This window comes from Orussus abietinus, unplaced genomic scaffold (assembly GCF_000612105.2).
Source record: "Orussus abietinus isolate OABI.00-Male unplaced genomic scaffold, Oabi_2.0 scaffold43, whole genome shotgun sequence".
Classification (NCBI taxonomy): domain Eukaryota; kingdom Metazoa; phylum Arthropoda; class Insecta; order Hymenoptera; family Orussidae; genus Orussus; species Orussus abietinus.
The window spans coordinates 551,041-831,518 of NW_019394351.1; the positions used below are offsets into that span (position 1 = coordinate 551,041).

The 280,478-nt window shown below is 42.7% G+C and overlaps 21 protein-coding genes and 4 long non-coding RNA genes across 44 annotated transcripts; 13 read left to right on the forward strand and 12 right to left on the reverse strand.

Annotated features, from left to right (window-relative positions):
• Nucleotides 1-15,078: 15,078 nt before the first annotated feature.
• On the reverse strand, nt 15,079-16,405 carry LOC105703627. Of its 2 annotated transcripts, none has more exons than XM_012432132.1 (5): nt 16,278-16,405; nt 16,018-16,075; nt 15,874-15,934; nt 15,724-15,784; nt 15,079-15,495 (listed from the first exon to the last, which is right to left on the reverse strand). In XM_012432132.1, exons 1-5 carry the CDS (start codon nt 16,402-16,404, stop codon nt 15,407-15,409), a joined length of 396 nt encoding a protein of 131 aa, XP_012287555.1. In that variant the 5' UTR covers nt 16,405; the 3' UTR covers nt 15,079-15,406. The 2 variants fall into 2 exon arrangements, with proteins under 2 accessions (XP_012287555.1, XP_012287553.1); XM_012432130.1 differs by having other exon boundaries at nt 16,003-16,075.
• An 11,007-nt stretch (nt 16,406-27,412) lies between these two features.
• On the forward strand, nt 27,413-39,115 carry LOC105703702 (delta-1-pyrroline-5-carboxylate synthase). The gene is made up of 6 exons (XM_012432280.1): nt 27,413-27,685; nt 31,005-31,332; nt 34,468-35,115; nt 35,486-36,303; nt 36,668-36,958; nt 38,205-39,115. The coding sequence occupies exons 1-6, from the start codon at nt 27,569-27,571 to the stop codon at nt 38,370-38,372; spliced, it is 2,370 nt and encodes a 789-aa protein (XP_012287703.1). The 5' UTR covers nt 27,413-27,568; the 3' UTR covers nt 38,373-39,115.
• Nucleotides 39,116-39,675: 560 nt separating this feature from the next.
• LOC105703704 (U4/U6 small nuclear ribonucleoprotein Prp4) lies at nt 39,676-42,396 on the reverse strand. The gene is made up of 5 exons (XM_012432282.2): nt 42,068-42,396; nt 41,382-41,926; nt 40,925-41,302; nt 40,573-40,786; nt 39,676-40,403 (listed from the first exon to the last, which is right to left on the reverse strand). Exons 2-5 carry the CDS (start codon nt 41,908-41,910, stop codon nt 39,944-39,946), a joined length of 1,581 nt encoding a protein of 526 aa, XP_012287705.1. The 5' UTR covers nt 41,911-41,926; nt 42,068-42,396; the 3' UTR covers nt 39,676-39,943.
• LOC105703706 lies at nt 40,314-40,901 on the forward strand. Its single transcript, XR_001104385.2, has 2 exons — nt 40,314-40,405; nt 40,582-40,901. It is a non-coding gene; the product is annotated as an uncharacterized LOC105703706 (long non-coding RNA).
• A 171-nt stretch (nt 42,397-42,567) lies between the features above and the next one.
• On the reverse strand, nt 42,568-45,836 carry LOC105703703 (nucleolar complex protein 3 homolog). Its single transcript, XM_012432281.1, has 10 exons — nt 45,745-45,836; nt 45,366-45,631; nt 45,025-45,286; nt 44,655-44,946; nt 44,233-44,570; nt 43,778-44,148; nt 43,537-43,701; nt 43,100-43,457; nt 42,926-43,023; nt 42,568-42,843 (listed from the first exon to the last, which is right to left on the reverse strand). Exons 1-10 carry the CDS (start codon nt 45,748-45,750, stop codon nt 42,630-42,632), a joined length of 2,370 nt encoding a protein of 789 aa, XP_012287704.1. The 5' UTR covers nt 45,751-45,836; the 3' UTR covers nt 42,568-42,629.
• Nucleotides 45,837-46,046: 210 nt separating this feature from the next.
• LOC105703619 (dihydroorotate dehydrogenase (quinone), mitochondrial) lies at nt 46,047-47,883 on the forward strand. 2 transcript variants are annotated; one of them, XM_012432121.2, is made up of 3 exons: nt 46,047-46,229; nt 46,476-46,875; nt 46,954-47,883. In XM_012432121.2, the coding sequence occupies exons 2-3, from the start codon at nt 46,524-46,526 to the stop codon at nt 47,772-47,774; spliced, it is 1,173 nt and encodes a 390-aa protein (XP_012287544.1). In that variant the 5' UTR covers nt 46,047-46,229; nt 46,476-46,523; the 3' UTR covers nt 47,775-47,883. The 2 variants fall into 2 exon arrangements, with proteins under 2 accessions (XP_012287544.1, XP_012287545.1); XM_012432122.2 differs by lacking the exon at nt 46,047-46,229 and having other exon boundaries at nt 46,481-46,658; nt 46,744-46,875.
• A 9,317-nt stretch (nt 47,884-57,200) lies between these two features.
• Nucleotides 57,201-74,523, reverse strand: LOC105703744 (serine/arginine repetitive matrix protein 2). 6 transcript variants are annotated; one of them, XM_023431929.1, is made up of 14 exons: nt 73,349-73,660; nt 72,628-72,742; nt 72,326-72,417; nt 72,110-72,236; nt 71,528-72,026; nt 71,195-71,421; nt 70,982-71,113; nt 69,765-70,879; nt 69,257-69,619; nt 68,557-68,691; nt 68,090-68,278; nt 67,273-67,418; nt 66,647-66,762; nt 57,201-57,439 (listed from the first exon to the last, which is right to left on the reverse strand). In XM_023431929.1, exons 2-14 carry the CDS (start codon nt 72,694-72,696, stop codon nt 57,368-57,370), a joined length of 3,282 nt encoding a protein of 1,093 aa, XP_023287697.1. In that variant the 5' UTR covers nt 72,697-72,742; nt 73,349-73,660; the 3' UTR covers nt 57,201-57,367. The 6 variants fall into 6 exon arrangements, with proteins under 6 accessions (XP_023287697.1, XP_012287786.1, XP_012287787.1 ...); XM_012432363.2 differs by lacking the exons at nt 57,201-57,439; nt 73,349-73,660 and adding exons at nt 61,963-63,306; nt 74,458-74,523; XM_012432364.2 differs by lacking the exons at nt 57,201-57,439; nt 73,349-73,660 and adding exons at nt 61,963-63,306; nt 74,178-74,242.
• An 803-nt stretch (nt 74,524-75,326) lies between these two features.
• On the reverse strand, nt 75,327-78,991 carry LOC105703693 (modular serine protease). The gene is made up of 10 exons (XM_012432270.2): nt 78,843-78,991; nt 78,483-78,642; nt 78,134-78,321; nt 77,835-78,051; nt 77,621-77,740; nt 76,996-77,324; nt 76,669-76,920; nt 75,921-76,346; nt 75,549-75,850; nt 75,327-75,482 (listed from the first exon to the last, which is right to left on the reverse strand). Exons 1-10 carry the CDS (start codon nt 78,877-78,879, stop codon nt 75,381-75,383), a joined length of 2,133 nt encoding a protein of 710 aa, XP_012287693.1. The 5' UTR covers nt 78,880-78,991; the 3' UTR covers nt 75,327-75,380.
• A 608-nt stretch (nt 78,992-79,599) lies between these two features.
• LOC105703692 (transferrin-like) lies at nt 79,600-86,397 on the forward strand. Its single transcript, XM_012432268.2, has 9 exons — nt 79,600-80,060; nt 81,228-81,458; nt 81,847-82,131; nt 82,539-82,699; nt 83,238-83,368; nt 83,750-84,139; nt 84,672-85,141; nt 85,215-85,342; nt 85,732-86,397. The coding sequence occupies exons 1-9, from the start codon at nt 80,003-80,005 to the stop codon at nt 86,053-86,055; spliced, it is 2,178 nt and encodes a 725-aa protein (XP_012287691.1). The 5' UTR covers nt 79,600-80,002; the 3' UTR covers nt 86,056-86,397.
• Nucleotides 80,092-83,296, reverse strand: LOC105703696. Its single transcript, XR_001104382.1, has 3 exons — nt 83,202-83,296; nt 80,407-80,519; nt 80,092-80,320 (listed from the first exon to the last, which is right to left on the reverse strand). It is a non-coding gene; the product is annotated as an uncharacterized LOC105703696 (long non-coding RNA).
• LOC105703697 lies at nt 85,331-85,769 on the reverse strand. Its single transcript, XR_001104383.1, has 3 exons — nt 85,698-85,769; nt 85,475-85,615; nt 85,331-85,418 (listed from the first exon to the last, which is right to left on the reverse strand). It is a non-coding gene; the product is annotated as an uncharacterized LOC105703697 (long non-coding RNA).
• Nucleotides 86,300-93,377, reverse strand: LOC105703691 (transcription elongation factor SPT5). 4 transcript variants are annotated; one of them, XR_001104381.1, is made up of 14 exons: nt 93,268-93,377; nt 92,845-93,183; nt 92,497-92,790; nt 92,028-92,101; nt 91,606-91,858; nt 91,280-91,512; nt 90,660-91,158; nt 90,224-90,575; nt 89,510-90,099; nt 89,038-89,393; nt 88,290-88,691; nt 87,675-87,853; nt 87,027-87,337; nt 86,300-86,924 (listed from the first exon to the last, which is right to left on the reverse strand). XR_001104381.1 is itself a non-coding variant. In XM_012432267.1 (13 exons), exons 3-13 carry the CDS (start codon nt 92,730-92,732, stop codon nt 87,095-87,097), a joined length of 3,417 nt encoding a protein of 1,138 aa, XP_012287690.1. In that variant the 5' UTR covers nt 92,733-92,754; nt 92,845-93,183; nt 93,268-93,377; the 3' UTR covers nt 86,935-87,094. The 4 variants fall into 4 exon arrangements, 3 of the variants coding, with proteins under 3 accessions (XP_012287690.1, XP_012287688.1, XP_023287717.1); XM_012432267.1 differs by lacking the exon at nt 86,300-86,924 and having other exon boundaries at nt 86,935-87,337; nt 92,497-92,754; XM_012432265.1 differs by lacking the exon at nt 86,300-86,924 and having other exon boundaries at nt 86,935-87,337.
• On the forward strand, nt 93,366-95,893 carry LOC105703695 (E3 ubiquitin-protein ligase Os06g0535400). The gene is made up of 3 exons (XM_012432272.2): nt 93,366-93,689; nt 94,799-94,934; nt 95,188-95,893. Exons 1-3 carry the CDS (start codon nt 93,526-93,528, stop codon nt 95,227-95,229), a joined length of 342 nt encoding a protein of 113 aa, XP_012287695.1. The 5' UTR covers nt 93,366-93,525; the 3' UTR covers nt 95,230-95,893.
• A 303-nt stretch (nt 95,894-96,196) lies between these two features.
• Nucleotides 96,197-97,477, forward strand: LOC105703694. Its single transcript, XM_012432271.2, has 2 exons — nt 96,197-96,272; nt 96,413-97,477. The coding sequence occupies exons 1-2, from the start codon at nt 96,198-96,200 to the stop codon at nt 97,460-97,462; spliced, it is 1,125 nt and encodes a 374-aa protein (XP_012287694.1). The 5' UTR covers nt 96,197; the 3' UTR covers nt 97,463-97,477.
• A 525-nt stretch (nt 97,478-98,002) lies between these two features.
• Nucleotides 98,003-104,472, forward strand: LOC105703775 (G protein-coupled receptor kinase 5). 3 transcript variants are annotated; one of them, XM_012432425.1, is made up of 8 exons: nt 98,003-98,754; nt 99,946-100,885; nt 100,959-101,054; nt 101,297-101,654; nt 101,958-102,864; nt 103,359-103,496; nt 103,572-103,700; nt 103,854-104,472. In XM_012432425.1, the coding sequence occupies exons 2-8, from the start codon at nt 100,834-100,836 to the stop codon at nt 103,953-103,955; spliced, it is 1,782 nt and encodes a 593-aa protein (XP_012287848.1). In that variant the 5' UTR covers nt 98,003-98,754; nt 99,946-100,833; the 3' UTR covers nt 103,956-104,472. The 3 variants fall into 3 exon arrangements, with proteins under 3 accessions (XP_012287848.1, XP_012287846.1, XP_012287847.1); XM_012432423.1 differs by having other exon boundaries at nt 98,003-98,481; XM_012432424.1 differs by having other exon boundaries at nt 98,003-98,430.
• Nucleotides 104,473-111,123: 6,651 nt separating this feature from the next.
• Nucleotides 111,124-116,167, forward strand: LOC105703610 (lysyl oxidase homolog 3A). Of its 3 annotated transcripts, none has more exons than XM_012432108.2 (9): nt 111,124-111,295; nt 111,988-112,273; nt 112,672-112,818; nt 113,260-113,547; nt 114,281-114,487; nt 114,790-115,087; nt 115,568-115,696; nt 115,788-115,911; nt 116,003-116,167. In XM_012432108.2, exons 2-9 carry the CDS (start codon nt 112,126-112,128, stop codon nt 116,123-116,125), a joined length of 1,464 nt encoding a protein of 487 aa, XP_012287531.1. In that variant the 5' UTR covers nt 111,124-111,295; nt 111,988-112,125; the 3' UTR covers nt 116,126-116,167. The 3 variants fall into 3 exon arrangements, with proteins under 3 accessions (XP_012287531.1, XP_012287530.1, XP_012287532.1); XM_012432107.2 differs by having other exon boundaries at nt 111,124-111,238; XM_012432109.2 differs by having other exon boundaries at nt 111,125-111,238; nt 112,003-112,273.
• Nucleotides 116,168-117,157: 990 nt separating this feature from the next.
• LOC105703657 lies at nt 117,158-123,135 on the forward strand. The gene is made up of 9 exons (XM_012432192.1): nt 117,158-117,656; nt 117,993-118,121; nt 118,425-118,910; nt 119,251-119,552; nt 120,017-120,454; nt 120,792-121,047; nt 121,408-121,748; nt 122,263-122,508; nt 122,861-123,135. Exons 1-9 carry the CDS (start codon nt 117,539-117,541, stop codon nt 123,101-123,103), a joined length of 2,559 nt encoding a protein of 852 aa, XP_012287615.1. The 5' UTR covers nt 117,158-117,538; the 3' UTR covers nt 123,104-123,135.
• A 122-nt stretch (nt 123,136-123,257) lies between these two features.
• LOC105703660 (Y+L amino acid transporter 2) lies at nt 123,258-142,439 on the reverse strand. Of its 2 annotated transcripts, XM_012432194.2 has the most exons (12): nt 142,217-142,439; nt 136,407-136,657; nt 134,792-135,038; nt 133,265-133,390; nt 130,076-130,214; nt 128,933-129,056; nt 128,075-128,275; nt 127,924-127,998; nt 127,524-127,683; nt 127,285-127,377; nt 126,991-127,046; nt 123,258-126,404 (listed from the first exon to the last, which is right to left on the reverse strand). In XM_012432194.2, the coding sequence occupies exons 2-12, from the start codon at nt 136,650-136,652 to the stop codon at nt 126,402-126,404; spliced, it is 1,470 nt and encodes a 489-aa protein (XP_012287617.1). In that variant the 5' UTR covers nt 136,653-136,657; nt 142,217-142,439; the 3' UTR covers nt 123,258-126,401. The 2 variants fall into 2 exon arrangements, with proteins under 2 accessions (XP_012287617.1, XP_012287616.1); XM_012432193.2 differs by lacking the exon at nt 126,991-127,046.
• Nucleotides 142,440-144,743: 2,304 nt separating this feature from the next.
• On the forward strand, nt 144,744-151,173 carry LOC105703661 (RRP12-like protein). 2 transcript variants are annotated; one of them, XM_012432195.2, is made up of 23 exons: nt 144,823-144,958; nt 145,334-145,514; nt 145,589-145,715; nt 145,793-145,975; nt 146,038-146,197; nt 146,299-146,477; nt 146,556-146,791; nt 146,900-147,067; nt 147,236-147,344; nt 147,443-147,607; nt 147,677-147,798; nt 147,871-148,003; nt 148,103-148,339; nt 148,429-148,655; nt 148,731-148,854; nt 148,935-149,220; nt 149,335-149,492; nt 149,556-149,818; nt 149,926-150,089; nt 150,211-150,381; nt 150,478-150,576; nt 150,649-150,808; nt 150,968-151,173. In XM_012432195.2, exons 1-23 carry the CDS (start codon nt 144,823-144,825, stop codon nt 151,068-151,070), a joined length of 3,891 nt encoding a protein of 1,296 aa, XP_012287618.1. In that variant the 3' UTR covers nt 151,071-151,173. The 2 variants fall into 2 exon arrangements, with proteins under 2 accessions (XP_023287695.1, XP_012287618.1); XM_023431927.1 differs by having other exon boundaries at nt 144,744-144,958; nt 150,649-151,061.
• A 640-nt stretch (nt 151,174-151,813) lies between these two features.
• On the reverse strand, nt 151,814-155,668 carry LOC105703662. The gene is made up of 6 exons (XM_012432197.1): nt 155,399-155,668; nt 155,091-155,243; nt 153,499-154,871; nt 153,204-153,420; nt 152,611-153,030; nt 151,814-152,128 (listed from the first exon to the last, which is right to left on the reverse strand). Exons 2-6 carry the CDS (start codon nt 155,232-155,234, stop codon nt 151,931-151,933), a joined length of 2,352 nt encoding a protein of 783 aa, XP_012287620.1. The 5' UTR covers nt 155,235-155,243; nt 155,399-155,668; the 3' UTR covers nt 151,814-151,930.
• Nucleotides 155,669-156,310: 642 nt separating this feature from the next.
• LOC105703663 (nucleoplasmin-like protein) lies at nt 156,311-162,047 on the reverse strand. Of its 2 annotated transcripts, none has more exons than XM_012432199.1 (5): nt 161,900-162,047; nt 161,500-161,615; nt 160,462-160,675; nt 160,153-160,229; nt 156,311-159,218 (listed from the first exon to the last, which is right to left on the reverse strand). In XM_012432199.1, the coding sequence occupies exons 1-5, from the start codon at nt 161,919-161,921 to the stop codon at nt 159,111-159,113; spliced, it is 537 nt and encodes a 178-aa protein (XP_012287622.1). In that variant the 5' UTR covers nt 161,922-162,047; the 3' UTR covers nt 156,311-159,110. The 2 variants fall into 2 exon arrangements, with proteins under 2 accessions (XP_012287622.1, XP_012287623.1); XM_012432200.2 differs by lacking the exon at nt 156,311-159,218 and adding an exon at nt 159,274-159,792.
• A 1,280-nt stretch (nt 162,048-163,327) lies between these two features.
• On the forward strand, nt 163,328-178,883 carry LOC105703664 (F-box/LRR-repeat protein 7). Of its 3 annotated transcripts, none has more exons than XM_012432201.2 (7): nt 163,328-163,648; nt 174,850-175,049; nt 175,258-175,532; nt 175,940-176,206; nt 176,351-176,720; nt 177,452-177,655; nt 177,785-178,883. In XM_012432201.2, the coding sequence occupies exons 1-7, from the start codon at nt 163,532-163,534 to the stop codon at nt 177,918-177,920; spliced, it is 1,569 nt and encodes a 522-aa protein (XP_012287624.1). In that variant the 5' UTR covers nt 163,328-163,531; the 3' UTR covers nt 177,921-178,883. The 3 variants fall into 3 exon arrangements, with proteins under 3 accessions (XP_012287624.1, XP_023287699.1, XP_023287698.1); XM_023431931.1 differs by lacking the exon at nt 163,328-163,648 and adding an exon at nt 171,379-172,177 and having other exon boundaries at nt 177,785-178,882; XM_023431930.1 differs by lacking the exon at nt 163,328-163,648 and adding an exon at nt 174,000-174,260 and having other exon boundaries at nt 177,785-178,882.
• Nucleotides 178,884-215,543: 36,660 nt separating this feature from the next.
• Nucleotides 215,544-227,299, reverse strand: LOC105703779 (homeobox protein vab-15). Its single transcript, XM_012432435.2, has 3 exons — nt 225,787-227,299; nt 217,466-217,647; nt 215,544-216,899 (listed from the first exon to the last, which is right to left on the reverse strand). The coding sequence occupies exons 1-3, from the start codon at nt 226,541-226,543 to the stop codon at nt 216,681-216,683; spliced, it is 1,158 nt and encodes a 385-aa protein (XP_012287858.1). The 5' UTR covers nt 226,544-227,299; the 3' UTR covers nt 215,544-216,680.
• Nucleotides 227,300-256,792: 29,493 nt separating this feature from the next.
• On the forward strand, nt 256,793-261,973 carry LOC105703770 (NK1 transcription factor-related protein 1). The gene is made up of 3 exons (XM_012432417.2): nt 256,793-258,719; nt 259,787-259,983; nt 260,429-261,973. The coding sequence occupies exons 1-3, from the start codon at nt 257,897-257,899 to the stop codon at nt 260,672-260,674; spliced, it is 1,266 nt and encodes a 421-aa protein (XP_012287840.1). The 5' UTR covers nt 256,793-257,896; the 3' UTR covers nt 260,675-261,973.
• A 13,411-nt stretch (nt 261,974-275,384) lies between these two features.
• LOC105703626 lies at nt 275,385-276,419 on the forward strand. Its single transcript, XR_001104370.1, has 3 exons — nt 275,385-275,577; nt 275,771-275,818; nt 275,892-276,419. It is a non-coding gene; the product is annotated as an uncharacterized LOC105703626 (long non-coding RNA).
• Nucleotides 276,420-280,478: the final 4,059 nt, after the last annotated feature.

Consider the following 280,478-nt stretch of genomic DNA (forward strand, 5'->3'; position numbering starts at 1 on the left):
GGTTTTAGGGGTTGGGGGTGGGTAAAGCGGAAATTCACGTTGCTTGTCAATGAACTTCCGAGGACTCGACTTCCGACCTGCCTTAAGGTGGAAATTAGGAACTCTGGGACGAGGAGAAAGGGAAAATTTACCCCGACGTCGTTTATTAATCAATTTAAGGAGTTTCAACCCCCCGTCTAACCCCCGGCTGCGATTTACGGGGAAGGGTGAACCGACTGAGGGGCAAATTGCTGCCAAGGTAAATTGCTGCCCAATTTGCCGAAATTTCGCCCCGCCGTTTCGTGAAATCCCTCGATTTTTCGCTACGCGCCCTTATATGGGGGGGTGAAAAGATGGAAAATTGAGGGAAGGTCTAGGTCGCAGTTTTTAAGACCAACGAACCAATCGGCAGGAACTTCTTCGAGGTGTTCCGCCAATTCCGTCAATTTTCTGATCTTTGCAATTTTCACAAATTTTCTTTTCTCCGGTATTTCTTCAGATGTTTTCCCGAACTCTTATTAAAAAACGAGGAAAATGAAAATTGAGATACGTATCGAAATCGAAATTTTCGAGATGGTCGAAGGAATTAATCGTGATATGAGTTTCATCGAGAAATGCCAATTTCCCGATCCCAGAGCTTTTTCGCACATTTTTTCGCAGCCCTTATTGAAGGGGATGGAAAATGGGATAAAGAGGAAAAATATCGAACAAACCAAAGTCACAATTGTTAAATCAACTAATGGACCATTTTCCGGAGAGCTCTTCAAGGTCTTCGCCCAGAAACGTGAATTTTCCGATCCTCGAGATTTATCACGGAAACGAGGACCCTGACCTTCCCTAACAAGGGGTAACCCTTTAATGAGCTCCACTAACACGATTTCCCGACGTCCGCATTATGCAAATTAGTTGCGAATAAGCACCCCCCTTAACCCCGGAGCTTGAGAATCGGCCGCGAAATTTCACTTTTCACCATTTTTCACAATTTTTCACCACTTTTCGCCATTTTTTGCGATATCAGTCTCATTTAAAAAAATCCCTCCATACTGGAATATTTTTTTTATCCGGTTTATTTTCCGATTTTTTTTTCGCAACAATGGCCAATTATCAAAATCCTGGCGGGGGATATGTGGTTTTTAATTTTTCATATAATCCGTAAAAGATAGCAGGAAGAGGGAAGTTACCATTCCAGAATACCGAGCCACGAATTCGAGATGTCGAATTTCGATATTAAATTCCCACCGAGGGGTGGTTTCACTCCAAGCGCCGCAATCAACCCCTGAGGCACTGCTCTGATTAGGTATTTGTTGATAAATGTTATTCCGGCACTCCTAAAACAAATACTTTCTCTGTTTACTTATTCCTCGCCGAGAAACGCGCATTTTAATTGGAAGAAAATTGAGGAAATATTTTCCCTGCTTAAATGTTTATTGATAAGAAATTCGACGGTCTCTAAAATATCGAATTATTTCCTCCAGTCAAATATGTCGTGATAAGAAACATTTTTTCGCTGTTAATAAAAATTTAGCAATTATATCAAATTATTTTCCCCCCGTGCCAAAGAGTCAGGATAAATGTGATAAGAATCCTTTTGGCAACTGTTATCAAATCTTCGTTCAGCACAATATGGGGTGGAAAAAAAAATGTTCAATTAATTGATACTTGAGAGTTTTCGCCCCAAAGAAAACAGAAAAAATGGAAAATACATTTGAAGTCTCGGGGAAGAAAAATTTTCAATTCCTAAAAATCCGTCATTTATCTCGCGTCATTAAGAGCGCGATCGCTCGCCCTTAATTTTAATTAAATCATCCCTCTAGAGGATGCGGCATTAAAACCGAACATACACCAGGGGTGCGTCTTGCATCGCGAGTGCACTCGCCCTAAATTAATCATCCCCTGCTTCATTAGCGGCGACAAAAAGGGAGGGCGATAAGAAAAAAAGAAATAAGACTCACACCCTTATCTTTATTTAAAAAGGGAGTCGCGATTCGATGATTTAACATTTTAAATAAAATCACTCGATGATTTAACATTTTTAATAAAATCACTCGATGATTTAAAATTTTTAATAAAATCACTCGATGATTTTACATTTTTAATAAAATCACCACCACCCTTCAACCACCTGAGTTGAATTTTAATTCGGATGTTTCTTATCGTTATCAGAATTACTTTAATAGCAATTATTCCTGTCTAATTGATCAGCAACCCCTGAAAATAGAGGGGATGAAATACCGGCTGGGTTTCGATTAAATTATCTAATTACTGCCCCCGCAAAGTGGATACACCCCATTGCGGGGTCACTTTGGGGGTGAGAGTGCACCCCATTTGCGGGGTCATTTTAGGGGTGCGTGTAATTTTGCGGGTATGCGAATGAGACTAATCGAGGGTAAACGATTCACCCCCCTCGGGGGTGGGATAAACTGCGAAATAATTAATACGCGCCCGCTGATAACATGATAACACCGCATAAGGGTTGATTTTCTGTGGTCATTTTGTGCCCTCCCTAATAAAAAGGGGATGAATTTTTTTCAAAGTTGATACTCTGCAACGCGATTACCCTTTATCGAATGATTTCCTGAAGACAAGATGGCGGCAAGTTACCCTCACAGAGCCTAATAGAACAAATCGCCCGTAAAATCGAGTGGAGGTTAGTAATTGAACTTCAGGGGTTAAGAAATATACCTCCAAGTGAAAACCCCCGGAAAATGAGATCAACCAGCCCCGTGATGAGATAAATCATTAACTCCCCGAAACTTCCCATCAAAGGCTAATTTCCTGCAGACAAAATGGCGGCCAATAATTCCCTCGCAGATCAAAGAGCAAGTCGAATCGCTCGTATAAACTCGGCAGCGAATCCAGAGCAGGCTTTCCGGGTCGGGGAAGAAAGAACGAGATAAGGGAAATTAAAAGAGGGTGGATTTTCCTGAAAACTGGGGAAAAAAAAGAATCCGGAGATGACCATCGAGCTGCAGATCCCTGCAATGCCGGCGGGATAAGACTCTTTCTCTCCCTCTGTACATGTGTATACACATTTGCATGCATATATGCATACGTATGGGGGTAGGTATGGACCAAAAATACGTATACACATATGTACCCTCGTATATAGTTTTCACATATATATATATATTTCATCTCTTTCCCTTTTACTCCACCCTGGTTCCTCCGGGCATTGCTTTCATTTCCGGACTCGGCAGACTTTCCTCGGGGGATTTTCCATTTCTCGAGAGTCGCTCTTTTCCGCCAAAGGCTCGAGCCGTGCGACGTCTAAATACTCGCGAGGACTCTCACCTAATTGGTACTCGTTTGTCGGGCTATTAAGTCGGCCATGTTGGTATCCCAAGGAGAGGCGAAAAAAAGCTCACCCTCCGCGAAATAGGAAAAGAGGGGAAAAATGAGGAAATGAAAGGGAGAAAATTTCCACTTTCGATTCGAGGTTCATCGGACCTCATAAGGGGAGGTTTTACGCTCATTAGGTGTAATAAGTTTCTCGAAATAAAAAATATATTAAACGTCATATTGATAGTGTTGGTATCCTGAGTAGAGGGGAAAAAAGCTCACCCTCCGCGAAATAGGAAAGGGGGAAAAAATGAGGAAATGAAAGGGAGAAAATTTCCACTTTCGATTCGAGGTTCATCGGACCTCATAAGGGGAGGTTTTACGCTCATTAGATGTAATAACTACTCCGAAATAAAAAAAATATATAAAATGTGACATTGATCGCGGAACGTGGGAAAAATCACCTCTTTGCGGGGTACCGAGAAAAAGGGGGAAAATGAGGAAATGAAAGAGTGAAAAATTGCACTTTCGATCCTTAAAAGAAATGTGTCGCACCCTTATCGTTATTTAGAAAGGAAGGCGCGATTATGAATTTTTCATAAATTAACCAGACGATTCAAAATTTTAAGAGAGAGGAATCAAGGGGAAAAAAAATAAGGAAAACATTAAGAGAAATGCAAAAAAAAAAGTAGGCAACGGGAAGAGAATTAAAGAGAAACCTGAAAAAACAGGAAAAACGTCACATTTCCGGTTCGCGGTTATCCGAGCCACCTCACAGGGGCTAAATCCACCCCAGGCCGATTACGCACAGGCGAGTGCGGAACGTCCGCGCGGAATTGGCCGCAAAGACCGCCGGAGGCCCCGCGGAACGCAAAGCGGAATCAATTAACCCCCGACTGCCTAATTCCCCTTTACGCTTTCGTAATTTCCCGAAAGCCAGTGGAGATTATCCGAGCGAAAAGTAAAAACGGGAGGAGGAGGAGAAGAAAAGGAAAATCGCCACCCCGGAAACGGGGGCGAAACACCCCCCTAGGTGCCCCTCTTACCACGGAAACGGAAGCACTATCAGGCCGACCACTTCCGGCGAATCGGCAACTTCCTTCGGATCCTGGCAACTTCGAACCCCCTTTCCTCCCCTGGGTCAACGAAACCCCCCTTTGCCCCTCCTGGGGCAATGAAACCCCCTTTGACCCCCAGGGGCAATGAAACCCCCCTTTGACCCCCTCGGGCAATGAACTCCCTTTGACCCGTGATATCGGTTACCGACATCGGTGCTCGTTATCGACCCATCCCCTCCTACGGGGGGGGATGGTCAACCCCTGTCCTCCTTGGGGGACCCGGGTGAACTCTATCGCTCCTTTGACGTCACCTCCCCTTCCTGGGGGAAAAGGGAAAAAAGGAAAACAGGAAAAGGCGGGAACGAATTGGCCCTCTCTGGTCATTTCTTTGGGGAGGGTGAGAGGGGGGTTACCGGAAGTTGGGGTGAGATAGTGCTGATAAGGCTTGTTCTCATTTCACGGTTAGCTTGGGGATGGTTAGTTCTCGTCGCTGAGAGAAAAAAAGAATCCTTTGACTCGGCACGGAGAGAAACAAGAGACTTAAAGTTACGGAAGCCTGTTTTTTGGATTAATTTAATAATTAATAAATTGTATCGATTCCGGCAAATATCTTTTTGCAAAATTTCCTGGGCCGGGAAATATGACGTTGTCACAAAATTGATAAAACTGTGTCAGTGGGAATTTTTTTCCCGCCGTGTTATCAATATTCCCACTTTATTCTCTCAATTTTTAGAGCCAGGGGGTGTCGCGAGTTTTGATAACATAATAACTATAACCCATAGTAGAAGCAAGAAAAATTGATTCCGGCAAATATTTTTCTGCAAAATTTCCTGGGCCGCGAAATATGACGTTATCACAAAATTGATAAAACTGTGTCAGTGGATAATTTTTATGTCGCGAGTTTTGATAACATAATAACTATAATCCATGGTGGAAGCAAGAAAAATTGTATCGATTCCGGCAAATATTTTTCTGCAAAATTTCCTGGCCCGCGAAATATGACGTTATCACAAAATTGATAAAACTGTGTCAGTGGATAATTTTTATGTCGCGAGTTTTGATAACATAATAACTATAATCCATGGTGGAAGCAAGAAAAATTGTATCGATTCCGGCAAATATTTTTCTGCAAAATTTCCTGGCCCGCGAAATATGACGTTATCACAAAATTGATAAAACTGTGTCAGTGGATAATTTTTTTCCCGCCGTGTTATCAATATTCCCACTTTATCCTCTCAATTTTCAGAGCCAGGGGGTGTCGCGAGTTTTGATAACGCGTGCTCGCATTCGCACAGGTAATTGGTCCTCATGTCCGTGCAATTAGACCTTCTAACTAGACCGAGTCGAATAGCGACGTCGGTTTGCCTGCGTTTGCTTTTCACCATTTCCGGCCGAGACCACGCGAGATCCTTTCAGGGAATGTCCTTTCATCCAGGAAGCTGACGGGGGGTGACAGGAGGCAGGGGGTTCCACCCCAGAACTAAAAATACCCCGTGAGACCAGCATCCACCTTGGTACCCCACCGATCTTCTTTTTACCGAGTTCTTCTTTCTCAGTGTCCTCGCAATTCCCCAACAGCTCCAATTAGGACGAATTAGACCCCCCCGAAAGGAAAAGTTAATTACAGACGATTAAAGCCGCTTCGCCGTTTATTATTTATCGTTATCTCCCCCTCTATGGGGGAGGCTCTAAGGGGTGCATCTCTTTGTGGTGCCATTTCGCTTTTATTTTTCTCTCGTCCCCTGGACGGGGCTAGGGGATAAATCGAATTACCTCGTGCTTGTTATTTATCCTTACTCCTGCAGGACATTTTCCTCCTGGGTGAGGTGCAGCCCTTTGTTGAATTATTTTCTCTTATTTTAATTTCCCGCACGAGGTGATAAGAATTACAGCGGATCTGATAATCGCATTACCTGCGTTGGTTATTTATCGCCCCTGCAGGACATTTTCGTCCTGGACGAAGTGCAGCCCTTTGTGTAACTTTTTCATTACACTTTATGCCCGGAAGGAGGTGATTACAATTGCAGAGGATGGGGTAATGGAATTACCTTCGTTTTTTATTCAATGCCCCTTCTGCAGGACATTTTCGTACCTGGATGAAATACTCGCTTTTGTTGGAAGTTGTATTTTCCTTTGCACTACCTTCTATCGTATATCATTCTTATCCTCCCGCCCGAGTTAATTATAAATCCATAAATTGAAAATACAATTGGATTTCCACTTATCTGGAAGGGGTTTCCCCTTCGCAGAATTTTCTAATTTCCTTCTCGGGCCGCACGTATCCACCCATTCTTTATATTTCCCCTCTTCGTACGTATCAAGTGCATTAGAATTGCACAGGATCGAGAAATAATTGAATCACCCCGGTTATCAATATTTGAAGTTTCCACGGACGTCCCAAAAGAGTCGCCTCTGGGGATTATTCTCCATTCCTTTTGCACCACACGTTTCCCTCCACTTTTATTGCGCCTCCTCTATTAGAATTCCGCCGGCCAGAAAGGTAATTGAATTACTTGGCATTCTTTGTTTATCATACCCCGCAGTCGGGCATTTTCATCCGGGCGAAGTGCATCGCTTTATCGGGGCTTCTTTATGCATCTCATATCTGTCCGCCTCCACCATGTGACCCATTTCCGGAGAGCCATGGACCTCCCAAAAATGAAAAATTAACCAACAACATTGACACCCCCTCGGAATAATCGAATCACAGCCCTCCAGTTGATATTCCCATCCCTTATCGTCGTTTCACACCCCCCGCGAATCATTCAGATTCCTCTAAATCTGAAATTCCAGGGAAAGTGCAATAATAAAAAATAAAAAAAAATTCAGAAATTAAATCCCTCGACTTATTGGGTTATTTCCTCTCATCTTAATTATTTGTCATCCCTTATCATCGTTTCGTCCCCCCCGCGAATCTGAATCTGAAATTCGAGGGAAAGTGCAATAATAAAAAATAAAAAAAAATTCAGAAATAAAATCCCTCGACTTATTGGGTTATTTCCTCCTAACTTAATTATTTGTCATCCCTTATCGTCGTTTCACACCCCCCGCGAATCATTCAGATTCCTCTAAATCTGAAATTTGAGGGAAAGTGCAATAATAAAAAATAAAAAAAATTCAGAAATAAAATCCCTCGACTTATTGGGTTATTTCCTCCTAACTTAATTATTTGTCATCCCTTATCATCATTTCGTCCCTCCCCTGCGAATCTGAATTTTCCTCTTATTTCAATATGAAAAGAAATTGCAATTTTGCATTTAATTATATTCGCGGGCGACTCTTTCTATGATTTGGCGAGTCTAGTGACGGAAATGGCGACTCCGTCTGGGGAAGTCTTGACGTGTTAAAAAAATCAGTTAATATCTCATTTCCCCCCTCAAAAGGGAACTCACCCCCTTCGGTGGGTACTTTTCCTTTTTTTATTCCCGGTCACCCCCTTGCCGGGGGCGTTTCCTTCGAGGAGCGTCCCGGAAGTCACGGCCGGCGTAATTAGAGGCGCGTCCGCGACCCGGGGGACGGAACTCGAGAGGGTAGGTGACGATAAGGGTGGATTTCCATCCGAGTCTTAACCCACTTTCAGAAGAATGCGGCCTCGCCGATCTGCCGCTCATCTACGCGTCCCTCCGCCGCGGAAACGCGATGCTGCGGTGGGTGGGAGTGGGCGAGATAGGGAGGAAATGGATGATAAGGGTGGAAGTGGGTGGTACAGGGTGGAAATGGATAGCAACGGGTGGGAAATAGTGGAAGTGAGTGATAAAGGGTAGAAGTGGGTGGAAAACAGTGGAGGTGGGTGGAAATGGATATAAAGGGGTGAAAGTGGGTGGCAAATAGGGAGAGTCAGGGGGTGGTAATGGGTGGCATTGCTTTTCTATGGACACTGACGGATGAAGTAGGGAGACGTTGGATGTTGACGGACGATGTCATGCCAAATATCGTTAGACGATGGACGACGTGCAGCAGTGGCCAGGCGAAGTGCCACCCAGTGGGTGGAAGTGGGTGGCGGTGGGTGGAAATAGATCCTGATGGGTGGGAGCGAGAAACGCTGGACGACAGCGGACCATGTCCATGCCCAATATCGTTGGACGAGCGAAAACACGCAGCAGTGTTCTAGGGAAAGTGGGTGGCGGTGGGTGGAAGTGGGTGGAAGTGGGTGGAAGTGGGTGGAAGTGGGTGGAAGTGGGTGGAAGTGGGTGGAAACGGGTTGAACTAGACTCTGATAGGTGAAAGCGAGAAACGCTGAACGACAGCGGACCATGTCCATGCCTAATATCGTTAAACGAGCGACAACACGCAGCAGTGTTCAGGGGAAAGTGGGTGGCGGTGGGTGGGAGTGGGTGGAAGTGGGTTGACATAGACTCTGATGGGTGAAAGCGAGAAATTCTGGACGACAGCGGACCATGTCCATGCCCAATATCGTTAAACAAGCGACAACACGCAGTAATGTGTTCAGGTGGCGGTGGGTGGAAGTGGGTGGAAAGAAACTATGATGGGTCAAATCGGGAAACGCTGGACCACATCGAGGCCGAGTGTCGTTAGACGAAGACACGTCGTCCTGGCTAGGTGAAAATGGGCAGCGGTTGGTGGAAATGGGTGGTAGCGGGTGGCTATGGGTGGAAGTGGATGCCGATGGGTGGCTATGGGTGGAAATGGATGCCGATGGGTGGAAACGAGAGACGCTGGATGACAACGGATCATGTCGATGCCGAATGTCGTTGGACGAATGAGGATGTGCGCCAGTGGCGGTGGGTGGTGATGGACAACGTCGAGTGTCGTCTGCTAGTGTGGCCGACGGCGTGTAGCAGTGATTGTGGGTGGAAATGGGTGGAAATGGGTGGCGGTGGGCGGAAGTAGGTGGAAATGGGTGGAAGTGGGTGGCGGTGGGTGGCGCAGACAAAGAAGAGGACGGCATCCCCGAGAGAACTCTCTCAATGCCAGAATTACGGCGAGCCTCGGCTGGAAACATCGAATGGCCCCCTCGCACCCCCACCCCTTCAACTCCAGGGGTGCCATAGGCCCCCTTCCGGTTCGGATCGCCACCCCATGCGTCTGTTTCCCATAAAACAACCATGAACCGGATAAAAAGTGTTGGAAACCCTGCTCCACCCAAACCCTTTCAAAAAGCACCCTATCAAAAAAAAAGAAATGCATTACTATCTACCACAAATAAACTGAAATTAATTCCCTTTGAAACGATACGACAAAATCGTCGCTCATGGAACGCATTTGCCCATCTCGGCAAATCTTTTGTGAGATACAAACACCCGAATAGACAAACAAAAGCTGCCATTCCATTATTTCGAGGCTTCCCCCGAAATTTTCGAGTCCTCGTTGAATCCGCGCCGGGTTCCGTCAAAAGGCACTCACCTCGAAAATCTGAAAACTTGAAAATTTGTCAGCAAAAAAAAAAGGAGAAGAAAGAAGCCAACAAAAAAAAAAGGACAAACGAGCCACTCTTTTTGCGGGCCGCCCGAGTTTTCCTTCGGGCCTCGGAAAAGGCCGTCCATTTATCCGCGGATTTCGTCGGACAAAGCGACCAAGCGTACATATATAAACACATACACATTTTACACACACACATATGTGTACGCATTTGCGTATATAATATCGCAGCAAACGAGGCGAGTAATAAAAAGCGACAGAGGGCCGGTGTCATAATCAGGGAGATAAAAAGATCCGTCCTCACTTGTATTATTATTATACAGTATTATTGAAGCTTCCTTGAAAAAAAAATACATATATATACTGTAGAACCTTACTTTTATCTACACGTACGTATTTTCGATTTTTATTATTACTATACCGTATTATCGAAGCTTTTTCTATTATTTTATTATCAAAGCATACAAGATAAAATAGGTCCAGAGGAGGACAGACGTGATTTCAATTCCGCCGTGAAATTAGACTAATGGCGTGGGACATGGCCGGGGAAGTAAATGCAAGGTTTAGACCGGGCCCCGAGATAAAACTTTAATTCCGCACTTCCAGACATTGCGCCGGAGGAAGGGCGAAGTAAAGAAAAAAGAAGCAAAAAAAGAAGAAAGAAAGAAAGAGAGACGGGAACAGGAAGCGCGCAGTTTACAGGGAGGGACCCTCCTCCCCCCTCGGCGTCCGCGGGCGGAGTGAGAGCGGGGAAAAACTTCCGCGAAACTTCGCCGCGGTAGAGGAGTGGGGATAGGGGCGCTGCGGGGCGGGGAGGGGGGGGGAAGCGGCGAATTTACGGCCCCGCGAGGGGGTATAAAACCCGGCTGATTCGTTTATCGGCACCACTTCGCGGTGAGGTCCCGTGGGGTGCGGAGGGTCCCGCTCTATGGGACAGGGCTCTCATGGGGTATGGGAGCTCACGAGGATGCGGCGACTTATTGAAACCCTGATGGGTTATATGTATGTATATATGCATGGGTTTTTATATATTTGTACCGTGGAGGTAAAGGCCCTTTAAAGCGATACGCGCCGTCAAAGAGGTCACATTCGTGGGAACTTTTCTCCTAGCCGATAATAATACCGATTTTCTTAAAATTTCCTTATAGATACTTTCAAGATCAAAGTAAAGAATGAAATCTCATGGCTATATCATCCCCCCGAAATTCCGATGACCCCGTCATAGAGTGTACCCCCGAGAAAAATTAACTAAACAATAAACGACAATTCTATTTTGCAAATTAAATTTCATTTCCCATTACCCTCCACTCGATTCTGGGTAATAAACACATTGTCAAGCCCTGTGTCAGGGTACACCGCGGAAGGGCTTCGGTAATAATGTCAGTACATCATACGGCATACCTATATATATATATACGTTATCAAATACCTACGCAAAACCTCTCCGTCACGTAATACTCACCTAAGTGGCATTAATGGCTGTAATTACATGACTCGTATTAATTGGGGGAAATTACATCGAATTAGAGGACGCGGGGCTATTACACGCGGTCGGTAGTGAAGAAATCTGCGGAGAAGCGAGATTCCCCCCCTGCTTCCCCCTCAGCGTGGTTTGAAATTTCCGGGTGTGCGGGATGGGGAAGGGGGTTGGGGGGGGAAGTCTTTAAGCTCGCGTCCGAGGGTGCTCGAACGAGAGCGAGAAGCGCGGTGGAGCGCGAAGAGTAATGGGAGGGGAAGTCGGGATAAAGGGGGGAAACAGTCGAAAAGTGAGAAAGAGAGAGAGAGAACGAGAGAGGACAGAAGGTAAGGAAGGAAGAGGGAGGGATCATTCAAGTAATGCGAGATAATCGGTGTAGGTCGGTTATTAATTTCACTGGGACGACTACTTTTTTAGGTTAAGTCCGGTCGGATGCGCGCGCAGCTTGCGTCTGGGATAAATTTCCCGATTATTTGCGAATGGAAGGGGAGAGGAAATGACACGGAGAGTATAATTTAGGATTTCGCCGCGGGTCTCGGATTCCCGAGCGACTCCACCTTTTTTTAAGGTTATGTCGGGGGATGCCGGAATGGTAAATCGGGAATCCTCGGACGGTTTTTTCCCGGTGCTTTTGTCAGTCTCCTGCGAGGCCGACGGGTTCGATTTTCCGCGGTTTTTTCGCTCCGTCATTCCGACGGATTCGTCAGGAAGTGTCGGGAAGAGCGCGAACTCGAGAGCGAGGGAGACGGAGCGATGCGCGCGCCGTAAGAGTGAGTGAGACGTAACGATCCGCGCGACGCAAGAGCGAGCGAGACGGAGGGACCCGGATAGTGAACCGAAAGATGTGTACCCCCCGTACGAAAATACACGAATAATCCCCGCGCCCACGTGTGTACGTCGAATCGAGCATTCCCGATGTCACTCCCCCGCGGGGGGGTGGGGGTGGGGGGGGGGAGGTTCGGTCTCGTCGCTTTAATTCCGGCGGGTCGCCGCGCTCCGTGTCTCTCGCCCGGGCGAACAAAGCCCTCCGAAAATGACGAGCGCCTCCTCGAGCCACCCCTCCCGAACGCCCGCGCGCTGACCCGCACCGACACGTCCTCTCGGTGCGCGTGCTCGGCGCAGACTGACCGCTGCCGCGGAACGAGCGACCGCAGGGTCACGTGGTCCGGGGCCTAACGGAAAGCCGCGCGCCCTTATTGGTCGAGCCCTCCATTCCCCTGGTCCGGCCGGTAAGAAAGAGAAAAAGAACTCCAGAAATTCAGGAAACAACTCCCCGTGGCCTGCAATTTGAAAATACATCCACCGGCATAATACCTCATCGCATAAAAAAATCCAGCTCAACAGCTGTCCATAAAGAAAAGAAATAAAAAAGGGAAAAAAAAATCATAACTTCCCCATTACCTTTGGTGCACATCCATCATCCTTTATCATCAATCACTTCACTTCCATTACCACCCTACATTGCCATCAGCTCTTAGTTATCACTGTTTCACTTTAATTCCCCGGCAAGTACGATTCCGCAATTTCAGCCGCATCCCTTTTTACGCAAATGGAGTTACCACGGAGACGAGAACCCTCGAGCGAGGCTGCAAAACCATTTTTCCATTCCTGCCCTCTTCTCCCCCCCTTACCCCCTTTTACCCCCTTTCCACATTTCCATCGATTTGCATTGCCAGGAATCGTCCCTAAGCCCTAACCCGATATGCGACTCGTGAAAAGCCAATAAGGGGGTCTTATCTCGGGGGGTGGTCCCCCCCATTGTCCACGACATCCCCCACGACCCCCTACATGCCTTCGACGATGCCGTTCCTCGTTCTAGGGATCTGTGATGGTAAAAGCTCCAGGATCCCGAATATAAGTGAAGGCTTTTCGGCTTTTCGAGGGGGGGAATTTATTTCGGGGGAGGGTTAGTATAGAGGTAAAATACTGGGGGGGTGAATGGAGTGTTTATGCACTGATAAGAATATTTCATTGCTCTCGGGAAATATTTTCTTAGTTCACTCTTTTTTTTTTTTTGGTTCCAGTGTGGTCAATGAGAAATAAGGAGCGACTTTTTTTTTAAGGGGGGATTTTCAGGTCGAGTCTCGACGGACGTTCGATATTCGAAAATCATGATTTCCTCGAAATTGTGACTATTAATTTGAGTGAAATAATTATTGCTTCGAATTACCGAAACATTTTATCGGGGCAATGGATTGGCTTTTGCAGCGTGGTCTGTGAGAAAGAAAGGGCGAATTTTTCTTTTTTCTTTTTTTTTTTTGAGGGGCGATTTTGAAGTCGTGTCTCGATATTCGAAAATCGAAGTCCCTTTTCGCCTTTTCAAATGATAGAGGCGCGAAGCGCGTTTTGTGCTCCTTCGGGGCTCCAGATTGCTCTTCTCTTTTTTTTCATCTCCGGACGCCCCGGCGAAAGTCATTCGATCCTATCGATCTCTGATGTCGCGATTATCGAGAGGCATGGAGATTCATCTCGGGGCCCGTTAAAAGACACGAGGAATCCGCGTCGCGATATTACTCGGAGTAATCGTCGGGGGTAAAAATTGCACCTTTGTCGCTGATTAAACGGACGAGCATCGGAGAGAGAGAGAAAAGATGGAGGAAAGGCAAGACGCATGTATATAAATAAACATGTACATATATTGTATATTTATTCGTAGAAATACATGTTTAAATATATATATTTCTTTTTTTCTATACGTTTCTACATGCATCTATGTATCTATATATTTTTTTTTTTCATGTGAGAGGGAGAGAGATGGCGACTTTAGAGGCAGCAGTCACAGATTAGCCCGGGAGAAAGGGGGCGGAAAAATAAGGGATGATTCTCATAGTCACCCCAGAGATAGATTGGACCTAGATTTCAAATTATCGGCGATATCGCGAATATAGAAAGTGTGATGCGTCTCGTCGCTCGCCCTGGTGGTCAGACGTGCAACTCGACTCCGGTGAAAATGCGAAATGGGAGCAGGTCTCGCAGTTTCACACTTTCACCGGGGTGAAAATGTGAGACATATCACGCGAGGACAGAAAATGTGAAACATGTCACGCGGGCATAGAAAATATAGCGATGAGTGAAATAGGCTCGATTTTGTATGTGACATTAAAAAATGATGAACGAAATATTAAAAAATTATGAACAAAANGTACTCCTCAGAAAAATCGATATCTTCACCCTTTCGCTAAGTGGAACCCCCTTAAGGCGAAAATTCCAATTATTGATATCAGTGGAATTATGAACATTATCGAATTTCCGGGGAAAGGGGTTATTGTTATCCGCGGGGGGCGCCCTTAATCCAACGTCTCATTCAAAGGGGTTGAAAGGGGTTGAAATAGCGATTGAGAGTTCCCTCGGTGCCTTTTAATCGAACGTCGAGTGCAGCCCCAGGGGATGTTCGACTTGCTTTGGATCGCGGGGGCAATTTTGCCCCCGACGACCTTTCAACCCCCCCGGCCCTACCTCGATTTGGTGCCCCTACATAAAGGGAGGAAATAGAATAACACGAAATGCGACGATTAATACGGGGGCTAAGTGTAAGTGTACAAAATGACCAGGGTTAATCTCGATTAACTAGGGGGTTGAATAACCCCAGGAGCTTTTTAATCGAACGTCGAGTGCAGTCCTGGGGGATGTTAGACTCGTCCCGATCGCGGGGGCAATTTTCCCCCCGACGTCCTTTCATCGCGTCATCTCCGAGGGGATGATGTCTTCTCACCGTGATGTAAACATGGGAAATGAGGGATAAAAACGGGGGGATGAAAATAAGGGATGGTTGATAAGGAATGAAATATTCGAAATCGTGAATAATTAATTTTTAAGGGTAAATAAAAATTCAAGGTATGAGAGGGTTGCTTGGATTTTAATATAATGTATGCATGGGAAATGAGGGATAAAAACGGGGGGATGAAAATAAGGGATGGTTGATAAGGAATGAAATATTCGAAATCGTGAATAATTAATTTTTAAGGGTAAATAAAAATTCAAGGTATGAGAGGGTTGCTTGGATTTTAATATAATGTATGCATGGGAAATGAGGGATAAAAACGGGGGGATGAAAATAAGGGATGGTTGATAAGGAATAAAATATTCGAAATCGTGAATAATTAATTTTTAAGGGTAAATAAAAATTCAAGGTATGAGAGGGTTGCTTCGATTTTCCACCCCTTGTTGGAACACCCCCTGTAATTCGATGTACGGGAGATATGAATAAAGTATGGGAAGTGATGAATAATATATGTTATACAATAAATATAAATTGTGATAGGAGATATCGAGGCTGAGAGAGAATCCTTGATTTTCCTCCTCTTTCGGGTCCAGTACTCTCTCCTATAAGAAGGAATAAAAAAAAAAAAGTTGACTTCAATAAATGATAAATAATGAATATGGAGTGGTAAATAAAAACGGGGAGAGGAAGTATCGAGGAGGTTCTCTCGATTTTTCTCCCCCTTTCGGGGGTTCGATCTTTCCCGACGTAAGGAAGAGATGAAATAAAAAGTATAAGTAATAAGTAATGAATATGGAGAGGTAAATAATAATATCGATGGGAGAAAATACCGTGGTTCGATGAACTCCTTAGATTTTCCACCCCCGTTTTCCGCAGATCGGCTCCTAGCATCTGAACGTAAGGAAAATAACAGTAATAAAGTGCAATAAATAATAAATAGTGGATACAGAAAATATATAAATAATTTAAGGAGGAAATACCTTGACCGCATGCACTTTTCCGATTTTCTTTCTTTCCTTCGTGGATCTGTTACACTTCGTTCTGACATATGAAAGAAAAGGAATAAATTACAATGATAGGGATAATAAAATTATAATAAATAAATATACCTGTGGAAGAAATACCTCGATTCGGAGTCCTCCGAATTTTCTTCCCCTTTCCATCTAATCAGCTGATCTCGTCCTGACGTAAGGAAGGAAAAAAAATCATAATAAAATGCAACGATAATAGTAGGAATAATAAATAAACGGAAAAGATATAATAAATATAAATGCACAAAATAAATATAAATGCACAAAATAAATATAAATGCACAAAATAAATATAAATGCACAAAAATAAATATAAATGCACAAAAATAAATATAAATCCAAAAAGAAAATACCTCGATTCATCGAGCGTTCCCGATTTTCGCCTCCTACGGGAGAATCGAATGGGACAGGACATTCCGGATACCGGAAGGACCTTCCCAGGACGCGTTTCCGGTGGCTGGTCCCAACGAGAAACGGCATGTCGACGAGGCGAGCTGTCGACTCTCGTTTTATCCCCACCTCGTATGAAACTCGCGGGGACATCGTATGAACCTTCTGTGAACCTTGCATGTACCCAATATGTACTCACTATGTACGTGGCTATGTACCAAGCGAGGCCACGCGCGCTTATCCGCGTCCGCAGGGGCCGAGTGTACACATCCTGGACGATCGTTTATTTATAAAGCGATTCGCGATAATCAATAATCAATTCCCCCCGCTTCTTCCCCCAGCACCGCGAAAATGAACCCTGGGGCGGGCGCCCCGTTTCCGTCCATTCCCACCCACCGCCTCCCGCTGGCGACATGAGACGCGAGTTGCTATTCGTGTCTCTGTCTTTCCCCCGGCCGCCCCTATAGCTCCACCTTCGTCGCACTCATTGAGACGCCAGCCCAAGTCGGTTAGCGCCCCGCGGATCCGCTGATGGGGCTTTTCCACCCCTTCCGACAATTTCCCCGCTTTGGCAGCTGCGGAGGAAACCTTCCGGGATGTTTTTTAACAGTTTTTCTCTCTCACCTTTTTTATTTTTTTTTAATCTTTTTCCTCCTTTTCGCTTTTTCGCGAACGCGGCGTGTGCTTCTCCTCTGTGGACCGTTTCCGGTTCTAATGGCCAATGATCTGCTGATGGCTTTTTCTCACCCCTTCCGACAATTTCCACACCTCTGACAGATGTGAAAGAGACTTTTCATTCTTCTCTTCTTTCTATGCGAAATTTATTTATTTAATTTGAGCGCTTATTTCGAAGTATCGCGCGGATCAGCTGATGGCGTTTTTCCACCCCTTCCGGAAATTTTCCCATTTCGACAACCGTGACAGGGGGAGCTTCTCGGGTGACATTTGAAAGATTGAAATATCTCGTGATAACCAACGCGCCCCACTTTCTACGTGTCTAATATCCCGCGAATCATCTGATGGCGTTTTTTCTCCCCTTCGGAGAATTTTCATATTTTGACAGGTACGGAGAGAGAAAAAAAAAAAAAAACAGCCTTTCAGAGAATTCAATCGCGTCCTCCCTTTTTCCTCTTTCATACACGTGGCATCCCCCCTCAATTTCGATATCCCCCTCTCCCTCTTTTTCCACCCTTCCCGCCCTTTTCGATTCGACAGCCGAAAACATATTCCCGAGCACTTCTTCCATTTTCATACTCTCTATCCGCATGACATATATGCAAATTCACAATAGAGGGGCAATTACCCCCGACCCCCCTCAAGGGGTGGCATTTACAATTACAAACTTTCATGGTTTACTGGGACCCCCCGCAAGGCTCTCGAATTAAGTTTCGACGAGGAAGGGAGCTCCATTAAATGTCACCCCTACACCCCATGGGGTGGGAAAACTTTTCACCCCCCCCCCCCGGAAGAATACCTTCGATGATAAGCGCTAACCCGGAAACTCGATTAACGGGGTCGAAAGAAGCCATGGGGTGTGTGGTTTGCATTTACGTATTCGGTGTGTACACGGTTTACAACCCTCCGGGGGGTGGGTCCCCCAAGTCTATCTAACTTTTTCGGCCCTTTCCCCTTTGTGGGGTCGGAATATAAAAGGGGAATTATCCTTAAAAAAGAAAAATGAGAGAAAGAAGTAGCAACGTTCTGGAAATCTAAAGTATACATCGCGGAAAGTTACTACACGGGAAAATAGGCGATGAATCTGAAATTTCGGGAAATTTCGGAGAATTTCCGAGAATTTCCGAGAATTTCGGAGAATTCCCTGGGACACTAAAGCCGCAGCACAAGGTGGAACGCCGCAAAAGGAGGTTAACCTCGAGGTGGTCTCCGAGGACCTCCGAGAATACGGAATGTCAAAATTCCTGGAATATCATAATTCATGGAATTTCAAAATTCCTGGAATATCAAAATTCCTGGAATGCCAAAATTCCTGGAATTTCAAAATTTCAAGGCAACCACCCCGAGAAAGAAAAATTCACTTAACCAAAGAAATATTTCTTTGAATAGTGCCTCTATAAATATTTTCTTAATTTTTGAGTAACAATTAAGGCTTCAAAGGACACAGTTAACCCATTTTGAAAAAAGTTCCCCAAACGAGACCCTTAAAGACCCCACTTGAACATCACCTTAAGTGCTTAACATCTTGTTACGCACTATTAACAACTGTATTAACTCCCTCCTCACAAGACTCATAGAGTTCAATTTTAATTACAACGATTTCAATTTTCAGTTATTCCATAGCTTAACACACAACACAATCACGAGAAGGGTCAGTCTCTAATACCCCCAGTGGACTCCCAGGAACACGAGAGCCACGCCGACCAACTTGTTGCATAACCTCAAAGTACCTCCACAATTAAGCCAGACTCCGAAATCCTCGGGGATTTCACCAAGAAACTCAACCAGAAGTCAGGAAATCCCCCGGGAACCGTCCCTCCCCACGTTTCCCACAAAATGAAAAAGAAAACCCGGACGTTTCCACTTTTCGTTTCCTCGCTAGGTACAATCAGGACCAGATAACCTCAAAACCGTAAACTGTGAGCATAAACTTAAATTCCTCTCACAAAATAAGTAATTTCCGGAAAAATTTCCAAAATTGCGAAAAATTTCGATTAAAAACATTATTACCCCCGGGAAACTCGCTTATTACAATTATTATCGTTTCTGTATAAGACATTAGATAAAAGTTCGAGATAAAGTCTGAAGAAAAGAGGGTCGCGGGGGTCGGGCCTCCCGGGAAAAGTTATGCGACCCCCTGAGCCCTTGGGGAGGTTTCAACCCCCCAAAAGCCCCCCATGTGAGAGAGATGCCACGTGGGGGCAGTAACACCCTCCAGTGACCCGGAATATGAAGAAACTTGGACACTCGGGTCTCCGGGGTGGATTTCACCCCAAGGGAGGACACCCCCCAAAAGTCTTTAAACTTCCTCGACACCCTCAAAACCGCGAACTACAATCACCCCTTGTTTGCAGCGGTTCCACCTGTTCGCTTCCACCCCCGGATTACCCGGATACCGCCTTGGGGGGGTTTCGTGACTTGCCGCCCTTCCCCCCAAGAGAGGGAGGGGAAACTCACCCACGTGCGTCACTCACTCCCGAGTCACCCCTTTCGACCTTAAGGGGATGTGAAAGTGACATTTGAGGGGTCGTGTCACTTTCCTCCGAACTGGGTTTACCGAATCGTTTGAAATTTAATATCGTGAATATGGAGGCTATAAGGAAGGTCCCGACACCCATGAATTTTCAATTTTCACCCTAAATTTTAAAAATATCTATTAACAAATTTTTTTTATTTAAAATCTCAACGACGGCGGAAACCTCCCTTATAGTCTTGACATTCATATTGTGATGTTTGAAGCGATTCGGTACACCCAGTTTGGAGGAAAGTTTCATAAAAGAGAGTACTTTGACGGCACTTTCGCATCTCCTTAAACCACCCTTATATTAAGACCTTCCAGGTACACCCTTAACCTCCTCTTATAACTTCCCCTCATTTTTCATTTTATACCCACTCTTGTGTTTTTATGTTCATGATCTTTCATCTTTTTAATTTACTTTCATTATTTCGGGGGGAGGTTTAATATTTAGCGTGAGGTGACACCAAGGGTGTCAGTTGCACCAATTTTGCACGTCTCGGGGGGCGGGTCGGGGGTGGTGGACTCGGACTGCCGGAGTACCTGCTATCGTGTGACCGGGGGCAGAGGGTGCGCCGTCATGTCGCTGCGCCGTCCGACTGAGCACTGAGGCCCGGCCGCGGCCGCTACCCCCTCGCCGCCTACGCCGCCACCGCCGGCGGCGCGCGCATCGACGCGAGCGGCGCGCGCAGCCACCCTACGCCGCTGTCCGGTCACGTTCAAACGCGCCGCCGAAAAGGGAGGAGACGCGCGCCGACCGTTGACCAGGACGCATCCCTGAAGCGCCTCCAGATAGTGGTGTCCCTGAAAAAAAAAAAATAAAGAGGGAATTCAACTCATTTTCTGCGTTAAGGTGATATGACAGGGTCATTCTATATATGTATAAAACCTAAATATATTTGCTCAGCTTTTTTCCAAACTGCACAGAATCATTTGAAACTTCGGCACGTGATTATGGAGGCCCTAAGGAAGAACCAAGGCACTTTTCCAGGACTGTATAAAATTCATAAGGTTGTATAGGATTGTGTAAAATTGTATAAAATTGTATAAAATTCGGTGCTACCCATGCCCACCCTCGAAATAGATTATTCACCCCTCTTTGTTTCAATTGTTTTTAATTTTCCTATATTTTCATAAAACAGCGCGTAATGGGAGTCTCGTGTAAAAATGGTGCCAGGAGTTTGCGTATTCATTTATACGAGTTTCCTCGAGTTTCCCTTTCCCGGGGGATGAAATGGCGTTCATAAAGGGTGGCAATTTCCGGAGTATCGGAGCCGATCGAGTGTTAATAAGTTACTCGAATAATTACGATCGCCCGACAATGGAAGAATGGGAAGCATTGTTTCCAGCTCCAGGTCGAGTTTACGAGGAAATAGAAATTATGCTTTCCCGTTCCTCCCCTTTTCCTTCCCATTTCTTCTTCTGGTCGAATAGGAGGGAGCCATTGCCTTTTAAGGGTTCAATCTCGGGCTCATAAAATGCTGGAATTTCAATGGGTCCTCGAAAGAACCGAAAAAGGACGACGTCCACCCCCTGGCCCTCCTTATTTCCATGAACTTCCTCTCAGGAAAAATCAGAACTACATTTCCCTTTGCATATATCGTTATTCCGTCGATTTTTCCCGCCCTTTCGACTGAATTTTCCATTTTCTGGGTACATGTCCTCGGGGGTGCTTTAAAGTCCTTCAATACACCGATAACCCTATCTTTATTTCAACTGATCCTAAGGACGGAGAAATAATTTTCCCCTCCTAAATGATAAGAGATAAACTCCGAATTTCTTCATTTTCATCCCTCCTCTTTTATTAACTTTCGTCGCTTTCGATTTAGTATCGTATCCTTCGAAGAAATACCCCCAAAATTTCATCCCTTAATTTCCAATGGTTATCGTCCTTTCTTATCTGTTAATGTTTATTATTTTAGTTTCCGTTTCTTAAGGAACCAAGATTTTTCTCTGAGAATTGAATGCCATTCCTCGAGCTTTTTTTGGGGTGGCAAAAAAGGGTAAATCTATAAAAGCTGGAATTTCGATTTGCAGGAAGAGGGGAGAATTTACAGCTTATCGCTTTTAAGCTGCCAAACCGTGAAATAAGGGGGAGATTTATTCAAAATGAACGACCCTCTCTTATTTCAACCCCTCCGGGAATGTTCCCCCGTCAAAGCGGTAATTGATGGAAAAAATTAACGAAGCATGCTTTGTCGAGAGTACATTGTCCGGGGAGGGGATGAAACTGAAGAAACAAAAACTGAATCCTAAGCGGACCCTTTTGATAAGACTTTTTTCATGCTTTTTCCACGGTATTTGGTATTTCATATTTTGAGACAATGGCCGGCCTGAATATGCAGACGGCGTTATTAATTGGAGGGCGAGTGATAAGGGGTGATTCCGTATGAATAATCGGGCAAGGTCGTCGTTTCCAGGGATAATTAAAGGAGGTGAATGTTACATGCGATAACGAGAGCCTTTATCACATTTCCTCAAATAGAAGTGTCGAAATTAAATCCGGATAAAAAAAGATATATCTTGATAACGAGACACTTTATCACGATTTGGGAAGAAAGGGAAAGTGAAGAATGAAAATGGAGCATCTTAGGGGAGATTATGAAATTCAGGGAAAATCGGAGAAATGCATTTTAACGTTAATGCAGGAAAATTTGGACTAATCGAAGGCGAGATTTTTATCTCCTTCGATATTCCAAGATGGAGGACAAAAAATGAAATGGTGATTTATTCAAAATCGAGGGTCCACTTAAATCCAATCCTCCTGGGCTTCCTTCATCCCCCTTTTCCGTTTTCGGAGAAGAAATTAATTTTCCAAAATTTTCCATAAAAATGTCTCCTTCCTCCTTCGTCCCCAAAAATTTCAATGGAAGATTTATTAAAAATAGAAAATTTTTAAAATCAATTCGGTGGAATTTCACATCCTTGGACAGCTTTAGAATTTTAGTTTGTATGATAAGTCGGGATATTTGAAATTCAGGGGGTGGCGGTCGATAAGGTAATCTTTCTTATCACTTCCGTCTTGCGGACGATCGACAAAGGATTTCCGAATCGAGATTATTTGTACAAGGATTTAAGGATCGAGTCAACAGGTTCGAAACTGCACTTTGCCGAGGGTCATGAATTTCAAAAATTCCCACGAAGCTGGGAAGAAATTCACTCCTCGCACCCTCTTTATTCTTATAAGTCGACAGGCTTAAGAATGAAATGGTGATTTATTCAAAATCGACGACACTTTCAGGCTCCTCGGCTTGCCCTGTTCGGCATTTTTTTCTTTTTCCCTCTTTCCTTCATCCCGAAGGACCAAAAACGAATTGGCCGGGAATCTTTAAATATGCAAAGCAGTGGGTTTCCAAAAATCGAAGGAGAATCCTTAAAGGTGGAAAGCACTGAAATTTGGAAAATCAAGGGAGAGACGAAAATAGGAAAATAGGATTAATAAGAAAAATAAAAATATCCAACATTTTTAAGAGAATTTTTTCTACTCTATCTTCAGTAGTTCAGAATAGTATAATTGAATCTATTCATGAGCATGTCTTATCACTCCTCTTGCAATTATTCCCGCAGACTTCGTACGTCCACGTAATCAGTCTTACGTAATTAGCCACGTAATCGAATCGAGTCGGAGTACATCTCGATAATCATATTTTTGGATAATCGACCCAAAACTCCCAATTTCGACGACTTGATTCCGAAATTTTATTCTTCTCTCTGTGTCTCTCTTCGCGGGTTTTCCTGAATTTTCCTGAACTTTTCTACCGTGTTTAAAAAATATTACCAATAGTCCGATTCAATATTTTCCTCATTTTATCGATACTACCAATTTCTTGGAATTCGGAAATTTTATTCTTCTCCCCGTCTCCCTCTTCACGGATTTTCCTGAATTTTCCGGAAATTTTCTACCGTGTTTAAAAAATATTATCAATAGTCCGATTCAATATTTTCTTCATTTTATCGATACTACCAATTTCTTGGAATTCGGAAATTTTATTCTTCTCCCCGTCTCCCGCTTCGCGGATTTTCCTGAATTTTCCTGAACTTTTCTACCGTGTTTAAAAAATATTCCCAATAGTCCGATTCAATATTTTCCTAATTTCCTCGAAATTAGCAATTTCTTGGCCGGCGGGATTTATTCGCGCATAAATTTCCCGGCGCGAAACTCCCGGGATATCGGGCTTTCCCTTTGAATTTTCATCTCCTAGGTTTTTTCCCTCTTTTCTTTGAAGCACGGCCGATACACTCAAGAAGCCCTCGGCCCGAGTATCGGTCAAATCTGTCAGGAAAAGTCCACGTGTTCCGGGGGTGGAGTGTCGTCGTGATATCGACTGACGGTGATATCGAGCTACGCGGTGACACCTTTATTCCGGACTCCATCTAGCGGGAGATTCCGCAACGACGACATTTCATCTTTAAAAAAAAAAGAAAAAGAAATGATTACATTAAAAAATATATAAACATACANGTGCCGGAAAATGTGTATTAAAAAAAAAGAAAAAGAAATGATTACATATCAAAATATAAAAAATGCAGGTATTAATGGATTTTATCTAAGGAGGAATTCCGCGACTCGATTCCGATCGCGCCTCGATTAATTATTTCTTATCCGTCAGAAAGGAAAAACGCCGCAAACTTTTTGAGGGTTCCCGACGCCTGTCTCGAAGTTTTATCGAAACTCGAAAGTTCCCTCGCTAACAAGAGACTATTCGTCAGAATCGAAACGATAAGTAAACTCGCTGACTCGACGTCGACATGTTGGAAACCACTTTCCTGAAAATCCCTGAGAAAATTCCAAAATCTTGCACCACTCAAACTTATCTCCCGGATATAATTCTCCACAATTATATCTCCCCGGTTATCAGCTCCGAAGCGGGCGAGTCATTTGAAATTTTCTCATGGTCCTTGATAAGTGGAAATGACGAATTCCCAACTTTACAATTTCCCTTTTCATCGATCAGAATTGAATAGAAAATATTCTGCCCTCCCTAATCAAATCAGGACAATGAAAAACCCTGCTTTATTATACATTGCACCCGTGAGATCGAAATTTCAGGCGTTTCATATTTTTTTTATATTCCTTAAATTCATAGAAAAAAATGTTTCACCCTCGACAGGGAATCCGAGTCTCCGAAAATACTGCTTTATTTTCCATTGCACCCGTGAGATCGAAATTGTCGGGATTTCATATTTTTATTTGAATTTCTTAGATTAACAAAAAAAATGTTTCACCCTCCGCAGGAAATCCGAGACCCCGAAAATACTGCTTTATTTTCCATTGCACCCGTGAGATTGAAATTTTCAGCGTTTCATATTTTTATTTGAATTTTTTAGATTAACAAAAAAAATTGTTTTACCCTCCGCAGGAAATCCGAGACTCCGAAAATACTGCTTTATTTTCCATTGCACCCGTGAGATCGAAATTTTCGGCGTTTCATATTTTTTTTGTATTTCTCGAATAAAAAAAAATTTGTTTTACTCTCAGCAGGAAATCCGAGACCCCGAAAATACTGCTTTATTTTCCTCGCGGCTCCAGAAGCAAAAGCAGGGAATTTTCGTCGTTTCCATTTCTTTTTTCCTGCCCTTTTTCCACGTCCGGCGCTGACATTTTCCGGCCGACGTTTCCCGAATAAGCGAGTCCTGGAATTCCTCTGGAGAGGAGAGGAAGACGCGATGCAAAAGGGGCCATTGAGTGGCGGTCCCTCCACTCGGGAGAAATGGCTCGCGAAAATGCGAATTTACGAGCCGACCTCGGCAGGACCTCCACTTCCGATCGCTCCTCGACTGCTTCCGGAAACGCCGATCTCTTCCTTGCACTTTTAATGAGTCTCCATTTAATCGGAGATCCTTTGATCCTTTAATTGCTTTCTGGATGATTGGAAATCGGGCTCGATCTCGTTTTGTTAGACTTTCTTTGACTCGATACTCCGACGTGCAGTAATTATCATAATTGATGGATTTTTTTCAGGATTACTGAAGAGAATAATAGGATCCTTGGATCGTTTATTTCATTTTTGAGGGGATTGGAAATCAGATTTGATCTCGTTTTATAAGATATCTCTTGACTGATCTTATGACTAAATGTACCGAATACATTGTTAAGAAATAATTGTTATAATGAATGCATTTACCGCAGCTGCATTACCTCTCCTCCGCCCCTTTAAAGTGCAAAGTTATATCCGAAATAATTAATAAAACCATCAATGTTCGATTGAATTTAAATATAGAAAATGTTGCGCGGTACTTCCCTTCAGTGACGATAATCCCCGGAAAGTGCATTTATTTTATTCAGGTTGTTTAAATATTCCAGTCGAGGTCGCGTCGAGAGATGAAAGCGATCGAGTTATCCCGAAACTCGGTTGCGACCGCTCCCGAAATTCCTGGCAACATTTCGGGAATTTAACATTGCGGAATGGGATTAGACAGTCGGAAAGCAACGTCGCTCTAATTGCGTTACGGCATAAAGTCTATCCTAAGAAATAGTATAAGGAGAGATGTCGCTGACCTCCCCAAAGAAAAATAAGAGCGATTATTTTTCTCCATGCTGGATCTCGATTCTTGGTTTACTTAAGAGCCATTATTTTTCTCCATGCTGGCTCTCGATTCTTGGTTCACTTTATGTGGAATCAGCCATAGACGTTATGTATAAGAATCCCATTTCATGGCCTCATATTCAGGCATTAGTAACCTTCGCCTAATTCCTTACCCCGAGGGTCGTCATCGCGGAGGAGAAATCTCCCTTATAGCCGACATTCCTGGAATATTCCCTCGGGAATACGAATGCCGGGCACCGCCGTGTCCCTAGGACTCCGAGCACTATCCTTTCTTGGGTTTTTATTTCTTGTCCCGAGCTCGCTGGAGCAAGAAATCAAAGCCTCCCTCAGGATGTCTCCCGAAACGTGGCCCGGGACCTGGGACCAGAAGCGCCTTCTTCCTTGGAATTGAGTCCTCCTTTTTGATTTTCCCCTTTCGTCCGGACCCCAAAAATCCCACTCGTAGGTTCCCGGATCCAAAAACGAAGGTCGGAGTCAGGAATTATAACGTCCCTCGGGATCTGGGATGTGGTACCGATTCATCCTAGGATCCTGGAAACGAGAGATCTCACTTTAACTCTTCCTTGCCTGATGCTGAAGACTTGGACAACTTTGAAAATTTGTTTCGCCCCCAAGAAATAAATTTAAAGAGTTATAAAAAAATACGTGTCGTTTATTTTTGGATCCTTTATAACATACTAAAAAATTAATTAAATGGAATAGGAGCATAAGTGGGTAGGGTTACCCGAAAGGGTTTTCGTTGCCTCCTCCACGGCGAGTATACATTTGGCAACTTTGAAAATTTATTTCGCCGCCAAGAAATAAATTTAAAGCGTTATAAAAAAAATACGTGTCGCTTATTTTTGAACCCTTTATAACATATTAAAAAATTAATTCAATCGGAGAGGAGGATGAGTGGGTAACCCTTTCGTTGCCTCCACCACAGCGAGTATACATTTGGCAACTTTGAAAATCCGTTTCGCCCTCAAGAAATAAATTTAAAGAGTTATAAAAAAATACGTGTCGCTTATTTTTGAACCCTTTATAACATATTAAAAAATTAATTAAATCGGAGAGGAGGTTGAGTGGGTAACCCTTGTCAGGAACCCGGAAGCAACGAATCCCCCTCCTCGTTGCAACACGAGTGCAGCACGAGGCGACTCGTCGCTCGCACTTCCTGCAATTTAAAAAAAGAAAATAATCCCGTCCAAACAGCATCACCAGCCAATCGCGGAACACTTGGTATAATTATGCCCGGGGTCAGAGTTCGTCCCTCCCGAGGACTTTGCGTGGCCTCGTCGGTGTCGTTTCGGATGGCACACCCGAGATACTTCTTATCGGAACGAGAGATAACGAGCGCCCACCATAGGGAGAACGAAGAGACATTTCTGGAGGAGCGATCAGTGTGTCGTTGACCACCGACTCGCTCGCTTCGGAAGTTGACTCCTCAGGAAGGAGGCTCGTCTTCGGGAGTTCCCCCCGGAGTGCCACTTCTTCGGCAACTTCTTCGGGTACTTCGTCAAAGTACTCCGGGAACATGTACTACCTCGGGTTGGCCCTCGGAGAGGCTAGGCCGAACCTCATGTTGGGTCTCTACCGACAGATGAGGTTCGCCTCGTCCTCTACGGTCCTACCTCTTCAGCATCTACAACCGGTATGTCCTAGAGTCGATACTTGGATTTTCACGGCACCATGAAGAACTGTTTTTCATGGTGGATCATTTTTATCAAGAGAGAGGATTCTTCAATTTCAAAGAAAATATTGAAATTTAATTTCGAGCAGAGGATGGGAAGTTAGAAATCGTTGCTGAAGAGCCCTGACTTTGGATTTTCACGGCACCATGAAGAGATGTTTTTCATGGTGGATCATTTTTATCAAGACAAAGGATTCTTCAATTTGAAAGAAAATATTGAAATTTAATTTCGAGCAGAGGATGGGGAGTTAGAAATCGTTGCTGAAGAGCCCTGACTTTGGATTTTCACGGCACCATGAAGAGATGTTTTTCATGGTGGATCATTTTTATGAACACAGAAAATTTTTCAATTTCAAAGAAAATATTGAAATTTAATTTGAAGTAGAGGATGGAAAGCTAGTGAGAGAAATCGTTGCTGAAGAGCGGTAACTTTGGGTTTCCACGCATACTGAAGAGCTGTTTTTCATGTTGGATCCTTTTCCTGAACTCAAAAGACCCTCAAATTTGAATCTAAAAATCGAAATTAAATTTTATACATAAAGGATGAAAAGTACACGGGAGAAATCCTTGCCTCAGAGCGGTAACTTAGGATCTCCACGACATCCTGAAAAACTCTTTTCGATGGCGGATCATTTTCCTGAAAATATAGGATACTGAAATTTCAATCATAAAAATGAAATTAAATTTGACAAAGGAAGTAGTGAGAAAAATCGCCGCTGGTGAATGGTATCTACCGGAAAACCGTCAGGATTTCCAGGAGAAATTTTTTCCAGGCTCGAGAGTCACCCCTAAATCACCCTGAAGAGTGAAAATTGAACAACCCTTATTTCTTTTTCGAGGTCCTCGAGCAACTGCACGTGAAGTCTCCCTGTTGGGACGTCGTCGACAAGGAGTACTGTCAGTGCGTCGTAATTTACGCCAGTGGAGTAAAATCCTCGCAAACGACTCACACGATATCATTCCATGCACAGATCCTATATATGGAACATGCATATCTATCTGCATATACATGCAGAGATAAATGACGCTTTTTACCCCCGCAGAGCTCCCGAACTTGGAAATTAATTTTCATTAACAACAATTAATTCGAATGAAAAATTACGCGCGTGAAATTCCCTTTACTTTAACATTAATTTCACTTTAACCGTGAATAATGAACCGCAAGAAATAATTTCGACCTTACAACCGGAAATAATGAGCATCCCAATTTTCCTTATCAGCCTCTTAACACGCGCGAAAATTAATTTACATTAATTCGAATGAAAAATTACGCCCGTGAAATTTCCTTTACTTTAACATTAATTTCACTTTAACCGTGAATAATGAACCGCAAGAAATAATTTCGACCCCAAAACCGGAAATAATGAGCATCCCAATTTTCCTTATCAGCCCCTTAACACGCGCAAAAATTAATTTACGTTAACAACAATTAACATTAATTCGAATAAAAAATTGTGCCCGTGAAATTCCCTTTACTTTAACATTAATTTCACTTTAACCGTGAATAATGAACCGCGAGAAATAATTTCGACCCCAAAACCGGAAATAATGAGCATCCCAATTTTCCTTATCAGCCTCTTAACACTTAGAGCGTTCCACTTCTGAAATGAATATCAATGTTAATGATAAGGATTACAAGTAAGGAGTATCCCGATGCAACATTGTGTACGAGGAAACTGGAAAAGCACGCGGAGAATCCGTGAAAATCCCCGGGAGAAACAAGTGACGTCCCTTATCAATGTTATCAGCCTCGCGTTAGATAGTGCGATTTCGCCGATGGCGGCTCGATAATTTAATCGCTCGTGTACCGAGCACACTCTTAGAGCTAATTAACGCTGAATGGAACCTCCGATTGGCCTTCGATCGATCCGTTTAATTAATCGAGACTTTTTTCGGCTCTTCGCGTATCTCTCGTCTTTGACGTCAATGTTGACGATACGTTGTCTATACGTTCCGTTTTCCTTTTCTCTTCGTAATTTTTCTTCCCTTCATTTATATTCCTTTTAATTATGCCTCGTTATATCATCTGGATGTCTGGGCCAGGTTTTCGCACCTTCTCTCGAGGGACATGAATTATTGCCGGTTTAAGGGCTCCACGTTTACCGCGACGTTACTCTCGTTGACGTTAAACGACGAGGCCGCATTAACGGCGACACCGAAAATGTCGAATAATATCTTCCTCGTGGATTAGAAAATTCATTTTTGCATTTTTTGGCACCTTACTTGCCGGCTTGGACCTGGGGAATTTCTTGGGGGACGAGAAAAATAATTAACGGAGGCAGGTAAAATTGTTAATTCGGTTCCTGTCGCCTGGAGGAGGAAGGGGAACAGCTAATCACGTTTATGTCACTGGACATAATTATACGCTTGAATGAAAATTTGAAAATGTGGAAAATAAGGCTAATCACGTATATCACTGTGCCTAATTATGCTCTTATACTACTATTAAAAATAATTAACGGAGGCAGGGAAAATTGTTAATTCGGTTCCTGTCGCCTGGAGGAGGAAGGGGAACAGCTAATCACGTTTATGTCACTGGACATAATTATACGCTTGAATGAAAATTTGAAAATGTGGAAAATAAGGCTAATCGCGTTTATATCACTGTGCCTAATTATACTCTTGAAAGCAAATTAAAAAAAGGGGAAAATAAAATAGAGAATCTTCAAGAGACCCTAAAATAGCAGAAATTCACAGTTCTGTATTTCTCGCGAATGTCTTTTTTCCTCTAGCCTCGTTTTGATAACATTATCAGACTGATTAATTTTCTGAATAATTAATTAAGGGAAACCGCGGAGAATCTTCTCTTTTGTAATTTCACTTTCAAGCAGATTTGAAAAATAGAGAATTTTCAAGGGACCCTAAAATAGCAGAAATTCACAGTTCTGCATTTTTCGCGAATGTCTTTCTTGCTCTAGTCTCATTTTGATAACATTATCAGATAGATTAATTTTCTGAATAATTAATTAAGGGAAACCGCGGAGAATCTTCTCTTTTTTAATTTCACTTTCAAGCAGAAAAATAGAGAATTTTCAAGAGTCTCGTTTTGATAACATTATCAGATCGATTAATTTTCTGAATAATTAATTCAAGGCAAATCGCGGAGAATCTTCTCTTTTCTAATTTCATTTTCAAGCAGATTTGAAAAATAGAAAATTTTCAAGAGACCCTAAAATAGCAGAAATTCACAGTTCTGTATTTCTCGCGAATGTCTTTCTTCCTCTAGTCTCATTTTGATAACATTATCAGATCGATTAATTATCTGAATAATTAATTCAAGGCAAGAGACTCCCGCCGAGCTCTGCAGACCGCCAACAGGCCACGCAGGTCGACGTTCACCGAGAGGAACCAATTAAAGTACGCAAGAAGACTCGTGGTGAAGTTGGGAAGCGCAGTGATAACGCGAGAAGATGAGCACGGCCTCGCCCTGGGAAGACTCGCCTCCATCGTCGAGCAGGTCGCCGAATGCCAAAACGAGGGTAGAGAATGCATCATGGTGACCAGTGGAGCGGTGGCTTTTGGCAAGCAAAAGCTCACCCAGGAGCTCCTCATGTCTCTTTCCATGAGGGAGACCCTGAGTCCTGCAGATCACACCAGAGAGCACGCAGGTAGTCCTGATCCGATAACGATAACAGCTGCATTTAAAAAAAAAAATTAATTACGACTGCATTTTTCAAAAAATTATAAATGTTGCTTTTGCATGTTCGTTATGTAAAACTTTGTTATGTGAACTTTTCGCACCCCTCTTCAAGGATAATATATGTCCTTTTGATTGTATCAAGTAGTCTTGACCTGATAACGATTACTGCATTAAAAAAAAAAAATTAATTACGACTGCATTTTTCAAAAAATTATAAATGTTGCTTTTGCATCCTCGTTATCTAGAACTTTGATATGCGAATTTTTCCCACCCTTCTTCAAGGATAATATATGTCCTTTTGATTGCATCAAGTAGCCCTGACCTGATAACGATTACAGCTGCATTTAAAAAATGAATTTAAATTACGACTGCATTTTTAAAAAAATTATAAATGTTGCTTTTGCATCCTCGTTATCTAGAACTTTGATATGCGAATTTTTCCCACCCTTCTTCAAGGATAACACGAGTCCTTTTGATCGCATCAAATAGTCCTGACCTGATAACGATTACTGCATTAAAAAAAAAAATTAATTACGACTGAATTTTTCAAAAAATTATAAATGTTGCTTTTGCATCCTCGTTATCTAGAACTTTGATATGCGAATTTTTCCCACCCTTCTTCAAGGATAATATATGTCCTTTTGATTGCATCAAGTAGCCCTGACCTGATAACGATTACAACTGCATTTAAAAAATGAATTTAAATTACGACTGCATTTTTCAAAAAATTATAAATGTTGCTTTTGCATTATTCAACAAACATGATCAGGGAACTTCCGTGTACGTTAGAATTCCCACCGGAAGCAGGAGGAAGCGCGCCGCGTTTTCGATTGTCACTCGTTGATAAGCGCTATCACGGAAGGGAACCAATCGCGCCACAGGTGTCGGGAGAACAAAGTCTGCCCTGGACGCGATTAAACGATCGAGTGAGGCAAATATTTGACGCCTGGTCCTCGTTAATGCCCTTTTCCAGTGGTTCGGATTCAGACGAGCTCATAGGCGGACTCGAAACTAAAACAAGCCACTTGTTAAGTCCCTAATTAAACCGTCTAACTACTCCAACTGCGAACTTTACGGACGCACCGCGGAACCGGAACTTCCCCTGAACTTCGCCAATCTCCCCACGAAAAGTCTTCAGAGGACTCTTCGTCCTGAGAAATCATTTCTGGCCGATTTTTACGATTTAAGGGGATGTGAAAGCGCCACCCGAGGGGTCAACCGTTTGACACTATTCTCCAAACTGAATCCAGAAAATAAATAAAAAGCTTTAACACATGAAGGTGGAAGCTCCAAGGAAGGTCCCAACAGCTGAGAATTTTCAATTTTATAAAAATAAATTTTAAAATTGCGTATAAACAATTTAAAAAAAATGAAATTTCATTGGTGCTACTTTCACGCCACGTTGATATTTATCTGCCTGCGAGGAAAAAAATAATAAAATCCCAGACAGGACGAGATTTTTTTAAGATCGTACCCTGAAGAGTAGAAGGTCCTGACAGCCAAGAATTTTCAATTTTATAAAAATAAATTTTAAAATTGCGTATAAACAATTTAATAAAAATGAAATTTCATAGGTGCTGCTTTCACGCTATGTCGATATTTATCTGCCTGCGAGGAAAAAAATAATAAAATCCCGGATAGGACGAGATTTTTTTAAGATCGTACCCTGAAGAGTAGAAGGTCCTGACAGCCAAGAATTATCAATTGTATAAAAATAAATTTTAAAATTGCGTATAAACAATTTAAGAAAAATGAAATTTCATTGATGCTACTTTCACGTACGTCGATTTTTATCTGCCTACGAGGATAAAAATAATAAAATCCCGGATAGGACGAGATTTTTTAAGATCGTACCCTGAGGAGCAGAATTTCGCAGCCTCCCCAGATCTCCATTAGGCTGGTTATATTATCGAGATTAAACGCGAAAATAATACTAATAATAATGCTTTGAGCCTTTAGGTCTGCTTTGGCGAGAGGCTGAAGAAACTGCAGTAGCTAAAAGTCCCCTTTGATCTTTCCGCTCGTTATCTCATCTCTTTTCGCACTCTTCCCTCCCCCCGATAGCGCAAATGTTCCACGGCTGTCTTGAAAATAATATCATCGCCACGAGAAAAGTCCCCTTTCAGCGACCCCCCGCGAAACGCGAGATCCTTGCCCTTATCACGCACCCCTAAAAAGAGACAGCCCTCTTAAAGGGGACCTTATCAAACCATAATCACAAAGGAATGTCTCGGATGAAAAATTGAAAAAAAAATATATATATATTCACGCGTTAAATTATCATTATATATTATCCTCCATTTTTCATTCTCAGACTCTAATAATTTTGCAATCTTGAGATCCCAGACGAGATGACGTCTCGTTGTGCAATTCCGAAGCTGTTGTTCGGCCTCGACTGAAGGTTCCTCGAGATATGGAAATTGATAACAGATTGTGCATAATCGGAAACAGGGGCTCGTCCCATTATTTAGATCGTCACTGTGAACTATACTTCACTTTGAATGAAAAACTCCCAGTTCGATGGCATACGAAGAAAGGCGGGAAAAGTTATTCGAAATCTCGAAGAGAATGCATTTGGACAATTATCATCGCATATCATCTATGTTAAACATTCTATAACAATAAGTTAGAAGGGCTCCAAGGCTACCTCTCGTCACCAGAGTCCCCATACAAACGTTAATACACACCTAACAACAAACTAGCGATCAAGGTTTACACCTCTGCAATCCTCTTTGAAAACGAAGTCGAAAAGTCCTTTACCATTTCTTTCTGCGAGGTCTAATTTGCAAGTAATCTTGAATTGAAGAGCAGCCAATCAGGTGCGCCGATCGGTCGATCACGTCACAGCCCCCGTCTCTGATTGGTCGCTTTTCGATCGCCGATTACAGGCAAACCAAGAGTCTTAGAAAAAAATGGCAAAGGACTTTCCGCCTCCATTTTCACCAAGGAAGTCGCTTGTTAAACCGCGCGGCTAAATTCCGCAATTTTTAGTATAAATTTCGAAAAAAATGGCGGACTCAGGTGACGACAGACATCCTAGGAGTCCCTCATAAGTATGCATGGGTGGAGGAACGGTCGCTGACGATTCGCATCCCTACATTAGGGACTCTGTTGGAGCCCAGAGCAGCCGCAGCAGTGGGCCAATCGGGTCTGATGTCGCTCTACGACGCCATGTTCGCGCAATATGGCGTCAAGCTGGCGCAGGTGTTGGTGACGAAGCCGGACTTCTACAACGAGGAGACCAGGAAGAACCTCTTCAGCACTTTGAGCGAGCTGATAAGCCTGAACATCGTCCCTATCATCAACACCAACGACGCGGTGTCGCCACCTCCACAGGCAGACGAAGAAGTGGCCGGAGGTGGAGGTCGACGAGGGATTTCGATCAAGGACAACGACTCCTTGGCCGCCATGTTGGCTGCCGAGGTGCAGGCCGACCTGCTGATCCTGATGAGCGACGTAGACGGGATCTACAACCTGCCACCCTGGCAAGATGGAGCGAAACTGTTGCACACCTTCAGCCAGGACCTGGGGGGCGCCATCAAGTTCGGGGAGAAGTCCAAGGTCGGCACCGGTGGCATGGACTCCAAGGTGCATTCGGCTCTCTGGGCTTTGGAGAGGGGCGTCTCGGTGGTCATCTGCAACGGCATGCAGGATAAAGCCATCAAGAGCATCCTGGGGGGGCGGAAGATCGGCACCTTCTTCACGGAGACCGCCAGCTCCTCGGCGCCGGTCGAGGTCGTCGCTGAAAACGGTTGGTTACCTTATACACGTGGTGAAAAAAAATCTCGTTCCCTTAAGGGGACGTCAAAGTGCCATCTGAGGAGAAATAACACTTTTCATCGAACTGGATGAACCGAATCGTTTGAAATTTAATATCCTGAACATGGAGGCTATAAGGAAGGTTCCGACAGTCATGAAACTTCATTTTTTTACACATGTCAAAAATGTCTGTGAACAAATTATAAAAAAATTTTTATCTCATGGGGGTCAGGACTTCCTTACGGCCTCCAACATTCGCTTTAAGTTTCAAAAGGGTCGTAAACGAGACCTCCTTGACGGCACTTTCCCATCGCCTTAAGGATGGAAAAGCTTATCAGGACCTCACCCATAATCTTCCACAGCCCGCGTGGGAGGCAGAGTCCTGCAATCCCTGCGTCCTGAGGACCGAGCCAACTGCATCAACACCCTGGCCGACCTTTTGCATTCGAAGCAATCCGACATCCTGGAGGCGAACAGGAAGGACCTCGAGGAGGCCCAGAAATCCGGACTAGCGAAGGCGCTGCTCTCCAGGTTATCGTTGACCCCGTCGAAGCTGAAGTCCCTGAGTGCAGGACTCCGTCAGATCGCAGACAGCTCCCTAACGAACGTGGGTAGGGTCCTTCGAAGGACCAAATTGGCAGACAGTCTGGAGCTCAGGCAGATCACGGTGCCGATTGGAGTCCTGCTGGTCATCTTCGAGTCCAGGCCGGATAGCTTGCCCCAGGTCGCCGCCTTGGCCATGTCCAGCGCCAATGGACTCCTTCTGAAGGGAGGAAAGGAAGCTGCCCACAGCAACAGGTGTCTGATGGACCTGGTCCAGGAGGCGCTGACCAGCGTCGGGGCGTCCAACGCCATCTCCTTGGTCTCCACCAGGGAGGAGATCGGCGACCTCCTCTCCATGGAGAAGCACATCGACCTTATCATCCCCAGAGGCAGCTCCGAGCTGGTCCGCAGCATCCAGGAGCAGTCCAAACACATCCCTGTCCTGGGACATGCCGAGGGCATCTGCCATGTCTTCGTTGATAAGGATGCCGACCTCACCAAGGCTCTTAAGATCGTCAGGGACTCCAAGTGCGATTATCCTGCTGCTTGCAATGCCATGGAGACTCTGCTCATCCACGAGAGCCATATGCAGGGCTCTTTCTTCACCGATGTCTGCAACATGCTGCAGAAGGAAGGGGTTAGTTCCATCGGCTACATTAAGGGGGTGCGAAAGTGGCATCTGAGGGGACGCGACACTTTTCTCCGGACTGGATCAACCGAATCGTTTTAAACTTTACAACGTGACTATGGAAGTCCTAATGAAGGTCTTGAAACTCACGGAATTGCATTTTTCGAAGAGACATACAGTTAAAACCCCATAAAAAATGTCTCTTACTCGTATCGACTGATCTGAGGGAGGTTTCATTTCGCCTTAAGATCCTTAATCGCCATCAACCTCTTGCGGAAAAATGACGATTTTCGTGAAAACCTACATTTTCATGATTAAGTCGTACCAGAAGGGGGTAATGGTAATCATTGATATCACCTTTTGTCCCTCCCAGGTCAAGATCAATGCTGGACCTAGACTCCGTCAGCAGCTCACCTTCGGCCCACCTGCGGCGAAGAGCATGAAGACCGAGTACGGCTCCCTGGAGTGCACCATCGAGCTGGTGCCCGACCTCGACGATGCCATCGGTCACATCCACAAGTACGGAAGCGGACACACCGACGTAATCGTCACCGAGGACGAACGTAGGGCCGGACATTTCCAGAGGGAGGTCGACAGTGCTTGCGTCTTCCACAACGCCAGCACTCGATTCGCTGATGGATATCGCTTCGGACTCGGTGCCGAGGTGAGTAACTCACTCTTCGTCTCTGAAATCCCCTCCTGCCTTTCCTCCTTGAAAAGGAAGGAAAGGAAATCTCACCCTCGAAACCCGCCCTCCACCTTTGGGGCGTCTTGCGCTCCTCGGGTTCATCCCTGAAATCGATTATGAATCGTGATCATATCCGTCATCGTCATCGTTATTTCAGTCTTCGGGTTCATCCCTGGAAGCGATTAAAAATTATCATTACACTCTTCGGGTTCATATTTGAAAGCGATTAAAAATTATCATTACACTCTTCGGGTTCATATTTGGAAGCGATTAAAAATTATCATTACACTCTTCGGGTTCATATTTGGAAATTATTAAAAATTATCATTACACTCCTCGGGTTCATATTTGAAAGCGATTAAAAATTATCATTACACTCCTCGGGTTCATATTTGGAAGCGGTTAAAAATTATCATTACACTCTTCGGGTTCATATTTGGAAGCGATTAAAAATTATCATTACACTCTTCGGGTTCATATTTGGACGCCATTAAAAATTATCATTACACTCTTCGAGTTCATATTTGGAAGCTATTAAAAATTATCATTACACTCTTCGGGTTCATTTCTGGAAATTATTAAAAATTATCATTACACTCCTCGGGTTCATATTTGGAACCGATTAAAAATTATCATTACACTCTTCGGGTTCATATTTGGAAGCGATTAAAAATTATCATTACACTCTTCGGGTTCATATTTGGAAGCGATTAAAAATTATCATTACACTCTTCGGGTTCATATTTGGAAGCGATTAAAAATTATCATTACACTCTTTGGGTTCATCCCTGGAAGCCATTAAAAATTATCATTACCCTCTTCGAGTTCATCCCTGAAATCGATTAAAAATTATCATTACACTCTTCGGGTTCATCCCTCGAAGCGATTAAAAATTATCATTACACTCTTCGGGTTCATCCCTGGAAGCCATTAAAAATTATCATCACACTCTTCGGGTTCATATTTGGAAGCTATTAAAAATTATCATTACCCTCTTCGAGTTCATCCCTGAAATCGATTAAAAATTATCATTACCCTCTTCAGATTTATTATTTCGAGTCAATTAAAAATCGCCATCATTGCACTCTTCGGATTTATCCCTGAGACCAATTAAAAATCATTACTGCGCTCTTCATGTTCATCCCTGTAGTGAATTAAAAATCATCATCACCATTACCATTACAAACATTTCATTTCATTTCATGAAAATCTGCTTCCTCAGGTCGGCATCTCCACCGCTCGCATCCACGCCCGAGGTCCTGTCGGAGTCGACGGCCTCCTGACGACAAAGTGGGTCCTGACCGGAAATGGACACGCAGCTTCCGACTTTGCAGAAGGAGGACCCTGCTCCTTCGTTCACGAGACCTTGCCCATCGAAAGCTCCGCATGAAATTCAGACAACGACCCGACGAGGCCTCTTCAAGGCTTCACCCTGGTGCAGAGCGCAAGGACCTTGCGCGCTGCAGCGGCGAAGAAGAAGCTTTTCAATCTTCTAAAAAAATGGACAGAAGCGAGGTCGAGGTTCTCCCGAATCTCGTCTCGATTTCCGAGATTCGCCTCGCTCTCGACCTCGCTACGAAAATTAATTCGAACCTTCAAGGAACGTGGTCGATAAACTGGAAAAAAGCTTCGTAGAGAAGCGGCAGAGAATTCCGTAGAACGCTAATCCCCCCACGGTGCGGGGAATTGTTTATAACAAAAAGATGCGTAAAAACGGTCGGCGGGACAAGCCGGGCTAAAAAAGTGCGTAAAAGTCCCCGAAATATAGCACATTAAATTATCCGGCAGGACAGAGGGCCATTCTTCACAACGCGCTTAAACGAAGATGCACCATCCAGTGCAATTGCAACAAATGCATACACGGGGTGCAACAAAAGCCCGGACAAATTATTAAAAAAAGATGAGTAGAAAAAAAAAAGAAGTCGCCCCCGAGTGGTTTCGATCCGACTCCCCCTTAATCCATCACGGACGTCGGCGACGGCTAACAATCCTTTTTTCCGATTTTTCATTTCCAGTTTATTTTTAATAACCGCAAGAGATGAAGGAGAAGACTGTACGCGTTGTTTAGAAGCTACTCTGGATTTGATATTAATTTTTACAGGCGGGATTGCAATTATATGTAGATGCATTGAGTGCAATTGCTCTTTTCACAAGATCGTAAATAGGAGAGATAAACGGCGCTTATCGTTAGTTTCTTTCGTTAAGGATGAAAGAATGCCGAGAGTCTGAGGAATTTTAAGAATCTCAAGAATATTAAGGCTCTTGCTGTAAGAGATAGAAAGAAAATGAACGGTCCATCTTCATCGGATCAGGGTCCACGAGGCTTCCGCTTTGCGCAATCACCGCGCAAGATCGCTGCACGTCGATTTGCATTTTACGGGCAGATGGTTTTCTTTTATCGATAAGCCTCTTATCGCGCCAAGACGGGCGTGATAAGGCAAGCTGACAGGGTCAGGCCTTGAAGATTTCCGAAAAGAACCTATCCAGGACCTTCGTATCTCTCTAGTAGTGCAGGTAAAGTCATAAAGTAGCGTAATGAGTTCCCCTCTACGACTACTTTTTAGACATTACGACGGCCATTTAGAGGAAAAAAAAAGTGTCATTCGAATCGACTGACTTGAGGGGAATTTTCATTTCACCTTAATCCTCTCCAGTGAATCAACTCGGTCTCGTTAAATATCCCAAGGGACTAGGATGTCATTTATTCGGGAAGATGCGAGAGGTCACAATCATTTCCTCCCGCCGTCCTGCGCTTGAAATCCGGCCTGGATAGATTTACAATTAAATTCCCAGCAGCTTATAAAGCTGAGATTTCCGAAACACGAGCATAGAACGGTTCCAAGCTGCTCCGAATAAATAAAATCCCTGCTCTATAAACATCCTCGGCGAGGCCGGGATCGAGGGCCTCCACGTGGACGCGTCTCTTCGTAACGGCGCGCCTCCTCGTGGCCGGTAACAGAACTACACGCTTTCAGGGGCCCATAATTTAAAGGTCCTGTCGTAAGAGGACGTGACGATAAATCTGTGGTCCGGCGAGACGTCGACCGACATTACTTTGCCGTCGTGTCCCGGCAAAGTCTTGAGCGGCTGCCAAGTCTTGTTCGACCAGATCTTGGCAGTATTGTCATAAGAAGCAGTCACTAGATACTGGCCCTCGGTCCTCTGGTACTTAACATCCGAAAGGAGGTTCGTATGTGCAGGGATCGTGTAAATGCAGGCTCGTTTCCTCAAGTCCCAGATTTTGCAGGAATTGTCTTCGCTCGCCGTAGCTATGTGGAATCCATTAGGCGAGAAATCAATGCCGAAGACTGACTTCAAGTGGCCCTCCATGAACATGATGCATCGACCAGTCCGAAGGTCCCAAACTCTGCCGAAGGAGTCATGACCTCCTGTCGCACTGACACTGCCGTCACACTGGAAGCTGTAGTGTCAAAATATTTAAATAAATTCTTTTCTTAGAAGAAAAAAAATCAAATGGGCTACAGCCCACATGGCGAGAATTTTACGAGAATAGCCCATTTGGAAAACAGGAATTTTTAAATTATATTATTAATTTCAAGGTTGAAAAGTGAAAGTCATTAAATGATTACCTTATACAGTGCACCGCTCTGGCGTGGCCCTCCTGATGAAGCACTTCGACTTGCTGCTCGAGATCCCAAAGTCGCCAGGAAGCGTCATGGCAGCATGTGCCGAGGAACCTGCCCGATGGATGAAATGCTATTCGTGACACTCTGTGAGGCTCGTGGCCCTCCACGTCTGCCAAAGGCTCTTCACCTTTTCCACCGCTCCATAGTTTTACACTTCCTGTGGAAGAAATATATTTCTAACGCTAGAAAGGAAGTTTCAAAAACGGAACCTTCAAATGGTACTTTTGTACCACCTTAAGTATGCATGAAAATATATTAAAAGTAAATTATAATTCAGTGAATAATCAAATATTACCATCTGCCGCGCAACTCGCGAGCACACAAGTCCGTCCAGGGCTCTCACCAACGATTTCATCCGTTACCATAGCTTTGGGATGAAACACAATACAACCAACGTTACATGCATGCCCTTTAAGCGTTCGCAATAAAGTACAATCTGGAATGGACCATAACTTGCACAATCCGGACCACGAAGCAGTTGCAAGGATCTCCGAATTGGGACTGAATTGGCAGTAAGAAATAGGCCTGGTGTCGCCAATTTGCGAACAATATATACTCAGAGCTTGCAACTTTTTCAAAAGCTCTTGTCTGCGAGCGGTGCGAGTTGCCCCTGGAAGTTCCAAGTCCTGCCTCGCTTTTTCCAGCCTGGCTTTTGCTCGAGGTAATGAATATGCTGAAAAGAAAATCCAGTTTATTGTTTCATTCCATTTATAAAAAGTGAGGTTATTAATGGGGTAATGATAGTTACTGACTCGCTATCCAGGAACGAGCAATTTGCAGCGCTTCAGGTCCCTCGTGATACCAAGTTGTCTCGGAGTCTCTTTCCATGGGATGAGTCGGTCTCTCTTCCTCATCATGTTTCTTTTTAATCGCATCTTCTCCGAGACTCGCTAATAATTCCCTTAGCCTAGTTCTGCGATCCGCGGGACCCTCTCCGAACAAACATATCGGCTCTCCCAATTGTCGCAGATTCCTCTTAACTTCAGAGTCGTCCGTTGATACATTAATTTGCCTCGCTTTCTTCCGCCTCTCAAACTCCTCAAGCAAGGCTTGTCTGTCCTTTGACATTTCATCTTCCAATTCCATGTACTCATTAGAAATGTGTACATTCCCTGCCGACATTGCATTAACAGGTGCGTCGGTACCATTTGCATTATCTTTCTCCTCCTCGGAAGATTCGGTCGCCGCCGCCGCAAGGCGAACGCGCTCGGCCTCCTCGAGAGAGCCATAATGAACGGTCTTTTGTTTCTTAACGTAAACAAGATCCTCATCATCCGACATTATGTACAAGTTATCTCTGAAATATGAAACATCAACTTACAATCTATCTTACAGGATACATTAATAAAGTAGTAAGATTACATGATTTTCCCAAAAAACCTCTAATTTATAGGTTAGATATTAAAAGAGCTGAAAACTCAACAGAAACAGTACGTACCTGCTCGATGCTCTCACAAAGAGTCTCCTCTTCGGATGTCGTTTAAAAACAATATTAACAATAATTCCATACGGAAGTCAACGTATAGGTTATGTCGGTTTCTCAATACTTCATATTTGAACGCGTATTTCCTTAAGAAACACTCTTTGTACTTTAAAATAACACTGCCTTAAGCAAAGATACAAAAATCGACAATAAAAACGGACAAAATCGGCAGGAAACACAGAATTAGGTTATATCGCATTCTCGCGCTGCGTCTTCAAGTAAACAAATTTTTGGCCACATTCACAGAAAGAACCTAGATTGGAAACTCTTCATAGTCGGACCGACCACGACCTCTGACGTCACGACGTCAGAAACAGACAATTAGCCAACAGGCTTCAAAGTGCAGAAACAAAAATCTCGACGCAAAATAAACTAAAATAAACTAAAATCGAAGTAAACAGTTTCTTAAATTAAAATTTAATCAAAGTTGATATTGATCTAACACACTTATTTATACACCACACTGCACAAGAATGAATTTAATTGCCAAATATTGGCAAGCTGGTATCGCTTTTTATTATCTCCACTTAATAGCCTTTGAAAAGTCCATATCTACATCCTTATCGCTTAACTTATCTGTAAACACTGCATCGATGTAGTCCTTAAATAAATGGTTTGCAAAAATAGGCTTGTTTGGTAATTTCTTGGGAGCTGCTTTTTTAGGCACTGGTACGGGAGGTTCAAACGCAACACCGGAAGGATCGAATCGGGCATAGAGCTCTTCTGGTGATCTAAATCATTAACGTTATATGGGTATAATTACACTAAAGAATTTAATATTCATCGACATGACAGATAAGTGCCAATACTCACAGTTTGGAAATCTCTAAAGGTATGCTGTCTTCGCCAATTGTAGGAACCCTCGCTGCTATATTCTTCGCAAATTTTTGTACTGTGCGGTGATAGTGCCTCTAAATGTGGAAGAAAATAAAACTAATCGATAAAAAGCTCTTCTAACTCAGTGATTATAATTGAAGAGGAAAATACCTGTAGACAAACGAGCTCCCACATGGTTGAACAGTGCGCATTGCAGTATTCAGGTTCTTCCAGTTCAGGATTATAAAACCCGTCCCCTGTAGTACTTTCAGTATCTAACAAAACATCCGCAGCTTTTCCAAGCTGCAAAATAGTCCTGATAACAGCTAGTATCGCAACTGCACCGTGATGCTGAACCTGAAGAGTCAAGGTGGCTATTCTTTTAACAAACGCGATTAATCTGCTTTGAATAATCTTCTTTCGTCGATCGATCAACACTCGAATTAATATCCTAATGACGATTTCCATATTTGCATTACTTTTCCCACAGTGAACCCTTAATAGGTTTTTATACAAGTGGGAATAAAATCTAAAAGGAATTGTTTCAACTTAATTAATGCTGATTTATTAAAAAAGAAAATTTAAATGGAGAGAATATAAATTCATACTTATAGGGATCGATGTTCAATGCACTTCCTTGTCCCGACAAGATGGTGAAAACTGTTTCGACACAGTGAAGTTGCTCTCTCAACCCTAAGTTGACAGTTCCCATCACCGTATCCAGCGCATTCACTAAATCTTGATAAAAATCCAGATTTATACAGTGGGCAAATCTGAAAGAAATACAAAAGTGTGGAAAAATATTCATCGTTAATCTTAAAATCATAACGTGATCTTAGAATATCATACTTCGCTAAACCTTCCAAACTGACGGACAGAACTTTACTGTTCGGTGCCTGTTTGAGAATTCTGAAGTAGATTGTGAAGACCACTTTGATTATTTCTGTTAGAGTTTGCTGTTTGCGCTGCTTATTCTCCTCGCCTTTGGTCTCGAGCAATTCTTTCTCAACCTGTTCCAACTGTTTATTCTTCTTTCGCTCTCGCTTGCTAAGTGACAGGATTCTTTGCTTGTGGGACATTAATTTCTTGCGTTTAGTCTCTTCGTCCTTTTCTTGATCCAAGTTAATGTCTTTTATACGAAGGCCCATCAAAACCGATAACACCTCCGAGTGTACGGAATGCCCTCTGGATTTTATATATTGATTTAGTCGTCGTACTATCTGGAATGTAAAATTTCTTTGCAATGTACTTAATAAAAGGCTTCAAATAAATGAAACATCTTTTTATTCAAACGCTGATCTTACCGTCAGAGTCAGTTCTGCACGTTTGTCTTCCTTAAAGATTCCAATGAAGCAGCTTGCTACACGTTCTCTGACGTTTGAGTACTTACTATCCAGCAATGGAATAAGAAAATTTGCAATATTCATGGAAAAATTGAAGTAAGGATGAGTAGCCAGTAGATCACACATACAACCCACAGCGACTTCTCCTAAAGTGATTTCTTGTTCACCTACGATACGATGATCGCCCTTTTTCCTTTTCCTTAACATACCTGCGATCTTCTCTAATTTCTGTAAGTAGAGTCGATAATTCTTTAGTAGGGCAGCTTCATATTTCTGAAGTTGCAAAGTGTCCTTTTTAACTAGAAGAAAAGAGAAACATTACATGGAGGAATCGCAGACGATAGTTTAGTTTGTGAACATAATCACATGGCGTATCAACTTACATTTTACACCTTCTTGTTCGACTTGCGTTATGTGATAAGATGGTAACAAATCTTTGAACACTTCCATGAGTGATACAGTTGCTAGTTTTCTAACGGTGATACTTCTTCCCGAATGGTAATCATCCATTAGTTCTAGCAGTGGTTTAAAATTTTCAGACTTTAACTCCGGACTTTCCAGGAGACCACTACAAAGCGTTCCGATCTTCAACTTCCGTGTTTGTACCGATTCTTCTCTCTGCGCCCACAATTGAGCTCTTGACATTACAGTATTGTTATCTGCATTTTCTTCATTCTAAGATCATAGTGAGGATAAATTAAATTTACGATTATAGAAAAACTTAAGTAACGAAAGACTACACTTTACTTTTACCTCGCTTCCTTTTTCATCATTCTCATTTGAATCGTTCCTAAAATTATCTTCATTGTTATCTTTGACTTTTTCGTCGTCATCTTCTTCCTCAATTATTTGTACTTTTAGAGAACCATCCCTGGCTTTTAACGGTAGCAATGCACGCACTCTTTTCCTAGCACCCTCGGCAGTCATTTTAGACATCTCCTCTTCATATCGATCTTCCAGTTCTTGATCCAATTTCCTTTTCCCAACTGCTCCGTTTGGTTTACCCTTTTCCGACCTAAAACGTGCTCCAAATTATAAGTTCTCAATAAAACTGAATCCTATGTTACATACTTATAACTTTCTATTAAATATACTTTGATTGTATCTGCTTCAGAATGCTGTACGATTTGTTCGAAACAGCCGATTTCAAGAAGTCTAAGTCATCTTGCTGGACCATGCCCAGCATATCTTCTCCCGTAATTTCTTCTTCTGGTTCTTGAGCAGGAACATTTTGAGACCCTGGTAGCGCATTCTTTGTTGATTTCCTATGACGACGAGCTTTGATTTTACCCTGCCGCATAAGTTTGGACCGAGTCTGGTTGTTCCTTTTAACTTTGCTGATCTTTGCCTTAGCTCGCTTCTGCATCGCAAAATAAACAAGGCACATGAAATGCATGAAAGTATCAAGAGTGCATAATATATTCATTATCTACTTATAAATTATTATTGTAATATTATTAATTATATAGTTACCGCCATATTTTAGTTTTGTTTCGCTAAATGTTGCAGATTGTAAACACTTTCCCAAACTCTCAGAAGAGTCCACGTGCAGTTGTCTACTAAGGGGAACCGGAGTAACATAACCTCTGCTTTCTGATTTGTCAACTGTGTGTAATTCTTCAATCGCAGGTTAGCTATATCGGAAACACCAATCAGATTTCAGGATACTATTTGAATTCAATTACGTATGTATGTACATTTCTTCTGAACCAATTGAATGAAACCGCTAAATTTTATAATCTAGGGGAATTGACCAATGAGAGTGACTTCGTCAAGTACGATTAATGGAAAAAGAAAAACAAACATCTCTTTTACATAAACGATTGTTTATACGTAATTTGTTATTTATTGAGTTACCATCTTGGCCTATGTGAAATAATTAATGAATATCCTTGAATCTGTTTTTTTAACATGCGGTGGATTACAATTAACCATAACCTAAAACGCAAATCCACGTGGTACGTACATTTGAAAGTATAAAACAATAACAAGTAGAAATTCTTGCAAAATTTCTACTTGTTATTGTTTTAATGGCATTCTCGTATTGTTTCATGAAAATGCTTGACAAACGATACATACTTTGTTACATGTAAACAATTGCAATTATGGAGAGCATCTCTCGCAGCACACATTATATTTGTAATTTAAATTATATTCATTTTCAGACAACTGATTTAAATTAACTCATTATTATTTCATTCCAGAGTATAATATCAATCGGCACATGCTGTACTGATTTTTAAAGCCCAAAAATGGCAGGGCGTACCTCCCTGAAGCATAAAATCAAATCGCTATTGAGAGTAACAAGTACAAGCATTGCACTATTTGGTGGAATATGTCTCTACCAAGGCAACGAAAAGTTTTACGAAGAAGTAGCGATGCCATTAGTACGTCTGATAGATCCAGAAGTGGCTCACAAGGTTGCCGTTACTGCCGTCAAGTATGGTCTAATATCTTCCCAAAAATTTGAAGATCCAACATGTTTAAAAACGTCTCTGTGGAACTTGACATTCAAAAACCCAGTAGGAATAGCTGCTGGATTTGACAAGCAGGGAGAAGCAGTCCAAGGATTACATAAAATAGGATTTAGTTTTGTAGAAATAGGTAAACGCACCTGCATATACCTGCAATAATTTCACTAAAACATTTCTTTCGATTGTATTATCACCGTAATAATTACAGGATCAGTTACACCAAATCCTCAACCTGGCAATCCAAAGCCAAGAGTGTTCCGTTTATCAAGCGACAATGCCATCATAAATCGATATGGTTTTAATAGCGATGGGCATGATTCCGTGTACGAGCGCTTAAAGAGCGTGAAAAACGATGCTGATTTCTCCGGAATTATTGGAGTTAATCTAGGAAAAAATAAGACATCCAACGACCCCGTTCAAGATTACATTGATGGGATAAAGAAGTTCCACGATGTAGCAAACTATTTTGTGATAAACGTGTCTAGTCCTAACACACCTGGCCTGCGCAATTTACAAGCGAAAGAGAATTTACAAGATCTGTTAAGAAAATTAAATGAAACCAGGCAAGTCTTTGGGATAAATAAACCTTTGCTATTGAAGCTAGCTCCTGACTTGTCTGAAACAGAGCGACAAGATATCGTAAATGTTATACAAAATCCAAAATCCAAGGTTGACGGTTTGGTGATATCGAACACTACCATTAGTAGAATGAATTTAATGGATGCTAAGAAAGAAGAAAGTGGCGGACTTAGTGGAGCTCCCTTAACAGATTTATCGACGAAGATGATATCAGATATGTACAGACGAACAGGAGGCAATATTCCCATTATCGGTGTTGGTGGTGTGTTCACCGGAGCAGATGCTTACGACAAAATTAAAGCTGGAGCATCTTTGGTCCAAATATACACATCGTATATTTATCACGGCCCCCCAGTCATTAACAGGATCAAAAGAGAGTTAACTGATTTATTAAAAACGGATGGCTTCAATTCCGTCGCAGATGCTGTTGGAAGAAACTCGAAATCTTAGAAGAAATTCGTTTTTACTACTTTCATCCGATGAATATAAAAATGAAGAAAAATTGTATTATATGTTAAACAATCTGTTTGTTAATAAAAAGGAGTGCGTTTTGTAGTTATTTTTTAGTTTGTTTACCTATCAGATTCCTAGCCTGAATTTTGTCGCAAAGACTTATGTAAAGAAATATGCATGTTTATGTATTTGGCGCAAAACTCTGTCGAGTTTCATGGTAAATTTTTGTGAGTGTCTCTTTTTCTGTTTCCCGTAAGATTCTCTCTACATAACCTCGTGCTCTATTTTAAAAATACGCGATACTATTTCAATTACAGAAAAGAATCTTGACGGATGATTCGACATTATAGAGAATTAGATAAGACGAAATATTAAATATTGTCGAAAAATGCCGGTGACTAATACAACGACAAGTAAATTCTCGCGTGCACTGCAAAAAAGGAAAGTAAGTATTTTGGATTCATTTCATTAATATATTTAGACATTAATTCTAATCATTTTAAAATACTTATTTTCTAATGCTGCAGAAAAGATATCAAATAAATAAATACGCTGTCGATGGTTTCCTTAACATGTTACGTAACAGTTCTCCCGTTAATCAATCTTTCCTAACCTGGAATTAGTGTTAATTTTTACTAATTTAAACATTCTCTTTTTATTAGGAATCAAGAAGGGAATTAAAGCCTGTAAGAAGTTCCGTCATCGCTGCTCATGAAGGTGACACGTTAAGAACTCTTCCTAACCCCATAGAAATCGAAGGCGAAACAGTACACGATGGAGTGCGAATAAGACCAAAATTTATGGAGTTTAAGGATGCTAGTGAAGGCACGACTTTCAAAAGACACATGACGCTTCAGAATACTGGAACAAAGCCAGCTTTTGTGAGAATATGTGAACCCAATTCGATGGTGAGTCGATGAGCTTACTTCGATGCGATTAAATTTTTTTCAAAGCCACCGATGATCCACTTTTGGAAAAAAATTACGTGAAATTTTAAATGTTTAATCAATTAATTTACAGGCATTCACAGTTGAAACCCTGAAACGTGAAACTCTGTTAAGTCCAGGATTAACCATGATCCGAATGGTGACTTATTCCTTCAAGAGACCATCCCTCTCGCATGCTATGATCCCCATAGAAATCAACGGCAAGATAATCGACTACCACGTGGTTTGCACATTGTCATCGCAGCACATCAGCATCGAGCCACCATCGATCGATTTTGGCATCGTAGACATTGGCTGTTCTTCAGGAATTAACATACTGACAGTCAAAAACAGCGGAGGCAAAAGTACAAGGTAAAGCAATATAAAACAAAATAAGTCATTCTGCAGAAACTGAAGAGTCGCATTTCCCTTCCCACAGTTTTCATTTAACCCTTCGTCTACCCAACAGATTCACCGTCGACCTGGGAAGCAACGACCTGGAGATCAACGTGAAGCCTCTGCGAGGAATTGTTGGACCTAGAGGAGCAGTTTGCCTTAAAGTCGAGTTGATAGGGACAAAAGAAGGTTCCTTTTATGGCGAATTCTGGTGAGCCGCTTGATTTCATAGTTAGACCCACATTTCAATTTCGGAGCAGTAGTATAGTTCTCAAGAGCTAATGTGGACTTCTTCAGGATAAAGTCGACGCCAAATCTCAGGGTCCCCGTCAGGGTCAACGTGATCCTTCCTCGGCTGGTGATTTATCATCCCAACACGACGGGGGATTTCACTCTGGTCGATTTTCCGACAACTTTTGTCGATACTCGTCGATACGACACCCTGGTGCTGAGGAATCTCTCGTCCCAAGCATCGAGCTTCGTCGTCCTCGGCGAGATCGACGGCGAATTGCGATCCTTGCAGGTGACCTTGCCCGATAAGTCTTAAAAAAATGTTGACTCTTAAGCGCTTTTTAATAGTTACTCTTCCTTTATCACCTGTTTATTTCTCCGGTTTTAAAGAGCATCGACCGGGAGATCTGTCCAGCTTATGGAGCCTTCAAGATCCGCCCCGTAGAAGGCCGCATGGGTCCTTTTGAAGGCGTCATCTTCAGCATCGTGTAAAGAAGGATGGATCCATTCTCTGTAAATGAAGAAGGAATGAAAACCCCATTACTTTTAGATTGTCGTTTACTTCAGGTTCGCACCAACGAGGGCGCTGTCTGCAAACTGCGAAAACTCGACTAGAGGCGACCCGGACTTCATGGCTTTCCTCAGGATCCTCAGGGTGCACTGCACAGAAGTGGAAGACGTGATCAGTAAGTTATCCTGGAACTGCAGCTTTTTCCAAATTATATCAGCTAGGTCAGAAAGTTCTGAAATACCTGTGTTGAAAAAGCGAATAAAAAAAATGCTTTTGAGGAGCTTTTCAACCATCCTAATGTCTGAAAACATTTTCAGGAACGGACGCGAGCAGAGATGTTCAAACCGAGTCGCACAAAGCTCGAATACGTAAGTGTTGATGCTCTTCGTCAACTTCTTCGCACCATAGGGAGTCTTGAAACCCACCCATGGTTTCACATTACAATGAGTAATGTTCTTCAACAAGTGGAGACATCGTACAGCGACTCCACCGTGTCTTCTGTGACTTCTTCGACCGATCAGACCATCCACGAGGCGGTGAGATTGTGTCTTCATGGGGAAGTCGAGAGGGCCAGGTTGGTCTTCACTCCCGATGCTCTTCATCTCGGAGAATTGCAGATCGAGGAGACAGTCCAGCGTGTCATTAGCATACAAAATCCATCCCCGAGTTCTCCAGTGACTTTCGAGTTCCTCACCAACCCGATAGCGAAGTGCGAGCCGAAGAAATGCCGGCTTTTGCCGAAGCAGGTCGTCGAAGTCGCCATGAAAATCACTGGAGGTTTTTGCGGTAACGCACCTTGATCATGATCTCTATGTTGATTAAACATGATTATTAATATTAACACTAATTAGAATAGAATTATGTGATGTCTACTTCATGAAGGAAAGCACTCTGGTTCTTTTTTCTTTGTTACACTCTTCAGCAATGCCCATGACCAAGCTCTCTTTCGACGTCATCGCCGACAGCATCGTAACGCACCTTGATCAACTGAAAAGCTCTATGTTGATTAAACATGATTATTGATATTAACACTAATTAGAATAGAATTATGTGATGTCTACTTCATGAAGGAAAGCACTCTGGTTCTTTTTTCTTTGTTACACTCTTCAGCAATGCCCATGACCAAGCTCTCTTTCGACGTCATCGCCGACAGCATCGAAGATTCACCAAGAAGAACTTCAATTAGCGAGAAAGTGGAGACATGTTACGTTCCATGTTACGTCGCAAACGTGAGAGCGCCGACGAAGAGCCTGACAGCGAAATTCGTCATGGGTAAAAAATCCAATTCCATTGTTACATCCTCGCATCGAGGTGACATGAAAGGTTGAAATTAATTTCTCTGTCCGGTTTCCAGGCATCACTCCCTTGGTGTCGAACGAAGTCGGCTTCAACACTGAACTAGCAACCTTCGGCTCGACCCTGAAGAAGCCTCGCCAGGCGATTCTCCAGGTGCACCGAGATCCCCAGAGAGTCTGGGCGAACAGAAGAGGAATTCACTGGAAAGCCTTTCCCGATAGCGTTCCAGGGTATCCCAACGACACCAGGAGGTCCCTGAGGCCGTGGTCAGGCCCTGCCGTGAGGAGCATCTTCACGGGGAAGCTGAGATACAAAGGGCAAGCAAATTGGTCCGAGACCTTAAGCCCTGAAGAGGGGAATTTTCGCGCCGAAGAGCGAATCCGCTGGCGAAGGTATCTCGAGAGAAGAGGCGCAAAGAGAAGAGCTCGGTCCCAGAAGCGCTCTTCAAGGTGTGTCGAGCCTCAGACCGAACAGGGGATCCTCGACCTGGGACCGAAATTGCCACGTGCTGGGGAAGATAAAGTTCCCCCAGGTCGACCCTCGATAGACGTGGCGGCGACCAAGGTCAAGGATGCAATTCTGGTCCCACTTTCGCCTCTGCAGATTTACAACGTCAAGGTGTCTCCAACCGTCTTTGCGTTTGGTGCGGTACGCATTTCCACCAACTTAGGCTTACCCTAGTGGGGAAAAAAGGAAACTAACAGAAACGTATGCAAATGGTCAGACTTCGTTGAACGTTCCTGTAGGTCTGATACCATTTTTTACGGGTACATACATTTCTGTTAATTTTAAAGCAAGGTAGAACGTTACAACGATAATTCATAGACAATTGGATCTTCAAGGTAGCCCCGAAGAGTCTGAACCACCGGTTGCTGTCTATCCAGAATAAGAACCGCTTTCCAGTCATGGTGCGTTTGGTGAGTCCAGCCCCGAAGAGCGTCCGTTTCATCGGCGGGGATTCCCTCGTTCTACAACCTGGAGTCCTTGTCTCGAAGCTTGTGGAATTACGTGCCGATCGAGTCGGTAAATTCAACGGATACATAGACTACGTCATCAACGACAACCACTCGTTCGAGCTGACTGTAACCGCGGACGTGGTGCGAAAAAGCCTCACCCTGGACACTAGGGAGGTCCTCTTCGGGAAGGAGTACCATGAAGAAGAGGCCTACCGACCTAGCAGCTTCTTCGTGGAGATTAAAAACAAGCTGGATGCGAAAACCGCCTTCAAGTAAGTATTCCAATCAGGAACTTCACTAATGATTGCGAGGAAATGTCGACTTGGCCCGTGGGTAGCGCGTTTCTAGAAAAAAAAAAATTTAGTTGCAGATAAACGTCACAGATGGCGACGTTGGTCCTAAAGAGTCGTTGAAATAATGAATTCATGGGATTTCGACAGTTCTACGTCGATCTCTTCATTACTTCATTCTCTACAAGGTCATACTTCATTCTCTACTCATCATTACTACATTCTCGGAGAAGAACCAACAAAAAAAAATATTTCTTTATCTTGGAGCCTCCGTGATCATCTGTAAAGTGTCAGATAATTCGGTGCACCCAGTTTGGAGAAAATTTGTATAAATATTTGGACTTTTGGTAGGTATATATCACACTTTCATATCACCTTAACATTTTGGCTACTAAGAGCGTCTGAAGGCGCCCGACGTTTGGTCCAATATTCCCTGCACGGTCAGAGGAATTTCGCCCGTATGTCGAAATGGCTCCGTGATCAGAGTTAAAAGTCCGCATTTTTACGTTCCAGGTGGATCGTCCCAGCTTCGGCGAGCTTTTTGGTGCAACCTTCTTCAGGAGCAGTGCGAGGCAATCGAGGTCTCTTCGTGGTCACCAGTTATGAACCTGATCCTTCAAGGTCACACCATACCGAAGCTGTGATGCATGCCGAAGGGGGTTCCCATGCGACCCTTGGATTAAATGCTCTACTTCCGGTACCGGACGTCGCCTTCATAGACGATACCCTGGACCTTGGTATCATTCCTCTCAACGCACCTACCACCGTCTTCGGGGTTTTGCATAATGCGGAATATACTGAAGTGGTGTACGAGGTCGACCTCGTTTTGCTGCCACGAGGAGTTGAAGTTAGTCCTCGACGAGCAGCGATTCCTCCTCGTGGAATCGCGATCATCGAGGTGAGCATTTTCTTGCATGAATCCACGAACAAATGTTTTTTTTTCCTGCGAATTTTCAGATAATCGCTTGCCTTAAGATGTTACTCGTATGAATGCGTCGTACATACACCAGAATGTTAAAATATTTATACAACTTTTCTTGAAACTGGGAGCACCGAATAATTCCAAACTTTAACACGTGATTGTGGAGGTCCTAACGAAGGTCTTGAAACTCATGAAATTCCATTTTTCAAAGAGAAATTATTATTACAACATTTCTTTTTTTCGAACTGTGAAATCTCACGAGTTTCAAGACCTTTATTAAGGCCTCCATAATCACGTGATAAAGATTCTAATTATTCGGCGCACTCGTATTCATGAAAAGTTGTATAAATATTCTGACGCTTCAATGGCCACTTTCATATCACCTTAATTAATACGTGGTTCGGTGATTGAATGAAGTCTTCTTTCAGATTCTAGTCAGGTTTGAAGCGTGCTTCGAATTTTCAACTGCAATTAGAGTGCTGGTCCAGAAGTGTCTCACGTTACAGTTGAAAGTAAAAGGACGAGTATCCTTCCCTATGCTCTCCATAACTCCTCAACGATTGGACATTGGTAGAGTCAGTGCTTCGGCTTTTAAAACCCATCGACTTGTCGCCAGCAACATCGGCAAGGCGACCCTGAAGATGCAGCTTCCTCTGGAAGAGTACCCCGAGTTTCGAGCATCCTTATCTCCTGATGGGAATGATCCCGGCATTGGTATTGGGTTGTACACAGGGAGACATCAATGCCCTCCCATCCTGCACAGGCGATGTCGTATCTGCAAGGGAGGCATTCATGTCCGCCATTGTACACTAGGAGACATCAATGCCCTCCCATCCTGCACAGGCGATGTCGTATCTGCAAGGGAGGCATTCATGTCCGCCCCTGTGCAATAAGTTCTCGAATATGTTTCAGGACTGAGACTTCAGACTTCAGGGGTTCTAGTCTGAAGATTGAGGATTTTTATTTGTCAACCAGGTCGGGAAGGAATCGTCATCGCACCTGGAGCCTCTCAGGCGATTTTCCTCCATTTTCAACCTGCCGACCTCGCCAGCTACTCCTTCTATCTGCCCATCGTCCTGAACGAACTCCTGGGTCCAGCTTTGCTGGAGAATCCAAGATCTCAGAAGCCTGGAGAGTACCTGAAGTATCGCAGATCCTCACACGACAACCTCGAAGACGCTAAACCATCACCGCTTCCTGCAAGATTACCTACCGTCCACGTGGACTGCACCGTAGCTGGTAAGGTCATTTCCTTCAGCAAGCTGGACTTCCTCTTCGACGTGGCGACAAACCAGGTGAGCTGTATCAAGAGCGAAATGCATTTTTCAGCGATTCGAAATTAGCCCTTTTCACTTAAAAAAATCCCAGTTAACCCTTTGGCTACTATGAGTGCCTAAAGGCGCCCGACGTTTGGTCCAATATTCCCTGCACGGTCAGAGGAATTTCGCCCATATGTTGAAATGGCTCCGTGTTCAAAGGGTTAATAGAATCTGGATTTCGGTTACCTTAGCTGGATTAGATCGTTAAATACGTCTTTACTAAATGATTAAGGTGGGATGAAAGCGTCATTCTATATATAAAACATTGCGGATACCCTAAGAAGGTGGTGTTAATGAAATTTCATTGTAAATATCTTTTATTTAGCCCACACTTGAACGAAAAATTAATTTTTTTTTTTTATTCCGCGCATCTATTTCGAAGAAACGTTTCATAAATATTCTGACGTTTTGTGTATATAGAGTGACCCTTTTCTGGCACATTAACTGGAAAGTGTTTGAATGTCGAGTAGGTCTTCAAGATCCTGGAAATAAAAATCTTGTATCAGGTATTATTTTTTTGGACAGCTCTCGGATGAACTTCGAGTCTTCAACGAGGCTCACCTGGCGACGTCCTTCATTCTCAGGGTGGATGAGTTCTCCAAGGTGGATAGTCTCTTCAGGGTGAAATGGGTCCACGGAGTAGAGCCGAAGATCCAGGATCTAGCGATCCTCTGCACCCTGGAGCCCGGCGAAGAGACGACCTTTCTTCTGGAGTTCCAACCTGCTCGACAAGGACACTTCCACTTGGAAGCTCCCATCTTTGTAAGAGGCCAACTTCGAGGCAACGTCTTCAACAGACTTCGACTATCAGGAGTCAATCCAGAATGCTCTATATCTTCCGACGTCGAAGAGATCTACTTCTCGCCGATTCGACCAGGTCTTGCCTCCGAGGAATCTCTTCACCTGAAGGTGGAGCACTTCGGGACAGGTGTTACCCTGGTTGCTGAAGTGTTACCTGTGGATAGGTGCACTGGAGTGTTCGGCGATGAGGTCCTGCGAGTGTCCTTCCCTAATGGGAACATCGTCAGGCCTAGTCAGGGGTTAGTCGGCTTAAGGTGGTATGAAAGTGGTACTTGACGAGAACATATTTTCAATCTCGCAATGAATTTGAAAAATGTTCATCAAGATATTGAAAGGAAAAGTGAAATTTCAGGGGTGCAAGGACCTTCTTCAGGACCTCCATGCGGTGGAATTTCAAATGAAATTGTAAAATGGAAATGAAATGAATTATTCACTTCATTTATATTCACAGATGCCACTTTCATCCCACCTTAATGCATCTAGTTATTTCTTGTTTTTAAGGTTTTAGAGCCCCTTATTTTACAGGAAGTCCGAGGATGTTTTGGCCAGCATCCTCTTCAGCAGCGACGAGTCCGTGTCCTTTCGCGCCAGGATTCGCTTCAGGGATACTGATCATAAAGCTTCTCATACCCTGACGATTTATGCCATCTGTGATAACAGCTTGCTCACCACACACGCTTATCGCAGCTCGTCCTGTGAAAATTGTAAGATAGGAAAATCAATCTCCTCCTTCATGAGGTTCTTCATGGTATCGGAGGAAGAGGACGACACGGAGTCCTTGTCAAAGCGCGTCCACAGCGGCTATTGTCACCTCTACGTAAGTTCATCTTCTGTAAAACGTGCTCCAGGTCCATCCACATCTGAAATCTTTAAGGTGACGTGAAAGTGGCGTCGAAGAGTTCTCCTTTATGAAACTTTCCTCCGAACTGGGTGTACCGAATCGCTTGAAAATTTACATTATGAAACACAGAGGCTGTAAGGAAGGTCCTGAGGCCCATAAAATCCTCATTTTTTATAAAAAAAAATTTTTGTAATGAAATGAAAACGAGCTCTAGGTCGATCCATATCCAAAATCCTTAAGGTGATGTGAAAGTGGCGTCGAAGAGTTCTCCTTTATGAAACTTTTCAACGAACTGAGTGTCTCAAATCGTTTCATACTTTAAAACCTGAATATAGAAGCCCTAAGATAGGTCCTGAAACTCGTGAAATTTCATTGTTTTTCTAAACTATTTTTAAAATACCTATAAAGAAATTTGAAAAGAATGGAGATTTCATGAGTTTCAGGACCTTCCTTATAGTCTCCCTATTCACGTAGTGAAGTTTCAAACTATTCGGTGAACCGAGTAGGGATAAAAAAGTTTTATAAACAAGATCTCTTCGACGCCATTTTCACATCACCTTAACTTTCCTGAACGTCTCCCAACACAGGGACGATCTTCGCGGCCCAGCACGCATTCAGGAAGGTCTCGAAAATCCAGCAAGAAGTACGGCTCTCCGATGAGGTTCAGCCATTCACATAGCAGAACAGAAGACCTTGGAGATGGCGAAGAAAATCCTCTAGAAGAGTCCAAGTTCTTCAGCGTCTCCTCTTCCTCGCCTCGCAGCCGGAAGTCGCCGGAGATCATTTACCCTTTCTTTCCGGTAGAACAGATGACCACGTGAGAGGCACTCTCTTAATAATCATTTACAATAATTCCCTTCAAGTAGTATGAATGTAGTATCCCCTTTTTTAAGCTCTATCTTAAAGCTCGAAACATTTTCTTGCAGAGACTTCAACGAGCACATGAAGAGGACCCTGAAGAGTGTCGAGCAATGGCTGTATGCCGGTCCTCTGAAGTTCGCACTGTATCCCAGTGTTATCAGTGGCATTACGGCAGTCCTTTCGGACCAGTGTTCGATAAAAGCCACGTATAGTGATAAGAGGAAGACCCACACAGTCGAGCTATCCTTCCTGAACGTCTTGGAGTCCCTCGTTGGTCCACAAATCTACGACCACGTACCTGAGATGTAGGTCCTAAATGTTGAGACACATGAAATAATTACTTCTACCGATTTAAATGAACTGCACATTAATAAATAAAAATGCAACTCTTCGCGGAGAAGTGATATAACTTCGTATGCTAAGAAATGAGAGCTTATAAACAAATGAAAGGCTTGAATTAAATTGTAGAAATGGAGAATTTCACTTTCTACGCCCTGGGAGGCACGCTTAAATTCTTCCGTTCTTTTACAATGATTTTTATTTACAGAAAGCAGATTCCTGAAAACGATGTTAAAAGGGTGTCTCTCGTTTTGAAGGTATACGGAGACCTGGTGAATTTTCTGATCGCCCAGGGTGCTTGCTTGCCCCACGTGGAGCCCTATCTTCTTATCAGTTACAACGAATATTCCATTTGTGCGGATGGCTCGAAAGAGGAATCTATTTTTCGAAAAGACACTTTTCATGATCACTTGCCGAGGATGGTTTTCGAGTCGAGGAGCAAACAATGCTGGTTGGATGTCATTTTGCAGACATACAAATGTCTGGTTTTGAGCAAAATCAGTGCTACTCGTTTGCGCGACATTTACACTACGGTTGTGTCAAGAGTCAATGATTCTTTCAGCATTACGAGCCAAACAAGGTCTTCATTCATTTTGTTTAATATATTAAAAATTGTTTATAAATGCTTAGATTCAATGATCAAGAGTCTATGTTAATATATTAAAAATTATTTATAAATGCTTAGATTCAATGATCAAGAGTCTATGATTCGTTCAGCATTACGAGCAAAACAAGGTCTTCATTCATTTCGTTTAATATATTAAAAATTGTTTATAAATGCTTAGATAAATAACCTTTGCCCAGAGCCGAAACAAGAATATAAATATGCTTTTTTAAACAATTTCAGCTTATCAAATGTCTTGAACGAGAAGATCATCGAGAGCATTGTACAGAGGTCTTACGGATTTAAAAACCGATCCTCTGCGGAAGCGATTCTTTTGGCCTGGCTTGAACATAATTACACGAAACAATGCTCGGAAGACTGGATGAAGGACGACCGAGTAATTTTAAATCCAAACGAGACGAGGGAAAAAGTCGAGCCGAGAACTCTGGACAATTTTGAGAACGACCTGGCCGATGGATTAGTTTTGATGGCTGTTACCGCAGCTTATTGTCCATTCTTAATAAACTCCTTTTTTCGAAACATATATCTCTGCCCGAAATGCTTCGAAGAGGTAAGTTAATGAAATATAAAATATCTTCTTTGTATGACTATTTAATTAAATTCCTAAATTTAAATACGGATTATATGCAACGCACACAAAATGTCTACTTTGTGTGGCTGTTTAATTTTTATATGCGATAATGTACAACGCATACATTGTGTGGCTGTTTAATTTAAATGCGATAATGTACAACGCATGCAAAATGACTACATTGTCTGGCTAATTAATTTTTAAATGCGATAATGTACAATGCACACAAAATGTAGGGACATTTAATTAAAATCTTCAATTTAATTACAGATAATGCACAACGCAATCTGCGTGGTTGCCTCCTGGAGGAAGATAAGACTCGGCTTTGTTATAACGCCTATGGACATCGCCAAACCGAATTGCGTACAAATGATTATTCTAATTGCTCATTTGTTCGAGGTACTACCGACGTATGTGATAAGAAGTAAGGTGAATATCTACAAACAAGTACAAGTACTTCCAATTACAGTCTTTCATGAACAAATTGCTTCCTAACGAAGCAACAAATTATGAATCACAGATTCATAAAATTCGGTCCTGACCATAATTCCGATAAAAGTATTATATAAATAATTCCCAAATTGAGAATTCATGAAACTGACGGCACAGGATTTAAATTCAAAATTCCAATCGAAAAGATTCGTAAAGGAAGAAGTACCTGTAATTTCATTTTTTCTTTTTTACTTCTGAGACAAAATTATTTTTAAAGTACTCATTGTAACGAGTAGGTGAAGTTCAGCTGTCCACTGACGGAAAGTACCACGAGGCAAATAAACTTCACTAACCTTACTTCTGAGACAAAATTATTTTTAAAGTACTCATTGTAACGAGTAGGTGAAGTTCAGCTGTCCACTGACGGAAAGTACCACGAGGCAAATAAACTTCACTAACCCGACGGAATGTCGAGTAAGTTACATTTTGCAATTCCTGGAGAACGACTCGCACTTTTTCTCCCTGCTTCGTCCTACAACAATTCTGCGTCTTAATCCTCACGACAGCGGCCACGTGAAAGTTCAGTTTCACGCCCGGAAGATAAAAAAGGCGCGAGGTAAGATAAACATTTAAATATAAAAATGTACTTAAGCAGATATGAAAGGGTTTTGTTATATACCCAAAACATGAAAATATAAAACTTTTTTCCAAACCTCGACCGAACCGATTCAGCACGTGATTATGAAGGCCCTAAGGAAGAACGCGATGTTCATGAAATTACATTTTTCTACACAACATTTTCATTTACTCGAGACTAGAACCATGAGTGCATGTCTTTTTTTTTTAATGAAATTTCATGAGCGCCACGTTCTTCCTTAGGGCCTCCATAATCACGTGTGGAAGTTCCTAATTTTGGAGAAAAGTTTTATCATTATTTTTACTTCGTGGTGTATATCTGTATGACACTTTTGTAACACCTTACGGATTCATGAAACTTTCCCTCCACCTTTACAGCATATTTAATTCTTTGCGGGTCCGCAATTGGTCCCCATTTCGCAAGAAGTTACACCTTCGCTTTAGAGGGTGCTCCAAATCGACTGGGAATTGTCAACCAATACGATATTCGCAGTAAACTTTATCGAGTGATTGATAAAACTTTGACCATCCAAGTTCCCTACAACCACAGCGCCGAGTACGACATTTGGATGGCAAATGAAGAGCCTACGAAGCCCGGTAAATATTAACTAATAAAATTAATAAACCGGATTATGAGATATCGAATTGTTCCCTAAATCCGCAGATAAATATCTTTCACGGTGCATTTTTTTTTTTCTTGGAGATAAACGTACGTTTATATAAAATTTCCAGGGAGTGACAAGAAGCGATAAAAAAAAATGAAATTGATCAACCGGATTTGTTTCATTGGAGAAAATTAATTGTCATAATTTTTAGTAACTTATCCGCGTACTTATGGAACGACTCGGCAGTACGTAATTAATTAATCCGCCTATAATCTTTCCAGCTAGTCTCAAAATGGCCAAGTGGAGCGATTTGAGCCCGAGGAAGGTGCCCAGGAGGATCTTCTTGAACCAGATTAGTCTGGTGGTGCTCGAAGACACCCACGCAGCCAATTTGTCCATCACCGTAGCTTGCATTTCTCCAAGACGGTGTTCATATTGGATAGTTTTTCAGTCCCAGCTCGGCGATTTTATTATACAGGCAAGGAAGGGATACTTCAGATCCATCTTGGTGTTCTTTCGATGAGCCGATGATTTTATATCTTGCTTTTCTTGATTTTAGATTAATTCCAAATGGAGTGTTACAATTATGGACCGCATTACTGTGGAGTGGACCAGAGAAAAGTGCATCTGTGCAGATCCATCGACAGTTTCCAGGATGTGTCCTTTGAACATCGGGGTTAAAATACCTTCGAGGAACACAGATCTCTGGAAATGCATCGGCGAGATGTTTAGGAAAACTTTGAATCCAAAAGAGAGCCTCTTCTGGTCGCGCCATTTAGGTAAGATGAATTGGAGATAATTGAAAAATAAAGTGAAACGTAGATAATTGAATTTCTTGTTCTCTCGTAGAGTTAAAAGTTTAAATAGAATATAGATAACCTAACCTAACCTAACCTGCAACCTTTTAGACACCAACATAGGGCTACGATTAATCCACTGGTTAATGGGAGATCACGATGACAGCGTAGCTTCTGAAATTATGCACATTTTTAACAAGTCTGTGAAGTATCGGGTGACATCAACCGACAAGTCGACGAATGTCATCGTAGTGCCTCCTGAATTAGACGTAGAAGGTAAGCTGATAACATTCAGTACTTAAAGAATACCACTTCAAAATTTCATATCCGTATCGAAGCAAACAGAAAGTCCTGCAATATTTAGTTTAATTATTAATCGAGTAACCCTGACGACACTAGTTTTAATGGGATGCATCGGACTCTTTAATTTGATATTTACATTTAGATGTAAGACCTCCGGAAGAGTATACAACTTTATACATCCACATCAACGAATCCTCTCCTCAACTATACGAGACAATGTTAACAATGACCTCGACCGATGAAAAGGAGCTACGATGTTACAAAATGGTCTTCCTATGCAACGCAACGACCAGTTTCCAGGAAATAAATTCTCCAAGATCCACAGCAAAGAGTGTCGAGGTGAAGAAACATAAACTTTAAAATTCCAAGTATGCAAATAAAGGCTTATTTTTCTTTACTGGTAACCATAAAATAGCATGTGGAGCTCCAATGTTTCTGGTAGAGATGAGTTGTTATGATGAGGTTATGTGAGCTATGAATGATGAGTTTATACAGAAATGAGTTTTTTTTTTTTTCCATATTACTCATGTTGTGAAGTGGGAATAATTCTCGAAGATACAAAGAAATAAGAAACGGTTAATTTAAATTCTATATTAAGCTTGCTGCTGTAGGTACACTTGCGTATTCGGTACAGGAATACGGTTATGTTAAAACACTTGTGTCTCCAGTATTCAGAAATCTTACAGCTATCTCTACGTACAGTCTAAATATCCGCATCGGCTGTTAATTCGTGGCATCTTCCGTCTTCGCATATCCCGAAAGCGAGGCATCGATGCGTGTCGGTATTTTAATTTCAAATATTTTTGTCCACGCTATCCGACAAGCTACATGCACAAATGTCACGGTGACAAGCTTGACTGCCACGAAACGCGCGTCTCCAGTATTTAGGTACGTTTAGAAGTCTTACATGCTATTTTTACACACCGTCTAAATAACCATAGATGCTGGCTGCGTTCTCAAGATCTCTCATTTTCTAGTTTCTGGCATTTCCTTTGTCGACAAGCACCGATGCCTGCTACAAAAATTACACCGTTGCACCTCATCGAACGCTGTGAAAGCGTTCCTTGCAACTTGCAGCTCACCACATGACAGTAACACGAATACAAATTAATTTCTCACTTGATTCGACACAGCATGTTCCCCTACGTGTCCATCGAAGTGCACTCCTTATCGAGTGAGTTTCACAAATATCTATTTGTCCCTTCAAACCGAAGCCTACATCGCATGAGCTCGAGGCAAAAGTAATGTTACGCTGCTATTTCATATTTACCTTGCAGCGTAACATTAATCATGCATCGATCCAACATATTGTCATCGAAGAAGTTCTCTCGTTCTTTACATCGGAACAAAATAAACCCAGAGGATCATCCAAGTCAACGTTACTCTGTTATTGCCACAAGTTGTAATTAGTGGGCTGTCGTTATCACAGTAAGTGTACATCTTCGGTGGATTTAATTCTCTAATTTCTCCCTCGTCACTTCGATGGACCCTAGTACATCTTTCCTCATCGACAAGCTTTCCACGATCCTTCAGTTTGGTAGTACTTAAACCGCATCCAATACAATTATCTTATTACTTACTATAATTATGAACTACGGTTACTGTCATTAGTTCAACCGATGGTACCATCCTTAATTGGAATCGTACAAAATTAGACACGCAACAGAATCCGTAACTTTTAAACATCCCGTCGAGAAGACGTAGGAGAGAGAGTTACCGCACGCAATGCTACATACGGTAGACATTTGTTAATTACTCGAATAACCGAAATGACATCGAAACGCTCGAATTTTCCCCCTCTTTCTTTCAACTTTTCTCCTCAATCTTGATTCCCATGCGAAGAGAATCGATGAATCCAACCAGGGTACTGCCTGAAAATGAAAATTAGCTCTGCCACATATTAATCGCAGTAATCCTCATCGAAGCAACTGTGATTCCTTCGTAACCCCTTCGCACCACTTTTCAAAATTGCCACCCACCGAAGACATTGCATCGTGTCTCTGATAAATCAAGAAAATACATTCAGGCTCCGCAGCCATTGCCTCGTAATCACTTTTTCCCACTTTCTGCTCAAACTACTCCGGAATACACTCTAAAACTCCCATCGAACAGGAAAGAGTCTGCGTGCCCAAAACTCAGTACAATCAGTAACGCAATATTTAAGCGTAATAAAGACCTAAATAAATTACTTCCTTATTATTCTCAAGGTGGATAATAAACCTTCCCTCAAAGATATCCCTCCTGTTCAGTGTTAAGTCGCATAAGAATCAAAATCTCAGTGAGATAAAACGTCGGCCACATCGTTAGCTAAGTCCTCAAAAAGGGAAGATATTCCCACGTGAATAAAAAAATTAAAAAAAAAAAAACAAAAATACGGAATCGAGGTCGTTTCCTGCTTTTTCTCAGTTTCCTATTTTTCTTCTTCTCCTAATCACCCTTGCCAAAAAATCTAATTGCATCGAAGCACATCCATACACGTATGTGGAACATATTCCAATTATTTACCCAGTCAAGTTTGTCAGTCTCATATAGGAGCATGCAAAAAAAATCTCGGTTGAGTTTCGCACCAAATCGCTAATATACGTACACGTGGTACGTATAGGCGAACAGTCCCGAGTATCTTTTCGGCGAGTAAGTATAAAGATACGGATTATGCGAGGAAAATTAGCCACGATTCCTGACGAAAAACCGTCGACTTACCCTAATCAATGAGTATATGTTAATGACAATCTCGTGAGAACGTGAGCATAAAAAAAAAGAAAAAAAAGAATCAGGTCGTGTCATCTTTGACAGCATATCCATACACGCATATGGAACATGTTCAATGTATTAACTTACTCCTTTCTATCCCGTAAATTCCATATTAATTTCTCATTTATCCTCAAAAACGCATATTCTCCCCGTAATGAAACGTTCACATGAGCGCAAAATAAGGGAAAAAAAAAAAAACGATTTATGGATCTAGAGTAGCACCACTCTTGACATAATACTCATACAAGCATACGGAATATATTCCACGTATCATTAGTACACTAATAAATTCAGAAATATTTTTCTTTTCAGTACCAAAGTCCTCCGCTGCGTACTCAAAAATTTAACATTACCATTTTCTCCCTCACTCCGATCTCACATCAAAATGCATAAACATACATGTATGGATGATACTCGAAAGCGCACATCCATTCAGTGTCAATGACTGTCGTTTGTTCGCAAGAAAGAAAGAAAGAAAAAAATTACGATTTACGGATCTAGAGTCGCACCATTCTTGACAGCATATATCATACACTGACCTATATACGCGGTTTCCTCCGCGTATATTACAACGTATAATACGTTATCCAAGTTTTTTAAGCGAGCGCAAAGTATATTGCACCCTTTACATATAAATGGAAAATAATAAATCCAATTAGAGGTGCGACATTAAACCGGGCTAAGTCGATAGAATTTAGACAAGCGGCAGATTAATTATCCCTTCAAAATCGTAACGTCTTTACGCATGCGCTAAAAAAAAAAAAAAAGACGTTCATAACCTAGCGGACACATATACCGCACACCCGCGACATATATCCTTCGCATTGGAAACGTAATTTACAGTTTTTCTAGGATTTTCTACGGTAAACTACGTGGGTTTGCGTAATACACGGCGAAAAAAGGGGGAAATTATCCAACCCTGATCAGCGCCACACACGCACGTGGAACTAACTAAAAGGACATTAACTTAGTCGCATATCTCGATTTTGTGGTAATTTCTCCCTCGTTCCCTGTCCATGTCGGAGCATAATATAAACATACATACGGTTAATGTTGGAAAAATCCTATCTAGGGATTCGTATCTAGGATCGACGACGGTATGCGTGTAGACGCGCGCAATCAGGATGCGCGTTAACACGAGAAAGGAATTAACGAGCCCTAAAAGGGTCGCATCACCATTGACGATATCTAATTTAACTACGACTCCGTCAGCCTTCAACTTCTCGCCTCAAATCCTCCTCAATTCCATCGCTATCGGGAATCGAGCCGAATTCAACATCCTCAGCGTTCGAAAGCCCGGAAAAATCTCGAGACCTTCCCCCAGGTCTACCGCCAGGATAATCGTCAAACCTTAGCGTAAAGCCTCTGGGCGTTAGCAAAAGCGCTCGCCTGTAGAAACCAAAGAAAAGAAAAGATATATCCTGTATGTAATAAAAGCACACTATACGTGGGCGGCAATTAAACAACCGGGAGACATCAATGCCCTACCAACCTGCACAGGCGATGCCGTATCTCCAGGGGAGGCATTCAAGTCCGCCATTGTACAGTGACGTCATCGCCTGTGCAGGATAGGAGGGCATTGATGTCTCCCGGTGTACCTCCGATATTCCTCAAGAATTATCAGGCCGCGATGGGCTAATTTAGGAAAAGAGCGCGATTTACAAATCATAAACGTACCCTAGACAAGTGCGATCCCCCTCGAAGCCTTAAGGTGATAAGAAAGGTTCATTATATGTATATATAATTATATATAATTATCAATATATCAAAACGAGAAAATGTTTATACAACTTTTCTCCAAACTGGGTGCACCGAATTTGTAGAAAAGTCTCATAAATATTTTCACTTCTGGTACGTATATAAATCACATTTTCATATCGCCTTAATATCTCGAGTCTAGAAGTCCGGATATTATCAGTCTAGAAGTACAATTCCTGTTTTTTAGTCCCTGAAGAGGCCTCGCCGACGGTTATCCGCGAGACTGTGATATCGAGACACGGTGGAAGTGAATAAAATGTGTAAAATGAGTAGAATGAATTAAAAATGGATTAAAATGCACGTCGGAAGAGTGGCGAAAAGGAGAATAAATACAACGGAGGTGGAGACATTTCCCAAGATCCGAGCTGGGTGAGAAACACCAGTCGAGTGTCCTCGCGTCTCTCTCCGATCCTCCCGCGCATATCTACAAATTCTGCCTAGTCAACGGTGATTCCCCTCGTCCGAGCTACCGGGAAATCCTCGAAAGATGCTTATTTTCTCTCCGCCATCGAGTCCTGCCAAGGATCCTCGGACCCACCCCAGCGATCCTTTCCAATTCTCATTCGTAAAACGATTCGTGTCGGCACGGTAGCGTCATACGAGCCCGGCCTAAAAGCCAACTATATACCTCGGCGTGTCCCTATCCTCTGTACCTAGCGTTTAAATTATATTTATAACTAATAAGCAGTACGTGTGTCAAACCTTTCGTTTGCGCAATTTAGCCTGAGCCTCCTTTAACAATAAGTCGAAAGTGTTCTCCTCTTCGGCCTTGAGCATGCCCCTGCTGCTGCCACCTAGCGAGTTGCTCGCCAACCCATCTGAAGAAAGTAAATGATATTAATAATAATTGTTATTCATATAAGTATCTAAAACCATGAAAGGTGATATGAAATATTCCACTCCATATCTATAATCGTCAAAATATTTATATAAATTTTCCCCAAACTAGATGGACCGGATCATTTGAAACCTCAATACACAATTATGAAGACCCTGAGGAAGAACGCGATGCTCGTAAAATTTCATTTTTCACAAAAAAAAAAAAAAAGAAAAATGTGATCTTGGTTCTAGTTTAGGCTAAACAAAGGAAAGATGTTCTTTAAAATATGAAACTTCACGAGCATCGCGTTATGCCTTAGGGCCTTCATAATCACGTGTTGAAATTTCCAACGATTCGGTGCACCCAGTTTGGGGAAAAAGTGTTATAAATACTTTCACGTTTAGTATATACAGAATGACCCTTTCATATCACCTTAACGGACAATTCTGAATGTTTAAGAGTCAGTCAGTTGACCAGCTCGCAAAATTTCGGGTTCTAGATTACACACCGAGGTCGGCGTATTTCACTTTGCAGAATGCTCGGCGTCCACCGAAGCAGAGGTCGTATCTCGGTTGGGAAGGATCGTCGTTGCCGTGTTCTACCGCCTCGTAAGCGTCGTTTTTGTACGCGAACGTGACAAAGCCATAATTGTCGCTGAAAGTGAAATAAAATTATAATGAGTCCTAAAAAAAAAAACGAGGCCTAGGAAAAATCAAAAACTCCACCATCTCCCATTCTTCGTGTGCTGGGCAGGTCGCGCACCAGAAACGCAACCAACGTATAACAATAAATGAAATACTCAATGCTTAATGCAACAAATGCTTCCACAATGTGCGTACGTACGTATACAAATACATGGTTTCATTAAAATTCAATTTGAGGCGTTTCCTAGTTTACCAACTGGGTTATCAGTGTGCTACCCCCAACTTATCCAGCTCACGTTCTTTGGGACATTTTCAGAAATATACTTATATACTATATACTTAATAAACCAGTACATATACCCGTGATCATGAGAGTACTCTAGATAAGGAATAAAAAAATATCTAAAATGAAAACAGGAATTTATCCAACATTTTGCGTAACGCGGGTTTAAATTGGAACAACGTAACTTAATAAATAAAATGAATGTCGGTAACGCGACCGGCCCAACTAATGTTACCACTTGAGTATTCAAAATGACGTCACCACCGAAAAGGGTATACATGGATTATAATTTACCGACGTCGATTGGACTTATCAGCGGCTTTTTCACATCTCAAGGGGAACCAGAGAACGTGAACGATAATGTTAAATAATGCGATGAAGATTAAATGGATGCACACCCATGCTCCCGAAAGTGGACGCTGATGTCGACGACGGGTCCGAAGACCTCGAATCTCCTTCGGAGGTCAGCCTTGGTGATTCCCTCATCGAGGCGACCAACATAAATGACTCTTCGCTCCTCGACTTGTCTCTGTTTCTCCCTGTCGTACCAAGTGTCGTAGGGTCTCCTGTAAGCCGTAGGTGGCGACCTGGGGATAAGAAAAAAATAAGAATGACCACATTCGCCGAAACACCCTCTCTAAAGATACAGGAGATGATTCCTCTCTCGCACAAGGGAAATAAAGATTAAAGGGAGAAACTGATTAGCTGCGACGAACAAAGGACCAGTTCCAACCGCGGGCAGAGAAGTTCATGGCGAATCTCGTCGATGGTTAAATCGTCAGGACGACAAATGAACTCTGACCGCAGTTGGAATAGGCCTCTCGATGAGCCTCACTTTGTGCAAAGATTTGACGTATAATTTTACCTCCTCCAGTCTCCGTATCTGTAACCGCTCCCGGAGGAGCGCCTCGTGTTCCTACTGTAACTCCTTCGTTCGCGGCTTCCCCTCGACTGTTGACGCGACCTCTTACGCCTTCCGAAATTCGACCTTGAAGAGGACCTACAATCACGTGATTTTACCCACAATCTCTCTCTAAATAAAGATACCAAGAGTACCTAGACCACCCACACTTAGTCCGACTCCCATCCACATAAATTGATTTCACTTCGCATCGAAGTGATTAAAAAAAAAAAAAAAGAATAAAGATAAACTTAAATCTAGAAGTACCAAGGCATCGTTTCAATATTTTCCCAGATCACCCTAGCTTACGAATGACTGTTAACGAGTTTTCGCAAACCTTGTATAAGCCTGATACTAAAGATACTCCTCTATCATTAGTTATCGTAGAGTAACACAGGTCAAAGCTTCGGACTTGAGTTTACACTTGCTACGAACTGATCGTAGCACTATTCCGATGCTGAATATTACCATTATGGGCAAATCGTAAGATTAATAAGGGTGCATAAAGCCTAACACTAAAGATACTCCACTATTATTAGAGGATAACACAAGTCAACGCTTCGGACTTGAGGTTACACTTGCTACATACTGATCGTAGCACTACTCCGACACTGAATGTTACGTTATGAGTATATAGTTAGTTTAATAAAAAGGGAAATTGTACCTAGAGCAGCTCGAGTATCGCGACGAGGATCTGGATCCCGATCTGGAAGATACGGATCGCGACCTCGACGACCTGAATCTGGAACTGGAAGTAGATCTGTGTGATCGCGAACGGGACGACCAGCTGCTGTTCGAGCTGACGGAACTGCGACGATGACTCATTCTCCTACGACGTGTATTGCTGTGCCTGCGGGATCTACTCCTGCTCCTACTCCTGCTTCGACTTCTGCTCTGGCTCCTGCTTCGATTTCTACTTCTACTTCTACTTCTGCTGCTCCGGCTTCGTGACCTGGAACGACTGGAGCTGGTGGTGATTCTACGTGGTCTGTACTGTCGTTGCTTCCTATCACTCAGCCGATTCACCCTAAAAGAAAAATTAAATCCTCTTAATAAAATGGCCCGGCATGGAAATAAATTAAAAATAAATACAGAATATATAATATAGAAATGTATATATATCTGTACATATATTAAAGATCTTTCGTTCTTCTCAAAACATTAACCCGTACCTTTGTTCGGTGTTCTCCTCCACACTGGTTTCTTCGTCGATCCTGACAGGACACTCGAAGACAGTTTCATTAGTCTGAATGGCGACTTCTCGAGTGGAGGGCTTAGGACGCAGCTTTTCATCTTCAATCTCAGCCTTAGACTTCAGAACAGATACGATCTCTCGTTCCGACCAGATTGGATTCTCAGGATCATCCTTGATCGGTTCAGTAGTGGTCGACACATGGTGAATGTATATCAAAGACATCGGCTGCACCGGAGAGTTGGTCCTACTGCTGTCACTCCGGTTCAGCTCTCGTCTACTCCTATACTCAGCCAGGTTCAATTTCCTTCGGGCAGGTTTCTTCGACTCCTCAGTGGAAGGCTCATCGATTCTGACATTCTGTATTATATTTTGCACCTGGTCGTTGAAACTATTAGTCGTCGTTACGATGCTCTCATTTGGATTGCTAGTGGCCATCGGCAACTGCTGAAGTGGTTTCTTCAGCACCGAAACCATCTGCTTGAACTTGTGGCCCTTTCCATCCACCGGTTTTGTCTTGGTAAGCACTCCCTTTCGCAGCTGTAAAATGCTGGTCGCCAAAGCTGAGCGAATCTTCATTTCATAAACAGGCTTGTTCGCAGGTTTACTTTCAATAACTTCCTTGTTTCCAGAAACCGAGGAAGTAGTGGGATTTGAAGGCTTCGGAGCAATCTGCTTCGAAGCACTCTCCTTCGGCAATTCTTTGCTACGGTCTATCGAGGAAGTGCCACTCTTCGAGTCGACTGTGCTCTGGGAACTGGAAGATTGCTCTTCGCTGGCATCGCTTACATCACCAGACTCCAGACCGCTGTCTTTTCTTGAGCTGCTGTCGGTCCATCTCTCTCCTTGTTTCGCAGTATTCTTCTGCGTAGTGACGCGAACGTTGTCTGCATTCTTCGAGCACATCATGTAGTATTCTGGTCTTCGAGGAGTCTCCTCTTTAATCGAAGAGACCTTTTCAATGGCATTCGTCTGTCTGTCATATTCGCTGTTGGTATCCGGAGTGCTTAACATGGAACTGGCACTACTGCAATAATCATGGTCGAGTTGGACCGATCCATCGATCCTTCCACTGGTACTGGAACCATTCGTCACCTGGAGAAAGAGAAACATTATATACCACCACGTTAGTAACACACATTTAATACTCATCGCTGAACTTATATATATATATAATAACAAATTAAGTTTTCTTACGATCTTCAAGAGCTTATTCCTTGACAGAGTCGAACCAGCATCTTGCATTCGAGTTCCATTGCTGCGACTGTTACTCCCTTTTGTGCCGAGCACAGCAGGCACCACCGAAATCACTTTCTTCCGTCCGGAAGCCTGTAATTCAGCATGATCTTAGCCAATCACAGCCAATGCAGACCAAACTCGCAAGAAGCCACAGAGGAACGATCAAGTCACCTTTATCCTGTCGATGACCTCCTGTGGCAGGGAATCTCGAATGTTTTGATGCAAAGTGTCGTCCTGAGTTTCTACAGCAGGTTTCTTCGAGACAGCTGTCGCTGATCCTCGACCCGTGCTGCCAGCTGCCTTGCATTTTTGTACAGTCCCTCGTCTACTTTCTAACGTGGCAGCCTCGGACGCTTCAAACTGCTCCAACAGACTTTTTACATCTCCAGCTTCTAAAACTAAAGAAACAAACAATTACTACAATGCTTTCCATCGCGAAAAAATAGACTATTTCTCAGATTTGGTTTACAAGTATAATACAATAATTCATAATTTGTAAATTACCTGGATTGCGATCCACAGTTACAGCGGAACTGGTAGGCTTTCCCTTTTCTACCTTACAACTAATCTTAATAGTTTTCCTCTTCTTCAACGGTTTCTGATCGCTGTCTTCACTGTTACTAGGTTTGCTCCGAGCTTTTCTATTCTCAGGCATTGTTTGTAACTGTTTCACTTCACGGGCTTGCTCCACTTCCTGTACAAGTTGCTTCAGGCTTTCCTTATTATCTTCTTGTAGATTAACCGATGATGGTTTGGCGGCTTGGACACGATGAGCACGAGCTATTTTCTTTTTAGTTTGTTCAAACCCAGATTGGCATTCGAGTTTGATACCGTAGGTAGTTTCGTTGAAATCTTCTTCTTTCTTTATCGTACGTGATAAGATATGTGTAGCGGGTTCATCTTGAAAGATATTCTCTGGCAGGTCTGTACACATTTTTTCCGGCATGTTCATATTCAAGCTCACCATATCCTTAACGTCAATGTCCTCCTCCATATCCGAGGCCTGTAAATTACAAACCCTGTTAATACTCAGCAACTAATCTCATCGATTCTTGCATTCAACTAATAAACATTAAGACTTTTAACCTGAAGGTAACCAATGTGTTCTTGCCAGTCTGTCAGCACCTTGGCGAAGTCCTCTTTGATATTCTCAATCTTTGGAATAACCGAGGCGACACCGGATACAGGAAGCACAGCCATGTCGCCGTTAAGCCTAAAAAAAAAATAACATCTGTTTAAATATCCAGTTTCTCGCCAGACCTATAACGATACTAATCTTCAACAATATTTCGAATAACTTACTCCTGTTCCGTGCCCCACAAGGTGGCCGAGACATCCAAGCGATTATCAATGTATCCAAAGTCATCGTGGACTAATTCCATCAACTCCCCTTGCTGAAACGACGATAGAGCTCGTAACATCTTAACGCTACTACGATATCAACACCAAACCCCAAGAATAGTTCTTTGAGCCGCAAAAAACTATTTCATTTCAATATCTAATTAAAACTCATCCGCGACCCTCGGCAATAAATGTATTCCAATACACATCGCACAGACGTTGGCGCATATCCTTAAATCCACCATGTCAATCAAAATAATTACCTGATCCATAGACAACGAGAAATCAGAAAAGTGTTCCTCATCGTGGAAGTTTAAAAATCCAGCTTCCATCTCACTCTCGCTACTGAGCACTACCCGTCGTTACTGGCTGACCGATCTGCAACGATAACCAAACAAAACCCAGTTAACACCCGCAAGTCAGGCACAATTTCAGTATAAACACTAAATCACGTCCCAAACACTCCGATTTCTACCCAGAAACCTCGAAACCTCTCTATAAAGACACTTAAACCTCGAGTCGGCACGAGGACGCGCAACGCGCGTGCGTTTTCGAGGTTAGGTCCGTCACCGCCTCCGAGTTAACGAAATTATCACAGCGCGCGAGCGTACACGTGCACGCGAGATGAATATACGACGAAACTCGAAAAGCATTCTTACCACATCCATCAACACTTTGAAAAAGAAAATAAACCGAAAAACCTTCGTTCGAGTCACCGCATCGCACAACAAAAATCGGTCTCTTCGAGATCCTCCTTACGTAACGCCGCTTCGGAGCCGCTTCCACGTAGTGGAAGGCCGAAGTCTGGGAAATCGAGGATAAATCGCGTACATCCATTAACCAGTCGATAGCGTAGCGGAGGCAAAAGTGTACGGGAGACGCGCGACACGCGGCGACATTGAGGTTATGTCGTCAGTCGACCGCAAGAGGCCCGTAGGTCGACGTACCATGCCGCGACACAGGAGACCGGGATCGCGAACGAACCTTAAAAGGAGTCGTCGAGGTTATGTCGACGAAAGGGGCGAGGAAAAAGCGATTCGGAAGATCGGCGATCCAGCGGTGCGTCGGTCGGCCACGTCCCTTCGGCGTCGGCCACGGTGCGTGTCGCCTCGAGAGCGTCCGCGTCGGCCGGTCCGGGTGGCGGCGCGAGACGATCGTCTCCGCGTTCCCGTGGCCCCGGCTTATATAACGCGCGACTAAACCGGGATAAGTTGTCGCGAGACAACGCTCACAATACAGACCCGACCCGCGCTCTCAGCCACAACCGCATAGGAGCGCAAACCGGACAGGGTGAAAGACCAGTCACGAGCACACGTCCCCCTCGGAGCGCGCACACAATGACACTGAGCAGATCACTGAACGCGGCAAGCCTGATGAGGCGGCCTACCCCCTCCCGGCGTGCAGCGGGGCTCGCCGCGCGAAGCGCTGTGATTGGTCGGAGCCGTTTCGGCTCGACCAATCAGCAGCCGGCCTGGGCCCGAGGCGAGGCGGCATCGACCAATCAGCGCTCGCGCCGCCATGCGGCCGGTAAGAGGAAACCACCACCATTAAACGCGATAACCTTTACGACGGTATTGAGGGATTAACGAGGCCTGCCCTAAACTCGCGGGCCGGTAACGAGACTCGTCTCTTGTTTCCGGAAATTCCGGAGCTGGTCACGCGGATATCTGGTAGGAAAGTCGGGATTTAGCACACCCTTTCGCTAACCCTCGTTTATCACGCCATGGCCGCGCTCTGCCGGCGTGGTGAGGTGGCGCCGGTGCCGCCGTGTGATTGCGCACTCACACACTCTCTATGGCCCTGATATTCTTACCGACGCTCGATGGAATTCACGGCGAATTTTTCCCGGACAAAGACTCTCGCCCTGATTCCGTCGACTGGATATAAGGCATAATCTACGCAGAAATCAACCTGATCCGCGACAGGTGCGGCTCGGCCGCGTCTGCCGATTGCCGCAACGTGCCAGACGGGTGCGCCTACATATTTAGCTCGCTAGTCCTCGGTATAAATAACGTACACTCGTAACGCGGAAATACCGGCGCCCTTCCGAGGATCTAGAACCTCTGGAGACCGGCATCTGATACTCTACTTACTTCGAATTAGAACGCGCAACACTTTTTTCGGTTTAATCCCCGACACCATGTCACGTGTGAATCAGCCACGCTCTCTCGGTACCTCTCACTCGCACTTTCACGGGGCTTCAGAGTGTGAGGGAAATACGTCCATAAATGTACCGACACGCGCGCGTTTCCCAGGTTACCCTTAGACCATATATACCTAGACCCGCATTGGACCTCCCACTCCCACATTTTCAATAAGCAAAATGGCTGTAATTGTGTGAGTGAGTCGTCGGGACACGTGGTATCTTCTTTTGCCCCTTCCACCGCAAGGCGGTCTACATAAATATATGGTCTAAAATCTGATTGGGTCCGAGTGCCGTCGGCACACGTGGTTCATGTGGTATTCGAGTTTACTCCTTCCACTGAATGCGAGGTCTAGGTATTTATGGTCTAAACCTGCACCTGACTCGCGGCCATTGGTGGTCACGTGACTCAAAAATGGCGCCGGCGGTCGGCGCGAAAAACTTGAATGCGTTCTGCCGACAATAAAGATACTTGGCTTGATTTCGCTCCAAGAACATACACTTGTATCAGGATACTCGGTAGTTCGCGACAAATACACACACATACGTAGATACTTGGTATCTGGTTTCTTTCGGGTTTCCCGAAAATTTGCAGGCTATTATGCGACCAACAATGGCGGCTTAAGTTTTATTAGCGGGACTTTTAACTGCTTTTAACCCTCTCCCTTCCCGGTGTTAACAATGTCACCCCATAGAGAATTTCGGGAACAATGGGTTACGCTAAATACCTTTTCCTGGAATATGGGATTGCTTTGTTCCTGACTGTCCGGTTTTTCCGTACATTGAGCGAATAAAACTGCAATTGAGGTTAATTTCTAACCTGAGCGTTAATTTTATTTAATTACAGGCTTACTTGCGACTCTACAGTTATTATTACAAAATGACGTCTCTGTTTGGTGATTGTTGGTTATCCGGAGGGCCAATCACTGGGATGCTGTTCAGGATATTCCGAATCCAGTTGGTATACATCGATACCTAATAACATAATTCAAAGTGACGATTACTTTACTCGATTAATCTTATTTTATCTAAGTACTGCACCTTTGTGAAGACAGTGTAAAAATTTGGATCGCAGTACACAGAATCTACTCGTCTTGGACTAATCGACACAACGCCTTGAACTTCCCAGACGGTGCTGTTTGGCTTTCGGAGAACAAATGATCCACCGCTGTCTCCATTACAAACTCCGGTGCCGTTACCCCATCCAGCACAAAATGTCGTGTAAGTCAAGTATTTACGAAAGTCTTCTTTCTGACTGCCTCGACACTTCTCGTCGGACACTACCTCCAACGACGTAGCTCTCAGAGTCGGACTGGATGTATCCTTCTCCGTAATGCCCATTCCTGCGAACATCATCACAGTGACAATTTACATGGCAAGTGTTACAATATTCTTCGCGGTATGTATTATCACCGTTAACTAATCCGACTTCTCCGCTTCTTTGAGAAATGTCCACAGTGTTCGCCCAATCGATGCAAGCAGGTCTTACATAGGAATTAAGGACAGCAGGTCTTTCCAAAATTAAGATTGCCAGGTCGGATCCATAATTTCCTTCGTGGTCCTGATAGGAGTCTTGCAACTCAATCCTCTCCAGATCGAACACCTGTACGTTCTCATCCTTAAGACTGAAATTACTGGAGTATGTACCGAGGGATACTCTAACAGTTTCCGAAGCAGTTTGCCAAATGCAATGACCAGCCGTAAGGACGACACGTTCGCCGATGAGAGTTCCACCGCAAAAAAAGGTCCACTTCCCGTCATCGTGGGAAAATAATGTCGCGTGCCAAGGTAAAGCATCTTCCCTGGACGTTTCCCAGCCTTTCACTATCAACGTTGACGCTGTAAATATAAAAGACATTACCTTATTATTTCTGAAAGCATTTACCGTACACGGTCACCTGAAAAGTTGACTCTTCATCTGCATTATTGTTAAAATTATATGAAAGTGATCTCAGACGTCGTTTATGAGTCACTATTCCGAATTGAGTTTACCGACTTGAAATTTAATTCATTACCCGAATTTTTTAAGAATGCTTGTAAAGAAAATTAAAAATGAAATCTCAAAGTAGTAGGAAGCTCTCTCAGGGCCTCCACATTCAGGTGGTGAAATTTCAAACGATTCGCTGAGACGCTTTCATATCGCCTTAAAAGTAAGAAATACCTGGAGTGTCCCTTCTTCCGCAGGTTGGAATACATTTCAGAGGGCCCTGGCTCCAGGTACCGTCGTGAAGACACGTCGTCCTGGAGGATCCACTGTCTCGTTCATAGAAATCCGGACATTCCATGGTAACTCTTGTACCAACGCTAACGGATTTATTGCAGTCCACCCAGCCCTGATGAGGACCCCACATCGCCTCGCATCGTTTCCTCGCCCCAGGAGCGAAAACAGGGGGACAGGTAATTCTCTCGACGCCTAAAATCCAGCAGGTAAATGTTAAACCGCCGAGGCACAATGTGCTCTAATAAACGATTTACCTTTTCGCTTTACCTGAGGGACACGTCGGAATAGCCGGTAACCATTTATTATCGTGGCAATAAACGCTTTCCGCCCCTTCTAAAGAGCCCTTCAATTCGCAGAAGTAATCCAGCCGGGCGAGCTCGGGCACCACGTCTCCAGGTCTGCATTTAGGGCAATCCGAGACGTTGTAATGAGTCCCGGGTTTGGCAGAAGGTAAACGACAAGCTCCTTCTGGAAGAGACCTCCCACACATGGCCTCGTCCTCGTCGCTCCAGTCGTGGCAATTCGGCTCCAGGTTGCACGTCAACTCCTGGTCGATGCATCCTCCATATGCGCACCTGAAGGAACCTGGAGGACACCTGATAAAAAAAGTACATATAGATCTAACTATGAGGTTGTTACAGATATAGTTGACACGGTTCATACTGTGCTATCCTTGTTGGAAAAGGAGTTGAAGTCCTGTACTATTTTTTTTTTCCCCTATAGCGCATAATTGTATTGTAATAACTAATTAAAGCACAGTCAATCGTTTCATTCCGTTGGGGAATGCGATTGATTGGCCACCTCAGTCAAGTGAAACAATTGTACGGTAATTTTTTAACTAGGTATTGTCATGGTTTTTCATGACGTGTGTCATCATAAGAGTCATACGCACTCTCGGGATTCGCAGAACGAGGAATCCTCGTCGGAGCCATCCCTGCACTGATAGGACCCATCGCAAACTCGATTCCCCGGGATGCACTGGCCACTGTTTTCGCAATGGAACTCGTCCTTCCTGGAGAAATATCCAATGATGCATGGAAGAAAAAATTGTCGTGGCGTAGCACTTTTAGATTAAATTCCATTTTTTTTCGTATCAAATTCCAAACCTGCACTGATATTGTTCACACTCCTTGCCCTTGCAGTTGATTGCCGCGCAGCTTCCTGGCTCCTCATCAGACCCATCCACGCAGTCCTTGACCCCGTCGCAGATCACCTCCTGGTGAACGCATCCTCCATAAGCGCAGTGGTATGTGTGGCTTGCACATGGATACTCCTTACAAACGGTTTCGTTCTCGTCGCTGATGTCTTTGCAGTCCGGATATCCTGGTGAAACATTTTATCAGGACGATGCGCCTCGACGACGCCACTGTCACATCACCTTAAGAGTCTCGGAGAGGACACTCACCGTTGCACAAATCAGCCAGAGGAATACATTCTGTGGAATTGGAACACTGGAATTCTCGTTCCGAACAAACTTCTGGTATCTCACAATGGAATTCATCGCTGCCATCCGTACAATCCTGAATCCCATTGCACCGAGAGCTTCGAGGAACACATGCACCGTAGGCACATCGATACAGAGAGAGAGGACATCTAATCAAGAAACGAGTGATTAAGACATAATGAAATCCCCTTCAAATCAATTGACTCGAATAAGACACTTTTTTTCAGGATATTAGACCAACATTGACAAATAAATTTCCTACAAAAGGAAAAAATAACATTAAAAACTAGAATGTAAAACATTGACTTACACGACGTGATGGCACAGTTTCCTCAGCTCGTCCGATGAATCAGGGCAGTGCGGAAAACCGTCACAAACGTTTTTAAGCGGTATTTTCGAACCGTCCACGCAGACAAATGGAGGAACGTTATCGAGGAATTTTTCGGCAAGGGCATTTCTCAAAATGTGAGCTAGAATGAAAAGAAACGTCTAAGTACTCGCAATCTATCATTAGTATCACGAATGGCGGAGCATATATGTATACATTCTAGAATAAGTATCTAATGGACGCGTTAACAATTTATGAAAGATAGTTTGGTCAATGGACGGTCTGTCGTCAAATCTACGGAATAATCTAGAAATCTAAATATTTGAACGAGTTCTCGCGCACCGGATATGGCGAAGATCGAGGCGAGCACTCGACGCATCTTTGCACCACTGTTAAAAAATCCTCTTTGGAATCGAACCTTTATACCCGATATTTATAATGGAAATCTATTACCCGGGTGGCAGGATTATTCCCAGAAAAATATGAAAGATCGATCATTAGAGCCAGGCGGTCATTATCGAGTATTTTATGGCGTCTCTCGTACAATAAGAATCAATGGGTCATGAGATTCGTTCCGAAAGGCCGCCGCCATTTTGAAAAACATAAAAGGACCTTCCGCTCCTTTTTCTCCTCTAATTTCGATTTCCACATGCGAGGTCGGTTTAATTAAACATTGATAATAATCTATGGACATTTACATAGACTTTTGCACACCTCATAACTGATCTTTTTAACTAAATTAAATGTAACGTCAGATTATAATTTTCTTTAGCATAGATTAGATACCGAATGTGACACTGACAATATAATTTAAGTGGAATTTATTGTGGCATCGAAACAATTAACGACTGAGTATGTAAATTTACATAGGCATTTTTATCAGTGTATGATCAGGAAACTCGGTAGAGTCTCGCACCAAATATGTATTTACATAGGTCTGCGTGAACCGCCACCGAGTTCTTTTAGTTAACACGGGATCTCCAGAATGGTGAATGAAAATCAATGATTGATGACCGTTTCGATAATTGTTCCTTACGTAAATACTCGTTGGTGTATTCCGGTCACGTACTTGGAGGTTTCCTTGAAGACGGAGTTGAAGGAAGCCTTTGATGATGGCGTTCCTCCGCTAAAAAAGCGATATGCCGTCATCTCGTGATGTCAGGGGTCAGACCCTTTCAGGCTCTAAATTTTCGGCTCTAAGGATGAACCTCGTCCGTGATTTCTACGTGACTCACTGATTATTCATCCATTATTACGCAGGATTCGCAGTGTGTAAGCGATAACGCTCACGTATGCCGAGTTTACACGACACGGGGCGTGGACGAGGCGTTATCATCGGATCGTTATCGGATACCCGGAGAGGTGTGACACACCTAGGTTTGATCCGTTAGAAATCCCGAAGGAGAGCCGATTTCAGTCGCTGGTTGGGAAGAAGTCGCCGAAGAAGTCCTCGAAGAAGCCACTAAGAAGGATCAGCGACCCTTAGGAACGACGGATAGAAGATGAGGGGCATCCTCTTGGCCTTCTCCTTCCTGGGGATAGTAGCCGCTGATTACAATTGTGAGTTGGAAATTATTCATTGACACGTTTATTAATTATTTCCTTACCTAGAGAAAAATACCCACCTTTGCGAGCGATCATTGGCTGAGGTTCGATTTTCTCTCCTTCGACCTTTTGGGTGCTGACTCCAAAATGGGGATTTTCAATTCTGGGATGATCGATGATCCATTTTGCTTCTAATCAACGACTTGCTGGAGACTCGGTAGAGTTACGAGCCAAATACATTTTTCAAAGTCGAGTGCTAAGAGTGCGTAATTTTCCTAAAGCGTAAAAATTTTATGAAATTCTTTTGCGTTATTTATTTACGCATTCCCTTAATTATTTCATTATTTAGAAGAATACCCACCTTTGCGAGCGATCATTGGCCGAGGTTCGATTTTCTCTCCTACGACCTTTTGGATGCTGACTCCAAAATGAGGATTTTTTTTCTAATCAACGACTTGCTGGATTATTTCCTTCCTGCACCGAAAAAATATAATTATTAGTGCGGGATTTTCCTGAAGAAGCGTAAAAATGTTAAGAAATTATGGCAAGAGCAAAAGTCGGTGAAAAATTGGTATTGATGGCCGTGATTCAACCATGTGATAATATTGATACCAAGTATCGAGGTAAAATGTGTGTATACATATATTACATATACATGCATACATATACATACAAATATATACACACACACATAGGACAGCTACAAGAAACTGATAACGAAATTTATCTATTACTGATACCATGGTGACTTCGCCCTTGTAAAGCAGTGACGTTCTGAATGAACAAGAATCTTATCACAGTGACCAATATATATATATATATACATCCGTGCAATCGTACATTTATGTAACAATTACAGAATTGTTTCACGAATGTTAATATTGTCGAAATAAAAATGACACATAAAATAACTAAACTGGATTTTAAAAGAGCGCTCAAGAGGTCCATTTTTTAAGGCCAGTATCTCCCTGCAATGAAATATGATTATAAAAATGTATATTATTATAGAATTTTAAGAGGAGAGAAAGCACCATTTTTTTTTCTTTTTTTTTCCCAGACAGTATTAGCAGTGTAATGAGATATGATGAGAAAAATGGATATCACTATGAAATATAAGTTTTATTTTAATAATGTAGACCCTGAAAGATGACAAGAAAAATTAATATTATTTTGGGATTTCAGTTAAACTATGTGCACCGAAGACGATCCCTGACAACACGTGCCTCGCCCTGCAACGCGGTGGTCAAGTCTCATGTCATCCTGTAGAAGACAGCTCGGAATGTGCAATTAGCTTAATCACAGGTGCAGCTGACTTCGGTGTCTTCACCTCGGAAGAGCTCCTCCTAGCTTATCAATTTTATCAAACGGGTCTTCAGGTGATCACCGAAGTGCGTCACGAAGACAGAGCGCAAGGCAAGTGTCGGCAAAGTCGGATATAATATACTCTTTCAGACGATAAAATAAATCCAAGTTATAAATATTGATGTACATTGAGTTGATTCATAATTGTCTGCACTTACCACGGCGAAACTGGCACCGAGAAAGGTGCAGATAATTAGAAATTTCCAGCCTGTATGTATACTTGGTGCGAAACTCTACCGAGTTTCTTAATCAACCCAATGAATGAATATTAATACCTAAACCAATTTTTTCTACGAATTAGTTCAATGTGTATATGTAAATAAATTTTTATTTTTAGCAGTCAAATAATTAGGAAAAAATTTATTATTATAGGTATTATAGATATGATAGGTATAGAAATTTATTAATATAGATCTAAGAGGGAAATTGAATTTTCCAGATGAATTCGAGTTCCAGACCGTCGCGGTGGTGCCCTCGAATTTGAGTGTCGGAATGGATCCCTTCGAAGGGCTCAAGAATGGGGGATTTTGCCACCCTGGTTTCAGCGATGCCCAGGTGTGGAACGACTACGTCCTTAAGTACTTCGAGAAGAGAGTTTACGGTTCCACCTGTTCGAATGACCTGAGCGTCGCCGAGAACGAGGGGGAAAATCTGCGCAGCTTCTTCGGGAAAGCCTGCAGACCTGGAGGATGGGTCGTCGAGGGTGGCACCGATGAGATCCTGAGTGAGGCGATTTACTTCCACCTTAATGTAGCCTCTGAACTCATAAATCACACTTTCAGTGCTACATCCATCCTTTATCCATTTAAGGGGGTATTACCGCCTAGAAGCTTGTTTTTTAAGTAATTTTTAGGAATTAATTTTGCAAAAACCATCAAACCTACAGTGTCGAGGTTTTTCACGCATATTAAGACACGTTTCAACTAGCAAGTTTAACATTATTTCATACATCCATTTTGGAGATAAGTCTTATAAATATTTTCACGCTTTATATATTTATAATGACCCTTTGGTATCGCCTTAAAGACTACAAATAAAAGATTTTTAGTAGCGCTGAAAGTGAAGTATGAGTCTGATGAGTCTTGGATGTTGTCTCAGGGAATTTTCATTAAAGTACTTTCTTCTTATCAGAGGAAAATTACGGAGAACTCTGCGCCCTTTGCGACGGTCCTGACACCTGTTCGTACAAGAACACGAACAACCACGGCCACGATGGGGCCCTGGACTGCCTGACTTCAGGACGTGGGAAAGTCGCCTACGTTGCCCTGAGCTTCGTCCAACAGTACTTTGCGGTTAGTAGAAGGTTCGAAAAAGATATGAGGCCCTAATTGACTGCAGAGTGACCCCCTGCGCCATCTGTAATTTCCATGTCAACTAAATTTTCACCCCGACGCCTCGTATTACCGTCATTTTAGCATAGAACCGCGTAAGACACTCTTTTGCCTTTATCTCGTTCGAATGCGAGTTTATCGATTACCAGAGTGTTCTAAATTATTATAAAATTCTCTTGACCCTTTCTTTTCTCATATGGAAGCCTTCAATAATTGTATACCGATTGAAATATGAGAGCTCGACGCCATTTTGGTTCTGGTTGGTCTGGGCTAAGTTAAAAAAATGTGTTTCAAACATCCAAATGTTCATTGTGTCAGGATAATTCTTAGATGATTATGAGTCATGTGCCAGTTTATAAAAATTTGGTCCAATATCCTTAAACAAAAAGTGTCTTATTAGAAGCGACGGAATTGAGGGAGGTTGCATTTAACATTAAAAGGTACATGTAAGAGAGAAAATTACCTAGCAAAAAATATTGATGATAACTTTCTTGTGCAGTTGAATCACGAGAGCAAGGGTAACGTGATTGATTACCAATTCCTGTGCCCAGACGGAGGTTTCCAACCATTGGCAACGAAAAATCCCTGCTCGTGGATCCACCAGCCTTGGCCTGTGATCGTGGCCAAAGAGTAATAACTAAGATCATAATAAAATAATAATTATTTAAAATACTTCATTATCCGTGTAATGTCAAGCTTCAATCGTGAAACATTCCACCGAGCTGGGTGTATCGAATCGTTCCAAACTGTACAACGTGAATATGGAATCGCTAACATCCATAAAATAGAATTTTTTAAAAATAGTATATAATAAAAATTTCTTAAAAAAATTGAAATCTCTCGAGTGTCAGGACCGTCATTACAGCCTCCACGTATACGTGGTAAAGTTTGAAACGATTCGGTACACCCGGTTCGGCGATGTCTCATAAAAGCGCTGGTGGAACTTCCACGTCACGTCTTAAAAACAGCTCTCGTAGTTTGCAAAAAATTGACAAGACCAATCAATTTCAGGGACCGTGCCGCCGACGTCTTGGATGGCCTGGGAGTATGGCTGACCGATTCTCAAGCCTACGACTGGACAGTTGCTCTGAAAGAAATCGTGAAAAAGAATGCCAAGGTGGAGCACATGAAGAAACCGATCCCAGTTGCGGATTACCTGAGCAGAGGTGGAGATTTAACTGTCCCGAACAGATCCTGTGGGAAGGACACACGTTGGTGTACCATCAGCGAGCTGGAGAACAACAAGTGCAAGTGGGTTTCACAAGCTGCGGTTCTCCACGGCATCGAGCCGAGGATTTCCTGCGTGAAGAAGAACTCCAGCTTGGGCTGCTTCCGCGAGATCCAGGAAAAGAGGGCCGAGATAATCGCAATCGACTCCAACTACGGGAGCATAGTTAGGCAGTGCGTTTACTTAAATTTCTGCGTTACTTTAGACTGTTTACCTGAATTATTTCATTATCCTAAAGCAGGGATGAGTGAAGGTGAAGTGAAGCAAGTTGAAGGGAAAAGCGCGTCGAGGAACTTGACCGACGTCGGTAAAAAGAATTCTTCTAAATACCTACGTTGCCGACGTTGGTACTTATATCGACAGCTGTGTCGAATGATATCGAGTATTGTACTAAATGGCACACTCCATCCGTCATTTTCGTACAATAATTATAAAGTAATCTAAGTAAAACCCCACAAATCTGGATTGATGGTTTATGAAGCCGTTAATTGCCTGTAGAACGGTGCCTCGCGCAATCTGTGATTCCCGTGGGAACTAAATTTTCACTCCGAGACCTGGCATTACCATCAAAAAGGGTACAGACGAAGTACATTTTATCGACGTTGATTAAGTTCCTCGGGGTCTTTCACATCACCTTAAAGATCCTCTTCGGATCTCCGAAACACTTAGAATTATGACCCTCAAATAATAGAGCTCTCTCTTCAGGGTCTTCAACCTCTCGACGGTGCTCTACATCCAGACGGAGAACGACCGCAACAGCGTAATCGTAGCAGTGGTCCGCGAAGGTCGAGAAAACGTCATCACCAGCTTCAGCGACCTGAGGAAGCGCACGGCATGTTTCCCAGAGTATGGCGGAATCGCCTGGTTGAGTTTCGTCAAGGCCGCCAGAGAGAACAAGGTGATCTCCGATTCCTGCGACTACCCTGGAATCGTTTCTGAATTCCTGTCCGGCGCATGCGCCCCAGGAGTTTCTGAGACCAACCACTGGAAGAGTGCCGAAGACTTTTCAGAAGCGTCGGAAGGAATTTCAGTCCTTTGTTCCCTCTGTCCTCCTGAGAAGAACAACAGGACATGTTCGGCCAATGATGAGAATCCTTTCTACGGCGACAGTGGCGCCCTGGAGTGTTTAGAACGAACTGGGGACATCGCCTTCGTCGAGGCGAAGAACCTGAACGGTATGAACGTTTCATCTGCCCTGGAGAAGAAAAACATATTGTTATAAAAATGCCGGGACTTCTTTCCTTTCAGAGGACATCAGAAGTGGAAACATAGAGCCAAGTAATTATCGCGTTCTCTGCAAAAATGGGAGTCTTGCGCAGTACACCGGTTTCATCGTCGATGAGCATTGCGCCTTGTCGGTGACTATTGACAGCGAGGTTTGTTAACAATTGTTTAAAAAACCTCCCTCTTCTGATCTTGGATTTAGCGAAGGCGAAAGCTCCTTATTGACCACTGCAATCAAAGTTTCTTTATAATTAACAGTCCCCTCTTTGCATATCTTTGCTTACCTCAGTTTAATCCAGATCAAACGCCCCATCTATCAGTTGACATCAAAGTTCACAGTTAATCATTTAATAAACAATTCCCCGCTTATCTAAGCTTGGACTATATTAAACAGCACGGCTGGCCAATGTCCATGATCAGAGATTCTGAAAATTAATGATATAATTAAATTTCCTTGTAATGATGTAAAAATGTATTTGGTCGAAACTCTGCCGAGTGTTCCTATACCAAAGTTGCATAAAATCGCAATCTCTTATCGCAGGTGGTCAGCAGGAAGAGCGAGTCGTCGGTCGACTTCGAAGACATGACGGAAGTCCTCTTGAAGATTGAAAAGTGGCTGGGATATCGAGCAAACTCCTTGAGGCCGATCCACGTCTACGGGCCGTTCAACGGCACAAGGGACCTCCTCTTCAAGGACTCGGCGAGCGGCCTGGAGGGTTCCTCTTCGACAGTAAAATCCGTCCTCGCGTACAAGGAGCTGTTGAGCCACGTAGACGCCTGCTCCAAGGCACCAACAGCAGCAGCGAGCGCTCTAACCTTCTCGATATTCTTACTATCTACAAGTCTCCACATTTTCGTCCACTAAGTTGATAAAATTAACCAAAAGAAAAATAGAAACGTGGCTTCATTGCGAGGCACAGAGCGGAAAGCGATTAATATCCTAGGAGCCAAAGAATTGATCCCCTCTGGTGCCACTATCATATCCAACATTTAACGTATTTAAAGCACTTTCATCGATAATACTCCATTTAGTTATCAGGGCTCGATAAGCATAAGCGAATTGCGCTGATTCCGTTAAGGTCCGCGGTTCAACTGATGCCTTACAACGATTCAGCTCCTTACTCTCGTATATTTATCCGTATCGACAATTAACATCTAAATTCCGCCTTACTTGTCGTGAGAAACATATAAAAATAATTTCACAAGATCTCGGGATTTTGAGTCTCGCACCACTTCCACGTACCATTCCTGAAGTAGCGACAAAAGACGTACATGTTCCCGAACATTTCAACTCCTAACGACGTGAACGTCCTCGCGACCGCGTGTACTTGGCGCGGGACTCAATCTAGTGCGCAAACCGGGAACCGATTTTCCCAATCAATCTAGTCGACCTAGACGTCCCTGAATTTATCTAGACATGTACACCAACACCCGCCTGCACATCTCGATGCAGTTAAGGTGAAGTGAAGCCCGTCGAGAAGTCGACATCGGTAAAGAGAACTCTTCTAGACACCTACGTTACCGACCTCCATATATCATTCTCCAATAACTTCGGTGAGAAACGATCTTATCGGTCGAATCGACCGATTTAAGAGAGGTTTCACTTCACCTTAACATTGGGAATTCCTAGTGAACTAATCTACAGTCGGAATCCAACGTCAGAGCCCGATAAGGAGCGGTTATCAGTCGGTCCTGGTCCGCCGGCCGAGCAGGAGATATCACCGGTACAATGGGCTACAAAACGTACACGACACAAGCATATTATTTCTTTCGGACAGTTTAAGTAGTACACACCTTATGCGCATATAATCCAATAAGGACGTTCGTTAACAGTACCTTAACACCTAGACCGCCGGTCTGATAACCAAAGACGCCGACCCGCCATCTTCCCTTAGATACCGTACTTATGTGGAGGGCGCCTTCATTTTACAGAGATATCGCAGGTGAAGCATCGTCACCTCGTCGCCGTTGAGCTTGATAACGCCTTCCTGGTTGTCGATCGAGAGCAGGGTGCCTACGGCTTCGCGCGCTTCCCCGAGGACCACCTTGACGCGGTCGCCTCTAGATGGCACCACCGGCTCCAGCTGTTCGCAGACCAGATTCACGACCCGATCCTCAGCTGGCAGAAATACGGCGCACATGCCTCCCTAAAACACAAATTATATATTAATTTTCATATCCATTAAGCCAAAGCCTAACCTACATTTCCTGATATAATTATTCCAGGTTCGTACAACCTCGAGGGTGAATTCTGACCCGAGCCAAAGGTGTAACGAAAGTGCCACATTATCGAATGATCCTTTCGCACCACCTTAAGGAAAGTGCCGTCGAAGGTCTCGGTGAATAGTTTCCTCGGACCAAATGCACCGAATCGTTCCAAACGTTACAACGTAAATACAGAGGGTATAAGGAAGGTCCTGACAGCCAAGAGACTTCAATTTAAACCAAAAATCTCCTTATAGATATTCCCAAGAGAGCACTTACGGAGATCCCGCGAATGACTCCCTGTTGTCCCGCCAGTGCCGGATCCGAGTGCGAATCTCGAATTCGCACCTCTATGTCAGTCGTGTGCCACTCGGAGTTCCCGATCGAGCTGGATCCTCCAACATTAGCGTCGAGACCGGCTCCCGGGGTCTGGGGATTGTACGGGCTCCCTGCGACTCCTAAAAAGGCGAAATGTAAAAATTCGTCCGTGCGGCAAGCTCACCCTGGCATGCAATCGCCTCCTTTCCTCCCTCGTTCCGTGCTACACCATATCTTCATTTAACCCATTTGCATTATTAATGTATATATACGCTCAGTATTCCTGGCCACTATCACTCAGCCTGAAATTTGATGATAAGGGCCCTCTTTTTCATACTTCCTTATGATGCAAATGGGTTCATCTATTTTCCTGGCCACTATCATCGGAGCGTATATATACGCCAATATTCCTGGCCACTATCATCGGAGCGTATATATACGCTCAGTATTCCTGGCCACTATCATCGGAGCGTATATATACGCTCAGTATTCCTGGCCACTATCACTCAGCCTGAAATTTAGTGATAAGGGCCCTCATACTTCCTTATGATGCAAATGGGTTAATCCTAGGCTCACCTGGAGTCATGGGACTGTACCCCATCGGAGAGGGAGTGGCGAAAGCCGCGTGGGGGCTGGTCGTGTACCCGGTCCCCGAGGGAGACGGCGTGGCCACGTATCCTGCAGGACTTGGACTCGCGGTCGCGCTAGCAGCAGGACTAGGACTCGGCTGATAAGGACTGTAACTCTGCTCCGACCCGTACATGGTGCCCGGAGTTTGCGGGGTAAACGGTCCACCGGTGGCCGGAAACCCTGGGACGTATCCTGGAGAGCCCCCCTCCTCCATGGTGTAGCCGTCGAAGTCGTTGGTCCTTGCAGGAGTGTTGGTAACGGTAGGGTCCCAGGCTCCGGACTGGCCAGGAGTCCGCGAGCCGTCGTGCGAAGGCGTCATCGAGCCGTAATGAGGAGTACGAGAACCATCTACATAGGGTTGATAAATAAGAATATATCATTACATTAAAAAATCCAAATAAAAACATCTTAACTATTTAAACAAACTCCTGGTGGGTTTCGCTTCACCTTATTAAACATCACTTGTAATATAGAAAATACATACGCAAATGCCCTCTCAATTTACGCGGTACTTGTTTTACATGATTTAATTATAACACAATCTACGCGGTTATTTATTTAGATTATTTTTTTTTTGTCAAGATACTTGAAATATAGATCCACGTGGAACGGATACTCCGCGTAAATTGAGGTACGGGTGTGTAATGATAGGTACACCATGATGTAACGAGCTGCAACGAGCTGGAGCACTTACTCTCGTACATGGGCGTTTGCGAGCCATGCATCGGAGTTTTCGAGCCATCTCTCGCGTACATGGGCGTCTGGTTTCCAGCAGTGTACGCCGGAGTTCTGCTGTAACTCCCAAAACCCCCGTCCTTGGTGGGGACTCCGACATTCGCGATATGCGACCTGTCCACGGAGATGGTCTGGCAAGTGGAGTGCAACTCCACCCTGGCAGTCGTCTCCGTGGCGTCCTTCACTATGCCTACGTTTCCTTTGTAGGGGCCTCCGGTGATCTTTATCGTGGTGCCTATCAGTTCCCTATCGCGTCTCGCACCTCCACCTCTGCCTCGACCTCGACCTCCGCCTCCACCTCGTCCGATTCCACCTCTGGAAAAATAAACCTCTCTTAGCATGGCTTGCTTCACCTTATACTTACGTACTTACTATTTCCTAACTATGAATTTATAATCGTAAATATTAAATAATTTGAAGGAACCACCGACCCGCTGGGGTGCATGGGCGAGGCGATCCTCGGGGACATGATCCCGACCATCGGCGACATGGAGCCCAAGGTCCCGGTCTTGATGCCGCCGGCGAGTTGCAGATGCCTGGTCTTGCAGACGAATATACCGCCATTGTCGACATACATTCTAGAATGTAAGAAGGCGAAGCTCCTGTAGAGGTGCTTGATCTCGCCGCCCCTGCCGGCGTGTGGCCCGTCGACGACTTTGACGATGTCCTTCTTCTGAATGGGGTTTTGCTGGCAGTCCAAGGCTACGGCGTTCCGATTTTCTCGGCGTTTCGTCAAGCCCTGGGGACGAGCCTCGACCACCTTCCCGTGCATCGACAATACGTGGAAATTCTCACGCTCTAGGCGCACAATTACGCCCACGGTTTGGGCGTCGAGCTGCACGAGGTCGCCCCACTGGAATTGACCTAGACTGTCGACGCCGGTCGCCATGTCGGAGCAGAGCTGCAAGTCTCTCGGGAGGACCTCTAACTCGTGCATTGATAAGTCGGAGAACAAAACCACTCGGTTCTGCTCTACTCTCACTATCAGTCCGGTATCACCCTCGTATCTACCGGCTACCACCTGGAGATAGTCGGCACAATTAAGCACAGCTGTTCTTATCATGACGTAGGAAATTTAACTTAATTTAAAAAATTATGGTGATATGGAGTCTACGATACTCTGGGTTTACGTATTTATTAATTACCTTGACATGGTCTCCCATAGTGAAATACTTCCTGAGTTCGTTTGCCTGGAACTCCAGGGCTTCCTTTAGCTCCTCATGCTTCGGCATGACCATGATCATGTTCCCATCGATGGAGATGATTTTCCCCTGGAGGTTCATCAATTCACCCTCGCACACCTCCACGTTGTCCCCGTTGCTGAAGGAATGTGTCACTGCCTGGTCTTCTTTCCCAATAGCAGCCCCAGTCGAAGGGGTCCCACTTAATTCTATGTCGATGCCTTCGGGTGCTTCTTCGAATCTCTCCAATTCAGATAACGTAGGCTTCACGCCTTCCGCGATTATCGCGCTGGTCGTGAAATTCTTGTAAAGAAATCTGCAAATTGTAGAGAAAGATCCCTTAGGTTAGCTGGACTCTTATTAGACGTTAGAATGAATGATAAAAAAAAATGTGACAAACCCCTTTCGACTGTATCTATTCCCCTCGAAGATGAGGAAGTCACCGTCGCTGGTTACTTCTCCACCGATGGCTCGAATGGCCTCCGGGTCGAAGGGTTTTGCAGGTGGTCTTCTCTTTTTCTTTCGCTTCAGTGCCTCCGATTCACTTTGGGCTGTTCTCAGAGCTCCTCGAGGCCTTGTATAGTCGATTCGTGGGAGCAACTTCAAGTGAACTTGATTTTGCGCCAAGTCAACGTAATCTACTTGGGCTATGTCATCTTTATAAATTCCCCTTTTGAGCCTGACCCACTGCTTCGCTTTCAGACCAGTTTGCTCCTTTACGACCCTTAAAACATCAGTCATTTCTTTTATGGGCACCATTTGCTGTTTCCAGATGCCCATTCTCAAGTTTCCTACATTTTCTATCATAGCTTTTACATGCGGCTGTTTATAAGCCTCTATGTAAATGTAACCCTTTACTCCCTCTGGAACTACGACGGATTTTATCTGCAGTGGTTCGGCTAAAACATGCAAAGTTTAAATTACACTTACACGATAAAGACAATTATTCAGTTACGACTATTCTTAATATGAAGTAGTTATCGTTACAGACTGATTCATACAAAGTGAGAGATTAGTTACCAGAAAATTGGTAAGTGATAAATTTTCTCATAAGCAGAAGGACGGTGGCCTTTTCCTCTCCGATACGACATTTTACCATCCAAAGATTTGGGTCTTTTACTCCTGGTAGTAAAGTCTGCTGTGTTATCTCATCGCTCATTTCTTCTCCACCATCGCCAAAATGGCGAGCAGCCACCGACTCATCGGCATATTTCTTTCTGAGATACTCTTCGATCTCATCTTCCTTCTGCGAACTGGTCAAATAAATTAAAGAGTGATATTAATTTTGCACCTAATTAATCTTGAATCTTTTGGAGCATTTGTAAGGAAAATTTATTTACACTTACTCCCACAGATTAGTACCACGCCTTCTTCCTTCAATCTCTCGAGCAGTTGGTCCAAGTTCGTCCACTTCGTTCCCAACAATCCCGATCTCTTGTGCTCCTTCTTCCCACTCCTCGTCATCTTCTACTTCGTCATCGACTTCAGCTTCGTCAATAATAAACCCTCCGAACCTGTCCTTCTTCTTCTTCTTGCGCGGTCTGTCGTCATCTTCTTCCTCTTCCTCGTCATACTCACTGCTGCCATCCAAATCTTCACCTGTTACGTTAAAGAAATATTTCCTTTTTTAAGTAAATACGTTCATAAAATGACATTTTATGAATCAACGCAGAAAGTACAGTTAACCATCGTTAAACGATTTGAGATCACTGATAGAGCATTTAAATAAAAATAGCCTGTTTAAAATAATAATTGAAATTTTTGTCACCCTCGGGTTCTTCTTCGGGCTGAACCTCCTCTTCTTCGCCCTCTTCAGCTTCAAATCCTTTGCCATCCTCCGACCTAAAATTAATTTTCACAGATAAAATGACTATTAATTGAAATCTCAGAAAATTACGCCGTTCATTTTTTATTTGTATTAAAGTATCGTGACAAGTGAGGTCTTACAGACTGTTGTTAATGCATTTAAATCAAATACCATAGTTGACTACCGAAGAGGAATTTTGAGAGTATCCTAATATACACATTAAATATCTCTAAACCAAGTAACAGATGCTACGAATCGGTGCGCTAAACATCCAATTCAGGAGTCATTGAATCGGACATAGACGAGTGTATCGAGACCAAGAAATCCATCAACGATCACGCTTTGATCATGTTTTATAGCAAGCAACGGACCATTTAGATTCATACTATATCTGAAAGGTACATAAATTACGGTCCAGATTGGTATTTACCCTGATGGGGACCGTGACCTCGAACGAGACCTCGACCGCGACCTCGACCTGGAAGGAGATCGGGATCTCGACCTGGAGTGACTTCTGCTCGGAGAAACCGTACGAGACCTGGGGCCACTTCCTACGTCGCTTCCGAGCACCGATTTCCCCGATCGATTTTCCTCAGGTTCGCTATCGCTGCCACCACGATGCTCGCTCTCGTTCTCCGAAAAATTGCTCGCCTCGGAGTCCGACATGGTCGTGGAAACTTCCTCGGGGCTTTTAAACACCAGGACACTCAGGAAATACCACTCACTGCGAAATGGAGTCGAATAAAACTTGGGAAATCGGCAAACGTTTGCTACATACCGAACCTTTTCGTTACTTTTCGTCAACACATCTCACAGCCACCAAATGCAGGCAATGAATTCAGGTTTCTTTAGAGCGCCACTTCGTGTTCAGAATCGGAGATGAGTTGGGAGATTGTTCACGGGTAGGTCGCGCGATCGCTCCTGTGCTGCCCCCGGCGGAGGATGCGGACGGCTAACGCACCTGCCACCTCTTACCCCTCAATGGCGGCGGAACACATTTCTGGTGAGGGCCAGGCAATCGCAATGGCAGACCCAGGGTTTGAAGCTTTTGTGAGGGGTCCATGACTTTTTCAGCCGGTTTTCGAGTTGCCCAGCCCCCGGTGAATTTTTCTCGCACCTGCGACAACGGTAGCTCGCCGTTTCTTCATCGTTATTTAATAAACTCCGTACAGGAATCCGAAAAATTTCTTAAGCAACTCACCGGGTGATGCCGAGATGGCGCTCGTGTCGCGCGAAAATTCAAATTCACTACGGATCATGGCAACCCTCGCTTTATTTATGTTAGTGTTGTTCTCGTTTTTCTCTGTTTTTCTCTGGTTCTCCCTCACAACGGGTCTTCGGTCTTTAGACGATCTGCGATCGAAAATGATTGCAGACGTCTAATCGTTGTGTTTCTTGTGACAAGTAAACGTTGAATCTCGTTTTGTACTTTTATCCCTTAATTCTACCAACTGCTAATATGTCTTATGAAGGTGTAGCTTACGCAGTCCTGCTCGGCGTTGGGCTAGTGACGGCTCTGTGGTATTTCTTTATACCACCTAATGAACACAGTTGTGATCCACAAGACGCGCAGTATACGGGGGCTCACGGACAGCCGTATTCTAAACGTGAAAAGCGAAGAAGGTACACGTAATATCTTTCTTTCAGTTTGAATGCGCATATGTGAATGTTTTTCAGCCAACAACGCCACCAGAAAATAACTCCAATGTCGGGCTACATTCTTCGAAGAAATAATGCTTTCGTAACCATTTCAAAAATGGTTATCGAATTGTAATTGCCATTTGATAACCTCCAAAGGTACTCGCAGCGTTACTTCTTACCGTCACCAATATTTCCAACGTGTACTGGCCAGGTAGCAATAACTAATTATTGAATAGCAATTTCATAAAACATGTTTAGCTCATATTGCATCACTGTTTGAACAGCGCTGCGATATTTACTTACCCAATGCTATGGTAAAAGCATTGTTTCAATGGAATTGCTAAAAAATTTATTGTGTTCAATGTGCTCGTCGCACATCGTACCAATGTTTTTAATGTGTCTTGGTCAGGTAGCGATAACTGAATTTATTGAACGTCTGTTTCATAAAACATATTTGGCTACATTCTTATCACTATCTGAATAGTGTGCAATATTTATTTATTTGAATGCTATGTTTAAAATATTTAATGCGTTTATTTAAAACGAGAATATGTATTGTATTTAATGTGTCCATCGCATTGTTTACTAGCCATTATCTAGAGAGTTAAGACTTGTATAATGTGTAAGATCGTTTTATTTCTGGGACTGAAAACATATTTCAGACATAGAAATGTTTGCTTCGTATGAATATGTATATTTATAGGATAGTAGGAATATTGAGCTCGCGCCAAATACAGAATATATAGAACATGTTGAAAGTAAATATCACGTCTTTATTTTATCTACCATGTATGTTTCATTTTGTATCTGTAACGAAGGCAGGAAACTGTAAAGTACGATAGGTTAGAAATAGCGACGTTAAATCGATAACTGTAATATAATTGTATGAAGGTCCATCATTAATGACACGCTTGCAATTCTAACAGTTTTCTCATGGCTTCTTGTCTACTTTATAAGTTTGCATTGAAAATTAATAGAACGAATCAATAATAATGAAAGAATACAAATTAAAAGGATCGATGTTACTCCTTTCTTTTTAAAAAGTTTTTAGTCGGATTGTTTGACTAATATTCTTACATTCTTTCAAACAGACAGAGTTCTGCAAACAGTTCTTTGGTGGAATGTACAATATGCCTTGAAAGCATCAGTTTCGATCCTATGGAGGCACAATGTGGACACAGATTTCATCGAAAGTGCATTAATAACTGGCGGTCACTGGGCCCTTCAGTAAGTTCCATCTTTAAATAATTTAACATCATTAAAAGTACTTCGAAACTGCCATTAAGACATGCTGAATAAATTTCTAAAAAAAATAAAGGATAATATCGCAAATATGCTTATGAAATGTTGAATTAAAATTATGTCAAACTAATGTCTATTTGTTTATTATGTGTATCGATCAAACACATGTTCTTCTCTGTACTATGTATAAGGTATATAGCAAAACATCTATCAACTTTGGTACCGTTACTTGTTGCAGGGCTCCTGTTCGACGTGTCCAGTGTGTCGCATGAACTTTTAAACCCCAGTTAATTTTCCTTATGGAAATATCACTGACGAGGAGGAAGTGTTCTGTGCGGTTTATTTTATGTTCATGCATAAGTGTGAAAACTAAGTCGATAAGCTGAAATTCTAATCTGAGTTTTTACAAACGTCTTTCATTTATGTCAGACGTTCAAGATTGAAGTCGTTTCGATTGACCGATAGCTTTAAGCATACTGAGATTACAAAGTCTACCATATTTTACTATGACTATTTTTTAAGTTCAGCAGTTAGTAATTCGATTTCTCAGCACCAAAAAGTAGTTTTCTATGCATAAATTCTTTTCGAAGGATGCGGAATAACACGACTGTAAATCATGAAAAGTATTCTTCATCCTTTGAGATTTTGTAAAATAGCTCTTTCGGTTTGTTTCTCAAAAACGAAAAATGTGCATTGTGATATGGAAATCAAAAATATATTGTAAATACATGCACATAGTAGGGTGGCAACTAAAATAATATTTGTTATCAAATGAAAATATCAACTTAGGTACAGCGGTTAGATTAAACTATTCGAAAGTTGTAATACTATTGTGTTCAACGAATTAACAATGATATTGAAGTGAGCTCGGCAATAACTTCTGATGTTTTTTACTATATTAAAAATCGTCTAACTGGATAAATAGAATTTTGATTGAAACAAAAGCCACGTACTGTGTTTTGTTAAGCCAGGCCCACAGGTAACAAATTTTAATTATAAACACCCAAGCAGAGCTGTAAAAAAAACCGCAAGCAACAGCCTAAACTTCACGTTGTAGAAAAACTTCGGTGTGGACCACTATTTAGACCATGACAGCTGCACGATCAATTGTCAACATTCGGTTGACAGGTCTCTCTTGCTCCATCTGCGAAGAACGAGTCTGGTTAGTCTGGATAGTCGCTAAATCGTAAGTGTAATCAGCATGCCTTCGAAGTGTGGAACATCTCGACTCGGAATCACGCGCGAGACATGCTCGAATGGTTTGGCATCTGTTGTTGCAGTTCCTTCATCTCCTGTATGTGTTCGGTGATTGCCACAGTTTGGGTGAGTCGCTTTTTCGTCTGGCCCAGAACCTCTGTCAAGAAATTTGGTAGCTTAAGGGGATATGAAAATGGTCTTTAAAGGATCTTATAAAATTTCTTTCTGAAATGGATGTACTGAATCGTTGTTTCACGTAATTGCAGTGTTTGTCGCCCCGGCGGACATATTTCCGCGATGGAGTTAAGCCTGACAGAAACTCCAAAATGGAGAGACCCAACAGCAGATCAGACATCGAAGGAAAGAAAGACTCGATGTGCAGAAACAAGGGTGGCGGAGCTGAGCCCCAACTTTGCTCGATGGATGACAGCTGTACATCATGCACTTGCATCGGTCAAAATTTCATTCGAGAGCCTTTTTCACATGTCCCTTATGCTTCTAATCCTGGGTACGGAATGCCAGGATCCTGTCGATTACCTTGTCAGTTGACGACCAACAGTCCCTGCTGCGTCATGTCTGGCAGGCCAATTTCTCATCCCAATTGCCGACCAATGAATTCAGACATATCGTGTCGTCCTGTTCCTACAGAGAACGATATTAAGAAGACCATCGATGAGTATAACACTGTGTTTAAACAATACAATGACCTCATGACGAAGGAAGCTATACGACTGGAGACCAGAAGACTGGAGAAATCAGCTTCAAAGACGTCTTCGTTTGGACTGTCTGTATCGGCAGCAACAGGCATCGATGATTATGAAATTAACACACCTGGAAATGGAGAAAAAATGCCTGTCAAGAAAATGAAGGGTAGTAAACGTCACAGGGAGAAACAGAATTTACCCAGTAAGTCGAATGGCAAACACAAAGATCGGTCTAAGAAGAGGAGTAAGGAACGCGTTAAAAACAGAAGTAGCAGAAATCGTTGCACCTGTAAACCGAAGAGTACAACAAGCTCTAAGTGCTGTTGCGAGAGGAAGGACCCTGACAAAGTGAAAAAAAGTAACTCATTGAATGTGCAAATGAATGCCGTCGAGGAACGAAACGAGAGAGAGGAACCGGATCTTTGTTGCGAGTCGATTTACTCTAATTTTGTAAATAACAAGAAGTATCCTTCTCGACAGTCCTCGTGGCTGCAGAAGGCAGTTCAGAAGGTACGGGAACACGTGCGGAAGGATGAGAACGATCGTTGCTGCATCTGTAATAGTGTCGGTAATGATAAATTTAATCACAGGATGTCAAGGAAAAGAAGTTAAGATCTAACATTAAAATTGTTCTACTTTACAGGTGCTGCTCGATCAGTTACCATATTATAACTGATGCTTACGATGCGGTGTTTTATTCAGTTTAAAGTCAAATAACGGTTTGACTTTATTGAAAATAGAAGATAAAACCACCTCAAGGTGTGCAGCATATATAATCCATGTGTCGAACACCTAACTTTCCATTAAAAACGCGTTTCCCAACATTTCACATTCTGTCGAAAAACGTGTAACAGGTGCCTCCTTGTAAAACCGTCCACTGTTATAATATACAATTCACTTTTCCTTAATTAGTCCATCGAACTTCATACATATTTTTAATGGACAAACGAAAGCGGTATTTAGTCCATTCAAAAGAATGTTAGGTTATAAACCGGAGCATAAAATTGCTGGAATCCTTGAAAGATCATTGTTTGATTATTGGTTATGCTCCAGAGTCTTCATCGCGCAGACTATTAATGTCAACTTATTTTCCTATCTATTGCGACTAGAGTATTGAAGATTTTTTCATTGCCAATTTTTTTACGGCTTGTCTTATATCCATATTTATATCTAGAGCTATTTTGCATAGTTTGAGGATAAGTTCATTAGTTCCATCCTGTGTGTTTGATCAGTGGAAGAATAGCTGATTTGAATCTTGCGTGGGATGTTCACAGATTCAAATTTGGCGGGGGCTGGCGCATAACGAAACGTACATAGTACGCCGAAATTCTGGTAGATGGCCTCACCGCCGCGCAACTTTTCCAACGCGGCCATAATCTGCGCGCGCACGCGACTGCTTGTCCGATCTTGTATTCGCACCGATTCGCACGCATTCGTCGCGAGAGACCGGAGGACCTTCGTCGTGTCGGCGTCGCGGCGTCGCGGACTTTACACCTAAACGCGCGGCTACCCCGGTCGCGCCACGCGACCGCTCGTCCCGGCTGTTCCTCGCCGGCCGCTCACCCAGGATCGACGTAACGGTGCGTCCCCTTGTCATCGCGCGCCTCTCGGAACACTATCACCTACATCAGGTCGGCCATTGTCTTGTCTGCTGCTCTTACTAGCCGACCCTGACTGGGCCTCGCCTCTTCTTCAGCTCCAACCTCGCGCCCGAGGCCGCGGCGTCGCTTTCGGCGCCGGCTCGTTCAGAATAGTCGTTAAGAACTTAGTTTAAGCATTTTTAAATATGACGCATGCCTGCGAGCTGCCTGGGATGACGTTTCCACCCATGCCGCTCCTCGAGGACGCGCCTCCGATATTAACCTTCACGCCGTTTAATGCCAGCGGGTTTAAATGCACCTGTGGTAATAAAATTTGACGATAAGGGTATCGCTGTGACTTTGTTCATGTAATTAATGCTTTGGCTATTAAAAATATGCCAACGAGAGTGCGATTCCTATCGAGGATATATCTGCTTTTAAATTTCGTGCCTACTTTCGATTATTGCATTGTTTATTGCCAGTGGGCTTAAATTCTCCAGGTAACAAAATGTTAAGATAAGGATATCGTGAATTTGTTTACATAATTAATATTTTCTTAATTAAACACATGGCTAAGAAAATTGGTACTCGGTTCTGACTCGGTGAGGAGGCATGAAGGTTTAACCGTATTTTATATTTCGAACGAATCTAATATTTTGGATGCATGTCTCAAAGCGAGCTTGGTAGAAACTTGAATGTAACGCTACGATGATAGTTTACTTCGGGTAAGATGTATAAAGATATCGGAGCAAGAGGGACGGAGCAATATGAAACGGCTTTGTAACGATTGATTTAGAACTGTGCAAGGAACGTCTTGAAGGAGATCACCGAGAGAGGAACATTATATTTTAGACTTCTTTGTGCCTTCTTAAGTTGGAAATGTAGTTAGGAAGCTCTACACCTAAAAGGCACTTTTAATGTTAAAAGTGAGGTTATTAGTATAGACCTTAGAGAGATTAGACTTTAATTGTGTCTGTAATTATCGTAAAAGTCTCAGTGAAAAATCTGAGATAATAAGGATTTATCTGATATTCTATGTCGCATATATTTAAATTACAATAATGTGTTTTTGATGTAAAAAGAAAAGAGCAATTGCAAACAACATTTTTGTAATTATGGGCAGAACTTCTTTGCTTTGCACAGAGCTTCGCACTGCATATTTAGGCATTCCTTGGAAGAAATGCTTCCGTTCTCACATTAATTAGACCGTTTGCTAATGATTTCCCGATAATCCGGACGCAATCTCTAGATTAGCGGTTTTTGGAAAAAGGGAGCCTTTAATTAGAAAGGAATGAGGAATGCATTCCGAAACTTTCCAGCTAATTATGCGCGGCATTTGGATGATTCACCTGCTTCCAATTAGTCCCATTAGACTTAACAACCTTTTGGAGAGATTACTCTTTTCACTTTTCCAAGAGCGCAGAGGGGATCTCGATTAACAAATTATTAAATTAAATTTCTTGACTTCGATATGATTGAACTATTTTATTTAATCAATTTATTGTTAAATTTCAGAATGCTTGGCGACGTGGTTGGTCCTCTGAGAAGAGCAGAAGCGCAAGGGAGTCTTCGGCAGTGCTCATCGTCAAGGAAGGGGTAGACCATGGCTGAGGGCAGGCTGGGAGGCCTCGAAGGCTGCTGAATCGAGACGTGCTCGTCGTCGCTAGTATCATTCGAAGCAAGTTTCCTTGGAGGGTCAATGCTAAGAGAGATCGGCAGGCTTCCAGGAAACCGAAGGAGCAGCCACGCGGCGCGGACGCGACTCTTCGGGCAAGATTCGCGCTCGCGCTCGCCTTCGGACCTGCTAGGGATCAGGACTACTGGACGAGTCCTGAGAAATAAGACTACGGCTGCGAGGAATGCAGAAACCAGGACAGTGGACTGCGTCTGGGAGACAACTTCGGAGAAACTATGTGGAGCGGAATGTACTTCATCGAAGACTTTGAATTAAAGAGTTCATCGTGCTCTCGTGTCTGCATCGGCTGAATGAGTCCTGAGATTTAGGAAGGGAAAGCTTATCAGGACCGTGGGAATCGAAGCACAGGGTTATACCTGGAAGACTACTTTGGGGAGACCGTAGAGTGTAACCCACTGCATCGAAGAATTTGAGTAAAGAGATCGTAATTGAAAGTTCATTGCTGAGTCTGTGGATATTCGCCGTGAGCTGGAAGAAGGGGACAGAGGACTTGACGAGCAGTTTTCGAGGATTTCAGAAGAAAAGCACGGTTTTCATCGGGGCACACAGGCAGATGGGAACCGCTCTTCTTAGACCGAACTGGATGGATGAGCGCAAAAGACGACAGCGACGACGTGACATTCGTGACCGATCGGTAGGGCGATCTTACCGACTGGCTAGGCTCTTCGATCCGATTCGGCTAAGGAAATCCTATCAAACTGGAATTGATGGAGTTGGAGAATATCGTCGCGAACACTGTTTACCTCAAAGCGAGAGAAGGTTCGTAGAGTTGTAGCTACTTCGGTGTTTCTCGTGTAACTGTGTTCTAAGTGGCTTCGATTCTCTTCTCAAGGTGGTGGTGACAGCAACAAGGGGAAAAGCAAAAAATGGCGGAAGATACTGCAGTTTCCACACATATCGCAGTGCATTGGCCTAAAAGATAAGTTAGGTAAGTGATATGGACGTGTCATGCTCTACTTTGTTTGTAGAAGTTTCCTTCGGAGAAAGAGAAATTAAGGGGACGTGAGGACTTGGTAAATCGGGGCTTAAGAAAATTGAGTGTTTGTAATTTGCTGTAATTCCATTCGATTATATTCTGTCGATGGCCATTTTTCTTTTTCTTTTTCTGGGAAGTGATTTTGTTTCGCTCGGTGTATAAGTTACATTCTAAATGATGGTTCTTGTCCGTAGACATCAAGTACAGCTATGTGGTGGACCAGCAGCCAATCGGTAGGCTTCTCTTCAGACAATTCTGTCAGGACAAGAAGCTCGCTTACCATCGGTACAACCTCTTCCTAGACGCCATAGAGAAGTATGAAATCGAGATGGACGAGAACAGGACGGAACTAGCTAAGGAACTTTTCGAGATGTACTTGAAGAACAACGGGTCCGAGGTGGTCGACATTCTGAACGACTCGCTGATCGCCCAGTGCGAGGAACGACTCGGTTCGGGTGGCAAGGAGCTCTTCGTCGAGATCGCCCAAACGGTGAAAGCTTTCTTGGCGGGAGAGCCTTTCTCGGCTTTCCTCAACAGCTTGTACTTTTACAGGTGCGACTTCCCCTTCTAAAGTGTTCCATATACAATTTAAAGTGGAGTGAAACCCAAGTGTTGAAAGTGTCAGGATAATCCTTAAGTGCTCATGTGTCGATGTTGATTTAATACCCTTAAAACAAAGTATCTTATTAGACTCGAGTGATGTGAGGGAGGTTTCACTCCACCTTAAGAATCCTTCGACCGAGTCCCATAGTTCCATCGATTCCTCAAGGACTCGACAAGTACCTTGAAAACTGGGACGCAAAGATGAAGAAGCTCCACCTAGTTTCTAAAAAGGAATCCTTGTGCTGATTTCAGGTACCTCCAGTGGAAATGGCTGGAAGCACAGCCAGTGACCTACAAGACCTTCCGGATGTACCGCGTCCTGGGGAAGGGAGGCTTCGGCGAGGTCTGCGCCTGCCAGGTCCGAGCGACCGGGAAGATGTACGCCTGCAAGAAGCTGGAGAAGAAGCGCATCAAGAAGCGAAAGGGCGAGGCGATGGTCCTGATCGAGAAGAACATCCTCCAGAAGATCAACTCTAAGTTCGTCGTCTCCCTGGCGTACGCCTACGAGACCAAGGACGCCCTCTGCCTGGTGCTGACCATCATGAACGGCGGCGACCTCAAGTTCCACATTTACAACATGGGTGGTGAGCCGGGATTCGACGTGAACAGGGCCAGGTTCTACGCGGCGGAGGTGATCTGCGGTTTGGAGCATCTGCACCTGCGCGGGATCGTCTACAGGGACTGCAAGCCGGAGAACATCTTGCTGGACGACCACGGCCACGTCAGGATCTCCGACCTCGGCCTCGCCGTGGAGATCTCCGAGGGTGACACCGTGCGAGGTCGGGTCGGCACCGTCGGCTACATGGCCCCGGAGGTCATAGACAATGAGAAGTACACCTTTTCGCCGGACTGGTTCGGATTGGGGTGTCTTCTTTACGAGATGATCGAGGGACAGGCTCCCTTCAGGGCCAGGAAGGAGAAGGTCAAGCGCGAGGAGGTCGACAGGCGCGTCAAGGAGGACCAGGAGATGTACTCGCACAAGTTCACCGAGGACGCCAAGAACCTCTGCCAGCAGCTCCTGAAGAAGAGCCCGAAGAACAGGCTCGGATGCAAGTGCGGCAGGCACGGGGCCAAGGAGGTCAAGCTGCACGCTTTCTTCCACTCGCTCAACTGGAAGAGACTCGAGGCCGGCATGTGGGAACCTCCCTTCATTCCGGATGTGAGTCGGGATGCTGAGGAGATTTTATTCTCATTTTTTAATTTTTTTTTTAATGTACAATTGTGTCTTTGTGGGCTTTTTTTATTGCGTATGGGGTATCGACTATGCGCTCGAGTATGACGCTAATAGAATACATGGATGCGCGACATGGCGAAAATTGGACATGCTCCATGCGACATGGCGAAATTTGGACATGCTCCATTCGACATGGCGAAAATTGGACATGCTCTATGCGACATTACGAAAATTGGTCATGCTCGGTGCGACATGGCGAAAATTTGACATGCTCCATGCAACATGGCGAAAATTGGACATGCCGATATTTGAGCGCGACAAAAATTGGACATGCTCCACGCGACATGGCGAAAATTGGACATGCCGATATTTGAGTGCGACAAAAATTGGACGTGCGAGTTCGCAACATGAAAGTGCGGATACTCGGATGAAATGAAAATTGAACATGCGAATTTAAATATGCTTTTATATATTTGCAGCCTCATGCGGTGTACGCGAAGGACGTCCTGGACATCGAGCAGTTCTCCACGGTTAAGGGTGTTAACTTGGACGCTACGGACGACACGTTTTATAGCAAATTCAATACCGGCAGCGTATCCATTCCATGGCAAAACGAGGTAGAGCTGGAGTGACCCATTTTCTAATTAATCCTCCCGTCTAGAGTCAATGTACAACGCTCGTTTCAATTCCAGATGATAGAGACTGAGTGTTTTAAGGAGCTGAACGTCTTCGGCCCGAACAACACACCCACTCCGGATCTGATGATCAACAATCCCCCGGCGAACAACGAGGACAGAGGGTGCTTCCCCTTCAGGAGAAAGGTAGTCAAGGAACCAGCCATTTTTATTTTCAACAAGGGTTGGGCTGACTTAAGTCGCTTGATTCAATCGGTCGACGAAGACCGACCGCTTTGTCTGAAATAGTAGGTCTGAAATTTGGAGAACTTCCGTTTCAATCCGTTTTGTCGCTTTCAGAAGAAGCAGAGCGCACGGACCAGAGAGATCCCGATCTCCGAGTGCCACCTGATGGAACTTACGCAAAGCCAAAGCCAAAGCTCGGAACTGCCGGCCAGCTGATCCAGGACCGAGTCCAGAAGGGAGGATACACCCTCGTCGGCGACGTCCTCGTCGCGGCGTCATCGGGGAGGCCGCTCCTCGCGATGCTGCTTCCGCTTCAGGAGGACCTCCTCCTCCAAGACCTTTAATTTAGACAGAGTTTAAGCCCCGGAGAAGCAACCGCTGCGCCATCTCGCGGGAGAACCGCTCGACTTGGAGATCACGACTCCGGGCGAAGTAGACGCTTCGGACAATGTCTAATCGAGTCTGAAATTGAACCTCTAGGCGAGGTCGATACCGCTTCCGCTTCGGGGGACCTTCTTCTCCAAGACCTTTAATTTAGACTGAGTTTAAGCGGCCTCGAACCATGAAGAAGCGGTCGCTTTAGACGATATCTAACCATGTCTCACCAAATCGAACCTCGAGGTGAGGTCGAGGTTGCCCCTTGCGACCCTGCATTCGCTTAAGAACCTCCTCCTTTAAGGCGATGTGAAAGTGGCCTCGAAGAGGTTTTCTTTATACAACTTTTCTCCCAACTCGGTTCACCGAATAGTTTGAAACTTTACAACGTGAATGAAGAGACTACTAGGAAGGTCCTGAAACGCATGAAATTTCAATTCTTTTCAAATTTCTTTATAGGTATTTTAAAAATAGTTTAGAAAAAATGAAATTTCGGGAGTTTCAGGACCTACCTTAGGGTCTCCGTATTCACGTTTTAAAGTATGAAACGATTTGAGACATCTAGTTCATAGAAAAGTTTTATGAACGATTGAGCTTTCGGATGCCACTTTCACACCCCCTTAAGACCTTACATTTAAAGAAACGTCTAAGCGGCCTCGTGTCCTCAAGAAGCGGACATTTTAGACATCTAATCAACTATAAAGTCGAATCTCGCTCGTCGGCTCTGAATTTAATTTCGAGTAACTTTTCTTCTTTTTTTTTTTTCTCTCTATTTTTGCACAAACGAGCCCCCGATGAGAACGACGTAGGCGATGCATTTCGGGATCCTGGTCCTCCTGCTCTCCTGCGGGACTTGTCAATTCGTAACACCGTGTAACTTTTCGTTAGGACGTCCTCCGTAAGCGCTACAATTTTAATTTAGGATCTAGGAAGTCGGAATGCTGACGCGCGCGCCATGTTGAAACGTTGGTAACGCGGCGTCGTATCGCGTCTCTTTACACGATCAAGGGATGTGTCTTTTGTTGCTCAAAAGTCGCGCTAAAGCCTCCCCTCTGATAAGGGGGTGGATCTACGATGTAAGAATTCCCCGGGATAATGTTTATTCGCACAATGGACACGATAAGAATGGTATTTTCTGCGGCCGGCGTTAAGGCGGTACGAAAGTAACGTATGTCGTTTAGGGAAATTTTTCCTTTTTTGGGCCTTTCGAATAGGGTGAAATTTTTATCACGGAAATGTGGAGTCTGTGGAAATGATTACAGGCAAATGTTTGTGTGCAAACTGTGTCTGTAAGCGAATTAAAAATCTAAAACTTCGTGGCCGACAGGACCTTCCTCCGAGCCTCCACGCTCAAGCGGCAGAATGTCGAACTAATCGGTACTTGAAGTAAAATTTCGGAAATTGTTCCCTAAGATTGTCACTTTCGTATCGCCTTAAGGTGAAGCACGTTAGATCGGCTGGAAAGAATTCTGATAACTGAAATAACGCTATCGTATGGTCTCGGGTGGAGTTTTTTCTGGCATGTCTAATGTGCCGTATCTTTTAATAATGTCGTAGACTGCGAGTCGCGTACTCCGAAATTAGGTATGATTTACGGAAGAGCGGATGTCTCGTTTTAGTGTCGGACTCTGCGCGGGCAAGCTGTACATATGATTTTTTACATTTTTTTACGTAATAAAATCACCGACTCTCGACCGCGTTATTACTCTTCCTCCGAGCAGTTTACCTTAATTTAGTACGTGCAACTAGTTTCTTTTCATTACCTTAATCTAAGTCGGTTAATCAGAGCATTAAAGAGGAATGAGACAATGTTGATGGGATGAAAAGAATCCGTGCAATCTAAGGGGATGTCAAGCTTTCGAAAATCTTGTCTTAAGGTGATATGAAAGCGTCATTCTATATATATATGTATATATAAAACCTAAATGTTTATTTAATTTTTCTCCAAACTGGGTGCACCGAATCATTCGAATCATTAACACGTGATTATGAAGGCCCTTTTCGAGGAATGAAATTTTGCAAGTTTGGAGGCGAGTTTTATAAATGTTTTTACGTTTCATTAATGTAGAATTACTAACGCCTTAAGTCGAGTCAGTCTATTAATTTGTTAATTAAATGTTGGAATCGGTTAGAGCGGATTAATCGTTACTTGTGCAGCCAGATTTAAGGGAATTCGAGAAACGAGCGTACAATTTAACGAAAGACCTTTTATATACATTGAATACTTTTTATATATACATATATGTATTGAAGCATTAATTTCTTTCTACGCGTCCTCGAAATCGCAGAATTCGTTCTCAATGCCTCATTTTTACTGTTAAAATGCGTCTTTGACATTCTTTGACGGTAAAAGTGGGGCCTTAAAATTACCCTAAAAGTTGTACATACATTACATACGTGTAAGTACTTCTTAACGCATTTAAAGAGAGACTGGAAAATCCCCTCTCGATTACGTTTCGCTCAGGGATTTATTTTCGGTGACTCCGGTAAATTCTCCACATTAATCATTAATGTGATTAATTTTTTGCAACGACTTTTTCTAATGGAATCATTTTTTACGATACCATTTAACGAGCATTCGTCTCTATTCGGAGTTAATCTGCGAGCGACCTCCTTTTGCGGGGACAATTTTCTTTGTTTCTTTTTAACAAATCACAGGCACAAGTGTACAGACAAATTGTACATATTCCGTTTCATTAATTTTTTTATTTTGTTCCTCCGACGCTGTACATATTTAATATACTTTGGCGGCTTTTTTTAGGAATCGTTCAAGATTGCGAAGGATTTTTCGGCGGATAGGAAAGGACTCTTCAGGGACAGTCGTCCCTCCTCTTGTACTTCTTTTTCTCTTTTTGTACTTTCCTCTTTTTATAAGTGCGGGAGATGCGATGGAATTGGTTTGCGAGAACAATTGATATTGATTTTTTGAGCGGACTCATTCGAGGGCGGATGTGGTTTTGTCATTTTGGTAAAGGCGATAATTAGGCCTGTAATTATGAAAGTGGTCTCGGTACTCCTTTTATTATTTAAAAATTAAATCCACATCAGTGCGATTGTAGTGCATGACACTCGAAGTTTATCCCCAAAATTCGACTCGACTTCTTTTTTTTTTTTTGGTGGTTTTTTTACTTTGACCGCTTTTATAATTTATGGTACATTTCTCTGCGTTTGCGTGAATCTCGCGCACGCGTGTAACAAGCGTATAGTACAAATTAATTTGTTAAATTAGCGAGGTAACTTTGTTAGGCGGCAGTTTCGCATTGTCGTGCACTGAGAAAAAGGTGTCATCGAATCTAAGAAATATTGTGTCAATTTAAAGGATAATTATTTCACTCAAACTGGAGTAAATTCTATGCGACCTTAATTTAATTTATCCTGGGCAAATAAATTATTCCTTGAAGTAAAAAATATACGAAGGAAGGTTTCTTTGGTTCGATGACATTTTCTTTTTTTTTTTCTTTCTTTTTTTTTCCTTTCTCGGTGTGCAACGAGGACGCAATGTCGGGAAAGTAATTTCCGTTAGTTGAGCGAAAGCATTCTTTCTTGTTCGATATTTTTCGGATCCATGTACCTTGGATATGAAAGGGAAAGGTATTAGGCTGATGGATAAGTATTGCCGCTTTTAGCGCGTAACGTAACGTGTGAAAATATGCCATTACTTATGCATCGACCTTCTATATTGCATTAGCTGCGCGATAGCGTTCCTCCCTTTTTGACGTTCGATATTTCTAGACTTATCGACGATTGTATAAGGTAGAAAAGGATTGTATTTAAAAGCTGCACATGCAAACGTGACTGCAATTACATGGACGTACTTCTCCATTAGTTTTGCGATAACGTTAGTGTCATTTAAACGTTCTATAGGAGAGTATTTTCCAATGATTTCGGGAATGCGTTTGCAACCTTTTTGAAATTCCACTTTTTTTTTTCGCGAAACTGAAAAGAAAAAGAAAGAAAACCCAAATACGGAAATTGAATTGCAAGCGCAAATAAAATTAATTACGATAAGAAAAGTATTTGCCTCTTTTCGAGACATTACATTGTTGTACGTCCATCGAATTCCGTGAAATAAAAGAAAAGTAAGGAAACAAGAAAATGCAATCGCAAGCGCAATTAGACAAGTATCGTCCATTAATTTGGCGATTTTTCGGAAGCGTTTACCTTATTTAGAAGCGCTCGACATTTTTGGAATTTCCTAAGGGAGAAGAAGATAAAAGAGAGAAAGGCAGGAGAGCATATTTTAGAAAAAGGTAGACGCTAAAGAAGAAAGGAAGAAAAATAAAAGATGACAAAAAAAGAGCCGCAAGAAACCCGGACTAAAGTCTCGATCCGCGTCCGATAGATCAGAGATATCCATGGAGATATATTTAAATATTTTGACTTTTATAAGAGGTACATCCTTTTGTACATTAAAGACTAGGGATATTAGTTAGGGGATTTTGCCAAGAGACTCGGCTGTATAGGTAGGCGACTTCGACTCTAAATACTCCTGTATTGAAATTAAACTCGACAATGTGCGATAAAAGACCGGACGTGTCAATTTTCCTCGAGCGCTTATCAACAATCTGTTTAGAGATACCTAATTCGCACATTTGTAAATTTTGTATCATGTCCACTATTTTTTTTTTCTCTATTATTCTATATATATATTTTTTTTAATTACGTTCAATGCGAGCGACCCTTCTCTTTTTAGAATTTAAGTGCAATCTTCGCCGACCTGAGCTCTGATTGATAAGCGAGTCTCGGCATTCGCTGATAAGAAATTTAATTAATTAAATTACGTTTGATTTTTTTATCTGTAATCGATGGTTATTACCAGAGAGGGGATCCCCTCGTGGTGTAAAAAATCGAGATTTTAACGAAGCTCAAGAATTATGTATTAAATATGGCGATAAGGTCCCTATCGATATATATATGTTAAATCTGAATTCAATCATAATTACTGTTAAAAGAAAAAGAAATGAGCAAATCAACGAAAAATCATGATCCCTCGGGAATTCATTAAATCCGAAATCCACGAGCGTGCGCTCGTTTTTTAAAAATCATGTCCCATAATTAATTAATATATATATTTAATTTCTAATGATAACAACCCCCAGAGAGGGGGGAATCCCCTCGTCGCATAAAAATCTCGATTGTAACGAGATACAAAGCTGAAGAATCGTTCACTGATTATGGCGATAAGGTCCTTATCACTGCTTTAATATTCTCGGATAAAATTAAATATATTCGGTATTTTGTTATTGATTAATTATTTAATTTGTGCGCCCATCATGTAATCGATGTCATTCCTCTTGTTATCACGTAAAGGAATTTTGACTGTAACGAGACGTGAACAATACTCAAGAATTATACACCGATTATGGCGATAAGGTCCCTATTGTTGTTTGATTTAATTTTTAACGCTAATTAGGTGTTAATAGCGGAAAGAAGGGAATCCCCTCGTCTCGGATTAAAAAAAAAAACAGAATCCCGGGGGGTCCAATCTGGAATGTAAAAATAGAGTTGTACGATCGAAGAAAGAGCAAAAGAGAAACGCAAGACAAAGAGAAATCACGAATCAGGCGTAGGGTTAAAAAAAAAAAGAAAGAAACTCTTTTTTTAGCGCGTTACATTGAGCGAAAGATTTATTACCTTATTACTTGTTAAATTGTTCATGTGAATTTTTTCTTGCCGATGAAATGTATTTTGTAAGAATCAGGATTAGAGCCCAAACAATTGTGAGGTAATAATTAGGTGGAAATGAATTAACAAAAATTTTTGGGAATATTAGGGTGACATGATAGGGTCATGTATATGTATATTAAAAAATCAAGATATTTGTAAAATAATCATTTTCTTTCTTTCTAATGCATTTATTGCACAGGAAATGTGACGATAACGAGTTGGACAGAGAATTAAGTGTTTTGTCTTAGTTTCATTTGATCTTGTAGTGTTGATAGTTGATAATAAAATGGTTTTCTTGGTTTTTCTTCTGGAAAGAGATTCTTTCGCTCAATGTACTTGTAGGTTCATTTACTTCCGTAGATCGAGCCAAATCATTTCTAGGTAGCTAGGTTTAAGTAATGTGACTGCTATGAATATTGTTACGAGTATATTGATAGGTAAATGTTTATGTATAAATATATAGAACCGTATAATGCAGCGTTTCCCTCTCTCCGAGTGGCTGGGAAAAAGGAAATTCCCAGAGCAAAAGGACGGGAATTCGAAAGTGCGAAAACGAGTCCTGCGGGATTTAATACCGTCGAGGGTTTGCGTATTAAATTACAATTGCCGCAAATCGACCGGGTGTGAAACGTAATGCATGCGGTGTGCGGATTTGTCTCCGGTTTCGAGTTTCCACGATTGATCTTTTTTTTTCTTTCTTTTTTTCAAATTTTCAAATACACTTTTCATTCAATTAGGATTATTTTATCCCATTAATTAATTTCGATAAATCTTAAGTACTTTTCACTGATCGATTCGGCTTAAATTTCGAATCGTCTCTGCCGGGGAAGAATTAATACCGCGTTTTCCGAATTTATTTTCAGATACACTTTTCTTTCAATTAGGATCATTTTATCCCATTAATTTATCCCGATAAATCTGAAGTACTTTTCACTGATCGATTCGGCCTAAATTTTCAAGCGGTACAATTAGTTGGAATAATTTTCACGGCTTTCTTTTGCAGAGACTCAACGCTGCGAAAATTGTTTATCGGTCCAGTCTCTCGAAATCTTGTTTAATTTGTAATATTTTCTGCGCTCGCGGTGGAATTGTCTTAGGTGCAGTTTTCCTCCATTAAGAGAAGAGAACATGTCGAGTCAATTGTTACGCGTCAAGAGTGGCGATAATTGCCGTTTAAACTCTCGGCAATTCGCAGAAAATAAATGCGTTAAATGTCTCTAAGACAAGGTCTTAGGTCAATCGTTGCGAGGACGAGGCGGGGGATAGCGCACGAGCGCGATTACTATTGCTGGTACTATTATTGCAGTTTAGTGTGTGCATGGTCGAGAATGATTCGAAGAGAGCTCAGTTGATCGGGAAAGGTTTCGCGGTGCGGAATCGCGTACCCTGAAGAGTAGCCGATTCTAGATTAGATTTTCTATGTCAAAGTGGAAGATTTACAGATCACTCGTACTCTCGTGAGTAGGAAAATTGATAATTGATCGTTCATCATTTTGGGAGTGGGACATTTTAAGGTATATTTTTTTCTAATTTTCTGAGTAGCAGAATTAGAAATTGATCGTTCATAATTTTGGGAGTGGGAAATTTTAAGGTATATTTTTTTCTAATTTTCTGAATAGCAGAATTAGAAATTGATTGTTCATCATTTGGAGAATTGATCGTTCATAATTTTTGGAGTGGGAAATTTTAAGGTATATTTTTTTTCTAATTTTGTGAGCAGCAGAATTAGAAAGTGATTGTTCATAATTTGGAAAATTGATCGTTCATCATTTTCGGAGCAAGAAAATTTAAAGTATATTTTTTTTTTTCTAATTTTGTGAGTAGCAGAATTAGAAATTGATTGTTCATAATTTGGAAAATTGATCGTTCATCATTTTCGGAGTAGGAAAATTGAAAGTATATTTTTTCTAATATTGTGAATAGCGGAATTAGAAATTGATTGTTCATAATTTTGAGAGTAGAAATACTAGAAATTGGTCGTTCATCATTTTGGAGTAGGAAAATTAGAAACCGACCGTTCATCATTTAGGAAATGACAAGTTAAAAAATGTATCGTTTACAACTCTGCAAGTAGAAAATTAAAAAAGATATTCTTCATACATTGTCGAGTGGGAAACATAGAAATTGATTCTTCCCAATTCTGTGAGGAGGAAAATTGAGAAAAAATATTTCTCAGTGAGTAGCTAAACTTTAAATCGAATCTTAGTTTTCTGAGTGGTAGGACGAACATCCTCAGAGGTGCCAGGAGTTCCAGTTCCTCGTCTCCGAATGTTTTCTCCTCGGTGACCCATCGCCGAGAAATTCCACGCATTCGAAGGAAGGTTCTTCAGGTTCTTCAACAGGAATGCGTGGTCCTCTTCTAGTCGCGACAGTGGTCGTGGCGACGGTGTTCGCCACTCGAAAAATCCATGATAACGTTCCTCGATCCTCCAGGAAGTCCAAAAGACAGGAAGGTGCGGTGAGACTCGTCGACGGGAGGGCCGACCACGAAGGTGAATCTGAAATGAAAAAGAATGACCTATAAAATCATTTATTACATACATATATATAAAATAAATGAAATTTATTATACATAGATAATAATAATAATAATTAATTTCGTCTATACCATATATGAAATGAAGCGTCTCACGTGTCATTTCCGTAGAATTGTTATAAAGAGGTAGAAGAAAAAATGCCATTCTAATGAACTAACGGCGCCATCTGTGAGGTTTACCTGCAACTAAATTTTCACTTTAATAAGTGTTGCCATTCACATACCGAGGAGATTAATTGAGATGAGGAACTAATTAAATTTCGTAAAAACGAATCGGTATACGCATTGTTTATCGACTAGGATGCGTGGAGCATAAAAAATCGGATTAAATAACTTGTTTTACTTTTCATCCAGGAAACGTGGAGATCCTCCACGAGGGCAAGTGGGGCTGTGTCTGCGACGACGAGTGGGATGATCCTGAAGCGAACGTAGTTTGTGGACAACTGGGATTCCCTGCTGCGGAAGAGGCCACCGTTGACGGTCGCTTCGGCAGGGCGAGAAGTAAAACAATTTAGTTAATATTAAGGTGATATGAATGTGTGATATATATATACCAAAAAGGTGAAAATATATATAAAACTTATCTCTCCAAAAATTGGGTGCACCGAATTATCTGAAACTTTAACACGTGATTATGGAGGCGACGAGGAAGAACGCGCTGCTCGTGAAACTTCAATTTTCGAAAAAAAAAAAATATCTTTTTTGGTTCTTGTGCGAGTAGAACATTTTTTTCGAAAATAGAAATTTCACGGGCAACGGGTTCTTTTTTATAGCCTCCATTATCAAGGGTTAAAGGCTCAGATAATTCCGTGCACCCAGTTTTTGGAGAGAAATGTTTTATATATATCTTTTTTTTTTTTTGAATTTTTGCTGTGTATATATATCATGTTTTTAGATCCCCTTAAATTTTAATACAGAGATTTTAATGGCTCACATTTTTAGGGCGATTTTGGATGGACAATGTGCAGTGTCAAGGCAATGAATCGGAACTTAGGTGTTGTCGCTTCGACGGCTGGGGAGCGAATGACTGCCGCAGCGGAGAAGCCGCTGGTGTCGTATGCGCTCTGCATCGGAATCCGGAAAATCGGCTTGAAGAAATGATTGATAACGAAGGTCGATCCTTGAAGAAGGTGAAGATTGGCACGGCTCGGAGGAAGAAAGTGCCGATAAGATTGGCAGGGGGTCGGGCTTCCACTGAGGGAAGGGTGGAGATGAAGCTCGGGAAAGGAGGTGACGCTAATCTCTCAACCAGTCATTAATTAATCGCTTTTAATTGCCGATTCTTAAACAAGAATCTCCTCCGGTATTCTCGATCCCTGTCATTCGTAAATTGCTGTGGGGATTTTTGTTATACACACACGGGTACGTTAATGCTCCATTACTTTCTAAGAGTACCTCTCGTCTACGCAAGATGGCGGCACCACGGCTCCTAAACTCTTGTATTTATCGTCTTATCTACTGGTTTATTAAATTCCCACGTCTACTTCGACTATCATTCACCTGTTAGTCTCTTGGGACGTGTAGGGAATTTCTCTGCAGTGTCAGAAAATATATGATGGATGTAGATTTGCGAGGAAGAGCGAGTGCAGGTCCGCCATTTTGGTTCCCACAGCTCGGGCGCAAACTTTAATTACATTCTGGTGCTACTAATTGTTATTTAATTCTGGCTTGGGTACTGATTAAGTATGGGAGATGTTTAGCGATCTTAATGACGGTTTTATTATGTGTGTCAGAAAATATATGACGCGTGTAGATTTGCGAGGAAGAGCGAGTGCAGGTCCGCCATTTTGGTTCCCACAGCTCGGGCGCAAACTTTAATTACATTCTGGTGCTACTAATTGTTATTTAATTCTGGCTTGGGTACTGGTTAAGTATGGGAGATGTTTAGCGGCCTTAATGACGGTTTTATTGTGTTATTTGTATAATTGTTTGGACAAAAGGACGAGAAATATCCTGCTTTCAGACTGGGGCGTCGTTTGTGGAGACGGATGGTCGCTTTTAGAAGCTGCCGTTGTTTGCCGACAATTGGGACTAGGCTTTGCTTCGGATGCTGTCAGGACCAGTCATTTTGGGGGACAAAAGATCCCTCTTATCATCAGCGGAGTGAGATGCGAAGGTGGCGAAACCAACATCTCCGAATGTCTACGGGATGCTCAATTTACTTGTCCCGGTACGTGAAACTTAAATCCGGAAATCTTTAAGGCGATATCAAAGCGTCATCCGATGAATCAATTGAGTTATAAGGAAGGTCCCGACACCCATGAAATTTCATTTTTCATAAAATTGATAGAAAATGGTAGTAAAGAAATTCTGGAAAAATTGAAATTAAATGGTTCCCAAGATCTTCCTTTTGGCCTTCAGGTTCACATTGTAAAGTTTGATACGATTCGACACACAGGAGAAAAGTTTCATAAATGAGACTTCTGACTTATGTTAAGTTAATGAAAATATTAATGGTAATTTCTCTCCCAGGAGGTGGGGAAAACATCGCCGGGGTTATCTGCGTTTCCAGGATGGCGGATCTTGCAATCGACCATCTCGAGCTTACCAGAACTGCGTATCTTGAAGATAGACAACTCTATTGGCTTCAGTGTGCCATGGAGGAAAATTGCGTAGCCTCGAGGGCTTATGAAATTCAGAAATCCTCGGCGGATTGGCATATGGAGACCAGAAGACTTTTGCGGTTCACCGCCAGAATCATCAACGTGGGAACGGCCGATTTTCGACCATTCGTGCCGAAACATTTGTGGCAGTGGCACGCATGTCACATGTAAGCTCAATACAACATTTACATTACTCCGATTAATTTACATTTTGCGAAATTTACATATTTACATACTATGGCGACGTTCGCTATTTCCGACGCCATTAACGGGAATAGAATGAAAATCCCTGCAGACCGCAATACGTACTGGAATTTTTCTCGGATTTTCAACCCTCACTTTATTGACATTATTTTTATAATTTTTCCTTTAAATAATTTGCAAGAGGTTGGAAAATACGGGATAAAAGTCGATATACAATATCTTAAGGTATGTCATGTTTAAGCATTTAATGCTCAATTACTGGTTGCGTCTCGAACAAGATCATGAACCTCGACCGAGCACAGCGTTTCTTTACTTCAAGGATCTCTTTATTTTTTTTTTTTTCAACGACAAATGCTGCCGTTAAATAATTTCCTATGATTTTTTAGAATACACTGATTTCACCGAGATGTTGTATGTTAATCCAATTAATTTACATTTTGCAGGCACTATCACTCGATGGAGGTGTTCGCCACCTTTGATATCATGAACTCGAACGGAACAAAAGTGGCCGAGGGTCACAAAGCTTCTTTTTGTTTAGAAGACAACCAATGCATGCCGGGAGTTCAACCAAGGTACAATAGACTGTTTAAACAATTTAAACAATTTTTATCAGCACTGTGAGTTTATCCTAACTCCACTTTAACGCGAGATGCAATTTTTCAGGTACAAATGTGCGAATTATGGCGATCAGGGGATCTCGGTAAATTGCAGCGACATATACAAACACAATATCGATTGTCAATGGGTGGATATTACGGAATTAGACCCAGGCCAATATACATTTAAAGTGAGAGAATGGAATTTGTTAATAAAAAAATCTTTTGTATTTATGGCAAGGGATTGAAATGTGCTTGAATTTTTTATTTTTTTAATTTCAGGTCGCTGTGAATCCTGAATTCAAAGTCGGCGAAATGTCCTTCGACAACAATGCTGCTCTTTGTCGATTGTTGTACACGGAAACCTTTGCTACTGTACACAGTTGCACGACCCAGCGACCGTGAATGCAAATTTAAAAAAATAAATTGAAATTATCTAGCAGTGAATTTCCAATCTGTAACTATTCTTATTTCAGGTCGCTGGAAAACCTTGAATTTGTTATATATGCATTGACCCAATTTGTGATAACTTTCCTTATTTTCAGTCAATTACATATTTGAAAGAATTCTTCGCAAACGTTTTTGTTAATGTTGGTTAATTATATTCCAGTGAATTATTGAGATTAACAGTGAAATAAAAAATAAATGAAGATTCACTTCGATCGCGTCCAGGGTCTGGGCATTTATTTTATCTCGAAAAGTGTAGGCTTTAGTCGTAATTAATTGATATTGACAATGACGAAAGTCAAGCGTGGTGTGTTAAACGATGAAAGTGGAGCATTATGCAATTCCGAAGGGCGACCCTGAGGTGTCTTGCAACGATCGGGGCTGAACAATTGCTCTGTCGTTTTAAATCGCTGCCCTTAGTGCAATTCGATGTGGCTAAATGGTTAATTCACTTAAAGGAGTTAAGATATGGCTTCGGGACAAGAGCGACTCGAGCGCCTTATACGCGTCGAAGCGTCGCGACGGCTGCATCGCCTGTTGTAAAAAATTCCAGAAAATTCATAAAAAGTTTCTCTGATTTTTCCACATCTCCCCAAACTCTCGGAAATTAAGAAAACGGGTAAAAAGAGATAAAACATGTGCTTTTTTAAGTTAGAAAATTTAAATACCAAGGGAAGACGCAACTCTTGGTCGAGAGTTTCATGAAGTGGATTTTTTTGAAAATCTGTAAGGCTGCATCGCCTGTTGTAAAAAATTCCAGAAAATTCCTAAAAGGTTTCTCTGATTTTTCCACATCTCCTCAAATCCTCGGAAATTAATAAAAGGAGATAAAACATGTGCTTCTTTAAGTTAGAACATTTAAATACCAAGGGAAGACGCAACTCTTGGTCGAGAGTTTCATGAAGTGGATTTTTTGGAAAATCTGTAAGACTGCATCGCCTGTTGTAAAAAATTCCAGAAAATTCCTAAAAGGTTTCTCTGATTTTTCCACATCTCCCCAAATCCTCGGAAATTAATAAAAAAAGATAAAACATGTGCTTCTTTAAGTTAGAAAATTTAAATACCAAGGGAAGACGCAACTCTTGGTCGAGAGTTTCATGAAGTGGATTTTTCTTAAAATCTGTAAAAGACAATCGATGATCGATCTGGATTGATTGATGAAATTCTGGATTATACGGAAGGTCAAGAGATGTTAATCGGGAATTGAAGGGATGGAGCTGTTTATTTATTTATGCGAGAAAAAGGACCGACTCCGGTTTTATTATTTACGGGATTTGGTTAGAAATCCTCTGCAGGATTTTTTTATTCTCCGAATTTGGAAGTGATCTCGGCTCGAGTGTCAAATGGAATTTGGTTAACTTTTTGAGAAATATGTTGGCGAATGTCGGGATTCTTGTGGGAGCGATTTGTAGCGCTTATGCGTTAAATGAAATTGCTTGTAATAAAAATCATACTCTTATGGACTCGCCTGGAGATGCTGTTATCAGTGGTGAGTAAATTGTTAAGGAATATCGTAATTTTACAACACTGCTTTCATTCCGACTTGGTACATCAATTTCACGATATTTTGTATACATACTTATAAACATTACTTTATACATTACAGAAGTGTATTATTTTTCCCAGGGCAATTTCACATAACTACATTCATTGTTATAAATAAATCATTTCTAAGACATCCAATTTATGATTTTACTATAATCTTACTTACTAAAGGTGTATGGATTTCATAAACATTTTTAACCGTGTGTCCTAAGAACACAATTATACTTAAAAATGCACACTTAGATAAGGAATTGATATCTCAGTATTATTCTCTCTACAGTGTTTATCGACACAAATTACGGACCTTTTTGCAACTTATCATCGCCAAATGGTTTTCAAGGAGCGTCGACAGCTTTATTTGTCATTCAGGCTTTAAACAAGTACGATTACGTTCCTGGTCTAGTTCTGGGTGAGTAATTATTCATTAATACACATGTACTTTTATTATTCAGACACTAACTTCATATTATTATAATTTAAATGAATCTAACGCGAAGTGTTTGATAAATTCAGTTTTTTTTATTTATCACTTAAGCCACTTTCTTAATTACGGGTACACTTGGAGACATCAATGCCCTCCCATCCTGCACAGGCGATGCCGTATCTGCAGAGGAGGCATTCATGTCCGCCATTGTGCATGTAGATAAACAATTTATATATTTTCAACATGGACATTAAAATCTCTCTTTGTTTCTTCTAATGTCGATTTCAGGAATAAAAGTCTACGATACATGTCATGACGACACATCGGTCTACAAACAAGCTTTACTGGCCGCAGTGGATTTGGATTGCGTTACGCATTACGATTTAGGGATCCTTGTCCCAGAGAGCTACAAATCGATCCTGGAACCGCTAAATAATTTCGACATCCTATCGATCTCCACCTACAAGGAGTACAATCTCTCGAGACCGCTGATAGACGCCATGGTCGACTTTATCAGCACGAAATTCGAAACCGTCGATCTGGTCCTCTCCTCTTCCGAGTTCCTCCTGGAGCATTTTTTAGAGTCCAGTAAAAATGAAGGAGTCTGCGTAAAGGCACACTCCAATATCGCAGATTTGGACAATAAGACGAACCCCATTATCGTGGCTATGGGGAATAGGGAAAGAATCCATGTATGGTTCCAGGATGCTGAGAAGATCGAGGGGTCCAGAGGCACGTGGGTCGTCCTGCCCCTCGAGGACGCCTATGTCGATGGTAAACAATCTAAAACAATATACTGTCATGTTAAACAGTTTCTTTTTTCGACAATGATGATATCTTTCAGAAAAGATATATATTATGTACTTCATAATTTCATACTTTAAACACGTGACAAGAAATTTTGGTACGTATATGTGCCCATAATTATGAAAGTGGTCTAAGTCAAAATTGAAAAAAAAATGAGTTTATCAGTTATTTCATGCCACATTATTTCAAACGAAATTAATTCAATGTAATTTCGAAACAAAAAATATATGACTTAGACCACTTTCATAATTATGGGCACATATGTCACACTTTCATATCACTTTAACGATAAATGCCTTTTTTTCAGATCTCCTCCCAGTCGGGTCGTACATCCTGAAGAAGGACAAGTTCGGCTTCGACTTGCTCCGAGAATTCCGTTCGGTGGACGACTTCTTGCAAACAGCTGGCCAATTTGCCATGCATTCGCCTTATCTCCTCAGTATCGGACGAGCCATTGTGGAGATAGCACAGACTCTTCAGGAACTCCAGAAACGAATTTGTCCTCATGGGCAGGCTTGTGCTTTACCGAGGTTCAGCTCAAAGCTGAAGAGCGAGCTGGGAATCCCCGAAGTCTACGAGGCCCTCCATATCCTACCAAACGCCCACGCGGTGTGTTTAATTTCTTAATATTTAAACCACGTTCTATTAAAAAGAAATTAAACTTCGTGGGTGTCGGGACCTTCCTCGGACCCTCCGCATTGACATTGTAAAATTTCAAACGATTCGGTGCACCCAGTCCAGAGAAAAGTATCATAAAGAAGGCCTCCTTGAGGCGACTTTCCTACCGCCTTAAGGGGATGTGAAAGGTAAATCGTAAATGGATCTTTTCTCCGAACTGGGTGTACTAAATCGTTTCAAACTTTACAACGTGAACGTGGAGGCTCTAAGGAAGGTCCCGATACTAAAGAAATTTCATAATTTATAAAAAAAATATTGAAAATACCTTGACGTAAAAAATAATTAGTGGCGCATGAATATTGTTTCAAGTGGAGGTTTCTCGAGAAATTCTCGGGTTATGGTAATTTCGATATGGCACAGTAATTACGCTTTAACCAAGAAATTATGAACTGTAGGTACACTACTCGGTGGGCAGGAAAATGGGCCCGGAGACGTTCTCCAGGGTGGAGGGTTACCGGATAGAGCCGACGAAACTTCGAGTCTCCTCCGAAGGGAACAGTTCGAAAATGCCGAATCTCTGCCTGAAGAAGTTGGCGAAGAGTTGCCGGAAGTGCCGGAATTTCGAGAGGATCCTGAGCCCCAGGAGCGGCGAGGGGAGGGTCCTGAAACAGAGGGGCACCCTGAAGCCTGGAAGCTGGATACCGATTTATCTCACCATGGTCGTCTGCGGGACCTTCGCCTGCGTGGTCATCCTGGCGTTTGTTCTCTTCAGGTTCTTCCTGGACGAAGTGCTGGATGGGAATCCTAGTCTGACGGTGATCCTGATCCTCGCCACGATGTTCACCCTGACGAGCGTGATACCATTCTGCATGGAGGACGAAACCGTGGGTCAGGTACACCTAGGGAAATAATTCATTTCCCTGGCAAGAAATTGTATTTCATCAATCGCAATCACTTGGAAATAAGATGGCGATACTATTGTCCGTATTTTCATTTTTTTGTTTTTTTTTTGTTTTTTTTGCGGCGAGAATACATAACAATTATTTCATCAGGACAACGCAAGTTCTAGTTCTATGACATTTTTTAATTCTCTCTAACTAAATGTCTAAAAAGTCGGGAAAAAATTATTAACTCTACTAAGCGTAGTTTAATTGTGCCAAACGTGAACTCGCGATACACCCTCTTAACAGAAATAAATAACAAAAAATAAATTCTTTGGTCTATGTATAGGAGAACCTCAACTCCAGGAAGATCTTCGTCTCGACCTTGTCCTTCGGCTTCGTCTTCTCCGTGATGCTGTCCAGGGCGCTTTTCCTCGCATTTTCTACAGGAGGAGTATTCACAGCTCACATTAATGGGTATCTCCAGGGTCTCATGGTGTTCTTCGTGGCCGGTGTCCAAATTTCCATCTCCACGACGTACTTCGCGATGAAGGAGGTCGGGTCTCAGGACGTCGCCAGGAGTCTCACCTTCATCGCTCTTCTGGGTAACTGAAGAAACTTGGTAGTCGGTAATAGTTTAGGAACATTCAAGGGAATGAAAGTTTAGTTTGCCATGAAAATCCCAGATGGCGCAGGGTGTCTCTGCAGTGAATTAGGGCCTCGGAAAGCATGACTCCAGATTATTTCTTCAGTTTTCCTTCGGTTTCTTTGTAATAATTACACGGAAACGACATATCGAGTACGCCATTTAGTAAAATACTTAATATAATCCGACACAGCTCTCAATATAAATACCAACGTCGGCAACGTAGGTATTTACAAGGATCCAGTTTACCGACGTCGATGAGACTTCACGTCTTTCGCTTCGCCTTAAGATAATGAAAATCATTATCCACCGTTTCCAGGGTACGACATATTCCTCCTAGTGATGCTCTTCGTCGTCTGCTGCTTCATCACCCAGATCCAGAGGAACTATCGAGAAGGAAAGTGCTTCTTTGCCACGGTCATCGGTTTGTCCATTGTCTGGGCAATTTGGATAACATGTTTCGTCCTGGTGGAACCGGAAGCCAGGGACACGGTGGTTTCTGTCGGCACCATCGCGACAGGATACATCGTCATCATCGGCGTCCTGATCCCCAGGACTTATTACATGGTCAGGCATCTGGCTAGGGAAAAGGACATCTCCCAAAGGATGAAGACCGTCGACGTGGGGCTCGATCCTAGAATTAATACCTTGGCCAGACAGGTCAGGATCGTGCAAAGTCCTCACACAAAGTCCTGGAACCATCGTCCTGGACCTGGAGCACCCGCTTTCTTCTAGCCGCTCGAAATTTTCCACGAGTCCTTGTAAATACATTGTAAACACCTTGTAAACACCCGTTGACGTACCTGTAGACCAGTGGATCTTAAGGAGAAAGTGTTACCAATATTTTCACCTTTCATATGTACAGAATCACCTTAAGGTGATATGAAAGAGTCATTCCGTATACATCCAACAGTCTAAATATCATTTCACATTTTTCTCCAAACTGGGTGCACCGGATAATTAGAAACATTATAAAGTAATTATAGAGATCCTAATACAGGTATTGGTGACTCTGGAAATTTCATTTTTCTAAAGGAAAATCCCTTTTCGGCTCGTTGTGGGGAATGACCATTTTCTTCCACCTTAAGGCCCACTTATGTAGACATTACCAACTTCGGACGATTCTTTACGGTTAAGGGATGATTCTTGCGATTTATAATTTATTTATTAACAGTCGCGACAGGCACTTTACGACCACATCCACACTGCTGGGGGGATAGGCAGTACATCCACTCTTCATCCATCAAGGTGCCTTGATTTCTATGGAACTTCAAGTCCCAATCCAAGGATCCCAAGTTCTGGAAGAAGTCCTCGAATTAATCGACAAGGAGCCAGGGGATGCAAGAATTACGGATTCGACACCGAGATGCGAGAAATCGAGACCTCTTATCTGAATTCGCGAGCCCTTCAGGATACAGAGGTATAAGGTACACTGGGAGACATCAATGCCGTCCCGTCCTGCACAGGCGATGTCGTATCTGTAGGGGAGGCATTCATGTCCGCCATTCTCCACCGAAGAAGCAGGAACACTTTAAGGTGGTACGAAAGGGTCATTCAATACATAAAAACGTGAAAATATCATATAATATTAATATTATATATAATGAAAATATTTATAAAACATTTTCTCCAAACTGGGGGCTCAGTGTTCACCCTGTAAAATGTAAAACGATTCCGTGCACGCAAAACTTTCATACAGACATCATTGACGCCACTTTCGTACCCCCTTAAGGAGAATATAGATTTTAGATAGTGAGGATGGATTCTTTTAGGTCCAAGGCAGGTCCAGAGTAGATATGAGGCACTCTAAGCACCTCGAAAAGCCCAGGATCGTCTTCGGGGACGAAGGGTGTATGGAAACCGATGTCTATGTGGAAGAGAGGTTGTCTCCAAACAGAAGAGGACCTAACGAACCTTATCCTTCGCGTTGTTCAAGTCCAAGGTTGAGCCAAACCGAGGAGACCATACGAGAAGAGGACGAAGAAGTGGAGATCAACAGAGTCACTCGGTTTTAGATTAAATTTCAAGCCATTAAACGTGAAGAAGGGAAGAGGTTAATCTTTCCACCGCTTCAGCTCTCCCTTAGGGCCGTACTTTTGTGAACATTCAGTCGAGAACTTATGTACTTAAGGTACAAAGGTTTTGGAAATACATCAACTAGGTGTTCAGTTTGAATACATACATATGCGCGTATATTGTCACAGTCCTGTGATTTTATTCTAGGTCCGCCTCGTTCAGATCCTAAGCTACTCCCACTGCGTTCCTTGACAAGAGCATTTACATGCGACGCCTTCAAAATACAAATATCTCCAAAATACAAGGGTTGGAACGTAAGAGTAATACAAAACTCGACTCTACATCTCTCTCTTTCTCTGATTCTCGCTACTGATTAACCGGTCGATACCTTCAGTCGATATATCTTATTGTCCGCTGAGTATTGATAGAAGCATGAAGTAGTATAAGGAGATGCAATGCCATGCCTTTGTGCACCTTAATTGCAAGATTAAAAGCATTTTAGGTGATTTACGTCGGTAGATGTTTGGTAACATAGGCTGGGAGTTCCCTCGTTTTCCGCAAGTGGCGCTCGCATCGTTAGACCAGGGAAAATCTGAGATTTTGGGGCCGCTTTCTGTGGAACCGATTGGCGTTATATCTCCTTATACTACTTCATGGTCACGCTTGTGTGCCTGTTTTTAACAAGACGGTCTCTACACGTCCTTGAAATGCAGGGGAATGGTCGACAAACGGAATGTGGTCCTTTTTAAATGCTCCGGTCGCTCCCTGACATTTATGGCAGTATGTTGAAAAATCCATCGCACGGCGTCCGCGTAATTACATTTTTCCTGTTTTTTTTTCCTTTTTGGTTTTGGTTTCTCCTTAATTAGTTGCAAGACAAGGAAAGACCGAGGCAATCCGCTATCGGATCCAATTTCAAAATCAGTCGATCGATTTCTATCTCTTTTAAAGCCTAATTAACTGTACATCGGAATGGCGGAATTTTATGCGATCGCTTTTCTAAACATTTCCTTCGCAGTTTAATCTCTCTTTCCCTGTCTCGCTGTTTGCGGAAACATTGAGTATGTACACTGAGTGTATGTATACAAGAATGATGCAAAGGAAACAAGCTAGGCTGCTCTTTTTACGGATTAATGATAATACACATCGAAAACGACGCCATGTTCGCTGACACCAAGAATGAAGATATTGCAGATTTATGAAAGTTGAAGGGAAAAATCGCAGACTTCCTCACTTTCCGGCTTTCTACTCAACTTTTTACGTGATATTTACTGTATGCCCACTATTCCAATTCGAGATCACTATTAATTAGTCATGCTTTCAAGAGAACCGTTGCCACTTTTCAAGATGGCGGCGGAAGACGCGGAAAGAAAGCGCCCATACTAGGCGATTTTAAAATACATTTTCCTTAAAAATCCCATATTGGCCGACCTTTTATATTGCGAAGGATTTCGCTATCCGATTGTTTCATTCAAATTGTATAATTATTACTGTAATATTTATAGCTGGCGTGGAATTTTTACCACATTTGCTTTGCGATATTTTCTAGAAAAAGTCTGACGGATGAGTCTAAAATAAAACATACAAAATGTGAGCAATCCTTGACTCCTTTGCATCTTGTATACAAGTACGTTGACTTCAAAACTCGGATACAATAACGCTAGGTAGTACTGTCATTGTGTTCTTCCCCTTCCTGTACATGAATAGACTTTATACATCTCTTTGTTCTTCTAGATCTCCCTCTGCAAGAAGGAATCCATCTAAAAAGTCGACGTTCTCTCTCGCCGAAGTTTCTGCGAGCCCTCAAAGACGAACGATGCGAACAGTTAGAAACTTAAATCATTTAAGACTTAATTGATTAATTACGATATAAATAACAGTGAAGTCGCTACGGGTTTACCGGTAAATTGTAAAGTCAGGCTAGAAGGAAAAAACGAGAACTGCGAAGTAGTGAAGGCTTTTGAGCATCCCACGCCGAGAAAAAGAAATTCCCCCAAGAAATATTTCTCTAAGCGGCGACAAAGAAATATCTCGTTAATTCAAAGAATTCCAGTTTGAGTCAACTAATTATTTCAATTAACAAAATACTCCCAATGAATATTTCATTCGGAGACATTCTTTTTATCAGTGCAGAGGGATCCCGTGAATTTAAGAGGATGCTGAAATTTCCCATTATTATCGACGAAAGACGATTTACGAGTCCATTAAAAAATACATGGAAGTACTATCTAAACAATATTGAAATAAAAAAAAAGGATAAAAATAAATCCAGATTCTGTTACCAACGAGACTCACTTCCATAATAAAATTGTTCAATAGCGTTTTAACGCTGTTAAATATATTAAATATACCATAATATAACGTAGAAAAGTATAAGAAAAGAAAAACGTAATAATACGGTACTTGCCAAGTGTATATAAAAACTTCGCTCAAAATTTCAGTATAAAATAAGGAAAAGTATGTAACCGATCGCAGTACTTGGCGTAGTAGTTAGTATACATTATACATATTTCTTCGGATATGATAATCGGTAATGCCTCGTTCTTTCGTAGTCCAGATGGCGCGCGGATCGACTCGCTCCTCTGGACCGACTTCAGCATCCCCTTAAGTCTAAACGAAACGAGGCTTTATCACTATTTACGACTATATTAACGAAAGATACTTGGTAGGCCATTTCAGTCGAGTCAGCGATCACTTAACGTACTTAACGTCGGAGTCTTAATACTGGGTAAAGAACGGAATACGAGCGAACTAAAACGAACGGCGTCCGATTAGGCGAGCGATTCTTCAGGGTCGAGATCTACTTAAGACCCGCCTGGTTCTTTCGATCATAACCGATCGATATGTTAAAAGTCCCAGAGATTTCCGTACAGCAAACCAGGCCTCATTTACTTCCCCCAGAATTATTGTACAAGTGGTATTTAAATGTCGAGCCTTGAAATAAAAAAAAAATATCTGCGCACGTCCGGCATGCTGTACCAAATCGAAGGAGTTTTAACAGCGTTGGATAAAGTTCCTCGATGTGTCTTAAAAATATACTCGAGACGTATGGGCCTCCATCTCTCCATGGCTGAATTTTGTCTGATGAACGCCCAAAGTCCGAGTCCAGAATATTCTTCACAAGGACCTTCTTCGTTGCTGGGTCGGTTGTTCATGGTTGTTCCTGGTTGTTCCTCGTTTTCGGCATCCTTTTTTACGGCGTGCTTGAAAGCCACCTGTTCTTCCCTCCTGATTACACCTGAACAGGCTTCGCTTTCCCGACGACCATTATCACCTTCTGCAGGAATTTCGTCGTGCTTACTGCAACAATGTTTGCGAGAGAAATGTTAACAATTGTCTGTTAAGGTGATACGAAAGTGGCGTCCAATCTCATTTATGAAAATTTCCCTTGAACCGTACAATACGAATATGGAGGCTGTAAGGAAGATCCTCACAACCATGAGATATCATTTCTTATACAAATTTTTAAAAAACAAATCTGAAGGTACATCGAAATTTCATGGGTCTCAGGACCTTCCTCATAGCCTCAATATTTACGTAGCAAAGTTTACAACAATTTAACGCACTCGATTCGAGAATAAAAATCTGCAGTCACGTGACAAAGGTGTGTTAGTGCGCGTTACCTTAGATGTATTGATAAGAGCCTTAATCGGTTAATATAATGACGTTATACATTTGTTTATCATCGTTTACGGAGTCAATTAGCGTGAGGAAGTATCTCGGTGTTGTGCGGTGCAGAACTTATAATTATGATACGTGATAACGCGATAATGATGTGATAATGCGTGTCGGTAGGGCAGATACGTGCAGGACTAGAAAACGAAGCGCCAATCATGCGTGATATCTCGATAAATTAATATAAAAATATGTATAGTGTATTTTGAACCTTCACGTTTGGCCGGACGACTACCATCACCTTCTGCAAATTTTGCGTCACGGAGCCTGTTGGAATACACGAGTTAAACAACAATTAAGCATAAACTGTAAATGTCGGTAACATAAGTAAAATCCATTCAGCATAAACGAGAGGTCATTCGGGAAGGAACTATTAAATATAATAATCGCGTACGAGAGGGCTTGTATACGGATTCCTTAAGTGTGTATATTTGTTAATTAAAAAAAAAAATATTAAAAAAATTCTAATCGATCCTCTCGACTCTGGAACATCAGATGGACTTACCGACGGAGTCTTGGAAGAATTTCGGTTTGTTCTTCCACGCGATGAAGCCAAAGTATACAGGTACAGAGGAGAAGATCATAAGGCAGCCATACCCTGTAAATAAATAGATAAGGGATTTAATACACCGTTATCAGGAGTTTAATCCGTTAATTGTTATAATATAATATAATAAATAAAATCCGTTGATTGTGCGGAATTATTTTCTTAAGTGATCGTTATTAAATAAGACCATGTATCACCTGTTTCTACCGGGCTGGCGTACATAGGTATCACCGTCACGAACAAAGTAGCGATGATATAAACAATTGGAAATGCTAAGTTCACTTTAATGGGTCTCGGGAGATTCGGCTGAGTCCATCTCAGCCACGGCAAGCAGAGTACAGAGACGCCTATACTTAGCTGGAATGAAAGAAACGGTTTAACAAAAAAGAGAGATAAATAAATTATACATAAACTATATATATACACATAGGAAAATATTTACTCTCGCTCATATATCTCGGGACAGTGTTTCTTAAGCGTACAAGGCCATTTCATTTCCAAAATGTAGGATCTTCGCAGTCCCAAAATGTACGACCGTTTTGCCACTTTTTTCTTTCTTTTTTTTTTTCTAATAACTAAGTGAAATTTTTCAATTACCCAGGTGGCGAATCCCACGTAGTTTATCAATGCGACGATATCGGACGAAGTCAGGTATAACATTGACAGCAAAGCCTGAAACGGAGATCATTGGCTTAATTAGACATTTGTCGAAGATGGAGGCGCAGTATTTGCGAAAAACGGTTTTTACCATACAAAGGACCGCAGGGGTCGGGGTCAATCGCGAAACTTGGATCATCGTCAAGATCTCCGGCATCTGACCCTCGCAAGCTCCGGCGTAAAACAATCTCGATGATGTCAATAGGATTCCATTGACAGCTCCGAAGGTCGATAGGGCCACGAAGACTGGAATAGTCCAAGCCATCACGCCAAACAGCCGATTGGCGAACGTCTGGAAACATTAGAGATCATTAAATTAAAATCTTAAATCAGACTGTTAAACTAAACAGTTGAATAATCGGTTAAATCAAACCGTTAAATTGAACAGTTAAATTATTTCATTGGATTGAACAGTTAAATTAATTCATTGGATTGAACAGTTAAATTAATTCATTGAATTGAACAGTTGAATTAATTCATTGAATTGAACAGTTAAATTAATTCATTGAATTGAACAGTTAAATTAATTCATTGAATTGAACCGTTAAATGAAACAGTTAAATGAAACGGTTAAATGAAACTGTTGAATGAAATGGGTAAAATAAACTATTCAATGAAATTCTTAAATTAAACTGTTCAATGAAATTCTTAAATTAAACCGTTCAATGAAATTCTTAAATTAAACCGTTCAATGAAATTCTTAAATTAAACAATTAAATAATATCTATTAAATTGAACTGTTTTCTTTTTTTAACGGTGTAAATTTTCTTTCTCAGAATAGGAAGTGATTTTTTCTCCGCACAGTGTAGTACGCTCAGCTGAGATATCGACGGCCAATTCATCATCCACGGCCACGAATACTTTTCTCGGCAGTTTTTACGTCGACATTGCGAGTCATTACGAGTTTTTCCACGGACAAGAACCAAGTTAAGCCGACGTATGGTCTTACAACTGCAACTGCTTCGCTGCCCAAGACCTCGACAGGACTCAGGGTCGTGTAGAAGGCGATGTTCGTGCAGACGTAGACGACCGTCACCAAGGTGCAGGATATCGCGATCGCCTTCGGCAGGTTCCTGAAACGAAATTTAGAAACGTTTTTAAAAAAAGGCAGAAATCAAAATAAAAACCGTCACAAGGTGCAGGATATCGCGATCGCCTTCGGCAGGTTCCTGAAACGAAATTTAGAAACGTTTTTAAAAAAAGGCAGAAACCAAAATGAAAACCGTCACAAGGTGCAGGATATCGCGATCGCCTTCGGCAGGTTCCTGAAACGAAATTTAGAAACGTTTTTAAAAAAAGGCAGAAACCAAAATGAAAACCGTCACAAGGTGCAGGATATCGCGATCGCCTTCGGCAGGTTTCTGAAACGAATTTTAGAAACGTTTTTAAAAGAAGGCAGAAACCAAAATGAAAACCGTCACAAGGTGCAGAATATCGCGATCGCCTTCGGCAGGTTCCTGAAACGAAATTTAGAAACGTTTTTAAAAAAGGCAGAAACCAAAATAAAAACCGTCACAAGGTGCAGGATATCGCGATCGCCTTCGGCAGGTTCCTGAAACAAAATTTAGAAACGCTTTTAAAAAAAGGAAGGAACCAAAATAAAAACCGCCTTCAAGGTGCAAGATATCGCGATCGCCTTCGACAGGTTCCTGAAACGAATTTTAGAAACGCTTAAAAAAAAAGGAAGGAACCAAAATAAAAATCGTCACAAGGTGCAGAATATCGCGATCGCCTTCGGCAGGTTCCTGAAACGAAATTTAGAAACGCCTTATCAGCCGTGCTGTCCTTTGCTAAACGTGCAAATGTCTTTTCTTCCGCGTGAATGGCTTATCAAGAATTACCGATCGTTGACAGACATCACGTGATCGTTGAAATATAATTAACTTTCCATTGACCGTCCCGGGATTGCAGTAATGCCGGCAATAATCCTTCCCATCCGAATGTCGCCGGTAAGGAGCTTAACTAGAGCATATTTTTCCGCCCTTGACTAATTCTTTATCTAAGGGATATAAGCGGCTTCTGGGAACTTAAATTAAGGTGATAGGGGAAGTTCGATGGAATAATTAAGGATGCACCTCGTTAATTACCGTACCTCACTGGGTCCTTCAGCTCTTCTATGATGAAGTTCAAGTAATTCCACCCATTGTACGCGAAGAGGCCCGAATAGAAGCTGAGAGCTATTGACGTCACTTCCGTGTTGGAATTCTCGAAGGTGAAGTGCTCCGTGTGCTCTGGAAATTTGGAGATTAGAAATTTAGAAATTTAAATTAATTACTGCCTCAATCAGGACAAGTGGCCCTTCAAGTATTATATCAAGCTTTTATAATATTTTAGTATATAATATTCTGTATATAGTATTTTTTTATACATAGTATATAGTATTTCATAACATTTGAAGCACTGTACATTTTTTTCTTTACAGTGAAATATCCACTTCATATAACAAATGATAATAGTTCATACTCCCACGGTGTACTTGATAAGTATCATTTCTTAAAATTGATCTTAATGTAATTTTAACGCGTATTACTATTAATAATTATTAACTTGGCCCCCGATGGTCCTCCAGATGTACTTCAAGTATTAATTACACATCCTTAATACCTGAAGTATCATATTTTATTTATTACACTTTAAGTACTGCAAATACTTCCATAACGAAGTCTTAAAAGAGAGGCACGAGTCTCTCACATTTTTCCCCTCTCTTCTTTCTATTTTTCTAAAATCGGCACTTAATGCCAGCTCTTTCCCCAGTCACGTACTTCCACCTGGTTATTTATTAGCCTGTGTAAATTATTATTTTTATATTTAACGACACATAATCCGGGTTAAGGACGCAGGAGGGAAAGAGATAAAAAAAAAAACTCGACAACCGATTGTTTCTTGCAAAACAGTGAAACCGAGGTGGGTTTCTCGACCCCGTTATGGAGACGCGATTAAGTCCGATTAAATTGACTTGACAGGTGAAACGCGGTTTCTTTGACAGGTGAAAAAAGGGAGTGAGAAAGGAAAAGGTGGAAAGGTGCAGACTGCTAACCAGCCGAGTCGTTCTCTCTCTCGACACCGTTAAAAATACTTAATAAAATTCATACATTCTTAGTACACTGAGAAAAAGATTTTCACTGAAGGTCTTGAAACTCACGAAATTTCATTTTTCGAAAAAAAAAAGAAAAAACAATTAATTGAACGTCTTAAAACTCACGAAATTTCATTTTTCGAAAAAAAAAAGAAAAAAAAATTAATTGAACGTCTTAAAATTCACGAAATTTCATTTTTCGAAGGAAAAAATTTCATCGAAGGTCTTGAAACACACGAAATTTCATTTTTCGACGAAACAAAAAAAACAATTAATTGAACGTCTTAAAACTCACGAAATTTCATTTTTCGAAAAAAAAAAAGAATTGAACGTCTTGAAATTCATGACATTTCATTTTTAGAAGAAAAAATTTCATCGAAGGTCTTGAAACTCGAGAGATTTCATTTTTCGAAGAAAAAGTTAAAGTTTAAAATTATTCGGTGCACTCGGTTAGAAAAATGTTATACCCATTGTTTAACTTTCTGGTGTATATATGTGCAATTAGCATAACAATCATCAAGTATACATCATGAAGTATAATATCAAAATTTCGACTCGAGATACGACTTATCTATTGACAATGCGAGACGAGTCTTTTCTCGGGTCGGAATACGACGGTTGCATGTACTTGGAAGTCGTTTGGCCAGTTGAGTTGACCAATTTAACAATTATTTGCGCAACAGTGGCGCATTGTATTATACGATATACGTATTTAACCACCTTTCTGATTGAGCTAATTTCCTCGTCCGGTATGCGAAGATTGCTAAAAGGACCAGACGAGACGAGGACGTCTCAGCTCTGGTCGTTTCTTCCGATCGAAGAACTCGAGGACGACTCTCTTGACACTTTCGATTTTTCGATAAAGAAAGACAGGGTAATATAAAAAAAAAAAAAACACACACGCACCGCGTTGTATTTACGATATACGCATTTAACATATTCAGATTGAACTACGTTAAGGAAAAAAAAAAAGTTAATTGACTGAAAGAGATATCCATCACTAGAATCCACCAATAGAACTCTCCGATTAAATGGGTCCGAGGAAACGTCACACTGAGTACGCCAAATTATTTTAAATAAACATTAATTTTTTCCTCGCAATGGAATAATTGTTTCTTGCAACTAATTATTTTCTCAGGGACTTCCTTGAAGATGTTTGAAAGGATCAGACGAGGACGTCTCAGCTCTGGTCGTTTCTTCCGATCGAAGAACTCGAGGACGACTCTCTTGACACTTTCGATTTTTCGATAAAGAAAGACAGGGTAATATAAAAAAAAATTAAACACATCCGCACCGCGTTGTATTTACGATATACGCATTTAACATATTCAGATTGAACTATGTTAAAGAAAAAAAAAAAAAAAAATGCAGGACAAGTTCGGAGCACGAGCCACGAGGTCTTAAACCTGGTAATCTGAGATCCCCCGATGTCTAGCTAAAGAAGAGAATATGCAAATGCATGACATTTCAAGAACAAGAGACATCGGATGGACTGAGAGGTCGAGGCGGGACGTCGAATGGCAAATATTTTTATTTTCCGAAAAAAGAAAGAAAAACTATTAGTTTTCATTTCGAGTACGAGCCGAATTATCGGCTCGATAAGTAGACGGTGGACTTAAGGCGATATGAAAGTTGCATCCTAAGTGTCAATCGCTTGAATATGAAGACTAAGGAAGATCCTGACGCCCGTGAAATTTTATTATTTTTTTTATATGCATGTATAAGCATTTTTAAAATTTTTTATACAAATTTCACGGATGTCGGAACCTTCATGTTCATATTGTGAAGTTTGAAGTTCGATTCGGTACACGTGGTTTGGATAAAATTTCCATAATTATGCATTTATTGTTAACCCTTCGGATTGATTAAATCGCCGCTTTGACATCGCCTTAAGAAAGAAGGATAAAAATCGCTAACGAGTAATTTTCTTGCCCACTCGACGAACTGATAAAGCGAATCGTTGATATGAACGAGATATGACACTAATGAACTTTTGACGAGCTGCTAATTATAATGATAAACCCTGAATTTGACTTTAAAAACGAGCCTGATTGGCGATCTGAAATGCAGATGGCGAAGTCATTAAGAAAAAAAGATAAAAACTGCAAACCTTAGGCTTTGTCTCCGGTCTGAGGACGCTATCTACAGATAAAATGACATATTGATAAAACTAAGTAGTCGATAGGGACGAAATGCAACACTTACTCATGAACAATTGATAGACTCCGGCGATGATAATGATAAAAAGCGCCAGCAGCTTTGCATAGGTGAAAATGTCCTGCACTCTCGTCGCCCATTTGACATCCCAACAGTTGATGAAGGTCAGGACACCTGTATAAAAAATTCCAGTATAAGATCATCTACATGTATACAAATATTATTAAACGTAAAAAGAAATCCGTGTCCCATTTCCCCACAAATAATACATCTACAAACATTTTGACATTCGCAATGTTAACGACAAATTCTTGAGGTTTTCATATTGAAGCTCTAAAACGGCGGGAGAAGTATATCATTTCAAACGGAATAATAATTAATGGAATGGAAAAGACGGAGACTTAAGGATTGGAAAGGAATATGCGTGAGATTGGCATCTTCCTGTCATTTAGCGGTCAACGAGCAGGTTCGCTCGAAAAGATTCATCGGCCGAGTGTGGCTGGCCTATCGAGTTTTGCGGTTACTTCCTCGCGTCTAAACAACGGGACCTGTGCACAATATCAAAAGAAAAACCTACGAGTATCCCAGGATACGATTTCCCAAGAAAACTGTGCACGAACGTGAGGTATATTTAAGAAAGTAGCGCTCGAAAAGCCGCGCGAGCGTCGCGTAGTGATCCAAGATGGCGGCCGGGCATTTGGGAGCTCCGAGAAAGAATCGAAGAACTTAAAAGGCCAATCGCAGTCCGATAATGCATCTAAGTAATATAACCATGCACAGATTATAAAGAGGAATAATTAACAAGTATCTCAGAATACGATTCTCCCGGGAAAATCATCTATGAATAGGAGTAATTAACGGAATAACGCTTGAAAAGGCACGAGAGCGGCACGGCACGATCCAAGATGGCGGCCGGGCTTTTGGGCACCCTGGGAAAGAATCGCAGGGTTAAAAGGCCATGATTGGCTAATCAAAGGCCGTAATTCCGACTGAATACGATCAAATATAATCTAATAACTTAACGAGCGATCTTTAGCATCGGTTCGGGGAACCGGCCGGGCTCGTAAGCGAGAGAGACGAGCGGATCCGGGACCGGAGGAAGCGGAACGAGGCGAGCCGCGGCAAGATGGCGGAAGAGGGACGGAGCGACCGAGGCACATCACGAAATTGGACGCGATGTTGCGTCAGTCCCTCGTGTCTACGTGGAATTTTTCCCGTGGAAAGGACGCCTCGTGCTCAGCTCGCGACCGTCTACTTGACTTTTCAGCCCGAGTCGGGCCTATCGATCCCTCGACAGGACTAAAATCGACGATCGAGATTGCGCGGCCATTGCGTCCGTTCACCATGGTGCCGAGTTTGCGCATGCAACCAATCTGCAATCAAGGTCCCGCGGTTACGTTCTACATTGAATCCTATGCGCGGATCGGCGCCGGATTAATTACAAGGAACTCCCAAAGGGGGCGCAACGAGCGGTAAGAAAAAAATTAAAAAAATCTCCGTGGAATATTTTCGATCTTTCCCACTATCGAGAGTGGAAATTAGATTCTCTGTTAAGTGTATGTACCCTCGACTTACATATGCAACAAGCGGCGAGCATCCTCGCGGCATCCTCGGGAGGATCGCAGTCCGGGAAGACCGGCTTAAGGACGTAGATGCTGAAGGTTAGGGCAACTATGGCCTGGCTGCAAGGACGAACGATCATGCACTCTATCCAGAGCCGAACGAAGGCCATGAAAGGCCCGAACGTTTCCATAATGTAGGCATAATCTGCTCCCGACTTCCTTATCATACAGCCCAGCTCGGCGTAGCAGTAGGCTCCCACCTGCGAAAACGAGTGTCGTCTTTAATCGCCTTAATTTCATTTAAACTTATTACAATATTCAAATGACCTCTCAAACATGTGCCTTAAGGTGATACGAAAGTAACATCCGTTTATGAATTATTTCTGGCCGTATAAAATCCCTTGAATTTTCCCCACGCGAATGCGGAGGCCCTGAGGAATATCCTGATACTCGTAAAATTTAATTTATTCTATTTGTAAACATTTTATGAATTTTTTTTATAAAAGATGAGTGTCAAGACCTCCCTTAGAGCCTTAATATTAACCTAGGAAAATTTCAAACGATTCGGTGCACCCGGTTCGAAGAAAAGTATTTTATCGTTACATGTGTCTTTATATATGTAGGAACGTTACATAAAAATCTGCAAGCTTGAATTAATAAAAAAAAAAAATCGCTCTTCTATATGTGCGCTCTCGCGTGTCGGCAGATCTTTCTGCCCTGATTTTGCAATTTCGCGTTCATGTCGTAAAATCCTGGAGAGATAACACCGACAATTTCGACGTAACTTCCGGACGACCTGCTGATTCGCAAATATCGGGTGCAGAGTCTATTTCAATGTACATGTCCAATGTACATGGCTATATAGTGCAATCTACACTGTGCATTTCCGGGTTTTCTAGGCTTTCCCGAGGGAATCGATGACACGTATCAGCTCGTGAACCTTCCAGGGTGAATATATCCCTCCGTGATTGTTTTCTTCCCTGGAAATAAAATCGAAAATGCACCTTGCATTCTGCATTTTCGCATTTCCCAGGTTTTCCAAGGAGATGGACGACACGTATCGACGTCTCTATGGCTCGCAAATCTTGCAGAGAAAATCCAAAAGCGAATGTATACCTCCGTTGTTTCTTCCCTGAAAATTAAATTGAAAATGCACCTTGCATTCTGCATTTTCGCATTTCCCAGGTTTTCCAAGGAGATGGACGACACGTATCGACGTCTCTATGGCTCGCAAATCTTGCAGAGAAAATCCAAAAGCGAATGTATACCTCCGTTGTTTCTTCCCTGAAAATTAAATTGAAAATGCACCTTGCAGCATGCATTTTCACATTTTCCAGGTTTTCCGAGGAAATCGATGATTTGTATCGGCATCTCCGTGGCTGGCAAACCTTCCAGGGAAATTACCAAGTTAATCTACCGTTTCATAATCGCTTCATTCCGGGAAATAAAAACGAAAATACACCTTGCACCATGCATTTCCGGGTTTTCTTGGTTTTCCGAGGAAATCGATGGCACGTATCGTCATCTCCATGGCTGGCAAACCTTCCAGGGAGACTACCCTTTCACGATCGTTTCATTCCTGGAAATAAAAACGAAAATGCACCCTGCAGACACGGGGTTCGCCGTACCATGGAGAAGATCCCAGAGGCCGTCCAGACGAGCAGACTGGCGTTAACACTGCCGGTGTATTTCAACACTCCCGTAGGGCTGATGAAGATACCGGATCCGATGATGGACCCCACGATGACTGTCACTCCGTTCACCAGGGACATCTTCGCCTCGAGCTTGATCTCCTTCTCGTCGCCCTCGCCGCCGGTCGGCACCGGGTCGTAGGGACCCTTCTCTCCATCCTTAACGCTCCCTGACTTCGACATCTTTCCTGCAATGGAAAAACTGATTTTAGAGACACCCCGAAAATGCTGATAAACTGATCAATATGACTCTGATAACGTATATATATATTTTTTTTCTTTGCAACAGAAACAACTTATTGTTCACTTCGCCGTACTACCGTGATAACCTACAGAAACGTTGTTTAACCCTATGGCTACTAAGAGCGCCTAAAGGCGCCCGACATTTGGTCCAATATTGCATGCACGGTCAGAGGAATTTCGCCCTTATGTTGAAATGGCTCCGTGTTCGAAGGGTTAAAGAATCGATATCAAACAGCGATCGCCCCCACTCTGTATAATTATTCGGCAGTATCTTGAGTACTATTACAAAACATTATATATATATATATATATTAGCCCCCCTTATATGTATGTACGTTGTGTATCGATACACATACGTTCACACGCAGCGTAAATACAAATGCAGATACAAGCACTCCAATTAAAGCGGAGTGCACTCCGGAAGCTTCCCTCGGTTTTTATTTACTTCATGGCCTGTTTCACGAGTACACGAAGTACATAGGGCTGCTCCGATCGTACCCCATTTCTTTCCCCATAAGCACCCTTTCTACTACCCCAGTGTCGAAGCAACCGGTATTCCCATATTATACTCTCGCATTCCTACTGCTTCTCCTGCACATATATGTGCACGTACGCACACACACACACATCCTAATGTTCTTTTATCCTCCATTATTCCGACGAGAAAGTGCAGAGGGTTTCGCCACGTAGGGGAAGCGAGCTCGACTTGGCTCCTGCATCCATTCGTGTTTAACCTCAAAAAATGGGAGATAACGGACGTTAAGGTGATATGAAAGGTAATAAATGAACTCGCATTTCAATGGAATAAAGGCAAAAAAATAATTGTCTTACGCGCTGCTATGATAAATCGATGGTCTCGGGGAGAAAAATTAGTTGACACGGAAATCACAGATGGCGCAGTGAATCCCTCTGCAGTGAATTAGGGCCTCGAAAAGCACGAATCCAGAGGATTTCCGGAGTTTGACCTCGATTTCTTTACAATTATCCTACGAAGACGACGTATTTGGTATGCCATTTAGCGCAATACTAGTAAAAGAAAATAATACCAATCAAAATCCAATGTTACTCCTCATTTTTACTAACATTTCTCTCGAACAGCACCGGGACACAAGAACCCGACACGTCGCGTCCCACTGCTTCGATGTTTTACATGGACTCCTGATAACAGCGAATAACGAACATTGAAGTCTGTTGAACCATCCTCTTTTTATAAATTCACATCAGATTAAATTATTTCTTTCTCCGCTTCTATCCACCCCGAGTCGTATCAAGACACGCAATGGATATCCAGATTGCGTCACTCTCTCTCTCTGCTCCCTCTCTCACATGCGTTTCTCGTTAACCCTTGACAATAGCCAGTAACGGGCGGTAACGGCGACGAAATTGTTCCTTTCTTTGCCGTCGACCACCCCGGCCCCCCTAGGACACGCAACGGACGGCGGTGTTGCGTCAGCCCTCTCGCGGATCCTTTGCGAGTTATCCGGCCGATATATCTCCGGCGTGACTCGAATTTCGTCCTTCCTCGACTCGGCGGTACATGACGCGATTAGAAATTCCCGAGTATAAATCCGTACCCGACGCAGAGTTTCCTCCCGGAAACGCTGCGGCTCCGCTGCGGAAGACGCCTAGAGGTATATCCGGGTACATACTTATCGCCCTTAGAGTTATCCTGGAATACTTCGCCAGCGCTTTTTCCCACATCCGGGAATTTCCTTTTAAATCTGTACCAACGGATTTAAATCCAGACTTTTTTATCGTTTCTAATAATCAAAGGTGGTAGAGTTATCCGGTACTATTTCACTCGCTCAGAAATGTATTTGGCTCGAAACTCTACCGAGTTTCTTGATTGCATTTCCCCCACAGGTAAGATAATTCTGTAAAGTTTGCCCTGAGTTTTAAATCGAGGTTTTTTTTTCTTTTTAGCATTTTCAACCAAGCCTCCGACGTAATGGGAATCTTTTTCACCTGGGCTTCTTCTGTTATCGGAAATTATCGAACGACCTTTATCGGCCCCACCGAGAAGTCTCCTCCTTCGCAATCAAGATGTCAACGTTTATCGAGCCAGGTATTCAAACGAACGCTTTTTCGACGTTTTTTTCTCGATAAGAGAACTGCCTAAACCAGGCAAACAAGAGGTCCGACATTTATCGTCGCCCGACCTTTTTCAAATTTACTTTTCTTTTTTTTTTTTTTTAACTCTGCGTCCATCGACGTGTTTAAAATTATCCGTTATAGTGAAATTCAAAAATGGAAGACACTAGTCAAGTTGGCGACTAGACGTCGATACTGCGGAACGGAAAATAATAATAAAAAAAAGGGTTCGTTATAATTTTGATACGGTTTTATCCATTTCTTTACAAAATTCACTCGCAATTCGAGACTCACGCCGATAAGGATTATCCGTTACTGCAAGAACTAACAAAATACTATTTGTAACCACATGGCCTTATCTTTTCCTTCCTCAGTTCACTCGAACGCCGAACTTCACTCCCACGCCGGCGTTAAAGGTTATCCGTAACTAGAAAACCCAGAAGAATTTTCGTAATAATTAAATCGCTCTAATATCTTCCCCCCGAAATTTCCTCCTAATGCGACATTCACGCCCACGTCGACATTAGAGGTTATCGGCTCATTGGAACGTACGGAACTACAGGGATATATTAAATTTTTCTCGAAAACTAACGGTTTTAGAAGAAAATGTGCAAAACATAAAAGATGTATTCTTCCAAGAGCTACAACTTTTGTCTGAAACTTTTTCCTCTGAAACCTACACACTAATCGGAATAACGTGAAAATTATCAGATATCCCTAGCAGTCATATTCGTAATCAGCGGGTCAAGATACGTAGATATTTCAAGTTTTATGCGTTTTTCAGAACCTCACCCATTGGTTACTAAAAAATTCAAGGAATTTCCAGTTGCAACCTTAAACTGTTATATTGACATTTTTATATAGAATGACTAACCCATCATAAGGAAGTACGAAGAAGCCAGATTTCAGGCTGAATGATAGTGACGAATAAAATTGAGCGTATATATAATGATGCAAATGGGCAAAAGGAACGCCTTAAAACCCTGCAATTATTTCCTTGAAATCGGATCCTTCACGCCCACGTGGACATTTGAGGTTATCCTCGCATTTCGCAGGTGGGCGCCGCGACCTCCCGAGGTCGCAAGTATTCTTCCTCCGTTCTTATTCCCCTTATCTCCTCCGTTGTACACGGCGGAGCGGAACGATTACGTTAAAAGTCGGCGTAAGACTCATTGTCATTTATCGTTGATTAATTGCGTTGGCCGGGGGATTCCAATGACCCGCGCCGAGACGCGCCCCCGACATAGACAACACATTCATCGAGATTGCGTCAAGAAATGGCGCGACATGCGTCCCCATCTCCCCTAGTGTTATTTCTCTAATCTGTAACCGTATCCGCATCAGGATTGCAACGGATTTAAATGCGAGTAGCATGAAAAAGCGCCAACATAGTGTAAAAGGATAAATTACCGAGGCGAATCTACTATTGACAAGTCTACATTTTTTTTACATTTACAGAATATTAATTGGCTTATTGTAAAAAACCATGTGTATAATCCTCAAGGAGAGGTATATAAAATGGATCCAAGTGTTCCGTTCTATGATCCTCGACCAAGGGCCGTTTCTGTACAGGGTTCGTAGGGATAGTCTTGGTCTAACCGTATCAATTGTTTAGGCAATGATCACGTCTTCTCGTCGTGATTCTTGGAACAGGACCGCCCATGGACCTCCGATCATTTTACCTTTTAATTATTTCCTTCAATGGAGAAAGGCGTGCCCTAGTTGTTACTTTAATCTTAAACCTTACCCGCGTAAGGATTGCAATTTTAGTCCGTCCACGAGTGTCCTGGGATATTAATGGGTCCTCCAAGATGCATGAGGGGGTGCCGCCATGTCCATTAGTTCCGCCGACCGCCGTCGCCTCCGCCGGTGGCGCGCGCGCTGGCGTCGGGAAAATCAATAAGACCACGTGGCTCCCCGTACCCGAGTAAAGCCCGGTGTCCACGATAAAAAAGCAACCCCGTCAATGACTACATCTCCCTCCAAAATTCCGGATTTACTAAATCCTAATTATCGATCGAGAGGCTCGGCCTCGAATCTGCGAATTTATTAACGCTACAACTACCGGCGGACTTATTTTTCCCTGTGGTGGGCAGGGTTGGGTAATTTTCAGTTTTCGAGCCTCTCGACAAGCATGACCTTCGTTAAATGCTCCGACAGTTTTTTAAATACGGTTTCACGGGAAACACCACTTTGAGGGGTCCACGACGAAACTCGAAGATTTGTCTATGAATTTTTTAATCGAAGTTCCTCGATCGTGGACACCGGCCTTAAGGTCGGAGTCCCACTGACCCCGTCGGGTGTCGTACAGACCGCGGCGCGTCGTCGCGTCGAATCGAAAACCAATAATAATTTCGTTTAAAGCCGTGTATCATTTCCGCCGCAATTTGGATTTTTTTTTTCATCCTCGACGCGACGACGCGCCGCGCTCAGTGCGACACATACCTAATGCGACTTTCCGCCTCCGGATTTTCATCCCTTCTAATAGAATTTCAAAGTGAACTCCAACTTACACATTGCCATATGCAGAGTCAAACCCTAAATTCCTTCCTCACTGGCAGTAAGTCTCTCAGGGTTTTTTCCTGAATTATTACCAAGGTAATAAACGAAGATGATGAAATATCCCCAGGGCTCGATATTCGCCGATAATGCGTCACCTACTTCTCGCGATACTTCCCCCCGAGGTGAATGATGTAAGTCGCAATTGCTCCAGGAAGAAGAAAAAAAAAAGAAAATGGGAGGTGGTCTACAAAACTCGATTACCGTGTTAAACGACATATTGACAAAATCATAAAATATTTAGGAGTCTTGCAGGTTGCTGGTTGGAAAATTTTCTCCCCTAAAATCCGGCAAAGATCATTTCCCTTGGTTTCCAAATGCGCTAAAAAACATCTAATTATACGAAAAGACTCACCGCTCGGCTTTTATAATAATTAACCCTTGTACTTGAGAATATGTCGACCGAAATGCGTGCATGGCAACATGTCGCGGCATGACGTCTTCATCATCATAACCAACATAACCTATCCCCAAATACAGGACTGGGTGAATGTCACGTTGGAGATCCGCGTGCAGATCAGTCGCTATGGTCTCGACTTGAAATCAACTAGACCAAGGAAAAAGAAAAGAAAATCAACAACCAACCGACCCAGCAAAACATTTCTTCAAATTCACCCCCTTCGACTTCGACATTTCTAGAGGTGATCGGAGAGTTTTCTTTTTTTCTTGGCTTCATTTTTTATCCCACTGAGATTTTTTTTCTCTCATTTGAGAACCAAGGAAAGTTATCCCGACTGCATTCCAGATGAGCCCAGTACTCCTAAATTTAACCATTTTTATAGTACTCGTATATTTCACCATTTTTATAATACTCTTGAACTTTACCATCGCTTTTGTCACTCAAAAGAACTTACCTGTTTATTCTTGCGAGCTGTGCGTCGATATCCCAGCCGGCACGGTCTTTGGAAGGAAATAAGGTGAGACCGACGTTACGCACAGTCCATGTCGCGGAATTCCCGGCGTTCGATCGCGAGGGACGCGCCTCGGGCTAACCTCTCAGATTGAGAACTTCCCCCGGTTCGCCCTACGACTCGCAGGATGCGCCAACCAGAGCGAGGTGGAACGAAAGCACCTCTCGCGGCGGCGGTCCCGGGCCGAATGAGGGTCTGGCGCCGCGCGCGAGTCCTCGCGCGCTCCCGCGGGCCAAGCGTCCTGCGCACCGCCCCTGCGCTGCACCCCCGTCGCCATGGCGACGCGCGACTCGCTCCCTCGCGCTGTAACCGTTGCCACGGCGACGCGCGACGCTTTCCGCGGGGTGCGCACGCACCAAAGTAATGAATCTTGAGAATGCAATCGCTCCGCGCTTCCGCAATTTCTTATGATTTACACTTTTGTCAGCGAAACGCGACTTGTAGCGGGGTAGGAAAATTTCGAGAAGGTGTAAAGAGGTGAGTGCACCTGTCACGTCGACAATCCGGCTTTTTGTCGAATTTATCGAGGGGCCATAGTACCGGCATACAATGATACAGCACGTTTATAGCGTTAACCGTTATGTCACGGGTTATATCGCTCGATCGGGAATTTCGGCCCCTTTCTTCCGGGTGTTGTATACTCAAAACATAACTATTAAGCTTTGAATATAAAGCTGGGTACAATACTGCACTGAGGAAAAAAATTCATTGAGCGAAAACAATATTTCTTTAATCAGTGCCAAAGAAAGTATTTTGTCAATTCGAAGAATGACTGAAGTAAACTTGACTAAATAGGATGCACCATATTTTTTTTTTTCGGAATTATGACAATTTATTTGTGTTAGATGTAATTATTCCCCGAATCTAGAAAATTGGTACTATACAAAGAAATATATTTCTTTAGGTTAATGTCATTTTTTTCTCAGTGTGGGTATATATTTTTCTACGTTTAATTTGCGCGTGGGTGTTGCATGCTCCACTGGGTCGTCGTCGAATTTTCAGTAATTAACGACTGTTTGTGAATGTCGAGGCCTTCGGAGAGGCCATTGAATACGTATCATGGGTTTTATTCCTATGCGCATGAATAATGTATTAATTTAATTTCTAGATGATCGTGTGGGAATGCGATTTATTTGGAAACCTGTGAATCGGGGTTTTCGAGGATCCCTCTTAATTGTGAAATTATTATCAAGGAGCGAAATTAATACCGAGGTCATGGTCATCCACTATCCTATCCTCTAGTGTCTCTCTCTTTTCCCACAAAATCTCGTCTACCCTCGTCTACGCAAGGAAAGAAGAAAAATAATACAAAAATGCGGAGTACAATGCCGGAGGGACTTCTTTCAAGGATCTTTTTTTACCTGCCCAGGTGTACCGAGACCAGTCCAGATCTAGAGAGAAATTCCTGCAAGAGAGAACAAAAGTAAAAGGAAAATGTCGGTAGGAGAGAGAGAGAAAAAAAATGATTAAAAAATTATTATATACAGTCTGCGCGCAAATTTGGGAATTTTGGTTACGTCGAAGAGCCGACATTTTTTAATATTTATAAATGGCACGCCGTTATTGAAATGTTATTTTCCGCCAATGTGTTTATTACGATTATATGGCATTCGTGACTTTGCAACCGGTCGGTTCAATTTATGCTCAATTTTAGACAGGGCCACTTGGTGCAACCTTACAATGTCAGTCTAATTACGACTACTTGATGTGCTTTCGAATGTCTCCAGCTCCATTACGGTATGTGGCATTCATCGCGATTTATTATATTATCTGAATTGGTAGTCCTCGAAAGAACGTCTTTGCGCTTAAAATAAGGCGCACGTACATATTTACCATGATAATAACGCGAAAACATGTTTAGTTAGAAATGGAATAACATTTGCAGTGTGGGAATGTTTTGCCGACAGTTACGTGTACCTAGTTTCTAATATATTCCCGAGATGGAGATACTCCAATTGTGGAACTCGCGAGAAATAGTAACGAATAAATTTGCCTGTTTGGCTCAGAACTCTACAAGTATTCCGCGTCTATGGTGAAGTTTTACCCTCATACTATCGCGCATGCGTTTCCCCTTCTCAGATTTTAATGTTTCCTAGGTTAAAGAGGATAGAGTGGAAACTTTCAGTGCACAATAGAAACAGCACCATCTGTTGGTTCAGTTTCTGAAATACTTGAAATATTGAAATCAGCGTGCTGCGCCGATTTTAATATCGTCAAGCATTGTTAGAAATTAAACGAAGGCCGAAATGTAGAAATAAAATCTAAAAGTAACCAATGGAAATAATGTATGTTTTGTTTTATGCGTTTATGCGAGCTTACTTTTCATTCATGATGAAGAGAATTAGTTTGAAATGTCCAAAGCGTGGAGAGTTGAGTCATTTAGTTCGGAACTGAGCCAAAAGGGAGCGCTGATGCTTATTTACATGAAAATACGTTTTCTTCGTGACACTTTCCACTCTATCTAGGAATTCTTTGCCTAGGTTTAACCAAACACGTGCAGTGTAATTTCTTACCGAATTTTGTGAGGCGCATTTTGTTATTCGCTGAAAATGGGAAAACTGAAGCCGAGGTTAGCCAGCCGAAAAAAGGCGAAACGTTGGAAGAAAGGCCAAAGCTCGAGCTCGAATCCGGAAACGAGAAAACACCGAGAGCAAGCTCGTTCGAGGTTTTTCCAGGAAAATCTTGGTAATCTAACTTTTTTCCCAATATCTTTCCTTAACTTCCCGTTATCTCTGGTACTCGCGTGAATCCTTCAACAATGATGCCTCTCCGATGATAATTTTCTGTTGTCGCTGTGTTCGAGAGAACCTCTAAACTATCGGAGAAACCGTAGGAAGCCTTCGATCTGCTTCGACACAGCACTTTTCACTTTAATCAGAAATGTCAACCGTAATGCCAGTGGAACGCACACTACACTTGATTTTGCGCAGAAGAAAGCGATAGCGAGGAAGATAGCTTTGTGTCTACTGGCATTACGTTTTTACTTTGATTTTTAAAGTTATGTACTTTAGAAATGGCAGCTATTAAAATTTATTACTTTTGTCCTTTCGGTCTATGCAGGATCAGGTGCTCTTTCGTCCGATTTGCTCAAAAAGCATGATGCTATACAAGGAGTTAAGCCGGCTATTGAAAAAATTCAAGTAGACGGAGACGAGACGGAAAGTACCGTAGCAAGTACTTTTAAAACGTTTGATACGTTCGCTAGCGATTGGAGTAACTGTTCGAATGTTTCATTTAATCGGTAAATATTCCTTAATTCTTTTGATATTTTAAGCGTTCCCTTGCAATTAATAACATATTGTATTGATTGTCAAGATTTCTGGCTCACTTTGAATCCAAGTCACTAATCCAGAAGGAGATGCTTGCTGTGCTGGCAGCGATTACAGATGTTATTAAAGAAAATGGAGGTACAGAATCATCGACGGAATATTACGCTGCATTGGTAAGAAACGATTAAAAGTTTATATGTTTTTCAATAGTTTGTCTTAATACATCCAGAATTCTTTGCTGTTTTCTTAGATGTCAACTCTGGAATCTTCGGAATCGGAGGAATCTGTGATTGCAATACTTTCTCTTCTGGGTATGGGAATAAAGACAGTACCAAAGAATGTTCTAAAACTGCAATTTGATCAAAGTAGTCAGACCTTATTTCAAGTTCTCACAAAATATACAGCCTCTGAGAATTTTCTTCTTTTAAAACACGTGAGTATTTCTCGTAAGAAGAGTCGATGTAAACCTATGTCTACAATATTTTTCATGTTTAGTGTATCGGCTGCTTATCTCTCCTCCTGAGAGTTCAAGATGCTGCGGTCTGGTCTGATGTCTCCACGATGCACATATTGCATGGGATTTTGTCGTTTACTATACATAGTAAACCAAAAGTGCGTAAAGCTGCACAACATGCCATATGTGCTCTACTGAAAGGTACATCTAAATAAATTGCAACCCGAAAAGTTCTTCACTAACCTCGGAATCAATATTTTGCGGTTTAATCTGGCGTAACCATTTAATTATTTTTCTTAAAGGCAGCGATATCATGAAGAGTGATAATCCTCCACTATACCATCCAGCAGCACCTGAAGTTGCGAAGCACTGTTTAAAACAACTAGAAGTAGTCGGACAAGCTGGCGGCATGACCACCATTCTACATGTTTTAACCTTACTCAAAGATATCTTTTATCAACTTCCAAAGTCATTCATCAAGGTTCCCATGATATGAAACAATTATTTACAGTTAATACTAATACGACGCACTAATTATACCAGTATATCTATTTTTCAGACTACCTGCGAGAGTCTATTAAAACTCATGACTATGAATAACGCTTTAGTGACGTCATGTTGTTTGCAAGTCTTGCATGGCTTGTTCGTTTCCAGGCCAGCAAAAGAAACTCTACTTCCAGAATTAAATGGGCAGATTATCAACGCGCTTTACGATTACCAGCCAGCTCTTGGTGACGCACAGCCAACGTTGGCATGGTTAGCCGTTATGCAGGAAGCACATTGCAACCTTGCGATGTCAGTATTACGTAACAATAAGTTTTAATATATAACTTTCTGATTGCCTTCAATTTTAAACCACAGTGAGTAACGTTTTATAAAAATTATCTTTCCATTTAATTTTAGACACTCCTTGCACCTCTGTGCAGCGAATGTCCCCAGGATGATAGAAAAATGTACAGAGTTATGGCTCGTAGACAAAAGAGAAATACTTACTGGTGTTTCGCATACTATTAAAACACTCCTAGAAGTTTGTGTCGCACCTTTGTGTGAAACCCAGCAGTTGGCAAACAAGTGAGATATTTACCTACTTATTGTAATTTATGATAGAATTAATCAATTTATCGTTGTTTACTGACAGTCCATAAATTATAAGTAGCGACGGTTCATCCTGACTGCGGAGAATCTTTCCATTGAACAAAGCTTTTACTGATCTTTTAATGATCTTATTTCCTGGAACAGATACAAAGTGACGTTGAGCAAAACTATTCAGTTGATACAAGAAGGAATGAAATATCAGTACAATTCAGCTTGGCATTACGTACTTCATCTTATTGCTGTTTTATTCCAGGTAAAATTCTTGTTCTGTGATGTTAATTAAATAATGCAATGCGTTGCTCTTCAAACTGAAAGCTAGTGATTTAATAATAATTAATGTGGTAATTGTAGATTGCTGGAAAAGTCTGCAAAGATGAGCTTTTGAATATTTTGGTAGGTTTGGCAGACTTACGGGACTCTCATAGATTTACGTATAATAGTGAAATCGAATATGCTGTCGGAGCAGCTGTAATGACTATGGGTCCTCAAGTGGTTTTGGAAACAATTCCTTTGCAGGTTTGTTGCGTTATTAATGAATATGAATATTTATATGAACGTATCAATTGAAAAGGAATATTTTTTCAGACAAACCCTGATAGCATAAATTTGAATCGAAGCTGGCTGTTGCCAGTTCTGAAAGATTGTATCAAACAAGCATCGCTTTCTTACTTTATCAACACTTTGTTGCCATTAGCAGTAATGTGCGAGTAAGTAACGTACTACCTGAATCATCTAACAATGTTTTTAATTAATCGCACTTTTTCTTAAACGTTAAACAGGAAAAAATCAACTGGATTAATGGAAACTAACGATGGAGTAGGATCTCATACATATGCTCTTTTAATGTCTCAGATTTGGGCTCTTCTACCATGTTTCTGCAACGATGCCGATGACATTAAAGACAGCTTCAAGGTAATTACTAATGTTCAAAGTTATTTAACAATGCAGAAATTCTTAATAATATCCACTTTATTGCATTCGCAATTTAATGATTTTTTTTTATTCTTCCAGAACATCGCTAGAATTTTAGGTTCCGCAATTTCTGAGAAAAAAGATTTAAGACTCTCCGTCATGGCCTCGTTGAGGAAACTGATTACGAGATCGAAGGAAAAGAATAATACAGAAGATATAGCAGAGCTGTCTCGATTTGCCAAGAACTATTTGCCCTTACTTTTCAATTTGTATACAATGAAACCAAATGGATCGGATGAAGAAGGGCAACGCTTGGCAGCTTTTGACACGATTAAGGTTAGGTTTTGTGAATTTTTAAATCTTTACGTACAAAGGTAGAAAGAAAGTTTTCACTAATTTCTCTTACAATTTGTAACAATTGCCAGGTGTACCTGTCTATCACGAATAAGGCACTCGTGGGTGAATTGTTCGATAATGCTTTGATAAAATTGAAGGACCCGGAAACCGAAACCTTCGTCAAGGAAAGCGTTTTCGATTTAGTCAGATTATTGATACAGTTTACGGACGATTCGAAATTGAAAGTACTTTACGATTTCTGCACTCCTACTCTCATGAACATGAGGAAAGGAAAGGAGCAAAAGAAGTCTTACAGGTGAGACGATGTTTTGAAAAACAGATATTCCTTTCGTCTGTCTGAAATATCTTATCAATGGATTTTTCTACTTAGATTTTTAGAGGAAATGTGCGGAGCAGACGTTGAAACTTGCAAGAACTTCGTTAATGAGAACTGTCAGGCAATTCAAAAGGTTCTTCGTAAGTCTGCACCCTACGTAGCTACGATCAGCAAAGGAGTAAGAACGTTTTCCAAGAATCTCTAAAAATTAAACGGTTGCGTTTATATTGTATTAATTGCACTTATTCTTTCTTAAAGGCTCGACTACGATGCTTAAACCATCTTATAAGCAGTCATCCAGATCTGAAGAAAACAAAACTTTTTAAAGAAATTTTACCGGAAGTTGTACTATGTACAAAGGTATTAAATGAAAGGTGCAGAACTTCCGCTTTCCAGTTACTGAACACAATGGCGGAAATACTCCTGGATGACGAGGAATTATTTAAGGAGTATATCGATATGTTAGCAGCAGGTCTCGGAGGCTCTCCTTCATACTGTAGTGCTACGTTACTGGCTCTTGCTTCGATCACATATAAGTACAATGGTAAGCGATACTATTTATTCAAACTATCATGTGCTGTTAAATCATTGAAAAAGGAAACATAAACGAAGTAACAAATTTTACAGTGCACTTTAGTCGAGTGATTTTGTTATACAGGTGCACTGGGTGTACAGACAATTCAAGAAATAGTGGAGAAAGTTTCTGGACTCTTGACAGTGCCTACGAGAGAAATAGTCCTTTCGGCTCTGTCGTACATTAAAGTTTATCTTACAGTCATACCACTGACAATAGTAGCTCCATCGTTGCCTTCGATTGTAAGTATTGCTTAATTAAAATATTTTAGAAGTATAAGATGAAATAAATCTTGTTAATTTCAGATGAAAGCCTTGAGTGGTATGACCGATGACTGTAAACGACACTTTAGGCAAAAAGTACGCGATTTGTTGATAAAACTAGTCAGAAAGTTTGGCATCGAGGCTGTGACAAATCTGATACCAAGTAACGACGCAGTTATGCACAAGAGAATAAAGAACATTCGAAAAGTACAGTCTAGAAAACAGAAGGCGAAGGAACAAAGGAAGTTGAACGAAGCAGGAAGTGATAGCGAAGAAGAATTTAATGCAAAGAGGAGACCTAAAAGGTATTTCTGAAAACTTGAAAATTTGTTGGGAAACTCCAGATCACGATTAATTTCACTTTTACGAAAAATACTAATTTTATAAAAACTATATATTAATAATTGTTTAGTATGGAGGAAATCTTGGCTGATAGTGACGAAGATTTTGAAAACGTGGATGAGAGCGAACAAACGAATCACAAGAAACGAACTAATCGTAAGAAGACTTGGATACGGGAAGGCGAGGACGATATAGTTGATTTTGCTGATCCTACTGCTATCAAGAACATAACTAGTGAGTAAATAATTTCATATACTGTTTAATTTGAGGTTAACAAAATTTATATATTTTTATCGAACTTAACCTATCGAATCCAAGATATTCTTCGATGATTCAAACAATGCTCCGTTTACAGCTTCGCTGCCTGAAGTATCAAATACAACCGTTAAACAAAAAACAAAGACTAGTGAATTTAAAGTAGCAAAGGATGGTAGATTAATTATCAAAGATGACAGTGACGATGATAGCGATACCCCAAAGAGGATGAGGAAAATGACGATAGATAATGACTCCGATGAGGACTCCGGTAAGTAGTATATAATTTTCAATGGACAACTAGTTGTCAGAGTCAAGGATCTTATGTTAAGAGTTATTATTTATTGCAATAAAATTATTTCAACAGAAGGTGCAGAATCAGTTGCACCAGGAATGCCATCGAAGAGGAAGCGAAAGCTTAGTGGAAGTACGGAGGCAAGCTCGCAGTCGAATATGAGATATCAAGGTGGGTTTCTGTAACATTTACTTGGAATTGTTTAAACGAATTTGCATCCTAATGAATATATCTTTTTGCCAGCCGGTGGATCTGGAATCCACAGGCCTGTGAAAAAGAGCAAGGACGAGAAAGTTCCAGGAAGTGAGTACAGATCGAAGAAAGCGAAGGGAGATATCAAGAAGAAAGGCAAGCCAGATCCTTACGCGTATCTGCCTCTTACGAGATCTGTGTTAAACAGAAGGTTAGTCCAGTATAATTTTAAACAATATTGTTTAAGGTGTTACGAAAGTGTCATATATATGCACCATATTTTTACGTTTATATATATAATAACCTTTTCATATCACCTTAACTATTTAATTTGTTACTTCTACTGATTTTATGAATCATTCCTTTCCAGGAAAAAAATGAAAAATGCCGGGAGGTTTAAAAATATCATCTCGAAGGCCAAGAGTGGCGTGAGAATAGCAATGAAAAACAAAGGGAAACGTCGTCAGAAATAATGTATATTACAATGTTAATATCGTATTGTAAGGCATCTTACACGTGTAGGGTAACAAAAAACGAGTTTAAATATATCGAAACGATCATTCGATTGCTATTGAACTTCGGTGGTGAATCAATGACTGATAAGGGGAATCACATTCCCCCGAGTCTGGTGCTCTAAAATCAGAACTGAGTATCGTTGCGAGGCGGGTGGCGGATAAAAAGAACGGAAACATTCATTTTCTGAGGGAAAATACATTTTTTCCTTCTCCGATTAACTGAAACATTTTTGACCTCCGACCTCCGTTAACAAAGAATATAGTTTTGTAACTCTGCTGACAGAGGTTCCCTTCCCTGGCACCAATTCCAATTAACGATTGCCTATTAATTACCTCATGATTACGTACCACTTCCCCCCTTCAATTACCAGTAACAAAGAGTTAAATGATATAAAGACGCTTAACAAATTCGATAAAGTAGAATCTCTCCGAGGATACAACCTGAGCCTTCTGTTAAAAGTAATTCTAACCACGAGGTGGCCTTTGCAAGTCCGACTCGTGGGTTTTACTTTGTACAATTCGAAGCGAGACTTCGTTAACTTAATAAAGCCACAAGTAACAGGTCACAGTTTCTTTAAAATTATCATCCGTTCCACTGTTCAAGGTTAGACCTTCCGGTTTGAATGTAAACGTAAAGTTGCACTTTTCTTGATTACGTCCCTAGCTAAGTCTTAAGCGTAATTAGCGATCATGCACAGGAATACAGCAGAATTCAGAGTAGGAATATCTCTGTACTTTATGCGTTCTGTAATGTGTTCAATCATCTTCCGATCCACTGGGCTCGTAGAAAAATAAATTCTCACGTCTCTTCGTTGTTGTCAATGCTTCAAGTCGAATATCTCTATTAACAGTGGCTCCACACTAGATGGATTCACGTTAAGATACACACCGACGACTTCGTCGTTCAATCTGTGCAGCTCGGAGATCTTCCGGATTAACTTCAGAAATGTTGATTTGGCTTCGCATCCCGGGTGCACGCTTTCCAGATATCTCCTCAACAGATAGTAGTACGAATTCTGAAACGAATCACCATAAAATACGGATAATTGTTGATTTATCGAGATACAATCATTTGTTTTATCAAGCTCTCAGTCACGAAGTAGTTTAAGAAGACAATGCTTATTCCAAAGTGGCCCATCTCAGATTTTCGCTGATCTAACGACGCGAGCGCCGCTTGCGGAAAATGAGGGAAGTTTCCAGCCTACGTGACCAAAACATTTCCTACCGACGTGAATCACCGAAAATGATTTTAATTTAGCAATCAAGCTACTTAAAGCGAAAAGACAATCCGCAGATGATACACAGAATGTGACGTTTTTAACGCGACAAAGACTAGCAGACCCGCTAGTAAGATCTAATTTTTAATTGAAAAATTTTATCGAGCGCTCTCGGTACTAGATCGGAAAAGATCTGAAGTTCTTGGGCCTCTAAAGTGGGCAGGATTTCAATACATGGCGTTGCATCTCCTTATACTATTTCGTGGCCTTAAGGATATTACTTGTTCCAATTTAATGACGTCACTGTGCACGACTTTCGGCCGGTCGGGCGTGAAGAGAGCGATGGCGGTTAATATTAAAATGACGTTCTCGTCCCGCCATTTCGGATCGAAAGTCCTGACGAATTTCGCGTGTTCCGCGTAAAGGTTCCCCTTCGCTTCCTTCAAGACGTCCACCTTGATCTTTGACATTCTCTCCTGGCTGTGCGGAATCTTCCACATGTCCCTGTCGGAGTCGTAATTACTTGCAGATCTCAGGATCAACATTTCCGTGCAGCCGCCCTTCAGAAGCGCCAACTGGTCGTCCTGACACATGCTTTTAAAGGCGTTGATCTTCTTCGACATTTTTATCAGACGTCTTATGGCCACCGCAGTCAGATTTATCACGTCTAACAGCATTGGATCGGAGTATTCAGAATTTCCCTGAAAAGGAATTACACTCACTTGATTTTATACCGATAAGAGGCCCGATGAATTCAAGAGTTGCACGATAAAGTTACATAAATTTAATTAATTATATATAAAGTTAATACTCAGTGTCGTTATTTTAAGGGATAATTGAAAACAAGCCAGCGGTTTCATTATTTCCTCGGTACCTTAAACTTGCACTGATCACCGACTAGATTTGTAAGGTCATCGTCAAGGGGTGCGAGCAATGCCTTATTGGCAACGATCAGTTCATTCAATTTGGCACGCTCTGCATCGTTTAATTCTCTACTAGTTTGATTACCGCCAAACGCCGAATAAGCTGAAAACTCCAATTTTATAGCCTCGCACAATATCGACTCGATGGAATTGGCAGCGATTGGTATTCTGAAATTATTCTTATTTAATCATCTAGTCCGATCCGACTCCCTATTTTTATCACAATTTCTTCTCTTCTCTTCTCACCTTTGCACATCTTGAAGCACATCTTTGGTAACGTCATTGTCACTGTCGTTCTTGTCCTTCAAAGTAGTCGGAATCTTAATTTTGTTGGTGCACTCGTTGGGATGGTTACCGGTGATCAGATTCGTAAGGATCGGATTCTCGATTTCATTCTGCTCGGTGTCGAGTATGTGCCTTATCAGATTATTCGACGTCCCATTGTGGTTTAACGTATTAGACATTTCGCAATCCGTTTTCTCTTGATTTGTGCACTCCATGGGTGGAGTGCACACCTCAACGGATGAGCCATGCTCTCCGAGGAACTGTTCGATCTGTGGATCGCAGGCCAACCTGTTCATTGTTTCAGGATCCGTGACGATCTTAGCCAGCACGCTTTCATCCAGAACTATCTTCGCTACCAGTGACGGGTTTCCCAGCAGTTTGGTAATCAGACCCGGATCTTGCTTGAACTTTTCCACTAAAGCCGATCCCTTCGATGAATCTTGCTTTGGTTTCGTGCCCATACTCATCTCTTCCATGCTCATCTGTACATTAGAAGTTGGACTCAAACAAGTGTCCATTGGTGAACATCCAGTGTTCACTGTTGTTTGTGCCTGATCGCTGTTAAGTTCGGATCTCTCACAGTTCAAAGGTGTACCATTAAACCTAAAGGTATACCTAGGAGCATTCTCGACACTGTCGAAATTGGCGCAAAACGTATTTGTGTTTCGGTCGTACTTAACAGCATTCAAGGAGGTAGAACCAATTTTTGTCGAAGTCTGCGAGACGATATCAAAATTCCCAATGGTTGATAGGTCGTCGTCACTCTTCGACGGACTAGGAAGGCTACTATCTAAATCACTGTCGATCTCTTCCAAACCTGAGGAACGTCTGGTATATTTGCCAAAAGTTAGAACAGAACTTCTCTCGAGCTCCCTTGACATTTCTAGCGTTCTCGTTCCTACTATATCGGTGCCTTCCGGTGGACAGGAAGGACTCGGTACACTTGCAACCAGTAAAGGACTGACAGGCTCGGTTACAAACTGACGATTGGCATCCAAGATCGTGTACTTCTTGTCGGAATCCCAAACGTAAATCTCTGAGGTAGTCGAAGTGACCGAAGTGCCCGAAGTGATGGATAACCTTGTATCGTTGTCGATAATGCCATCCTCTAAGGACTCCCTTTTCATCTTATTAGCCTTTGTATCTTCCGAAGGAGGTCTCTTCTTAGCTCGGTTCAGTTCGATCTTCTGCCGTTTCAGTACCTTCTCTTCCTCCGACATGATGTACTCCTTTCGCATGCCGATGTTGAAGCACTTGTCGAGTCTGCATTTTTGGCAAAATCGCCTAGTTATTACCGTGATCTCGCAGTTTTCAGTGAAGGGACATCGGAAGTCCTAAACCCAGAAAGATTTATGCTTTGCATGAGAATAAACCTTAAAAACATAACAAACTTTTACAAATATTAAAAAAAAGCCTGAAATCTATATACTTCGAGCCTTCCTCAATTCTTCCATTATTTACCGTCACCCGATCCATACAGACGCACAGAAACAAAAAAATTAACATAACGATACCAGTGCAATAGCGGTGTAAATAATTTCCCGATAAATTACCTTATTTTTCAAAGCGTTCCTCCTGAAGAAGGCCTTGCAGCTCTCGCAAGAGACGGCATTGAAGTTGTACCCGAGAGCTTTGTCTCCGCAGACTCCGCAGACTTTATTAGTCTCCCTGCCCGTGTGTTCCTGTTCCATGTCCATGGAATAACTCTGAATACAGATAGCTCGTCTTTATCAATGTAGTGATAATGGTCACTATCGGACCACATTTATATGTAGGAAAGGATTATGTCTCGCCTTATGGAGATGGGGCGTAGAAATCGGTGATAATTGGTTGAGAAAATTTGAGAAAAAAGGAGATCTACCTGTCAGAGGGGCAGCAGACGAACGCCTTTTCCTCAGGGGAAATTCTTATTCGTTCCAATAGAGGCTAATTGGCAGTACCAAGCGATCCAAGTGTCAGCCTGAATAAGCCGCTCAATTGACAGCCTTATCAAGACTTGGCATTGATAACGGAGATACGTGTACATACCGGACAAAATATTGGAGAGCATACGCACGCTTCTACCACCCAAGACGGTTTATTGCCGTCTCCGTCTCCAGTCTGAGATCTTTGACACGCGTGGGCATGCCGTAAGCATGTTTAACCACAATGTTTCGTTAATACAACGCGACAAACGTCGGATATACCGATAGGCTGACACAGGACACGTGATCGTCAATTTCGCTTGAAAACGCTATCCAGCCAATCGGCGTGCTCGACTCCTGATTGGTGCAGACTACACGGGCCAACTTTCCGTTGGAGCGGACCAATCGTCCCTATTGGCGCATTCCGTTGGAGCGAACCAATCGTCGCGCGGAACGCCATGCGCTTCAAATTTTCGACATTTAAATTGAAATGAGACAAAAAGCTGGATATGAAACTTCCAAGTTATAGATAATCAAAGATTACGAATCACTAATTAATCTCTCGCGAATTCATTTCTCCTTTATTTCATTTACGCAAATTATGTCAATACTGACACAGAGCCACGCGTGTAAACAGTATTTAACTGTAAAAAAAGTTCATCTTTCAAATCGAGCTCTTTTCATAACACGAGATTTTACATGCCAGTGTCATAAAATTTCCACTTCAAAGGAAAAAAAAACAGGTTTAATTCCAAAGAAAGAAGTTCCACTTTACAGGAAAAAAAAAAGTTCCACCTTGCGCGTCGCACCCATTCCCTTTTCTTTTTTTAATCCCGACTGACCGCGAGTCCCCAGTGAATAGTGACGAGTTAAAAGTTATGTGAAATTTTTTATTGTATCGTATATGTACAAAATTGGTGTACAGCAACTACCAATCGCACGGACGCGACGTGCACCGTACAAGCATCCGTGTCTCATGGAGTATGCCTGCAACCCCCTTTTTTTCTTTTCTCCCATGTCTTCTATTACCTTTCAATTAAACTGGAATGAATGCCGAACGATGACACACAAATACGCTCCTTCTATCAGTGTTTAAATCGTTTATTAGCTAGTAGACGCGCGATACCGTGGGTGCCTTTTTCTTTGGAATAGCGATCGCAAACCACGTCCCTTCGGTTTAAACGCCACGGAGGATAGAGGATAACTTATTGGACACTTTCTCGTTCGTTTCGCCGACAAGATGGACTTGGAACTCCGTCAAAAATTCGATTTACAAGAGGCCTCCCGCCGGGTTGCCGTTTGAATCGCCCGCCAGGCGCGGCCCAACGGAAAGGGCCAATGGGAAGCGCGGTCCATTCCGTTGGAGCGCTCGAGCCGGGCGAACCAACGGAAGGGGCAGGATTTCCGGCCGAGGGGAAACACTCTCGCCAGAGGCGGGACTTTTGAAACGCCAATTCGATAACTATCGATATATCCTTTCGCCGATGCGTTTTCGCCACACGGGGAAAAAAAATCGCCTAGAACGCACCTAAAGCTACTATACAACTTACTGCATACAGCAAATCGCTGTAAAAGAAAAAAATCGGAATAATTTTAACTACAGCAAAAAAACACGGAGGGACGAGCACATGCTTCCACGTTAAAGATGTATACATTGTACATTCACACTTGGCTACAATCTCGGTATACAATTTTCTTCCCAAATTTGAATAAGCGAATGAACACTTGTAACTTCTGTGTATCCTTTTTTTTTTTGCCAACCATGTAATATAGTTCTTCTAACGTGAATTACGAATCACTAATTTGTAAAACTGCCAGCTGATATTTACTCTTGATCCAAAATATTTACAGTATGTACGTAAGCTTAGAGTAAAGAGACGCAGTGCCTCGGTTGAGATCTATGAACTTGTTCGAAGCACAGTACGTCAGCTTTAAAATGAAACCTCATAAAATCTGAAGAATATACATGTAACGGTGAAACATCCCTTTTCTTTATCATTATCTTACAATGAACGAGATATTTTACAGCTTGTGCTGATTCCTTCATCTCCACGGTCACTTTATAGCTTTTATGAAATTCCATTTTAAAACTGGACGTCACAGTCTATATACAGTTCCCATGTTGCCATAAACATCGTAGATCAAACATACAAGTTAATGGCACAATGCACATTAAATAATGATCTGTATCTGTATCTTTGGAATTTGGCTCAGCAGTTTGAGCCCAGGACCAAAAGTTTTTAAATAAATAAGTGACATTTTGCGGTCGGCATAAAAAAGGAAACGTACATTAGTTACAAATACAACATTCATATGTTCGTTCGCGTATTCGAATTTGGCAAGATTGTATAGAGGTTGCAGCCAAGTACATACAATGTTTATATACGGCGTTAAAACGAAAACATGTCGTTCGTTTTCCTCGTTCTCGTCGCGAAAGGATTGGAATCGGTCCAATATTAATTTTTTTTACCAGCTCGCAGCAAAATTGAGAGCCAATTGGCGTTTTGTAATATGCAGAAAGTGAAAATGTAGCTTCAACACGGCAAACTTTTGCGATCGCACCCTCGTACGAACATTGGACGAGAAACAAGCCTCGTTCGATGTTTTTACAAAAGGCCTAGCGTAGTCAAGGAGAAGACAAGAACGTAACTCTACGTGCGACTGGATTTTACTTCCGAATTTACGGTCCCCGGGGTGTTATCTCATACGACCGTAATCTCGATCGTCCTTATAAAATCGCACCAACGCTCCGGAGTTAACAATTTCGAGTGATACAACTACTTCGGTGGGTGCACCGAGTGAACTTGGCTTCGTTAGAATTTAAAACAGAGGCGATGACACTCTTGCCGAAATCGATCCACGTTACATCCACTGTGTGTACACAAGGGAGGAATTAAAACTCGACGACAGGCTGCACCTTCACTGTTGACGAGACAAGTGACAGCTTGTCGATGGTTCTCTTCTCCGCTTGGGTCTGACATTTCTGTCCGACTGTCAAGCCTGGCGAGGTTGTATGGAATGACCAATGCACATTCAAACACGTTCGCTGTGTAACTGCGTTAAGTAATAAGATCGATGGGTTTTTTGGCCCTAATAATAAAAGTCAACGGAAAGGTATCTCTTACGAGGATCGTCCAATTCGCACCCGTTCTCTCCTTGCATCGAGAAATGCAAACTCTTTGTTACGGGAGATAAATATTACGTACCTAAGTTCATACAAACCGTCCAAGAGAGTTGGACCTTCTATCTAATGATTAAAAATAAAATTAAAAAAAAAAAAAAGAAGAATCGTACTCCCTCCTCTGGGATAATTAAAATTAAATTCAAAATTCTCAAGGTTTACCGATGTCTGGAAGATCAAATATCGAGGTCTGGACAAACTTCTCTCGACGGACCTCGCTCCTGTTGCATTTGAATGTGCATAAGCCCGAAAGGTGGGCTTCTCTTTAACTTTGCTATTGCTCGCGAGTTTGATTTTGGCCCTGCTTTGACTCATTTTTTTTTAAAATGTGGGATGCAACACTCGACATGATAATGAGAATTCAGTGAAATGATGATTGACTCGCAGGAATGCGGATGATGGTGAGGACTTACGTTTAACGGCCTAACTTAAGTGTGTAGTCTGTGTCGGGTGTGTGTTTTGTGTGTTTCGGGGCGTAAGGCTAGCGCTTATTTTTTCTTGTTCTTGTTGGCTTGATTTTTGTTTTTGGCCGCGGTTATCAGTTTGGCACTCTTCTTCTTAGGTTCGTCCTCGTCGTCATCTTCGTCTTCAGGATCCTGAATCGTAAACAGAACAATGATTCGTTGTAGCTTAAATTACACCTACGAAATTGTTGTTTCAACAACCGATGACAAAAACATGAATTAGAATCTGTACGAATGGAATAAATAATTATTACGCCCTGATATTATTGTATTTTAAGTATAAGGTACTTGTTCGGTCATTCGGGGCGTTTAAAATGCTGCTTTATAAAACTGCTGCCAAGATGGAGAAACAGGAAACATGAAGTGATAATAAACTGAACGAAAGTGAAAGTTAAAACAATGTCTTTTATTATGCAAAAATAAAACAACCTCTCTTCAGAACATTAGAATAAGAAATAGATATGACATCCGCAGGGTAACGGACAGTTACTCAAATAATAACTTTTTAACACTGTCCAAAGTTTAAGTGTAATTAGATATAAAATAATCCGATCGCGTTTGGAATTCAGTGACATTGAAAAGATAAACTTCGATGGCAGTTAATGTAAACTCACTACTTGTCTACGGCTTCGTCTATCTTGGCACGTTTGGTATTATTTTTTTTAACCTCCGGAGATTGTTTTCGTTTCTTCGCTGGTGTCTGAAACTGTCATTTTGAAAAAAAAAAAGAAAAAAAAATATTCAAGATAGTTTCTTGTGCAAAAACATGAATAAAGTATAAGACTGTCTTTAAGCTTTAATACTTCAAGATTTAATAACTTCAATGTCATGATCGTTTCAATAAAGGAAATTCAGTGTCTTTTAGAGCAATAAAATTTTTCTTGTCTTTCTAACAAACAGGTTACTTGTTCTGGTTAATCTCATTCCGAATGCAATGATTAAGCAAAAATCCAGAATTTAAAAAAAAAAAGGAATACAATGATTACTGGCACAGTTCATGCTTTGATGTGATACAAAATATTTCTGATGAAAAGAATAACAAAAGTGCAATGAGGAATTAATGTACCTTCTCGTCATCCTCATCGTCAATGTTTTCTTCTTCCATTTCATCTTCCATATCATCAAACTCCTCCATGTGTGTACCTGAAGAAAAAGATTACGCGTGAATTGAAAGAAAATATAAATTCTAAGAGAAAAAAAAAAATAGTCATTGAGAGATTAGAACAATATTGAATGGTTTATGCATACATCGAGGATATACATTAAACAGGATTCGGGCAGACTTTTTATCTTAATGCTCAAAACGTAGTCATAAATATGATCAATGTACGTACAAAATTAACAAATATTGTATTTAATAAGTTCTCTTGCTTACCCAGAAGATTGTGTCCTACTATGTGTACTGGCCCGCTTCCTTTTACCAACGTGAAAGTCACTGGAGGGTCAGGAAAACTCAAATCGAGAATAATTTGTGCCGTCTTTCCCATTTCCAACAGAGCGATTGGCGTCTTGATCGGCCCTTTCAGTCCCATCGCTTCTACTTGAAGGACGTTTAATTCACCCATTTTTGCTTCTGGCCCTAACAGTGCCTGAAAAAATCAAAATCACTGTAAACCATTCCATTCAGACAGCATTTATCAACATTAAAATAAAATTGGTTAACCAAACTGCCGTTCGAGATACATAAAGCAATATATACGGCAAAGTATTAAAACCAATTTTATATCATGCATAAAGATAACCTAACCTAACTAAAAGCATAAAATTCTCAACATCAAAGCAGTCAATCACATATATCACACCTCTTAGCCTCGATCAAAATTCTTGCATAAGTTCAACTTTTCTACAGGACTATATCATAAGAAACTACATTATCACATCTTCGAATCGTCGGCAAAGAAAACAAGTGATCACTAAGAAAAGACAGAGCGGAGAGAAAACCGACTCTACGGTTCAAAAAACCTTTCAAGCCGTGCGTTCATAAATCTAAAAAATTGCAGTAAACCATTTGGTTCTGATAACATTTCCACTAGGAATGAAAATTGGTTACTAAAACTATAGTTTGATACGTAAAGCAATTTATATGGTAAAGTGCTTAAATGAATTTTACATCATGCATAAAGGTAACGTAACCTAACTATAAGCATGGAAATTCCCAACATAAAAGTGATCAATCACTTATACACGTACTATATTTTATAACTTCGACCAAAACTCTGTTATAAGTTCAGCCTTTCTATAGGAATATAATACAAGAAACAATATTATAGCAGCTCTGAATTTTCGTTCAAGAAAACGAACGCCCCAGTCCCGAAGGAAAACTTAGCGAAGCCGAGAGAAAAAGCAGCACAACCCATTAACTCTGTGGTTCGGAAGGATCTTTCTGACCATGCGTTCATAAATCTAAAATTACCATTTTGATAATGAGCTTCTGATCGACGCCGAAATGCTGGTTGGTGCCATCCGCGTCATCGTTCTTGTGCTCAGGGTCCCAGATCTCGCTGGAGTTGACTCCCTCGAGGGTGATTCCTGCGAGGTGGAAGAAAGATTTACGCACCTTCAGCACTTTCCGCGTTTATTCCAATCCGACTCGAATCCCGATCGGACACGTTTCGAGCCCAGGAAACAGAGTAATCCCGCGGGACAATAGAGCAATAGGCTCGTCACAATGGCCGAAGCAGTGCCGGCGTCTCGGGCATCGCCATGGCATCGCAGCGAACTGGCTTCAACCGCGTTTTTCGGCAAAAGTAGCCAACAAGAAGCCACAATAAATACGCCAGAGGAAGCCGGTGCTCCAGGCGAGTGATACTTACCGTACAGGTACTCTTCTGCCATGGCGATCGGCTTGATTTCGGCGGATTCTGAGGACGGTCGCGCGAAGACCGAGAAAGCGAGCAGACCAAGGAGGACTCTGGGGACGATGCTACAGGATGCCGCGCGCGCGCAACTAACCGCGGTTACACCGGTTACGCCACGGGTTCGAATTCGACTCGGGTGGCGTCGTATATACTCGGCTGCGGTCGTATACGTCTCACGTGCTACTCGAGGAGAAACGGCGCGCGCTGCCCGATTCGGCCTGTGATTGGCGGAGGCCGCCAAGATGGCGGCACCCCATGCAGCCAATCACAGAGCCGGATTTCCGGATCTCGACGCTCATTGGCTGAGGCGTTAAACCGACCCGCATCAACGCTCCTTCCATGAATCAACTGCCGTGGGGACGGCGAATGTGAAACCCTCTGGGGAGAATGTCGCTCTGAAGTGTCCATATTAGGCGTTGATAAAGAAGGAAGATTCCTCTCGCCATCTTGCGATAGAAGACGAAACTAAGGGTATCATTACTGTTCTTTCATACCGATAGACACCCGGCGTCGGCAGACAGCTGTAATTAATTAAATTGCCGTTGGCTCAGAGTCAAGTTGCTCGCGTTTGGCATTCGAGGCGAAGACTAGTCCCGGCTTAACGGGATCCCCAAGGCCTTTTAATGTTTACGGAATTCCCGAGAATCGGTAAGAAGAGCACCCAAGGATTCCCTTCCATCCGGGGCGCGATTCTCCTCCTGGATGGGTAGAAATACCGTTTTGGACTCTATAAAACCCTTATTAGAAAACCATAGAAAAACTCCTGTAAAAGGGAGTTCGATTTTTGAAAGAATCCCGCCCACAAAATGGCGGCCTATTCGCCGGCTCAGAAGCCCTCCAGTATCTATTCTCGGCCACCCGGAAAGTTCGGTTTATTTTAGCCGCTTTTTTCGAAGCACACGAACACTCGGCCTGGGGATCGGACCACGGGAAGCATTGCGAATCGATGTCTCGATCGATTCCCGAGACGCGATGGCCGAGTAAGTTCAGTTCTTTCCCCGAGTCGCCGCGAAAAGTCGGGCAAAAGCCGACCTTGAGGTTCTACATTTTCGTGAAATATCGCGAACCGTCGCACAGCTTAAAAAGCTCATCAAAGTCAGTGAGAATTTACGCCTCGGGCAAACCATACGCGCTTCTTTTGGTTCCACCTAAAATCTAACACTCTCCAAGAAAAGAAACAAAATGGCCGCCGCGCAAGAAACGGACCCGCAACCATTATCGTTATAAAAGAGTTCCCTAACACCAGGTTAAACCAGAAGACTCATGAAATCAGGGGGAAATTAAAGGAAAAACATAAGATAATAATTCCCTGCGTGCATATCGTGACTCTAAGGTACCTTACTAAATTTTTGATGTTACGTAAAGAAAAATTCCGATACATGAATGCGGGATTTAACGATGATCCTTTTTCTTTTTTTGTTTTTGGTTTCCTTTAAGCGAAGAGTTTTCTGTTCCAAGAGTGATGAGTATTTCCCTTTGATTTCACCCCGTTCCTTTTTTCGGCTGGGATTTTTTCCATCTGGGGAATTGACCTTCCTGGGGATTTTTCATCTGCTTTCCGGGGAACCCCGGTCTTGACTTGGCGCGATGGACACGAGAAGACTCTCCACCTGGAACGTGCTCAGCGTGGAGGCTGCTCTGCAACAGTTGAACGTCTACGAGGCTGATGGGACCGAAAAGATAATACCCTTTAGATATAACACGGTGAGAGGCTTTTACGTGTGGATAACTACTCGTGTGCTCGGTGTTTGCCAGAATAATAATGCCAGAATAATACATGCAACACCCGGGAATGCCAGTCGGTGACGTAACGGCGTGGGTGCAGGGCGAGAGCTACGAGGTCGATTCTTGAAAATTATCGTTGCATGCTCGAAATGCATTCATTAAGAAAAAAATTATCGCCCCGAATGTCGCATAATTATGAGAGCGATGAAATAAATTATTAATTGTTACGAGTCCCATGGAATTAATTATTAATAATGTAAATAACATGGGGAGAGCTGCGAGGTCGATTCTTGCAAAATATCGTTGCATGCACGAAATGCATCCAGGAAAAAAAAAATCATCGTCCTGAATAGCGCATAATTATGAGAGCGATGGAATTAATTATTAATATTGTAAATAATATGGGGAGAGCCGCGAGGTCGATTCTTGCAAATTCTCGTTGCACGTTGCGCACAAACGCAATTGCATCGAAATGCACCCCAGGAACGAGGAATCACCGTCCTGGACATTATCCAATTACGAGCCCCGTGGAATTAATTATTAACTACGCGGAAGAGGATTATGTCCGTCCCATTGTATCTCGGACAGATATTACACAACAGAAATTAATTAATTTATTCGTATATATTTCAATTATATATATATAATATACAATAATTAATTTATTCGTATATATTTCAATTATATATATATAATATACAATAATTAATTTATTCGTATATATTTCAATTATATATATATAATATACAATAATTAATTTATTCGTATATATTTCAATTATATATATATAATATACAATAATTAATTTATTCGTATATATTTCAATTATATATATATAATATACAATAATTAATTTATTCGTATATATTTCAATTATATATATATAATATACAATAATTAATTTATTCGTATATATTTCAATTATATATATATAATATACAATAATTAATTTATTCGTATATATTTCAATTATATATATATAATATACAATAATTAATTTATTCGTATATATTTCAATTATATATATATAATATACAATAATTAATTTATTCGTATATATTTCAATTATATATATATAATATACAATAATTAATTTATTCGTATATATTTCAATTATATATATATAATATACAATAATTAATTTATTCGTATATATTTCAATTATATATATATAATATACAATAATTAATTTATTCGTATATATTTCAATTATATATATATAATATACAATAATTAATTTATTCGTATATATTTCAATTATATATATATAATATACAATAATTAATTTATTCGTATATATTTCAATTATATATATATAATATACAATAATTAATTTATTCGTATATATTTCAATTATATATATATAATATACAATAATTAATTTATTCGTATATATTTCAATTATATATATATAATATACAATAATTAATTTATTCGTATATATTTCAATTATATATATATAATATACAATAATTAATTTATTCGTATATATTTCAATTATATATATATAATATACAATAATTAATTTATTCGTATATATTTCAATTATATATATATAATATACAATAATTAATTTATTCGTATATATTTCAATTATATATATATAATATACAATAATTAATTTATTCGTATATATTTCAATTATATATATATAATATACAATAATTAATTTATTCGTATATATTTCAATTATATATATATAATATACAATAATTAATTTATTCGTATATATTTCAATTATATATATATAATATACAATAATTAATTTATTCGTATATATTTCAATTATATATATATAATATACAATAATTAATTTATTCGTATATATTTCAATTATATATATATAATATACAATAATTAATTTATTCGTATATATTTCAATTATATATATATAATATACAATAATTAATTTATTCGTATATATTTCAATTATATATATATAATATACAATAATTAATTTATTCGTATATATTTCAATTATATATATATAATATACAATAATTAATTTATTCGTATATATTTCAATTATATATATATAATATACAATAATTAATTTATTCGTATATATTTCAATTATATATATATAATATACAATAATTAATTTATTCGTATATATTTCAATTATATATATATAATATACAATAATTAATTTATTCGTATATATTTCAATTATATATATATAATATACAATAATTAATTTATTCGTATATATTTCAATTATATATATATAATATACAATAATTAATTTATTCGTATATATTTCAATTATATATATATAATATACAATAATTAATTTATTCGTATATATTTCAATTATATATATATAATATACAATAATTAATTTATTCGTATATATTTCAATTATATATATATAATATACAATAATTAATTTATTCGTATATATTTCAATTATATATATATAATATACAATAATTAATTTATTCGTATATATTTCAATTATATATATATAATATACAATAATTAATTTATTCGTATATATTTCAATTATATATATATAATATACAATAATTAATTTATTCGTATATATTTCAATTATATATATATAATATACAATAATTAATTTATTCGTATATATTTCAATTATATATATATAATATACAATAATTAATTTATTCGTATATATTTCAATTATATATATATAATATACAATAATTAATTTATTCGTATATATTTCAATTATATATATATAATATACAATAATTAATTTATTCGTATATATTTCAATTATATATATATAATATACAATAATTAATTTATTCGTATATATTTCAATTATATATATATAATATACAATAATTAATTTATTCGTATATATTTCAATTATATATATATAATATACAATAATTAATTTATTCGTATATATTTCAATTATATATATATAATATACAATAATTAATTTATTCGTATATATTTCAATTATATATATATAATATACAATAATTAATTTATTCGTATATATTTCAATTATATATATATAATATACAATAATTAATTTATTCGTATATATTTCAATTATATATATATAATATACAATAATTAATTTATTCGTATATATTTCAATTATATATATATAATATACAATAATTAATTTATTCGTATATATTTCAATTATATATATATAATATACAATAATTAATTTATTCGTATATATTTCAATTATATATATATAATATACAATAATTAATTTATTCGTATATATTTCAATTATATATATATAATATACAATAATTAATTTATTCGTATATATTTCAATTATATATATATAATATACAATAATTAATTTATTCGTATATATTTCAATTATATATATATAATATACAATAATTAATTTATTCGTATATATTTCAATTATATATATATAATATACAATAATTAATTTATTCGTATATATTTCAATTATATATATATAATATACAATAATTAATTTATTCGTATATATTTCAATTATATATATATAATATACAATAATTAATTTATTCGTATATATTTCAATTATATATATATAATATACAATAATTAATTTATTCGTATATATTTCAATTATATATATATAATATACAATAATTAATTTATTCGTATATATTTCAATTATATATATATAATATACAATAATTAATTTATTCGTATATATTTCAATTATATATATATAATATACAATAATTAATTTATTCGTATATATTTCAATTATATATATATAATATACAATAATTAATTTATTCGTATATATTTCAATTATATATATATAATATACAATAATTAATTTATTCGTATATATTTCAATTATATATATATAATATACAATAATTAATTTATTCGTATATATTTCAATTATATATATATAATATACAATAATTAATTTATTCGTATATATTTCAATTATATATATATAATATACAATAATTAATTTATTCGTATATATTTCAATTATATATATATAATATACAATAATTAATTTATTCGTATATATTTCAATTATATATATATAATATACAATAATTAATTTATTCGTATATATTTCAATTATATATATATAATATACAATAATTAATTTATTCGTATATATTTCAATTATATATATATAATATACAATAATTAATTTATTCGTATATATTTCAATTATATATATATAATATACAATAATTAATTTATTCGTATATATTTCAATTATATATATATAATATACAATAATTAATTTATTCGTATATATTTCAATTATATATATATAATATACAATAATTAATTTATTCGTATATATTTCAATTATATATATATAATATACAATAATTAATTTATTCGTATATATTTCAATTATATATATATAATATACAATAATTAATTTATTCGTATATATTTCAATTATATATATATAATATACAATAATTAATTTATTCGTATATATTTCAATTATATATATATAATATACAATAATTAATTTATTCGTATATATTTCAATTATATATATATAATATACAATAATTAATTTATTCGTATATATTTCAATTATATATATATAATATACAATAATTAATTTATTCGTATATATTTCAATTATATATATATAATATACAATAATTAATTTATTCGTATATATTTCAATTATATATATATAATATACAATAATTAATTTATTCGTATATATTTCAATTATATATATATAATATACAATAATTAATTTATTCGTATATATTTCAATTATATATATATAATATACAATAATTAATTTATTCGTATATATTTCAATTATATATATATAATATACAATAATTAATTTATTCGTATATATTTCAATTATATATATATAATATACAATAATTAATTTATTCGTATATATTTCAATTATATATATATAATATACAATAATTAATTTATTCGTATATATTTCAATTATATATATATAATATACAATAATTAATTTATTCGTATATATTTCAATTATATATATATAATATACAATAATTAATTTATTCGTATATATTTCAATTATATATATATAATATACAATAATTAATTTATTCGTATATATTTCAATTATATATATATAATATACAATAATTAATTTATTCGTATATATTTCAATTATATATATATAATATACAATAATTAATTTATTCGTATATATTTCAATTATATATATATAATATACAATAATTAATTTATTCGTATATATTTCAATTATATATATATAATATACAATAATTAATTTATTCGTATATATTTCAATTATATATATATAATATACAATAATTAATTTATTCGTATATATTTCAATTATATATATATAATATACAATAATTAATTTATTCGTATATATTTCAATTATATATATATAATATACAATAATTAATTTATTCGTATATATTTCAATTATATATATATAATATACAATAATTAATTTATTCGTATATATTTCAATTATATATATATAATATACAATAATTAATTTATTCGTATATATTTCAATTATATATATATAATATACAATAATTAATTTATTCGTATATATTTCAATTATATATATATAATATACAATAATTAATTTATTCGTATATATTTCAATTATATATATATAATATACAATAATTAATTTATTCGTATATATTTCAATTATATATATATAATATACAATAATTAATTTATTCGTATATATTTCAATTATATATATATAATATACAATAATTAATTTATTCGTATATATTTCAATTATATATATATAATATACAATAATTAATTTATTCGTATATATTTCAATTATATATATATAATATACAATAATTAATTTATTCGTATATATTTCAATTATATATATATAATATACAATAATTAATTTATTCGTATATATTTCAATTATATATATATAATATACAATAATTAATTTATTCGTATATATTTCAATTATATATATATAATATACAATAATTAATTTATTCGTATATATTTCAATTATATATATATAATATACAATAATTAATTTATTCGTATATATTTCAATTATATATATATAATATACAATAATTAATTTATTCGTATATATTTCAATTATATATATATAATATACAATAATTAATTTATTCGTATATATTTCAATTATATATATATAATATACAATAATTAATTTATTCGTATATATTTCAATTATATATATATAATATACAATAATTAATTTATTCGTATATATTTCAATTATATATATATAATATACAATAATTAATTTATTCGTATATATTTCAATTATATATATATAATATACAATAATTAATTTATTCGTATATATTTCAATTATATATATATAATATACAATAATTAATTTATTCGTATATATTTCAATTATATATATATAATATACAATAATTAATTTATTCGTATATATTTCAATTATATATATATAATATACAATAATTAATTTATTCGTATATATTTCAATTATATATATATAATATACAATAATTAATTTATTCGTATATATTTCAATTATATATATATAATATACAATAATTAATTTATTCGTATATATTTCAATTATATATATATAATATACAATAATTAATTTATTCGTATATATTTCAATTATATATATATAATATACAATAATTAATTTATTCGTATATATTTCAATTATATATATATAATATACAATAATTAATTTATTCGTATATATTTCAATTATATATATATAATATACAATAATTAATTTATTCGTATATATTTCAATTATATATATATAATATACAATAATTAATTTATTCGTATATATTTCAATTATATATATATAATATACAATAATTAATTTATTCGTATATATTTCAATTATATATATATAATATACAATAATTAATTTATTCGTATATATTTCAATTATATATATATAATATACAATAATTAATTTATTCGTATATATTTCAATTATATATATATAATATACAATAATTAATTTATTCGTATATATTTCAATTATATATATATAATATACAATAATTAATTTATTCGTATATATTTCAATTATATATATATAATATACAATAATTAATTTATTCGTATATATTTCAATTATATATATATAATATACAATAATTAATTTATTCGTATATATTTCAATTATATATATATAATATACAATAATTAATTTATTCGTATATATTTCAATTATATATATATAATATACAATAATTAATTTATTCGTATATATTTCAATTATATATATATAATATACAATAATTAATTTATTCGTATATATTTCAATTATATATATATAATATACAATAATTAATTTATTCGTATATATTTCAATTATATATATATAATATACAATAATTAATTTATTCGTATATATTTCAATTATATATATATAATATACAATAATTAATTTATTCGTATATATTTCAATTATATATATATAATATACAATAATTAATTTATTCGTATATATTTCAATTATATATATATAATATACAATAATTAATTTATTCGTATATATTTCAATTATATATATATAATATACAATAATTAATTTATTCGTATATATTTCAATTATATATATATAATATACAATAATTAATTTATTCGTATATATTTCAATTATATATATATAATATACAATAATTAATTTATTCGTATATATTTCAAACGCCGAGAAAAAGAAGAGGTCCTTTTAAGGAAATTGCTTCTTTGAATGGAGTTAAAGAAACTGTGGCATAAAATTAAAAACTGAAATTTCATAAGCATCGCGTTCTTACTTAGGGCTTTCATGAACACGTGGGAGAAATTTCAAATGATTCGATGCACCCAGTTTGGAGAAGACGCTTATACATCTAAAATGATCCTTTCATATCACCTGGGTAATCACTCTGTTATCATCCCTATATCAAGACTTCAATCCCCGAGCTTGAATCTCGATATCTCGATTCATGTAGAGATCAATTATCGGTTATCAATTAAATTGACAAGAAGAGGCCCGGTCGGAGTTGTTCCTCCGATTTGGCAAAGAAGCTCGTAGACGAAGATGTCGATAGCGGGTGCCTATTTTGGCATGCTGCCTGCCTTTATTTATAACTAATTAAAGCTTGACTCAGTACCGAGTGTCCATCCCTGGTAGTACGAGGTGTATGCTAAGGCAATCGCCAGTTTGGCCGCGAGTTAGGAATCCCGAAAACTTAACAGTACGAAATCCCGCGATCGGTCCTCCGAGTTAATTTTCCGAAAAAATAAATGGAAAAGCAATTGACTCGCCGGTAATTTTTTTTCAATTTTGGGATCGACCAGGAAGAATCTTCAGGGACACGTGACTATAATTGCACGATAGGACGATCGAAGGCCTTTTGGCAAATATCGTCGAGTTGATCGGCGGTTTTGGGAGCGCACTTAGTCTCTCCCTGACATACGGAGCATGTAAAACTCGACATGACGACTTGGACGCAATTAAACGTCGAGCATGCCACCAGTGCTATATCGAGGGAAGATCTTCATGGCAGTGTCAGAAATCGAAAAACCACGGTAAATCGATCGATTTAACGACGGGGATCGATTACCCAACCTTGACATCGTGATCTTGAATTCCTACTAAAAGGGAAAAACTTTTTTTTTACAAGTTTCATAAATTCTAGTTTAATTGCGAACCTTTTAATTCCTGGGTTTAATTGGGAATTTCTGTACATCTTTTAGTTTAATGGGGAATTTTTATATATTCTTTAGTTTAATCGCGAGCTTTTAGAATTGCAGTTAAATTGCGCATTCCTGAATCTTTACAGAGAAATGCGAAAAAAAAATTTACATGGTTCTTACAAGTTTTTGCAACCTTTAAATATTTCACTGACGCGACTGAGATGCATTCCTGAATATGTAAAGAAAATTAACAAAAAAATGGTAAAGTCTGCACCGTTTTCGGGAATTTTTATATTTATTTCTAAATCCAATACGGCAATCATTTGAAACGGCCCGCGGGAATGTCGCATGTAAAAGGCGATAGAAAATGCAAATTTCCGATAACGACAGATCCAGCGGTTTCGCCCGCGGAGGAAATTAACAGGGCGCGATAAAAAAAGAATCGGTTCGGAACTGTCAAACGACTTTACATGGATTGACACCCCAGTCGGCATGGAAATATTTCCCCTCCCTTGGAAAAACGTTTTCCATGGAAATCGCGACGGTTAGTGCGGTAAAGGGTTAGCCGTGACTTACCCCTGGTGATAACAGATAACGAGATAACACCGCATCGAATCAACCGAGGACGAAGCCCTACAAATCTTGTCGGTGAAGCTTCGGTTGAAGGGTATTAACATTTTCCACGTGACATTGTTGGCCTGGGTGTAGAATTGACTGCAACAAATCGTTTACAGGGTGGTTAAAAAAAAATGCGCCATAATAATTTATTATCAATTTTTAAGTACATATGAGATTAACTCTGGCGATTGTAAATATCTTTGTCGAGTAAATTCGAAATCATTTTTTTTTCCTAATACTAGAAAATGCGCTTGATAACCATATGCAATATTTTTCAAATTTGAAATTAAAAACAGAATTTTGAAGGGAGGAGAAAAATCGGAATTAAAAATCTGATAAATTGTAATTTATCCGTAATTGTTTATTTCTTAATGAGAGGTACCTTGCGCCGAGTAATTAATTGCCGTGAGATTTGTGCCAAATATTTGCGAAAGGTAACACGTGTCGAGGAAGTTCGCCCAGGGGCGGCAAAAATTCGTGCAAAACAATTCCCCAGGCGTGAATAAAATTTTTTTTCCATATCTCTGTTAAGGTAATTTCAAAATTAAACAAGCAGACGTTCCCCCGGCAATACACGAGCATAAACAATTAAAAATAAAAACTGTTGGGATTCTGACCCGCACATAAAATGCAATAAACATTCTAAACTTAGAATTCAAAATTTTGAAATTCCACCGTGGACTGGAAAAAGCCTTTTTCTCGTTTCCCTCCCGACGTCCAAACCCAGGGTACAGAAATTCAAAATTTTCATTCACAATCCAGACCCTTGGATTTCAAGATTAATTTTATTATTTTATTATTTTCCCTGGAGTCTGATAATTTATTTAAGAACTTCGAAACGAGGGAATTACTTCCACAGCGAGGTCATACGATTTGTGGGAAATATTTGCAAAAGGAGACACGTGTCGCGGAGGTGCGGTCAGGGGCGGGAAAAATTGGCGCTAATCAGGGAGGGCCCCGGGGGTGAACGGAGTGAATGGGGCAGGAGGGGTTAAAATTAAATTTTGTCCATGGCTCTGCTCAGGTGGGGTTAAAATTAAGTACCACCAAGTCTCTGGGTATATTTAGGCCGGGGCGCGTGCGCAGTAGATCGGATTAACCGGCGCAGAAACTTGTCGACTGCTTCGAATATTTCAGTGCGGCCCTTCCGGAGCGGTTCGCTTCCTCATGGGCAAAGAGGCCCTCGATTCGGTTTCCAGTGAGATTTGACGAGGTCGCACCTTTCGTCCACGTGGTATACCCAAAACCGTAAAAAATGGACCTCGGAGGCGTCGACGTTTGGGGCCAGATCGCCTTAGAGACGTCCCAAATGTACGTTTCCGAGGGCGGTGTCATTAAAAGTCGTTTCGCTGGAACAGTAAGTCTAATGTCGGAAAGGGATTTATTAGTTCCTATGAAAAGTGCTGGGAATTTAAAGAAAAAATTCATAACCCCTCGGCTACCTATAGCGCCGACGTTCGGTCCAATATTGCCTGCCCGGTCAGACGAATTTCGCCCGTATGTCGAAATGGCTCCGTATTCAAGGGTTAAACAGATTTTCAGATTTCGAGATTCTTAATGAGAATAATTTCCACGAAGTTGTGCGGAGGAGAAGAAACGAAAAAAGTGGCTTTCGGGTGTCTTGGAGTCCTATTTTTCAATTTTTAAAAGTAAACCAGAGTATAGGTTTCAGAGGGAGGGAAATGGTGATAAGAAGGAACCATTAAGTATTTAGTATTTTTATCTTGAAATATTAATAATGGGTTGTTTCAAGCCTTGTATTCTTTTTTATTAATTAAGTATAGAAGGTTTTGACACGAGAGGCATTTTTCATTTCTATCGATGGACTCGGAAAACTCGGTAGAGTATCGCGCCAAGTACATGCACACTTGCGGGGGTATTAAAAATATAATTCACGGTTCTAGTGGTGGGCTTCGAGGAGTAACTTTGAGTGTTTCATTTTCCAGACTATAGAGAAGCTTCCTGATAAGGTGATTTTGAACATCTTCAGTTATCTGCCCCACCGAGAAATCTGCAGATTGGCGCGAGTCTGCAAAAGATGGCGGCAAATAGCTTACGACACTCGTTTGTGGAAACACGTGTCATTGAGACCAGAAATCAGTGGCCTTCACGTAGGATCCCTGGAAAATCTCCTCCAGCTGATAAGGTAATAAATAAAAGTTGAAAAAATAAATTTGACCTAATGATTTTATGAATTTCTCCTATACACAAGTATATTAAATATATAATACATGTTCATAATCTGTGATAAAATTAGTACGCCGAATATAAAGCTTCCAAATTATGTTATAAAATGGCATTTCTTTTTTTTTTTTTTAATAAGTTATCTTTACATTTTATTTTCCATTTTCCAGTGTTCGATTTGGACCTTCCCTGAGGTACATCGAATTGCCTATCGAGTTGATAACTCACACGGTGCTTCACGAATTGGCGAATAAATGTCCGAATCTCACGCACATGCTCCTCGATTTTTCCACCGCGATGCAGTTGCACGATTTCTCGGAGATGCAGGCATTTCCGACCAAACTTAAGTACATGTGCATCTGCCTGTCCGAGGTGATCTTCATGGAGGGCTTCATGAGGAAGATCTACAACTTCATCAACGGCTTGGAGATCCTCCACCTGATAGGTATAGGGGAAAGTTACTAGACGCATACTACACTGAAAAGAAAGTAGCTAGATGCGCCTGGTTGAAAGATTGACCCTTTGAACACGGAGCCATTTCGACATAAGGGCGAAATTCCTCCGACCGTGCATGCAATATTGGACCAAACGTCGGGCGCCTTTAGGCGCTCTTAGTAGCCGATTAACTTGATCGACGTCGATAAAAATGATTTTTCTAAATATCTACTTTGCCGACGTTGGTTTTGACATTGACAGCTGTGTCGATTTATATTGGGCATTGTACCTAAATGGCGCACTCCACCTGTCTTTTTCCTACAATAGTTATAATAGTAGTAATAAGTGCCTAAAGAATTTTTTTCTCTTATTAAAAATTCAAGATTAATTGTGTTAAATGTCGTTTAATATTTCTAGGTACTTATGAGAAGGTCGAGGAGGAAGAGGAGGAGATCTATGAAGTGATAAACGTTCACAAGCTGAAGTCGGCCACTCCGAATCTCCGGGTTATTAATTTGTATGGTATTAATTTCGTCGACGACTCGCATATAGATGCGTTCTCATCGAATTGCATCCAGCTGGAGTGCCTGGCAGTCAATTTCTGTGCTAAAGTGACCGGATCGACCATGAAGACCCTTTTCCAGCGCAGCAGGAGATTGACGTGTCTGTTGATGCAGGGAACCAGTGAGTCCTAATCTCTATTATCATGGTTTGGAAATCGATTAAAAATGACGTCATTGGTCCCGGTAAGAAATATCTGGGAGGCTGACCTGTCCGTTGATGAAGGGAACTAGTCCTTTTTTTTTAATATACAATCAACGTTCGCAGGTCTGCAAAGTGAGTACGTGATGCAAGTCGAGTGGGAGAAATCCAGCATCCTGGAGCTGGACGTGACCGCGACGGATCTCTCGACGGAGTGCCTCATCGACATGTTGACCAGGATCCCTGGACTGCGATTTCTCAGCGCCGGCCAATTGAACGGCTTCAACGACAGCGTGCTCAAGGCTTGGATGGAATCTGGAAACCCGAGGAATCTGATAGCCCTAGACCTGGACAGCTCCGACAATCTGAGCGACGACGCCCTGCACAAGTTCCTCTCGAGACACGGGCACCAGCTTTGGGGCATCGCCTTATCAGGGATGCCGCATATCACGGATCAGCTCTGGCAAAGTGTCCTGCCGATCCTGACCAATGCAAAGTAAAGGGATTTTTTTTTATCAACTCGGTCCCAGCGCAAAATAATTGTTTTATGTTATCTATACATCTAACGAAAATCATACATTTTTTATCAACTCGGTCTTAGCACAAAATAATTGTTTTATGTTATTTATATATGTAACGAATATCATACATTTGACAAAGTGTCCTGCCGATCCTGACCAACGCAAAGTGAAGGGATTTTTTTTTATCAACTCGGTCCTAGCGCAAAATAATTGTTTTATGTTATCTATACATCTAACGAAAATCATACATTTTTTATCAACTCGGTCCTGGCATAAAATAATTGTTTTATGTTATCTATACACCTAACGAATATCATACATTTTTTATCAACTCGGTCCTAGCGCAAAATAATTGTTTTATGTTATCTATACACCTAACGAAAATCATACATTTTTTATCAACTCGGTCCTAGCACAAAATAATTGTTTTATGTTATCTATACACCTAACGAATATCATACAGTTGACAAAGTGTCCTGCCGATCCTGACCAACGCAAAGTAAAGAGTTTTTTTTTTTATCAACTCGGCCCTAGCACAAAATAATTATCTTATATTATCTATGTATTTAACCTGTATCGCACATCTTGTAAATGTTTAGCAGACATTTGAAGTATTTGCAAAAGATTTACTTCTTAATATGTAACAGTTTTGTCATTTTCTATGTGAAACCGTATTTGATGGTTAATGTCTTTAATGGTTTTTCAGAATTGTTGTTATGGGAACTCAAGAACGTTTGGGAGTAAATATCCACGTGGACCAACTTATGGACGGCATCGCGAATAATTGTCCTAATTTGGAGCGATTGGAATTGAGATGGGATCCAGAGAATCTTCGATTTTCGGACAAGAGTCAAAAGGCTATTGACATTTTGCGGGTGAAGTGCATCAAGCTGAGATGTCTGGTCCTGAGGTACATTGCTGGAAATCATATAGTAATTTTGTATATCTCAATTTGGTATTCACTTTAACGATGTTGGATTTAGAAATTAATTTCACTTCCTCGAGGTTAGAATGTTAACGTGGTTTTGTTTATTTTTAGCGATGGCAGGTATTACGAGATTGTCAAGGCAAATTTTGAGCGAGCTGACAGAACGACAGTGGTGAGGACCACGACGTGTTCGAGGGTGACCAATTATTACCTCCTGCAGAATTATAAAGACCTGATTTTTAATTAAGGATGTCTGCAAAGACGCCATGACAGTCGAGGTCGAGTCAGACAATATGTAAGGAAAAGTGCCAAAATAAAGGCGAACGTTGTTGGAGAGAGCAGAATTTCTAACCGTCGCTGGGTGCGACTAACAATGCCGGAAAGTGGAGCGTTTTAACGATTGTTTATAAGGTTTATATAATTGTTCACCCTGAGGAAGGATCAGACGATCAGCGTGAACCCTAAAGTACAAAACCAACTAGTTTGCTTTACTCGAATATAATGTAATTAAGAAGTTGTTTAAAAGTGCCATAATAAGCATACATACGTACATAACATACGAGAAATATATTTTTCCATGCAACTAACAGTTTTCCGACTCGTGGGAAAGAAGTCCACCTTCTTTTTCACTTATGCGAGCTACCGATGTTATTTATTAATATCATCCAAGTGACATTCCTTACTTCATGAGACGCTCGTACGACTGCCTATTGTAAAAGTTGACGAAAAGCGGAGAAAAGAATAAATCATTGTTATTTAATATGATTCCCTGTAAAGTGTAAAGATATTAATAAAACGTAACACGTATATAATGTCCACGAGTATCGCCTGTGACTGTTTCGGGTTAATTAGGCGTATTAAATATCCGTTATTTGTAAAATTAGTAAAGAATTATTGTCATTCATATTTTAGCATATTTTAGACTTTTCACCAGATAGCCGATAACCGAGCTCAGAGCCTAGATAACTGAGAAGCGATCGTTTTAGTTAATTTCCCAATTGTAGGATGGCGCCACCGCTTTCGAATCTCACCGCGACGAGGCTCTAAATCCGGACAGTAAAATGGTAAATGAATTTCTTAACTCCCTACATTATTAACAGAGTGGAAACTCAAATTATAGAATTATTGAAATATTTATAAAAACGATTCAACAACCAACTGCTTGAAAATAATTTTAAGGAGAACGTGGAACCTCGTGATAACATTTTTAAGGCCACTTGAAAAAAAGAAATTGCATTCTTTAAAATCCCCACTCGAAGAAACTGCCCAAATCCAAGATGGCGTTGCCTCCTTACAAAGTAACCGTCCCTCACCTTAATCACCAGAAATACGTCACCTCGGGTGAAAATCAGCAGAAAAAGTGCAGCATACGTCAGCCTTCAGCCACAAGGATCCATGTACTCCAACTTTTCGGGAAATTCAGTAACGCGGAAGTGCAAAATCAAGTGGACAACATTCGAGGTGTGAGCGCGCACCGGACGCGGCATCAGGTACTCAGTTACAGGGACACTTTTAACGGGAAATTCCGTCCAGGGGTAGATAAAAACTCGCGAAAAAGGCTTGCAACACTTTCGCGGATAGATTGCGAGGGTGGTAGCGGGTGGATCGCGTCAAATCGTCCTCCGATCGCGCAATTCCTATCGAAAACGACGGGGCTGAGTTACGGGAAAAATGGCGTCGTTTGATACTCGTGTCGTAACGCGTTCCGTTCCGCTGTTGGAGGGTAGGAGGAGGCGAGAGGGGAAAGCGTGCGAGCGAAAAGGTAATGGCGCCCGTCGGCTTATATTTTATTATTTAATTTCACCAGGGAGGGCGTTATGAGACATGAAAAAAGTCTCGGGCGATATTGTAGGTGGATTTCGAGGGGGCGAGCGCGGCCTGGCGCCACCGGCGGCCGGTGACATTACTATTCGTTATGAACGCGTTTACGAGGCCGCAAATCACACCCGTGTTCATATTTCGAACTGCCGCTCCTCGTTATTCAGTTTAACGGCGCCGGTATTTGAATTTTCGATCCGCGCCATTACGCTACAATGTTCAAGACGCAGCAGGGCGAGGTCGTTCCGGGGCCGAAAGAAAATAATAAGACGGTCTGTTACCCTCTTCGCAAATTCAATTTAACACCGAGATCCCAGAATATCACTCCGGATGAATTCTTAACGGCTTCCTAGATCCCCAGGTCTTTAATCATCGGATCCAACGTTAAAATCCGATTAGGAATCGCGAAAATCCCGCCACGCGCGGAGGACCTCCTTAAAACCAAGATGGCGGATGCCGGACTCCTCCTGCGCCCTTCTGCATTTTCTTTCCGTGAAAATTGAAATTCCACGAGCACCGCGTTCTTCCATATGGCCTCCATACTCACCTGCTGAAGTTTCCAACGATTAGGTGCACTCCGTTCGGAGAAAAGTTTTATAAATTATTTTCACCTTTCACATATACAGAATGTCCCTTTCATATCACCTTAGTTACACGCATGCGCCGCGGCGCGGCGCTCCGACTCGTCGAGAGTGACCCCCGTCGATGAATCAGAGTGGCCAAATTAAAGAACCTGGCCCGAGGAGGCAGGAAAAGAGCGAGAGGTCGACATGCCGAGGGAGAGATAAAGATAAAGAGAGAAGGAAAAGAGGAGAGAGAGAGAGAGGCGAGCCTGGAAGGGCGTTAGTATTCAGCGAGTCCGTAATTTGTGCCTCTCTTAATTAAATCATCCGTTAACCGAGGGCCCCCAGCCCTTCTGTTCCCTTTTTCGTCTTACAGGGGGTAGGGGGGGGGGGGCTCGCGCCGTTTCTTGGCTGCGCGGGCCCCACGGCCCCTTCCAGGGGGGGGAGTTTTCTGCTTTTTTCTCCCTTTTTTCTCCCTCCGCCCCTTTGACTTCGCGGAGCGTCTTGTCTTCTCTCTTTTGTTTTTTTTTTTTTAACTCCGGCAACGCAAACAAATTTTATAGGCGGCGCGCACTGGCCCCTGGGCCCTTCTCCCCCCTGGGCCCTGAATGGACTCCTGGGACTTTGGACTTCTTCGGCTTGGCTCATTCCATGGAGCCCCCTTTTTTTTTCCCTATTTTTTACACAATTAGTCCCTCGACTCTGATCGTAGGCTCCCGTCGAGGTGAGGTGGGGTTACCGCTCCAAATTCATTAACGCTCGCTCGGGCCCCCTCGGGCCCCCTGGGGCCCCGGGACCGAGGGGCCCTAATTGACGCGAGCACCCGCGGGAAAACTTTCTGCACCTTCGTGCGGGATACGTAGGCGTAATGGGCCCGAGGTACATGGGCCCTGTCGTCCATTTCTTCACAGAATTCGGGGAGGGAGTGAATTATAAGAGGGGGTTTAATCGGAGGTCTTGCATTTTTTAAGGGTCACTCTGTATGCATCGTCAAGGAATATTGATGAAATTCTCCTGAAAACTGGGCCCGTCGAATTGCTTCAAAGTTTACGCCGGGTTTACGTAAGTTAATTACGCGGAAATTAATAAACGTCGTCTGGGATGTTTCGGTGAACATGGCGACGAGACGCTGGGGTAGAGGGACAAAATGGCGGACGGTGAAGCGTTATAACTGAGACGGTAAAACTTCTTCAGAGGATTTCCGGCATTTTTTTTTTCTTTCCCCTGTAAACTAGCGTTTCGTCTCCCTGTGTTCATTAAAATATTCCAGGCGACACTTATTTAATATATGAACCATTCACAGAGAGAAACTCTTCGCAATCCGCCATTTTGTCCTCTGACCAAACATTTCGCCTCCCTTCGTTCGGTAATAAACGTGCAACTAAATTTTTTCATTTGTAATTCGTCGGCCAAAAATCACCGCAAAGGTAATAATGGGGTCGAATGATAGCGCGTTATCAAATTCGAGGACGTATCGCGATAAGCCGAGAGGAGGAAAGACAAAGAAAGAGAGACAGTAGGTTCCGAAACCTCGAATGGGAAGTGATTCGGACAAAAGTTTTTCCGAGGCCGGTGGAAGGAGACATTTTTTCCTCCAATCAAACATTTCGCCCCCCTTCGTTCGGTAATTAGCGTCCAACTAAATTTTTTAAATTTTGCAATTTGCCAGCGAAAAATCACCCTAAAGGTAATAATGGGGTCGAATGATAGCGCGCGCGCGTTATCAAATTCGAGGACGTATCCCGATAAGCCGAGAGGAGGAAAGACAAAGAAAGAGAGACAGTAGGTTCCGAAACCTCGAATGGGAAGTGATTCGGACAAAAGTTTTTCCGAGGCCGGTGGAAGGAGACAGCGAACAACAATGCCATGACCCCCCGCGCTTCGGACTCTAATATATTGCCGTAGGTTCCCCGAGGAGACGGGAAAGTATTGCGGGGCCCTCGTTAGGCCTACCTGTATAAGGCCCGCGAGAGAGGGGGGGCCCCCCTTCCGTTCGCCGACTCTCCTAACCGCAGGAATTTTAATGCGAAAAATTGTCTTGCCCCCCCCGTCCACCCCCGGCTTTCATCGCAGACGGCTTCCGCGATTCCCTCGGGACCCCCGGGAAATGGGGGCCCCCCTCGCCTCCGAGTAAAATCCACAAAGTGGGTAATTCCCTTCCCTAGAAAATTCCCCCGAATGTTGGATTTTTATTGCCGCATAAACATCGGCTAAATAATTATCTAAGGGGGGGCAGGGGGTCCGTGTGTCATTTCATGCATTCGAGGAGAAAAAAAAATTCCCATGGCTTGCTTGGATATATTTAATATCCTCGGACTCGGCTGAACATTCTGCGAGAGGGGGGCTTACCAAAGGGGGGCATTTAAAAAAATGCCCTCTCCGCGGGAAAAAATTCATACGTGTTGTTCGGATATATAGAATATCGCTGGAGTCACTTAGACACCGTGCAAGAGGGGGTGGGAGGGATTTTCGAAAGGGGGGCAACGAGGGGTCCGTTCGACGTTTCCATTTCATAAAAAAAAAAATTCATACGCATCGCTGGTAAAAAAAAAATTCATACATAAAGTCTTTGGGATCCTAGAGACATCCTGGGGACAGGGGTACGGGGGATTTTCAGAAGGGGGGCCACGTGGGGTACCTACATTTAAGATTTCTATTTTTTTTTTTCCTCCGGCGTGAAAAGAAATTCATATCGTTGGGATCCCATAGATGTCCTGCAGGAGGGGATTATCAGGGGGGGCAACGAGGGGGCTGTTAAGATCTTTTTTTTCCGGGAGAGAAAAAAAAGATATTCATACGCTGGGGTATGTTTATAATCTCGGGAGTCGGCTGGATATCCTGGATTTTTAGGGGGGGCCAGGGGGATTATCAGGGGGATGCTACTTGCGGCCTGTTTAACATTATGGGAGGGTTCCTACCCCCTCGGTCTTGAATTTGCCATTGACGCCCCGGGGGTCGGGGGCGACGAAAAATCGACGCTCTCCTTTTTAATAAACCTCCCCCTGCTGGTTGGTCGCCTCCACCCTTGTGTGCATTCCGGTGGGAAAAATACACCCCTTACTCGACACGCGTAATCTCGCTGTAATGACGCGCCGCGTGCGATCCGCATCGACGCCCCCTGCGTTATCCCTGCGTTATTATTATTGCCCATGATTTGAGGGGGGCGAAATCGAGGGGTTGGAGTTGGACATACACTGGAAGTCAAATCGAGAATTGTCTTTAGCCTTTTCACCGCTATGGACCCATAAGTGCGTCCGACGTTTGGTCGAGTATCGCTTGTACGCCCCGGTGAAATTCGCCCTTACGTCAGAAGGACGTAGCGCTGAACGGGTTGAGGTGATATGAAAGGGCCATTCTATACATCGAAGTGCGAAAATATTTATAAAATTTTTCTCACAAAACTTGGTGCACTCGTTCGTTCTATTGCATTATTACAATTAATTGTATTATTATACCTAAAATATTGATAAAATGTTTCCCCACACTTGGCGCATTCGAAAGTTCAGCACGTGATTATGAACGCCCTAAGGAAGAACGCGATGCTCGGGAGGTTTCATTTTCAGGAGAATAAAAGTTTTTTATTATGTAGCCCACATTGGTAAAAAACATTCATAGAACTCGTACACTTTTCGTACATAAGTACGTTGTTCATAACGCTACCGGAGTCTTCTATTTATTGTAAGAATTTTTAAAATTATTGTTTAAATATTTCTCCGATTCAAGAATGCCCCTCCGCCAGTACCGCCGATAATTGTCATCTCTCGATGAAATTTGTTTAAAAATCCACTTAGGTAAACGATCGTAAAATTGAAGACTCGTCTAAAAAGTTTGCAAACAATGCGCACTAAGTGCCTTTAGGAATACCAAATTAATAATTATTCCCCGGAATTTTTACAAAAATTACAACATGATATATGTTAATTCACTGTCGAGACATCTAATTGATAATTTTACCGCGATCTTATGTACTAAAAGCGTATGAATTTTATGAACTTTTTTTTTTTTAACCGTGTGCTTCATTGCTCGCGAACAATATCCGATTGCTGGGAGTGGAGTTTCATCTCGTTATTGATCTCATAAGTTGCGTATAAAATACCTGTAATGCGCCTCGCATACATACAGTCGACAGGTTGGCTTTGTGGTACCGACGATTCAATTGAATCTCGATCGGGCCCATTAAGACGTAATGTGAGTGGTCCCAGTCCTGCGAAACGCCTACTCGGTTATCCGTCGTATATTGGGCCTTCTATTGGGCCCATAGGTGTCCCATAGGTCTTCCTTGGCCTGTCGATGGGCCTTTTATGGATTATGCGTGGGCCTTGAGCCCTCTATGAGTCTCCTCTGGGTCTTCCATGAACCATATGGGCCTTCTATGAGACATCGATGGGCTCTCCATCTCGCTTGCCACTTTCCCATGAGTCCCAATTTCGACACCGCGCTAATTGCAAAAATATATGCAAATTTCTTCGTCTACATAAGAGCCGTTTAAAGTCAAGTCCCACATCACCCGGAATTAATAACATATCTTATAAATTTATCACACCCATGTACTAAATTTCTATCATATGTTATACATATCATTGGGAAACATTTATACAAAATTAGTATACCGTGTCTGACTAAACCTTCCAAGAAAAATATTATAAAATTATAGAAATTTTTCTTTTTAACAGTCTACGACCATGAGGCCTGAAATCCCCAGTTTTCCGTTTATCGGGCAGTCCTGTAAATCTGGGATTTTGCCCAATCTCACATTTCCTCCCTTTTTCTCAGGGGGTGGTACCAACCGAGCCATTCATTTATCTCGGCCGTGCGAAAGGCAAACACGAAAGCCGCGCGATAAATCCCGGTGGCGGGACTTTTTCCGGGGGCCGAGATTTCCGGTGGTCGGATTCGACGTTTTAATCGTGTTTACCGGGGGCTTTTAACCCCGGATCAACCCTACGGGGGCCACTTGAGGGCTGCCGAGGGGCGGCATATGTCGCGCGTACAAGTATAACTGCGTGGAATAAGCCGGGGGGTGGTGGGGTGCCACCCCCCAGGGCGCCCTCGGACGTCAATTGACTTTTATTGTATATGCTACGACTATCCGATTTTTTTTCCCCCCCTATAATCCCGCGAGAATCGCACCCTCCGAGGGGGCAGGAAAGCTGAAATCCTACCACGATATCGAAATTGGCTGATATGTTATCGGATATTGGGGGCTGGGGGGATGTTTCATAATGCGTTTCCGGAGTCTCAACTGTTAAGGTGATATGAAAGGCGCTGAGACACATAATCCAGGTCGATAAATTGAAATTCATTTATACCCTTTTTGGTGGAAGGCCATTTTCAATACTCAGCTGACGCGTCAGGTTATAGATATTTATATTTATGTTGGTGTCTTTTACAGCCAAGTATAATATATTCGATATATAATAAAATAATATCCCATTTCTACGGTATTTTAAATCGTTCGAGCTAAGTCCTGAAACTCTTGATTTTCGATTCCAAGCCTCCAAGAAGCGAAGAACATTGAATTTTGAGGTTAAGGGAGAGGGTGTATTTTTTAAGGTAATTTTTCGAGGTTAGGGACTGGATCCGGCGGTAATAAGGGTAAAATGAAATAAGTCGGGCTAATAGAGTCATTCCTGGGCCGGTCGACGTCAAAACGTGCAAGGTCCCTGCACAAATCATAAGATTAGAATTTTAAATTCGCGTCGGACCCTCTTCGGCCGACTCGGTGGGATCCTCCGTCGAATTCCCCCGAAATCTCGATTCACGATCTGGGGAGAATAAAACGAGGGGGCGGGATTTGAATAACGGCCATTGTACTGCGAGGACGGTTTTGTACGTACGCGCGATAGGTGAGGACGGGCCCCGGATATCGGGGGGTCCCTCGGGATATCGGGACGTTTCTTTTAGGCCGAGGAAATTCCCCCAGAAGAGGCGGGACTCTATAGTTACAGTGATAAAAAATCCTAGCCGAGCCCTAGCTAGGGCGCCGACCTACCAAAATAGGGCCCCAGATATTGGGCCGAGGAAATTCCCCCAGAAGACGTGGGACTCAATANGGGGAGGAGGCAGGGGGCAGGGGGGCAGGAGAGAGGTCGCTCTCCGCTAATAGTCTCTTCGTGGCCCGACCACGTCCAACAAATATTCAGCTCTCTAATTGGAATTGATTAGGGAGGAGGGTCCCTCGAGTGTGTGTCCCCCCCCCCCGCCCCCCCCGCCCCGAAGGACTGGCTTTGGGCCTTGGCGGAAACGTGCTCCGAAAATCCACCTGTGTGGGGTTTCGAATTTCTTGGGGCGGGGGGAGGATGGCGAGGGTGGGGCGATCGCCCCATGGGGTGAGTTTGGGGAGGGGGTGATTTTTAAATTTTGACGTATATTGAAATTTTCATATTTTCATATACTCAAATAATCCTCATATTCTCAAATAATTCTCATATTCTCAAATAATTCTCATATTCTCAGATAATTCTCATTTTCTCAGATAATTCTCATATTCTCAGATAATTCTCATATTCTCAAATTCTCATATGTGTCCATAATTATGAAAGTGGTCCAAGTCATATATTTTTTGTCTCGAAATTACATTGAATTAATGTAGTTTGAAATAATGTGGCGTGAAATAACTGATAAACTCATTTTTTTTTTTTTTCAATTTTGACTTAGACCACTTTCATAATTATGGGCACATATTATCTCTTCTTCTCTATTTCTCTTTCCTCTATCCACCAGGAGCAGCGAACCGCACCCACCTCTCGGACAGAAGAGGAATTCCGGGAGAGAGCCGGAGAAAGGTGGAGTTTCCGGAGGAAGAGGAGAGCTCGAGGACGGCGGCGAAAGAAGAGAGAGAGGAGGAGAGGAGAGAGGTCGATATCGCCTCGGGACGGATGGGCGGCGGGCACCTCGTTTTACTTTCTTGTCCCGGGCGCGCTCGTTTGCTATCTCGGCCCAACGCTAACGAGCCTGTTAGCAGCAATTATTCTAATTAATATCTCCCCCACCCTTCCTTTCTCTCTCTCTTTCCATCCGTTCGTCCCTTACCCCGCGCTCAGCTTTCGTTTCGAGTCCCGGTTACCATTCGCTTTACGACTCGCTCCCGGTCCAGGTTTTTGCCTTTCCCGCCTGATTGGCTATTACGCCTCCTCCTCCTTCCTCCTTGTTCCTTCTTCCTCCTTCTTCCTCCTGGAGCCGGAGGAGGAAGGCCTCCAGGACTTCGCAGGATTGAGACTTCTTCTTCCTCCTCCTCCTCCTCCACTGGCTTCATCTTTCCACCCTCCGCTCTTTATCTCTTTCTATCCCTCTCTTCTCTCCCACTTCTTCTGCCCTCTCTTACGTATGTGTGTGAAATCCTCTTGCGAGTACCGAGCACTTGCACCAAGTGCCCTCGCATTCCTGAGAAACTCCCACCGAGCGGGAGGTGCAACCGTACTCATTCTTGGTTATGTTCTTCTTCATTTCTCGCTTTTTCTTTGGGTTCTTGTCCTTCGCTCAGGAAATGCCGCTGGAGAGGATTGAGGCTTTTTCGTCGCTCCCTTCTTCTTTTTTGCTGGGGATGGGATAGGGGGAGGTGTGATGAGGTAACGTTATTAACATCAATTTTTATCAACACGAAGCTCAAAAGATGTGACCCCACCAGCCTAGGTCAGTTCCCGGCTTTCCAGAAATTCTGAATTTGGTTCCAGGACCTCCAGGAGGCGCCGGATGACCAATATAGAAGAGAAAACAGGAACATCGAGCACTCATCCTCAACTTTTCCATAAGATGTGATAAGGTAACGCTCCTAACATCAATTTGTACCAACACAAATCTGAAAAGTGACCCCACCAACCTAGGTCAGTTCCCACCTTTCCAGAAATTCTGAATTTGGTTCCAGGACCTCCAGGAGGCGCCGGATGACCAGCATAGAAGAGATAACAGGAACATTGAGTGGACCTCAACTTTTCCATAAGAAGATGTGATAAGGTAACGCTCCTAACATCAATTTGTACCAACACAAATCTGAAAAGTGACCCCACCAACCTAGGTCAGTTCCCGGCTTTCCAGAAATTCTGAATATGGTTCCAGGACTTCGAAGCGGCGCCGGATGACCAGGGGAGGAGAGAAAACGGGGATCCCAGAGTCCGGGGCGTCCCGATAAGGCAAAACGAGGAGTCTCGGTCGCAGGACGGGGCGAGAAGGAGAGAGCCAGGTGAGCAGGGACGAGGGGCTCGGACGAAGAGGAAGAGAGGCGAAAGGAGAAGTCGAAGGCGAAGGCGAAGGCAACGGCAGCAGCTAGCGGCGTGTAGTTCCGATCGGGATGAAACGAGAGATCTGGCCGCGCAGATAGCGGGGTGATCTGTGAGGCCCGGTGTGTGGTACCCCTTTCGCGAGTCCGCACGCTCTTTCATGAAGGGGTACGACTCGCGAGGGCCGGGGTATATGCGCAGGGAGACCCTCGAGGCGGAGGGCCCGTATTGAGACGTCGTGGCCTCTTTGTACGGCCGTGATGCTTTCGGAGTAGCGTATTTACGAGTAACGCCGTAACCTGCGCGCTCCGAGCGCATTTGAATTCGAAGAAAGACCCGTGGACACGGAACCAGAGTGGAACCGGTCCGCCGGGCCCCCAGTCCCGGCACCAGCTCCGGCACCAGCTCCGGACCCGGACGCCTCCTATCGCCCGACCCCGACCGCCGCTATTTAAACATGCCCGACGACCTGACGTGGACCCCGGACCAGCTCCCGATCGACGCCTCGAGATCGACTCCAGAGTCCTTTCTGAATTAGGAGCTGGGTCGACCTGGAAGATCCTGCTCTAGAGTGTCGATGTATCACTAGGGAGCTACCAGGTCCAGGTTGGAACTTGGATTGAGACTCCTGAGGACGCTTCCTATCTGGTGATAGGTGTTTCTTCGACTATTTGAACATGCTGGACGACCCGAAGTGGACCCTGGATCAGCTTCTAATCCTCTCCGGAGTCCTTTCTGAATTAGGAGCTGGGTCGACCTGGAAGATCCTGCTCTAGAGTGTCGATGTATCATCAGGAAGCTATCAGGTCTGGATTGAGACTTCTCAGGACGCTTCCTATCCGGTGATAGATGTTTCTTCGACTATTTGAACATGCTGGACAACCAGACGTGGACCCTGGACCAGCTCCCAATCCTCTCCGGAGTCCTTTCTGAATTAGGAGCTGGATCGACCTGGAAGATCCTGCTCTAGAGTGTCGATGTATCATCAGGAAGCTATCAGGTCTGGATTGAGACTTCTCAGGACGCTTCCTATCTGGTGATAGATGTTTCTTCTAGTCTAACGACCCGATGTGGACCCCGGAAGAGTTTCCCTGAAAATGGGAAAAAAATGAAGACAGATCTTCTACTAGGCTCTCATCCCTTCCCTCATGAGATCAGCGGAAGGCTAGCTTTGGAAACCCGTTCCGAATCGATTCGGTCACGATGAGCGATCGCGTGCCGGGGGATTAATTACTCGCGCCGGACCGGTTCGGATCGGTCCGGATCAGTCCTGATCGGCCCTCGTCGGGGGTGGCCGATCGGTATCGGACCGATCGACCGGAGTGGGGCGCGGCCTCCTTTGATGCCGATGACTCGCTCTGATCCGCTAAGTTGGACAAACAAATGACAATGGAGATCTCTATCCGAGGGGCGAGATCGATCCGAGGAGCGGCCGGAACGTAACCGGGGGAACGGTACCGGCGATCGGCCCCCTCCCCCCGCGTACCTGGACGCCCCACGTGGACCCCTTAACGATGCCGGGAACCTAACGAGTGATACGGCACGCTAATTGGCCTTAAGCTGCTGCCGCCCAAGGCTCGACGACCAGATAACGCGACCGGGACCCTGCCCGGATGCGATCGATCCTGATCGGCCCCCTCCTCGAGGAATCGGGAGCCACCCTCCGGTGGGGTTGTGAACTCGCTTCTTTACATCCTAACTCTAGGGTGTTTATTTGGTGGAATTTTCAGATCCATTTTATGTATAAAGATTATTTAAAGGATTTTTTATTCCTTTATCCGACCGATCTTTATCAGCCACCCTCCTGTGGGGTGGTGAACTCGTTTCTTTACATCCTAACTCTAGGGTGTTCATTTGGTGGAATTTTCAGATCCATATCATGTACAAAGATTATTTAAAGGATTTTTTATTCCTTTATCCGACCGATCCTTATCAACCCCCTCCTCGAGGAATCGGGAGCCACCCTCCGGTGGGGTGGTAAGCTCGTTTCTTCACGTCCTAACTCTAGGGTGTTCATTTGGTGGAATTATCAAATCCATATTCTGTACAAAGATTATTTAAAGGATTTTTTATTCCTTTATCTTACCGATCCTTATCAGCCCCCTCCTCGAGGAATCGGGAGCCATCCTCCGGTGGGGTTGTGAACTCGTTTCTTCACGTCCTAACTCTATGGTGTTCATTTGGTGGAATTATCAAATCCATATTATGTACAAAGATTATTTATAGGATTTTTTATTCCTTTATCCGACCGATCCTTATCAGCCCCCTCCTCGAGGAATCGGGAACCACCCTCCGGTGGGGTGGTGAACTCGTTTCTTTACGTCCTAACTCTAGGGTGATAAATAATAAACTGAGATTCTTATTATTGCACGAAGATGTTTTCAAGGATTCCTTATCATTTTCGATCCGATTCCAAGATGTTGGTCTCCAAGTTTCTTGGCATAGTAATTGACGGTTAAGCTTAGGTAAGCCATCGGTCGGCGCGATAACGCGAACGTGTGCTCCGGGCCGAGGCATTCACCAACCCGATACGATCGATGCTAATCGCCGTTGACCTTATCACCTGGCCTCTGCATTCGCGGTTCGACTACCCGAGGAATAGTAATTGGCCAAATGACCAGCGATGCGGCTCGAATTGATGATTTCCTGTAAGCGCGTCTTCGGCGCCCTCCATGTCTTCAATTATTTTGCCGTGAACGGCGTTTTTAACATTTTTGACGTTTTCGGCGTCTACTGGGTTTTCAACATTTTTATCGTTTTCAGGGATTACTGCGCTTTCGACATTTTTGATGTTTTCGGCGTATACTGCGCTTTCAACATTTTTGACGTTTTCGGCGTCTACTGTGTTTTAACATTTTTGACGTTTTCAGGGTTTACTGCGTTTTTAACATTTTTGACGTTTTCAGGGTTTACTGCGTTTTTAACATTTTTGACGTTTTCAGGGTTTACTTCGTTTTTAACATTTTTGACGTTTTCAGGGTTTGCTGCGTTTTCAACATTTTTGACGTTTTCAGGGTTTACACGGTTTTCAACATTTTTCCTCCAGGATAAAAATTCAAGCTAATCAACGTCTTCCGCGTCTTCCGCGTTTTGCATCTTCCTCTTCATCGCCCAAGCCGCAGATTTGAGTCGGAGGTGAAAAGCAAAACCCCAAATGAAGTCGCCCTCTCTCCTGGTAATCACTTTCGGCGAGTTGTTTAGATTCACGGCTCGATAATTAGGTTTCGGCGAGAGATGCCGAAGACGCCGAGGGCGTCGTTACGCCCGAGACGCGGCCCGAGTGTTTACGAGGCAATTTGTCGATCCGGGCATAATCCGAACGGTGGGAGCCAGTCCGACCTGTTCCAAGGACCAGGAGGAGATGCAGGATCCTGAATCGTTTCCGAGATGACGAGAGTTAGGAGACCATCTACGTGGATTGAAACGACGAAGGAAGGACCATGAAGTTGGGTCCGTCCTGGTCCCGCCCCCTCTTCAGGGGTACAAATTACCAAGCCCGGGTGAGACCGAGGGCGGCAGGATCTTCAGGACTTAAAAAACGATCGATCTCGAACGCAAGGACACCTTTTCTTCGACTTCGGGTCCTTTGATCAGCGTCGACTGCCTGGAAGATGCCGATTCCTGGGGGACGTGATCCCACGTTGGGAAATGTCCTGGATATGATTTCATTAACTCAACTTTGGTCGCCTCGGTTTTGAATCAGGTCCTTGGGAGGATCTTGTCCTTTCATCGAACCATGAGAAAAGTGATACCAAAACGGGCCCTATCCGAAATGAGTTACGATCGGAGTAGGTTTCAGGATCCTGGGAAGGTGCAACGAGGGTTGATGTGAATTTACGTGGAAAAAAAATGTCTAGAAGATGCTGAGATTTTTTTCAACATCTGGGAAAGGGTTGAGTCAGCTGGTGAGGATGTCCTTTCATCGAGAGAAATGGAGTAGGTTTCAGGATCCTGCAAAAATGCCCCGAGGATTGATGTGAATTTACGTGGAAAAACTGCTGTAAAAAAAGTGTCTATAAGATGCTGAGATTTTTTTCAACATCTGGGAAAGGGTTGAGTCAGCTGGTGAGGATGTCCTTTCATCGAGAGAAATGGAGTAGGTTTCAGGATCTTGCAAAAATGCCCCGAGGGTTGATGTGAATTTACATGGAAAAACTGCTGTAAAAAAAATGTCTAGAAGACGCTGAGATTTTTTTCAACACCTAGGAAAGGGTTGAGTCAGCTGGTGAGCCGAAACGAGCCCTATCCGAAATGAGTTACGATAGGAATAGGATCCTGGGAAGGTGCACCGAGGGTTGATGTGAATTTACATGGAAAAACTGCTGTAAAAAAAATGTCTAGAAGATGCTGAGATTTTTTTCAAAATCTGGGAAAGGGTTGAGTCAGCTGGTGAGGATGTCCTTTCATCGAGAGAAATGATACCGTGAGAAATGGAGTAGGTTTCAGGATCCTGGGAAGGTGCACGGAGGGTTGATGTGAATTTACATGGAAAAACTGCTGTAAAAAAAATGTCTAGAAGATGCTGAGATTTTTTTCAACACCTGGGAAAGGGTTGAGTTAGCTGGTGAGGATGTCGAGACGAACTGGAGGCGCAGGAAGAAGTGACGCCGCATAAGTTCTCCTTGAAGAAGATAATCAATGTGTCGACATATCCGGTATGCTTTTAAGTACGATATTCCTCTGCATCGACATTTTGGGTTACGGTCCGGATCGATATTTTTTTGGGATCGGAACATCCCTCCTCGGGTCTCGGTTTCGGTAACCTGGCCCGGCCTTGCCGACAAAGGGCCCGGACTTTGCCGGAGAGTTGCATTCCGCGTTTGTTTTCGAAGATGCTCAGATCGTAATCGCCGGCCTCGGTCAAGGGAGGACTTGCGTCCCAGGACGGCGAAATTTGTCACGCTCAGTCTTTTGACTCCACCCTTGCACCCGCAAGCCCTCTTCCTAACGAGACGAGCCTTGTCGAGCACCGGCTACTCGGCACGATATTTATGATTTTCCTCCCCCAGGTGCCGGCTCTTTCGGAAAAACTGCCCCAAGGTAGGCAGCTGCTCCCCAGGCACAGCTCAAGGAGCTCTCTTATGCGAGAAGACACCCATTGGTGATGTCTCAAGGATAATTCGGGGTGAGTTGGAAGATAGGCCAAGCCACTATCCCGAGGCTCCTGATAAGGTGGCACTGCTTGTCTTTTTGTGGAAAATTCCAGGGAAAATCCGTACTATCTGGGGAGCGAGAGGACATAGATTTGCGGGTTTTTGGGGGGATCATTCGAGGTGTGCTGGAAGATAGGCCGGGCCAATATCCTGAGACTCATGATAAGATTGCACTCGTCCTTTTTTTTTTCTTTTTCTGGAGGAAAGTTCAGGGGAAAGTCTGACCACGGCTCTTCCTCTGGTTTATCCGAAGAAGATAAGTTGGGGGTACTTTTAGGGCTAATTAGAGGTGACAACTAGTGGTAAGAAGTCCTAAATCAAAATTCAAGTTCAAATCAATTAATTGAGAAGACATGAATTTTTCCGAGAGATTCACAGGTGAAATCGGAGACAAGCCGTAGCCTCCCTGGATATCATCCGGAGAGCGATAAGCGATAAGGCGATTTGGAGGAAAATTCAAGCTCGACCCAAAGCCAATCCTCTCTTTTTTTTCTTTAAATCAATTAATTAAGAAGACATGAATTTTTCCGAGAGATTCACAGGTGAAATCGAAGACAAGCCGTAGCCTCTCTAGCTATCATCTGGCGCGCGATAAGCGATAAGGCGATTTGGAGGAAAATTCAAGCTCGACCCAAAGCCAATCCTCTCTTTTTTTCTTTAAATCAATTAATTAAGAAGACATGAATTTTTCCGAGAGATTCACAGGTGAAATCGGAGACAAGCCGTAGCCTCTCTAGCTATCATCTGGCGCGCGATAAGCGATAAGTCGATTTGCAGGAAAATTCAAGCTCGACCCAAAGCCAATCCTCTCTTTTTTTCTTTAAATCAATTAATTAAGAAGACATGAATTTTTCCGAGAGATTCACAGGTGAAATCGGAGACAAGCCGTAGCCTCTCTAGATATCATTCGGCGCGCGATAAGCGATAAGTCGATTTGGAGGAAAATTCTCTTCTAGGTCCACGGGAGAGGCCCGAGCGATGTTCGGCTCGGAGTCTGGAAGACGTCCGTATCAATAACGGGAGATAAGTTTGAGCAGGCCGCTAACGAGTCCACGGTTGGAGACAGATCCTCGCCGTTGAAAAGCTCTGGCCCTCTATATATTACGCCACGGGAGGTTCCCCGACGACTCGAAACGCGTTTGCCCTCTCTTTCTCGAGGCCCGCCGGCCGTACAAATTAAATTCATTTCCGACGGGCCGACATTAGTCTCTTATGAATTCCTCTGGGTTTCGGGCCCGGGATGGAGATGTTCCCCCCACTCCATCTCGGTGGGCCCAGTCGGGCCCATTAGTAATCCGTGGTTCCTTTAATAGTTTTCACTCCTTTCCCCGGCGAAACACCGGCCTCTTTCCCCATCTTTTTCTCCCCTTCCCTGTATAATCTCAACTTTCCCCATATAAAATATAAATATAAATATAAAAGTATGATATGTGCCCATAATTATGAAAGTGGTCTGTCATATATTTTTCGTTTCGAAATGACATTGAATTAATTGCGTTTGAAATAATATTGCGTGAAATAACTGATAAACTCATTTTTTTTTTAATTTTGACTTAGACCACATTGATAATTATGAGCACATACATACATACCAAAAAGTCAAAAAATATGTGTGCACCAAATTATCTAAAACTTTAACACGTGAAAAAAAAAATATATATATCTCTTTTGGTTCTTGTGCGAGTAGAACAATTTTTTTCGAAAATAGAAATTTCATGAGCAGCCCCATAATCACGTGTTAAAGTTTCAGATAATTCGGCATGTATATATATATCACAATTTTATATCACCTTAATTATTCCGGATTTCGATCACCCATAACCAAGATGGCCACACGGGGAGGCATCGATTTTCTTTAGAGTGTAACGAGGTGATTACACGCAGCCTATCGGGCCGAAGGTGGTTGCTAATAAGTCTATTTACTTAGGGGGGTCCCGCCCCCCAAGGGTCCGCACGCGTCGCTTGCCTATATTAAACCCCATAAATCATAACGCGCCGCGCGGCGGGGGCGGTGCATATTAATATTAATGAAATCATTGCGGCGTTTACAGTCCCATTAATCCCGGGGCTAAAGTGTTCCGTCTTTAGCGCCGTTTTATCACGGGGTGGGTCGGTATTAGTCCAATCGATCATCGGGCAGAGGGGGCCCGTCCGGTCCCCCCGCCATGGTGGAGGCGGCTTAGCAGGGCACAATATATCTATTATATATATATACACATATACGTTTCTATGTGCCTTTCCGTGTGCACATGCGTGTAGAAAAGATCACGCGTGCCCCAACCGTGCGAACGAGCCCTATATCGCGCTTTTCGTCATCTTTTATTCATGTCGCATCACCCTCCCCCGCTTTTCGCGCCTACCCCGTCCATGGACACCATATCACCCCTTATCCCACCCACCGACTAACCCGGACGGGATTAATATACCGGCCGATTTGCTAAGGCCTGACGACACCTTCTGCCGGGCTTTTTAAAGGATACAGGATCCTTTTCTTATATTTTTCTGGATTTTTGATAATCACCCAGTGCCTATGATAACAGGGGTGAAATTAATTTGAAATAATAAAATAATTTCACTCGTGGTATCTATGGGCATTTTTTCGGATTTTATGTGTTACTCGTGATGGCAATGGGGGGATGATAGAAAAAGAGGTGTATGATTTGTTTCAGGATTTTTTCACAATTTTATTTATTGGGATTTTATTTTCGGAATTTATTTTTTGGGAGGGTGGGGCAATTTATTGGCGATTATGAGAATTAAGAAAATTTTAATGGTCATGGTGAGGAAAAAGTATGTACGGATTATTTTCTGGATTTTTTGGGACATCTCCTGCAGGACTTTCCGAAGGATGCAGGATCCTTTATCTTTAATTTTTCTCGATTTTTCATAAATCCACATTGATAGCAGAGGGTGAATTTAATTCGGGATTATTGTCTTATGGTATCTACGGAATATCGAGTACTGATCAGCACAAATTGATACCACATATTATAAATTCATTACACATACGTACTAAATTAAGAATATATATTTTATTTGAAAATATGTTATAAAATTAGTATAACTCGTGTGAATAAAAGTTCCAAGAAAAATGTAATAAAATTATCATATTTTTTTTAACAGTGTCTTCTGATGGTGAGCTGAGAGACGATTAGAGGAAGGGAGCAGTTTTGAATTTCCTCCCGATATTTCGATTTTCAGGTCTGGAAGGGTAGGATAAAAGTGCGTGCGAGTTGAAAGATTCAATACCCAGTCGATAAATCTCGAATCGATCCCCGATGGCCATCGGGCAGTACTTTATTCTCACTCGGGGCTCGCATAACGTGTTTCTTTTATCGGAATATCGTACGAGTCGCACAAGAATCGCGAAATTACGCTAAAATGGGCCAACAAAGGCAGGGCCGAGCTTCCTTGCCTTCTCTGTCGGTCCGTTTTGCAATTCTTAATCTATTCACCCCTTCCCCCGTGGATTTCCATTTTTTATCCCCAGGATGATAAGGCCACTTTGCGAATATCACCAGGAGTCGCGATATCGCATCGATAATCGGCCGATATTTTGAAAACTCGCTATTATATTACCATTCACAAATCGCTACGATGAATTAAAAATATAATCCCGCCAATTCCTAGCCAATTACCATATCTGATAACGGCGTCGCGTACTGATAACCCGCGAGTCCTAAAAATCATTTCAATTCTTGGCCATTCACAAATCGCTACGGCGAATTAAAATTATTATCACGGTATTATATTACCATTCACAAATCGCTACGATGAATTAAAAATATAATCACGCCAATTCCTAGCCAATTACCATATCTGATAACGGCGTCGCGTACTGATAACCCGCGAGTCCTAAAAATCATTTCAATTCTTGGCCATTCATAAATCGCTGCGGCGAATTAAAATTATTATCACGGTATTATATTACCATTCACAAATCGCTACGATGAATTAAAAATATAATCACGGTAATTTCAGGCAAATCGTCATTACTGATAATGAGATCGAGTTTTGATTGGGATAATCGGGAGTTCGGAAAATTCCTTCAATTTTTCGGCCATTTACGAAAATCATTATGAATATAATTGCGGCAATTTTCGAGCATTCGCAGACGCCCGTAACTCCGTTCTATACGAATCACCGGATAATGCCGGAAAATAAGGGTGAAAGAGTTAAAGACACTTCAAGAGAGCGGCGTTTATGTAAAGGAGCTCGGCGAGCGAAATCTGCTCCCGAGAGTAAATCTGTGCGCGCGAAACCGGGGATGTAAGATCGGATAAAATCGGATAAAGTCCGATAAGGGGAGCTCGAGAAAGGCTCGCGAAAACCTCGCGAAATGAGATGTATAGAAGGAGTCGATGGCTCGAATGGGCCGAACGGGCTCGAATGCATCTCGAATAAATCTGAATCCAATCGGGCGTCGTTGGCGGCAATGAGACGCGCCCCGAAAGGAGTCGACTTCGACTCTTATGTGGAAACCAAAGAGAGGAAGAGAAATAGAGAGAGGGAGAGGTGTAGAGAGCGAGAGAAAGCGAGAGAAAATGCGAGAGCGCCGGAGAGAGAAAATGAAATGGAGCTAGAGAGAAAATAAGAAAGCGTTAAAAGGGGAAAAAGCGAGAATGAGAAAAAAATGCAAGAGTGAAAAAAAAAGGAAACGAGAAAATGAGGGAAAAAGAAAGGAAAATTGAAAATGAAACGGAGAACAAGAAGGATAAAGAGAGAAACGTGAAAGGAAAAATTAGGATAAGTGAGCCAGAAAGAAATAGTAAAAAAATGTGAGAAAATGAAACGAAAGCGAAGGGAAGGGAAACGAGAAAGAAATTCAGGAAAATATGGAAAATCCGAAGAAGAAAATGAAAGAGCGAGGGGAAACGTGTTAGCGTCAGACAGAGAGAGGGAAAAATGGAGAAAGAGGGAAATACAGGGATCCAAAGAAATAAGAAATAGTAAAAAAAGTGAGAAAATGAAACGAAAGCGAAGGGAAGGGAAACGAGAAAGAAATTCGGGAAAAGATGGAAAATCCGAAAGAGAAAATGAAAAAGCGAGGGGAAACGGAAGAGAGCGAAAAATCGAGAAAGCGGGAAATACAGAGATCCAAACAGGAAGAGGGAGAAAGAAGGTCCAGAAAGCAGGTCGGGGGTGGACGGGAATCGGTCCCGGATATTGATTATTTAAATTCATCCTTATCGGGGGGAAGATATCTTCGACACGGAATCGGCCTCGATAACGTAACGAAATGGCGCGCGGGTGAATAGGCCGAGCTAGGGAACGAATGGAATCCGGCAAAAGGGGGAGAGAAAAGAAAAGAAAAAAAAAAGGAAAATAAGGGAGGGAAATCGAGGCGAAGGAACCCAAGAAGCGAAACTACCGCGAGTACCTAGGACAAGAGGGAAATGCAAAGCGGAGGAATAGAGTTTAGAAAACGATCCCTCTTTCCGGGAACGCCTCTTCTCTCCCCTTCGTCGCCTCCTGGTGGATAAGAGGGTGGCGGTAATTCCCCGACCGGGTGGTAATTTCACCCTCCGGGTTCCTCGTGTCGGATCTTCCTGGATTCTTGCCGGGATTGGCCTCTTCGTTTAGCCCTTCCCCTCTCGAACCACGGGGTCCCGTTTAAATGGCCCATTTCACGTATGGAAATGGGGAGTGATGGGTTACCGATATTCCACGGGGGTGGCTGATTTTATTTCCGGCGGTTTGAGTTAACGTCGGTAAACCCGGGTACATGACAGCGATTAAGGTGATATTAAAGTGGAGTTGTCGGTCATGAAACTTTTAGGAAGCATCGAATCGTTTGACGCTTTTTTCTTTTTTTTTTTTTCATACACGTGGAGGCCTTAAGGAAGATCCTCGAAATTTCGCTTTTTAATAAAAATGGAGTTAATTTTTCGGTCATGAAACTTTTAGGAAGCATCGAATCGTTTGACGCTTTTTTTTTTTTTTTTTTTTCATACACGTGGAGGACTTAAGGAGGATCCTCGAAATTTCGCTTTTTAATAAAAATGGAGTTAATTTTTATAAATTAATTAAAAACCCGGGTACGTGACAGCGATTAAGGTGATATTAAAGTGGAGTTGTCGGTCATGAAATTTTTAGGATGCATCGAATCGTTTGTCGCTTTCTTTTTTTTTTTTTCATACACGTGGAGGCCTTAAGGAAGATCCTCAAAATTTCGCTTTTTAATAAAAATGGAGTTAATTTTTATAAATGAATTAAAAACAAGGGTTTGTGCGGACCATTAAGGTGATATTAAAGTGGAGTTGCCAGTTATGAAACTTTCAGGACCCACCGAACCATTTGACAATTTTTCTTATGGATATGAATGCCCTAAGATGATATAAAAAGATCATTCCCTACATATTAAAATGTCAACATTCTCGTGAAATTACATTTCTCAACCAAAAATTGTTTACTCATCCCATACCTCAACCAAGGACACCTACTTATATTTTTTCAATAAAATTACAACGACTCTAATAAATTGTCATAATTCCATATAAAAATTGCATCCAATTAATTCCCATTTATTCGGAGTGAAATAATTATTCTTATAATTAGCGGTGCGTTTCCTTAATTCGATGTCATTTTTATCACAGTCTAGGAGGAAAAGTGAACACTCGTGCGAGTAGACATGCGAGTGAGGAGAGAAATTTAATTCGCCCCCCCCTCCCTTGCCGAGTTTTTATAAGACGCATAATTTCTCGGGGCGGCCTGCAATTAAGAGTTTTCACGGCGGCATTCATAAAACTGCACTAAATCCCCCGAGATATCAGGGATGGCGGCGGCTCGCCCTCGGGAGAAAATATTATTTCTTATTCCTCTCGAGTTGGAAACTCCTCCAGGGCGGCATTAGGCAAGCGAAATAATTCCAAAGAAATTTCATAACTGTCCGAGATATACCCTCCGCCCCGGGACACCCGGGAAGTGTAATGGCCGAGGTGAAGAAGAGGTTCTCATTGTGCGCCGCCCTGTGGTGACTTCTTCTTTTTTTACCTCCTCCTTTCTGCACCTTTCGTCGCAATTCTCGCCTCGTTTTCGTCTCCGTCGATCTTAGAGAAATTCCCAGGTTGCGCGCGAAATTTGAATACTGGCATATCAAGATGTTAACATCTTGCATATAGTCTAATACATAATTGTAAATCTGCACTTTATATTAAATACAGATCGATATCAATATTTTCATCATTTATATCACGCAGATTAGTGAATTTGTCATTAAGTTACTTCGTATTAATATGTAAGGAATTTTTGGGGGGAATTTTGAAATAGGGGTGAATTGCGCATTCGCGTTAGAAGCGTGGAAATGACAGAGGAATTGTCTTTGTGTGTGTTTCCGTGGTGGTGGGAGATTTTTTATGGGATTTTAACCACCCTTTCTGTTTAGGGTGAGGAATTGTCAAAGGAGAAATTTCGGGGTTGCGCTGACCTCGGAAAGAAAATTGGCATTTCATCCCCATTTCCGGGAATGAAGAGGTTTATACTAAAAATCTAATGCAAACGCAATATTGGCATGTAATTAACCCTTTGGGTGCTAAGAGCGCCTAAAGGCGCCCGACGTTTGGTCCAGTATCGCCTGCACGGTCAGGGGAATTTCGCCCCTATGCCGAACAGGCTCCGCGTTCAAAGGGTGAAAAAGCATCCTTACTGCAGGAAGGACTAATTCAACTTAGGAAATCCTCGAAAGAGTCTGGAAAAATTGGCCTTAGATCCGATTTCCGGGTGCACCCTTCCACGAGATGAGTTGAAAATCGGGGGTAGTTGGGGGTGGGTCCCCCCAGGAGGGGGTCGACCACGTAAGCACCTCTGGCGCGCGATCTGTCAACCCCCACGAGTCGCGCACGCCATTCGCTCTCTCTCTCGACTCTCTCGGGGTGTTTTATTCGCATTCAAATAGTAGCACTTTAATTTGCATGCTAAGAGCGTTCGACCGGGGCACCCCGGCCCACCCCGGGCCGGATTTCCATTTAAACTCACAAAATGGCGCTGACTTCGCGGGGGGCTACAAAATTTTTTATTGAAAGATTCGATGCCGATAGAGCGGGCGCGGGAAAGAAAAAAAAAAAAAGGGGGAAAAAAAACCACCCCCGACTCGGGGCCGTTATTCCGCGGAGATAAAAACGGCCCTTTATCTGCCGACCCCTCCCCCGTTTATCCCTCTCGCTTAATTTCCACCTTTGCTTCGTTCCGATTCGCCCCCGAGCTCGTTTTCCCTCCCTCGATGCCCACTTTTAAGCCCAAAGCTCGTCCCTCCCCGTTGGGGTGGCTTGCTCGAAATTAAAAGGGAAATATCTCCCAGGATTAGCCGCGTCCAAATTTGTCAGAAACTCCGATAACCTATCTCGGTGTTAATTTAGAACTCTTTCGATTAGATAGCCGCGAGATATGGGAGATACTAATTGATCGCTGATCCGGGATCGATTCGTTACACCGTTTGCTGTGATTTTTCAATTATGTATCCTCTTTCGCCATTATTTTAAACGGTACTTTATTCACAAAATGTGCAGATGATGAAAGGACGTCAGGGGGAGAATTGGTATTTTTTTTTATTTACCCATTTTCGCTAATAATTCAAATGGTACTTTATTCCCAAAATGTGTAGATGGTAAAAGGATGTCAATTGGGAAAACTGGCATTTTGTTTGCATATATCCTCTTTTGCAAATAATTTAAACAGTGAAAAATTGGTATTTTTTTTATATATCCATTTTCGCTAATAATTCAAATGGTACTTTATTCCTAAATGCGTAGATGGTGAAAAAACGTCAGGAGGGAAAATTGGAATTTTTTTTGTATATATCTTTTGCAAATAATTTAAACAGTGAAAAATTGGTATTTTCTTTACATATCCATTTTCGCTAATAATTTAAATGGTACTTTATTCCCAAAATGTGTAGATGGTAAAAGGATGTCAATTGGGAAAACTGGCATTTTGTTTGTATATATCCTCTTGTGCAAATAATTTAAACGGCGAAAAATTGGTATTTTTTTACATATCCATTTTCGCTAATAATTCAAATGGTACTTTATTCCTAAAAGGGGTGCAGATGGTGAAAGAGGACGTTTTCCCCAGAATGAAGAGGGAGAAGAAGAACCGAGAAGCGTAGTCCGATTATTGGTCCAACTGGGTAAATAAACGTCGGCGGGCCTTGAACTACTCCGAATCGGTGCAGCCCTGGAACAATAAGCCATCGACACAAGGTTATCCGTTTACAGGGTAAACCCGACCGGGTTTCCAGCCGGAGATCGACGAATTTTCGGAGGCGAGGATCGCCCCGGCCCTTCAAAGCTTCCGCTTCCCCTCTGCTGTTTACTAAACTATTAGGGTATTTAGGCATTAGGATCTCGATCCTCGAGAGAACAGGAAACGTCGGGGTGCCTTTCGACTCTTAACAAGAGCAAACAGTCCCAGGATTAACTTTTCCAGCCGAACCCTTTCTGCCCTTCGACGCCGGAAACTCCTTTGATCTTCGTACACGTACCAATATTAATAAAACCCGTAAAAATCAATCGATTCCGAATTTCTAGAGCAAAGGATCACGCCGCGGAGGATCCAAGATGGCGGCCGAGGGACGCATGAATTGCGTATAAATTATTATTTATCAAGTGTTTGTTGAAATATAATTTTCTATCACGAGGGTGAATAATTATCCCGCGTGTAAGAACAATCGAAATAAATATCTAGATTAAAGAACCACTTTGGACGACGTCGCATAAGGGATTAATTTCCAACCCCTTCCTTCCCTTAGATATCGAACACCTCCTTGGTTTCTGAATTTACGCAATTATGCATTCTTCCTTTTCCCGACAAGCCACCCGTTCCAATATCAAGAAAACCCGTAAAAATCAATCGATTCCGAATTTCTAGAGCAAAGGATCACGCCGCGGAGGAATCCAAGATGGCGGCCGGAGGGACGCATGAAAAGGCGGTTTTCTTCGGCGAGGAGCGGAGAATATATTGAATCCTCATAATCAATAGAGGCAGTTAGGGGTGGCAGAGTCGGAGGGAGAGTGAGAGAGAGAGAGGGGCAGGCGTTTTATCACGAGGCTTGATATACCGAGCGCACGCCGTTAGAGGGGTTAATCTCTCACGCTCGGTTAACTTCTATTCCTAACCTCGCTTTCTCACCCTCCATTGGCCAGCGTCCCCTTGTTCCGCCCTCTTCCGTGGATTCGAATGCCGCCACCGGCGAGCCCCGAGCCCCGTATAACAGCTCCGATTTCAATTTCCTCGCCACTCCGCCTCGCCGCTGGCCCCCGACTCCCCCGATAACCCCGACTCCCCCGGGAGCCGCCATCGGGCTTTTTCCCTCCCACAGGGCCATCCACCTGCCGATTTCTTTCCGTTTTTTTATGCCATACTTACTACTTTGTACCCTGAACAAAAAAAATCACTTCCTACACGCGGAACAATAATTCAATCAATTTTTTATGCTATACTTACTACTTGGTACCATGAACAAAAAAATCACTTCCTACATGCGGAACAATAATTTAATCCATTTTTTATGCCGTACTTACTACTTTGTACTCTGAACAAAAAAAATCACTTCCTACACGCGGAACAATAATTCAATCTATTTTTTATGCCGAACTTACTACTTGGTACCATGAACAAAAAAATCACTTCCTACATGCGGAACAATAATTTAATCCATTTTTTATGCCGTACTTACTACTTGGTACCCTGAACAAAAAAATCACTTCCTACATGCGGAACAATAATTTAATCCATTTTTTATGCCATACTTACTGAACAAAAAAATCACTTCCTACATGCGGAACAAAAATTTGATTCGTTTAACAAAATTGTTCGATTGACTGCACTCGGTTCATTTAATAAAAAAAAAAAAATTACAGAAAATGTGTCAATTGAGCGAACCGAATTTTAGTTCACTTGACCAAACACGTATACATCGATCAACATAAGCGTTTTGTTCATGTCGCTTTGTTTTAGAGCATTTTGCATTATATAAGGATCGGAAGAGAAAGCGGGAAAAGCGATAAGTTGGCGAGTCCCGGGTTCTCCAGAAGGCTGAAAAGCAAGAGACGAAGCTCTGCTCCTTCCGCTGGGCCTGAGGCCCAGGAGCGGGGCCCGAGGGAGCGGGAGAGTCTCGGAGCCGAGTTAAGGAGCGTATAAACCGGCCATTAGTATCGGCCGGCTACTGTCCATTGTTTTGTGTTTGCAGAAACAATTGACGGGGCCGTAGTGTTCGGTCGTCTCGTTAGCGCGGCGATCCCAACAGAGGGCAGCATTGTCCTCGACGGTTAGTCTTCGCGGAAAAATCCTAACGAGCTCTCAGCCTTCGTTTAACACCTTCCACCCTGCTTTTCGAGCCTGCGTCTTAAAACAGAGAGGAGGACTCGGCGGAGCGCCTCCCGCTCCTGGCCCCCCTCGAGGCCAGCCACGATTTCGCCTCTTTAATCCACGAAAAGGCCCTTAACTCGGCAAAACGCAGTAACCGTTACAAACTCTCCACCGCGGCGGTTCGAATGGCGGTATTTCGAAGTCTTCCCGATTGTCGAGGGGCCCGTGAATCGACTCGGAAAGTGCGAGGTGGGCGCCGGCCGACGCGCCGCCATTTGCAGGAGTGATCGAAGGAGGGCGCGATAGGGGGATCGCGGCCTCCTGGGAAGGGGGGCCAAATTGTAAATATCATTTTCACCCTCGAGATATCGCTACAGAGCGCATTATCATGCGAATACGGTTATGTATGTACGTATAAGTACGGACCGGCCGGCCGACGGCGTGTTAGGGGTTGTAAGCAGATACATTATTCTACAGGGGCTAATGCAATAAAGAGGGGCCCTTATCTCCACGGCCGATAGCAGCCCCGGCAGTTATCCAGTTAGCGTTCATTGTTCGATGACTTTAGATCGCTCCCAGATATACGCTCCCGGAGAGAGAGCCTTTCAGCAAGGCTCGATCGCTCGCGACTCCAAATGGACGGAGAGAACCCGGTGACAAATGACGCACGCTCGCCCGATTCCTCCTTATCGACGGTGGCGATCGGCTCGATCATTTCTACGAGAGGCGCAATTTCAGAAAACTCACGGCGAGTGCACTGGAACGAGCACGGAAATTTCCAGGGTGCGGTAACCTAACCTATCCACGAGATTCAAGATGGCGCTTGCCGGCCAATTCCTCCTTAAATCGAAATTTTCCCATTTTCAGGAAATTATTAAGCATTTCTGCACTTTTTCCTAAAATCTGAAAATCTTATCCGCAACCCTTTCATCCCTGACATAGACACGATGTGATTTGAGGTTCTTGGTACTTTTTATTAATCTAAAAAAATTATCTCTAACCTTTTCGTCCCTGAGGTAGGCTCGATCTTATTAAGCATTTTTTCACTTTTTCCTAAAATCTGAAAATCTTATCCGCAACCCTTTCATCCCTTACACAGACACGATGTGATTTGAGGCTCTTGGTACTTTTTATTAATCTAAAAAAATTATCTCTAACCCTTTCGTCCCTGAGGTAGGCTCAATTTTATTAAGCATTTTTGCACTTTTTCCTAAAATCTGAAAATCTTATCCGCAACCCTTTCATCCCTTTTACACAGACACGATGTGATTTGAGGCTCTTGGTACTTTTTATTAATAAAAAAAAATTATCTCTAACCCTTTCGTCCCTGAAATGGGCACGATGTGGGGGACTACTGGAGGATTCCGCGGGGGTGGACCAGCGCGATTCGCGGCATTCAAAAGAGAGAGAGGGAGAGAGTGTGCCGAGAATATTCCAACGGAGGGACCGGGTTTCCATGGTGCGACGGATCGATTAAATGCCCTCCGGAACAACATCGCGATGCCTTCGGTGCGGCCATTTTTCCGGGGCTAATCCCGCCGTGGACACGCATGCGCGTTCCGCGACCCGCGACTGGGCGTATCGCGCCAATTGCGCTCACATTCTGCGGAAGATAATGAGAAAAAAATCTCCGAAATTCATCTTTCTCGGTTCTAGAAGGGCCATAACTCGCATTAGAACGGGATAAAGGGATAAAAAGTGTCGTATGCGCTTCTATGCCAAAACGATGGGAATACGAGGTCTCGGGGTGAAAATTTAATTCACCTGGAAATCACAGATGACGCAGGGGGTCCCTCTGCAGTCAATTAGGGCCCCAGAAAGCACGAATCCAGAGGATTTCTGGAGTTTTACCTCGATTTATTTATAATTATTGTACGAAAACGACAGGTGGAGTATGCCATTTGGTACGATACCCAATATAATTCGACACAGCTGTCAATATAAAAACCAACGTCGACAACGTAGGCATTTAGAAAAATCTTCATCGACGTCGATCAAGTTCCTCGACGTGTTTCACTTCACCTTAAGGCCCGACTTCTCAGCCTGGGGTTGCTCTCTCTTTTCAAAAAAAAAAAATACCCAATATAATTCGACATAGCTGTCAATATAAAAACCAACGTCGACAACGTAGGCATTTAGAAAAATCTTCTTCATCGACGTCGATCAAGTTCCTCGACGTGTTTCACTTCACCTTAATGCCCGACTTCTCAGCCTGGGGTTGCTCTCTCTTTTCAAAAAAAAAAGTACCCAATATAATTCGACATAGCTGTCAATATAAAAGCCAACGTCGACAACGTAGGCATTTAGAAAAATCTTCTTCATCGACGTCGATCAAGTTCCTCGACGTGTTTCACTTCACCTTAAGGCCCGGCTTCCCAGCCTGAGGTTGCTCTCTCTTTTCAAAAAAAAAAATACCCAATATAATTCGACATAGCTGTCAATATAAAAGTCAACGTCGACAACGTAGGCATTTAGAAAAATCTTCTTTATCGACGTCGATCAAGTTCCTCGACGTGTTTCACTTCACCTTAAGGCCCGACTTCCCAGCCTGGGGTTCCTCTCCCTCTTTTCCCTCTCTTGGAGGGTCTCTCTCTTTTCCCTCGTCCCGGGCCTTGTCTCTCTCGACCAACCTGCTTGCTGGGAGTCGGGCACGAGTCGGGCCCATTATGCCGGGGCCCGGGCCCGGTACCACGGGCCCGCGCGAAGACAAAGTGCGCTGCGGCGTGCCCGGACGGGATCATATGAGAGCTTGTGAGATATTTATGCGTCGCATTGTCTCACCGCGCGCCCTCTTTCCACCCCCTGCCTCCTCTCTTTGCGGACAACGACGACTTCATTCGAGCGGGCCCAGAGATTCGAGTTATGAGCCACCGAGGTGGATGCGCGCGCCGCCGAGCGGGCCCTGCGTGGGTACCTACACTTATTTACATCTCTTCGAGTTACTCCGAGGTACTTACATGTACCTACGTGTACCGAGCGGACGTGCACGAGGGAAAAGAGACGCCGCACCGCGGTGTGGGGACCCTAGATAGGGCCCCCAGGTTCCGGGATGGGTGCGGGGGGCCTTAGGTGACTGTGATAAGATATAGATTTTTAAGGGAGTCTCAAAGTGTCATCCGAAAACTATATAAAATTTTTGCGTGTTCTAAAAATTGCTTCGTTCATGAAACTGGGTGTATCGAATCCTTTCGAACTTTACACCGTGAATGTCGAAAGCCTACGGTAGGTCCTGACAGTCGTGAAATTTAATTTCCATTTTTTTCACCCAAAATTTTCAAAACATCTATTAAGAAATTTTCAAAGAAATTAAATTTTGTAGGTGTTAGGACCTTGTTTATAGCCTTTATATTCACATTGTCAAGTTTGAAACGATTCGGTACACTCGGTTCGGAGAAAAGCTTCATTCTCGTCATCCCCTTAAGGCGATGCGAAAGTGGCGTCGAAGAGACCTCGTTTATGAAACTTTTCCCCAAACTGGATGCACCGAATGCTTCCCAAATTTATAACGTGAATACCGAAGCTTTAAGGAAGGTCCCGACACCCATGAAATTTCAATTTGAAAATAATTAGTTTATGGTTATCTCCAAAATTTTGCTATAACAAATTTAATTTCGCTTTTTAAGTTCGATTAATCCGTCAATGGGACAGTTTTTAACCATGTCGCGAATAACAATTTCCAACAGATGGACTTTAAGGCTCTTACTTTTCTCCGTGTATGATATCACGCCATGAGGTAATAATTCTCATGATATCACATGAGATGTCGACCGAAAGGGATGTAAATAATATTTCGCTAGGCATTTCACTAATTCCGATTCCACCGTATTATCGTATCTGAAAAATTCCCCGAGTGTGCCATTAATATCAGGAATATTATTCCTGGGGGGTCCCGTAATCGTCGCTATATCATATCTTGGCACGATCGCGCCCTTTCGGCGCTTTCGCCGGGTTTTAAGCGGCGCTTTAACAGCGATTAGACCCTTAACTCCGACCAAGTTTCCGCGAGCACCCTCGGGTCTGTGCGATGGGGAATTAACCGCAGGGAAGTTCGCCGGAGAGAGAAATTTAGCTTCGGGGGATTAGCTACCATTTTGTGACTCTCGATGGGCCGAAAAACAAGATGGCGCGCGCGCTCTCCTCCCCGCGGAGGGTCCGGGTTTAATCGAATGCCCTGATGGCATTAATTAATACAGAAAGGAACTAGGACGAGAATGTTTTGTCTCCGCACGACTACTATCCCGACACAACGGATATTATTATAAATTCCCCATAAAACGCGTATTAATTCCAGGAATAAAAAACATGAACCATCTGAACAAAAAAACAAACGAAATGTAGTTAAACAAAAAATGAATCCGCAATTTTATAACCAGGGGAATTTCTTGATTTATCTGGATTTATTGTTAGGGAGGGAGATTTTTAGTTATTGTTGCGGAGGAATTTGTTTATCGTGATTTATCGGGTTTTTTTGAGGTTATGTCAGGACTGGGCCGAATAGTGGGGTTCGGGAAATGGACAGAAGTTTATCGGTAGGCGGAATCAATTTTGGTTTCAGTTTAATTATGCTAGCCCCAGGGGAACAATCAGATATAAGGACACTGCACTTTAATTGTCAATAATTCTTGTTTACCGCTCAGGCTTGTATGCATGAAAAATGGTTATTTAATAATTCCCGGCACATGAGTCGAGCCAAAATAAAAACCGATAATGTTGAACAATTCGTAACAATTAGAAGGTACGTGAAAAGAAATCTGAAGATGCAACGGGGAAATAATTGTCAATACCCTTCGCTCGTATCTCAATAAGTATCCCATAAAAAATATTAAATTAACTCGCCGAAGAAAAAAAAAAATAAAATGGGTTATCGCCATCCTATGAAATCAAGAGGCGGAGTAAAAAGTATGAGCTAATAAATAAATCGGTAAACAAATTAAGAAGTACGGAGAAATGTGTCCAGCATCCAGTAAAGAGACGCCGCTCCAAAATATACGAACGGTGGCACAAAAGGTGGGGAAAAAAAAATAAAAAAAAATAAAAAATAAATCTGTCGATAGAATCATATTCTAGGTATCACCAGTTTCATATGAAATCGTAGGATGAAAGGGATGTCCGAGGGAAAGAATCCCCTGACACGTCTCGAGAGCTCTTTATAACTTGCAAAGCACTCGAACGGAAAGCGCATGGGGTGCATAGGAGTGCATTCTTCGAATATTCCCATTGGACTCTCGAAACTCGACTTTTCCCACCCAGGAATAAACCCGAAGAATAAGATGGGTCCCCAGAAACGACCCCTGCGTGCCACTGAATGAGACCAGGTCCATTGTCAAGGCACTCATCCGACAATAAGGAGGGGTCGATTATCACAAAGTCGCTCCCGATGCACAGATGAGGTATCAGGAATTTTCAGGCTGCACCGATGCATTTGGAAATTCAGTCAGGAGGATATTGGGAGGAATTTCCAGTTAATAGACTCTCTACTTTCTGTTTCTCCGCCTTCCGACCCTCTGTTGCGCTTCTCTGCACCCTTTCGACTGATTCCTTGAGAGGGACCGCTTACGAGAGAGAGGTCTAATTAATATCCGGAAAAGTGACAGGGGATGAACCGCCCCAATGAGTTGCATTATTCGAAGGGATGTCCAGGCTTGCCTCGGGATTTTTTATGTCGACTGGAAAGCACGTATACAATATATACAAATTATTATAAGAGTGGGTAAGGATGCACGGTAAGGTGCTCCGGTGCATCTCCTGATTTTGGGCCTCATCTCTGCGCAGATTCGTCCTTATTCAGTGGGGATATTTTAATGAATTTCAAGTTTCCTAATTGTTAACTAATCAATAATCCTTAGAGCTATGGTCGGAGCAATCATCTAACAATGAGATCAATTCTTATAAATCCATACGTAGCACGGGTTGAACCTGAGACCTTCCCGAGGGTGTATCGAAATACTAGAAAATCTGGAAGAAGGCATCTTCTGGGGTTTCCAAAACACCCATAATAGGAATTTCGGGTTAATATACTCTCTCCTTTCTATTTCCCTCCACCCCCTCGATGCGCTCTTATGCACCCTTTCGTGCACTCGGTTGAGAGGAACCGCGGACCCGAGAGAAGTGGAATTAATTTGAGGAAAAGTGACGGGGTGGACCGCCCCCGATGAGGTGCATTATTCGAAGGGACATCCAAGCGAGCCCCCCGATTTTTGATCGGGTCCAGAAAGCGTGTATAATATGTATAATAAATATAATAGATACGAGCGAAGAGAGGCTCATTGTCAGGACGCGTCCCGGCGCATCCTCGGGGTGAATGAATCCTGGGAAGTCAGAGTTAATATCTTCATAGGTAGGGAGGAGTCGGGAAGAAAGAGAGAGAGAGAGAAAAAAATGAAGAAAAGTAATGTCACTGTCGGGGCCCGGTTTGGGCCCATTGACTGATCCCGGCCGGTCAAGTGGCTCCCATTCGGGACGTTCGGATGGATCCTTGGAGTCCTTTGCACAAAACCGGGATAGACTCACGGGGTAGGAGGGGGGAGAGGGTTTCCAAAGGGTCGGTCCATTATGTCCCACCCACCGTTCACGCTTCTCATCCTTGTGGAGCGGCCGATTTTTCACTTTTCCCAAAATTACGGCCGTCTCTCGGATTTTCATCCCCGGGCTGTCGCGACTCGGGATTTATAGTCCGAGAGAGCCGGGTCAGAGAGAAAGAGAGATTTTAGTGCCTTTCCGACCATCGCCGGGCGTTAACGAGACAATTTCGAGGCCGAGGAGGCCCAATATTTGCTGAAGGGACCGCTTAGACGGCCGCGATTTTGGGCCCGATCGCTAACACCAAGGAGTTTCGCCGAGGTTCGTATTATCGCCTTTCTTCATTAGCATGTACTAAAAGGATGTTGAAAATTATAATTTCAATGTTTACTGCACTTCTCCGTGGGTCCGGGATTTTGGGCCCGATCAATGACGCCGAGTTGGGCCTCATATTCTGAAGGAATTTCGCTGAGATTTGTATTATCGCCTTTCTTAATTAGTATGTACTAAAAGGATGTTGAAAATTATAATTTCAATGTTTACTGCACTTCTCCGTGGGTCCGGGATTTTGGGCCCGATCAATGACGCCGAGTTGGGCCTCATATTCTGAAGGAATTTCGCTGAGATTTTTATTATCGCCTTTCTTAATTAGTATGTACTCAAAGGATGTTGAAAATTATAGTTTCAATGTTTACTGCACTTCTCCGTGGGTCCGGAATTTTGGGCCCGATCAATGACACCGAGTTGGGCCTCATATTCCGAAGGAATTTCGCTGAGATTTTTATTATCGCCTTTCTTCATTAGCATGTACTCAAAGGATGTTGAAAATTATAATTTCAATGTTTACTGCATTTCTCCGTGGGTCCGCGATTTTGGGCCCGATCGCTAACGCCCAGGAATTTCGCTGAGGTTCGTATTATCGCCTTTCTTCATTAGCACGTACTAAAAGGATGTTGAAAATTATAATTTCAATGTTTAATGTACTTCTCCGGGCCCACAATTTTGGGCCCTATCTCCTAACGAAGAATCTCCAAAGAAGAACCTACCCGAGATTTCCAATCACCGCACGAACATCCTTTATCATAAATATGCAATATAACATCCCTTATCATAAATATGCAATATGCTCTTTCTTTTTAGCAATTGGGCCACACACACTTCTTTGTAGATACGAAACCAATAAACGCGAAAAATCCATAATTGGTCCAACTCGACGTCACGCAGTGATCCGGCAGTGTTTCAGAGCCGATAAGAGTAATCTCGCAGAATTGGGCCTTTCGGGGACCACCTATGGTGTCGGACAAGAATTGCCACTCGACTCCTCAGCATGAAATCCCGGAAAAGTACTCAATGCGACATACTACGATTCTGTATCAACGAGCGAAATTTCGAAAGCCGCGGCCTCGCTCTCTTGATAAGAAGGGGTCGATAAGAGCGTCTCCTAACCTCACCCAAGCCTCCACAGAGAAAAAAAAAAAAGAAACAGAAACATCATAATCAATCACAAGTAATCGACTATCAATTGAGCCCCAAAACTGACGACGATTCCGTTATCACGCGATCGGGTGATAGCTTCACTTAGACCGTTTTACTGATTTTTCAGGACGCACTCAGTACGGAAAAAAAAATGTCAAAAATCGTCGTACGCGGAAATAATTTTACCGATTCCTAGAAACACACTTTGAGGGGACAAACGATGGAAATTAATTCATGTATGATTAGGAAATAAAGAATTGTTTGCTTAGGGAATAAATAAAAGAATTGGAAATTCTGCAGCGCAGATGCAACGCTTCTCGCTCCGCCGTCGCTCTGCAGAAGAGGACTAAACTTCGTATTTTGATACGCGGTCCTTATCAGAGAGGACTTTGGAGTTCCGCTGAGAGCTAAGCGTCGACGCGTTCGATAAAGCAGAATATTTTAAACGCCCGCGGCGTTTCCACGCCGAGACGCGATCGGGGTCTCCGTGATAAGAGCTCTCGCGTCGACACCTGGGTCTCTTATCAAATCCATAATTGCATTTCTAATTCCCTCGGGCATTCTGAATAACCAGCCTAATCTCCTTTTCTACTACGAATTTAACGAAAAGTAAGATGGCGGCGGGTCCCAATTAGCGAATATTAATAGAGCAGGATTATCGCCGTTAAAAATAAATATTTGTGAGTGTTAGTCTTACCAAATCCACAATTGCATTGGCAAAATTAATTAAGAACGTTTACATCGATTCATTTTCGAATTTTACTCGCCATTGAATTAAAATATATCAAATGTAAAACCCAGGAAAGCAACTTAAATGGCGGGCGATTATTTTTCTCGTAAAATAAAGAAAGTCGATCTTATCAAATCCATAATTGCATTTCTAATTGCCTCGGGCAAGATTGCCGAGGGCAGATTCCAACTTGGATGCACTAATAAACCACTAAAAGTTCTCGAAATTGCTCTCTAAGCAAAATCACACGACCGACGCGCGAGGACTCCCAACAAAGGACTGACGGCTAAGATTTCAATTTTTCTTCTTCAACGGTGTATGACGTAGTGTTGCATCATCCTTTCAGGCGTATATATCTACGAGGATAAATCTTCCTCATGATTTAACCCCTAACGCACGTGCCATTAAATAAAAACTCCAAGATTACCAGAACAGAACTGAATTCGTCGAAGGCATCCAAGATGGCGGCGGTCACAATTTGTCAAGCCCGCTCGGCGAAGCAGCGGCGGCGCATCGCCTTAACGGCGGGTATTTGTCAGGGTGTTAATTACCGCGCTAACTAATATTGGGAGATATCGTAGTTTCAAGAGTATCCCCCTCTCTCTTCCTCCGGGTGCCGGCGAGGGAGAGGGAGAGAAAAAGTGTTGACCGCTCCGCAGGAGCGGAGGAGAAAGGAGGAGTAAACACGGTACATAGAGGGGGGCTCGCGGAACGGGGAGCGGCTCGGGACCAGACGAAAAAATTCCGAATATTTATGTTCGGTATTATTAGCGTGCATCGCGATATCTCGGTGGGCATCGCTAATTAGTCCGCGACCGCTGGGCCTTTCGGCAAACAGTGCTGGCTACTGTCCGCGGGGCGGCCCGTAATCAAGATGGTGGCGCTAACCGCCACCGGCGCGGCCGATTCCGAAACTAATTGGCGAGGCTAATTTATCTCGCGATATCCATAAGGAGGCGCTCCGCGCGCCGAGCAATCCTAACCCGAGGAATCCGTTACGACCGTTAGGCGGGACGTGCGTCCGAGAAAGGTGAAATACAGCGGTGGTATAGGAGTAGACGTGAGTACATGAGGTTATGTTATATATGGGAGGTTACAGGGTGTCCCGGAACTCCCGGTTATCCCTGAAACCGGTGAAAACTGACGTTTCGAGTGGAAACATCCTCTTTGCTTTCTCGAATCGTTTTAAAACTTACAACGTTAATATAGAGACGATAAGGAAGGTCCTGACATCCATATTTTTCAAATTTTTTTCTTCTTCAGCTCGTAGGTATTTTTCAAATTTTCTGTAAAAAATTAAATTTCGTGAGTATCGATACCTTGAAGACCAGAGAGTTTTTAGATCAGCATAATTTATTAACCCCTTGGCTGCTAAGAGCGCTTAAAGGCGTCCGACGTTTGGTCCAATATCGCCTGCACGGTCAGAGGAATTTCGCCCATATGTCGAAACGGCTCTGTGTTCGAAAAATTAAATTAAAATATTTTGAATGTGTACGGACATTCCATGGGCGTTCAAGAATCGGGTATTCGAAATTTAATGCGGAATTCCAAGAGGTACTGGGAATTCTGGAACACCCTGTACAAGCCTGGGTATACTGGATTATAGGTTAGTATATGTCGGGCCCGGTAGGGAGTTCTTAATTGCCCGAAACGGATTAGCCCGTTCGGGCCCGACCGATTATCCGCGGCTTATTAATTCCCGCCGGCCGTTTTTACTTATCCCTGGTTTTATCTTCCAATATGGCGGAGCCCGCCGCCACGTGGAGGCGCCCTGACGACTGCATTAACGGCCAGGTGAAAATACGAGAAGCGAGCGTATCTCGCGACATCTTCAGGCCCTTTTAGGATCGAAAAAGAAGTCCCGTTCCGAGGGTCAGGAATTCTTTAATGCCATCTATCGACAAAATCCCCAATCATTTCATTGTCAACCCAATAACAACGCTGCGCCTGGAATCTCCAAATCGTCCTCAAAATGGCTCCCCTGGCGCGAAATTTGAAACGGCCAAAAGCTAATGGTACCCTGTTAATAACACATTATTATTTCATAAGGAATATGTAGGCTCATTCATAAGGAATGTGTAGGAGTTTAATTTTAAGGCATCGAATCTCTAAAATGAATGTCATTCCATTTCAACCTTATGTACTAGAATCTTGTTAAGAGTACATGCAGGGGAATGTAATGAACGAGGTTACCTTGCGACATTGAGATTTATTACACGGGATTAGCTCATCCGACTCGCCTTCACACGTTTATTACAAAAATGAGAATAATCGTCCGCCCGCGCGCAGTAATTTCGCCCAATATGTATGTACAGAGACTCTTGACTCTCTCTTAGTCAATCTCGTTACGAGGTTTGCGCGCGGACGCGCCGTTGTATTTACACAGTGCATACACGCGACGCCCCCGGCGTGTATTTACTTATTCTTAATCCTAGATGAGTATCTATGTACACTGAGCGCGATAACTCTGGAGAATTATTGGTGCACCGTTCCGCGAAAGTGCAGTAGCCCCTCCCACAGAAGAAAGGAGGGGATAGCCACGCCCATTTTCAAGTGGGAGGGTGCATTGAAGGAGTCTAACTGTAATGGTTCGTATCTTTCTCTTTATCCAGACAAGAAAAAGTACCTTCTTGCGGTCTGTCCTCGTTTCGCGAAAGTACAGTAGCACATCCTATACAACAAAACAGGGGATAACCACGCCCCCTTTAAAGTGGGAGGGTGCACCGAAGGAGGTCTAACTGTAATGGTACGTATCTTTCTCTTTATCCAGATAAGAAAAAGTACCTTCTTGCAGTCTGTCCTCGTTTCGCGAAAGTACAGTAGCACATCCAATACAACAAAACAGGGGATAACCACGCCCACTTTCATGTGGGAGGGTGCATTGAAGGAGTCTAACTGTAATGGTACGTATCTTTCTCTTTATCCAGACAAGAAAAAGTACCTTCTTGCGGTCTGTCCTCGTTTCGCGAAAGTACAGTAGCACCTCCCATGGAAGAAAGGAGGGGATAGCCACTCCCATTTCGGAGTGGGCGTGTGCCCTGAGGGCGGGCTAACCGTAACGACACGCCTCCTTCACTTCTTCGTCCTGATCTCGTCCACACAGGAGATAAAACCGTTCCTCTTTGTACATTTACTAGTCTTTCCGGGAAGGATTTTTTTCTTCTTTCCTTCGCGCGTTTATAAATAATCTTCATTTACAGTCGCCGGTTCCAAGCTCGGTGCCGGATCTCATCCTCTCGAGGGATGCTGGGCGATGGCGTGGTGGGCGGCGAGTCCGGAGTGAGAGAGGATGCTCACCGGGTACAACCGGGCTGGCCCCAGGAGGCCATGATGGGACCCATAGAAGGCTGTATGGTGTTGTCGCACTGCCGACATCCTCAGCTTCTCCATCTCAGCCTCCTGGAGACGTTTCGCCTTCGCTCGCCGGTTTTGGAACCATATCTTTACCTGGTGAAGTGACAAAATTCCTGGATTAATGGACCTGGATGTTTGGTGGGTCAATCGGCATTCTTTGTCCCGGACCACCCGGAATAACGGATCACCAGTCAGCGGAAGAATCTCCCATAGAAAGTCATCGTGATTTGTTGAAGCCCCGACAAGTATTCCTCATAATGACTTTTCCATTTTTATTTCTATTCCTAAGCGTTTCATTATTTTCAATCGTTCCTCCTGCTCTCGCGGGTGGAGGAAATCCCAGATGGGCACTCACCGAAGAATCCCGACATGAGGCTCACGATGATTACGCGATGACATGAATTAAAAAAATCCCAAATGATTGTAACGACCAATGAGAAGGGAAAAAATTAACGTGAGTATCTCGGCACCGGAGTCGCGGTGACAAATTGAAATTTTGAGGAGTACTTTCAAGGTGTCCCTTTTTAAGGATTTTTCCTTTCCTCGCCGAGGCCATTGTTGGTCCTGGTGATGCAGGACGACGTCCTGGGAACTGGGTCGAAGAGCCAATTCGAGGCTAGAGGAGCGAGGGGTTCCAGGAAAACGAGGACTCTTCTTACCTGGGTCTCTGTCAGGTGGAGGGACGAGGAGAACTCCGCCCTCTCGGCCACGCTGAGGTATTGCCTTTCCCTGAACTTCTTCTCCAGGGCGAGGAGCTGCTGGGTCGTGAACGGGGTCCTGGGCTTCCTGTTCGGCTTGTGCTTCCGCAAGTTGCACTTGATCTTGGCAGGCTCGCCATTTTCTGCAAACAGAAGAAACGATCCAATTAACCCTCAATCTTCCGCCTCTTCGTATCCTCCATAGCGCTCCAAGAAAAACCAAGACGAAGTAAAGAGAAACGAAAGGAAATCAAGTAAGAAGAAAGAAGAGAGAAGATAAAACGAGACGTCAAGGAAAAGAAAGAAAAAAAAAATGTGGTCCATTTAATAAACTCCTTTGATTGACTGCCTTTTCATTCGTTTCAAAAAACGTTTCGGTCCCGTGATCGGGATTCGCTTTTTTTAACAGTTATAATATAAATCACCAAGTTCAATAGAGCCTTGCGCCAAATACATACACACATGAGTGATTATCTATTTAATATAAAATAGAATAAATCAAGCGTTTCACGTTACGTTTCGCCCCCCTTTCTCAACACGTGACTATTGCGATATAAGAAATTTCCTCGGAAAACTGATCTGCACAATTATCGTCCTCGTCGAAATAGCCTAATCGCGACTTATCAAAGAATTAAATTCTTTAATTTATGAAAAATAGAAATTAAAAAAAAAACAAATGGAACGTCGGACGGCGATATAAAAAATTTCGTCTAGAAACTGAACTGCACAATTACCGTCCTCATCGAAATAGCCTAATCGCGACTTGTCGAAGAATTAAATTCTTTAATTTATGAAAACTAGAAATTAAAAAAAAAACAAATGGAANTAATTTATGAAAAAAATAAAAAAAATAATGATGGAATATCAGACCTTATCGCGAGTTTTCGATGGGTGATAAGCGAGCTCGGGACAATTACTCGATACTAGTACGAAAACGAAAACGTCTCGTTTCGACGGGTTACGATCATCTCGCATAACGAATCGACGAGGGGGGCGCAGGGGGAGGGTTTCTTATCACGCAATTCATAAACTCCACGGTCCGAGGTGCACCAAGAGTGAGTCGGCGTCGTTATTGTTTTTATAACCAGTGCATAAACTCTTAGAAGCCGTTTCCGCGGGGATCGAGAAGAGAGAAAGAGAGAGTGTGTGTTTATATCGCCGGTGAACCCGATTACAACTCGTTTCGACCTTTTTCCCCTGGGTTACTTAATTCAGCCCGAGAATTAATTCCAATTAACTCGCATACATAAATGCGAGGATAAATAGACGATATTCGATATTTTTTCACTCCTCGCAATATATTCGATGTTTTTTAACTCCTCGCAAAATATTTGATATTTTTTAACTCCTCGCAATATATTCGATATTTTTTAACTCCTCGCAAAATACCCGATATTTTTTAACTCCTCGCAAAATATTTGATATTTTTTAACTCCTCGCAAAATATTCGATATTTTTTATCTCCTCGCAATATATTCGATATTTTTTCACTCCTCGCAATATATTCGATATTTTTTCACTCCTCACAAAATATTCGATATTTTTTAACTCCTCGCAAAATATTCGATATTTTTTAACTCCTCGCATAATATTCGATATTTTTTCACTCCTCGCGTTATATTCGATATCTTTTCACTCCTCGCAAAATATCCGATATTTTTTCGCTCCTCGCAAAATATCCGATATTTTTTAACTTCTCGCGAAATATTCGATATTTTTTCACTCCTCGCGATATATTCGATATTTTTTCGCTCCTCGCAAAAAATCCGATATTTTTTCACTCCTCGCAAAATATCCGATATTTTTTCACTCCTCGCAAAATATCCGATATTTTTTCACTCCACGAAAAATATTCGATATTTTTTCACTCCACGAAAAATATTCGATATTTTTTAACTCCTCGCAAAATATCCAATATTTTTTAACTCCTCGTAAAATATTCGATATTTTTCCACTCCTTGCAAAATATCCGATACCCGGTTACTTTCGATATTACAGAGACAATTTAACTATAATTTCTCGTGGTATGGAAACAACTTATTCTATAAAAATTGACATGGGCACTTTGACCAGTGCCAGGGATAAGGAGCCAGATCGAGAAATCGTTATCAAGGGGGGCATCCCGAAAGCCAGGCATCAAAAAGGGTTCGACGGGGTGTATATTCCCGAGATTTGTCGGGCAACAATTGACAGATTTGTAGAGCTCCACGGCGGACTCAAAGGGGGGGAGAGGGAGGGTCGAGATCTCGGCGAGACAAAAGGCTATCTGGCGGGGTTTCTGAATTTCAAATTCGGCTTCCAGTTAAGGCGGTCCCCGGTGCTCTCTCCGGTTCCCCGGTCTCCGTCTCTCCGCGGATATCTCGCTCCCTCTCTCTCCCACTGGCGGTTCCCCCGCATCGTCCGTCCTCTTCCCGGCTCGCTAAGGGTCCAATTAGTCTCGGCATTCGGAATCCGCTCGGTCGCCGACCAAAAACGTCCACTTTAATCCGGCTCCAATCGGGAATGCATTTTAAAATAATTAGCCGGTTTCGCAGGGGTACCGTTCGTCCGCTTAAGAAGGGATCGGCCTCTGTCGAGCCTCTTTGTCTCGTTATGTAATGATGACGAGGACCGATCGGACGTCTCAGAAGTCCGAGACCTCGCCATGCCACCACGGCGGATTTTCCTCAAATTTTCCCGACATTAATTCCGGCCCTTTCTGGAAGTCCTCGAAAATTAATTTCTCAAGATGGATGCCAATCTTATTAAATTTTTAATTTAGTATTTCTCTTTTCTACTTACGCCACGCATTATTCCATTCTTAAACGCGCGTTCATATGAAAATGAATGTCTTCGGCGTTTTCCAAGATGGCTGCCAATCTTACGAATTTTTTAATTTACTATTTCTCTTTTCTAAAAACTCGAGCTCAGGTCATATTTTCATATTTCCTTCAAAACGCCATTTTTCCATTCTTGAAAACGCGTTCATATGAAAATGAATGTCTTCGGCGTTCTCCAAGATGGCTGCCAATCTTACGAATTTTTCACTTGATTATTTCTCTTTTCTAAACATCCAAGCTCAAGTCATATTTTCAAATTTCCTTCAAAACGCCATTCTTCCATTCTTGAAAACGCGTTCATACGAAAACGAATGTTTTCGGCGTTCTCCAAAATGGCTGCCAATCTTACGAATTTTTCAATTGACTATTTCTCTTTTCTAAAAACTCAAGCTCAGGTCATATTTTCATATTTCCTTCAAAACGCCATTTTTCCATTCTTGAAAACGCGTTCATACGAAAACGAATGTCTTCGGCGTTCTCCAAGATGGCTACCAATCTTACGAATTTTTTAATTCATTAGTTCGAAAGCAAGCTCAAGGCATATTTTCATATTTCTTTTTCACCCATTACCATCACCACCAAGAAACGCCACGCATTATTCCATTCTTAAAAGCGCAATCATATGAAAACGAATGTCTTCGGCGTTCTCCAAGATGGCGGCGGCGAGTCTCGGTACCGCGACGCTTATCGCGAGATCGGGGGAAGGAAAATGGCGATTAATTGCGTTAAAACCCGGCGGAATACCCGACGGATTAGGTCAGGAAGCCGAGCTCGACTTGCAGGGCGTGCGTTAGCACTTTCACGGCTCCGGAGAGTCGTACATACCGTTAATCCACGGCAGCCCAGATATCGCTCGTGAGTTTCCTTAAACGATGCGCTTTCGCGCCTAACCCAACCGAAATCAAACAGACCGGAGAGTACGAGTAACGCCGTCGTCTCGGGATTTCTAAACCTCTCCTCGTAAAGGCCCGAGCGAAAAAACGCAGACGTTGCTAACCTCAAAACACGCAAATCGAAGCGAGATGATTACCTCCAATGGCGGCGAAAACAATTAATTTTGAATTTTGAATTACATTAGTTAAGGTGACATGAAAGTGCGATACATACATAAGAAAAAGTGAAAACATTAATAAAACCTTTCTCTCTTTAGAGTTGGAATAACGGAAGGCAGACATCGTAAATCCCGAGGCTCCCGAAACTGATATCGATAAGAACCGAGGAATGATTAATAAAAAACCTGCACGGCGAAGAGGAGCGCGAAGGGAATGATCGCCATTTGTTTAGGGAATATGAAGAACTCCGGGGAGGTGTAAGGAAGAAAAAGGGGGATAAATCTACGGCTTAAGGCGCGAATGGGATATTCATATAGAGGGTAATAAGGAAAGGAGGCATAAAGGTTGGAAGAGGGTGCGAATTTGAGGGTACTCGGTGTAAGAGGTAATATCATTTAGACGGGTCCAAAATCACTTTAAGGGAGAGGAATAAGGGAGATGAAATAAAGAAATTTTCGGAGAGCGAATCGTGTGGCAATGTAATCGCCATATATCTCGCTGATATGGGACACGTCGAGGTGTAATGAAAAAAGGGGAAAGATAATTTAAATACTACCCTTGTGAATAAGGTATGTATAGTGAAGAAAAAGAAGCAATAGTAACTTTGATTGTGGAATGAAAATTAAATATCTGGTAGAGTGGTGATTTGAGTAAAGAGACTCGGCGCTTAGTCGAGACACATCATGGTAAAATTCAAGGAATATTTAATAATAACTTGCAAACCTCTTCCAGAATGAAGAGTACTCTAATAATAGTCGTTAAATGAAAATTAAATACCCGGTAGAGGGATGGTTTGAGTAAAGAGACGTGGCGCTTAGTCGAGGACCATGAATTTGTTGGAAACACATCATGGTAAAATTCAAGGAATATTTAATAATAACTTGCAAACCTCTTCCAGAATGAAGAGTACTCTAATAATAGTCGTTAAATGAAAATTAAATACCCGGTAGAGGGATGATTTGAGTAAAGAGACCCGGCGCTCAATCGAGGCCCATGATCTTGTTCGAGACACATCATGATAAAATTCAAGGAATATTTAATAATAACTTGCAAGCCTCAGTAAACCTCTTCAGGATGAAGAGTACTCTAATAATTGTCGTTAAATGAAAATTAAATATCCGGTAGAGCGATGGTTTGAGTAAAGAGACCCGGCGCTCAATCGAGGCCCATGATCTTGTTCGAGACGCAATCGCCCCCTTACCTCGTATAAAAACTCAAAGAATATTCAATAAAAAATGTCAAATCTCAGAAAATCTCTGTAATGAAAGTAACGATAACAATCGCGGTTAATTTCGGAGATACGAAGATAATGGAGGTGTAAGAAGAAAAACGAGGTGGAGTAAATCGAGGGCCTCGGGGTTAAATTGGCCTCCCCTCGCGGAAGGGGCACCGAGGGAATAAAAAATAGAGAGAGAGAGAGAAAAAAAAATGAGAGAGGCGTCGGAGGCGTAAAAGTTGGAAGAGGCCGCGTATTTGGGGGCACTCGACGTAAGCGGCAATAATTCAGAATTACGACAAGGCCCGCCCCTCCATATGCGAGCAACCCTTCGCGATGATCGCGCTTCTCGGAAGGGCCTCTCGCCTCTCCTCTTTTTCCCTTTTCCTTCTTCCTCCCGTAGGATATAATGCGCCGTGGTGCCTTTCCGGGAGAGACGGATCTTATCGTTCCTGAAAACGTCCCGGGCACCAGCCAGCGCAATTACGAGACCTCGCTAAATGAGGGATGAAATAATCTCCGGAGGAGGGACCGATAAAGACGGAAAGGGACCGCAGAGAGGACGAAGAGACGGAGAAAGGGGGAGAAGAGAGACACGCGAGAGCAAACTGCCGACCGGCAAAGAAACTGATTGCGCGATTAACGCGGTTTTGCCTTTGAGTCTCCTAAAATAACCCTTTTCGAAAATACCCTCTTTTACCTATATACACCATCCTATGTATAACGACGTAAATTAAAAATTCAAGTATTATTTATTAACGCGGTTTTGCCTTTGAGACTAATAAAATAACCCTTTTCGAAAATACCCTCTTTTACCTATATACACCATCCTATCTATAACGATGTAAATTAAAAATTCAAGTATTATTTATTAACGCGGTTTTGCCTTTCAGTCTCCTAAAATAACCCTTTTCGAAAATACCCTCTTTTACCTATATACACCATCCTATCTATAACGATGTAAATTAAAAATTCAAGTATTATTTATTAACGCGGTTTTGCCTTTCAGTCTCCTAAAATAACCCTTTTCGAAAATACCCCCTTTTACCTATATACACCATCTTATCTATAACGACGTAAATTTAACATCTAATTATTATTTATTAACGCGGTTTTGCCTTTGAGACTAATAAAATAATCCTTTTCGAAAATACCCTCTTTTACCTATATACACCATCCTATCTATAACGACGTAAATTAAACATCCAATTATTCGAAAATACCCTCTTTTACTTATATACACCATCCTATCTATAACGAATAATCCTTTTCGAAAATACCCTCTTTTACCTATATACACCATCCTATCTATAACGACGTAAATTAAACATCCAATTATTCGAAAATACCCTCTTTTACTTATATACACCATCCTATCTATAACGACGTAAATTAAACATCTAATTATTTGCCTGTTTTAATTTCATGTAGTATTTTAATTCATGGCTACCCCGAATCGTTTAAAATTTCAGTACGTGATTATGAAGTTCATGATCATAAAATACCACTGCAAATATATTTTTCTCATGTATCCTAGACAAGACCCAAAATTACATTTTTTTTTTTTTTAATGAAATTTCACGCCCATTGCGTTCTATCTTAGGGCCTTCATAATCGCGTGCTGAAATTTCAAATGATTCGGTGCAAGTTTGGAGAAAAGTTATATATATATAGATGATGATAAAAATTTTTTTGTTGTGAAAAATGAAATTTCATGACCATCGCGTTCTTCCTTAGGGCCTTTATGATCGCGTGCTGAAATTTCAAATGATTCGGTGCAAGTTTGGAGAAAAGTTATATATATATAGATGATGATAAAAATTTTTTTGTTGTGAAAAATGAAATTTCATGACCATCGCGTTCTTCCTTAGGGCCTTTATGATCGCGTGCTGAAATTTCAAATGATTCGGTGCAAGTTTGGAGAAACGTTATATATATAGAATGACGCTTTCGTACCACCTTAATACTTTTTCTCAGCGGAGGTAATGAGAATTTTATTCCTTTTAAGTCGAAGTCGTTTAAATTAATGTCACAGAGACGAGACGGTGCCTTTAAGGCGTCACTCGGGTGCAAATTGTTAACACACCGCGCTTCTTTGCTTTTTCCCTTTCCTGCCGAAGGCCTCTTTTCTTTCCAGGTTCCCACGGCTCCCGCGTTCAAGTTTTCATCGAGTTCGCGAACGTGTGAACAAAGCCGAAGAACTCTGTCCGCCGCAAAAAGTCTCGGAGGCCTCTATCCTAATTGCGCGTGCAAACAAGAGTACTGTACGGTGTGCCGAGTCATGAGGAGGAACGTGCAAACATGGCGGAGCAGTTGAGAGAAGTAGTCATACCTTAGTCTGATATTCTAGGGAGTAAATAGCGGTTGAAATTATTCACCGCACTCCAAAGATGACGAGAAAAATATTGACAGATCATTTCTGGATCTTTTAGGTGAAAAAGTGAAGGAAATTAATAATGGAAGGTATGGGTGGCGTCGTAATAAGAAATATACAAAGATGGCGGAGCAGGTGAAAGAAGTAGTCATACCTTAGTCTGATATTCTAGGGAGTAAATAGCGGTTGAAATTATTCACCGCACTCCAGAGATGACGAGGAAAATATTGACAGATGATTTCTGGATCTTTTAGGTGAAAAAGTGAAGGAAATTAATAATGGAAGGTATGAGTGTAGTCGAAATAAGAAATGTACAAAGATGGCGGAGCAGTTGAGAGAAGTAGTTATATCTTAGCATGATATTCCAGGGAGTAAACTGCAAGAAGTGATCACCATCCCTGATGTAGGCGTCATTAACATTAGAACTACCGGCGGATTTATTTTGTATATTGTATTTTGTACACAGGTATATGTATATATACCTGTTTCGTCCTCAAGCAAAGCGTCCCAACCCTTCCAAACAATTGATGTAACGAGTCGAGTATTTTATGTATGTTCGAATTATTAGTACAAACGAGTAGCTCGTCCTGAGATATCAATCGCGCCTTATTCGGTTATTCGAATCGCTTTACTCTCCAACTCGCCATTTACTTGGGTTGGGGCACAAATTCGTGCGTTTTTTTTTTTACAACTAGGGAAACTGTTACAAAAAAAAACGCACGAGCTTACGCACCAACCAAATATATTCGACTCGTCACGTGGCTATACCAAGCTCGGCCTAATATATGGAATCAATATACAAAGCCAAGAGAAAAGTATACCGTTAAGTGGTGCATGGTGCGAGAAGTGTGCCGGGAAGAAGGACGGCGACGCGGCAGCGGCGGCGGCTGCGGCGGCGGCGGCGGCGGCGGCAGCAGCGGACGTCTGATGCGCGGATCCCCAGACAGCATGGTGCAGATTCTCGGGGATGGCGGAGACAGGGCCCAGCGAAGGAAATGGACCCATGTACGCAGGAGTGGGTCTGACGGGTGCAGCCCCAGGAGTGACGTGCCGTTGTTGGATCTGCTGGAGGTCCTCGACGTCGACGAGGCTGCCGGAGTCGTCCTCCTCGTCGACGGAGACGGGGGCGTTGTCGGCATCGGGATAATAAAACCGAGCATCGCCGCCGTGGGAAGAGGACCCAGAGGACCTGGACGCGAAGTCCCGGATGCCAATGGTGGTCGGGGTGGGCGAGGGCGAGGGGTTGGTCATGGCGTCGCGCCGTCCAGGCGACCCGGGGAGGTCGAACCCCGGAGGTGGCGACCTCCCCTCAGGGTCTAGGACGGTCCCGTACTTCGTAGGGATAGGTTGACCCACCGGAGAGTGTCGTTCCCTGTGGAGACGGTCATGGTGCCGATGAGCCGGAGACGGGGGGGAGGCCTCGTCGATCTCGTTGGTGTCCGCCAGGAGAGCGGCCACGGAGAAGCTGAGGCGGTGCGTCGCGGGCCTCGAGGGTGGCTTGGGGGCGAGCGTCTCCTCGGCGAAGCCCGGGCTCGTGGATGGCGGTGCTACCAGCGACGTCATCCTGAGTACTGTCATCCTCGGAGTCCCGGGGGGCGCCGGTTCCCGAGTCACTGGGTCCGGGCCTCTGCCTCCCGGGGCCCGATCGGCGGACCGGCCGTCCCGGACATAAGATGGAGACCCCCTGCCGAGAACCCCTTCGCGACCCGAGGAACTCTCCTCCACTTGGTCTCCCCCAGGTACACAGGTACTCCCCGAAGCCGTCCACCCGGACTACCAGGACACCCAGGGATCAAAACATGCCCTCGACAACCTTCCTTTCTCACAAACTTTATTCTCAGATACACGGTACCGCGACGCCACCCGCTGGGAAGGATCCTCTAGGTCGACCCCAGGGTACCACTCCGCCGTCGGTGAGTTCCCACGTCGCTATCGACCTCCGTCCAACGGTCCACGTCCTGGGCCTCGATGACCTCCAACCCCACCTTCGGCCTCCTGGACGAATCTTCACCGCCACCCTCTGTCGTCTTCTCTCCTCGCTCAGGACCGTCGGCGAGTCGCAACGTTCTCAACGAAGTGGATTCTCTTCTTTCTTCCTTCCTAATTCTCTTCCGCTTCTCTTTTCCTATCTCCCGGACGATTCCTCTTCCGTCGGCCTCCTCTTGCTATCCACGAAACTCGCACTCCAGGGTCCACCGAGGGCGTCCCGACGCCTGCTGGGAGAACTCGGGGTCGAGGTACGTCCTTTGCACCCTTTCCGACCCTCGCGCGAGTGGATCGATGGCCGTCGGGCAGGCTGACGAGGATCTTAACGAGGCGAAGGCACCGAGTGGACTGACTGGTCATCTGGTTAGATGGAAATGACTTTTTCCTTTTGCCGGGTCTCGGGTCCCGGGAGCCGGGCGAGCCCGGCGGAGAGGGGAGAGAGGGGAGCGCCGCGAGGGGCGTGGCCTCGCTCGAGGCCGGCAGGCCCCGCCCACTGACTGCCGGGATCCGGCTCCCTGTCCCCGCCGTTTCCCCTACAGTTGATCCGCGACCTCGCGGGGAGTGGGGCGCGACGCGGCCCGGAGAGATCCGATCGCGACTCGGTTCCCTACCGTGGACGACGATAATGAACGCAATTGACCAATTAGCCCCGCTGATTATGGCAAGAAATAACCCCCGGGTCATTTTTGTAAACGCGAGGCTTGCCGCCTCTAACGAAACCCCCCCCCCCCCGGCCGGGGGGTGGAATTTCCTCTACTTTCGAGGGATGAATATTAATTAGCCCGAGGGCACTCGATGCTCGTTAACAGGATATACCTGCGTTCACGAGGGAGTGGTTTAATGCTCTCCATTTGTAACGAAAGAATTATTAAGGCGAGCGGTACGTGTCGAGTACCTGACGTAATTACCTGGCGCGAAAAGTAGTACCTTCGTTCATAACCTCTACCCGATAACAAAGGGTACCTATCAAAGCCCTAACATCTCATTAAGCATATGAGTTAAATTATAGAAAATTGTAACGTGATATCAGAATAAATTGAAATAAAAATTCCCCAGTACGGTAAATATACAAACCTAATTTATAAAGTATGTAAAAATGGTGTGTAAATTTCTATCGATTTTTACCAGGGTCCCGACGCCCAGATTTTATTTCTTGAGAAGAATTTCATTTTTCAGTAATGTGTAAAGAACAAGTTTTGAGAAAATTAAAGCGTCACGGGCCCGATTAGGAAATCCGATTTCTGTAAATCCCAGCTCGTCCAATTTAGCCCTATCCCCTCATGGGCCTGGGAAAGGGGGGAGCCTCCCCCTCTTATTCCACGGAGGGGTCGACCAGCTAATTCCACTTTGGCATCGATTTTCCTGGCAACTGCCGCTTCTTTTTTTTTTTTTCCTTTCTTTCTTTCCCCCCTTTGATGCCAACTTAAGTCAATTAAGTGCGTATCGTGCCGCGTTACGTCGGCGGGATTTAATTGACGAGATTGTCTCGTGGACAATCCCCCGGAGGGGGGACTCCTTCGGGACAAACGAGGAGCTCGACTCGGTTTCACTTTATCCGAGAGGCTGCGTGGAATCGGGACTTGGCCGTACCTCGAAAGGCGAAAAACGATACGCCTTGGAATTCTATGGCCCTTTATGAGGATTTAAACGACTCGGGATGGCGTGCGCTCGGTTCCGCCGTTCCCGACACCCACTGTGGTCACTTTACAAGCGGACTTTCACGGCTACGTAGGAGGGCATTGTCGATCGAGTGTCCCCGCCGAGGATTCGAGTGCCCTTCTTGGGCGGCTGGAAGGACAATGCGCACCCGGAAAGGGATCTTCAGCCTTCCTCGTCGATTTTTGACACATTCCGCCACTGACTGGGGGGGCATGCTTTCAGCCGAAATTTTACGCCGAGGATGGATTCTCCGGGAGAGCGTACGCTGTTAAAGAAATTCATAAAATTAATAGTACTATTCATACGATATAGTACAAAATCATACAATTAATTGTATTGTTCATGCAATATAGTACAAAATCATACAATTAATTGTACTATTCATGCAATATAGTACAAAATCATAAAATTAATTGTACTATTCATGCAATATAGTACAAATTCAGAAAATTAATAGTACTATTCATGCAATATAGTACAAATTCATATAGACGATTAATGAAATTCATAGACTTTTAGTACGTAAGGCTGTAATAAAAATGTATAAATTTGACGTCTTAAAGGTGAATTAGTATAGGTTTGCTACAAACTTCTGAATAAATTTACAATTTTATAACATTTCAAGAAAAAAGCCCAAATCTCCAGTTAAGGGGATGTGAAAGTGTCATCCGAAAGCTCAATCGTTCATAAAACCTTTCTACTACCTGGGTGTCTCAAATCGTTTCATACTTTAAAACGTGAATACGGAGACCTTAAGGTAGGTCCTGAAATTCGGGAAATTTCAATTTTTATAAACTATTTTTAAAATACCTATAAAGAAATTACAAAAGAATTGAATTTTCTCGAATTTCAGGACCTTCCTTATAGTCTCCCTATTCACGTTGTAAAGTTTCAGCCTATTCGGTAAACCGAGTTGGGAGAAAAGTGTTATAAACAAAACCTCATCGCCGCCACTTTCACATCACCTTAAGGATGTCAGTGCATCCGAAAACAATTTATCTCTGAATTTTTCCGTCTCGGAAGTTAACCGGGAGGCGGTCGGAAGGTCGGCGGATAATGGGCCCTATATACGGGGCCTCGTTACGGTGGGCCCACGATCGGCGGCGGGCCCGAAGGTCGGGAAAATCGCGTCTCCTCTCGGCGGGGTCCAAATCGTCGAACAGTCCGACTGGAGTGGCCGGGCCCATTGTCGTGCGGTCGCAGCTGCTCGACTTCTTGGACCTCTTAAATCGTAATTATGCAGCGCGGGCGAAAGGGGCCCACTTTCCGGCGTGTTTCGCTCGGAAACCGACCCCTGGCCGGGGACAATAGTCGCGTGACGAATCGGCCTCCGAAGATTGCACCATTGTCGAGGGCGTGAGGCCCCTCCGGAACGGTTTCCTGGGTCCGCAGCCTCCGAAGATCCGCGCGCGGGCCCAACCGGGCCCGACCGGGCCCGATCAGGTCTACCCAAGCCCTACCGGGGCTCCAGGTCCTGCCTACACCACCCACGCCACCCGGAGGTCCCCCGGAACCGTTCCGGGGCCCGTAAGGCCCCGCGGACACACTTTGATGCCCAGCGGGAATCGACTCGACAATTGCACCCATTCAGAAACAAACTAAATGATATTTTGATGCTGGAAGTGGAACCCCTCGGCCCACCTGAAGGCCCTCGACGGGGCCCTACGGCCCCCCGGTGCTCGTCGCGGTCCTCGGGCCCCGGACTGGAAAATGGCGCTACGACCGGAGGCGAGTCCTTTCAGAAACAAACTAGGCGGTATTTGTCCTGCGACACCTCCGAAATCCTCGAATTCAAGAGTCAAGGGGAACCCCGTCGGGCCCCTCTGGCCGCCATCTTGGGCCCAAACGCGATCCATGCGATCCTGCACCTGTCGGTGGAAGATTCATTACCTTCTCTGAACGGCGCTTTAATTGCGTTCTCGTTTTAACCCTCTTTCTTCATTTCGGAACGTTAAGGCCCATTTATATTTTTTCTTATTTTTAGGTGCAACTGCTTAACCATGAAAAATTTCACCGATTTAACGAAATTCGTTTCGAATACTCTCACGGAGGTCATTTATTAAACAGAGAATTGTCATGTCAACTAAACGTTTGATTGCCAATATGACTATATTCCACAGTGGAATAAAAAAAATCACACGAATTTAATCCTTTGAACACGGAGCCATTTCGACATACGGGCGAAATTCGTCCGACCGTGCAGGCAATATTGGACCAAACGTCGGGCGCCTTACGTCACTCTTTGTAGCCAAAGGGTTAACGAAATTTATTTCTAGTACTCTCATGTAGGTGACGTCGAAACTTATTAACCAAATATTTGACTGACGATGTAACTACATTCCATGGTGCGATAAAAAAAATCGCACGAATTTAATCCTTTGAACACGGAGCCATTTCGACATACGGGCGAAATTCGTCTGACCGTGCAAGCAACATTGGACCAAACGTCGGGCGCCTTACGTCGCTCTTTGTAGCCAAAAGGTTAACGAAATTTATTTCTAGTACTCTCATGTAGGTGACATCGAAACTTATTAACCAAATATTTGACTGACGATGTAACTACATTCCCTGGTGGGATAAAAAAAATTTCCCGGATTTAACGAAATTTGTTTCCAGTACTCCACGTGTGTATATATATATATAGTTATGACGTCTCCGAGCTTCTCGATCGTCCTCCCTCGGGACGTAGAGTCCCGGGCCCGTTTCGCGACATTGAGTTAAAGAGTTCTCGGCGGATTTCTCGGAGGTACCAAAATTATCCGCAGCCGCGGCCGCTAACGCATCGTCGAGCTCCTGCTGGCGTAATAACGCGCGCGCACGTATAATTAAGTGTACGTTTACGAGACGCGGCACGAGGGAGGAGTTTACGGCGGGTTTCTTGCGCCGGTATATATCGCGGGCCCGACTTTTAATACCGCGGGGCCCGATTATCCCCCGAGATCCTCGCACGCGCTGTCGGCGCCGATTTCTCGCGAGGGGATCTTAATCGTGGCTTACTCGTGAAATCTTAATCCCGGAATGCCTGGATATTCTCCATTTTTATCTCGACGTTTATACCGCGGGGCCTGATAGCCCTTAATCAACATCGCGCATTTTCGACGAGGTTCAAAAATTCGACATCACCTGAGGATCATATCGCATTATGTCGTCACGAGATGGGTTCGATGTCTTTTACTTAATTTATCTATTTTCAGTCGCATCGTTCATGCCAAAATCACTCTCAACGCTCTGAGACATTTAAGGTGATATGAAAGGGCCCTATCATTTCAATATCACTCTCAATAGTTTGAAACATTTGATTTTTCATAATGATGCTCCAATTATCAAAAATATATAAGCCGTTTATATATATATATATGTGTTACCGTGAATTGGAGAATGTCGACTTTCACCGGTGAATGTCAACCGATACCAAATACGTCGGTGAAAGATCGAATATTTCATTACATTGTTGTACATTCGGACCCTCTCCAGTGTGTGTCGACAATCACACACCGGTGAATGTCAACATTTACCGGTGAAAGTCGACATTCTCCAGATTTCGGTGTTTCACCGTAACATATATATATATTTTTTTTTTTAGGAGCCCACGACTGTACTTCGTGGGCCTGATTACCACCACGGGGCCTTATTATTTCCAAATTACTCGAGATCTTCATATCTTCCGACACCTCGATTCCACGTGATCTGGTAATGGCTTCTTCTTTTAATTTTTCTTATCACTTCCCGAGCACACATCGGGGGCCCGATAAGGGCCGTCTTCCTTGGATCGGGCCCGGAAGCGGAAGCGTGAATCGCCCTCGTTATCCTTCGTCGCGGCCCCTCCCTTTTTGCCCTATCGGAGGTTGATTTACGGAGGTTCGTTCCCCCCCTCTTCTCTTCCCATGACGTGGGCCCACCGCGTGAACGGACCCACCTAGTCAATTAGAAAGACAGCCGGTTTATTAGTGGATATGGATTAGTCTTCCTGACTGCAGCGCGGATGCACCACGTGCGCACCTACACGTGCTCAGCCACGTGCATACCTAAGTACATCCACATACGAATGTAGCATATATATCCATATAGCTTCGCACAATCGACTGAACGAGATGGCAAAGGGAGATTTTAATAATTTTTTACTTAATAATTTATTTATAAATACATATAATTCAAGCATTCATTATAAGTCAAGCATATGTACCCTACCGCTCATTTAGCTTCGGACGATTAACTGAACAAGATGACGAAGAGAGATTTTAATAATTTTTTACTTAATGATTTATGTAGAAATACATATAATTTAAGCATACAACAAAAGTCCGGTTCTTTGAATAAAATCGTTTGGCAATATTTGCTTTATTTCAGAATTGTCCTGAATTTTATTTCACTTGACCAAACTTAATTGTTCCAATCGAGTAAAGGACATGTTTTATGATAATCGGAAATATTTCGATTAAACGCGCCGAATGATTTTCTCTTTACCGACTACCTTCTCGAAATTTAGAAAATCCATCGAATATTCGAAAACATACGAGAGCGATATTATACCCGGGCATATACATATCAAGAGTGGAGGTTGCGTCTCGGACAAGTTCATAACCCTCAGCTGAGCGCAGCGTCTCTTTACTGTAATGCATAAAGTGTCCGGATCGACAATCTTGCGGTTTACGGAGAACCTGGCACATATGTATGTACGTATATGTACAGTATGTGGGGATGTAAGTACACGTGTGTGCACACTCGGTGGCCCGAGATGACGTATGAAGGCTTTCTATTTTCGGTGTCGTTTAGGGGGAACCGAGTCGACATGTGCTCGATATTTAGACTGACTTTCGGTTTCCCTCGGGCTTCCCCGCGCGAAAGGGCTATTTACACCGCCCTCGGTTTGGCCGATATAAATTACTTATCATTCACTTTCCGAAGTGACAACGGCACGCGCCCGGAATGCGCCGCGCGCGTGTACTTGGCGAGGACTCTACCCTCTCGCTTCTCGCTTCCAGGGATAAAAATGCATCTAAAGACTTAAAAAGTGCTCCTTAAACTATACGCTTCCTCAACGATCTCTTTTTATTACAATTAGTGTATACATTCACCTTAATGTTTTAGCATTGTAAACGACTTGCATAAATTTCCCAGTTGCGTCAAATTGACAGTCGGTTACTATATATATTAATCTGTGTGCGTAAGAAAAAATAAATTGCGAAGAGTATTTAGGGGTCTGTATTTATGTATTTGGTGAGAAGCTCTACCGAGTTTCCTAACCCACATCCTTCAAAGTGAAGAGTCGTCACCAGGTGGAGGAAACGCGTAAAAAAAAAAAAATTTGCGAAGAGTATTTAGGGGTCTGTATTTATGTATTTGGCGAGAAGCTCTACCGAGTTTCCTAACCCTTATCCTTAAAAGTGGACTCGTCGCCAGGTGGAGGAAACGCGTAAAAAAAAAATTTGCGAAGAGTATTTAGGGGTCTGTATTAATGTATTTGGCGAGAAGCTCTACCGAGTTTCCTAACCCTTATCCTTAAAAGTGAAGACTCGTCGCCGGGTGGAGGAAACCGCGTAAAAAAAAAATTTGCGAAGAGTATTTAGGGGCCTAGGGACCCCAGTAGTTCCCACCGGGTTCCCGAGGGCACGAGTTCCCCAGGGAGCCGCAGGATGACAAACAGGGCTGCCAAATTAAGCTTCTTGTGCGCGGGGACCCCGCGCAGGTTAACGGGCCGAGCGGTGACCTTCGACTGCCGATCTGGAGGGAGGGGCTCGCGGACCCCGACAGCAGGGGGGCGCGGGAGGGGAGGCGGCGGGGGGAGAGGGGGTGCAGCGCGCACCGAGCGCGGAAAGATATCAATTCTCCTTGCGTGCTCGACGGTGGCAGCTCCACTAATAGACCGAAAGACGCCGTCCGTTTAGTTCCTAACTCCTCGGGCGGGGACCGGGATCGGGAGAGAAAAAGCGGCTCCCGGGATGCCGGGAGCGGGACGCATACCTCTTAATTGGAACGCTTTGCTCGGGCTAAGCGATTTGGGCGGATTTCTAAATAAATGGCCGTTTAAGTGCGCCGCCATTATTCACGGCCCCTCGACGTCATCGAGTGACCCTCCCCTTAAGCCACCTCGCGATGCACCTATGCAAATCGCACTTAGGTTAAATCGAAGCCGTACTGTATATTTTCAAGATATTTTCTGGGGTTCTAACCTCAAATCTGGATTTCAGGAATTAGGGTAGGGGTAGCGTGTCTTGGGTGTAGCGAAGTCCCTGCAACCATGGAAGTCGTCTTTCAGGGGTAACGTAACCTATATCGTATTTTTGACTTTTCCAGTGCCGAGGATATTTCCGGAGGTCCTAACCTCGAAAGTAAGTCGTGTAAGTGAATGTAATAAATAAGAGGAAGATTGAACTTGGTAAGTTAGTATATTTTCCGAAACGCGTTTTAGTCCTAACCTGAATTTCAGGGTTGTGAGTCAAGGTATGTATGTTAGGGGATGCGGTGATAAGGTGGGTGAGTCTTGGAAGGTACTTTTTATTCCGCATGATATTATATATGTTTAAGCCCTGAAAATATACAGGGGAGGGTAAAGGACCGTGTAATACTGTTACGGTTTTTAATTTGTAGGTGCTGCGGCGGTCTCTTATGAAGAGGAGGCACATAGTCGCGCGTAAAGGTTGATGATGAATCATCTCGCCTTAATCACGGTAATCACGAGCTCGACGGTCAACCTATAGATCTTCCAGCTCGGTAAGCGACTAAAAGCGTAGCTCGGAGTATTTATGCGCTATTAAGCGGCGAAAAGACGGCTCAGGAGAGACGAGACAGGCCAGATTTCCTCCGCCGGTGAAAAACGAGTCTTCTTGTACGTCAGCCATACTGTCATGGCGGAAGACGATATTACGCACCGCTAGATTTTCTCTATTTTTTTTCCGACCACTTCCGAATGGGAAAAAAATCCCTAGACATTTTTCCCAAGTACCAAGGGCTTTGAACTAATATTTAAAATTAATACAAAGGACCTTTCGGGTTTACTACCAGACTGGAGAAAGTCATCTCTCGTCCGGCGCACTGCCAGGATAGTCTGAAGAGGAGGGGAAATCTTTTAACGGGCGGACTCATTAGGGCGGCGTTTTGCTCCTGCTCTTTTTACACCGGGGGCATTTGTAAGCAATACAGACTTCAAAAAACAAACTCCTGTCACTGCAGGGCCCTCTTGTGGGTCTTTTTACCTCGAGCCCTCTCTCTCGCCGTTTACGAGCTCGCCCAGTTAAGGGTGTCTGGCGGTGCCTATTTAAATTGCCGGGGAAACGCCTCGCGGGAGATTTACGAACGTAAAAGCTCGTCGGGACGCTCCTCCCGACGTGCGGACGAATATTGCCCTTCTTATTAGCTCGGACGTGTATATCGCGGATTTCTCGGGGAGGCCGCTAAATGCCCCGACACATTGTGCGACATTAATGTACCGGAGACCGCCTTTGACCGCAAGCCGAGCTCGCGATTGATCGTCCCTGTGCCCAAAATCGACTCACACTCACTTCATACACCGTCCACTGACATAAATAATCCTCCTTTCCTCTTTTTTTCCCGACTTTTCTGCAACTTTGAAGTGGCTTTTACGTCCCGCTGAAAAAACCGGCGCCGAGCCATCTCGCGCTCGCGGTCGCAGGTTCGCATCCCGAGACCGTCACCTTTTTTTTTTTCACATTTTCTCTTCCCTCCCACATGATTCTTATTTTTTTTTATCACTTTACGCTCATAAAACAGGATTACTCGCGAGAGAAATTTTCGAAACGAGATGCGTCGTTAATGTACCGGACACCGCCTTTGACCGCAAGCCGAGCTCGCGATTGATCGTCCGTGTGCCTAAATCCACTCGCACTCACTTCATACACCCTCCACTGACAAAAATAATCCTCATTTCCCTTTTTTCATGACTTTTCTGCAACTTTTAAGTGGCTTTTACGTCCCGCTGAACAAAACGGCGCCGAACCATCTCACGCTCTTGGGCGCAGGTTCGCGTCCCGAGACCCTTAACCATTTTTTTTTTTCTTCACTTTTTATCTTCCCACGTGATTCTCACATCCATTTAGACATTTTACTCTTGCCAAACAATGCTCCTCGCAACGCGGTAACCTTTGTCGAATTCGTCACGTGGGATCAAGGGCTCAAGGCGGGAATTCAAAGAGTCATACCAAGGTGGCCTTTAATTTCATTTCCAAGATGGCGGAAGGTCAGGAAGAGGAAGGAGAGCGCCTTAAAGCCAAAGAGTGAGGTTATGGGCCCATTATCGGCAGGAAATATCATAATGAGCAGGCCCGAAGCGCGAAAGCGCGCGATAATCGACGCCGGAGCCCAAAACCCGGAGTAACACGTGTTCTTAGCCAATATTGCCGGTTTCCCGTCGTTAAAGAGCGGCTTAACTACTTTCTCTACTTTTATTTATGCCTACCCTCCGGCCTGCGCCTCCACCGCCGTCCTCTTCCGCCGGGAGCGATCGTTAACCACTCTCGGCGACGTCCTGGGCGTTTCCGGGCGGCCGGAAATTTTCGAAATAATTCCGGAAAAAGTTCTCGCCCCCCCCCCCCCTCTCCTCTCTCAGGTCCTAGAATGAAATTCCTCTAATTACCCGGGAATTGGAGCGGGGAAAGAGGTAGAGCGGAATTCGGAGCGCCGACGGAGGGGAAGTTGCGCGGTAACGAGGCCCTAAGTGGGATCCTCCAGGGGTAAAAAATCCCGGGGGCAGGTCGCCCCATTCATCTGAAAAAAATTCCGGGGGTAAATATAGACGTCGGAAGGAGTTAAGTGCGCACTTACCAGACGCCTGTGTCGGACACCGATTCCACGCCGCTATGGAATCTCTTCAGGTCTAAATAGACCGCGAGAGATGCCGCGAGGTCGCCGAGGTGGAGGCGCGCGAGCTTTGTCTCCGCATTTTCGAAGAACCGCTCTCGGGACTAAAGAATTCAAAAAGCTCCACTATGGATGTATATCTACGTGGGGACAAAAGGAATATGTCAACTTGCGGATAGATCTGTAAAATATATAAATTTTATCCATTTAAATAGGGACAGGGGATTATACAGCGTTACGATGAAGCTTTCATGACATCCGTAAAAATCATACAAATAAATATATAACAATTACATACAAGTATTTGTAAGCGTTACGGATAAATATCTGGTTACCCTTAACCCGTAGAATCTACCAAATCTGCAGATTAAGGCTTAGAAATATTTTTAATCTTTCTAAAAAAAGAAAAAAAAAATGTTGCACCTGGAATTTTGTAATACTTTATATGTGCCTGTTTTATCGCTATTAACAATAACGGACATTTTTAGCTCATTATGCTCTGTACATGGTAATTGGGGGAACATGGTACATGGTACATGGTAAAAAAAAAATAAAAAAAATTAAGTGGAGCAGCGACAAGGTTTTCATTCTTCCTCATGCTCGTTACCCCGCGAAATTGGAAATGGCTTCTAAGGGTCCGGGAAACGTGAATCTTGGGAAAAAACGCCACGGCAGGGCGAGTTGGAACGAACGTAATTAGAGATGATTAACGATTGCGGTTTCCGCGGTAATTAATGGTCCCCTTCCCTTGGACGGCGTTCAAGGGGCGGTAGGAGTTATTGGTATCGGTAGGAGTTAATGGAGGGAAACGGCGCCCTGTGAAACCCAAGACGGATCTTTTGGGACTTATGGCCCAGAGGGACCTGTTCTGGGGCCGGAAGAGGTCGGCGGTGACCCGTAGGGGATGAACTCTTTCCGGGGCCCGTTGTAATGTTGCGGGGTGTGGAGCAAGGGAATTAGTGCATCAGCATGTGGGGCCCATTTCGGGCCCAAATTACACAGATACCCTGTGAGGACGAATAAATTTCATTCAGGTCGAACCATGCACCAATATCCCATTTTGGGCCCAAATTGCACAAATACCCCGCGAGGACGAATAAATTCCATTAAGGTCGAACCATGCTCCATGTTCCATTTTGGGCCCAAATTACACAAATACCCCGCGAGGACAAATAAATTTCATTCAGGTCGAGCCATGCACCAATGTCCCATTTCGGGCCCAAATTACACAGATACCCTGTGAGGACGAATAAATTCCATTCATGTGGAGCCAAGCTCCATGTCCCATTTTGGGCCCAAATTACACAAATACCCCGCGAGGACGAATAAATTCCATTAAGGTCGAACCATGCTCCATGTTCCATTTTGGGCCCAAATTACACAAATACCCCGCGAGGACGAATAAATTCCATTAAGGTCGAACCATGCTCCATGTCCCATTTTGGGCCCAAATTACCCAAATACCCCGCGAGGACGAATAAATTCCATTCATGTGGAGCCATGCACCAATATCCCATTTTAGGCCCAAATTGCACAAATACCCCGCGAGGACGAATAAATTCCATTTATGTGGAGCCAAGCTCCATGTCCCATTTCGGGCCCAAAATTATCGAGATATCACACGAAGACGAATGAACTCTTTCCAAGCGCCAATTTGTGGACCCCATCCGGGGCCCAAAACCAGCCGGAAGTGACCCCGAAGCAAAATGACGTAAAAAAAAACTCGGTGCACCGACTTACGACCTATTCAGGGCCCATAAGGTCGGAAAGGCCCCGAAGGTCGGCGGGGCCTCAAAGTGGAGCCCTTGGGGGGAAGAGGGGGCATAGGCGCCTCCGACTCTTAACTAGCCACGTATGGCCAGCACGTGTCGAGGTGTTGAATGAAATCGAGAGCCCATTTCTTCAGGCCCACGTCTTCGGGCCTTTCGAGAGGGGGGTGACACTTCCACCAAAATACCCCCCTCCCCCAGCCTACCCACATTAGCCCCTACAAATTTCTCCAACGAACCCGGACAAAGGGAATAATATTCTTTGCACAATCGATAACCAATTTTGTTCCCAAAAATAAAAAAAAATCCATAATAACCCCCTCCCCCGATTATGACTTCAAATACGCAAATGGCGCACGCCATGATTTGCATAGAATTGTAACATCCGGTCACGTGTTAAAATCGATAAAAATTAAGTAAAAAATTGTAAAAATGGCGGTCTGAAATTTTCGGCTGCATCTGCACATTTTCCCTCAGTACGTAAAATAATTGTTCGTAATCTTTTACCATACGTTTAAACACCGTGCGGTATTGCGCATTAACGTGCGCGTAATGAGAGGGTACAGAGAGAACGCGTACTCGTATAAGGAAAAAAAAAAAAAAAGAAAATGGCGTCTGCGCAGACGCGGACGGAAATGCCGGAAAAGTGCGCGACCGAAGGACGGGATTCGCGAGCTTGTCGATGCAAAGGGGACACGAAGATAAGGATCTTCCATTCGTTGGTTCGTTTCAATTGTTTCGTCCAATTAAAATATCGATTTTCCCCCCCCTCACCGTCATACGCGCAACCCCCTCTTCTCACGATATTCCCCATCGTGGGTTTTCCATTTCCCCTTCGTCCCCTTTTGCGCTTTTATCCCTCCCCATACCCCCCCTCTCAATGGCCCTCTTCTTCACGAGATTCCACAACTCGTGTGTCGGATGGCCGTTCTTGTCAAATATTCAATTATCGGTTATGCAAACGGCCGACCGCCAGGAAAAAAATGGAGGATGAGAGACTGCTGAAAATTGAGATATTCTGAGTTTTTTTTTTGAGAGAGAGAGAGAGGCTGATGATTTTTATGGAAATTCGGGAACTCGTGTCTGGATGGTTTGAGGGTTTTTTCCCTGAGAAATTTTAAAATTCGGGAAATTTCGTTTTGCATAAAAAATGTTGAAAATGTCTACAAGGAAATGTTTCAAAAAATTGAAATTTCATGAATTTCAGGATCTTTCTTGTACCTTCCATATTTATGTTGTTAAGTTTTAATCTTTTTGGTATACCCAGTTTGGAGGACAGTTTCATTCCTTGTCGCCACTTTGATATCACTTTAAGGTTAGGTTCACTCGGGAATAAAATGGCGGCCGGTCGATTCGGGGACGATATAACGCTAGATTATGCAGCCGGGGACAATTAGAAGCGTACAGGGGCTCTCGTAATCGCGCGATTACGAGATTCAGTCCGGACAAGGAGGTCAACTCGCGCTCGAGATAACCTCGTCACCTCTAATTTGACAGTACAATTCGTACGGAACACTAAGACCTCCGTAACCTCCGGGACTTAACCGTGACTTAACCGCGACTTAACCGGACACAAGACGCTTCGAAACCCGGCGGAAACGCCGACGCTGGAAACGAATCCATTAAACGGGACCGAGGTCGCCATTGTTCGAGCACGCTTATCGACGGCCCGATAAAAAAGAAAAATTCATTCCGTCCGTGCGCTTCTAATTTCACCGCCGCTTGGAATTTCCCTCAAATCAGGCAATTGAGATTCCTGGAATCAACGTAACAAGTCTCGGAAAATTCCTCCTCTCTGCCGGGATTTTCTTCCCGAGGTGGATTTTCCGCGTAAAAGTATCTTTTTTATCTTCCTTGCCCAAAATATATATCTCCTGTCAGAATGTACCGTTCCTCCCAGAAAATTTAAATCCCAGCCGAAAAATTCATCCTTTCTGTAAAATTGGATTTTCCGCGTAAAAGTTTATTTTTTATCGTCCTTGGCAAAATATATATCTCCTGTCAGAATGTACCGTTCCTCCCAGAAAATTTAAATCCCAGCCGAAAAATTCATCCTTTCTGTAAAATTGGATTTTCCGCGTAAAAGTTTATTTTTTATCGTCCTTGGCAAAATATATACCTCCTGTCAGAATGTATCGTCCCTCCCAGAAAATTTAAATCCCAGCCGAAAAATTCATCCTTTCAATATAATTGGATTTTCTCTGAGAAAAATGTCCGGGATAAATTCCTAAAAATTTCCGGATATTTTCATCGTTAACAGGGATTTTTCTTTTTGCTCCCTTTCGGTCCAGTCCTTTGATCCAAGATATTTCGGAAGAGCGGAGGCGTTATTAAACCTCGTCTTCTGGATAATTACGAAGGACGCTGGGGAAACGGATGGAGGGGCCTGGGGGAGAGGGGGCCAATTTGGATGGTTACCAAGGCAAACGATACGTTAAATAGATAGGACGGGCGACCCGTTGGGGAGCCGACATAATGAGGACCACCCGCCGGCAACGACCGAGTACTCGGTACACCTACTCGGTGTCACCGAGCTCCAATTGAACGGTACTTGCGCGGTTCCCTCTTCGCACCTTTTTGCCATCCGATCTTCGACCATTCTCAACAATTCCTATATTTTCGCCTCCACTGGTCCTCCTACCTTCAAATTTCCCGCAAAAGTCTCCGTGAAAGATTTTCCATTTTCGAAGACATAGCAAATTAATAGGTAAAAAAGTAAAAATTCAGTAATAAATAGATCGTGTACAAAATTTATTCATATAAAATTGTTTACGTTGAGATCGAGAGTGGTGGAATTTTTTGTCCTGGCTGAAATTTCATATTATGTAAAAACAATGATAGAAAAAATTATTCGATATCGAAGTTCGGTACCTCCGCGATTCCCTCTTCGCACATCTTTTGCCTTCCGATCGTTAGCCAAACAATTGGTAAATAAATTAAGTACACATAAAATTCCCTAAGCTAACATTGGAAATAATGGAACGTAGTACTACCAGTGTTTTGCTTAATATAATAGTAAAATGCAAGAAAAAATTAATGAAATATTAGTCAGGCCGCAACATGGCGGTCCTTGGGAGACGCTCGGATCGTTAGCCAAACAATTAAAAAAATTAAAAATAAATCAAGTGCACATAAAATTCCCTAAGCTAAGATTGGAAATAATAGAACGTAGTACTACGAGTATTTAGCTTAATATAATAGTAAAATGCAAGAAAAAATTAATGAAATATTAGTCAGGCCGCAACATGGCGGTCCTTGGGAGACGCTCGGACGACACCCTGTACACTAGCGTTAATACCGGGCAGTGCCGTTAATTATTAGCAAGCAGTGCTCACATCGAGCGTGAAAGCGGTATTTCTTTCGGCCGGATGGGATTCCAGTCAAATTGGCGTTAAAATTGCAATCCCGGTGGTCCGAGTGGGGCTGGTTTTTTCCCGAGCGGGAGGCCTCTTACCGCCCGTGGAATTGGATCATCTATTCTCAGAGAACTCACTCGCTCGCAATTTGCCTGGGCACAGGACAAGGGCTGTAATTCATTACGGCCCTGCCATTTCCGAGTCCAAAATCCATTGCGACAATAGGAGTGCTGCACCTGTTCGTGGTTAGGCTCCTCTTGGGTCCGGGTGTGACTTTCTCTTAAGGCGATGTCAAAGTGACGTCGAAGAGGTTTTCTTTACAAAACTTTTCTCCCAACTCGGTTTACCGAATAGTTTGAAACTTTACAACGTGAATAGGGAGACTATAAGGAAGGTCCTGAAACTCATGAAATTTCAATTTTTTTCAAATTTCTTTATAGGTATTTTAAAAATAGTTTAGAAAAAATGAAATTTCGGGAGTTTCAGGACCTACCTTAGGGTCTCCATGTTCACGTTTTAAAATGTGAAACGATTTGAAACACCCAGTTCATAGAAAAGTTTTATGAACGATTGAGCTTTTGGATCCCCTTAACTGGAGATTTGTACTTTTTTTTTTTAAATAAGAAAAAATCGAGATCGCTAAATTTGGGGATTTAAAGCGTTCATTAATCGTACCTGCAAGCAGATATGTCACTGAAAAGAATTTTCTTATATCATCTCAATATCACTTTAACCCTAATACGCCTTTAATACAAAATCGGAAGAGTTTCGCGCCAAATACACACACTTGCACATCACCTTATCTCTAATAGAAATTCCTCGAAAAAAATCTATCTCTCTGAGTGTCTGGATTCAAAGTGAATCCATGCAGCCAGATGGATGCAGACATCCTAGGATGGTACGAGAAACGCACGTATGTACCACAGAAGGCACAATCGGGGCCCGAACGAGCCGTCGAGCCTTCGACATCGTCAATAAAATCTGAATAGGCGTCATTAATAAAATAACGTCCAGATAATCGAGGATAGGGGTATACGCACGTCTCGTTACGACTTGTTTATTTCTGATGACGAGCCGTCAATTCGCCGGGCCCAATTACCCAGGCCCCGCTGTCATTAGCGTTAAGCGTCGACAGTGCTTTCGGGGCCCAATCAAAATGCATTCTTCGCTCGGCATTACTAGTGCTGACGTCACCCGACTGGGATGAATATCATGGATACATATATACTGTAACGTATACACGACACACATACATAATGGAATGTGTGAGTACGTAGTGAGTAAACGCATACTCCACTGATTGATGACACGTTTTAAATAAATATGCATTTCCTAAAACTTACATGTACTAGCCTCTACCTTCAACACTATATGTATGTATAATTTTACGTCAAGCTCGTATTAAAATTGTGGGAATTTTATGAAGTACCTTTAATAGAATATATACATGTACGACGGGACATCCAACACAAGGGGCTCACAGTCATATATAAGCGCGCGCGCCCTCGAGGGTCCCCCAGTCGGGCCCTGGCCGGGGCCAGGAGAGGATGCGGGGGCGAAGGGCACGCGAGTCGGTCCACGAACCAGTTAGCACCTTCCCGGCTCTATGCAGCACTCGAATCAAGAGTCGCATTCTACGAGGCTGTACCCCGAGCCGCCTGCCCCCGGGATTCGACAATGCGGCTTTGTACTTAAATCAGATTCAATTTGGGACCCATTGAAAATTAGGCTTAATAAATTATCCGGGCAATTCATAAATCCGCCCCGGCTGACCGACACCGGCCGCGTACCCACGCGGGCAGCGTCGGATATCTCGACGTCTAACCCTTTCCCGAGGGAGAGGGAGCCACCCACACGGGCCGGAGGTACGAATTAATAGACGGATACAAATGGCCCTACTCCTTCGCCTCGCTTTTTCCTCCTCTTTTTCGGGGGCTTAGACGTATCGAGGGGGAGGGGACGCGATTTCGTGCGAAACGGCCCATCTAGGGGACATTTACAGCTGATTTAGAAGCCGTTTATTTGCAAGGACTAAAACCCCTCCCCTGGTTTCGGCACTCGCGTGAAACCCTTGAATTCATCTATTAGGTTGGCTGCATAAGTATTGCCGTTTTGAACACGTAACGCTACACGTAAAAATACGCCATTACTTATGCATCGGCCCAATATCTCTCCGCGGACGTTGATCACACGCAGCCAGATATGGGATTATTTTACAATATTCTATTAAGGTGATATGAAAGGGTCATCCTACACACACATACATAAAACGTCAAAATACTTATTAAACTTTTTTTCATGTCATTTTTTTTTTTAACTGAAGCTTTATAAAGACCCCGCCATTACCCAACTCTTTATGGAGTGCAATCAGAGGGAATGAAAAATGGACTATTAACCAACTTTTCCACTTTCCTCGACAGATTCGTACCTTCAGCCCTTTCCTAAAAATGGGAATTAGAACCGCGACGAGGAGCCGGATCCGTCGAGGTTCTCGAACTCGAAGAGCACCGAGGGGGGGGGGCCCTCCTTGCCTTATCAGGATCTGAACTATGCCACTTATAGTTAGTTGAAAACAAGATAAGAGAGTCGGCCGGGAATCGGAAACGATTAAGAGGCCCCGCACAAGCCTGGGCCCCGGCCTACGTCATGCGTGCCGCTATCGACATAATTAATTCCCGCTGCTCGCAATTAACAATTACTCCTCGCGCCGATTTGCCGCGAGAGAAGGGGGGGAGTTGTTTTGTTGCAACCTTACATGGCCGTCGGCCTTATCTGCGGCCTAATTATAACGTTTCCTCCGTAACGCGCGAAATCCCCCGGGAAACCAAAATAAACGGCCCCCCTCCCTTTTGAACCCCCCACTACTCTTATCGGGTTATCAGACGTCAAAGACTTTGTCTCGCACTCGGAAATAGACACGTAATTCCGCGAGGATTGTCAAATTGCGATTCATTTAGTCTTGAGGTCGAATTGAGAATTTGTAAAAAGGTCTGTTTTGGAACTTTAACACGTGGTCCTAATGAGGGTCTTGAAACTCGGGAAATATGAATATCTTTTTTTTTTTTTGTAGTATTCTTTCTTTTGGGCGTCCTTGTCCGAGATGAATAGAAAATTTTAGCGGAAAAATGAAACGCTTTGGAGAGATGGTTTATTTTTTTTTATCGTTTTATATATACGTATGACACATTTTTTTTATATACGTATAATGAGATTTTTTTTTTTTAATATTCTTTCTTTCGGGGGTCTTTGTCCGAGGTGAATGGAAAATTTTCCCCGAAAAATGAAACGCTTTGGAGAGATGGTTTATTTTTTTTTACGTTTTATATATACGTATAATGACACTTTTGTATCATCTTAGTTCAGAAAATGAGATGAATTTACTAGTGTTTTTTTTTTTTCTGTGTTAGCAGTACAATCGCCGTTGAAGGGCGTGTTCTTTTTTTAGAGGGATGGAGAGTAATCAATTTCGCGGAATTTACTCGTTCGGGAATAGTGACGCACGACGATTGCGCATATCGGGCAGATAAGGTTTACTTTAAATAGGGCCGCTATCGGGAGTTCTCGATCTCTTAATTGGAGGCCTTCCGAAGTGAGGAGCCCCCGTCGGCCAATTAGCTATTATCGGCCGCGACTCTTATGCAACCGCGATCGCGAAAGCTGCACTCGCGGCGAGCGCGTGCGCATGCGCGGCGAGCGGGAGCGCATGCGCGGCGAGCGGGAGCGCATGCGCGGCGAGCGGGCGCACATGCGCGGGGCGGTGGAGGAGATTGCCTTCGAGGAAGCTCGAGAAAGAAAAAAAAAATATATGTAAAAGGGAGGGAACGAATACGCAGAATGAAAAAAATTGACCTCCAGACTCCGCTAGTTTCTCCAGATTATTTCTTCGCGCTCGAGGAAACTGGATAAAAGAGAGACGAAGGAAATACTTGTAATCACAAATTGCGCGCCATTGCTGAGTCAACTTCGAGTCTCATTTTTTTTTTCTTCACCTCTGAATGATTCGCCTGTTTGACGGAAATCGGGTGATCTTTATTCAACCGCGTCGCATCGCGAATGTGTATTGAAAATGTTAATAGCTTAAACTGATTTATTTTTTCTTTTCTCCTTCCGATTATTGTTGATGGCAGTTACCTACGTGAGAATACGCTAGTGTGAATTTATGGTATGTAATGACATTAGGGAGAAATTGCCGAATTTCCATTTGGCTACTAAGAGCGCCCGACGTTTGGTCCAATATTGCCTGCACGGTCAGAGGAACTTCGCCCGTATGTCGAAATGGCTCCGCGTTCAAAGGGTTAATAAAAAAAAATGGAAAGGGCACCCAATTTAATATTTTGTTTATATACGAAAATTAAAGGAAAAGGTATCATGGTAGCCTTCCTTAGGGCCTCCACGTGCACGTGGTAAGATTTAACAGAATTCGATATTTTCTATTTGAAGAAAAATTGTATCTATCAACCCCACTTTCATATCACCTTAAGAATGAGAGGAAACAGGAAAATTAAACAGAGATTTCACGTTATCGGTATTTATTGTTTCTTGTGTACCTATCTATAAGCACGTGGTGTGTTTTTTGAGGTTAGGTCCCCTCTTATTAGGATTAGGATTTTGAAGCTAGGGAAGAGGGACGGGCCAGAGAGCTAATTACCGATTTAACGCTTTCCTCGAGAACGGAGCGCCGCTCGGAAAGCAGGGCGTGGTTTTCTTCTCCAGTCCTTGAAGAGTCCTCGAGGAAAACGGAACGAAAGAAATTCGCAGCGGCGATCCGCCGTGAAAAGCGACCTCGGGCCACGCCCTGGCGACGTATCGGGACCCGGGGTAATTCGATCGTCTGCACCACAAAAGATATATTAGCTCGTCCAGCACAATTCCATCTTTGTTCCTGCTCGTCGGCCCGGCAAGGACCTGACTGAAGATCGGCAATTATTCCCCCAGGAAAAATCCACCGCCCGGGAGGATAAGGATCTTCCGTTTTTTGGACCTGCCGCTTTCATGGAAAGACACATTCTTTTTCCAAATACATATAAATTACCCTTACTAATATTTTCATATATAATTTGTCATTGGCTGGAATTAAATTCCTGGAAGATAAGGATATTCCGATTTTTTTTTCGCACCTCCCCCTTTCATGATAAGAGTCACATTTCTTTTCCAAATACATATTATAAATATCCCTTACTAATATTTTCACGTATAATTTGACATTGGCTGGAATTAAATTCCTGGAAGATAAGGATATTCCGTTTTTTTATTCAGACCCGCCCCTTTCATGATAACTCACATTTCTTTTCCAAATACATATAAATATCTCTTCAAGAGTCTTCAATGAAAACAGTCTACATTAAACGTGGAATTTAATCTCCATTAATAAGAAGTCACGAGGTGGCATTTAATCATCGAGCCACTCGTATCTAATGATAAGATCACCCGTTTATTAATATCCCACCCCCTACGTCATCGAGTAGGCGAAATTTCGAAACGGCCGATTTTTTTCACATTGTTCATTAAATTCCTCGAGAGCAAACCGAGTACTAAGAAAGTACACAATTTTCTCGAGGTTTTGCCACATATCGAGATTTGTTTATTGGGGTCAGGACAAAACTCCGATATTCCCGGCACGCGTTGCATAATCGATATGGCCTTTGCCTCTATCGAGCTGTTTCCCAACTTGTTAATTGCTTGGATAAGTCTTTTTTCAAGAGGCTCCTTTATTATCCCCCTTCTTGGACTTCCTCCGCCCTGGACGCAGAAAAAAAAAAAAGAGAGATACTCGAGAGAGAAAAGGAGCGATAAGCCCAGACCTGGTGATAAGGACGGTTCGGTATCAATCGGTTCCTCCTCTACGGACACTTTGTACAGGTTGTCACTTTTATAGTTTGTATATCCTGTTATCTGTTTCTCTACCTATCTTTTTATTTTTTATCCCCCTCTGGTTCCGTCCTACCTATCTCCTTTTTTTTTTCTTCTCTCTCCTCTATTGTCATCTTACTATATTATGCAAATACGCGTACATTAAATCTCACGGAATAATTTTTTAACGAAAATATCACTGTTATAATTTTTTCCCTGAAAATGGAATAATTGGTAATAATTTTATATACATTTTCAGATTATCATATATATAGAACGGGAATTTCATATCACCTTAATATTCGTTGCTTTGTAAGACCACGCATAGGAAAATTATTAATTCGACGAGTTTCATTCCAAAAAACTGAAATAAATTAGAATAAGTGTATTCGGGTGAAATAATTCTTCTTCTAATAAGCGAGACATTTCTTCGGCACTGGATTTATTTTATCAGTGCACCTATGAATTTTTCTATCTCCCCATATTTAATTTTGAAAATTAATACGGCTTCCCTTTTCCCGATTAATTTCGCCATTTTGGAGGCGAGCGCAAACGACCTTGGGGGAGTTTTTCGGGCTACTGGCTCGTGATAAGAGAAGATAGAGATTTCACATTCGAATATGCGGTAACGAGTGCCAAGTTAACGGATCCCTCGTGTCCTGGGGAGATAACTTCTCGTGAATGCCTCCATTGTCTCCGAAGAGAAAGTGTTGTTAATCGCTCCGCCGAGATTGCCGCGACGCCCGTTGATCGGCGGTCAAGGGTTAAGTGTCCTTCTTAATTACGCGCGATACCGCCTACACGGCTCGTACTGATACTTTTACCCTTGTTAATTACTTATAACTCCCTCGTCTCCAACTAATTGGACGACTTGCGAGAGCACATCGAAATTGGATCGTTAAAAACGCGACGGGCGCTGCCGTTAACCGAGAGATCCCGATCGGCGGTTTTGAGGTTACGCAAATAACCGGAGAAAATAAATATTATGGCGCGAAGATTGTTAAATCAGAACGCCATCCCTTGGTATCGCTTTTAATCCCTGGGATTAATTTCTTACGGTGGAAAATTTATATAAAAGTCTTTTAACGAAGGAAGGAGGTTTGAAAAAAAGCGCGCGGAACATGGCGGTGGCGCCATCCGTGGCCGGGCCTGTAAGTTCTCTAGTGGACGTAAGAGTGAACTCGAATTAATTTAAACTTATTATTAGGATATCCGACTTTTTTTTTGTAAAATCGATTACGATTAACACTTGACAATGGACATACGAGGTATGTAGTAAATGGTTTGTAGACATTCATTTCTGTTTATTGAAGGATGTCTCGTGAGGGATGGAAAACAGAGATAAAACAGTTGTAGGTCGAGTAAGCCGAAGATGGGAAATATTTGCAGAATCCCGAAAATCCTTCTCTGGCCCGTTAATCCCACGGGCAAGTTAGTCGGCACGAATCCTGCAGGACCCCGCTCGGTCTCTCCTGACAAATTTGCAAGGAACCCTTCCAAATTCCCTCGGAAAATATTAATAAACCGTGCGACATCTTCCCGAAGCCGACTTCGACCCACCACACATATTTCCCATGTAAACCACTCAAAACCGCCTTCTGTAAAAATAATAAACAAATCCAAACTCTCCCACGATCATTCGTCATTTATTACCATCCGAAATTATTCCAAGACATCGCAAAAATATTATCAAAAGATGATAACCATACCCTTTAGAAAAAACTTGGCGTTTAGTACTCAGAGCGTCTTACAATGTATTTGGTGCGAGACTCTACCGAGTCCCCTAAACACATCCCCTTATCCAATTACACCGCTCACACCCTGAGAAAAAAATATTAATCAACCGAAAGAAATATGCATTTTTGCCTGGATCATAAACAATTGCAAGGAAAAATTATTTTCCTGAGAAAAAAAAATGCTATCGTCGATTTGAACGAATTTTTTTCTTTACTCTCGTTGACCTTTACTTAATCTGAATATTCTTATCGCAATTTTTCTTTGAGTCAACCAACATTTTTTTTTTCTCTTATCATTGTAGTGATATATTTTTTTTTTCTCGGGGTAATATCCAAAAGTCAATCTGAACGCCCAATGTGAAATCGGAAAATCCATCTCGATAAGGGATGTCACCCCCAATTCTCGGCTCGTTATCCCGCATTATTGTAAAATTGAGACGTCACGGGTTTATCAGGCCGCAGTAAATCGTCTCGATTTTGGACCCCCCGCAGCGCCGCCCCTCTGGGGGGCGACCGCCGGCGATAAGTGGATAAGCGAGGGTGTGAGCGATAAGGGGTGCGTGTACGCACCGACGCGTGCAAGACACCCCTTGAGAGAGTCAAAAGTCGGAAATCGAGGTCCACCTCTCCTAAGCTTCCTATCTAGGGTCCTTACGCACATTGACATTATCAGAACGGAAAAGAAGGGGAGGGAGAAAGGGGATGAACCAGTAATCAGTTTCTAATCGATCCTTGATTGACAATAGTATTTTCAAGTAATACAGAAAATGCTTGCATAACCGCTATAAACCTTCCCGAGGGTTATCAGAAGAGATGGAGGATCCCTTAACCCTTTGACCACGGAGCCATTTCGACATACGGGCGAAATTCCTCTGACCGTGCAGGCAATATTGGACCAAACGTCGGGCGCCATTAGGCGCTCTTAGTACCCAAAGGGTTAAGAAAGTCAAAAGTTAAACATGAAGGTCCACCTTCCAGGAGTCTCTCCATTGGTTTCTTATCATATGAATAGGTATAAGTGCGACCCTAACAAGATCAAAATCCGAAAAGTCTCTTTTATATCAGGGGGTTGAATCGCTTGAATCGTTGAATTGAATTGATCGGTCCTCGGTATTATCGACCATCTTTTAATATACTATCACACCAATTAATAACAAACAAGAAATGTTAACAAAACCAATTATCAAAAATTAATAAACCATACGACCCCTTGATAGGTCCAAACCCCCATTAACATTTTAATATACTATCACACCAATTAATAACAAACAAGAAATGTTAACAAAACCAATTATCAAAAATTAATAAACCATACGACCCCTTGATAGGTCCAAACCCCCATTACCGTCATCAAACTGAAAGTCCACCCCCCTTATCAACCCCCAAGGAAAGAGGGTTGGATCGTCAACCAAGAGGGGGTTGAAACGGTGATCGGTTGGTGATCGGTCGTCGATTGGCGTCGGTATTATCGACTGGCACGTAATATGCCGGCACGGCAGTAGAAGACCCTCGCGGGGGGTGCCGAAACTATCCTCGTATCTCTCACGCTTCGTGGGCACGTTTCTATTGGCAGGGGGGGCAAGGGGGGAACCAGGGGAAGGGGTAGAAGCTATATACGGCCATCTAATTTCCTGCCCTGAATTTTGAACGAGCGGGAATTTGCACCCTTGAGTTCACCCCGACGAGGTTCACCCCGTGAGCATGGCGGACGAGCCGTGGGGGGGGGGGGGGCTGGTTCCTCCTGTTCTCCCTTCGGGGAACCCTGTATCGTTCTGTATCCGTCCATGCCACTCCACCCTATTCAACACGAGTTTATACCGTTTACACCACCCTCCTCGCTTCCGTTCGTCTCCGCACCCCTGTCCCCCCCCCCCCCAGGTCCTATCGCGCAGATAAACTTTCATTTACCCCGCATTGTGGCCCGCCAAGAGATACAGCTGTTACCAGGAGGGTGGAGATGGGGCGGATTAATCGCGCTGAGTTAGTGATTTAATTTATTAATTCGGGGGGGGGCTGGACTTTTCTTTGTAGTCGAGTCGACTTCAGGTTATGTTGGGGAGTAATTCTGATTTTTTTGGGGAGCTATGTACGGGTGGTTCGGTGTATATCGAAAGAAAACACGTTTAAGAGGTGTTCGGTGACTTCCAGGATTTACTAATCCGGGGTAGGGTTCGAGACCCCGGGTCCATATTTTTTTATTTTTTTTTTTTCTTAAATTCAGGAAAGTAGACAATTATAGGGAATTTTTAATTACGAATATGGGCAGGGGAGTGTGGGGGATGGTCACGGTGGAAATCCCGAAAGCGTCGATATATCCGATGACTCCTAGGAATGAGAGACGGGGTGTCCGGCCAGATGACGGGGGATGAAAGAGCACAATGGCGGAGTCGAGGAGTCCGTATCTCGTACTCCACTTAGGAGCGGACAATGAGCTAGGTGGCCTACGAGCTCGCTATTAATAATATATAAACAAACATAATAGCCGTCCGTCCCGGTGCGTTAGCCACGGGAGCTGGGGCGCATCTGGTAACGGCGCGCGGAGGGGCCACCTCGCTACCCCCCCCCCCCCCCCCCCCCCGGCCGCCATCCCCGCACGTCATTGGTCGGCCCCTGATGACGGCTTCCCATTGGTCGCGACCGGATAACGAGAGTTACAAATCATCCCCATACGCTCGCGGTCTTTTGTACCGCCGGGCTTTTTATTAGACGCGGAAGAGGGTCGATTAGGAGCCTGGACGCGCTCGGTGTCGTCGCGACGCCTCGATGGCCTCTTTGGAGGAAGTTAGTCACTTTAAGGGCGTCACGATTTCCGGAACTCTGCTTTTCATTTTTTTTTTTTTTAAGGGTGCTTGTATTTTAGGCGAGCAATTTTTATGAAATTTGAGAGGGTAATAATCCTCTAATAAGGGGGTGCTTGTATTTTCGCTGAGACATTTTTATGAGATTTGTGAGGATAATATTCCTCTAATAAGGGGGTGCTTGTATTTTCGCTGAGACATTTTTATGAGATGCCTGTGAGGGGTGGCTCCCCCCTTAATTTCTTTTTTTTTTAAATTATATTTTTCATTTCTCGTTATGAGGAAGCTTCTCCAGGTGGATTGGTTAAACAATATGTTCTCGTGGGTGAAACTGCCAAATCGGCCCTTGACATGCCTTACTTTGGATGGTGGTTTCACCCCCTTAAAGTGTTCAATGGCAGATAAAAAAAAATACGTGTCGCTTAGTTTTTAGTCTACTATGACATATTGCAAAAGAAATGAAATCGGAGAGCTGGGATACCTTCCTTGTAGGTCAGGTTCCATCGTAGGACCAGGAGTCCGTGAAAGCTCCCCTAGGTCGGTCCCAAAGTCGACGTCGCGAGGGAATCCCTCTGAGGGCTTAACGGCAAAACAAACGCGGAGATTTGCCGCGATTTTGGGACTTAACTCCGAAGTTAAGTCCCGGGATAAGGCAGGAGGAAAAACGTCTCCTGAAAAAGTAGGAGGAGGACCCGTCTAGCGTTTTTAATCCCTATCGAGGCGTCGATATTCCAGGACGCGAGGGGCGCGGTCGGGCCCCTCGCCCGCCCACCTTTCGGGGCCCTTTTCGGGCATAAAGGGCCCACCGCGAGGAGGGGGGAGGAAAATAATCCGAAAACATTGGCGAGAGCGGGTTTACGCTTTTGTGCCCCCCGTCCCTCGGGAGATGGTCCCAGATAAGCCCTCGACAATGGACGGCCGGTGGACGGGGTCCATCGATTCCGACATCAAAACCTTCTGGGCCCGCCGTTTAAGAGGCCCATTGTCGCAAGTAAACGGCCCCCGTTATTTCGCTAAATCGTAGGCGTGGTGGCGAATTTTCTATCTCCAAGTCCCGCGGGAACGGGGATTAGATCGGGGCCTTCTGGGCCTTACTAAGTTCTTCTGGTCTTGGGCCTGAGGGGCCCGATCTAGAATCTAGACCAAACTCAATGTGGGGAAGTACTGGAGGATTAGTACATAATAAATCATTCAGTTGGTGGCACATCCGAATTTATAGCCGACCCTCTTCCTCCACCCCAAAACATGATATCACTCACAAAGCAAAAAAATTATTTTCATAATTATTAAGACATGTTCGATTTTAGTAGTTTGGTAAAATTCAACCAACAATCGACATTTTGGACCGAGAAAGTCATTCCTACGACTACGACCATCAGTCCCGAAATTTACAGATGACCCTCTTCCTCCACCCCAAAACTTGATATCACCCTCAAAGCAAAGAAATTCTTTTTAAAATTAAAAAAACATGCTGGATTTAAGTAGTTTAAATCCACATTTTTTACTAAGAAAGTCATTCCTACAACTCCGATCATCAGTCCCCAAATTCACCTCCACCCCCTCACGACTCAGCGAATGATTTCTACCTTTCCACACCTTTAACAATCGACACACCCCCAACAATTGCGGTTTCGAGTCGAACTCGAGTTCCATCGGGAAGCCTCTCATCCCCTTAAATCCGGCCCAAAAAGGGGGCCCGAGGATTCCCGAAATCCCGATTACACCCAAGCCATAGCGTCAAGGTAGCGCATTAAGGATCGATTTATTAGTGCCGGCTTATTAAGCCCCACCCTAGGGGGGGCAGGTGGGTCGAGGTATCACTTTCCAGGGCGACAAAGGAGAGTGGGGCCCCCTTTCGGGGCCCTACTCGACTCTTGCCCAGCGGAGCATGAAACGCCAAACTAAACGGCGATTCTGACTCCAAATACGAGGAGAGTCTCTTATGTAAGCATTGTACCGGAGTCTCTGTCGGCCCCCCTTTTTCGGGGGGCATAATGGAGTCCCAGGGCCCCGATAGGTGTACATAATGAGGTTACTGGAGAGGAGGAAGCACCCGAAAGCATCTGCCCCATTATGCTGTCCCGGGGTACTTCGGCGGCCATTAATCCTCCCTTAAACGACAGCCATTTTGTAACTTAACTGGATTGCGCGGTCGCTAACGCGATCTCGGGATGCGTTAATAGACTCTGCCGCTTTAGGGGTTATTATCACCCCCCTCCTTTTCCCGATCTTGCCTGAGAAGAATCATAATAACCCCCCGAAAGCCGGGGGAGGAAATTTAGCGGCGGCGAAAATTCAGATTTTTTAATTCAGACTTCCTTACGGCACGATTCGCGTTTTATTCAACTTTTGACACTTCTTTTCGTTTAATTACTGTTTACGGTTACACCTTAATGTTTTTGTATTAGCACAATTTGAGGAACTAAAGGGTCTCCCTTAAACCTCTGAGCGCTATGGACCTATAAGTGCGACCGACGTTTGGCTCAATATCGCTTGCCCGCCCTAACGAAATTCGCCCTTACGGCAAAAGGACTTAGCGCTCAAAGGGTTAAACGACAGCCATTTTGTAAATGGGGAGGACTAACTAGAAGTATTTAATAATATNCGGGAGGGTTGTGCGAGGAATTATCCAGGGTGTATTCAATTTTCGAGGCGAAGAGGATAAAACGTGTAGAGTGTAAAGGTATTGATAACGATTTTGGAATTACAGTCTAATGTGAAAGAACTGCAAAATGTCGCAGAACAAATCGTTACATACACTTTCGGTGTAATATTTTATAGTGAAATTATGACAGGGAGGGTTGTGCGAGGAATTATCCAGGGTGTATTCAATTTTTTAAGTGAAAAGGATAAAACGTGTAGAGTGTAAAGGTATTGATAACGATTTTGGAATTTCAGTCAAATAAGAAAAAACTGCAAAATGTCGCAGAACAATCCATTACACGTGTTTATTAAATTCATGCGCTCTCGGTACAATATTTTGTATTAAAATTACGTCCAGGAGGTGTATACAATTTTTTTCTTCTCAAACAGGAAATTCCACGCGCCCCCCGTTCTTCCATAATCACATGAAGTTTCGAACGATTCCGTGCATCCTGTATGGATAAAAGTAATATAAATCATTAAACGTTTCAACCATACAGAACGACCCTTTCGTATCACCTAAAAACTCTCAAGACGGCCCAAAAGGGGTGCATACATCCCCCGTTAACACCGCCTCCCGGAAATAAGCTCTCCGGCCTTAGTTTATAAAACGAGGGTCTCCTTTCACGGTGTTCGGCCGGGAATTCAGGGCATAGACAAAGAATCCCTCGACAGCGCCGCGGCATCCCTCGGGTGGCGTTCCAGGGATCGTTAATTCGGAGCGCCCCCACCCGGAGGGTAGGTAACCGCTCGCGGACGTAGCCGCGACCCAATAACTAGGATCGCCGATCGAGCGGCGGGGCGCGCAGCGCGCGCGGCCGAGAATTAGACAATTAGGAGTCGTCACGTACGCCAAACTGTCTGCCACCCTCCGCCCTCCCGGCCTCCTCCCCGCGCGGCGGCCGGCGCGCAACTGCGGGCCCCCCACTCCGCGGCGCCTCGCCGACCGCGGCCCCGCCGCGCGGCAGCGATTGGCGGCGGTCGCCGACCCCGCCGGCGGCGAGCGCGGCTCGCGAGCGGCGCGATTGGCCGAGCCGCCGAGCGGCCCGTTCCCTCCGGCCGGCAGATCCGCCGCTCGCGAGCGACTCCGCTCATTGGTCCGCCGGCAGTCGGCGGGGGAGGTACGGCGCGCGCCCCTGGAGCGGCGGAGCGCGCGCGGGCTTTCCGGCGGCGATGCGCTCTCCGGGTAATCAGTGCCATTCCGTGCCAATATCAACCAGCACGTGATAGTGCATCTGTTCTTATCTGAGGTGGGTGCGCGCGCGCGTGGGCGGCTCTCGCCGTGTCTCTCTCGGTCCCGCAGGTCGGATCGGCTCGCGAGGTCGCGTCGCGGGGTTTCAGTTCCGGGAGATCGTTCCGCCGGTGACCTGCCTCGAGGAGACAGTGGTGGACCTTGGTTCGTCCTGCCGAGGATCCGGAGTAGGGCATTTTCGGGGCCCGAATGAGCCGGGAGGGCGACGGGTGAGGCGCGGACGCCGGGCCCGGCTCGGGGGGTGATGCCCCCCAGGTCGGGACTGTGGCGGTGATCCGTCGGGGGTGCCGAGGGAGTCGCGAGGGCGTCGGCAGCGCGCCGGCGGCTCCTTAGGCGGCCGCGGTGCCAATTAAACCGCGAGTCGTTTGCGCGCACCATAAGGGAAGCTGACGACAACCGGCGGAGGGATCGACGTCCCCGACACCACCTGAGAGCTCAGGAGGAGAGGAAAGACGCGGATGGTTCAGCGAGGGACTCGACGACAGGGCGACCGGAGGATGGGGGGCGAGTGAAGTCTTCCTAGGAAGAAGTTTGTGGGACGATAGACAGGATATCGCGGATCGTCGGAAAACGGTGGACGAGGTCAAGGGACGCTTCGGGAGACACCTTTTGCAGCCGCGGGTAGAAGATCCTTGGGATACCTCGAGGGACTTCATCGAGACACCTCCGGGACACCTTCAGGAAACTCCTTCACGGGGCACCGAGCCTCCAGGATGTGGTCGTTAAGTTCCAAGGTCCCCGACTCCAGAGTCGGGGTTGAACCTCACTCCAGGGCGTGAGACGAGCTCCTCTATAACCTCTCCCTTCGGGAGCGACCTCCGGTTAAAAGCCACCGACCCGGTCTCCGGGAGTCCAGGAAGGGGCATATCTCCCGAGGTCGCGGGGGGGCCCCCCATGCGGGGGCGGGCCCGCCGTTCCCGGAGGTGCCGGGCGCCGGCGACCCCGTCGACCACCCGGAGGGCATGACCCCCGCCCCCCGTGGGGTGCCGTGCCGCTGACTAACCCACCCCCGATCTTCCAACCCGGAGCCCGAACTACCGAGGTCGCGCTCCTCTTCTTCCATCGACCATGGCCGGCACGACGACCTCGGCCGGGGTGAAGCCGCGCGGCGGCAAGATCAGCTTCAGCGTGGACGCGCTGTTGAGTGGAACGAGGGAGCCCCCCGAGGAGGAGGTCGCCCCCGAGGTGGAGCAGAACTCCCCCATCGAGGCGAGGTACCGGGAGCTCCTGGCCGAGCACCAGAGACTGAACGGCCGCCGGCTCCTAGAGATGCTGAGTCCCCAGGGGGCGCCGGGGGTGGGGCTCGGGAGGAGAGACCAGGTGCCCCCCTCGCGCCCTGGGGCCCCCGGGCCCCGGGACTCCCCCAGACCCGGCGGCACTACGGCACCCCCGAAACGCCGGGACGACGACGACCCCCGCCTTCTGGGGACTGTCCCTCTCGACGACGGCAGCCTCGATGGCGCCGTCGCTCCCGACTGCCCCCGCGACCCCCCTGGGGGTGTTCCCTCCCCTCGGAGGAGAGAATCCGACGAGAGGAGCGACTCCGAGGCAAACCGCTCCATCGAGGGCGACCCCAGTGGGGACCAACTCGACGAGGATCAGGATGTTCGCAGCGTCGGTCCTTCCGAGGATCTCAACGTCATGGACTCCGACTGCGAGGGGGAGAGGGAGGTCGCGGACCCTGGGAAACCCGGACCCGTTGTCCCACAACCCATCCACCCTGGGGTACGAAGACCATCCGAGGGATACTTCGCCGATGGTCTTGTGTGGAACGCTCCTGGGTTTCAACACTCTCTGGCGGGGTTCACCTGGCTGCCTCCACCGCCGCATCCCCATAACCATCACCATGGACACCTCTATGCCCCACATGGAGGACCGACCAGCCCTAATGGTAACGAGACAGTTTATTGGGTTATTCCATACGCTTGTGGAAAAGATTTTTTTTACACATATTCAATCTGGAAATTCTGAACCTTAAGGCGATATCAAAGGGTCTATTCTTGGTTCTACTCTGGGATAAATAAAAGAGATTTTTTATCACATGTGAAATTTCAGGAACACCAGGTTTTTCATCAGGGCCTCTATAATCACGTGCTGAATGTTTCTAACTATTCGGTGCATCCAGGTTGGAGACAAATTTTATCAATCTTTTAGGGCCTCCTTATCATGGTATATTTTCAAACTAATCAGTATATCCAATTCGGAGGATGTTTTCCCCAACGATTTCACTTCTCATATTCATATTGACTGACTTTCATATCACATTGAGGTGTTAGGAAACTGTCATATGTATATTACAAACGTCGGAATATTTTTAAAAGTTTTTTATACACCCTGGGTGCACCGAATAATTTCAAACTTTAATTCGTGATTATGGAGAACCCATAGAAATATAACGCGATGCTCATGAAATTTCATTAAAAAAAGAAATGAAGAAAAATCGTGGAATCGAATTTTTTCGGCTAATTATTTGAAAGAAAAAAAATATGTCTCTTTTGGCTGAAAGGCCAAAATGGAGGTAAAGACCCGTCGCGAGCCGAATGCTCTTGAAATTGAATATATTGCTCTATTGATGCACTTTCGATACCGAATACTGTCCAAAGATCACAACTACTATTCGAAATGACATGATGTCGGTGTGTTTGAAGAGTGTCCCATGACACATGGAGTTAATAGCTTAATTTCACGTTCTTCAGGGCCTCTAACAGCTGGCCGTCCCTAATTCCGTCTGACAACGATCCCCAGATTTATCGCCTTATCCGAGCAAACAATCAGAATAGGAAAGTCGTTCCTTGATTAATGTCCCCCCAATTAACGTCAAAGTTTTCCCTTCTTTATGATTTAATGCTCCTACCGAGAGTCTAATTGTTCGGCGCACCGAGGCATACCGTCGACATTTTCTAACCGTACTTCTTTGAAGGATGTTTTACCAAGGGCGGGGAAATGGCGATGTTTCAGGAGATCTCAGACTTCCTGGGCCCAGTCCAGGACCTGTTCGATGCACCCTGAGGAAGCACAAGCCAAATAGGAAACCCAGGACGCCATTTACGACGCAGCAGTTGCTCTCGCTGGAAAAGAAATTCCGCGAGAAGCAATATCTCACGATAGCTGAAAGGGCGGAATTTTCTTCGTCCCTTCATCTAACAGAAACGCAGGTAACGCGAAAATCAAATTAAATCGTGAATAAAAGTCTGCAATTCATAAAATCAAACATGGCGTCTGGCCCTTGGACGCCTCGCGTGATTATCATGAGATATTTTAATTATTATGAGAGATAAAATTCCGCGAGAAGCAATATCTCACGATAGCTGAAAGAGCGGAATTTTCGTCGTCCCTTGATCTAACGGAAACGCAGGTAACGCGAAAATCAAATTAAATCGTGAATAAAGTCTGCAATTCATAAAATCAAACATGGCGTCTATCCCTTGGACACCTCGCGTGGTTATCATGAGATATTTTAATTATTATGAGGTACCTTTATCAGGGTATAACATAGACAAGGGGGAGAGAACTTAATCCGAGTACGAGACGTAACGTCAGAGGAAGAAAAATTGGGGCAATTCCTTATGGACAACCCAACACCAGGTCTTCTTCTTCCAGGTGAAGATCTGGTTCCAGAACAGACGCGCGAAAGCAAAGAGGCTGCAGGAGGCTGAGATCGAGAAGTTGAGGTTATCGGCCAGGCCTCTTTTACATCCAAGTTTTGGATCTGGACTGATGTTCTCCGGAGTAGGCCCTCCAGGAACATCGGCAGTTCCTCCCTTCATAGCTGCAGCAATGGCGAGGCATTCTCACGCCGCCGCCGCGGCGGCCATGTTCATGGGCTCCCCTGGCCACAGGCCGTAGACATTTTCTCTCTACTTAATTTCCCTTTTTTTTTTCTTTTCTTTTTTTCTTCTCATAATTAACTACAAAGTGTCAACTAACGAGTGCCGTATACCGTGACCAGGAAAGTGGACGATCTCTATTCGGGAATTCTTCCAATCCGTGGCCTTGGTCACCGGTTGGGATGCACATGCAGATGCACATGCAGATGCACGTTATCGTTATCAGCAAATCTTGCCCTGCAGAATTTCAAGAGACTGCAGACGTTTCGTATTATTTATTCCAGGATATGTAAGGTGCACTTCCTGGGTTTTAGTTTATCTCGTATGCGCACGCAGAAGAGTATTTGGTTGAGCCGATATAAAAATTATTGTTGGAGTTTCATTGTTATTTGTGTGACATAACGAGATCCTTTGATCCATTTTTAATGCTCGCTTGATTGAACAAGGACATAAAAATTCGACGAAATAGTCTTTCTGCGTTTACCGGACTTCACAATTGTTAACTGTCAGCGATATCTCCGAGGTGGTTATTGTTTATTAATCCCTATGTGAGGAAATTAGAGATTCACTTGCTCCTCCGTACACTTGCAGATGGACCTCTCGAACTGATAAGACCGACACGAAAAGTATATTATCACTGTTACGAGAATGCGTCGACGTTTTGGCGACCCCCAAGTGGACTAATTAACGACCCTCGTTAACAATTAACATCGGGTCTCGATTTCAAGTTCATGCATTAAGTGATATGTAGTTGTCATGGGGATGTGTATCAAGTTGTTCGCAGGAGTAACTAGGAATGCTGGACCTCCAACAGTCGTGAACAGTGTCACGTCGCGAGGCTCTCTGCAGCTCGGAATGTTGCAACAATGGTCCTATCCAGCTTCGATCTTGCACTCTCGACAAATGTTGCTGCAATCTCTCCGCGGCATTGCGCCAAGTGTTGCGTCAAAAGCCGCGTTATCACCGCGATCCTGCAGACACGTTCCAACGATATGACAATGGTGTTCAGAAAGTCCTGCAATTTGAGACGAAAAAAATAAAAAATGGAAGATAGGTCCTGGAGCCAAAAATATTATTTGATTCTGCGATCTTGAAAACGCGTTGAGATGAGAAATTGAAAAAAGAAGCGTCGTTGAAGATAAAAATTCATATTTATTATTGAGGTCCTGAAGACGCGTTGCAGCGACCTAACAATGGTGTTCATAAAATCCTGCAATTTGAGAGGAAAAAAATTAAAAATGGAAGATAGGTCCTAGAGCCAAAAATATTATTTGATTCTGCGATCTTGAGAACGCGTTGAAATGAGAAATTGAAAAAATAAGCGTCGTTGAAGATCAAAATTCAAATTTATTATCGAGATAATGCAGACGCGTTGCAACGATATGACAATGGCATTCAGAAAGTCCTGCAATTTGGAAGGAAAAAATTAATAATTCGAGGTGAGTCGTAGAGCCAAAAATGTTATTTGATTCTGCGATCTTGAAAACGCGTTGAAATGAGAAATTGAAAAAATAAGCGTCGTTGAAGATCAAAATTCAAATTTATTATCGAGATCCTGCAGACACGTTCCAACGATATGACAATGGTGTTCAGAAAGTCCTGCAATTAGGAAGGAAAAAATTAAAAAAAGGAAAACAAGGAGAAACAAAAAAAAATCGTCGAACATCTTAACGTCCCAACGACTCCGACGATACGGACTGATAACCCCTCCCCGAGGAACATAATGATAAGCTTGGTATATATCATTGTGAAAAATCACAGGTCCACTTTCATTGATAGAGATGCATCCTCGTACACGCGCAAACCCACACACACACACACACATGCGATATACTTTGAAAAATTAATTGCACGTTGGCAAAACGTTCGAGGGCCAGAAGCGAGTCGAGAGATATGATAAGAGGACCGATAAGAGGAAGGAAGAGGAAGGATGAAGCATTTACTGGAAGGCAATGATCTCAGACGAGGTGTGTGTCAAATGTACATAGTTGTGTAAATAGGTCTCCTATAGATATAAATATAAATTCATGAGATACAGTTGCTCTCGCTGGAAAAGAAATTCCGCGAGAAGCAATATCTCACGATAGCTGAAAGGGCGGAATTTTCTTCGTCCCTTCATCTAACAGAAACGCAGGTAACGCGAAAANATATATACATAGACGGTAAGAGGAACGACGCGCATGCGTACGCGCGCCGCGCGGCCGCCATTATTGGTGCACGCGTGTGAGGCTATCGACTGGCCGTTTAAGGAGGCAGGACGGTACTTACGCGTGTACATTACAGGTATGTACTCGTCCGCATTACGGGGTACGTACCTGCGCGTATCGGACTAATTTATTGGACGGGGAGGAGGCACCCACGGCCGGGTTAATCTGCGGTTCCGAGAATGCGATAAGATCCCTAGGTGTAACTACAGCTCTCTCTGTATAAACGCGCTACGATAATTTATCCCTAGAGTTACGTTAAAGAGAAATAAATACGGTTTCAATATTTAAGTGGCCCCCTTGCTTCTCCGTAGACTCCGCGTCGAAGGAAACAAGATGGCGGACGAGGACCGACGACAGAGACGAATCGATATCGCCGATAATCACGTAACAAGGAAAAGGTATTTACATTTTCCCTCCAATTTACGGGGAGATTATCAAATTGCAGATTTAAGGGGCAGTTCGAGTCTCTCGAATAAGGTATGACTGTTAAGTGTTGCATTATCGAAATCTTTGCGTCCAAGATGGCCGCCACGCTCCGTCCTCGTATATCACTAGTCGAATCGGTATGACCGTTAATTTGAAGTACAAGAGAAAAAGCGGTACTTGCGGTTTCGCGTTATTTTACGAGAAAGAAATTTAGTATTAACTTGGAGATTTCCGGGGAAGATTCAATCTTAGAGTATAATTAGAACCGTCGCGGCGTCCAAGATGGCCGCTCGTGCTGCGCCCTCGTATATCGCATAAAAATGGAGAAATCGGAGTAACTTCGCGCTTCCGGCGTCGGATGCCCGTGGAAAATCGAAGACACCGATGGCTTGTATATTTTCGAGGCATCGGACGAGGCTTAAATACCTCGCCGGTACTTTATTCGTCACGATTTCGTGACCGGAGTCGACGGCTCGGGCGGCGCAGCGGCGTCGGCAAGATGGCGTCGCCAGATGGAGCGATCGCGCGTTCCAGTTCGGTCCTCGAAAAATGTATTCCATCCGGAGGGTGGAAAAATGTCGTTAATGCCTTTAGAACGGTGCTCTTGGACGGAGTTCGATTCCGGTCGGCCCATAAACGGCACACAAACGTCCCTTTAACCGATGCGAGTCGTGCGCGTCTCGGGGCTCGTTAAAAATCGTCCGAATAAAACGGCGGGGCTAGATCTCGCCCCTAATTAATTAATTAAAAAAAGGAAGCGAACGTAAAGGGACGAAAAAGGGAAAAGGAAAAAGAAAGGAGAAGAGACTCCGGGCACGTTGGCTTCGGTGTTTGCCCCGGCTAAATAATTAGCCCGACTCGGTTTACCCGTTTCCAACATCCCGATCGGGGCGAGAGAGAGAAAGAGAGAGCGAGGAGAGTATCGGAGTTAACGCGTGCACCGAAAGTAAGGGCCCTCAGTCAGTTTATCCAAGTTAATTGGTCGTAAATTAAGCGACCGACCTAAAGAGCGTGTGAACAAGAGAGATGGGAGATCGGGCCCGGGCCCGGGAGCGAGAGAGACGGCCGTAGAGGTGGGGGGCGGCGCGCCGAATAGAGATGTGGCGGGAGGGAGAAGGACGCTGCGCGCGCAACGGAGAGGCTGCGCGCGGCCCGCGACGCGCCGGACGGAGACGGACGACCAGTCGACTCCCGACTCCGCCGCCAGAGGGAGGTGGCCGCGTCGCGGGAAGAGACGGAGCCACTGCTACCTGGGCCGCCGGGGAAAAGGAAAAGAAAGGGCCCCCTCCAGGAACGGTAGCATATCGACACGCCATTATGTGGCAGCTCGGACTAATTTATACAAGGGAGAGCCCGAGGACACCAAGGAAAGCGACCCGCGGGAGGAGCGGCCTGCCTCCCGGAGGAGAGGGATCCCCTAATTGGGAACTAGTCACCGAGTAGCGGTCGCTCGTGTCTCCCGGAAATTACGATTATGGCGCCGGATTACGCTTTTCGGCCGCCCGGTCCCTTTTTACCAACGGCCGCCCTCCACCCGAATCCGGGTGCATCGCCGCGAGGAACTGCATTTTTGCGCTTCTTATCAAATTCCCGGGCTATACGTACCCCGAACCTTCCCCCCGCGCCATTATTTTCTTACCTTATACTCGTTCGACTAATTACGAGCGAGATCTTTCTCGGCCACCTTACGATCAATCCACTCACGTCGCGGAGCCGATTCCTAACCTCGACTTAACGTTTCTTCATTTATTATTTCTGTATTTATTCTTAGCTCCATTATGGAGAAAAGGATCGCTGCCAATTCATGCGACTTAACCTAAGCATTTAATAGAATATCTCGATCGGATCCTTAATTATTATTCCGTATTTATTTGTAGGCCCATTAAGAGGCAAACGAAGCGAGTCGGTTCGACGCGATCGTGGGAGCAATTCGCTCGCGCGCACCTTGACCGTATAATTCCCCGAAGCATCGGTAGGGGCGCTGGCGGGGGGACATATTCGGTCGGTTGTCGAGTATATAGGATCGGTGAGCGGTGTATTCCGTAAAACCGATGACAATCTCCCTCCGGGCGCGCGCGGGATCGGCTAGGTGTGGTCCAACGGCGACGAGGCGAGTTTCCAGGAACGCGAACCATTAGACCTTCTGGCTGGTGTTATAAATTGTACATCGTTTAATTAGGCTCCGCTCGTGGTCGGGCCGTGCCGAACAGCGTGGCTATTTACCATTTACCATTTACCGTACCCATGTACCTCGGGGACCCTTATGTGCCGTCCGAAAGCTACCGTGCATCAAATTGGGCTGGAATTGGGCCCAAAGAGAATGCGGTTCTTTCTCGGCAGCGACTCCGGCTCTCTTCCTATCCCGGGAGCTGCACTCGCGCAATGGCGTAGCCTCTGCCCTCCTTTATTCGCCCACCTGGATGTTTCACTACGCCGCTGTCTATATACTAAAGTATCGCAAATGATTCTTCCGTTGTTTCAGAAACGCTTCCCTTGGACAGAGGACATTTTCTAAGGGGGCTTTCGTAAATTGGTAAGTGTCTTATGGATATTAATAACGACGAAATATCAATAAGAATTTTCGACTAACCCTTCCCACCGGATAATTTCAAAATTTGGTCATGAGAATCTTAATGCTTACGAAATTGTTGGGAAAATTCCGTTGACGCGCTGAAAGGAAATATTTTATTTACGAGCTCCGGGACTTTTACTTTCAAGAGTTTCTCCTGCACGGCCGCCATTTTGGATCTGGCCTCACGTGCCGCCACCTGGCTGTTTTTTTGCGCGCTAAATTTGAGACACGATTGGCGCGATTTTTAATTAAGATATTAATAAGGTAATGTAATAGGCCATGCTGTCGGGGGAAGATATATCTTGGTTTTACGAATTCTGCCGCCACGTTGAGGTGAGATCTTCGAGGCAATTGCGAAAATTCCGGGCTTATCTCCGGCGCTGAAAGCGAAATTAGTAACTACCACCGTACATAGCTCATTCCTGACACACGCATGCTCGCGTGCATATGCGCGTAAACATTAAGTGTTGGATTCTCGGCCGCTGTTATGTAAATTGGATCCTAACCGGTTTCTTATTCCGTGGCCACTGTCTTACTCGTGGCAATACAAAGCGCAGTGAGAATCAACTGAACCACTTTTCATTGTTCGCGTAGCACCCCTCGAAAATGGTCGAAATTCATAAAAATTCGGAAAAATAATTCTGACATCTTAAATTGAGAAGGAAAATTCAAAACAATGTATATAAAGTGGGTATATATATTTTTTATTTCGTGGCAATACAAAGCGCAGGAAGGGCATTGTTCGCGTCGCACCCCTCGAAAATGGTCGAAATTCATAAAAATTCGGAAAAATAATTCTGACATCTTAAATTGAGAAGGAAAATTTAAAACAAAGTATATATATTTTTTATTAAACATTTCTTATTTCTTGGCAATACAAGCTAGAATTAACTGGCTCGTTCTTCGTGTTTATAGAGGAATGAAGGGAGGGAAATTGGATAAAAATCATCTTAACGAGATAAAGTAATTAGGAGGGTACAAAAGGGACGCATTAGGGGTGGGAAAGCGCAAGATGGCCGTTTTGAAGAAGCCGAGGCGTATATATCCGGCCGAATGAAGCGGACAGGTAATGGGACCACCCGGGGCTCCGTTCTAATGCCGGTACGATTAAATCCAGACAGGATATTAAACCGCGGCCTATACACCGCGGCTGTAACATATTCTGACAATACACCGTTCGAGCAATAAAGTAAACCCATAAACCGCTGGCAAGACTCATTCCGAGAGGCCTATGAGACAGTAATCTCGTGTACCGTATATTTGATGGCGGTGAGATTTATACGCGTAAAGTGTCGCCCCTGTGTCTTATCGGTAAGGCCGATTTAAAAAATTCTGCTAACCACTGCGAGTTAACGCCTCTAACCCGACTAATGTAAACGGTATACTAAAATCATTCCCGAAGTGAGGAGTTTAAATCCAGAAGACAAGATTCAACGTCAAGCTCGCACGGCCTTATCATATCTACTGATAAAATAATTTCTTAACGATTACGATCCTGCCCCTTAAGGTCGATCGGCGTAAAAAGGCTCAATGTCGAAATAGCTACTTCATTTCTTCTTTTTTTCTATACCGATGGAAAATCAGGTCGGATACTAAATGGGGAGAATTTAGGGAGGTCGATCCTTAAGCCTTTGGCTACTAAGAGCGCCCGACGTTTGGTCCAATATCGCGTGACCGGTCAGAGGAATTTCGCCCTTATGTCGAAATGGCTCCGCGTTCAAAGGGTTAAGATCAACATTCAGGTCAAGATCGAGCTCGCGCCTTATCGCTCCAGCTGATAAAGTAATTTGTTAACGATTACGATCGTGCCCCTTAAGGTCGATCGGCGTAAAAAGTCGCAATGTCCAAGTTGCCACTCTTTGTCTTCTTTTTTGTGCACCTTCACCGATGCAAAATCAGGTCGGATCGTAAATGGGGAGAATTTGGCGAGGTCGAATCCTGAGATCGGCGCCGGGAGCGAAGCCGGGTTTTAACGATTGGTCATTAAGCCGGGGAGAAAATTGAGACATCGGGATCTCTCTCTTTCTCTCTCTTGCCTCCTCTCTTCCTCTCTCTTGGTGAGTTCATACGCCCGATCGAGGCGGCGGCCTTAATGCAAATTATCAGCGAGTCACCTGTCCGGAAATTTTATCACCAGGGTGGGTGCCCGAGGTCCTGAACCCGTTCATGAAAATTCCCCTAGCCTCCACTTCACATCTAGTCTCTTTGCCTGCGTATAGTCCGAAAATGCTCGGTGACACATTGGAGATGGCAACTGTCAAACGTTTCCATCGCCTCGAAACCCTATAACTAGTAAAAATGTCTTGCAAAATTCCCTATGAGTGAAAAAATTCCCCAGAGTACACTGCGAGTCCCGGCACTCGTTTCCATCGCCTCGAAATCCTCTATTAAAAATGCCCACGGGAAAGAACCAGGACAAAAGATGCCGATTGCAAAATTCCCTAGGAGTGAAAAAATCCCCCAGAGTACCCTGCGAGTCCCGGCACTCGTTTCCATCGCCTCGAAATCCTCTATTAAAAATGCCCACGGGAAAGAACCAGGACAAAAGATGCCGATTGCAAAATTCCCTATGAGTGAAAAAATCCCCCAGGATACCCTGCGAGTCCCGGCACTCATTTCCATCGCCTGCAAGTCCTGTAACTGTTAAAAATTTCCACGGAAAAGAAGCAATACGCAGGATTCCCTAGGGGAAGTCCCCAAGTTCCCCAAGCGAGTCCCCGATAATCCAGCGACGCCCGTCGGTGTTTAATACGTCCGGGATTCCTCGGGAGTCTCGAGGAATTACCCAGAGGGCGCTGCGGTCCCTCGGGGAGCCGGGAGAGCGGTTTGCATCATTTGATTGGCCGCGTCTTGTAGGCCGTCGAGGCGGAGCGCGTTAATTGGCCCGGCCAATTAATTCCGTCGAGTTCGCTCCGTATGATTAGTCCTGCTGCGCCGGGAACAGGACCGAGTCCTCGTGTATGTACCCTCCACTCGGGCCCGGCTATTGATTGAGTTGTAATTAATTGAGCTTCATTTGCACCGCTCTCGATAGTACTTAGAGTCCGGTGTCCCTCCCGTCTTTATGCATCGCCGCGATTTCTCTACCCCTCGCCATGGAAACTGGAAATGCTCCTTGACGTAATCGCCTAGGGATTTTTTCCCCCCGATTAATTGGACTGCACGGGACGATGTATCGGATCGAATTAACTATTTCAGGCACGGTGGTATCAAAACCCACCTTTTTAATGCATTAATACGCACGGTGGGACTATTTGAGTCCCACCCTATAACAAACTTAATGGAATTATTATTTTTTTTTAATGTGTTTATATTATGTTATTTCCATATTAATGAAAAAAAAAAAAAAAAAAAATGACTGTGTGTTATTCTTCATCGAAGAAGAAAGGCACTGTGGGAAACACGGAGGGGGACCGTTTGCGGGTGTAAAAAGTGGGAAATTTAATTTACCCGGTTTACGAGCGGGTCGAGAGAGTGGAGGGCTCCCTCTCTCTCTCCCCCTCGTATTTTAACCGCGCTCGATGACACGCGCGTTAGCTAATGCTCGAAAGCCGATACCGGCACAGACCCTTTCCCTTCTTCTTCCCTTTGGCTGGATTTCTGCAATAACGCGACCCGGACCCACCCTGTACGTGATGACTCGCTTGCGGGACCATTGGATGTGCTCGCTCGGATTTCACTAGCGCCGCGGCCGACTCGGACCCTTTCGTCGCCGACGCTACTTCGCCGACGTAAAGTATTGACGTTTTTTTTTTTTTTTTCATATTAAGGTGAATATGCATATTAAGGTTTCAACCTTTCTCAAATCAGTCGATTCGAATGAGACTTATTTTTTAAGGCGATGTGAAAGTGGTGTCAAGATGGACTCTCGTCGCCGACGCGACTCCGGCGCGCTCTCGTGGCGTCGACGTAAAGTTTTGGCGTTTTTTTTTCATATTAAGGTGAATATGCATATTAAGGTTCATATTAAGGTTTTAACCTCTCTCAAATCAGTCGATTCGAATGAGACTTATTTTTTAAGGCGATGTGAATTGTCTAAATGATGCAAAGCGACTAACCTAACCATAAGTTATATCAAAAAATCGAGCGATCACATTGGTACATTAGATCCAAAGTGACACAGATAAGCGGAATAATTCCTGGAATATCCTGGCAAATCGAAACGATTTTCAGAACCATCCAGGTCCATTGGATCAAAATGACGTAGATAAACGGAATAATTCCTGAATTGTCTAGATCATGCAAAGCGACTAACCTAACTATAAGTCATATCCAAAAATCGAGCGATCACATTGGTACATTGAATCCAAAATGACAGAGATGCGCGGAATAATTCCTGGAATATCCCAGCAACTCGAAACGATTTTCAGAACCCTTTCAGAGCCTAACCGCGACTCCCACCGAGTGAATCGAGGGATGAACGAGGAGGCTCGGGTGCACCGGATGCAAAATGATGCAAAGCGACTAACCTAATCATAAGTAATATCCAAAAATCGAGCGATCACGTTGGTTCATTAAATTCAATATGACAGAGATGCGCGGAATAATTCCTGGAATATCCCAGCAACTCGAAACGATTTTCAGAACCCTTTCAGAGCCTAACCGCGACTCTCACCGAGTGAATCGAGGGATGAACGAGGAGGCTCGGGTGCATCGGATGCAAAATGATGCAAACCGCGATCCGGTCGGCGGAAGCTCGGGTAGTTTTCGGAGTCGGAGCCGCGAAGGAGTTACAAAGGCCCGGCAGAATCCGGGCACGTCTGCGGACGACGGGAGTCGGTCCCGGGTGCGACAATACCCAGGAAATTACATAACTGTTGGAAATATCAAGCGATACCGCCGCGCCGGCGTCGGTCGCTCCCGCGTATTACTATAACCGGCTACGTGGCGTATTATATGCGCCCGCCGGGGGGAAATCGGGCAGCCCAGCCCGAGATAGCGCCGAGCCGGAGAATGAAACGAGAAATTGAATTGCGCGGAACACCCGGACCGCAATATGCCTCGAGTTCCTCCCTACGAGGGACCAAATTCCGCCGGCAATTTTCCTACATTTTAATTACGCCAGTGAGGATTTTTCAATCCCGATTTCCCCCCCTCCAACGGCTGAATTAATTCCACATAAGACCTAATCGGATCGATCACTGATAAAGGAAAATAAAAATACTGGGATTTTATAAAACCCACGTTGGAATACTCATACACGGTACACTAATTTTACGACATGTTATAAATTTAATGCACAAGTATATCGTCAACTTTAATACGAGATTTAATTTTATCATGATATTGGATGTCAAAGGTGTATGGATTTTACGAGTATTTTTGAGAGGGTGGTGGAACGAGGGAATTGCAAAAGGTGGAGGTTATGTTTTGAGGTTATGTTCGGGGATGTTGTTCGGGCTCGCGCGCGGTTCGTATCTCTCCCTGGGAATGGAGGAGAGGAGAGATACGATTCGTCGGCGGCGATGGATTGCCGGCTGGGCAGTTCGGAAAAATTCATTATCAAGCTGTTCCCCTCCGAGGGAGGGCCCAGCTTCGGAAAAACCGAGACAGCGGGAAATTAATTGTTTCGGGAGACAGCGAGTCGGCCGACTGCCGTTTAATTAACCGCGCGACCGAGCGACGCACTCGCGAGTGGCGGCCATCTTTCTACGAGGTGTATGCAAAAGAGAGGAAGGTTAAGCTGATCCATTGTTGGAGAGGAAGAAGAGGAAAAGCGAAGAACTGTCCCTGCGAGGAAACCGAAGGAATAGATGTGCCCAACCTAACCTCTACCTCCATACGAGTTCCAATGAAGATCCAGCTTCAAAGAATATAAAGTAAATTTAAATTATCCTCTTTTTAACGTTCCAAAAATTCCTTCTATCCTTCAAATCCCTCTTTTTATAACAAATACTCTCTAACGAACCCATTACCAAATAAAATTCGCCTGTTAATATAAGCATGTGTACACCTGTACATAACCTCATCCTTTACATTCACCATTCATCTAAACACGTATATCCTTGTACATAACCTCATCGTTCCACTTTCATTTAATCATGTATATACCCTCGTACATAACCTCATCGTTTACATTCACCTTTCATCTAAACACGTATACCCTCGTACATAACCTCATCATCCTACATTCGTAAGTTCATCTAAACACGTATACACCCGAACCTAACCTCGAAATTCATCTAACCTCGCATTCATTTAAACACGTATACCCTCGTACATAACCTCATCATCCTACATTCGTAAGTTCATCTAAACACGTATACACCCGTACATAACCTCGAAATTCATCTAACCTCACATTCATTTAAACACGTATACCCTCGTACATAACCTCATCATCCTACATTCGTAAGTTCATCTAAACACGTATACACCCGTACATAACCTCGAAATTCATCTAACCTCACATTCATTTAAACACGTATACCCTCGTACATAACCTCATCATCCTACATTCGTAAGTTCATCTAAACCCGTACATAACCTCGAAATTCATCTAACCTCGCATTCATTTAAACACGTATACCCTCGTACATAACCTCATCATCCTACATCCGTAAGTTCATCTAAACACGTATACACCCGTACATAACCTCGAAATTCATTTAAACACGTATACCCTCATCATCCTACATTCGTACGTTCATCTAAACACGTATACACCCGCGCCTAACCTCGCTCGTGGTTCGACACTCCCGCGTCCATGCAAACACGTATACACCCGTACATAACCTCGAAAGATACCGAGAGGGGGCAGAGCCCGGTAAATCGAGGGGTTGAAGGAGGCCGCGGAGGAGGGTGGTATGTGGCTCTTTTAACAGGCCATTATTGGACGGGAACGTTTTCCCGAGCCATTATTGTGACTGACGATAAATCCGGAGATAACCGACGCCGAGCGTACGGGGACGACGCCGGGCGCCGCGTGCGCGACGCCGCTCCTCCGAGGCCCGATCGCTGACGAGCATTGTTCGTCGAATCGCTCCCCTCCCGCTAAGTACTGCTAGTAAGTAGCTGTTAGAGCCGTTAACGCGATAGCCCTCCCTTCTGACACGAGAACGGGCCGATTAATCGACGAAATCGCGCGATCGACGTCGATGCCCGATTTTTCTCCTCGAAATTTAATGCATTTCGAAAGCTAACCCCGGTACCACCAAACTCGGTTAAATCATTGGTTACCTAACCGTAGGTTAAAGTTAACGCCTCGGTTAATCATGGGTATCAATCGGACGTAAACGTTCCCCCACACTTATGCAGAGCGCGATTAACTAATCGTATATCTTATCCGAAGTAAATTGAATTTTTCGTGATTAGCGTGATTAGCTGATACCTCGATTAGAGAGCAAGATAGATATTTAACACCTGCTAGCCTCAAGTAAAGGTCTTCGGTTAAGGATATAAAATATTTTCACGCGTACTTCGCGTGAATTAACTGGTTGGTTAATCTAAACGGCGATCAGTCGTTAAAATATAGTGGAACTCGTAACCGAGGATTAGCTTTTTGACCGAGGTTTGTGGAACCGGACGGGGCCGAAAAGGATGACTTTTAGGACGTACGCGTAAGCATTTAGGACGCTATAGTAATCGCGAAATGAGGAAAAAAGTAGGGTTAGAAAGTTTAACGAATGCCGCGGCTCTCGAATCGAAGTCAAGTTCGACTCAAGAGAGAAAAGCGAAGCGAGTCCAATGTCTCTGAGTCACGACTAATCATTGACCTCCGAGGCCGTGGCCGATTATATTCCGATTGTATTCCAATTGGCCGGGCTCGATTCGTCAATTTATACCACAATTGCCGGAAACGCGTTTTTTCCCGGCGTTGAAACCGGTGTCACGGCCTTTCCGCTATGTCTACACGCACATTAATAATTGTGCCACGATCCTCATTTGCCTCGATAATCTTAATAATCGAGATATAACTCCGAGAAAAAGAAACCCATCGAACCAAAGAAATATTTCTTTCTAATGGTATCGGGCCCGAAAAAAAAAAATTAATTGCAATCACAATTACTATAGTGACAGGTTAAAATACTGTGGGAAGTAAAAGTAAAGAAATGGTGAAATTGACCACATGTAACCTTGCCTATAGGTAATGTTAAGTCGTCCATACTCGCGATACACTCTGATCCCACTGCGGAGACTCGCTTCGTCCTCTCGGATATGAGAGAAAAAGGATTTTCCGGGAATTCGGCGGTGTCCAAGATGGCGGCGACGCGCGCGAGATGGAACTCGTCGGCGAGCGTTCGCGAAATTACCCCGAGAGGTCTCGCGCGACCAGCGGCCGAGAGAGAGGCGCGCCGCGAGCGAGATGGAGAGATCGAAGGGGAAACAAAATGGCGGCCAATAGAACCGTGATACTGGCATGAACACGAGGGAGAGAGAGAGAGAGCGCGGCTTTACGGCGACATCGAGGAGAGACTCGCGGTCGATCGGCCGACTGCCGGAGGAAGAGGGCAGAGAGAGGCACGTGAGCTTGGCGGAGGGCGAGGGGCGCGGCGACGACCGAGAGGGGGACACGTGCGAAAACCAATTTGAGATACCAGAGCGCGGGGCAAGACGCGACGCGTCGCGACAAGGACGGTGGATTCGCGCAGGCTGGTGCGCGCCGCGGGAGGGGGGCGTTTCCGTCGCGAGGCGCGGCCGCCATCTTGAAAAGTGCAACTATGCCAGCCAGGGTTGCCAAGCGTACTATTAACAACCTAATACCCTAGGTAATTTCCGTGGTTTTATTACAGTAAATTATTAGGTATTTTGCGCTAGAAATTTCATACCTCGGGTTAATTGCAGGTTAACTTCTTTAACATATGTCTCTGCTGTGGCTATTATCCGAGGCGCTTAAAATTTGTCTCTTTTATGGTTCGCTCCTACTTGCCATTGTTATTTATCCCTTAGTTGGTCTTACTAAAATTTTTATTCATGAGTAATGCATACTGGGCACCAGTTTGAAAAAGTCACGGTACAGGAGCGACGGCTTTGTCGTGTGATTTATTGCGTATTTTACTTGCATTCCACGTGAAATCATTTCCTTAAGTATTCTACTAATTGTACTGTGCGTACAGAGATGAGTTGGGAGATTGCTTACGGGCAGGGTCGCGCGATCGCATCCTGTGCTGCCCTCTGGTTTCGTACGTTAGCCTTCACCGTTTTTTGCCCCCAAGGGCGGCGCAACGAATTTCTGATAGGAGCTCGCGCACTCGCGATGGCGGTACCATCTACCAGTCGCCGTTGGTGGCTCACGTACTCGTGATGGTAATACCATGCGGCAGTTGACGGTGGTGGCTTACCTACGCTTACCGATACTGCTCGCTTTTGATGGTAAGGGAAGAACACTCGTGACGCTCCATTTGACTTTATCTACTTATCTACTACTATTAAGTACATTGTTGCCTCGAAGTCGACGTGATGCGGAGCTTTGGGGCACGCGTCGGTGTCGCGTACGGAACCCTCATGCAGCGAACCTGTGTGAGTGCGATCGCTCCTAGAAATCATAGCGCGTCCCAACCAGTCCAGATCTGTGTTCCAGTGAAGCGTCGCGCCATCTCGCGGAGGGGAGACCAACTCACCGATTCTTATCCAGAGCATGCAATGGATACCGTAGTTCCCTGTAAACGACGGTACAGATCTGTACCATGGAACCAGCGCCCTCTCTGAGATGCATAGCAAGGTTTAACCTCGAAGTCTCTCTGGCGTCGGGAAAATAGGAATCCTGCTGTTCAAAAAGTATCCACACCTTATTATAATTTTTGCACGCAATAATTTCAAACATATCTAACTAAACTTTTTACGATATCGTTGATCATGACATTCTAGTTAGCATTAGTGTCGTAAAGAAATAAACTTTAATGGAGTTTCAGTAATGAAGCATCGTCTTAATACTTGAAAAATGAAAGAAAAATTATTTTTGACGTCATAGATGGCCGGAAGTCAAGGTCTAATAAGAGGGCACTAAGTGATCATTCGGGTGAGTAGAAGGTGATTTTATTTCGAGTTTCGCGTTGCCTCTAAATCTCAACTTGTCAATGAATTGTCGTCAGGTCAAGGAGGCTACTGAATTGAGTAACTAATGGCGCTTCCCTAAAGTGCCTCCGTCCGGTGGGCTCGTCTGAAATTTTGGAAACATTCGGCGCCCGACGTTTCTGGCCAATGTAACATCGGAGGAAAATGAAAACGAAGGATGCGACTGTCTAGACAGCCAGAACCACGCAATTGTCTAGACTGGACCACCACGCGTGAGAAAGGCCGGAAAAACTCCTCCATGCCCCAAAACATACTTAAGCTCGTTCGAACAATCTTTCAGTACTTAAAAAAATTGAAAACTACTGAACCACCATTTTTACAAATACCAACGTACTGTAATACAATAATCAATAAGTATAACTCTATCTTAAAAATTGAACATGGCGTCTGTTTGCAGTGGATCACAGTATGCCAATTTATCCAATTCTCTCGAATATTAATTTAGATAATGAATCATGAGAAGAAATATTTTATTAATACTTACTATGTTTTGTCCACGGATTACTGCTGCATGTACGTCTGTGGTGGCTTTGGAAAACATTGTTATTGTAATTTTCACGGTCGTTACATGTAGAATTACATAAAACAATGTATAAAAATGTATATTGTAATACTTATGTCGTCTAGAGAAAGTATACGGCGTCTCCGGTGGGCAAGAAAAATTAGGGCCGCCTTATTGTTCGCGAAGATGGCGGCAGCCTATGAACAACGGGGGTCCGAAAAAGGCAGACGAACGCCATGGGCGGTATCCGGGCCGCGACATGTCTGAAAGGCAAAATCTAGAGAACCAGGGATTTCCTATGCACGGTGTTCCGGGTGTACCCAGGCCACGCCTGTTTAGACGCTCGGAGATACAAAGGACTCTTTTATGCCGCTCCGTGCAGCTGGACATCACTTTCGGCTTGTTTTTATCCTTTTGGCCGTTCTCTATCTCTTACATTGCCCTCCCCTCGCCTCCCTGCACATCGAACGGCACAGAAAAATTAAATCCCCATTAAAAAACGATAATTCCAAAGCGAAACTACGTGACCCTCAAACGTATCGGCACTTTTTACTCGAGTGAAAGGGTGGAGGGTTCGAATCTCGTCTCCGGAAATCCAAAGTTTTTTTTTTCGCGTTTTTAGGGGTAGTTTCGAAGAGAAACTCGGTTTATGTAACATGGCCTCGGGAGAAATGGGAAATTGATGATTTAATGCTGATTTCGAAAGTGATCTTTGCCGAGATTGCTGACACGCGAATTCGGGTTTGGGGACTTTCATCTGTGTTTCGGGATTGCATGGAACGGTGGAAACTCTATGGAGAATTTTTATTTTTGTAAGGGTTTATTTTTATATTGTAGGGAAAATTGTTATATCGCGTCTTAAAAGGTTCCGCGTAATTTGTTGCCCGTCTAGGGTTTCCTTTTTTTCGCCGCGGAAGCGCGTCGTCCGTTTTTTCTCGGCTAATCTGAGGAGACGTTACGATGTGTGCCTAAATCGATTTCGATTGCCCGATGGGGAGTTATTACTGCTCGAATTACAAGAGTATTCGATTGGCCAGGCCGCGGTTAATCTCGGTCGCGTGCCGGGTTTGACTTCTGTAACTCGAGCCGCGGCCCGACGCCATCTTGGATGACTTTAATCGGCGTAAATTTACCCTTTTCTTATTTCCCCTGTACCGCGGATGATATTGCAAAACAATTGAAAGTAACACTGAGAATTTGACATAGAACATTTATTAAATGTCCTTCCCTTTCTCATTTTTTACCCTGAGAGAAAACAAATTAATTGGTTTGACTTCTGTAACTCGAGCCGCGGCCCGACGCCATCTTGGATGAGTTTAATCGGCGTAAATTACCCTTTTCTCGTTTCCCCTATACCGCGGATGATATTCCAAAACAATTGAATGTAATTTTGAGAACAAAAAAATTAATCGACCGAAACGAATATGTATCGTTGCCTGAATCATACATAATTGCAAGAAAGAATTTCTTTTTAATATCCGTTGCTTTTCTCTTGATTGGTGTTAAGGTTTTAGGTTCTTCAGGGAATGTTAACGATTTTTAATCCGTGTCAATGACGTTAATCATCCGTATTAATGAGAATACAAGCCTGAGAACCGAAAAGGCCCTCCTTGAGAGTGTTAGGACGACATAACGTTTCATTGTACGAGTATCGTGCTTAAACTCCGACGTTGAGAGCTTTCCCACAGTTAAGGAGGCGCCGATTATCTGCCGGCGCCTAAACTCGGTGTAAAGTACGGTACAACCGCTTATATGCGGTCGAATGAGTGACAAAAAACATGTTCCAGTGAGCGAATCGAGGGACGCCATTTTTTTATACCCGGTTCAACCCCCGATATTGTCACACCGAGAAAAGATATGTAAAAATACGCCAGTAAACATTTCTATATATTTACATTTCTTAAGATCTTGAAGAATCTTTCACCGTCGCCGAATTTTCTCATTTCATTACAGTCGCGCGACAAGTTCGGCCATTTTGTTTTTTCAATTAATTACACGAGAATCTACGTTTACATCCCCGGTATTTCGTTTCAAAGGGAATCCGGCTTTGTTGAAATAAATTTCCTCGGGGGTGACATCGGGGCCCCAAAGATTGTCGCTGAATTTTCCCATTAGTTGCGGTCGGCAAGAATGGTGGCGCCACCGGGTGCGTCTGGATAATGTTAGGGAGGAAAAAGAGGTGCGTGCGTATCGGCCCACGCAAGCCGGCATTCCAGGGCCGATGGGAAAATGAATTGCCTTCATATTGGCCGAAACTTTATGGAGTCCCCGAGTGGCGACATGTCGTGCGAGTCGCTCGGTATACAAGTCCGGAATTTACGTGCCTTCCTAACCTCACTCTCGAAGAGGATCCGAGACACCGACGGCGCCTTGCTCGGGGGGAGGGAAACTTTACAATTAACACATTCGGTTGCATTAATCGATTCCGTGTTTACGCTAGCCGTATGAATCGGGTAGATCCCGAGTTTACACAGCAATGATGAATGGGAACTATTATGCACATTACCGCGTTCCCTTTTGTATATACCGATCGAGGGACTTCCCCTGCTTGCAGTTAAATAGGATTGGATTTCATCGTCGAACGGCATGATTGATCGCTCGAATCTAACGTCGCTTAATGGCATTTCATTAAACCGACAAATCCATGAGTGTCAATAAAAGCCGAATGAATATTTTCGTCAAATTACCACACTCGAAAATTGCAATTCGAATTGCTACAGAAAAATTGGGAAAACTATCCTATATGTTCCAATATCACCGAGAGACTGTTTTTCAATAATTATTAAAAATTATTAGGAAGGAACGAGTCCTATGAAGTAGATCTATTTTTAATTATTAATATCTATTTAAAGGCTGGAATTTGTTCTTAAGTTAGAGTCGTTTTTAAACGTTACCATGTAATGTATGAATATTAGTATAAAAAATTACGATCTTCTAAAATGAATTTCTATAATGTATTAAGTTATTCAAAGGTTAATTTATACATCTATCTGTGGCTTAATTAAATACATACGGGCGTTTTCATTTCTACTTGTGCGCACTTGTATTTTTTAAACACAGCCGAGATGTTTATCGAGGAATTCCCACGATCATTGATAGTACAAAAATTGTTTCCAATTAATTTTTCACAAACATATGAAAGTAGGGAAGGAACGACTCAATGTGTGCATCCATTTTCATTGTGCATTTAATGTTCAAAAAATGTACTCAATGATATAAAAACTGTTTTTAATTATCTTAAAAAAAAAGACATTTAAATCTAAGGCATGCACGACTCAATGTGTGCATCCATTTTCATTGTGCATTTACTGTTTAAAAAATCATTTGGAAACCTCGGCTCCAATATGGAGATACTTTACGAGCGTTCATATCTTCAAGGACATGCACCTGTATTTTTAAAAAATGTACTCACTGATATAAAAACTGTTTTTAATTATCTTAAAAAAAAAGACATTTAAATCTAAGGCATGCACGACTCAATGTGTGCATCCATTTTCATTTTGCATTTACTGTTTAAAAAATCATTTGGAAACCTCTGCTCCAATATGGAGGTACTTTACGAGCGTTCATATCCCCAGGGACATGCACCTGTATTTTTAAAAAATGTACTCAATGATATAAAAACTGTTTTTAATTATCTTAAAAAAAAAGACATTTAAATCTAAGGCATGCACGACTCAATGTGTGCATCCATTTTCATTGTGCATTTAATGTTTAAAAAAATCATTTGGAAACCTCGGCTCCAATATGGAGATACTTTACGAGCGTTCATATCCTCAGGGACATGCACCTGTATTTTCGAAACGCAGCCGGGGCTTTTATCGAGGGGTTCCCATGACCCTTGGCGGTGCATGTAGCACCATGAACGCAATTTCATGGCAGACGGGCATATCAGGCACCGAGAACGACTATGTGCCACTTGACTAACCAGATGACCCGCCGTACTCGCGAGATAACCTAAAAGCACCCTCGATCTATCCGAACTCACCTATTTATAGATACACCGCTCTGCTACCTTTCTATTTCTCTTCATTTTCATTTTCTCATGCCTCGAACGATGACTTACGATGGAGAGTCATTAAATCAGTAGGTGCAAAATTGC

Excerpts from the sequence above, each read along its gene's own strand:
- LOC105703627 (XM_012432130.1), bottom strand. The coding sequence starts at position 16,404 with ATGCCGTTTCTCGTTGGGACCAGCCACCGGAAACGCGTCCTGGGAAGG. Across the intron at positions 16,076-16,277 it reads GGAACGCTCGATGAATCGAG|GACGAGATCAGCTGATTAGA; the intron begins GTATTTTCTTTT and ends TCCTTACGTCAG. Across the intron at positions 15,496-15,723 it reads AAGGAGTTCATCGAACCACG|GAGAGAGTACTGGACCCGAA; the intron begins GTATTTTCTCCC and ends TCCTTCTTATAG.
- LOC105703702 (XM_012432280.1), top strand. The coding sequence starts at position 27,569 with ATGTACTACCTCGGGTTGGCCCTCGGAGAGGCTAGGCCGAACCTCATG. Across the intron at positions 35,116-35,485 it reads CGAGGTCGTCGCTGAAAACG|CCCGCGTGGGAGGCAGAGTC; the intron begins GTTGGTTACCTT and ends AATCTTCCACAG. Across the intron at positions 36,304-36,667 it reads ACATGCTGCAGAAGGAAGGG|GTCAAGATCAATGCTGGACC; the intron begins GTTAGTTCCATC and ends TGTCCCTCCCAG.
- LOC105703704 (XM_012432282.2), bottom strand. The coding sequence starts at position 41,910 with ATGTCGGATGATGAGGATCTTGTTTACGTTAAGAAACAAAAGACCGTT. Across the intron at positions 40,787-40,924 it reads CGCGAGTTGCGCGGCAGATG|GAAGTGTAAAACTATGGAGC; the intron begins GTAATATTTGAT and ends TTTCTTCCACAG. Across the intron at positions 40,404-40,572 it reads AGAGCGGTGCACTGTATAAG|CTTCCAGTGTGACGGCAGTG; the intron begins GTAATCATTTAA and ends TTGACACTACAG.
- LOC105703703 (XM_012432281.1), bottom strand. Across the intron at positions 43,702-43,777 it reads AGTTTGGAAGGTTTAGCGAA|ATTTGCCCACTGTATAAATC; the intron begins GTATGATATTCT and ends TATTTCTTTCAG. Across the intron at positions 43,458-43,536 it reads TTGAACATCGATCCCTATAA|ATTTTATTCCCACTTGTATA; the intron begins GTATGAATTTAT and ends AATTCCTTTTAG.
- LOC105703619 (XM_012432121.2), top strand. The coding sequence starts at position 46,524 with ATGGCAGGGCGTACCTCCCTGAAGCATAAAATCAAATCGCTATTGAGA. Across the intron at positions 46,876-46,953 it reads ATTTAGTTTTGTAGAAATAG|GATCAGTTACACCAAATCCT; the intron begins GTAAACGCACCT and ends TAATAATTACAG.
- LOC105703744 (XM_012432363.2), bottom strand. The coding sequence starts at position 72,696 with ATGGAAGCTGGATTTTTAAACTTCCACGATGAGGAACACTTTTCTGAT. Across the intron at positions 71,422-71,527 it reads AACTGTGGATCGCAATCCAG|TTTTAGAAGCTGGAGATGTA; the intron begins GTAATTTACAAA and ends TTGTTTCTTTAG. Across the intron at positions 70,880-70,981 it reads GGAATAAGCTCTTGAAGATC|GTGACGAATGGTTCCAGTAC; the intron begins GTAAGAAAACTT and ends CTCTTTCTCCAG.
- LOC105703693 (XM_012432270.2), bottom strand. The coding sequence starts at position 78,879 with ATGCGTCGAGTGCTCGCCTCGATCTTCGCCATATCCG. Across the intron at positions 78,052-78,133 it reads TCTGGCTGATTTGTGCAACG|GATATCCGGACTGCAAAGAC; the intron begins GTGAGTGTCCTC and ends ATGTTTCACCAG. Across the intron at positions 76,921-76,995 it reads TATTCCGACGTGTCCCTCAG|GCGTCGAGAGAATTACCTGT; the intron begins GTAAAGCGAAAA and ends GCTGGATTTTAG.
- LOC105703692 (XM_012432268.2), top strand. The coding sequence starts at position 80,003 with ATGAGGGGCATCCTCTTGGCCTTCTCCTTCCTGGGGATAGTAGCCGCT. Across the intron at positions 82,132-82,538 it reads TGGCACCGATGAGATCCTGA|AGGAAAATTACGGAGAACTC; the intron begins GTGAGGCGATTT and ends TCTTCTTATCAG. Across the intron at positions 85,142-85,214 it reads CGAGGCGAAGAACCTGAACG|AGGACATCAGAAGTGGAAAC; the intron begins GTATGAACGTTT and ends CTTTCCTTTCAG.
- LOC105703691 (XM_012432267.1), bottom strand. The coding sequence starts at position 92,732 with ATGTCGGACTCCGAGGCGAGCAATTTTTCGGAGAACGAGAGCGAGCAT. Across the intron at positions 90,100-90,223 it reads CTATGGGAGACCATGTCAAG|GTGGTAGCCGGTAGATACGA; the intron begins GTAATTAATAAA and ends GACTATCTCCAG. Across the intron at positions 89,394-89,509 it reads TCGCCCATGCACCCCAGCGG|AGGTGGAATCGGACGAGGTG; the intron begins GTCGGTGGTTCC and ends TTATTTTTCCAG.
- LOC105703695 (XM_012432272.2), top strand. The coding sequence starts at position 93,526 with ATGTCTTATGAAGGTGTAGCTTACGCAGTCCTGCTCGGCGTTGGGCTA. Across the intron at positions 93,690-94,798 it reads AAACGTGAAAAGCGAAGAAG|ACAGAGTTCTGCAAACAGTT; the intron begins GTACACGTAATA and ends TCTTTCAAACAG. Across the intron at positions 94,935-95,187 it reads GGCGGTCACTGGGCCCTTCA|GGCTCCTGTTCGACGTGTCC; the intron begins GTAAGTTCCATC and ends TACTTGTTGCAG.
- LOC105703694 (XM_012432271.2), top strand. The coding sequence starts at position 96,198 with ATGCTCGAATGGTTTGGCATCTGTTGTTGCAGTTCCTTCATCTCCTGT. Across the intron at positions 96,273-96,412 it reads CGGTGATTGCCACAGTTTGG|TGTTTGTCGCCCCGGCGGAC; the intron begins GTGAGTCGCTTT and ends ACGTAATTGCAG.
- LOC105703775 (XM_012432425.1), top strand. The coding sequence starts at position 100,834 with ATGGAGTTGGAGAATATCGTCGCGAACACTGTTTACCTCAAAGCGAGA. Across the intron at positions 101,055-101,296 it reads TGGCCTAAAAGATAAGTTAG|ACATCAAGTACAGCTATGTG; the intron begins GTAAGTGATATG and ends TCTTGTCCGTAG. Across the intron at positions 102,865-103,358 it reads AACCTCCCTTCATTCCGGAT|CCTCATGCGGTGTACGCGAA; the intron begins GTGAGTCGGGAT and ends ATATATTTGCAG.
- LOC105703610 (XM_012432108.2), top strand. The coding sequence starts at position 112,126 with ATGCGTGGTCCTCTTCTAGTCGCGACAGTGGTCGTGGCGACGGTGTTC. Across the intron at positions 114,488-114,789 it reads TGCTCAATTTACTTGTCCCG|GAGGTGGGGAAAACATCGCC; the intron begins GTACGTGAAACT and ends TTTCTCTCCCAG. Across the intron at positions 115,697-115,787 it reads ATGCCGGGAGTTCAACCAAG|GTACAAATGTGCGAATTATG; the intron begins GTACAATAGACT and ends GCAATTTTTCAG.
- LOC105703657 (XM_012432192.1), top strand. The coding sequence starts at position 117,539 with ATGTTGGCGAATGTCGGGATTCTTGTGGGAGCGATTTGTAGCGCTTAT. Across the intron at positions 120,455-120,791 it reads AGGACGAAACCGTGGGTCAG|GAGAACCTCAACTCCAGGAA; the intron begins GTACACCTAGGG and ends GTCTATGTATAG. Across the intron at positions 121,749-122,262 it reads TTAATACCTTGGCCAGACAG|TCGCGACAGGCACTTTACGA; the intron begins GTCAGGATCGTG and ends ATTTATTAACAG.
- LOC105703660 (XM_012432193.2), bottom strand. The coding sequence starts at position 136,652 with ATGTCGAAGTCAGGGAGCGTTAAGGATGGAGAGAAGGGTCCCTACGAC. Across the intron at positions 133,391-134,791 it reads GCTCGCCGCTTGTTGCATAT|GTGTCCTGACCTTCATCAAC; the intron begins GTAAGTCGAGGG and ends TTTTTTATACAG. Across the intron at positions 127,999-128,074 it reads CCCCTGCGGTCCTTTGTATG|GCTTTGCTGTCAATGTTATA; the intron begins GTAAAAACCGTT and ends TCTCCGTTTCAG.
- LOC105703661 (XM_023431927.1), top strand. The coding sequence starts at position 144,823 with ATGGGAAAACTGAAGCCGAGGTTAGCCAGCCGAAAAAAGGCGAAACGT. Across the intron at positions 147,345-147,442 it reads TTATTGCTGTTTTATTCCAG|ATTGCTGGAAAAGTCTGCAA; the intron begins GTAAAATTCTTG and ends TGGTAATTGTAG. Across the intron at positions 147,608-147,676 it reads TGGAAACAATTCCTTTGCAG|ACAAACCCTGATAGCATAAA; the intron begins GTTTGTTGCGTT and ends ATATTTTTTCAG.
- LOC105703662 (XM_012432197.1), bottom strand. The coding sequence starts at position 155,234 with ATGGACATGGAACAGGAACACACGGGCAGGGAGACTAATAAAGTCTGC. Across the intron at positions 154,872-155,090 it reads GGAACGCTTTGAAAAATAAG|GACTTCCGATGTCCCTTCAC; the intron begins GTAATTTATCGG and ends TTCTGGGTTTAG. Across the intron at positions 153,031-153,203 it reads GTGATCAGTGCAAGTTTAAG|GGAAATTCTGAATACTCCGA; the intron begins GTACCGAGGAAA and ends ATTCCTTTTCAG.
- LOC105703663 (XM_012432199.1), bottom strand. The coding sequence starts at position 161,921 with ATGGCAGAAGAGTACCTGTACG. Across the intron at positions 160,676-161,499 it reads AGAAGCTCATTATCAAAATG|GCACTGTTAGGGCCAGAAGC; the intron begins GTAATTTTAGAT and ends TGATTTTTTCAG. Across the intron at positions 160,230-160,461 it reads AGTAGGACACAATCTTCTGG|GTACACACATGGAGGAGTTT; the intron begins GTAAGCAAGAGA and ends CTTTTTCTTCAG.
- LOC105703664 (XM_012432201.2), top strand. The coding sequence starts at position 163,532 with ATGGACACGAGAAGACTCTCCACCTGGAACGTGCTCAGCGTGGAGGCT. Across the intron at positions 175,050-175,257 it reads AATCTCCTCCAGCTGATAAG|TGTTCGATTTGGACCTTCCC; the intron begins GTAATAAATAAA and ends TCCATTTTCCAG. Across the intron at positions 177,656-177,784 it reads CTGAGATGTCTGGTCCTGAG|CGATGGCAGGTATTACGAGA; the intron begins GTACATTGCTGG and ends GTTTATTTTTAG.
- LOC105703779 (XM_012432435.2), bottom strand. The coding sequence starts at position 226,543 with ATGACAGTACTCAGGATGACGTCGCTGGTAGCACCGCCATCCACGAGC. Across the intron at positions 217,648-225,786 it reads GCACCATGCACCACTTAACG|AAAATGGCGAGCCTGCCAAG; the intron begins GTATACTTTTCT and ends TTCTGTTTGCAG. Across the intron at positions 216,900-217,465 it reads TCCACCTGACAGAGACCCAG|GTAAAGATATGGTTCCAAAA; the intron begins GTAAGAAGAGTC and ends TCACTTCACCAG.
- LOC105703770 (XM_012432417.2), top strand. The coding sequence starts at position 257,897 with ATGGCCGGCACGACGACCTCGGCCGGGGTGAAGCCGCGCGGCGGCAAG. Across the intron at positions 258,720-259,786 it reads AGGACCGACCAGCCCTAATG|GAGATCTCAGACTTCCTGGG; the intron begins GTAACGAGACAG and ends GCGATGTTTCAG. Across the intron at positions 259,984-260,428 it reads TTCATCTAACAGAAACGCAG|GTGAAGATCTGGTTCCAGAA; the intron begins GTAACGCGAAAA and ends TTCTTCTTCCAG.